Source organism: Cydia pomonella, chromosome 4 (genome assembly GCF_033807575.1).
Source record: "Cydia pomonella isolate Wapato2018A chromosome 4, ilCydPomo1, whole genome shotgun sequence".
Lineage (NCBI taxonomy): Eukaryota > Metazoa > Arthropoda > Insecta > Lepidoptera > Tortricidae > Cydia > Cydia pomonella.
In genome coordinates, this window is record NC_084706.1 from 19,053,621 (window position 1) to 19,324,553 (window position 270,933).

The following is a 270,933-nucleotide window of genomic DNA, read 5'->3' on the forward strand; positions in this document are numbered from 1 at the left end:
AGTTTATTGTACTGCTATTTAATAAATATATGTAACGTGACTATTAATATTGCACTGGCAACACTTTGCTAGCTAACGTCATAGTGAACCAATGGCTACGTCAACCGGTCGGTCACGGTTGACAGTTGACACACTTCGGAACGAGACGTCTTCGTGTAAGGTTGGTGACATTTGAAATATTTATGTACATACTTTGATTATTTGAATATTTTGCCAAATAAACAATTGATTCATTATTTGTTGTTTAAAAACTATCTTTTACCTTGAAATATCGGAACATATCAGAAGTAGGGATCGTTGCGAAAAAAAAAAAACTTTTCGTACGTACCACGCCACTAGCTCGAACGTTATTGAATTCAAATAAATAAATAAAAGTGTTATCTATACCAAAAATATGAGTGAAAACAGAAAGAATATTAATATTTAGACATATTAAGTACCGTTTATTTTAAAAATAATCCGTTAGTGAACTGATGCATATGGATTTCAAATCGGAATCCTACCGACATTGTTTAATTTTTTTTTTAAACAGTCAGTTAATTGCAAAAATATAAGTGAAATATTAAAGAACTAACAATATTATATGAATTTAGTGTTTATAATTGTAAAAATAATACATTTTGAAGCAGATGAAGATGGATTAAAGAAAACCGGTTGTTAGTTTTTTTTTTAATTACTTCAAATATCGATAAAATACAAAAATATAGTTAACAATAGAATGAAGGAATATATTTATATACATTATGTACAATTAATCGTAAAAATAAATAGAGGTGGATTGGATAAATATGGCTTTAAAGGAAATAGTCATGATATTATGGGGTGAATAGATAACCTCACAATAACGTGTTTTTGTGACTTACCCTCATATTCATAACAATAATAATACATGATTGATTATCTTATTCAGACATAAAATTAATCTAATGTCAGACCGAAAAATGGAACTTTTATGTGTTTCACTCTGTTAATTAATTGTTAAGGATTTTAAATTTTCAAGAGCTCACATAAAACCTACGAGTTTCAGAAAATGAGTGACGAAGATACTGAAAGGAAGCGGCCTGAAGGTTCGCGACGCAGCCGTGGGCGCAGTCGCTGTGATGATCGGAGTACGCGTGCGCGACATACCCGCAGCCGCAGCCTACGCAGACCCCGCAACTCACTGACAAGGCCAAGTCGCAGTCGCAGTCGTCGTGATGATCGCGCTTCGCGGACGAGGCCTAGCCGCAGTCGCAATCGTCGCCGAAGTTCGAGCGTCGACAGCACTGAATCACTGCGAGAGCGAGAGCGGGAGCTCAGACGGAAAAGAGAACAGCTCAGGATTCTTGAAAGTGAGGTACGTTGTAAACGTTCACGAATAAATGACGAGCGTGAAGTGCGTTCTTTACCATCGATGCGTGCCTCTCGTGGCCAAGCCCGTAGCAAAAACTCGCCACGAAACCGCCGTCATATTCGTGATCGTTGTCTAACAACACCTGCTAAGGAACGCGGCCCTAACTTTGATGGAAATAGAAATGAGAAGCATAAATCAACATCAAGTTTATTTGATGAGTTTGTAAAATTATTAAAATCAAAGACTGGGCATAGCGAATCGTTTTCTGGCTCGAGTCTAAATAATGTCATACCTGAGTTTGACCCTATGTCAAAAGAGCAGACAGTAAATGTATGGCTCGACAAAGTCGAGGAATGCTCAGAAATTTATAATTGGAACGATAAACAAACGATTCACTACGCCCTGCCAAAACTTACTGGACTTGCGAAGACCTGGTATCAGGGTCTACCCTCAATTAAGCATACATGGACTGAGTGGAAAGAATTATTAAGAGAATCATTTCCAGCCACTGAAAATTACGCTGAATTATTAACTGATATGCTTAATCGACGGGTACGCCCTGGGGAATCATTTGAGATGTATTACTTTGCAAAAATTAATGTTTTAAATAGGTGTAAGATATTTGGAAAGCAAGCTGTGGACTGTTTACTTTACGCGATTGATGACAAAGGTGTGCGTGTAGGCGCCCAGGCAGCTAAATTTGACAAGCCTGAAGATGTACTTGAATTCTTTAAAACTATAAAATCGAATAATAGAAACCAATTAGACAACGCAAATAATATGAACCGTGATAGGCGTCCAGGTAACACAAATACTTATTCATCAAAGCCCAGTGATGTTAACGGTAGCGCATCTAAAAGTAATAGCCAAAAGGGAACTATTAAGTGCTTTAATTGTCAGAGTATGGGACATCCCAGCTTTAAATGTCCCAAACCCCTAGTAAAGTGTACTACTTGTAATTTTATTGGTCACGATTCTCTACATTGTACAAAAAATGAAAGAAAATCTACCTAAAGAGAAAAGTGTTCTTAGAGTTTCAGTGTCTGAAAATACGAGCGACAAATATAGGATTCTAATAAACGTAAACGGTATTCCCATACTGTGCCAAGTAGACTTAGGAAGTGAGGCTACTCTTGTTCAGAAAATGCTGCTTTGCAATTGGGTATTACTTGGAAAGAAGTTACGGGTCCTTACCTGACAGGCCTAGGCAACGTCCCATACTTACCATTGGGTTTTGCTTTAGCTGATATAGAGGTTCAGGGCATTAAAGAAAGGAATGTAGAAGTATTTATAGTAGATGACCATTTAATGAAATGTAACGACCTACTTGGCCATAGTTACACGGAGAGAGTAGGGATTGCAAACCGGATTGATTTTCAATCCGGCCGGATCCGGCCAGATTTTGGCCATAATCCGACCGGATCCGGCCGGACCCGATCCGGTTTGGTAAAGGGATATTAAAGTTAATTAAATGACATATTTTTCTAGTTTTTTGCGTAATAGGTATTCCTAAATTTATAATTTGAAGTTAATAAATAACTTCATCAATAAAATCGAACTTGGTAGTAAAAAGTGTTACAATGTCTATATCAGTTTGTTTGTTATCAACAAGGTTTGTTTGAAATCGGTCATTTATTATATTTAACCATCCAGAAGTGCTCAAATTTTCGATTGCAATTATAAATTTGATTAGTTTCCAAAGCCCGATGATGGGATGTGGGGTGGGAATTGGAACTCCTTGAAAGGACATGTTTTTGTAACTGTTCTTTGATTGAATTCTTTGTAACGTTGAAATCCATTCTAGTAATTATAGGGAACAAAACACGACATGACGATCTCATGCGAAAAATAATAGAGTGTAGGATTGAAAACCATCGCGGAAAGGGACTCCCTAAGAAAAGTTACTTGGATCAAATAAAGAATTGGCTACACGTAGAGTAGCATGTACCAGAAGATAAAGGAAATTGCATAAGATTGAATGAAATTGTAAAGAATCAATATTTTATCATAATTTAATATATATAATCGGAGTAAACAAAATATATCATATATTTAATCACACATTTTTTCACTTTGGAAGTGTCTCTCGCGCAAACTATTCAGTTTAGTAAAAAAATGATATTAGAAACCTAAATATCATTTTTGAAGACCTATCCCTAGATACCCCAAACGTATGGGTTTGATGAAAAAAAAAAAAAAAAATTTAAATTTTTATGACGTAATAAAAAAAAAAACTACTTACCAGATCTCGTTCGAACCAATTTTCGGTGGAAGTTTGCATGGCAATGTATATCATATATATTTTTTAGATTTTTCATTCTGTTATTTTAGAAGTTACGGGGGGGGGGGGACACACTTTTTACCACTTTGGAAGTGTCTCTCGCGCAAACTCTTCAGTTTAGAAAAAAATGATATTAGAAACCTCAATATTTTTTTGAGTTTCAGTTCTAAGTATGGGGAACCCCCAAAATTTATTGTTTTTTTCTATTTTTGTGTAAACATCATAATGCGGTTCATAGAATACATCTACTTACCAAGTTTGAACAGTATAGCTTTTATAGTTTCGGAAAAAAAGTGGCTGTGACAGAATCGGACAGACAGACGGACATGACGAATCTATAAGGGTTCCGTTTTTTGCCATTTGGCTACGGAACCCTAAAAAGGGAGCTAGGTATGAGACAGTTGTCGCAATTGATAAAATATTCCCTTGGCTTAGCTTTAATACCGCTGATTGCTCTTCAAGTGAAGATAGTGAGGATGATGGGAGCGATAACGAGTGATTCTTCTGTTCATTAGATAAAAAGTATTTTTTTTATTTAAATCTAAATTTTCAAATTTGAAATGAATTCTTACCATCTTCACTGTCGCAAAATATACGGACTTGACAATTATAGAACTGTGATTGATATGATGCACTAATTGATAAAATGTAACGTATCGACCTTTACATTTAATTGAATCGTGAAAGTCATTTTTGAATGAGTAGTGTTATTTGAGTCGGGCAGGATAGGCATATGAACTTGTCGCCCAGGATTGGCTCAAATTCCACAAATGTCTATTGATTGAGTCTTGTAATATTTATACTTAATAATAAGGTGATATTTGTAAAACCAAAGGATAATAAGTAATGTTTGAGTCGGGCATGATTGGCGTACGAACTCGCCGCCCAGGAGTGGCTCAAACTGCCAACATTTGTGACTTGATTATAGAGAGGAATGATTGAGTCGGGCAGGATTGGCGTATGAACTCGCCGCCCAGGAGTGGCTCAATCATATCCATAATTGATTGTGTGGTTGTGAAGGAAGTAACTTCCACACTCAGGGAGGGTGTCTGGAATCGGGTATGATTGGTGTATGAACTCACCGCCCAGGAGTGGTTCCAAACATCGCAGTCATGACAGTGAGGCAGTTGTGGGGAACAACTTTCTTACTTCATGACTATAATTGGAGTGATATTCATAAATCAAATAGATTAGTGTGAAATTATATATGATATTCAATTGAGACATGAATTCCGTTATGTTTTCTTAGATGAATTATTAGATTCTGATTTTTAGATGAATTGCGAATATTGTGATTGTAGCGTACTTGTAAAATCGAATTAGAATAAAATCGAGAACGAAGAGGCTCGTTCCTGAAGGATGGCCGACTGTAACGTGACTATTAATATTGCACTGGCAACACTTTGCTAGCTAACGTCATAGTGAACCAATGGCTACGTCAACCGGTCGGTCACGGTTGACAGTTGACACACTTCGGAACGAGACGTCTTCGTGTAAGGTTGGTGACATTTGAAATATTTATGTACATACTTTGATTATTTGAATATTTTGCCAAATAAACAATTGATTCATTATTTGTTGTTTAAAAACTATCTTTTACCTTGAAATATCGGAACATATATTACTATAATACGAGGGGTGATTCAAAAGTAATGATAAACAGCACATCACATGTTCAAAAACAAGTTTTATTTTTCTATCAAGTTTCCTAGTAAGTTTATTGACATAGACCATCGTTTCTCTAGACCTTCTAAAAATAGTTATTTGTACAACAAGAGAGCAATGTTTGATATTTCTTCCAGTGCTTGTTTTGAGTCCCGTGCAGGCGAAAGATTCTATAATAATTAAATCTAAACTAATTTAGAATCTTGAGCGTAGTAAGGGACTCAAAAGCGCACGAGATGTAAATAACTTTGATCTCGTGTACTACACAAAAAATTTCACGTCAGTCAGCCATCAAAAAATACAACCTGAAAAAATGTAATCCGTCTTCATCACTATTTCACTCATGTTTTCTGAAGATATTCTAACAATTAGCTTTAATTGCCGCAATAAAACAAAACGAAAGAAATTTCAATAAAATAATACGAATATAATGAATTAACGAACATCAATTGACAGTTCTATCGACAACTTTTTTTTTGTAAAAAAAAAAACTTTGTAAGATACGGTCCGAATTGCGGATACTTCTATTTGTCAACTATACCAGAGATCGTTTAAAATAGTGCAAAGACGGCACTACTCAATTTATTGATATTTCTCGATTAATAATACTACTAACTAATTTCAATTGAAACAACACTTCTTTGATAAACGTAAAGTATCAGAATTTCAATTTTTTTTAGTTTTAATCTAATAAAAATATGGTGAACCCCAATTCCGGAACCAGTTCCGAAATTCCGGAATTGGGACCCAATATCGAAATTCAGTTCCGGAATTGGAAACCGTCCGATATTGCAAGCCCTACTCATAGGCATCTCTTCTGCAGATCGTGATTTTTTTGACGTTTTCTTTAGTACGGATGATAGATGCCCCGGTCTTTGCGGCGTTCCTCTTTAGTTGATGTTCTACCCAGGTTAAACTCCTTGTACCCGCGTTCAACTGTATGAGCAGAGTCCCCCAATGTTCCCGCCAATTCGATATGTATATCTTTAGTACCTACACTTTTTTTCAAACTGAGGTACTTGATGGTAACGACTCTCATTTAAAGTTTCTCCATTTCCACGTATTTTTTCCGACAACTAACAATTAAATACATTTAATTAAGTGACAGACATATATTTTTAATTGTTCTTTTTTATATTAATAGCCAAGAACTGCTCTCTAAAAAGAATATCTCTTTTTGCTGTTGTCACTCACTAAAAAGTATTAGTTTATCATTACTTTTAAATCACCCCTTGTAATATTATATTTACTCTTTAAAATAACGTGTGTATATATATCAACTGATACATACTAAATAAAACTTAAAATTCAATGTTATTGATATGATGTCACATCTATATGAAAAATCCAAGTTATTTATACTTCACATTTTATAGATACCATAGATTTCATCCTTATTTTAATTTGAAAATCTTAGAATGCTATAAATACCTATGTTTTTTATTCCTTTATTTGTGTACTATTAACGTATATATTATCTCGCTGCCTCAGATACAGGATTTCAGGAGTTCATACGTATGTAAATAATACACTTAGATTAAGATTTATAATTGATAAACTCGTAAGAACCAATCTTTATCAGTCCATTTTAATCTCTTAATGCAAATTTCATCGGCACAGACGTAAAGATAATACAGAATACTTATTTATTGCTATTCACTACGTGTGAAATACAACGTGTGTTACTCGTACCATTAATTGTAACATGTGTGGTTCTAGCCGGCGTAATTACATATCGTTATTGATACATCAAGTGGCAGGCCAGGTAGGCATACTAACCGTACTAAATGCAACAGACCTTTGGTCGACCTTATGTCTTCGCAATAAGGTTTACGAATGGACGAATGATATATAAATAGACAATGGTACTTAAGTTGCAAGAGTCGTGCGATAGTATATGTATATGTATATGTATTTTCCGAAACTATAAGAGCTATACTGTTCGAACTTGGTAAGTAGATGTATTCTATGAACATCATTAAGATTTTTACACAAAAATAGAAAAAAAAAACACAAAATTTTGGGGGTTCCCCATACTTAGAACTGAAACTCAAAAAATCTTTTTTCATCAAACCCATACGTGTGGGGATAGATACCCTGGGATAGGTCTTTCAAAATGATATTGAGGTTTCTAATATCATTTTTTTCTAAACTAAATAGTTTGCGCGAGAGACACTTCCAAAGTGAAAAAATGTGTGTCCCCCCCTGTAACTTCTAAAATAACAGAATGAAAAATCTAAAAGAAATATATGATATACATTACCATGCAAACTTCCACCGAAAATTGGTTTGAACGAGATCTAGTAAGTAGTTTTTTTTTTTAATACGTCGTAAAATTTAAAAAAAAAAAAAATTTCATCAAACCCATACGTGTAGGTACTATCTATGGATAGGTCTTCAAAAATGATATTTAGGTTTATAATATCACTTTTTTCTAAACTGAATAGTTTGCGCGAGACACTTCCAAAGTGAAAAAAATGTGTGTGCCCCCCCCCCCCCCCCCCCCCCCCCCCCCCCCGTAACTTCTAAAATAACAAAATGAAAAATCTAAAAAAAATATATGACATACATTACCAATTTACCATGCAAACTTCCACCGAAAATTGATTTGAACGAGATCTAGTAAGTAGTTTTTTAATACGTCATAAATGGCACGGAACCCTTCATGGGCGAGTCCGACTCGCACTTGGCCGCTTTTTTCCCTAAGTAATAAGTACGCCTTATTTAGAGACTGTAAATAGAGTACCTACAGCTCGAGAAATACTATTCACTTCTTTGTAAAAAAAAATTATAATATACAGTGGAGCCTCGATAGCACGAATCGCAAGGGAAATGCCAAAAGTGTTTACGAGTTTTTGTCTTATCGAGGGTTTCGAGTAAAAAAGGTTATATATGTTCGACTTTGAGAGGTTGAAGTTAGTGTAAAGTTATTTCGAGTTATAGAGGTAAAACAAGTAAAAAATCGTACTACAGAGGTAATTGCATAAACACGTAATACTACTTTAATTATTTTATTATAGTTACAGATATTTTGATTATATTAGCTTCGAGATAAAGAGGTAATTGAATTAAACGTCTATTATTTCGAGATATGAGGTCCAAATAATTGTTTCGAGTTATGGAGGTAAAAATTGTACTAGATTACCACAAAGGGAATCGTTTGTTACTTCGTCTTGATGAGGATAAATATACAATACAATACAATAATCTTTATTGCACACCTCATCAAATATTTCGAGTTGTAGAGGTTTTTGGCTTTGAAGAGAAAATAATCGCGTCTTATGTATTTCGTGTTAACAATGATTCGCCTTATCGAAGTCCGAGATAGCGACGTTTCACTGTATTATTATTTTGGAAAAGTGTTACAATCCGTACTGCGACTTACCTACGACATGATGACGGTTCATTCCTTATTCGTTCATAATACAAAAGAAAAGAAAATATTTCTAAATTGCTACTCTATTCTTCAGCATGAGAACATAAGGTAAGTGAAAGACGTCGTTTTTATTGATATTATTACTTATTTAAAAGTATGCATTATCGACAAAGAGAGCTTAAATCGTCCCGCCGCCATTCTTGTAATAGCGCTATTAAGTACAAACCTAATTAAGTAGATAGTTACTAGTCAGTTATTATGCAGACAGACTGAAGCAAAGTTACCTGTAGAATTCAAACATAGGTATTCCTAATTACTGTATCTAGATATGAAATTACTTACTAGAACAAGAAATGAATACTTTAATTGTTAATAGCCTGGTTAAATTAATTCTTCGAGGAATTTTTTAAAGCGATTTTCAAGAAACATGCTATACTTTGCCTATCATTTCAAAATGGTCACTTTTCTCCCGTTGTTAGAAAATACGTGTAACTATGCAGCTTGGTTAAATAACTAAATAATCACTGTTTTCTAAACCAGGCCATGTTAGGATGAAGAAGGAAATTTCAGGTCGACGTAAAATAGTGGTAATATCATACGCTTGATCTTTTCCAACATTTATTAATTGGTGGCCGTTTCTGATTCAACAATTTGTCGAAGTTGTGATTTTGTTATGATACGACCTGTTGACTTTTTGTCTCGTAGGTAGAGGTAGAGCTCTCTCTGTTACGTTCTACCTACTCGTCATCACATCCCTTAATTTCTTGTCTACATAATGCTACTTAGGTAGTAGGTACTCATTTACGATTTGTAGGGAAGACCGAGGTGATAACATTAAAAAAAAATTTTTTTATCAAGTAGGCAAACTATAATGCGCTTATGAACGTCAAATAAGAAAGTGAGTTGACTTAGCGTCCATATCTCGCCAACTTAAAACGCTACTAGAAGTATGATCACCAAAAAAAATAGTTCATTTTCATTCTAGCCAACTCCATAAAATAGGATCACTTAGGTATCAGATGAGTTGAGGTTTCACAGCGATTTCATCTATTTGGACTCACAAGTGTCAACGTTTTTCAGTAAAATCCATATAACTAAATCAAAAGTGGAATGAAGTGCAAACCTCTGAAAAGTACAAGTGAGATGTAGGTAGGAACACCTTGTTGCAACATACCTCGTATTTTTTTGTTTGAGTTTGTTCTTTGTTGGTTGATAAGGCAGTCTCAAATAAAAATAGTAAACAAAAACATATTTAGTCGATAATTATATGTTATTCTCATCAACACTACAGCGCGCCTCCATCAACAAAAGAGTAAGGTGTCACCCTACGAACACAATAGCGCCTCGCCCATTGCCACTGCAATCGAAATTCTAAACGACGCGCAAAATACAAGAAAGCCAAGCCGTCTTGGCCTACCGGTCTCCCCGCATACAAAGGTTAGAAAGGGGAAATGGATAGTAGGAAAGACCAGGTCACCACGCAGCAGGGTCAGGTCAAAATGGCGGCTCAAACAAGTGACATTCGTCGTGCTTCAAGACTACAATGCAGCGCCGCGCCGGCCCGCACAGTGCCCATTTAAATCATAATGTGCTCAAAATATTTGTGCTATCTATCTCGGACCACCCAAGCGGCGACATACGATCTGACACCTACCTGTAGAACAAAGACCTATTCTCATTCAACCCCACGTTCTACACGATTGACTTCTTCGGGTCGGATCCCTTAATTTAATTTTGTAAGGTATTTTGTTTTCGTTTCATAAGGATTTATTTATTTGAAACGTACAAAGAATGACAATATATTGTTTTGTTACAAGTTGCATATGAGTGAATAACATTAAGTTAAGAAGCATTGTTAGATCTGTAGACGTGAATGACGCATTGCTAAAAGCGAAGCAAACTTGTCGTCTAGGTATTGTTGTAAGTATTCCTCAAAATAAAGTATCACTACCTATTATTTTATAAATATCACTATAAATTGGGTGTATTTCATTCACCAACAAACTGTTTCGCAGTTTGGCGAAGTTTTGTAATAGTTGTAAGTGTTTTTTTGTTTATTAGCAATAAACAGATTCAATGGATCTTTATTGACAATAACAATATACATAATGTATATATACAGATGATTACTATAACTAGCTTATATCTAAAATAGGCCCTTGAGGCATTGTACCAAGGATGCTGGCGGCATTTCCTCGTTGTATCGCAATACTGATACGTTGTGCGAGGAAGCCGCCAGCTCTTCGGTCACCAGTTACGTCAACCAGACGTTTCGCGATTTCTCCAAAAAACTTGTGCGCGCTGAGACCCCATGGACCTGGAGTTTCAGTTAACTATTGTGGATCTGTGCAAGATGTTAACCACATTCTTGTAGAGTGTAGTAGAATAGCGCGGTCATAGCGAGGCGGCGCTTATATTGTCGTCAGCCAATCTAAAGCCATATGACAACGATTTTTTTATACACATTGTTCGTAATCCAGCACAAATGGTGTATAGATTGGCTGGCTAAATTTTAATAATTTTGTAAATATTATATACGTATTATCGATATAGGGCCGACATTTAGTTACAGTTATGGACTTTAATTGATGAGCCATTTAAGGTTTACTTTACATTGGACCGATTAAACCGTTAGTATACACAACCAAATTAGCTTGAACCCTTTTAATGTGACTGTACAGTCCTAAAAAGGACCTGAAAAACAATTATAAGAAAGCCATTTCAGCTAACGTTAAATAACTCATTAAACAGTTAATCTGTGAACGAATGATTGCTCAAAAGTCTCACATTCCAGAAGTCGAAGAAAATTATCGATTACCGGTGTGTCCGCGACCGGTGACCGCGCTGCTCGGACCGAGCCCGCCCATTGGGCGCTACGGGGCGGCGCCGCGCAGGCCCCTCCCGCCGCCGCTAAGCGCTAACGCAAATTCTAATTATTCAAAAAAAGAAAAACTTTTTAGCACTGGAGCCGTAAAAGATAAATTACTAAAATAAGAGTAAGCTGAATGTGTCAAAGTTGATTTGCTTGTATCTCAAATTGATTATCTGAAATAATCGAGAAATAAGTTTTAGTCAAAAATTTCATTTTTGATATAAGCTTTTATTGCTGACTGTACTTTTCTTTCCACAACTAATACTAATCTAAACAATTCTAACAACCCCAAACATAGTTGTTTTGATTTATCACAGATTTCCAATGGCTACCTATACTGTCTCCATCATCAGATCATCTCGATGATAGGTACCATAATATTGCTTTGTCACCCAACTTACATTGTGTGCAAATTTTCAACTTCTTTTAAAACTGGGAAGTTATTCAAATTTAACTTGCAAGATTTGACCCACACTAACAAACTAACGGGCAAGCCAAATATATCCATAGTATTATTACGTTCAGTTATGCTAGAAAATTAAAAAAAGGCGTCTTTTATGAAAAGGATGAAACAATTAGTTTTTTTCAATTACCTAAGTCTACACGTTTAATGCACGTACAAAATATACAAAAAAGATAAATGTAAGAAGACAATAATGTAATAGAAAACCTAGTAGACGTTGGGGACCTTTTACATCTCCAGATTTAATGTGTTTTTAACTATAGAGACTATATATCTCTATTGTATTGTAGTAATTATTTATTTTAAGATTATTATAATGTAATGTTTACCCAGGTATTGGCTGTTGTATTTATAAAATGTTGTTATGTATTTTTCATGTCACTATATGATGTTACTATAAATGTTGTATTGACTTGTAAAAGAGCCATTGAGGCCTACTTGCAGAATAAATTTTTGAATTTTGAATTTGAATTTTGAATTTAAAGTATTGCCTACGCCTTTATATTCATAATCTCTCGATATTTAAATAATCTATCTACATCCTTCATCCAACATACCTACATTTAACTTAGCGGTAAATGCAGCTTTATCGATTTCTATACCTATAGAATCATGATGCCAACGTGCCAGTTGTATACGCTAAACGCAATTGTCACTGTCGCACTAATATGGAAGAGTGATAGAGAGAGACGACTAGCTACGCTACGGAGTTTTAACGATGGTCACGTTGGCTAAGCACCCTGGTCATACTTATACTATAATACGTATTTACTTATGTATAATTATAAGTACTCAAAAGCAATCGAAACGGGTCACATTTTATGTAATTTTCTGTAAAATTGTCAATTTTACAATGCCTTTAGTGGGACCCATAAAATAATACGAATTCAATTTAATACCAATAGCTAGGTTAAATATATTCGAGATTGACGCTCATGTGAGGGTAGCCTCGAGGAAGAATCAATGTAATAAGGTAGGTATCACGAATGCATACTGAGTGGATCTAGCACACGATCTAGTTTATTGTATTATTTTATAAACAAAAATCAACAACTTATTATACAGAGTGTAAAAAAAATCCTCTGTGAAGATGTACAGAAAGATTTGTAGTCACTTTATGGTTTTTCATACTAGTACAACCTGTATACCTAGTACAAACAGCAAAAAGCAACCAATTGTTTCCTACCAAGTACCACCTAAAGACACTATAGATAACCATTGTATGACATTATTGCTGGAGTTGTTAGTTTGTGTTTCATACGTTTCAACTATAAGTGTGGAATCATTATTGCGTGGCGTGATGATAATTCTATCATAATTGATATGCTGTAGTATTTGAATTGACTAAATTAATATCAATACCAATTTTAAATGACAAAATGTATCTAATTATTCATACATTTCAGTCGAAAAAGTCTTGTCTGAGCAATCATAAATAATATTAGTCATAAGTGGAAACTGTTTTGGCTGTGAATTGTCTAAAGTGATCTACAGTATGATTTTTTTACTATAGGTACAAGCAGGAAGTACGGAACCGCCGTTCGTGTCTTAAATTTACGTGTATATTTTTATCAAACAGACTACCCATCATAAAAACCGTCCGATAACATGCCTCGCGCGGCAAGCGCCCGCCCGCCCACTAACATATGGCGTCTCAGCGGAAGGGGCGCTCGCTCTTGCCTAGACTGCCTACCCCGTGTTTTAACTCGCCTAATTGTTTCCCATTTACATACATTAACAGAAAAAGAGCCCAGCAACTGACGCTCGGCGCGGTATGTAAATATAAGTACGAGCTTATATGGCGCAAGCCCCCATTAGGGCGGCACCCGCTCATCGGACACGCCAATTTCGAAATTACAAATTTTACTGACGGAAATCATTTGTTGTTGGTTTTAATTACTAACTCGTTATATTACGTTGATGGGAAAGGAACTGGACGATTTACATTGGAGTGAATAGCACTCAAATATAATTTTCTTACTAAAAGTAAGACTTTTAGCTGAATATCGGTAGGGCTTATTGAAAAGGCTTACGAAAAGTCAATAGGTAATCAATGCGGACATTGGTACTTATAAAGAAATCAGTGTACTAAACTATATTTGAGTAATTTCGTATGTCGGATAATTTCGAAAATGAGATGGAGTCCACCCAAACCATTATAATATGAGTCCCTTTTCAGAATTATCCGACATTTTTCGACATTCGGAATTACCAGGATACATCATACGTAACCTTTAATTAATATTATCTAGTTGCATTAACAACACAAATCACACACACACAATCGACAGACTGGTAAATATAAAACGTTATAATTTTTAGCAAAAATGATTACTATTTTATACGGTTTTGTGCAACTGCCCTAAATACTCGTATTAGAATGAAATAATTCTCTTTCAATATTACTTACGCGTGTTGCTAAGGAGCAGCAGCTTTGAATCAACCTACCTCTAATTCTTAAAATAAATAAAATAGGAAATCTAAAACGAAATAATAATTTAAAATATAACTAAGTACCTATTTATACAAGTTAGCATTACCGTGTATTAGGTACTTCACTTTTACAGCCTTCACTTGTATTAACCGGCGCTCATTATCTATTCCCATACAATTAAGGAGCAGTAATTGGGAAACAGTACGTAATTATTTAACGGTGCGAACCAAATCTAACAATGGTTTAGAGCAATATCCACGTCTGTCAAAACTATTACCAATAAATTTTCTGATACCATCAAGACCTGTAGCATTTTGAAAATGTTATGTTAAGCTTCTAAACATAATATGTAACGCAAACAACTTTTCTCAAACTTAAGTACTTACAATGAAATGTTGACATGACTTACTTCAAATTAGGTCCGGAAATACTAAGTACGTATCCGGTGCGATGAGTAAAGATGACAAATGTAAAGGAATATCATACAGCCTTATAGACCTAGGCCTGTAAAGAAACTTTCTTTTGTTTTTAAACGTCAAATTGTGACACGACGTCTTGGCATTCAGTCATCAAATACTAGTAGTAGATTCCTAATTTGTTTTATTTGTGTAAACCTACGAATAAAACAAATTAGCAACATTTTTTTTATTTCATTGCATGTTTGAGAAAAGTACTATATAAATCTCGGCGAGAAACGGGGTTGCCGGCTGCGTATCCCTACCCTATCAATCTACTTGGCCTGCAACCCTTCAATTCCCGGCCTTATATGTGCTATTGCTTGAATAGAAAGATTGTGATATTTCTTACGTTTCTTTACTGTCATATAGGTACTCGTAGGTTACTAAAGGTTACATTCTAATTACGGCAGCATTGCTGCAGGAAATATCGATTATCTAGATCACCGACATGGATTAAAATTTAATTTTATCAAAGCATTAAGCCAGTGGTGTCCAGGACAACTGGGAGGGGTACGCAAACCAAAGCCAACATGTAGAGGTTCTTTCGACAACTTAATGATAACGTCACACATTTGATAAAAGTAACTGACAGTGACAACTCCCGCGTCAACGCCGCAACAGTAAAGTGGGACCAACAACTCTGCATGGCATTCGTGATGTCAAAGTGTGAAAATTTCTTTGACAAATTTTCATAACATTTTTTTTTATTCTGTCAAAGTCGTTGCAATAGTATTGGTGATTCAATCATCCGAAAGTCACTAATATATGACAAGGCCACCCCAAACTAGCGTCTTTTGAGCGTCGGCGTCTGGTTACTGCTATGAAAAATGACGTAGCTGCGCAGTTGCGCCAACGGTGCGTCGAGCAGTAGCCATAGTGTTGACTAGACGCCAAAGCTCGGGAGACGCTAGTGTGGGGTGGCTCTAAGAGCCACACATCTGATAACCGACTATACATATGAGCTAGGATTAACTAGCGTTCTAAATAAAAAAGTCAAGTAATTCATACATCAACGTCGTGTCTCGGCGGCAAAACTTGCATTTCACGTAAATCCAATTTGTGCGGGCGGCCCGAAAGGGCGACTCGTGGCCGCTAGTAATTATTCACGTGTTATGACATCTCATTTGCATATAATCGCGGTCCCCGATGCGTGAGGCAACAATAAGCCGACGTAGGCCATTCACACGAACACACACTATCAAGATCGGAGCCGACCTATGAAAAAGCGGCCACTTATTAAAATATAAGCTACCTAAGATGCCTTGTGATTTTTTTTTCTTAGCGTTATTACTTGCTTCCTATTCATATTGGCCTCCTGAAGCCCGATTGTGATTTTAAATTCTTGTTCTAAAACTGTTACGGATTCTATCTGTCATTTCTGGTCCAGAAGTGTCACTTTTGACAGGCTGAGAGAATAAGAAATTAAAATCAGAATCGGGCTCCTACTCGTAAGTGCATTTATTGAATTTCAGACAGCACTTTTATACTCGTACCGTGCTTTCTAAGACATCTGATTAAGTTTTATTTAACCATACGTTTATTTATATGTATATCTAACAGTGTAAATTTATTTGGAAATTTTATATGTAACGGCATACTACAATCAGTTTATAAACCAAAACAGGAGAAACAAAAAGGGTGTGCAGTACATGTTGGTTAAAGGTGGGAAAAATCTGTTTGACATCAAATAGTACGAAAGTGTTACAATGGCTTAAGGATAACATGGAAACTTTATGAATGGCATTTCATTCATAATGTGTCCATGCACTTCCGCATCTCACTGTACTTCATTTCCTGGAGAAGCCATGGTTAGGTAGAAGGAGTGGATTGTATAATTTAAACTACAAATTTCTTGAAGCACTAGAATAACACGTTACATTTAAATTCAATGGTCAAAGAAGAAGAGATCACTGTGGTGACAAATATGAAGTATTTTTAATGTTGCTAATAATTCTGAGCTTGCATGATAAGCTTTTGCCGCTGACCTTTTAATTCCACCCTATCCTATTTAAGCTACTAAAATGAACAGATTTTACAATAGGTATAATGCAAAAACTGAGGCTGTTCGGACTGGCTGATTTTCCTTCGATTTTCGCGGGGTATTAGGCTCCCGCGCGGAGGTTAGTGAATCGGGACGGGAAATAATAATCCCATCAAAAACAATACTTGTCAAAAAAACCAAGTCTCGCAACTCAGTTGTTCTGCGGTAAAAAGTTGTGAGATCCATGTAATACCAAGTCGGTTATTAATTTATTCAGTCTCTACTTAAGCGACTTTCTGTCTTAATACGTCCAGTCTCTAAGACCACGATCGTGGTCCATAACAATTGAAAATCAATTGTGTCTGGAATCTCCGTACTCGAAGCATTAAGTTGTTACGTAATAATTAACAGCATCTTATAGTGACGCATATCAATATTAAAATTCTTTAATGTTTTATATAAATATATTGAGACTTGGCCATCCCACTAAATAATTGAATTTACATGTGTTTTCAGGCGATTGAATTTACACGTGTTTTCAGGCGATGGCCAAGTCTCAATATATTTATATAAAACATTAAAAAAAATTAATATTGATATGCGTCACTATAAGATGCTGTTAATTATTACGTAACAACTTAATGCTTCGAGTACGGAGATTCCAGGCACAATTGATTTTCAATTGTTATGGACCACGATCGTGGTCTTAGAGACTGAACGTATTAAGGCAGAAAGTCGCTTAAGTAGAGACTGAATAAATTAATAACCGACTTGGTATTACATGGATCTCACAACTTTTTACCGCAGAACAACTGAGTTGCGAGACTTGGTTTTTTTGACAAGTATTGTTTTTGATGGGATCTCATTTCTTTTTGTATTTTGTAGACAGTTCTACTTTTTTCCTTTTCGGTACCTTCTACTTATTGTATATATGTATATCTACCAGCAACGAATTTTCTTAAAGCCCTCTTTTTTTTCATGACGGGAATACCCATTTTTTGCTCGATTTGGCAGGGGCACTACCATGCGCCTATATTTATATGGGACTAGCTTAAACCCGCGGCTTCGCACGCAATAATAATAACTGCCGTAAAACATAAATAAAACATCGTTACGAATAAAGCCAATATTGAAAAATTTAACTGAAGACTTGGCTGTATGGGCTTAATTTTCTTTGCGGTCTTTTCTAGATTTTTTAGCTTTTCCTTGATTCATACACCAAACACTACTTATATTCCAAATTTGAAGCTTCTAGGTCTGCTAGAAGTGATGATCGGTGAGTCAGTGAGTGACAAAATTAAGAAATTTGACCCGTTATAATTCTTAAAATACTGGTTCAAATTGAATGAAATTTGAAATATACCGTGTCTTTACAATGCCTGCATGGTTACTGAAAATTTCAGTCCTCTAGTTTTATCCACAACGAAGTTACAGGGGGTCGAAAATGGTCTGAATTGCTTCGAGAAAAGGATGGTACGGCCGTGATGCTTTTTTGCTCGACTTGGTAAGAAAGCATATTAATCGAGTAAATAAATAAAAAATTAATAAAAAAACAATTATTCAGATGGTACATATTACAAAAGGTTGAGACATTCTAGTAGGTATTTTGTTCCCGTGTCAGAAGAAACATAGAATAAGTTTATAAAATTCTAATATGTATTCATATATAGTATGCCTCAAGGGCTCTCTCTCACAAGTCAGTAAAACATACATCATTAATATTGTAATGAAAATACATAGCACAATAAACCGGCTTGCTTTGACAATCACACTGAGATTCAGTCAGTTTTCAATCATTATACTGCCTCTGGGTGAAATAATCATAAATCGGGGTAAAACGTGTCCATTTTTTTATTAAATACTAATTTTATTCTGTGACAAAGGTGAATAATTTCGTAGTTTCGTAATCATTCTTAACTATTTTTTTTCCTTATTCACCTACTCTAAGAGGAGAATCGTCTTACTTTCATAAGATTTTCACACTGAAGGTAGCAGCACAATTATTGGAAAGCGGCGTGGGAGTGAAGCCTTTCACGAGCGCAACACATTTGCATGGGCTGCATCGCTTAACGCATATCTATGCATATCGCTCGAAACCCATTGTGGCCAGTGCAGACCGCGAAGCGAGCAAAATCGCCCCCATTATTTGCAAAATGGAGGAGCGATAGACTAAACAATTGTCTGAATTCAAAAATACCTTATAAAATGCTATAAAAAAAAAACTAAAATGTAACGCACTTTTAAGTTGTTTCGTAACTACATGTATTTGTCGCAAAATCGATCAGATGACCTATAATTTGTCGAACTAAAGGTATGTTCTATAATATTGACAGGTGTTATCTCAATAAAATTTTACGACATTTGGCATTTTAAGGTTACACATTTTATGGAGATGACACTTGTCACCGTACCCCTCGTGTTTGAAAAATACTATACAAGAATTCCGTCGAGCAGCAGTGTATGGCAGTACCGATTTTTACGAGCAAACCATTTTTTTATATAGTCAGCAAACGAGCAAACAAGCCGCCTGATGGGAAACGGTCGTTGTCACCCATGGATATAAGCAACATCACAGGAGCCACTTAAGCGTTGCCGACCCTTGAAGACCCTAAATACTTGTTTCTTGAAGAATCCCATGTCTTAGCGCAAAGGAAATACCTCATGAGGCAAATTATTCCACATTCTGCACGTTCTAGAAACAAACGAGCGAGATACCCGCTTATTCTTGGTGTGCCATGTATCTAAGAAGGGAGGATGAGATTTGCTCCTTTGGTGGGAGGTGCGGTGATAAAAACGGTCCACCATTCATCGCAATTTCGAACATTCGAACAAACGTTCATCGCTAAACCATTCGTTGAGCAGAAGTTTATCGCAATTCCAATCTTTTGAAAAACTGTTCGTCGAGGATCGTTCATCGCACTTTTGTAATTCGAAGTTTAAAATTGCACTCAAGGTTGTCAATTATGTTGACGAAAGTTATATGTGCATATATAGGTTATCATTTTATCACACGGGTTAATAAAAATGAGGTAAAAGATAATTTATTTTGCAAACCGTACCGTATGGTAACGCATACACTTTCAGGCAAGACGAACGTGTGTCAGTAGAGACCGTATGTGAAATGACGATTAAGAACAGTTGTAAGTAGCCTTTGTTCGATCTAGATGATAAGCTGGCTTACTGTGTTGCGAATAGCGGGGTTCTCGAGGAGCTTGCCGATAGAGCACGTAGACTGCGCGGGTTAGACAATCCGCCAGAGTTCATTAAGAGGGTTATATAAAAAAACTCCTAAATTAAGCGATAGTAATACATTAGCAACATTAGTTTAGAAGCCATGCTTGTTTGACCTCCAGCAACATTACGCTGAGTTTTGATACATTTTTAACGCCAACAGGTTTTTGTCTGTTTAACTTGACGCATATTCTCATAACATAAATATATATTGCTCTCTGATTTATAGTTACAAAGCTAATCTATTATAAAATACGAGTAGGTATTATATAACCCCAATACACCATCGCCCCCTGACTATCTATCCCATTCCCAGTGGGGACACTAAACATTGATCTGTCTAAAACAAAAAGTTAACAATAAGTAAATATCCCCTTCTATGCAAATTCATGAGTGTTTTCAAAGTTAGATGCACGATTCAAATTATCTGAAAATTTTAAATTTCTAATATTGGTCACATTACCTGCTTATGTTAAGTACGAGTATATCGATTGTTTATTTTGTAGAACCGTCTCTTTAAGATTGCATATTATTCTGAGACATTCTACGTTGGTGAAGATGCCAATCGTTTACGGCGAACGATACGCTGATTACGCTCATGTCTCTCTGTCGCACTAATATGGAAGAGAGAGATTACCGTTTCGTTCGCTACTCGGCGCAAACGATTAGAATTTTGGCTAGGCCATCAGATATAGATTAAACAAATTCTCAAAAGAAAGATAACCTAATTAAAATACCAATACATCATTGAGTTACAAAATATTAACAACTTAAGTTGGTGGTACATCTATGTACAAAGTTACAACGTTCTACTCGTATTTCTTTTCAAATTACTTCAACGTATTTAAATATCACGTAAATTTTTACATAGTCGCAACACTTTTCACGAAAGCGGGGAAATTGCGAGCAACGTCGGGGGTCAGCGTGACCAAGCATGCTGCGTTAAGGGGCGCGCGGGTCGTTATGCTAATACATGCCCGTCCAACCAAGCCTCATTAACAAACCCCTCTATGCAAACAAAACTAAACCTAACTGAGAGAACTTAAGAATGAATTTAGAATAACTTAATTGAGCTCTTTTAATCTTTTCACAATGTATTAGCTGAAAAGGCCTGCGTGTCTGCCCGTAGTCGCGATATCGGGAAAATGGACGGTTGACTACGTTTATGGCTTACCCGCTGGTGCTTAGAGTTAAGGTAAATAGTTGCCCTCGTAAATACTGCCCCTGATAACAACCGCCGGTTGTTTTCTTAGCACGGGTTAGATTTAATGTCGTGAATCCTGGCGTAGCCTCTGCCATTCTAGTTAAGATACTTCGTTACCAATTGGGGATTAATACCTGCGTGACCTCTAAGGGAAAAGGTTTCATTATTTGTGAATGCTGTTTACCGAGTTTAATGTTTAGAGTGACCTTTTTGCGACCTAAGAAAACATTGCTACTAGAGACCCATGCTGGATGTTTTAGTACCAAATTCAATCGAAAATTTATTTAACCGGGTAAACAGTTATAATTTACAAAATAATAAATTGCAATAGTTTGTTAATAGTACATTACGAAACAAGTGCGAGAAATAGGAAATTCGCAACGGGTGGCGATAAATTAAAACCTGAACGACGGGAGTGTTTAAAATGGACACGAGTTGCAAATTACCTATTCGCAAATGTATCGTACAACGTTTTACAGTACATATGGCACTTTAAAATTTCGACATACGGCCCGATTCGAAGAATGATTTTACATGTTTAAGATCTTGGAAAGATCTTTAAAAGATCGATAACTAAACGACATGTGAAAATGGACGTTTATTTCGATTACGCTGTGATCCCAATAAGATCTATCTACGATATTTCTTTCTAACGTCAAAGTGACATTGGTTGCCCGAATCGAGCTGCTTCTGGCAATTATACGACACACAAATTATATCTAAATGAAAACTTATCTAAACCAGAACTTATCGTTATCGTATCTCATTCTTCGAATCGGGCCTATAGTTATTAGTTACGTAATGTGCTAATTATTGCACTAGTGCGGTAAAGTAGCACCATATGTACTGTAAATTGTTCATTCAATTTATATATAAGTATCTGTAATTGGCTTTGTATTTTAATTTAAGACTGTATAATATTCTTGTAACGTTTTTGACTGTGTAATATATTGGTATTCCTTAAACTACCTAAACTAAAAAAAATACACTACAGATACTGTCAACAGGCAAATTAATTACGTACAAAATAAAGGTACTGGTCAAATAAAAGTACTAAAAACTCTAGCTACATACCTATAAGTAGATACCTGTATAAAAATATCCCACGCGTTAAACATCAACATGAAAGTTTCTTTAAGGCATATTACGTTTAAAACGGGAAGGATTATTTCACATCTGTAGATATTCATGATTGTCAGTGTACCTGTTTGTTAATACGATGGAAAATACTGACCTTGCTACATTGTACAATACACATACTTGAAGGAATATATTAAACACACCCTATCATGTAATTTACTCAATTGAAACCTAAAAACCGCAAACCTCATGCACGCGTGACTTCCGTAGGTTTGTTGTGATTTCAATTGTTTCCATCTTACAATCTTTTATGACTCCATTTCGAAAGGCAAAGAATATATTTTAAAAGATACAGATTGATTTAACCTTCAAGTACGAGTAACATGGCAAAAGGATTCAAGCTACCTTTCACCGCATTCATGTGAATCCCATTGAACTGAATCATTTTGAAGCTATTGTTGAAATTGCATTTTGTGATATTATCCATATACAACTATCACGTATTGTGTGTTGAGTTGAGCCTACGTTACTAATTAATTCGATTTTAATTCTAATCTAAAACACGGATCCGTCTCAGACAATAGAGGTTTCCTCCATTGTGTTGCTGAACGGTCTTATGCGGAACCGCTGTGTTATTTTAAAACCGCTAATCAACCGCTCCCATAATAAACTTTTTACTACACAAAAGTCGAAAAACGGTGCGAGATGAAGCCTTTGTGGTTACGGAGTTTGATCTGTAATTAGGGTATTTAATAGCGTAATAGCCGCGCGTAACGGTCCCAATTCGGCGCCATTGTGTTTTTATAAGACGCTTATACGCCTCGGTTTCGTATTGAAAACGAATCACTAATGAGCAAGTCATTTTAGTGGACAATACTGTGTCTTATTAATTGAAATCGATGGAGATAAGTAAGATATCTAGGAGTTAATTAAATGGGAACCGATCGTTTTATTCCTCAGTAAATCAAAAACTTATGATTAAAAAGTACCAAAAACTAACTTATTCATAAAATGACATACATACGAGTATATCATAATAATACCTTCAAAACGTATACGATTAATACATTCGCTATCAAATATATGGGTAAATTAAATAGTGAGTTTTAATTAAAAATTTAAATATAATAGAAAAAAAACCGAAAGACTCAACAGAAGCACAACTTAAGCGCATCCAAAACCAGGGGCGTTCATTTAGAAGGTTTTTGCGGAATGCCGGACATATTCCAAAGGCAGGTGTGGTCGATCCGCGGCCCGGTCTCGACGCTAATGAACACAATGAAGACATATAGAAGACATCCTACGAGTATATCCGGCGTTGATCGATTGATTTACTCGTTGCCACCGCGCGTTCGAGCTTTTTGTATTCGAATGTCGCTTGGAATTTGCATATCGGAGTTGCGGAGGGACGAATTTAAACAAGACGAACGATGGCAGTAGTGCGCTAAAAGACAGACAACGAACCCTAGGGAATTGAATTAAAGATTAAATAATCCTATAGCAGATACTCATTTTAAAATACGATGTTTACTAAGCATTTTTTAATACCTACGTTCAAAAAAAAAAAGCAAAAAACGTCAGTTATATGTCAAAGAGTATGTTTAGAGCTACTGTCATTTAGTTCAATAAAAATAATGGTTGTGTAAATAATCTTTAACACGAAAAAAAACCACTTCACGAAACAGTTTGAAATGCCATTCATATTACTTATTTACAAGTATAGCTCATGTCATAAGGTCATAACAATTAGATTTAGTCCAAGGACCTGAAATGCTTGTCGTGAAGGAGTTCAATTCTGGTCTTCAATCTTTTATTTCACCATAGTTCTGTTATAGTACCGTCTAAATGCAAATTCTTGGTTTTATATGAAAACAAACACATTTCATAAGCACCTATTGCTTATAAGATATGAGGAGTTCCTCGAAAGTCTAATTCCTCATGGAATCCATGATCAGAATTCAACCTTGTTAAAAATGTTTAAAAACATAACTTGCTCAACAAACTAAACGAAAAAGATACGTCGCCAAACGTTAAATACGTGTCGTTGAGGTGCTTCCTTCTGGTCTTCATCAGGAGTTCTACTTCTTCGAATGGCACTTTTCTGAATGTAAATACTTGATTTGTTGATAAAAATACAAAAATAAATAAGTATATTGTATGCCTATAAGATTTGAGGAGTTCCCTCGATTCCTCATGGATTCCATCATCAGGACAACATTTTGACAAAAATGGAACCAATTTGAAAGTATAGACTTTCAATCATAACGGAGTTCTGAGGTAGGTAACTACTTATAATATAAAATAAAACCTACAACAGACTTGAAAACCTCCTTTTGGAATTTTGAAGTCAGTTAAATATGGGTCGAACGGTGCACCGACCGCGGTGTTAGCACGCAATGTAAAATAATTTTGGGGGATATATTTTTTGTAGTGGAGTGTCTGCTATAGTGTGAAGTAATCTTTGGCATAACCCCTACTGCGATTATGATAAAAACACGTGAATTAAACATTTTCGCCCCCTTTGTCTTTACGTCTGGAAATCGTGGTCGAATATAGTAAATTGAGGGGAAATGGATTTGCATATTATGAAACTATTCAGCTATTAATTCAGTTTCGTATACAATGGGCGATCGCTGATAGCTGTTGATACAAGATAACGTCTCAAACATGATATGTCTATCTTGGATATAATTAATGACGTCTGAAACGGTTTTATGACCAGACAAGACTATTGACATTGCACATAAATGTGTCTGAACCCTGATGTCTGATGTGAAATGCCCTTTGAAGTGTTTTGTAGATATGTTCTGAGATTATCATAATATTGAACTTATTAACCTCCGTCAAATAAATACGGGCATTAATAAGACTAACATAAGTATAATACGTGTATTTCCTCATCCTCAAAATTATTTTACTTTCGAGCCTATATACAAGCAAATAAGTGGCTGTGACAGAACCGGACAGACAGACGGACATGAGGAATCTATAAGGGTTCCGTTTTTTGCCATTTGGCTACGGAACCCTAAAAACTGAAAAAGAGAAAAAATTGAGAGACATTTCATCAAATTTGACATCTTTATTAATTAATACCTATTTAAATATTTTTAAATTTTAATTTTATTTGCATTTATTTTTATTTTATTTTATTTTGTTTGATTTAATTTCACTTCTTTCCGATTTCAATTAATTAATTTATTCTGAATAAACTTAATAATAGTTTATTGACATTCATGATATAATGTATAGTACTAAACACATGTTTTAAGATATTTGTACTAACTGTACTAATAATGATCTCAGTTGGTCTCTCAATAAAATGAAATTTTAAAAATGTATGCACGCCTGAATGTGTTAAAATGATTTCCAGCTTGCTGGAAATTAATTTTTCGGACAAAATCTAAAATAAAGTTTAATAATTATAATAAACAAGCACGCGGGTTTAATATCTAGGATTATAAGCCTAAAAACGATTCAATAAGTTCCACATTACGAGCAAGTGTGTTGAAAACTTATTTATTTCCACACATATGACGCAGTTTTTGACATGAGCCAGTTCCATACCCAACGTTAAATAGAAAAATAATGCGACATTTATTTTATTTAATCATCAAGCGTATCATTCACTTCAGGCATTGTGACTGTAATTTTCCTTCGTGTCCCCGCCATAGCAAATTACGTGACGATAGAGCAACAAGTAACAACAAAGTGCACTACGGGCAATTGACTTCAACACTATCAGATGCCGACCCGAAGCTTTACGCGGTTATCACACTGATGCGGAACCGCAACCCGCTCCGGTGTGTGAGCAAGACAGCGCTATGCAGATGTCTCGGAGCGGCGTCAGTGTCGCCTTATCACGAGGTTGTTACCGTACTAGTACGTTAAGGATATATATTATTTAAATCATAATGTTACTATAGGTAAGTACTCGCGTAGTTTTTGATCGTTCTTTTTATTTCGATTAGTGAGGATAACAAGTTGAATGGCGATAAAAATTGCTTAATTATCGGCAATTACAGCCCTGGAAGTTTTATTGTCACTGTGGCCATGTTTGATAATGATAACTGACATCGAGCAAACTTTCGTAAGTACCCAATGGCAGTGTTTCATTAACACATTTAATTATTATTATAGACCAAGCAGGTAACCAAAACGTAGAGCCGGATTTTGATTTTAATTTCTCGTTCTTAAACTGTTATGAACAGGGTTACAGGGCCCGTACACTTCATGCCGTCCGTTGACACAAAAATGACGTAACCTAATTTAACAATAAGGGTTTTTTTATTCCACTACAAATTTAGTTAACTAAACTATTGACGCGTAGAAAAATAAACACTTGTTACGTAAAATACACTATTAAAAATAAATATATATATTGATTTATTTAACAAACTAACAATCTATTATATAGTTGAGTGGCAATAAAATGAAAGACGTTTCTGTACTGATTGTCAAATCATCTATATCAGTTACTAAAGTGGTAGGCAAATGATTAATTGCAATAGAGTGACGTCATTTTTCCGGCAACGGCATAACAGGTAGCCCTGGTTATGAATTTATTCTGTTAGCCGTCAAAAGCTATACATTGCTGTTAGATATACTTCTTCTTTTTTTTAAATTATGGCTTCAGTCCAGTGGCACTATTTCGCCAGTATCAAGGTCTTAGGAGCTTTAAATACGACTAAAATTGTTCGGTTAGTACAAGAAAGTGAACCTACGGAGATTTTATTAGCTTTTGTAAAGCGGTAGCTGGACTTTATAAGGAGCACGTGGACTCCCGGCCGTTAACTCCAAAATGGTGGTTAAACGCATTTCAAGATTAATTCTCCATTCACTGCACACTACCACATAAGTTTACTATATAATAAGCTACTTTTAACGAGCAAATAACAAAGCAATTAATCACGAGGCGTGATTATCAATATGGCGCTCGAATCGGAAGATACATTTCCAGAAATTTTACTTTTGACAGCTGACAGATCGAACCCATTACAGTTTCAGAACAAGAAACTAAAATCAGACTCGAGCTTCGATTTGACTGTCCCGTTGAATCTTCGGTGTAGAAAACCGTTAGGTAACAACAAAACTATTTAAAATATTATCGATAATTTGCTGATTTGTATCAACACTCATCGCCAACATCTGTACAGCAATGTAACTGCAAGATATTATGTAAATTAATCACCAAAGCGATTAAAAGGGACTCTTCCCCTACTTAACGAAGGGTTACTTAACTTTTTTATCGGATCGCCGGCGACTATCGGAATTTGTTCGATCGATGATAGTGCCGACAAAAAGTCCCCTCGTGCAAAACGATTCCATAAATTAGCTACTAATTTAATATCCTACTTAGCAGTACTTAGCAAGCATTATCTTGAAATTAGCATTTGTGATTATTCCGAAATACAAATTGATTTTTAAATCTAGGTTTACTAATAGGGACGCGGAGGGAGTTTACCAGTAGGGACAGGATGCGGTGTCTTCTCGGAGGACCTGAACATACGCATCTCAAAACCTCTGGGTGAACATAACACGGTATTCCAAGCTAAATGTGTAGGAATAGTATAGAAGCTTGCAATACTATAACAAGACGGCAAGTGAATCACGAAAATAAACTAACACTGTCAGACACTTGTACTCGAATGTCATGGAAGCCTCACTGAAGTGAGCAAAGAAAGCAACAAAGTAACCGATCAATCGATAAAAGGGCATGGTGGATCAAGAGGAAACGATGCAGCGGATGAACTGGCCAGGAAAGGTTCAGAAACACCAGCATATGGACCCGAGCCCATCATACCCCTACCAATATCTTACATACACCACCAGCTAGACCTACATCACAGACAACTCCACAATAAGTACTGGAAGGAAATTGACACATGCAGGCAGAAGGCAGTTTTACCGGAACTAAACTAAAAGGTCACCAGAATACTACTGAAAACACCTAGACACCAACTACGTAAAATAGTAGGATTAATTACATGACACAACACACTAAACAAACATCTACATATATGGGTAAAACAGACAACCCCATGTGCAGAGCGTGCATGGAAACAACAAAACACATTCTCCTAGACTGCAAACAGGTAGAAGTATACAGGAGCAAAAACCTAGGGACTACGTGCACACTAAAGAAGGCAGTTACCAACCTGAAAGCCTTGCTAGGCTTCGTGAAGGAGCTGGGGTGGTTAGAGTAGCGCTACCTTGATTTCACACAAATTAGGCACAATGGCTGTCGATTTGCGGAAAATGCCCAGAAGCACTAACTAGGTGTAGGTAATTTCCTACATAAAGATAAATTAATAAATATTATAGGACATTATTACACAAATTGACTAAGTCCCACAGTAAGCTCAATAAGGCTTGTGTTGGGGGTACTTAGATAACGATATATATAAATATTTATAAATACTTAAATACATAAGAAACACCCATGACTCAGGAACAAATATCCATGCTCATCACACGAATAAATGCCTTTACCGGGATTTGAACCCGGGACCATCGGCTTCGTAGGCAGGGTTACTACCCACGAGGCCAGACCGGTCGTCAAAATCTAATAATAATACGAAGTCGTTATCTAAAAACACAACTGAGTATAAAATAAACTGAAATGTACGAGTATGGTTATTTGGAAGTTTTTGCAAGAAAACCGGTTCCGATTCCGGTTCCGGTCTGGGAGCATGTCATGGACTAAGCTAATAACTTAATAAGCCTTTGGTTATCGCCAAGGAAAGTTGCGAGAGGCATTATAGGATTGAACCAAAACAAGTTTTACATGTGTAAGAAATGTACCAAAAAAGAAATGAGATTTTAATCTTACTCTTATCTCAAGTCCTGACTACAGATTCTTATATTCAAATAATTTAGAAGCAAAATCGCAAAATTTTTAAAGGTTATATTTTCAATTTAGAGTTAAAGTTATCCATCCTAAAGCAAAATAGTACAAAAACGTAAAAAGGGCCCATTAATTATAATAAAATTTATAAGTTCAACCCCTTCCCGATTAAATTTGAATACATCGGGACTCTAACTCGGTTCTGACAAGCTGCTAATCATATCCGAGCGCACCTTGCGCTGGGTAGTTAGAATTTTAAATCATCTACTCCCAAGGCACATGATAATTTGAAGGGCCGCGGATTAAAAACAATCTGACTAAAACAATACCGACAGGTGTCTGTGATGCCGTGCCGCGGGTAATTGATTACCTACTGGGGTTAAAGTAACGTATGCCTACGTGGATAAAGGTATTCAAACGTCTTCCTTGACATACAAAACATTATGGCACGTATAGGTATTCGTAAGAACTTTTAATCAGTCTTGTTAATAGTTGGTAAAGTGCAATCTACTTAAATCTGCAATTTGAGGAATAAAAATAGTTGGTATTGAAATAATTAATGAAGCTCAGTCATGCAGACACGTCTGAAAACATCGACACTTTGAAGTGCCGAAAATATGTATACACGACTTTATGGCCCATATATTAGGGTAGTGTATACATATTTTTGGCACTTTGTCCGTAATGATATTTTCAGACGTGACCGTACAAAGATAAAACTGCACAAACATAAGCGCACCGCGACAGAATCTTGTGCCCGCGAGATAGTCCAGCGTTCTATAATTCTACCTGTACGGTCAAGGAACTTGATTTCTACATATACCACGTGCTACCTTGTCACAGTAACAATAGTATGAGATCCCAGCGGCTTTAATACTGACCGTCACTTTCACAAGGTACTAAATCAACGATATTAAATTTTTGTGTACACAAAAAATTCAAATCGTTGACTTTAGTGCCGCATAAAACTATTTGTGAATTTAACATTGATCAGGGATTTTAAGCGAAATGTATTTCTCTTAAGATTGCTAACCATATCTTTATATAAATTCTTAAGTTTAGTTCAAAAACCAACTTCTTATAGATGTGCAAAAAACTCGACTCCCTACAATACAAGGTGCATGTGAGCATTGCGAGAGATTTTAACTACCTAAGCATTCCTGGTAATATTTAGAAACTAAAATGTCATATAAAATTTTCTGGATTAGGCCTAGTTTCAGAGATAATTAAATGTTTTTCGAAATCATTATTTCGCCTTGTATACTCCAGTCAGTTAAAATTGAAAGTATTTTTAGACAGCGCGACTCCATCACTAATGAATCATTTTTATTAGGGTTCCGTAGCCTAAATAGCTAAAACGGGACCATTATAGTTTCGCCATGTCGGTCTGTCAGTCTATTTTACTCGGAAACTATAAGATATATTTACAGTACATGTGGTGCTACTTTTCCGCACTAGTGCGTAAATTAGCACATTATGTAACTATGTCGAAAATTTAAAGGGTCACATGTACTGTAAAACGTTGTACGATACATGTGCGAATAGGTAATTCGCAACTCGTGTCGATTTAAAACACTCCCTTCGTTCGTGTTTTAATTTATCGACACTCGTTACGAATTTCCTATTTTTCGCACTTATATCGTAAATAACTATTTGATGAAATTTTAAACATGGGTATATTGAGTGAGCCGGTACTTAGTTTATAGGTAAGTATATATTGTATGGAGGCACTCCATACATTTAACTAAATGTTTTTATTTTATCTAAAGTATAATCAACGTGTGGCCCATCTTTGATAGGACTTTAAAATGAACATTAAGAAATTTTGGAATTAATCGCTCCGAAAGCCAAAAATATTGTATGCTGTTATACCTACTTGTAGGTATGGTTTTTTTATTGTATGAAGGTACGGAACAGAAACCTTTATTATGCGTGGTCCGACTTGGAAACTTGATTACAACAGTTTTGAGGAAAATAGAGCTGTATCTATACATTTGTACAAAACACTTTCCAGCCCGCGTTCGCTCAAGTAAAGTACGATTAAACGTTTCCATCTGTCCAATTGTTTGCCTCGACCGTGTTAAAAATATTAATTAACACTAAAAATACAATTACAACATGTAACGGATTAAACGAAATATTATGCAGTAGATAGAAGGGTGGAGTGTTTGCCCCGACGCAATTAAACCACCATTACTGGCCCACTGCGCAGGCGCCCGCCCCGTGACAATCACCTTCTCCATCTAATACTTAACCCACAAACATTCTCCATGCGTTACTTCAAACTTTTATACCACTCTACTATGACCTCTATACCCGAAACGACAACTCCATTCGCAAGCTCTTATAATTCTGGACGGATAAACGTAATTAAAATTGTATATAACGTTCTAAAGAAAGGCATTTATTGATGTAAGATAGCAGATAGTGCGCAACGGCCAGTAGCCATTGTTTTAACATATGATGTGAGAATTCGGTCCCTCGAATTTGACGGTATGTGTAATTTGTTTTTAATTAGTAACTTACGGTACGTGGAATGAATTTGTAATAACACTTTTAATGGTAGCTGACGTTGGATACATGCTAGAAATTGAAACAATGAGAAATCATTAGATATATTGTTTCCTGAAACGTGAGATATTTCCAGGATCTTTTAATTATCTACCTATTATAAAACTGTGAAATCTTAGGATATACTGATCCCTACCCGATAGGTACATTAAATTAGTAATGTTATGTACTTGGTCGAGCTAGATGCTAGAATGAAATAGTAGGACGATACAAGAAACCTGCTTCTCAACAACTTGTCAGAACGCTAACCAGTTCCAATTCAAATATTAGACACGAGCCTTTTGCCCAGCAAAAAACACTTATGGTGGTAAGGATGGCTGGTTTTACCACGTCTGGGACAAAAATCCATTTGTTTGGCTCACAATCAGGCGGTCCGAATACGTATTTTGTCACCATTCTAATTGTTAACGTTCTGAGGTACATACTTTTATTTAAGCGTAGGTAAGTACACGTAATAATAATGAACAATGAACGCTCAATACACCTCTACCTGCGATTCATTGTCCTATTCCTACGTTCTACAACACTATTGTGAGGCGCAGCCAATGGGGGCAGCCATAAACGGCTAATTGCAGCGGAGACGGGGGCATGCTCGCCAATGAGTGAGCATTAGGGGCCGATTACATAACGGTATATAGCGGTACTCGTGTACGACGAGTCGACTGCAGACCATTTAAATAAGGGAGTGTACCTATCTTTTTAACACCGTTGTTTAGGGCTATATATAATTATGACAAAGTTTTAAATTCTTGACTAAATTACAACTGACTTTGAAACAGTAAAAATGGAATATTCTATTAAAAGTTATGTATAATATTTAGACTTAATTAGTATGGATCAAAAGATTACCAATGACACGTATCGAGGTCTAAATAGGTTTTATATACAGCCCTCGCGATGGGAGCAGCAGGCAGCCATATGAACGGAATGACGCACTGTGGGCTGAAATTTGGCTCCCGTTGACATAGAAACCAAAGTTGTTATTTTCAATTATTTTTGATTGAAATCAGTGAACGGAATTGAAATAGGTCTTGCCTAGCATTGTTATGGTAATATGGTATTCCGTCACGGGTGCGTTTTTTAAAATCCTTTCTTGTTTCTATGGAAAAGTGGTAAATCCGAAATTGACATAAGTATTAAACATTTTTATTGAAATTGGTCTATCCGGAATAGCGTCGCAGATGGTTATAAGACAAATTATTTGTGACTTTTTGGCATACTTCATATATCTGTAACAATTGCGGTTTTTTTTTCAAATCGGTTATTTTTCTAACAACAAGAAAAACACAAAATCCAAAGTTGTATTTTTTAGATTTTTTTGATTGAAATTGGTTTCTACGAGCATTTTTATGCTAACCTATGAATTTTAAGCCGAATCGGCCGGGGAATTTATTATTATATTATTGATAAGTACAAGTACCTATTGTTTATTTATTTATTTATACTTTATTGCACATAAAATATTAAGTACAATGCCTTAAGGTACTCTCTACCAGTCAACCACTGGGTCAAAAAAAGATTATTGTCAGTTTTACTTGTCACTTTATATGTATAATTCTTTTGTTCTTTAGTTGTTATAAATCTTTACTGGAAGCCTTCGTTACTCCTCAGCTATCCCTAATTTTCGTCCCCAATTCCCGGACAATACGGAACATAAGAGCCACCCCACACTAGCGTCTCCCGAGCGTCGACGTAACTAGCAATTCTATGGCTGCTGCTCGACGCAACGTTGGCGCAGTGTGGGGTGGGCCTAAGAGCTACCGATTTGACCCATATGCACATTGAGCGAAAATCAATGATTTCAGGAACATCATATAAAACAGTATCGTTACTTATTAGATAGGTATTAGGTACTGACAACGCAAAACTTGTAGTGGGACCTCAAAAGCTTAAACATAAAGTTGTCAATGTGTTGTTATACCGGGTGTGGCCTGTAACAGAAGCAAAAAATTAAACTTTAGGCTGTACTACTCAAACTGACCAACATTTGTTCTGCAACTTTTATTTAGATTTTAGAACACTTTAAAGTTTATTCTAAGACGCAATGCATTGCGAATTTTGTTATGTTTAAAGCGTGACAATCAACGTCAATCACACTAATGACAGCGTACATTGAAGGTAATATTTAATTTGTATGAAAAATAGGAAGTCTAAAGAATTCATAATTTTCAAAAATCGCTGAACAAATATTGGTAAGAGTGAGGTGCACAGCCTACAGTAAAATTTATTGCTCGTGTTACAGGCCACACCCGGTAGAGCTCCACTAAGAAAGGATTCATTTGAAAATGGGACCGGCCTTATTCATAAAACTCAGCAATCTCTTACAAACCTAGATACAATTTTATCTCTATCTAATAAATAGAAATGTCAAAATGACGGATAGAGATAAGCGATTATCAGCGGTTTGTTAAATTTGACAGACGTTTAGGAAAAACACCATAAATCTTTGTAAGTAATTCCGGCCTAAATCCGGAATTTAGAAGAAACCTATTTTGTTTACGCGTGTATTTAATTTAATTTGTTAGTTGAAAACAAACAAAATTTAAAATAAATGTAGTTATAATTGCAGTATAAGTTATTATCATTACCAATAAAAAAGTAGGTATAATATTCAGTCGAAGTATTTTTTTAAAATAACAACAGCCTGTGTATATGTCTGTGTACGAGTCTTGTGTGTACGTACATACTTACGTACGTTCCGCAGGTTGAGATGACATATATAAATAGGTATAATTCAAGGGTCTAATTGATTTTAACAAGGGTTTTGTACCTATACTATAGTTTACGTGTACCTATAATTTGCTATCTATTCAAAATGTGGTAGAAATATTTAATTTCATGGCTCGTTTCCTGTCCAACTATAAATAGTAGGTAATTATCGGCGCGCGTGGTTCAAAACCATAATATAGAAGAAAGGGGGTTTAAATTTAATTAGGTTGCCTACATTTCATACTGCTGGTGAATTTATTAACGAATATGAAATTAATTTGTAAAAGTGTAACGTGTATTTACTTTTCGACACGATTGAATAAATAATACGGAAATTCAAGATGGCTGCCATTTTTTATCATTTCCACTAAGGATTTATGTTAAGAGGAAATTGAGCCCCTTCTTAGATTAGACGATTTTAGGTAAATGTCCCGTCGCGTTGACACCTAAAATTAGTGCGATAAGGACAACTAACTGCAGCTAAGGCGAAAAACCAAGCGTAAAAATTTTGGAAATCGAGGTATCGTTCTCGACATTTTCCTCCTCCAAAACTTAACTAATCGTAATGAATTTATGTGAACGGAATGAGTAAAAAATTATTCGTGTCTGACTGTTTTGATTTTTGCATTTATTGTTTACGGTTTTTTGGCTAGTTCTTATAAAAAAAACAGAATATTAAAAAAGCAAACCCTATACAGACACTAGTAATGGTAACATTGAACTCGTATAAAATCGAGAGAGGAAAATGTCGAGAATATTTGAATGGAAAAGGGACCACTAATGTTTCATCTTAAAGGGCCTTTCAGATCCTCATACATAATTGTTTATTACGATCGTGACAAAAATGAAGAAATTCAAGATTCAAGAATTCAAGAGATGGCGGCTATATATTAACTTGTAATGTCTACACCGGGCAAAACGCATCTTTGCCTATGGCAATATTAGACCAATATTGTCGAAAGTTGTAACATATCAAGGTCATGCCTAGAATGGAAATGGCGGCATGACCTTGATAATATGTTACAATAATTAATTAATTTTTACAATGTGCCTAAAATAACTTCGACCGTATAGTTTTTAGTTAGTCGGCTGCATTATTATGAAGTTTAGATGACCATTCCATCAGTTGTTAAAAAAGCTGCTACTTTCATAAAGATCACAATTAGATTAAATTTTATTGACAACAAACTAATGACGAATGTTTTTTTTTATCTTGGCTTATCGCTAATTTACTCGAATGCAAAAGTATTCCATTATTAGTCATTGTTAAAATAATAATGAATACAATCGAAATTTTGTAACATTCATATGTGGAGTGACAAATAAGCGGGTCGAAGCGGCGACAGCGGCGCGGCGGCATATTTCAAAGAAAAGGCAGTGGTAAGTATTATGTTAATTGTTTACCGTGGCGTATGTGCACCTCGCTGCATGTTATTGTGTCGAAACGAAGACATACGTGCCCACAGACTTAAAAATATGTTATTGATTTACCTAAATCTTATGTAGTTGCCTAGATTTAATCGTTAGTAAAAGTCAAATTAGCTAGTCAATTAATTTAATCTTGTTTTTTTTTTTTTGCATCAAGTTCTTTCTTTTTAAGATTGCTTAGGTAAATGTTACTAAAGTAGATACTAGGGTTTCTGCTCGAGAATTCTCGAGGCGTGAAATCTCGAAAAATTTGTCCTTCGGCGAGGCGGGAAAAAAAACTCAATGCCTCGAGAACTCGAGAAATAAATTTCTTGTTATAAGTAACATGCGTAGGTATAACACGTCGTCATGTGTCTACACCGTGTTTTTATTGAATTTCGTTAACTTCGGAGTATCGGTAAGTACGTTTAAGGAAACTAAATGGCATCGTTAATTTTTACTTTTTTTATTTTTATAAAAAGTAACTAAATGTTGCATATAGCGTTGTTGTAACACGGGCATTACATTTAAGTCAACCAAACAATTGAAAACTGTGACATCAATGTCATTTCGAACGTCGATCGTCCGAGATAGTACTTACGTTTAGTGGCAAATGTATGAACTCGCACTAAACACTAATCAATAAGTAAACAGGCCCTAAGGCAAGTGTACACGCTCGTAAGGGCCTTATAAGATAAAAATTAATGAATGATTATCTCCGAAATGGAGTTAATTAGAATATCGGTGTCTTTGAGAAAGTTACTTAATTTAAGCTCAGGAATGCACCCTCGAAATTAACGCAAATCAAAAAAAACACGGTGTATAATGTACTTCTTTAGGTAGGTAAATAAATGTAAGAAAATGTTTTTGTTACATTTTCAGGTACTTAATAAGCATTTATTAGTTAACCAAACAAATAAAAAAGTGCTTTGAGCCATCCCCTATCGGTCTGGCTTCAACAGATTTTCAAACTACAATGCTTCCTTTTTGAGCATTAGAAAAAAGGTTAACAAACTTGACGCTGGCATTTTTTGAGGCTATTGGCAAAATAGCACAATTTTAGCAGCTTTATGTTACGTTGAGTAATTATATTACTTACGTAGTAAAATCTTTTTCAAGTTTGTCAATTCGAGTTAAATTTATTGACTTGAATATTCTGGCCTAATAAAATACCATATTGTGGGATGTTTACATTTTGTGAAATACCTAAAAAATACACGTTTTTGTTCTTTGTTGTTGATTTTTTAATTATTAAGTGCAATGTATGGTACCATATGTCTAGTTATTGGTCTCACCTACAACTCATATGCATCTGATTAGTAATAAAGCAAAAAAATAAAATAGACACATGGTGTTTTTTGAAACCTTTCTAAATTTCTCGAGATACTCGAGAAACTCGAGGAATCCTGGTCGAGAATTCCCGTGCCTCGAGAAATAAAAAAGGTCGACAAACCAGAAACCCTAGTAGGCACTCAACAAAATTGGACACACAAATGAAAATGAAATGATCTGACGCTGGATGGTCTAGTAGTTACCTATATTGAAGACATTTTTATAGTTCCAAGTCCAAAGTTTACAGATCTGTTAAATTTAACATCATTATGTAAAAAGGTATATCTTGTAACAATTGTAACTCGATAGGGCCCGATTCTGTAACCGTTTGTAATTCTAGCAGGAGCAACGGCGACACGGAAGCAGCTACTGTGCGAGCTCATTGTGGCAGCGGCACTCCTCAATCGGTTATCACACTTGTTCGTCGCGGTTGCGCCGAAAGGCCCCATTGTCACCTGTCCACACACGCACAGGCGGCGTTATGCCGGCGCAGGCGACGGCTCGAAATAAATTAGAAAGTTATAGGGCTTGTCAATATATATTTAATAGATATTAAATAACAAGATGTTTGCTTAGTGTCCGCATTATTGCACATTGTTTTCAGCGGTTACGATAATATTCGAGTTAAATTAGCAAAAATAACTTATTTTTACAATGACTGATGGGAGCAAGCATGTAATACCACGACTACATAATATGATTTAATCTCGATAGAAGCACCAACAATTAATAATTAGCAAACTAACATAGAAATATGTTTAGTAAGAAGTGTTTTTTGTGATTCTATTCATCCACATCTAAGTACATAAGGATTGGCCTTATGACCGTTTTGTACATATATCGTGTTCCTGGTCATTAGCTTGGACACTAACACTTTGTGCAGGGAAGCCGCACAGCATAGAGCTTTCTGGATACGGACTTGTATCTCGCCCTCCAGAGAGAGTTGGTAGTGGTGGTCTAGTCTAGGTGGTTGATCCGTGACTATGCAGCCAAGATACTCCACGCCTTTATACAGCTTTGGACACAGAAGCATGGCGGTCTTTGGTGTCGGAGGCCAAGATCCACGGGTCGCTGCGCCATAGCAGTAAGTAAGTACATCGAGTAGACTCAATCCACATTTAAGTAGGTAGCAAGCCATTTAAAGTTTACTCACTCGCTTACAAATACAAAAAAAAACTAATAAATAACAACATCAAGTTGTGTATAATTTCAGTTGCTCATAAATCAGTGTCACTCATCTCAGCCACAATGATACAACGTGAAAAAATAATTTATTGGACCAAAAAACCTCATACAATGCGCGGCAATGTGTCAAAATATTCTCACAATAATACAGGTATACCTTTAAAAGGCCAGTGAGAAGGCTCATAATACGGGACCCACTTCTTAGTCAATGTAACAAAATGCTATGAACTTCTTAAGCAGTTAATAGGGACCCTGCACAAAGGAGCCCAGCGGTGGCATGGCTCTTCAATGAAGTCAACTGACTAATTCATAATTTATGTGGTGTGTCGCGGTCAAAGGGTTCTCTATTAAGATTCCTCTTCGCATTTCATAATCATGTTATCGTAGAAATATAAAAACTGTGTAACAAAAAAGGTTGACGAGGACTGGGACAATAGTAGGTATATTGTGCATAGTGGAGGACAAGAGTGTATAGCAAACGAGAGTTAAAGTGGTTGTTACAACGAAACCGGACAAATATGTATTGATTTTCTTGATTTCAACTTAAATTTAAATGTAGGTGCTTTACAAACGAAATTGATGGTCTAAGCACGTTGCATAGATATAAATTGTATGGATATATTTTTTTGCAATAACGTCTTAAAGCTTAACTAAAAAGCGTTTGTTTTATGTTTTGTTGCTCCTAGTTATGATCATCAATAAATATGAGTATATATCAGGTTTGTCAAGGCTGATGCTGTATCCCAACAGTGAATAACCAATGACATAAATATCTAAGGACGGGCCTTACGGACAATCAGTGGCGGATTAACCGAACAGCAGAAAAAGCATATGCTAAGGGCCCCGCGCCTAAGGGGGGCCCCGCGCTCCGACTCTGACCATGCGATTTCGGCACGTGGAACCGGCCAAGTTCAAGTAGAACTCGCACTCCGCGGATCCTGTACTATCACATTATATTTACAATGTATTTGTTTCGTAAGACAGTAACAATATTGATCAATTATTATTGTTTGTTATTATCCTGTAAATTTTTATTTATGACGATACCAAATTTAAATAATTTTTAGGCTTACGCAAAGACCAAGAGCAGAGTTTAGCATAAAACCGAAGGTGCAGAGTGTCTCAAAACTTTTGTGCATGGCTAAGCTGCAGGAAACAGCAGAGCTCGGAAACGAACAAAAGAAGATACTGTGTTAAAAAACAAACATAATATTAGTGAAAAGCAAGGAAGGATGATTTATTTATTATTTCAAATAACAAATTGCACCTTACCGCTAATGCCTATAATGATGATCAGCTTTGAACCCATCGTAGGCCAAAGGACGCGCTCCTCTACGGCTGGCCGGGCGCCCGAAATATGCCGAGTTGCTGCAAAGCCGTTGTAAAATGAAAACAGCGGGGCACCTATGCAGGGCTTTGCATTCGCGTAGGCCGGATGTAAAGCCCTGCATAGGGCCCGATACCCAAAGTATCCCAGCAAGTCGTACTTTCGAGCAAGAACTAAGGCCGAGCAGCAGGCGAGCCGAAATCTTAAAAAAACCGGCCAAGAGCATGTCGGGCCACGCTCAGTGTAGGGTTCCGTAGTTACTCTTCCGTCACAATAAGCTAAACTGGAGCCTAAAGTATAGTAAATTGTTAACCAAGGGATGAAACGGTACCTTTCACGCGAGTTAAACAAATAGGCAAATTTGCATAATCAGTACCTAATTAAAGTAAGTCTTTTTACTATGAAGGGAAAACTTTTTGCGATAGCTCAAAAACAGCTAAACTGATCATATCCGCTATAGTTTTCATTTAATGTCTTTCTTAAGCTCTACTTCCACGATTTTTTTCATATTTTTTGGAACTATGGTTCAAAAGTTAGAGGGGGGGGGACACATTTTTTTTTTCTTTCGGAGCGATTATCTCCGAATATATTCACTTTATAAAAAAATGTTTGTTGAAGACCCCTATTAGTTTTGAAAGACCTTTCCAACGATACCCCACACTGTAGAGTTGAAGCAAAAAAAAATCACCCCCACTTTACGTGTAGGGGAGGTACCCTCAAAGCAAATTAAATTTTTAGATTTTATTGTACGACTTTGTCGGCTTTATTGATTTATATATCCATTCCGAATTTCAGCTTTCTAGCACTAACGACCACGGAGCAAAGCCTCGGACAGACAGACAGACAGACAGACGGACGGACATGGCGAAACTAGTTGACTACGGAACCCTAAAAATTCGCATACTAGGGAAAAATCGGTGACGATGATGATGAAAACCGAAGGTAAGGAGGAAACCTATGTAAAAGATAGGAAATGTGATAAGATAACACATCTTCATTAAGTTTAGGCTTTTTGAAAATGGCAAAAAAAGAAACAAATAAAAAAATCGGAATTCCTTAAAATAAATAAATAAGAAAAATAGTCCGGATTTTAAATGACGTCATATACCTATAGTTCGTGTCATCCACGAAGACGCGCCCCGCCCTTCTTCCTAATCGCTTCTAGTACAAATCTGCAACTTTTTGCCAATGTAGTATAGTTATGTCTACTAATTAATGTGTATAGACAGAACTACTATAGTAGTAAAAGGTTGCATACCACACTTGTAGGTACTATAGTTTTCATTGAAAGTATACATTAAGCTTTATTTTTTCTTTCGGAGCGATTAAAAAAAAGGTTTTGAAGACCGTTATTCGTTTTGAAAGACCTTATCCAAACATACGCCACACTGTAGGGTCAAAGCAAAAAAAAAATAAGAAAAAACATTTTGTATGGGAGGTACCCAAATTTTTTTATAAGTAGTTTTTATTTTACCGTACTGTCGCAATGCATAATTTATGTATCCATGCCAAATTACAGCTATCTAGCACTAACGATCACGGAGCAAACCCTCGGACAGACGGACATGGCGAAACTATAAGCATACACTGCATAACATGTTACAAACTAATCGAGAACTAGTCAAAAAAAATTAAGACATCGTAAAAATGTTGTGATGGTACTGAATCCTCGGGGTGCGAGTCCGACTCGCACTTAATCTTTTTTTTTTTCAAACCAGGGGGCCCCGCGAGCTATTGTGCTAGGGGCCCCGCGCCTTCTTAATCCGCCCCTGCGGACAATACAAATGGGGCCATTACAGCGGTGTCACGCACACGAATTCGAGCCAATCGTGCAGTCAATCGCCACAACGCGATTTGTTGATGAGTTTGCATCACGCGCGCGATTGGTCGCAATCGCAACTAACTGCGTTAGACTGCACGATTGGGTCGACTTCGTGAGTGACATCACTGAATTAGCATCATTCTTAGTGCCCGTAAGGCCCGTCCTATAGTATATGTCAATGTAAATAACTCATTCAATTGATCCTCGCCCCCATCATACTCACGCGCGAAGCCTCGCCACAACAAAAGCTCAATCGTATTTACATTTAGTCATCGCCTATTTATCAATACAACGCGTACATCAATAGCGTTCGAGGCAATCAGTGATAAACTGATAATGAAATGGTGCTAATGTAAATAAATGGTCAGCGATATGTTAACGTCCGCGTACCGGTAACATATAGAGGAATCAGCTTCATAAATATAGTTGGCAAGAACGCGAATCTAAAAAGTAAAACTAAAGTCCTTTAAGTCTAAATTTGAAAAACCCCAGTCGTTATTACGCGACTCTGCGCTTAAAAAACTTCTGAGTCCCGAATCGAATCCTCTATTGAGTTTTTTAAATGCAACTTAAAAGGACTTGAATCTTCGAATAAAGACTTCGTCAAACATTTTATAGGTTTTATCTACAAGTAACACAAGTAAAAATTGTGCATAAGCCATGAATTTTACATGGGAACAATGACTTTTACAAAAAAATTGTACATAATTTAAAGGGCTCAAGTCTTTACAATAGACTACTTCGGCGTAATGACTAGAATCTGAAAAACTGAGTCTAGTCTTAAAGCAGAGGACTCGAAGGACTTGATTGAGTCTTAACCAACACTTTATAAATAATTTAAGCACAATGCCTAATGTTACATCAAATAATTTATTGTCTTTATATGATGTTTTAATTGAAATATGAATGATCAAACTATATAATTTGTGAAAACGACTGCAACATTCCTGCTGCGGTCGGAATCCGAACGTCACAGAACACGAACGCAACGTGTAGGTAATGTTTTTCACTCGTGTCCGTACCTCGCAACACATTCCTCGCAAGACATCCCTCGCAACAAGTCCCTCGCAACACATTCCCCGGAAGACATCCCTCGCAACAAGTTCCTCGCATTCGCAACACATTGCTCGCTCACATCCATCACTAAACTTGTTTTGTATGTACAAAAACCTCGCTTCGCTTAGCTTAGTTGTTTCCAATAGAGCTGGGCTGAGCGAGAAAAGGTAAATGAAGTTTTTCTATTGGTTCATGAAAAACATCTCTCGCAGCGCATCACTCAGCTTTAGTGAAAACCCAGCCTCATTATGTGTAGCTCTGATATTGATATAATATTCGTTTAGTAAAAGAGCAATTAGAGCAACCTGAGTAAGCTTGAGTCAGTGAAAATTTGTTTTTTCCTATAACTTGTTTGAATTCTTCCTCATCAGAACACGATACCGAATATATCCTCAAGCGGATCATCAGTATTTTGTTACACCTTTTATACTAATGCTAATATTTTCGTGGGTGCTAAAGTGTAACAATATAAGCTCGCTCCATACCACGCAGCAGCGATCCAGCGTAATCTGTGAGTTTGTGAGCGCGCGCACAACAAGTGAGCCTAACAAGCGAACAACACCGCGAGAACTACGCTAAGCCTAAATTATAACAGCCTCCACTAATCACCGCTCGTCATACAATACCGTAAATATTCCGAGCATTGAAAGCGCATCGATGCCTCTAGGTGTTAACAACATCGGCTTTCTATTCATCCGTTCATAACTCAAATACTGGTTTGCGTAAGCTTGAATAGAATACCAACTGGATTACTAAGAAGTTTATTACGCATGCTTGGAGTTTAGGAAGATAATATTCGACGAAATTATACGAGCATTTATTTAAATACTTAGGTAAGTTTTCATAACATTACTACAATTATGATTATTTTACAAATAAACGTTTATTAGGTTTCAGAGTTCGTAAGATAGAGACGTTCTGCTAAGTGTAGTTTCTAGTCAAATCGATTGCATGAATGGGCTGAATATAAACATGTAAGATTAGTAGGTTTTTTTATACTACGTCGGTGGCAATCAAGCATACGGCCTGCCTGATGGTAAGCAGTCTCCGTTGCCTACGTACGCCTGCAACTCCAGAGGAGACTAACTAACGCTATAATATAGACTTGTGCTTTTAAATGACAAAATCTGACATACCCAAAATTAAGGGCTATTTAACCTAATTTAATGACTGAATTCTAATGCACATAAACGCACACAATCTGTCAACTATTGTCGACAAGAGTAACAACTTTTAACACATTGTATTGGCAACCATAATGGCCATGTTAAACAAATTGAATTTGCAAGGCGGCTCATATCAATCGCTAAAGACACAGACTGAGAACTCATCAAGCAAGTGAAAGTGACGGCAGTAGATGGTCACGATTACGAACCTACACTCTACAATGATCTTACACACCGACAAGTAATCGACGAATATCGAGAGGGTAATCAATCCTATATGGCACTAACTACTGGAAAGACGTAGCAGGGCTTTCATTGACTACGCTAAAGTGTTTGACTGTATTGAATGGGAGTTGTGTTCGATGAGCTGGCTGAGATGGATGTGCCAGATCACATCCACTTACCTAACACAGAATCTGGATCTTGATGCCTCGAGCTCCGTAAAACTGGATAATAATACGTCAAGTGAATTCCAATAACGGAGCGTCCATCAAAGCTATATTCTGTACAGTGAGTACATCACTTGACTGTTGGGTAGGAAGCATTTCAGCCTATCTCAGGTTTGCAGACGATAAGATATAGTACCGTCTAATGAAGTCGAAATGGTGGCTCTTCTGAAGAAAAATGAAGAAGAGTTTAAAGCTCTAAGCTATGTTTTAAAATCAAATATTCTAAGAGCTAAGTTATGATAGTAGACAGGACAAACTTACTCCCAGTTATCAACGCACTGGGCGGTTACAAGAAAGTGAGCATGTTTGTATATCTTGGGTCTTAGTTTTTGTAAGTGACCCCATACTTATCGATTTTAAAGACATTTAATTTCAATAGCCATCAAACATCAGTAGCCAACAGATGTAGTTTTGCTATCAAGAGATCATCAACAGTACTTCCTAAACATGAGGTTTCGTAACAAAGAGTACGAATTAAGTTTGACAGTAAGTAGAGGTGTAATTCAGCCATGTTCGTGCGCACGAATAGGAGTATCGACAGGATAATGGGCAAGCTCTAATCGGGCCTAGGATTTATATGTGCCCTCACCTCCCGCTGCGACGTTTGCTTTACAAATGTTATTAATAGGTAGTATCATTTCTATCGTACCTTAAGAAAGATAGTTTAAAAACGGTGAGTCTGCTGAAAATTGTAACTTATGAGAGTAGAATGTTTTGAATTGGAATATTTTAAATCGGCAGTATAGTGGTACGGTCACGTCTGAAAATATCGATACGACAAAAGTGACAAAAATATGTATACACAACGTTATTGCCCATATATTAAGGTAGTGTATACATATTTTTGGCACATTTTACGTACCGATATTTTCAGACGTGACTGTACAGGCAGCAGCAGGAGTCGATCTGACACAATTTTATTATAAAAAGAATATAAGAGCATGTGCAGTTCATTTTTTTATTGTAAGCGATTAGTTTATTAATATTTAAGTTGGTATTAAATGCATGTAGACAAAAATTTTAAAATGTTCAAAATACCAACTAGCTACTCCAGTTTTTTGTTCAATCAAAAAACTGGAGTAGCTAGTTGGTATTTTGTGTTGTTAAATGTGTATATTATGAGATGAGTGTGACTTTTGACTACGTTTCGTTCGAAGTACGTTTCGTCTAAATTTCAACCAATAATTAGTTGAAACCTTATTTGTAGCCAAATTACAGCCAATCACTAATTGTAATAATTAAATTATATAAAAGTATATAATTGAGGCGATTCTATATTTTCTCATCGTATTTTATTACCATGCAGACTGAATACATTGATGTCAGTAAATTTAAGGACAATACTCAGTACAACAAGTTACTGTTGTTATTGAACTACGATCCATTATTTTCATTTCCTCACGAGTATCCTAAATTGTACGGCGGTGGTATCGGCAAGTTAGATCGTCCCGAGGAAGGCTCACTCATCGGGTTCAAAAGGCAATTGCACCGATCTGTTAACTCCGTGTAGTGTAATGTCAGCCTTTATACTTGTAGGTACTTAATAAATGTCAGAAACTTGGTAACCTGTGTTCGTTAAAATGGACGAAACACTCATAGGTATGAAGGATATTGTACCGGTTTGTGCTAGCAAAACTTGTGTAATTTAACCAATTAACTCTTCGTTTTTTTTTTTATATAGTTAATTAATCCTGTAGTCCTACAATATCGTTTGTTATTGATTTTCATAAACGTTTCTGTCTTCATCTATGTAATTTCTGTCGCACTAAATATAATAATGTACATGAGTCATGACTCAAGCACGTCTAAACAAACCAACACGATAGAATTTGAGCGACTGCAGGATATAACAACATGAGGAAAAAAACAGCCAAAAGGGTAAGAAGTCGTTTTTTTTCTTTTTCAATAGAAGAGATGACTTTCTGCTAAAAGCGACGTCTCAACGATCATAACTTAGAGTTTTCATTGAAAATCTTTATTAAACCTGAAAATCCCCATAATTTCCAAGAATGTTGACTTCTTCAAAACAATATTGAATGACCATTATACCATTGTGTTGTAGGTACCTCTCTAAAAATATTTATTCTACATTTATTTCCACCACTTTACCGGCGTGATTGATATGTATATCCGTACGAAATTGCAACTTTCCAGTACTAATGGTCACTTAGCTAAGCCGCGGACGGAGATGGCGAAACTAATAGCAAAGAGAATTTGAAATAGAGGTCGATTGTCAAAGAAAATTTGGTAGCGACAGTAAAGGGTCTAGCAAGCTAAGCTAAGAAGATTGGCCCCCGCAAGGGATTTGGTTGTAATTTGAGGTGCAGTAGTGGTAGGTCCTAAGAACACTGTATGCGTAATATCAGCCTTCGATCTTCTTTTGTTTCAGACTTATCCACGAAAATGTCAAAAAATCAAGGTAATTTTTAAACTGTTATTGCAGCTAAACCAAGCAAGCGAGAGCAACCAAATAAATTCAGAATTAAGGAGCATAAAATGGGGTTCATAATGAATATTTTTACAGACATTCATTTCCTTGAACTTGGATAAAAAAATAATGTTATTTTTTTCTGCTCCATTTTTTTGCCACTTCTCGCGGAGACACAACTATCAAAAAAATTACTTGATAAGCCACAATTGTTAACTACGTGTCTATTTAAAAACATTTTGAAAAATCATGGTGCGTCATGTCAAAAAAAAAACAATTACGAAGATATGTTTACTATATCATATTATATCAATAGAGTAGTACCTACTACCTAGTGGCAAAAATGTGTCTGTGGTATAACTTCCTCTTTCGTTCATTATGAAATAATTAATTGACACATTTTCTAGCTATTATTTAATTTTTTTTAAAAATTATGCAAATAAGAAACGAAGTGGGTACATAAAAGTATTGGATGTAAAGTCATTGACAAAAACATTTTTTATTACCATTCCATATTAACAAATAACTCGGTACAGCAAACAGAACAATACAATTAAGAAATAGCTAGAAAATGTGTAGTTGTAAATGTATGACATATGTACGTCATTGATCAATGACAATTAATTATTTCATAATGAACGAAAGAGGATGTCATACTACAGACTCATTTGCCACTAGGTAGTAGGTACTAGGTACTACTCTATTGATATAATATGATGTAGTAAACTTATGTTCGTAATTGTTTTTTTTTTTTAATATGACGCACCATGATTTTTCGAAATGTTTTTAAATGGATACGTAGTTAACAAATGTGGCTTATCACGTAATTTTTTTGATACTTGTGTCTCCGCGAAAAGTGGCAAAAAAATGGAGCAGAAAAAAATTACATTATTTTTTTCATCCAAGTTCAAGGAAATGAATGTCTGTAAAAATATGCATTATGAACCCCATTTGTTGCTCCTTAATTCTGAATTTATTTGGTTGCTCTCGCTTGCTTGGTTTAGCTGCAATAACAGTTTAAAAATTACCTTGATTTTTTGACATTTTCGTGGATAAGTCTGAAACAAAAGAAGATCGAAGGCTGATATTACGCATACAGTGTTCTTAGGACCTGCCACTACTGCACCTCAAATTACAACCAAATCCCTTGCGGGGGCCAATCTTCTTAGCTTAGCTTGCTAGACCCTTTACTGCCATCATTCGACACATGATTAACCCTTTTCCAGGCATAGTACGATTTATCGACCACATACGCGCCAATAGAATTTCAACTTTAGCATTCCGATTTAAGGTTCAAATTAGATTACACTTTCAGGAAATGTTACTTGCTTCAAATGTATCATCAAAGCTGGATTAATTGGAATATATTAAGATTTTTTAGGAAAATCTTGTAGATTTGTGCGGCCTGGAAAAGGGTTAAAACTTTTAAAACGCTTTTTAACGTTGATCCTTGTTCTTGTACTAATCGTTGATCTAATGACAACATCGCTTCGCTTCGAGCGATGACGCCATAACCTTTAGGTTGTGCCCGGTAAGATGGCGCCACTTTTTGATATTTAACCAACTTAACACATATAATATAAGTGAAAGAATAAGGATCAAAGTCAAATGGCGTTCTAAAAGTTTTAATCATGTGTCGAAAGATGGCAGTAAATTTACGTAAGCTACAAAGTTTTCTTTGACAATATATCTCTATTTCAAACCATGTTGACTAAAACTGAAAAAGCTTTTGGATCCTACATTTTAAATAAATCTTCGAAAAATAACACAGAGTTTTAACAAAACATTGCGTAGTGCGACACATAAACCCGTGACAGTTAATCAGAAAATAAGAGTTAAAATTATTTTTATAATAAAATCCCTATCACTGTATTTAACTATAAGTCATTTAACTATATTTTGTAAGCTTCGAACAATTAAGAACAATCCTGCGCACAATCACCCTACAAATCACTATGATAAAGAGCAGTAGGTAAACGGGCGATGGGCGAGGGCCGAACCGACAAAGGGCTAATACTTGCCTGTAGGACAAAATAACAAACACATTTAGGCTCATAACACTGAGGTTACTACTCGCTATAGCTTACAAACTTCTAGAAATGATTTATCTCAAAACCGAAGTCAAGTGTGGAGATATCGAACCATTAACGTCTAAAAACCTTATTTTCAGTCCCCACGAAATAGCCTCGTTTTACAAAAAAAACGTTGTACAATACCTAATAAAAAAACAATTTAAGCATTTATCTGTTTATTTTGCCCTATGCTTAATTATGTACATAATACAAGTAAAAGTAGGTACCTATATTTTATTTTTAGCCACATTACTACAAATGTTAAAAAAACAGCAATCGTTTCTTAATTTACATAGGGGTAAAAAGCCATGATGACTTTGATCCTAACAATTAGTAAGTAATACTTGTGTGTGTTTAAAGTTAACAGTACGTAGCCATCATAATGTGAAATTATAAAAGCCTCAGAGGTACCTGCAGACCAATAACTTCATACAGTTGAAAAAAGCCCAAACGACGGCAAGACACACAACACAATGGAAAGACTAACAACTCTCTAGACCATTGCAAAGTCTATCTACTAAGACAGTGTTTCTCACCCTAATCGCCAGCTCGCGGCAAGCGTTTCAGCTGTGTGCTGATTTCACCATCTACATAAAAGTACCTATCAACCGAGAAGCAACCTTGTCTTTATGACCACTAAGGTACACTTTACCTATTACCATATCTGATTAATTACAACTACAATAATAAACGAAAAATAGGACTTACTGACTTGAAAATACAGTTTATTTTTCAGTGACGGTGTGATATGTCCTCATATCCTCAGGGTGAGTATTATCCCGAGATCAATCACTAGCACACGCCAAAATGGTTGTTATTCCGAGGCGCGCTTACAAATCGCATTCTTCAGTGTTACGGGGACCGTAATGACCCGCCATTGTTACATCTTCAATGATTAATAATCACATAATCTGCCGAGAGAAAGGATTTCTTAATAAAATACTGTTTGATTTCCCGATTATATTATAACAACCTATAACCAGAAATTGTATAATTTTAACTTGCCTAACTGGTTACTAAACCCTGGTGTAGTTTAGTTAGTTAAATAAATATAGTAAGTTCTATCTGATTTTCACTGTCGATAAATGTTTACTTGATGAAACATTTTATTTTATCTTATGAGTAAGGTTAGTTTTAATCTTAGTCTCTTGACAACTGTCGTAAAATGCCACACTTTTTTAAATATGTTTCTTGTAATTTTATTGTTTATGGTAATTTTAGTGGTTGGAGTAAGAAACCTTTTTAGTGTGTTGGCGCGTAGATAAGTAAAAGTGGCTTTTTGTGGTAACTGAATTGTCAAACGTCAACTCCCGATACTATTTTAGTAGTTTTTGTAATAACTCACAAAAAGGTAACAAGACGGGAGTGGGAGCTTTAGTTTTTAGCAAAACAATAAAATTATTGTTTTGTGCTCAAATGCTTAAATTTTAATATTCAGCCTTTTCAAATTGACATACTTGCTGGAAAGAGACAACATTCTGTTAGCGAGAAACGCTGTTGGTCCCCATTATTTTTATACCTATATTATGGCCGTCCATCACCGAGTAACCGCGACAATTGAATTATATTTATACACCCTAATAGCGGCATTACGCCAATTTCACCGCGTAAGTGAATTACGCGTGCGCGAGCACCCTGATTTAATGTGACTTGCCTCTAGTTATCATGTATCACAGATTATGTCTGACATCCTCCGTGGCGGTTCTTCTTTTAATAAGGGGTCGTTAGAATATTAGCCACAGAGTACGTCAATAACTTGTATATTTGCGTACATGCGTGCGGCAAGAGGGGGGCCATGTTTAACTTTAATACACACAAGAAATTATATGTATTATATTATTATGTATGAGTATAATGAATAACACAATGAATGAAGATGGTATGTATTATGTATTCACATACAATGAGATCAAAAGAGGGTAGATCCGTTCTTGCAATTAGACCACGACCACGCTAAAAATTAGTGTGAGGCATCCTTACTAAGTTTTGATATGGGATTTGTAACTTGCTAAGTTTTACAAACCGTCGCTAGACATGCTACTTACTAGGTTTAGAGGTGTGGGAATTTCTGGTATTTTGGAGCGTGTCTCTGTAATCGGACTGAGGACGTACTAGGTAGATCCAAATAAAAAAAACTAATTTCCAGAAATTTGCCCCTTACTAAGGTTTTGATATATATAGGACAGCCGTGCACTGAGCAGGTTTGCCATGTTACAGATTTATTCTGCTATATAATAATAATATGTTTAGAGGCAAGTAAATAAAACCTCTGTACGTTACAGTGCTCTGCGACGCACCGTGCAACCTCCAGCGACGTCGCTGCATGATTGATAGGTCCCGAAACCAGCGCCTGCGCCGCCGGCGCTCCGCGGATTTATCGCCGGGACCGCATCCGCTCGTCGGCAACATGCACATACTCATCTACCATTGCTCGTGCTAGGTAGTGACGGAAAATAGACGAGACGAAGTAAAAATTCACAGATTGGACATATTTATTAATGTAATCTTTATTGCATAAATGAAAAGATAACCATGTAAAATGCGAACTTAATGCTATAAGGCATTTTCAACCAGTCAACCTTCGGGCAAAGCAGATAAAAAGTCGGCGGTGAAATATAAAATGAAATAGGTAAGTGCTTTAATTTCATACAACCCTACATTCTTATAAATAATACGTAGGTATAATAAACATAAATATTTATAGGTATATAAATATTATTATATTAAATGAATATAAATACAAATACAATAGAAATCAGATTAAGTTTAGAAAATATAAGCTAAGAATGTACAATTGTGCCAGCAAAATACTGAATTAAGGATTTTATAAATATACTTAGGTCTATTCGGACACTATAATTTTAAAAGCAAAAATTTTCTAAAGCGACCTACCCGTTACTACGATGCTAGTCTATATGACAAATAGTTAAATGCCTACTGCTTATGAAGTCACTGACTTCTAATTTAATCGCTGCACTTACTGTCCACTCTTTCTCCTGTTCTTTATACTTAGTGGGTTTATTATTAGCACACTAAAAAGCTTGTAAATAAATCAAGGAACCCAAGAATTAGGACGATAATCTAACGCTCCGCAAGTGCAGTTATTATCTGTAAAATTTATTGCATTGACGGCTATTATCTCCAAAAACTGTGATATTTGAACCCTTTTGTTTGCAGCCGCCAGCCAAACATTGAACAGGTGAATGCTAGCAGCGGGACGGCCTCGCTGATCTCATCGTGATCGGAGTGAATCATTTAACTTACCAGAATAAGTGTGATCTGTGATCACGTAAGAGCAATGAATGACTAAAGATCATAAATGTACTGGTTCGTCTGAGGAGAACCCTCGCACCGTGTCGGTAAGCGATTCCATTAACAGCCCAACCGAATCTACCTTTCTTCACGCTTTTTACAAGTATTTTTTGTTGCTAGGCGTAGGTAAATGGTGTCCAGATAAAGGTCGAACTAACACCAGCAGTAATTAGCGGCGATTAATAATCGGTTATCTTGATCAGCCGGCGAATACAGTAATCGCTCTATGCTTCTATGAGTAATTATTACAATTTAGTTTTGAAACTATCAAAGCCAAAGGCCATATGAAGCCGCACATTCCAAAACTAAAAGCATATGTAATACAGGCTATTAGTGATGTTTATCTCACACGGCATCATATTCTAATCGATCACCACACTATTTGAAGTTGCGTCAGTAAGAAACATGTCAATTTCTAAACGATGGCATTACCCCCAGCTTCAAACAGCTAGCTATCGGAGATCCGATCTTTGTTCTAAATCAATTTGTTGGAATAAGAGCATGGTTCATGTCATAAGTGGTCATTATCTACGATCGACGTCGGCGGTGTTTCGCGCATGCGCGAGTCAGCCCGGAATGCGACGTCCGACGGACTTCCCCGAAGGCCGAAGTGTTTAAAACAATCCTTCCAGTGTCAGTCAGCGTGCCAAGTGATGGGTAGCAGTGCTTCGACTAATGTTGAGAATCCATCGATAAAACGAGTGCTTTACATTTGTCATACATAATAACAGAAATCCTTAATCGGTTCCTAAACGATCAATTTCACTAGATTGGTAATCACGATTAATCTTTTACCCGATTGATAGTCGCAGAAATTTTGTTTGACGCCACCGATTAATCGTTTCGCTATTAGATTTACATTTCTTTATTTCATGATAAATTTGCATAATGTCTAAATTATGTTTCTCTTCTCATCATGATCAAACAGTACATAATAAAAATAAAAATTGTCTCTCCCAATAAGGATCGTCATGTATAAAGAAAATGTGTCATTTAATTAAATATAAATCAAGTTAAATTTCAAATAGACGTCAATATAAACAATGTAAGATCGTCAATACAATATCAAAAAAAGATAAAAGTATCACAAAAGAAATTAATAAATGTCATTTTTAAGACAGAATGATAAATTAAGTGTTTGTTTACTTGAAACTAACAAGCACGCATACTTAGCAAAATAATTCTGTCTTAGACTATCAATCTGCTGCCGCGAGTTCTGGGTGCGTAGCCGAAGAACGAAACGGAACTGTCAATGTCACACTGAAAGACTGATATAGAGACAAAGCGTTTTGTTGTCGTACCGCAAACGATTGTCACCTTGGCTAGGCACCCTAATTATATAGGAGCGGGGTGGAGCGTGTCCATTCTGTATATAGGTAATACACTTATTCTGTGATATCGATAAACAGCTCTTTGCTTCTGTCCCGCTGTCCGGCGGGCGCGGGCTCGCGGCCCCTCACGGTGAGCATTTGATGCATCGCCTGCTCCTCTAGATTATCTAAAAATAAACAGGTATATTTGTTGAAAGAGTAATACTATTTTATTCATATTTACATACATTAGATTTACAATCGATCGAGATATATCGAGTCTTAAATAAGTCGTATTCTGAGTCGTTTCCTTATAACTTAAAAAAATGTAGTTAAACGAAAAAACTGTGTATGTTCATATTCAAAATAAAAATGAAACTCTAGGTCCATGGGGTTGCAGCGCGCTCCAGTTTTTTTGCAGAAATCGCGAAACGTCTCGTCTGGTAGACGTAACTGGTGACTGAAGAGCTGACGGCTTTCTCACACAACGTATCAGCATTGCGATACAGCATCCTTGGTACATACAATGCCTCAAGGGCCTATTTTAGATGTAGGTATGCTAGTTATTAACAGCACCTCTGTATGTCTTATCTTATTTATTATTATATTATTCCTTTAATCGAGAAATCCTTGTATATATATATATATACAGAGTGTGGGCAAATAAGAACATAAAATCGTTTCAATCGTTTTTAAATTTTAACTCTATTAAGTTCAAAAATTATTAAGTATTGTTTTGAAAATAGATTATTCAGGGTTGGCAAATACATGCGGAACATAATGTCTGACACGCCACCACTAACAGCAGGCAAATGTGAGCCTTTATCATCGCAGTTTTTAGCATACCTTCGCACATTTTCGGCGTTATCTTAGTAAATTTGTGTCGGATGGTCGATTTTAACTGTTTAAATTTCATCAGCTTGGTAACATAGACACGTGATTTTAGATAGCCCCACATAAATAAGTCAGGAGCTGCAAAATTGGGGAATTTGGGTGCCAATCACTGTCACTGTTTCTTGAAATGAGTCGAGCAAATAACGTGTTTTAATCAACACAAACATTTGAGAAAAAATTGCTTGCTTGTAGAGAGCGTTTGGCAAAAACTAAGTATCATCCGTATATAATTTGCCAACCCTGAATAATATATTTATAAATATATATATATCATTATTTTTGCTCTTAATGTAGTTCAATTTAAAACAAAGTGTATACCTCTTATTTGCCTACCCTGTATGTATATATATTTATATATTTCAGGGTCTCGGAAATGGCTCTAACGATTTCGATGAAATTTGCTATATGGAGGTTTTCGGGAGCGACAAATCGATCTAGCTAGGTCTTATCTCCGGGTAAATGCGCATTTTTGTGTTCTTATATATATGTTTTCCAAGAAAAGCTCGATCTCCCAGATATGTTTTATGTAAATAAAATTGATATATGATTTAAAAAAAAATATGAGGCTATAATAAACCGATCCCACTAAAATTGATTTTATTGACAAATAATTAACTTTTATTGCTATATATTTCGACACCTCGAAAGAGGGCTTTTACCTCGAATGCAATATTCCCAATCACCCTTACAATATAGGAGCTTAATAATAAGTACTCCAAACTATAAATTTGGAGGTTCCGCTAAGCGGGCGATCGATCATAATATAAACAGCGCTTTACAGCGGGTCTCGCGCCGGATAACATCGCGCAGGTGCGCGCGCGCAACCCCTTCGATGAATATTAGTGTAAACAAACACTAAAATTATCGGCTCTTTTTATTACAATATGAACATGCGATTTAAAAATTTAAGCGATCTATTAATGCGGAACGATAAATACAGAATGATTCAATTATTTTTGCATTTTGATTTTATACAATGTTAACTCGTTTCACGAATTGCTTACTTTTGATCACCAGATACTTCTTCAGGGTTTTAGATGATCTAAGTAATACAGTTTAGGCGTTATTCTGTGCCATGCAACAAGATCTTTTCTTTCCATACAGACGGGACTAGTAACTTCCACTAGTCAAATTAGTCACTTTTTAGGGTTCCGTAGCCAAATGGCATAAAACGGAACCCTTATAGTTTCGCCATGTCCGTCTGTCTGTCTGTCTGTCTGTCTGTCTGTCTGTCTGTCTGTCTGTCTGTCTGTCCGAGGCTTTGCTCCGTGGTCGTTAGTGCTAGAAAGCTGAAATTTGGCATGGATATATGAATCAATAAAGCCGACAAAGTCGTACAATAAAATCTAAAAATTTAATTTTTTTTAGGGTACCTCCCCTACACTTAAAGTGGGGGAGAATTTTTTTTTCGCTTCAACCCTAGAGTGTGGGGTATCGTTGGAAAGGACTTTCAAAACTAATAGGGGGTTTCAAGAAACATTTTTTGATAAAGTGAATATATTCGGAGATAATCGCTCCGAAAGAAAAAAAATATGTGTCCCCCCCCCTCTAACTTTTGAACCATAGGTCCAAAAAATATGAAAAAAATCGTGGAAGTAGAGCTTAAGAAAGACATTAAATGAAAACTATAGCGGACATGATCAGTTTAGCTGTTTTTGAGTTATCGCAAAAAGTTTTCCCTTCATAGTAAAAAGACTTATTTTAATTAGGTACTGATTATGCAAATTTGCCTATTTGTTTAACTCAGGTGAAAGGTACCGTTTCATCCCTTGGTTAACAATTTACTATACTTTAAGCTCCAGTTTAGCTTATTGTGACGGAAGAGTAACTACGGAACCCTACACTGAGCGTGGCCTGACATGCTCTTGGCCGGTTTTTATATTAAAACGATTCAGAACCACGTCAGTCTGAAGCTTGTAATAAGACCTGCATATGACGGCGTGCGTATTATGTTATGTCTTATGACCGTGTTAGTAGTTATAGTGCCAGTTGTAGCTCATCAAAATACGGCGTTCCGTGAACCAAAAGATTTCCTTTGGGCAGGAGTGATTCTTAGGACCCAAGGATGAATTTAAGAAGTGGAGCCACCAAGATATTTGATGGAAATTTTACGGGGTGGCTCTCAGCTTTATCTTGATATCTATATCAATTAAGATACTAGGCCAAGTTAGTAGCATTTTCGTATAATTTTGACACTATTACGAAGTAAATACATATAAAATTAGAAAATAAAAAAAAATCTTCACGCTTAAACCGCTAAACCGGTTTAGATAAAACGTACGCTACATATTTGATTTAGTTGAAAATATACCAAAGTTAAACCTAAAGTAAATCAGTTATTAACCTCAGACGTCACCGACGCTGAAAATCCTCCTTCCCCCACCTACATCAAAAGTCTTGGTGGCACCCATGGACCTAGACCGCATCTTAGAAATACAAAGATTATTTCTGACAAGGGAAAGCTTTTGTTCAGAGAATGCCTCTATTTGGCCTTATTATGTAGTGTGGAAACCCAACTTTTTATATAAATGGGTCATAATTCTAATTTTATACGTAAAACTTATTGGTCTCTTACAGTCAGCTGCAAAAATATGTATCGAGAGAATCATCTCATTATGGTACTACGCTCTTATTACACTGGAATAAGATACTATGGGACACATTTTTGAGTAAGATGTGTACACCCATATTTTTACACTTGACTGTACAAACCTTTTTTATGACTGGAACAAATGTCTACGAGTATGTTCCGATTCCTTGCAGGAGTTCTATCATGGATGTCGGGTTGCTTACTTTTGTTGACCAAAGTGAAACTTGGCACAGATTAATATCGCTCAGCCGGGCTTCATTCTAAAAATTCTACCATTCCAGCCAGTAGGTTTACATTGGCTATAAGAAATGTTTCTTCGTCATATTTGGGATCAATTTCGGATCATTAAATCAATAACATATGTAGATTTCGTTATAAAACTTCATTCAACTATGTTTCTTTATTTTAATATTATAAAACTTCATTCAACTATGTTCTTTATTTATTATAAATATTAAACTACTTGTTTTTTATCATATTCATGCAACTGGTATTGTACCATGCAGGTATTAGTTACACAGTTAATGTATTTTATTTAAGTTATTTATCTAAGCGTCTTCCTCGTTAGCAAACTCTGTTCATAAGTTTTGTGGTAGAAATGCTTTAGAGTCTAGGGGAGAAAATATACCTTATTAGAGATTTTTCTACAACGTAAGCTGTAGTATTTAATGAGAGAGTTGAATACGTATAAAATTAATATTCAGACACCTGTATCTATTAAGTAAGTAGGTCCACTAAACTTAAATCGACCAGGATAATATTATGGACCGTGATTACCTTTTGTATTGTTTTCGAGCCCCCAATATTGAACTAACCGTGAATCATTCAAAACTGGTATAGTAAATAGGTTGTCCAAACTATGATTAAGGGGTCAGATAAAAAAAAACACCATCCCCAATCTTTATATAAATACATTTTACAACACCATGATAGAAATGTGACCGAAACACGTAATTTGTTAGACTATTATGTTGTAAAATTTTACAAAGTTAGATAATGAAGGCTCATTATGGGGTGAAGAGGTGACGAGTTTATTGCCGATATAAATTGGTGCTTGATTTACTACCGTTTTGTCGCTCCATTTTTATATATTTGATAAAAATCCTGCAACAGCTCGTTCGTAGGTAACCACACGGTTTATTGCTTTAAAACATTTTAATAGTTTTTTTTAATGATTAATCCTCACGCCAACGGCCAACGTCTTAATTAGGAAATAATATGAATTACATATGTATACCAAAAATGGTTTTTTGTTTAAGCAAGCTGACCGCACCGCAAACCGCACAATTTAATCAGGTTTCGCGACGTAATTTGGTAAAAGTTCCAAATTACATGCGCCATTCAAGGCATTTCGGACCACAGATGGCTTGCATACTATTTCTATAGTGCGGTTTATAAAGCGGTTAGCTCGCTAAAATGCAAAAACATTTTCGGGTCTTTTAATGTCAACTGAAGCAATCTATTAAGGCATTGTCGTGGCATCACCTGCCACACGTCCTGGGGGAGTTTGTCACATGCTGTAAAATTTAAATGAAAGTTTTAACTACTCTCTTCGTATACCTAATTTAACAGAGGTTTTGCAACAAAACTCTTTATAGCGTGCCTTTGTATTAATAAGGTAAATATCGAATGGTTCGTTCACTAATGCTACTATTTTGTGGCTCATTAAAAATGTTCGTGGATGCTAGGCGCGGAGCACCGCGCGCGGGCACGCGATGCCGATGGCTTCACGGAAACCTAGGCAGCAAGCCGTCGCCCCGGGCTTTCTGCTACAGACCCTTTGTTTATCTCTGTAGAACTCAAATTATTTAAATACTTTAATGAAATAGCTATAATAACTTAGGTAATGAAAGACTGCCTCTACCTACGGTAACCCATGCGCATGCACTTTAGGGTAGAACTTACAATAGTATATATAAATATAAGTAATAAATAAATCACCTGTTCCAGTTTTAAAAACATAAAGAAGTCGAGCTACTGTTTGCCAGATTTTTGTTGTGTGGTATTACGTTCGTCACGTTGAATAAATTGTAACGTGTGATTACATCCACACATTTGACTCGATGGAATTCGAATGCCTCGAGACAGAGCTATAAGATTTTTTTTCTACAGTGAAAACAGCGGTAGGTAACCCAGCGAACCATCGGTAGCTGACTCCGACCGATATTTCATGCGCAAGTTAGTTCAAACAAATCGTACGGTGTCCTTTCATATCACATCAACGCTTTCGCTTCAGTGCTCGTGACCCGAATCAAACCCCAGAGATAATAGACTCGAATAGTTTCTATCTTAATATCGTCGATTTAATAGTATAGGTACAGTCGACTGTAAAAATAGGAGGGTACACGCAACTTACTCAAAAATATGTATATTTTTGAGCAACTTGTGTGCAATATTTTTACACTTCACTGTACCGTGGGACAAAGGCATCATAAAATTGATTTATTCTTGCAAAACTACAATAACATGGGTGTGTTAATAAATTAATTAATTATTAGGTGTGTTATATTAAGTTTGTGGTAGAAACCCACTAGGTGTTACCATAAGTTTATAACTGCAGACCATTTAGATCTTATTCTAGCTTCAAGCTTTCAATTTCTGGCTATTTTTATTAAACCAACTACTTGAATTCGGAAAATAATGCATCAATTGCTTGATTATAAAACTCAATAACGTAGATCGCTTTAATAGATTATAAACCATGAGTAAAAAGTTAATTAGTAATCTATGTAGATACCTATGTACCGACTTGTGTTTAGCTTGTTAGCCAATAGGCCATTTCTTTGCAACATAGGAAGCCATAGAAAATCTTCTCATGCATCCAGTTAAAGCGTGGCCAATAAGTGCTCCTAGCGGATAATTAATTTGCAATTAAGGACACAGCTACCATATCTGTAGTGTATATAGGTGTATGTCATGCGGCTTCCGACGATTAAAACAATTTCGGTCGGGTTTAGCTTTATTCTTTTTGTAAGAGGCCAACACAGTATCATGTTTCCATAAAATCACCGAAGCGACTATTATTTTACGTTCACACATTGTTATATCTCCCTCGGTTCTTGCAGCTAAAAGTGGATCTTTTGTTTAATTGTTAGAGTTTAAATTTTGTTGATCTCTAAATCGGTTAGTGCGTTTCGTTAATTAAAGTGAGATGCCCAGTAGCCTAGGTAACTCGATAATGTGGATATCGCTCTGGCTCCGCTCAAGTATTCGGTACGATTAAGATGAAATTGCTTTTGTTTTAGTATTTTTAGCGCTGTACGTGTATTTTACTCTGAGCTGAGAGTTCATGCGCTTGTGCTCGGAAGCGTGGCGCCTTCGGTATGTGGTTGATTACGTAATGTGTGCAACATATAAAAGCCTCATCAGCCAACATTAAAGTGCACATCTTTCTCATGCGGTAATGCATGAGAAAGATGAAGGAGTCTGTATAGGCTGCAATAGATAAGTGAGGTTATTAAATCAACGCATTTATTTATACAGCGTTGTAACAATTACCTAAATGAAAAGTAGATGCTGTGAGGCTAGGCTTTATCGATTAGCCTGAGACTCGTGAACATGACAAATGACATTCATGAACTTCGATATTTGTTTCAAATAAATATTCTTTTACCGCCTTGGATACGTCCATTAGCTAACTAGAAATTATATGATAATGTAGGGACTGTAGAGGAGATATCAATATACCTACTAGCATGGTAAATACAAAATAAATTAACTCCAAAAACATGTTCTCATATGTATGACGTGTGAAGAACGCATTTATTATTAAGTTTTTTTTTTACAAAACTTAAGTAATATATATATAACAAAAAAGAAAACTGATGAATATAAATTTAGCCATACATGTAGCCAGGCTGCCTGACTCGCACTGGACGTTGAAAGCTACCACTTGGAGGGTACCTGCAGGCAAACGACGCTCCGGCAAATCAAACAGCCGTTGGACTGATGAGTGATGACATAAATAAAATAGTTGGTACAAACTGGAAATATATAGCTGCAAAGGACCTAGGATAGTTCGAAACAATCATCATCATCCCACGTAACAAAGCTGCGGGGAGGAGCTAGTAGACCTATAAATATAGACAGCCGTGAGATATAGATACCTGCGTGTCGAGACGGCGACCGCGAACAAAGCCACAAGCTTGCCTTACTAGTCTAAGTTATTATTTAATCTGTTGCTACTGGGCTTTACTTTCTAGTGAGATGACTGTAAGTACAAGTAGCTATGTGGCTTGCATTGAGAGGTACAAATAATCGTCAGTTCGAGGCTGCCTTCGTGCCTTCTACTCTGACCACTATCCAAGACCTTACCGGAGGTTTACCTTTAATTATAATAATATATTCAAATATTTATTCTCGAAACTAACTCTAGTAGTTTAGAAAAAATAGGCCTAAGATTAAGAGGCCTTATTCCTACAGACGAGCGTATTTTGTAAAATGCTTCCTTTTTCATTCAAGATTACGACGTAACTATTAGTATTTATTCAAAAACTGATAACGTACTTAAATAATCATTTCCTAAACTAGGGGCTCCAACAGTTCAAATTTTCATTTTCTCTTTTAAACCTCTTTTTTAATGAGGTTTTTTTAAAGTCTTTTCCAAATTTTGCAGTGAGATGTGGCGTTTCGGTTCTCAATTTTGCTATAAACAAGAATCATTTGGTACATGAATGACTACAATTTGATTCAACATATCTCGTACGAGGGGCTGGAATGATTAACAATCGAAGATTCATTTGAAAAAACTGATAAAATACCTTCCGAGTTTTCTTCATTTTTTTGGCGAAAACAGGGTTTTATTATATTTTATTTCCGCAAATTGTACGCATATTTTGCTTTAAAAATAATATTATAGCAAACTGTAACTTTATGTTAACCTATAAAAAAAAAATCGTAACTATGGGACCTACATTGCCGTAAATTTATATTTTTTTAAAACACGTATAAATCACGCAGCAGCGACGCCCCGCTCTCAGTCCGCGCGGAGCGCGCTTAGAGGATGGACCTGTGCTCGATTGTCAGGCATTCGTTGCGATCGTAATCAGCTACGGAGTTCCAAGAAGTGCTATATACTGCGATTAGAAAATCTTAATAAAAGTTCATTTTTTACAATATGCCTAACAGACTCGCTTATTGATGGATTTTCAGTGTTACTTTTTTTTAATACTAAGTCGGTGGCAAACAAGCATACGGCCCGCATATGTACGCCTGCAACTCCAGAGGAGTTACATGCGCGCTGCCGACCCTAACCCCCTCCCACCCCTCGTGAGCTCTGGCAACCTTACTCACCGGCAGGAACACAACACTATGAGTAAGGTCTAGTGTTATTTGGCTGCGATTTTCTGAAAAACGCATTTTCACTTGAAATTACGTTCGGGTTTGCATTATTATTTTTGACCCGGATGAAGTCCAAGTTCTCATGATGGAGTCAGGAGTTGGTCACCAGAACTCCTAATCTACTAATTATAATCCCATCGTGTTTGGGCTCAAAAGATTTGCCCTGACGAACACCATCGATCTAGATGAGGTCCAGGGTCTCATGATGGAGTCAGGAGTTGGTCACTAGAACTCCTAATCTACTCATTATAATTCTATCGTGTTTGGGCTCAACAGAGTTGCCCTGACGAGCACCTTCAATCTAGATGAGGTCCAGGGTCTCATGATGGAGTCAGGAGCTGGTCACCAGAACTCCTAATCTACTCATCATAACTCCATCGTGTTTGGGTTCAATAGAGTTGCCCTGACGAGCACCATCAATCTAGATGAGGTCCAGGGTCTCATGATGGAGTCAGAAGCTGGTCACCAGAACTCCTAATCTACTCATCATAACTCCATCGTGTTTGGGCTCAATAGATTTGCCCTGATGAACACCATCGATCTAGATGAGGCCCAGGGTCTCATGATGGAGTCAGGAGTTGGTCACCAGAACTCCTAAACTACTCATCATAACCTCATCGTGTTCGGGCTCAATAGATTTGCCCTGACGAGCATCATCAATCTAGATAAAGTCCAGGGTCTCATGATGGAGTCAGGAGTTGGTCACTAGAACTCCTAATCTACTCATTATAATTCCAACGTGTTTGGGCTCAAAAGATTTGCCCTGATGAGCACCATCGATCTAGATGAGGTCCAGGGTCTCATGATGGAGTCAGGAGCTGGTCACCAGAACTCCTAATCTACTCATCATAACTCCATCGTGTTTGGGTTCAATAGAGTTGCCCTGACGAGCACCATCAATCTAGATGAGATAATAATCCAGGGTCTCATGATGGAGTCAGGAGCTGGTCACCAGAACTCCTAATCTACTCATCATAACTCCATCGTGTTTGGGCTCAATAGATTTGCCCTGATGAACACCATCGATCTAGATGAGGCCCAGGGTCTCATGATGGAGTCAGGAGTTGGTCACTAGAACTCCTAATCTACTCATTATAATTCCAACGTGTTTGGGCTCAAAAGATTTGCCCTGACGAGCACCATCGATCTAGATGAGGTCCAGGGTCTCATGATGGAGTCAGGAGTTGGTCACCAGAACTACTAATCTACTCATCATAACTCCATCGTGTTTGGGCTCAATAGAGTTACCCTGACGAGCACCATCAATCTAGATCAGGTCCAGGGTCTCATGATGGACTCAGGAGTTGATCACCAGAACTCCTAGTCTATTCATCATAACTCCATCGTGTTTGGGCTCAAAAGATTTGCCCTGACGAGTACCATCGATCTATATACGAGTACTATCGACTTAATCTAGATCGATGGTACTCGTCAGGGCAAATCTTTTGAGCCCAAACACGATGGAATTATAATGAGTAGATTAGGAGTTCTAGTGACCAACTCCTGACTCCATCATGAGACCCTGAACATCATCTAGATTGATGGTGCCCGTGAGGGCAAATCTATTGAGCCCAAACACGATGGAGTTATGATGAGTAGATTAGGAATTATGGTGACCAACTCCTGACTCCATCATGAGACCCTGGACTTCATCTAGATCGATGGTACTCGTCAGGGTAAATCTTTTGAGCCCAAACACGATGGAATTATAATGAGTAGATTAGGAGTTCTGGTGACCAACTCCTGACTCCATCATGAGATCCTGGACCTCATCTAGATCGATGGTGTTCGTCAGGGCAAATCTTTTGAGCCCAAGCACGATGGAATTATAATGAGTAGATTAGGAGTTGTGGTGACCAACTCCTGATTCCATCATAAGAACCTGGATGGACTTCATTCGGGTCAAAAATAATAATACAAACCCTAACGTGATTTCAAATAACACTGAAACTCTATAGCACTAATGTGCGCAAACGATTGGCATCTTGACTAGGCAGCATGGGTGCGTAGCCACCATGCCAATCGATACGACAACGAAACACTATCTGTCTCTCTCTCGTACTAATATGCACAAACGATTGGCATCTTGGCTGGGCAGCATGGGTGCGTAGCCAACATGCCAAACGTTTACGATACGACAAGGAAACACTATCTGTCTCTCTATCGCACTAATATACGCAATCGATTGGCTTCTTGGCTAGGTATCATGGGTGCGTAGCCAACATGCCAATCGTTTACGATACGACAACGAAACACTACTCTCTCTCTATCGCACTAATATACGCAAACGATTGGTATTTTGGCTAGGCACTAAGCAAGTGTGTGGCCAACATGCCAATCGTTTACGATACGACAACGAAACACTATCTGTCTCTCTATCGCACTAATATACTTTATTTATACCTGCAGTCATTTACTAACTTCTTCATTTTCCATTGGTGTGAAAGAGACAGAATAAAGAGCAAGGGTTATAGTACACTCTGTAGTCTGTACACTTAGTAGTAGTGTACATAAAAAAAAAACTACTGTGCATATACAATAAAATAAAGAGTGCCCATATGATATCATATGACACTAAAATTAATGTTGCTTGAAATTATATTGAAAACTATCAAGATTATTCTAGTCTGCATTGAAAGTATTGAAACGCGCGTCGCGTTGCCGGCGCTCGCGTACCGAGCGCCAACGCCATCTATCGAGCGTTATTTCGTGAAATCGGAGAACGCTCCAAGGATTAAGGGCTCTTAATTCCTAAAAAACTCCCAAATTTCTCATAAAAAGTAGATATTATCATCTATAGTTTTATCACCGCTATGGGAGTAAGTAAGTAGGTACCAAAATTATTTTACTTTCTGGGTTTATATATTTAATATAAAACTAGTTGAAAAAGGTCGTCCCGAAACTAAGCAGTATTTGAATTAAAAATACTGACGTAACTTCTATTTCACGTGTTGAAATATAAAACGTTTTTCGCGTTCAGTTAAAATTCCATCGAAATTCCGAATTTCCTCTGAACCATGCATCGAACGTGTCAACTATAATTATTATGGATGTGTTGAAGCAAAAAATAGACCATCTGGCAATTTGTAACGGTTGCTAAGAAAAAAAGGCTGTTTCGTTGAATTCAGTAGCTTCTACGCTTGAGTTGATTCGTTTGTTTTAACCACTGTGTTTAGCGAAATGAGGCTAAAATGGTTTATTAACAAGGGGTTATACATAGGTTGTATCAATGTAATTTAATTTGTTTGATAATAAATAAGGTATTCAATTAGTGCGACTAATTGAAGTAGTGGTTCTATGAGCTGTAGACCACGCAAAAAAAATACTTTGTTGAGTCATTGTCACAGCGAACTCACGCGTAAGGCCCTGTGGCACTTAAGTCCTTTAGGCCAATTTCCGCTATTTTGAATATTTTACAAAAACTGAAACAACAAAAAAATTCTATGGAACTACAGAACCTGCTCGCAAAATTTCAAGAGAATCGATTAAGAAATGCGACCTGCAGAGGAGAAAATCCGGACATACGAAAGCATTTTTGCCCTAGCACGGAGACCTTCGCTAACCCTCGGTCAATAAAGTATATAAATTTTGTACAAGTTGAATGCAGGTTGATTAGTAAACAGAAAAAAATATAGGATACATTAACAATGTAATAATATAATGCTATAGACGTTAGCCCAATATAAGATACATTATAAGTACATATTTGCCCACTAGAGTTATGTTGTAATGATTTTTATAACAATCAACCATTAACTAAAAAGAAACTACCTATAAGTAACAATCAAATCATAACAGCCCTTTTGATCCAACTCATGGTTATCAGAATTATATCTAATCTTAATAAAAAAGGTTTACATTTCGCTCCCACCAATACTGTTCCCACTGCATGTCATGTTGCTCCCATCGCGCAGCGAGCGCAGGCGAGTCCTACGGGTAAACAAAACAGTATCAAGAGAACGACGATTGCATTGATAATTGACAAAGCCAACTTTATTGTAGTACCATTGGAATTTTATTAGATTTGGGTTTCGTATCTTCTGTTCTGACGACCGGTCCTGGGTTCGAATCCCGGTAAGAGCATTTATTTGTCATAGTCAAAGTCAAAATATTCTTTATTCAAATAGGCCTAGCAACAAGCACTTTTAAATCGTCAAATTTTACAAATATCATCTTAATCTAAATATCAGAGCAATTTATTGATGCAGTTATTATTGTTCTAAAAAAAACATTGAACTATTATAGATATGGTAAACTTAATAATAAGAATTTCACAAAAAGATCGTCAAACATCAAAATTGTATAAAAATACTAGTCTAGAACCTTTCTAGAATAAAATCTAAATGTCAAAAAATACGGTATATAATATACATTGAATTATCAATTTCATCATTAATAACATAACAATAAATAATTCATTCTTTACAATCACACTTAATCCCACGGTGTTTCATCATTCATGTAGTCTTGTGTGCTATAATAGGCTTTAGAGATAAGCTTACGTTTTACATAATTTTTAAATTTACTAACAGACAATTCAGTTATAATATTAGGAAGTTTATTGTAAAATCTTACACAATTACCCATGAATGATTTCTTAATTTTATGGAGCCTAGTGAAGGGCACTGCGAGCATATGCTTATTTCTAGTATTAATATTATGTATTTCACAGTTTTTCTTAAAACTGGCAATGTTTTTATGTACATACAGAATATTCTCATAAATATATTGACAGTGCACTGTCATTATGTTAATGTCCTTAAACTTATCTCTAAGTGCGTCTCTATGGTACATTTTATATATTGCACGAATAGCCCTCTTCTGCAGAACAAAAATGGTATTTATCTCTGAAGCACTACCCCATAGTAAAATACCATATGACATAATGCTATGAAAGTAACTAAAGTAAACTAATCGAGCTGTTTTCACGTCTGTTAACTGACGGATCTTGCTCACTGCAAAAGCTGCAGAACTCAGTCTATTCGAGAGATTAGCAATATGGGGACCCCATTGTAGTTTAGAATCTAAAGTTATACCAAGAAAAACTGTGCTATCTACTAGTTCCAATTCCTCATCCTTGACAATGACACCTGTTTGCTCATTCCTTATGTGACTTGTAACAAACTTAATGCACTTAGTCTTTTTCTCATTTAACAATAAATTATTAACATTAAACCAATTTACTACTTTAGAAATAGCATTGTTTACATCACTGCAAGCTTGTTGCTGTCGTTTGACTTTGAAAATAAGTGAGGTATCGTCTGCAAACAATACTATGTCATGGTGGGTCTTTACAAGGTAAGGCAGGTCATTAATGTAGATAAGGAACAGGAACGGCCCCAATATTGATCCCTGCGGTACACCCATAGAGACCAATGACCCCGGTGATCGCTGTCCACTCACATCAACCCTTTGTATTCTACCGTGTAAGTAAGACTTTATTAAATTCAGTGCCGAGCCTCTTACTCCATAATAGTGCAGTTTCCTGATCAATGTTTCATGACAGACGCAATCGAAGGCCTTAGATAAGCCAGATTTAAATAAAGGAGTGACTTTACTATGTTTCATTAGATCAGGAAACTCACCGCAGTCAACACTGTTATTAAATATAACTACCAGGTCAGGCGCTACAACTTCTATTAAGGATTTGACAGTATGAACAGAGACTCCCCAAAGGTCACTAGTTTTTTTTACATTAATTGATTTAAACGCCTTTAATATATCTGAGGCACTCACATGTTCAAAATTAAGGTTTCTAGTACATTCTGGGACATTCTCTTCTAACAGTGTAACGGCAGACGAGGGTGATGAATTTAAGTTCTTAGTTGTGGAAGCTGGTACTACGGTGAAGAATTTTTCAAATTCGGTTGCTACATCTAAACTGGAATCTACGATTTTGTCATCAATTTTTAGTTTAAGATCTTTCATCCTTTGCTTTGATCTACCAGTCTCCACATTAATTACTTTCCACGTTGTTTTAATTATATCAGAGCTAGTTTTTATTGTTTGACTTAAATAATTACGCTTAGCGATATGGCAATCTATTTTAAACTTCTTCGAATATTGTTTAACATATTCCTTAAATTCATCACTCGTATTGAACCGCCGTTCCTCATACAAGGCATACAATGCACGTCCTCGTTGATGTAACTCTGCAGTAGCCCACTCACTAAAAACTGATGCATCACTAACCATGACCGATTTTGTAGTAAATATCGCATTATAATTTTCCATAAAAGTGTGAAAGAATGAATTATACATATCATTAGGACTCATGTTGGAAGACAGAAAGGGTAGCGCCTGAATTAAACTTTGTTTCATTCGTTCCACGCGGTCAGAGGTTACTGGTACAAAAGTTATTTGTTTTCGCAAGGTATTTTTCCTTACAGCCTCAAACACCATTAATTGGCCTAAGTGGTCTGATTCTAACTTGCTGATTACATTTTTAGCGGTAGGAAAAATATCAGTGAAAATATTATCTATACAGGTGGCACTAGTGGCAGTCACTCTAGTAGGCTCCATAAACATGTGGTTGAGATTACATGATTTGAAAAGATTCAACAATCTACAACTTACTGTTGAATTTTCCAAAATATTTACATTATAGTCGCCGCATATAAGTAATTTCTTACTAGAAGGTGATATTTTAAGTAGGACGGATTCCATTATGCTTTCAAATATTTCAAAATTACTTAAAGGCGGCCTATACACACAGACAACAATAAATTGCTCCAATTCTACTGCACTTAGTTCTATAGTCCGCTCAACAGACATGGATACAATGTCCTTACGTTCCTTAAATTTTAACTGACTATTTAATATAATTAATGACCCACCATGTATGGAACTAAGTCTGGTGAACGAACTGCCCACCTGGTGATTATTAAATTGAGGCATTAATTCATTATTATTCAACCAATGTTCAGTAATACATAAAATATCAATATTATAATCATTCAAAAAAAGTTCAATCTGTAAATCTTTTCCTCTAATACATTGAATGTTTTGATGCACCAGGTGGATGTACATTCCATGTTTGCAGTATTTTTCATCAGATTTACTAAAAGCTAAATTGCCAGAGACAGATTCTTTTGTCTTAAGAGCTAATTTAAATTATTGGTTATGACTGGAACCAAAACCAAGTTCATACCGGTCTGCTCAATAGAAGCAGGATAAACTGCCAAATTTTTGGCAGAAATGTCAAACAAATATGATAGCGACAAAGCTATTTGTCTTTTATAATAATTTGAAAGGTATAACTTACCTTTAGTCCAAAAAACCATAGGCATATGGTATTTACTAACAAATTTGTTAGTGTCAATTATACTAAACTTATCACTATATGTACAAAGATTATATAAAAATATATTTAACTTACACCTAGTGTTATTTTCTGCCTCTGACATTTGATCACAATAGGGGAATGTGAAAATAATAATTTCATTCACTATAAGTGTCTTTAATTGTTCAAAGAATTTTATTAAATTATTTTTATTCACATTACCCCTATTCCCCATAAGAATAAGCAGTGTTGTCTTTGAATTAATAGTACTATCATTTAAAATTCTTTTTGAGAGATTTTCAAGGCTACTATGAGGCAGACAATTGTTGATTGTACTAAGTCCCTTTAAGTAATAGTTTAAAAATGTGCTCATATTGCTTCCAATTTCATCACAATACATAATGACATTAGGTTCAGGTGTGCTTTGTTGTGTAGTGTGGAAGGAGCTATTATCATTTTGTTGTGATGGAGTCAAACTGTCACACAGGTTCGGCTCGAGTGCTCCACTCGACGAATGACCATTCATTTGCATACAAGCACATGACTGGCCATTGGTCAGAGACTCAACCCACTCTGAATTTTGCCTAATTTGGGATATTAAATCATCCATGGCTAAAGAATATTCATTGATAACTTTTTTTGAACTCTCATTTATTGCATCTAAGGATTTAATTGAATCCTCCAAACTCTGAACTTTTAATTTTAATGTCTGTGTGTCAGTTTCATATTGTAATTTACTATGTTCTAACTGAGCAGAGTATAAATCTAACTTATCCACTAAGCTTACATTAACTTTACAAAATCTCAATTTTTTAAAAAACAATTTATTTATTTTTGACAACTTTTGTTTTTTTTTTAATAAGTCTATTTAATTTAATATATTTCTTTAGTTTGTTTCCGCTGCAACTTACTAACCTTGGTGTGGTGGTATCATTGGCTAAATCTGTAGTGGCCACAGGGTTTTCAATTGGTGCGGTAACCAACTGAGAGTCGGGCCGAACCAGTTCTTCGAATAAGGTCTGAGTGTGTGCTGCTGCTACATTGTTTTGGGCCTCCTGTAGCTCGTAGATTTGTTCGTGGGCGTCGTGCAGTGCTCTCTCCAATGAGTTGATGTCCTTCAGGGCCTGCTCATAGGCAGCACTACACTCAGTGAACCTGTCAACCGTCTCCTGAAGCCGGGCCCGCTCTGAATTTACATTATTATAGTCAGTTTCTAAAGAACACAGTTGCTTTTTCAGCTTATCATTGCTATTAAGTACTAATAATAGTTCCTTCTCACTGTCTTCTCTTTCACTAAGCAATTGAGCACAAGATTCCTTGGATTTTTTCAATTCCAGCAAGGTAAGTTGGAGTTTATCAGTCTCCTGCTGGCGAGCCGCTGCGGCTGCTCTGCGGGTTAGCATTGTAGATGTTTTTTTTTTATTATATTAAACCCAAAAAAAACAAGGATTCGCTTACGCCTTAAGCCAAGTGATATTTAGGTACGTACTTACATGAAATAGTGACGATTGACTATGTCTACACTGTGTTCTAACCCTGTGCAATGATTTACGCTTTATTATACGCACACTTAGTAATTACTAGTGATAAAAACAACCAGAAAGGATTTTAAGGCGAACACAGATTTCAAATGTATAACCTATAACGGCTACAAATTTGAGATATTACAAGACACGTAAACGTCACTAAAGCACTTCACTTATTATGTATACATAAAACTTAATGTTAAAACTATTTAATACACACTTAAACAGCTTAATATTACATGAAATATCATTAAAATTAAAATAATTACAAGGGACCTAGCAAAATCAGCTGCTTATCGTTTGACAGCCAGGGTTGCCATCTTTTGTGTGAAGAGCACAGATATTTTTTCCTGAGTCATGGATGTTTTCTAAGTATTTAAGAATGTGTATATTACAAATATCGTTGTCTAAGTACTTATAATCACAAGAAGCCTTTTCGAGCTTACTGTGGGACTTAGTCAATATGTGTAACGGCCCGATTCGAACTTTGAGATACGTCAATTCGTGTCTTTACGATATAGATTATATATGTCAGTGTCAAAAGTGGCGTTTCTTCAAACAAAAACATCACTTTTAACACTGACATATCCAATCCATATCTTATCTTTGGAAAATTTTGGACCTATCTTAATAAAGTTCGAATCGAGCCGTGAGTCCCTTTAATATTTATTTAATGTTTCAAATCTGCTGAACAAAACATACATTGTAAATAATATAGCTATACGATCATTTCGCTTTAATTTCACATGTTAGTTGTCGGCAGTTCGATTTTTTATCAATGGCGACAAACTGCGACTTGCGACTGATAATCGATTTAATTGGGGTTGTGGGTATATATAAATCGTTTTTCCAAATACTCGGGCCAACTCCGATTAGTCCTATTAGTCCTTACGTTTAATCGCAATTCTTGTCACAGGTACAATGGTGTGTTTGTGTAGGTTCGACTCACATTTTCTCGGATGGCTATGGGAGCACACGACCTGCACGTAACCGAATACAGGAAGGACGTCTCGAGTCTTGACGGAGCGTTTATTTTAATTCGATCTGTCAGAGACGAGACAAAAAACGCTGACGAGGCTACCGTCGGGCGCCTCGTAACTGGATCACTTCACTACGTTTGGGGTAGCTTCCAAGTGTGGTCAACTATCTATGTACTTAATGACACTGCTTAGTGCGCGTTGTCTTAATTTATATAGAAGAGTTATATACTTAAAGACTTGTCAGCTCGCCTTACAAGACAGCAACGTCATTCAGGTTGGAAAGAATCACCTAGGAATGCTTGAACTTGAAGAAGTTGAGTTGGTATAATACATAATAAGGAAAATAAAAGTAAATACATGTCATAAATTGGTCAATATTGTCAGATATTGGACAATAAAATTTTAAGGATGTATTATTCCATATTTTCTGATTTCTTTTTAAAAAAATCGCAGTAGGTACCATAACACAGTCTGGGTATATTTACCCTTAATTAAGGTTTTCATAGTTTGTTTACCATTGTTTTTATATCCCAAATATATTATTTCGAAATAAAGGCTTTTAAAAATAGACTATAACCGCCAACTTCTTCATTCGTTCATTCGTAGATATGCCTAAATCGCTCGAATTAGCAAGAGCGATACAGAAGCGAAAGATGATTTTCGAACTATGATTTTCGAATTATGATTTTCGCGGTAGTGTAACTCTTGGAAGTGAACACCTCATACTCGTATGTAATCGCTGCGTCTGCGGCGGGAAATCGCGCGCGGTCCGCACCGCGAAACTTGATGCCGTTCCCGGCTTTATATCACTCCTGCACCAAACATTGGCTTAAGTTAACCAGCTTAAGTGAGCTTATTAACTGTAGCAACTGTGGCTAACCGGAGATTTACATAAACTGGATCGTTTGTAACGAGACTTCGGCAAGCGGCAAGAATCAGCCTTCAGCGCTGCGCTTGCAATGCAAACATGACGCCGGCGTCACTGGGCTTTCTACTAAACACTGATTCAAGCTTTACGTTACGGATCAAGTCACGGTTTATGGTATTCGGTTAAGGAGCGTGTGAGTAGGTACCTAACTTTGATAGTAACATGTGAATCTTAACGTTTTTTGACTATTTATAAATAGTTAAATGGGTACCTAGGTACTTATTGATGAAAGTAATTACCCCAGATACCGTATGCCAGATACCGCGAAGCGAACCATACATAAAACTATACTGATAGTGGAGAAGCGCTGGTAGCCTAGCGGTAAGAGCGTGCGACTTGCAATATGGAAGTCGCGGATTCAAACCCCAGCTCGTACCAATGAGTTTTTCGGAACTTATGTACAGTCAAGTGCAAAAATATGTATCGAAAGCATTGTCTCATAAATATGGTACTATGCTCTTATTACACTGGAATAAGATGCTCTGGGACATATTTTTGAGTAAGATGTGTACACCCATATTTTTACACTTGACTGTACGAAATATCATTTGATATTTACCAGTAGCTTTTCGGTGAAGGAAAACATCGTGAGGAAACCGGACTAATCCCAACAAGGCCTAGTTTACCCTCTGGGTTGGAAGGTCAGATGGCAGTCGCTTTTGTAAAAACTAGTGCCTACGCCAAATCTTGGGATTAGTTGTCAAGCGGTCCCCGGGCTCCCATGATCCGTGGCAAAATACCGGGACAACCCGAGGAATAAGAGGAGAGGAGGACAGGGATCGGAAACCGGTATTTTTTGTATGGGAACGAAAACGGTATTTTTTCGGTCTTTGTTAATTACTTCATTTCTGTTAGGCCTTCATGGTTCATTCTATCTATGAATAGAAGACAATGTCATATTTGAATTGACTTGGATTATTGATTGAGCTATCAAATAAAACACATAGAATATTTCGATATTATTATTTAATATAATTAGATATATAACAGAATGGCGACGAGTAATGATTGAATAAAAATACAATAAAATCCACGCGAAGTAATATCCGCGCTACCGAAAGACCCATAACTACACAGAGGTAACGAATTCCTTTACAATGGAAAAGTTAGCAGAAGTCCTCACCGAGATGATGGAGACCATGAAAGGTATGCAAAACCAACAAATAATTTTGCAAAGCGCATTACTTAATCAAAGCGCAAATACAAAACCAGTCAGCGGAATTACACTCCAACCTTACGATGAAATACATGAATCCTTCGATAGTTATTTACAAAGACTACAAAATTACATCAGTCTTAAAGGCGTTACGGATGCAAGTACAAAATTACAAATTTTCTTAAACTGCATCGGACCTAAATACTACCAAGTGTTGAAAAATATAACCGCACCGGATACACCTGAATCAAAGTCTTACGACGACCTAGTAAAGATATTAAAAAACCAAATTGCACCCGAACCCGGTGAAGTAGCACAACAACACAAATTTTGCCTGCGGTTACAGCATGAAGGCGAAAGTATAGCCAATTATGTAGCCGGACTCAAAGAAATAGGAGGTAAATGCAATTTCATATGTCATAATTGCAATAAAACAACATTTGACACACACCTACGTGTCCAATTCATTCGCGGACTCCGAAATGCTGAAATTAAAGAAAAACTTCTACAAGAATCTCCTGATACAAAGTTTGATGACATAATCAAGATTGCCTTGGCTATTGAAACATCAAAATCTGAAACAAAAGAAATGGGACAAGAAATAGAGCCTAACATAAATAAAATATCAATGAAGAAGAAATATCAAAACAATACATTCAATGGTAATACAAGTACATTAAACGAAACTAGAAATGCATACAATAGAGATGCTAATATACATAATGAACATAAAAACACATACAACGGACGCAATAACAATACGAAGGAGAACATAACTTGCTTTCGATGTGGAAAAGATAACCATAAAGCTAATCAATGTAAGCTGAAAAATAAATTATACTGCAAGAAATGCTACACCAAGGGACATGTACAGTCAGTCTGTTTCAAAGACCAAAAACAACTAGATATGGATAGTGATCTATCATTCTACGAAAGTGAAGAAGAAATATACGAAATAAAGAAAATACATAATACTTCATCTACAGACAAATTCAACATTAAACTACAGATAAATGGCAAAATGCACACTATTGAAATGGATACGGGAGCTGCAGTAACTACATGCTCTAAAGAATACTATGAAAATAATTTCAAAAACGTGGAACTCCAAAATACACACATAAAATTGCGTACATACAACAAACAAATAATGGAACCTATCGGAATATGCAAAGTCAATGTCCTATACAAAAACAAAGAAATTGTGGGAAGAATATTTGTAATTAACGATAACGTAGATGCAGTTGTTGGAAGAGAATGGTTGAGAGCGCTAAATATAGACTTTGACATAAAAACAATTACGGAAGAAGATGTTACAGAGAAAGAATTTAAAGATAAACTGAACAAATTATTACAAGATCATGAAGAGTTATTTTCGGAAAAAGTGGGAGAAATTAAAAACTTTAAAGTTGCGTTTAAATTGAAAGAAGGATCCATACCCATATTTCTAAAGCCACGTCCAGTACCATTTGCACTCAAAGACCAGGTTGAAGCCGAAATAGACCGATTAGAAGAAGAAGGGATAATAGAAAAAGTAACATATTCTCAGTGGGGCACACCAGTAGTTCCTGTGATTAAACCAACTGGAAAGGTACGCTTATGCGCAGACTTTAGAGCTACATTAAATAAAAACCTGGAAAATGACAACTATCCGATCCCTAGAATAGAAGAAGTATTTTCGAAACTTAGCGGCGGGAAATATTTTTGCACGCTAGACATTAATCAGGCATACTTACATATGACAACGAATGAAGAAACAGCCGCAATGCAAGCTATTAGTACATGCAAAGGCACCTATAAGGTGAAGAGGTTAATGTTTGGGGTAAAAATTGCACCGAACATCTGGCAACGATACATGGACCAAACTCTGCAAGGAATGAAGGGTACAGCCTGTTTTTTCGATGATATTGCCATACAAGGACGCACATACGCGGAACTACTACAGAGGATCAAGGCGGTATTCCAAAAATTACAGGAATGCGGATTACATGTAAATAAAAAGAAATGTCAATTTTTCCAAAAGTCAATTACATACCTGGGACACACAATAAACGAAAAAGGCCTACATCCAATGCAAGATAAGGTCAACGACATTAAAAATAGTACACGACCTACAGATGTATCATCGCTCCGTACTTTTCTGGGAATGATTAATTATTACCAACAATTTATTCCCAATCTTGCTTCAAGACTAAATCCACTTTACAAGCTGTTGCAAAAAGATACCAAGTTTGTATGGTCAAAAGAATGTGAAAATATTTTTAATGAATTGAAAGAAGAGATATGTGGAGATAAAGTATTAATACCATTCCATGCCAACTTACAAGTGACACTTGCCACAGATGCATCCCCTACGGGATTTGGCGCGGTTTTATCGCACATTATGCCGGATAAGACTGAACGACCTATTGCTTTCGCGTCAAGATCCCTATCTAAAGCAGAAAAAGGGTACAGTCAGCTAGATAAAGAGGCGGCAGCACTGATATGGGGACTTAAGAAATTTTTCCAATACTGCTATGGACGAAAAATTACATTGATCATCGACAATCAACCATTAGCACGAATATTACACCCTGAAAAAGCGACACCTGCAACCACTGCCATTAGACTTGTACACTATGCGAACTTTTTAGCAGGTTTTGACTACAATATAAAGCTGAGAAAGACGACTGAACATGCAAATGCCGATTATTTTTCAAGACTACCTAATCCTACAGATACAGCAAAAGAGACACTTACAGATGATGACGCGTTTTACTTAAATCAGATTTCAGAGATACCAATAACCTTACAAGAAATAAAAAACGCTACAATGAAGGATCCAGAACTACAAAAACTATACTTGGATATACAGTCGGGTTCAGACGACCCTAACAGACTTCATGAATTCTCACTGCAAAATGGTTGCATTTTCTATGGGATAAGAATAGTCATTCCAAAGAAACTACAACCTCAAATATTAGAAGAACTTCATACGGCCCATACGGGTATTGTTAAAATGAAAGCTTTAGCCAGAAGCTATATTTGGTGGAAACATATTGACACAGACATTGAAAATACTGTAAAAAAATGCAAAATATGTTGTCTGATGCAGAAGAACCCTACCAAAGTACCAGTACATACCTGGGAATATCCGAAAGAGCCATGGAGCCGAGTACACGTAGACTATGCCGGACCATTTATGAACAATTACTTCTTTATTGTTGTGGATGCGTATACAAAGTGGTTAGAAGTAACACCAACAAATTCTATTACGGCTACAACAACAATAAATATTCTTAAAAAGTTATATACTACATTTGGCCTACCAATTACGCAAGTTTCAGACAACGGCAGACAGTTCCGGTCAGAAGAAATGCAAAGATTTCTCAAATCAAATGGAATCCAGGCTAAATTTACTGCTCCTTTTCATCCTTCGACGAATGGCCAAGCCGAAAGATATGTACAAACAGTAAAAAGAAAGCTGAAAGCAATGGCAAATGAAGAGGGTACATTACAAGACAAGCTATACAGATTTCTAATGATGTACAGGAAAACACCGAACAGTGCTACGGGTTTGAGCCCAGCAGAAATGATGTTTAAAAGATTATATAGAACGAGGATAGACTTAGTCAAGAGAGTACCAGAAATAAGGATGAAAAATAATAATGACGACAAGATTGTGAAAAAGGAATTCAAAAGAGGTGATAGAGTTCAGATAAGAATGTACGACAACAACAAGTGGAAATTAGGAACAATTACAGAAAGAAAAGGGAAACTTCACTACGAGGTCGAAGTAGAAGGAAAATTACATGAGAGACATACAGATCAAATTAAAAAGACGTCATGCAGCGGTGATGTTCCATACGTCTACTTACCCAGGCCAAGTTCACCGACTACAGAAACTACACCAATTCAACCGGACGTAGAAACAGCTGCGCCCATTAATCCTGAAGGTGTTCATGATGCCCAGAAGGTACCAAGCCCAAGTAAAAGGCAAAGTATCGTGTCTGACTCAATAACCTTACCCGTACCTACGGATATACAACCAGAATCTCAAACTTTAGAGAAACCATCGGAAGCTACATTGCACGAGACAGTTGAGATTCCTACAGAACCCGTACTGCGCCGCAGCTCAAGAAATAGAAAAGCACCAACACGCCTAAACCTCTAGCCTGAGCTTGATTCAATAACGAGGGAGAGTGTTAGGCCTTCATGGTTCATTCTATCTATGAATAGAAGACAATGTCATATTTGAATTGACTTGGATTATTGATTGAGCTATCAAATAAAACACATAGAATATTTCGATATTATTATTTAATATAATTAGATATATAACAATTTCTAATTAGGCAGTCTAATAATACGAAGTCATTATCTGAAAACACAACTGAGTCCTACATTTAGAGTATAAAATAAACCGAAATATATGGTTATTTCGATGTTTTTGCAAAAAACCGGTTCCGATCCCTGGAGGAGGAGACTGATAGTGGAGAAAGTCAGTGCAGTTAGTATGCACTTATGTCACAGGCGATGCCGCTTGGCATGATTGTTCCTTAGACCATACTAAGCTGATCTGAATGCTTTAGCCACGAGATTAGCTCTGGCTACCCCTCAAAAATTATGGGCATAGTTACGATTGTTTTTATCACGGAAATCATCTTTCCACGCAGGCAGAAACTATTCACCATATAAAAGCGGCAATCAAGCGGCAATAATAATCCACAATAAATAATATTTGACCACATCAGACCCCTGGTTTGAAAAAAAAAACATTGTATTGCTAACAATAGAAATATTATTATATCGAAAACATGCCCGCAGCTATTCATTTTTAAAGTCCGTATAATTTATTAAATTATCAGAAATTATATTCCGGTAGTCACTGGCCAGTAGTTAGGTGCCTAACAAACTTTATATTTTTTGTCGAGCCCCAAAAACCGAAAAAACCGAAAAAAAGACGTCAGAAGCACGCGACACGCGATCCATGGCATCTCGCCGAGGACAAAAAATATTACATCAATAATCAAATCCTCAAGATTCGGTCAATATTGAACGGCTATAAATTATCCTAATAACTTTAAACTATGATTAACTCGTATGCTCCCGCGCCGCTCTAACAACTAGTCATTTAAAACTTGTCCGTTCAGGTGTGTTGATCTAATAGCAAGAGAGTCGAGCGATTATTAGTCCAGTATCTTCACACTACGATTACGTATTAGTTATAACTGACATTAAAGTCACGCTTACAGTGGTTGGTCAGCGTTCGTCTCGCTTGCGGTCAATAAGAAGTGAAAACACGGTTAGGAACACGTCTTTGAAGGGTGTCTCCGAGTGACCGCCAAAGAAGTAAAAATAGCGAGATATTTTGACCAAGACGCAAATTATTGCGGTTCCAGAGTAAACTGTAACCGTAATTAAGGTAAAGACATAATGGGGTCCGTTTTAGAAGTATGCCACAGTTTCCTAAAATAGCGGTTTGCTTAAATGATCGTCCTTGGAGAGAAGTTTTTTGGTGTTGTGGGCGGGATAATTCTCAGTAAACCTAAGGTTAGATACCTATATAATTAATCTGCTACTGAATCTTTTAAACAGAATCCGAACTAATAATATTATAAACGCAAAAGTTAACTCTGTCTCAGTAAACTGCTAAACAGATTTAGATGAAACTTGGTATAGAGATAGTTTGAGGCCGGTGTAAGGACGTAGGACAGTTTTTTATCAAACATCATCATCATGCTACGCAGATGAATCCGCGAGCAGAAGCGAGTAATTACATAAGTGCCAGAGACTAGTAAATATTCAAGACGAACAACCTCCATAAAAACACGGTGTTTTATCCTCGCCTGCTGTTTTACTATTTTGTCCATTTTAGCTTAATACAGGTTGTTTATTTAGTCACCTGCAATAATTCACGGGGTAAATATATAAGTCATACTAAGCAACTTTTACTATGATACCAACCCCGAAATTGCGAAAAAGAATTGTCTGTTTCATATCATACATTTTGGCTGTCTGACCTTGACATTTTCTAAGGGAGAGTTTTTTTTTCGCGAATTCGGGATTGGCCCTATAGTAAAAGTTGCTCAGTATGACTTATATGTATATTTACCCCGTAAATTATTGCAGGTGACTAAACAAACAGCCTGTATATATAATAATGATTTTTCATTGATTAAGCACCTTTTATTCGGATGAAAACGTGGGCTCACTTCAAAATGTTTAAATAGTACATTTTTTTACGATCTTACCCATATATAAAATCTGTCACCTAACCTACTACAGCTTTTATGATTTCTTAACGTAAAATTCAACTTCCCTGGCAGCTGTCATATGCAGAAAAATAAAAACGTTTTCATGTAAAGTCTCAAAAAGTTATCAGACCTTATGTAGAGCCAACCAGAACTAACTCTACAAGCCCTAACTTCACAAACTCTACCTACACATTAGTCAAAATATACCAGTTAGCAGTGTGGGCGATGGCACGCTACTAGAAAACTGCAATTTGCTACATGGGTATTTAAAACTCATCCAGTTTCGGTGATGTCGTTTCTGATTATGTAGGGTGTAAGTTATAGATAAAGTAAAAATCTTTGAAATAAAATTAATAGTTCCAAGTCAAATTAGTTTTTGGCAAAAAAATATATTTTTGGTACAAGCTTTTATCTCTGAATGTACTTTTCTTACCACGGGCAACTCATACGTAGGCCACTAGATAAGTTTTGCAATAGACAAATATGAAACAAAGAGGTGATATATCACTATCGCATATATTTTATAAAACTTTATTTCCATAGACGATGTTTGGCTGGAAAACATTTACTTACTTTATTTTTAAATTTACTTATTAGTATATGATATTGATAGTGATAGTTAGACAGTTGAAATTTTGCCGCTATAACAACAAATATTTACTAAAAAAAGTACGGAACCTCGGTGCCCTCGGTGGGCGAGTCCGACTCGCACTTGTCCGGCTTTTTTTATCACAGAGTTCCCATAGCCAGCTCCTGTTTCCATCATGAGATATGTATGCAAAATTTCAGGTCAATCGGAAATCGGGAAGTGGGTTAAATTTAGCTTCCAAGATTAGACCACACTAACATACATACAGGGCAAGTTAAATAAAAGCTTGTAATAATAATAATAAAAATAATTGCAGACGATGTATTTAGTCCATCGCTTTCACCCAATAGCCCAGTTCATTTTAGATTCCATATACTCTCAAATATTCCTTACACCCTGGCGGGTGCTGCCTCTGCGTGCGTCCCATGACACGGGCAAGGGCAACATCCGCTCGATGTACCCCTTACATTTCATTAGTGTCAAAAGAGAACCTACGTTTTGGCTTCGGCTCCGCGCACGCCTCCCAAAGGTCTGGAACACCATTGTTCCGTGATGGGAAAGACATACAAATAAAAATAATAACCCTCCCACAATAGGTTTTTATTATCTTTATACTAATGCCATCTATATTCGATGCGCGTCAACACCAAGCCAAACCACCACGCAACAGAGCGCCGAGAACCTGGCTGCCTCAGTTAAGTGAACTGACATCTGTAGGCATAAAATTAAACTAACTCGGCAGTTCTGAACGTTATTGCTAGATGGCAGTGGACGTGGAAATTCAAGTAGTGAAGCGGCTATGACTGTATTTTTGATTGCCGCCGCAAGATGACGCACTATGACGCGTTCAGAATTCTCCGAAACTATTAATGTTCGCTAAACGTACCTACATTTATTAGGGGTTAAATTAGGAGCCTTTAAGGTTCTCTATCGCTGACATTGGCATTTATTAATAATTCTGCATGGTATAATTATAACGTAACGAGTAAGGCGATTATCATGCACAATAACCCGTTTTCCTGATACCTACGGTGCCAGTGTGATAACCGCCAAAGCCGCTAGTGCGATAAAAAACGCTACTATAAGGGCGTCCGCTAGCTAGCGCGGGTGCCGTTGTAGGTAAAAGCCGTCGCACGCCTGTCGCTGATGTCACACGCGTCCGCGGCAGTTAGCGTCATATATTAGTATCATATCATTATTATTAGCTTCATACGGCGTCTATGGCGGCGGCAGCAGCTAAGGGAACTAGAGTTGGGCCGAATATGGACTTCGCCGAATACGAATACACTAAAACTGCCTAAAACGCTCAAAACAAGTTCAGAGGTACCTATATAATACCATATACTAGCTTGTCCTCTACGCCCAAATTTCATCAGAATCGGAGAGGCAAGTAACAGACAGTCAGACACAGTTACTTTCGCATTTATAATGTATTAGTACGGATTATAAGTAGTAGGGATAGGCCTAGTACCTTCATACTTATATTATGTTTCGCTAAATGGCCCCTGAAGAAACAAACGTTTCACAGCCCCATGCCCCAGTACCGGCATAGTCTACCTGCTATCATCCTGCTACCGATTTCAAGAGGCACATCAATTTGTACTTATTCCTTTCAAGTGCATTGGAACACTAAAGCCGCCAAAGCAATTTGCGAGCTCCAAATAGAACTACGGGATGCTAATGACTTTGCTTTGTTCAATCCGAACATTCAGACGGAAGGAAACGGATTAATAAATGGTTGGATATTTATACCCCGATGGTGATGCTAAATCTTCATTAATTGTGTAAAATTATATTCTGTGGATAGTTTTTGCTACAGGATGCAAACACCCTAATTTTATTTGAAGTTTTTAATAAGCTGTGTTTTTTAGGGTTCCGTACCCAAAGGGTCAAACAGGACCCTATTACTGAGACTCCGCTGTCCGTCCGTCCGTCTGTCTCCAGGCTGTATCTCATGAACCGTGACAGTTAGCCAGTTGAAATTTCTACAGATTATGTATTTCTGTTGCCGCTATAACAACAAATACTAAAAGCTGAATAAAATTAAATATTTCTTTCCAATCTCGAGGTTCTCATCCAATCACCGAAGTTAAGCAACGTCAGACGGGGTCAGTACTTGGATGGGTGACCGTTTTTATAGACAATGGTACGGAACCCTTCCTGTGCGAGTCCGACTTGCACTTGGCCGGTTTATTTGGTTCATTTAAGGTCACTGTGGACAAGACCGTCTACAAGGCAAGTCCGTCTACACTTATATAGATAAATACATAAAAAACAAACATGACTGCAGGAACAAATATCTGTGTAGATTATAAAAGCAAATGCCCCTACCGGGATTCGATTTCGAACCCATGATTATCATATATTATTATACCTATGACACATATTATTACCCTTTTTACTCCTCTTGAATTTTAGAATACGGTTGTGCAGTCATATTTTCTTGATAGTTTTGAAGAATAAAATCATTGTAGCCATATCAGTCCGTACGTATTTTTAGGGTTTCGTAGCCAAATGGCAAAAAACGGAACCCTTATAGATTCGTCATGTCCGTCTGTCTGTCCGTTTATGTCACAGCCACTTTTCTCCGAAACTATAAGAGCTATACTGTTCAAACTTGGTAAGTAGATGTATTCTATAAACCGCATTAAGATTTTTACACAAATATAGAAAGGGTTCCCCATACTTAGACTTAGAACTGAAACTCAAAAAATCTTTTTTCATCAAACCCATACGTGTGGAGTATCTATGGATAGGTCTTCAAAAATGATATTGGGGTTTCTACTATCATTTTTTTCTAAACTGAATAGTTTGCGCGAGAGACACTTCCAAAGTGGTAAAATGTGTCCCCCCCCCCTGTAACTTCTAAAATAAGAGAATGATAAACCTAAAAAAATATATGATATACAGGGTGTAATCGTTAAGTGTGGCCAGGCCATAATTCCGTAAATATAACAGATATCAGAAAACTTCCAACTGATATCGAAAGTGCGTTACCCAATGAGTAAAATTACATTAAAAACTTTTTTTTAAATAGATGAAGTAATATTAAAAATACTAAGTTAAAACACTTCCATACATTTAGTATGACGACTTACAGCCTCAAAGAATGTCGGGTGTCGTAAGAGATAAAACTGTTTGAGATTCGTTATTTGTACGAATACATTGTAATAAAATAATAAAACTACCGTTTATGAAATAATTAATATAACATTTATTTTGAAATGAATAATTATTTTATTTACAACAGTTGCTCGATGTAACGTCCTTCTTGTGCGATACATACACGGGCCCTCCTAACTGTTTCTAAATGAACTTTTGTTAACATTTGCGGGGTAATTAGAGCAATGGCACGGCGTACGCGATTTTTTAGCTCTTCTAAGCTGTGCACTCTTTCAGCGTAGATATTATCCTTTATGAATCCCCATAAGAAAAAACACACGGAGTAAGATCCGGGGATTTTGCCGGCCATAGAGTCACACTATTATTGGCTATTAAGCCAGTAAAATGGTCTTTTAAAAAATCCATGACAATACGTGCGTTGTGTGGTGGGGCTCCATCTTGTTGGAAAATTATCAACCTTCGTTCTTCGTCTGGAACGTGTTCTAGGAGACGCTGCAAATCGTTTTGGATGATATGGAGTAAGTGGTTAACATAAAAAAATTCATGAATCATTTGATAACGGTGAAATGCCTCGGCCGTATAAACTAGTCTTTGAATGAACGGCTTACCTACTAAATGTATGGAAGGGTTTGAAGTTAATATTTGGGATATTTCTGCTTTTATTTAAAAAAAGTTATTAATGTAATTTTACTCATTGGGTAACGCACTTTCAATATCAGTTGGAAGTTTTCTGATATCTGTTATATTTACGGAATTATGGCCTGGCCACACTTAACGATTACACCCTGTATATAATAGTTAAGTTTTAATACGTTAATACGTTTAATACGTTATATAGTTTAACTTTTAATACGTCATAAATGGTACGGAACCCTTCATGGGCGAGCCCGACTCACACTTGGCCGCTATTTTATTTCGTAACATTTATTGCAACTATCGTGGTCTAGGCGGTTTGCCTACACCGTGATACAAGGTTACGCGCCACGCCAACGCTGTACCGTGCGTACCACACCACGCCGCTACGTGACGTGGGTTCTTCGCCTTACTTATCCTGAAAATTTACGTACATATGTAGATACCTACTTGTGTTATGGAGTTTAATTTGCCAATCACTATTTCATTTAAACTTAAACGGTGTTCGTAGTTTAAAATTGCTACTACTATGAGTTTATTTATGTAACCCTCTTTGATCTCCGTAAATTTAAAACTACCAGTAAATTTTAAAATGACTAGGTATTTTATTCGAGAAGTCCAAGTAAGTATAATTATTTTCCAAAAAAGGTTTACCACCCCATTTACGTAATATATGCCGACTTACCTTTTAATAAGAAAATTGTGTTTATTTCGAATCTAAACCCTATATTAACAAGTTTAGAGTATACTTTTTATTGTCTTGTTTCATTCTTTGTAAGGATTCGAATACGAACATATAAGCACCCATAGTATCGCATGTGTTTATTCAATGCCTGCTTGATTAATGAAAATTCAGGCTTCTAGTTTTATCCACAACGAAAGATCGAAAATGGCCTGAACTGCTCCGAGATACGGCCGTGCCGCTTTTTTGCTCGACTTGGCGGGAGCTAATGCCCCCGCCAACTCGAGCAAAAACATTATCTGGGGGCACGGTAGTCCGTGCCCACAGATAATGTGAACAATGGTATACTTACCTGCTTCTTTTAGTTTTCCTCTAAAAGGCTAACGCTCATCCCATAATGTTTGATATTGTAATTCCTTAGAGATTTTTCTTCTTTATCAAATGCCGAAGGTAATGTAATATCTATCTAAATTTTGGATTTCGCCGATATCTTTATGTTTCTTTATCCTGGTATCCATGTCGCAGTCTAATTGTAATATTTGTAATTTAAAACGTGAAACGTTATGCAAATTGTAGAAGGCAAATAGTTAGTCGTAACCAAACGGCTCAAACTCAAGGTTTTACTAGTAACTAACGAATTCCACAACCCATCTCCTGGTTCCATCAACAAATCAGCATGATGGTTCCAAATTATATCGTATTGTCATCTGGATTACGACTATTTAAAGTAGGTTAGAATCCATCTTAGCTAACTCTGAACTGACTTTGCATTGACAAAGTGTAATAGTGCCAGCATAAATGTCATATTTCCATTTCCACACTCTGATCTGACACGTCGGCTGCAAAGTCAGTTTAGTCCAATTCAAAAAACGTCTTGCCAGATTTTATTCACATTGTTAGTTAAATTACTTAGGTAGAGGAGAGGTTGATCAAAGTGCGTCAAAATTAGAAAGATGACAAACAAAATGCTTCCCGGAAATAAATAAAGACAGGTCCCCTAGTCCCTACAATCCAATATTGAAATTTCGTGGCACAAACTTCTTCGCTTCATCTTTTCTGATTTCAATTACATCAACCACAGGCAGGGATCCACAAAACACTGGAATAAAATGTTCATGAGCAATATCACATTTTAATGGACAATTATTAAAATATCGGCATATTGGCTACAATTTCGTAATGCGAGAATAATCATTGAAGAAGAATGATTTAAAATAGCACAAGTAGTGGATTACAGTTATTGTACGATTATCTACTTACATTATATGAGACAATTAAGAGTATTTAGACAATAATAGAGAAAGTACACAAATAGGTATAGCAATTCAGGCTACAGAGAAAAGTTCCCGAAATGCATAATTACTTGCCTTTGGCTAAGGTAGGCTATTAAAAATTGAGACGCGAATATCTGGTACCCTACTGCATTGGAATGCTTAATAATTGAATATAGAGATATGTATATGAAAATGTACTATGTACTCTTACTAGACACGCCAAAAATGATTATCTTCATAAATAGGCTTATTTATACCTTATACCTATTAAAATTGTTTATAAATTTTTACTTGATTTTTATTTCAAGTACATACCTAAGTAAATATTTTTTCTACGACATCAGTGGAACTGCACCGGTTTATATTGGCTAATAGGTACAAAGTTAAAATTGGAAAAATATTTCCGATGCAGTTTTTGTGAATAAATACAAATTATTATTATTACAGTAGGTCCTATAAAAATACAAATACAAAGTATCGTTAAAATTGAGTAAAGGATGTAATGATATTGTTCCCATTCGTTAGTTTAAAATTTATCAATTAGTTTGTTTTTGATACTGAACATACGAATAATATCTAATTTGCTCAATAATTGGCACCGATTCATGAAACAAAATATAAATCCAGAAAAGTTATTTATTTATAGATTAAGTTAGTTAATTTTTCATATTAAAGTATTGGTCTAATGTCTTATTTTTTTTTACTAATAGTTAAATTTTCAAAGCACAAACTTTAGAATTGATTTTTTTTTACATAAGGAAGAACAATTGACGAATATACACAACGTGAAACCGTCCACTTTTAGCTAGAGGTGAAATTTGGCCGAGAGGATAGTAATATGGGACTGTATAAATCGTTTAGTAAATAGTAGGAACTCAAACCACGAACGACATAATTAAGTAAATCGAACTGACCATTTTAACACGTATATAGGAATATTTTTCGTGAACTTCAATGGGCAAATTCAGACTATATAAAACGATTTCACAGAAGGTTTTGTATATCAAATTGATGATTTAACATGAGTATGATAAGAGTATTGATCAAAATTACTAATAATTCGTTTACAACAAAGATTCGGCACGCCAGCAGCCATCGACGTTATAAAGGTCCTTTCAGATTTCCACAGCCAAGTGCCTTGTCATTTAATATTTCATTTTAATGTCATTTTTTTCATGTCATGTTATAAAGACACGAAAAATGTAATACTGACGATAAACGCTGTCATGCTTACAATTATCTTAGACGAGTAGGAATAGATTTGCAAAAGTTTATCACGGATAAAGCTTCAATTTAATGTAACAGCGCACACGTAGGTATATAAAATATTCTCATCTTATTAAACATCTAAGCAAAAATTTGCAACAGAAATGCATACAACCGACATTAATATCAAAATAGAGAATATCCAGAAACGTGCGGCACAGTTGGTTTTATCACCGCTTTAGGTATTAATATATGGGCCACTAGATGCCTGAAATAGACAATTTTATTTCATTTCATTTTCATAAAGCTTGTCCCTTTCTCTTGCTTTTAGAAGGAAAAGACAGATGTTTAAAATCGCAAGTAAATGCTTCCGTTAAAGGGTCTGGCTTTGCGACAGTGGCGTTACATGTCGCTTTCGAGCAGGCCAGGCCGACGCGGCCTCTCATCACAATCTATCAACTCTATCTCTTCGATCTGTTGGGACACGCTGGGAATGCTCTCTCCCAAGGCATGAGCCAGTCCGTTTTTGTTATGTTTCTTGTTGATTTTAGTGTCGTCGTCGAGTTTGAGTACTTCAACGGTGACGCCGGTCTCGTCGTGATCGACCGCCGTCCGGCAGGGGCGGCGGCCGGGCTCCTGTCAAGTGTCCTCCTCCTCGTCACCCTCGAGGCTCTTCTCGGCGAGCCGGAAGCTTTCAAGGAACTCGTTAAGGTCGACGAGCCCATCTTTGTTAATATCCATCAGGCGGCAGATGTCCACCAGCTGCTCTTGCGTCATCGGGTTCGGCATGTATTTACCAAGGAGCTGACACGCCTCCGAGAACTCCTCAAGAGTTATATAGCCTGTCCATGAAACAATAAAAATAATAATTTTAAAGTTTTAGATCAATGATAGTGTACAGGGCCCTTATTCGACATGCTAAAAGTGACGTTTCGTGTTGATTTCCATTTGATGTGAGAAATATTGTGACTTGTCGAATTGCTATTATCACCACCTGTCAGTGAACAATATCCACACTAGAGGCGGGGCGTTGTACCGGAATAGTTTTTGGAACAGGTTATTTGTAATAGACTACTTTTAGCTTGTCGAGTATTTAAAAGTACGGACTTTGATTTCTGAAATAAAACAAATATGAAACTTTTATCACCTCGTACCTCCATTCTTACCGTTACTTTAGGTAAAATAAAATTTTGTTAACAGATGGTCGTCTGGGTGTCTGTTGTATCTAAAAATAATGTAATAATATATAACAAAAATATGACAATAGATTCATAGCCTTCACTCAAAACGTCACCATATTTCCGACCCTTACCGAAATAATAAGTCGATATTTGTATAAATAATCCTTATTTGTAAGACGCCTAAGCACGGCAAATACGTAAACTGCCTATTGGGGGTCATACTCGTAAAACTGGTATTTTAGACGTACTTTTGGTACGAGTAACAGAGACGTACTTTTGGTACGCAGTCCCAGCTCTAGTCAGGATTCTAGTTGTCAAATATAAGCGTGTCGAATACGTATTAGTTAACTGTCAAATGAAATTAGATCAACGGTAGACTTTTTTGTCGATGGGTATGGCTGCCATGTTTGGATTTATGACATTTAATAGGGGATCCTAAGGCAGAGAGTAGTTTTTTCTGTACGATTTTGATTCTTCTACTGGATGCAAGATGGAGTTAGCTGCCAAATTCCGATCAGGCTGATGCAACTAGGAAGAAAAAAGTTTTGTATGGAATTTGTTTCGCAAATCATTGCCAACCAAGAAAAAGAAAACGTCAGTGCTATTTATTCTGTCAAGTTTACATCAAGTCAACTGTCAGCCTAATTGTTTTGTTTGTTTTGAAGGCTTCAATGTTTTGTTCGGGTATTTCGTGTAATTTCTTTATTATTTAGTGAAAAAATCGAAAATAGTCAACCGTGATCAGAGTAAAGAGCGAGTTTGTTACAATGCCAGCGAGAAAACGGTTTACTAAGTGTGAAATATGTGGCAAGCGAGCCACTCGAGAAAATCACCAAAAAAGGGATTTTATGGCGAAATTTCCCTTGGATGAAGACGTATAAGTATTGCTTTAGATACTTTTGGCCTTATATTGGGTCAGCAGGCTATAAACACATCGAAAATTAGATATATTATTTTTCGATGTGAACTATCGATAACTGTAGTTTTATTTGTATATCAGTGTAATTAATTAAATAAAATAAGTGAAATTTCCTGAGAACTTGCATGCAATATGACCATAATTAATTCGTCTAAGATTAATAATGCATAAATTATCAATTACTTATGCATTAATGGTCATTAGTTAACATATTTTTTTTATCTAGTCATTATTTAATATTAACCTAAAATGTAAGAAAATTAATCTCTGTTTTTATGATAAATAAAGAAATATTATAGGACATTATTACACAAACTGACTTAGTACTAAAGTATGCATGGCATGTGTTGTGGGTACTTAGACAACGATATATATATATATATATATTTACATAGACCTAATTTATAAATACATAGAAAACACCCATGTCTCACACTAATAAACGCCCATTCCAGGATTTGAACCTGGGACCATCGGCTTCATAGGCAGGGTCGCTGCCAACAAGGCCAGACCCGTTCTCATGATTAACAGACATATAAATACATAAAAAGTTAAAGCATTGATAAAGGGTTGTTGATAACTGGATGCCGAAAAACATGATTTATAGATGCATATTAGCGCGCAATAATCAGTTGATCATCTCATTAGCAAACACTTGGAATATAAACTGTAGATAAAGTCATGTTTGTCCAAGGCTGTATGTTTTCAGATACAGGCAGTGGGTCAAATTTGTTGGGAACGAAGACCTGATACATCTTCCCATAGAAAAGTTACATTTATTCAAACATGTATGTGCACATCATTTTGAAAATAAAGCTTTTAATAAAATAAAAAACACGACTTAAAAACTGTATTGAAATAATTCGGGTCCACATTAAGCCCGACCAGATAGTAGTCTAATTAAGAACTATCCACTATATAACATACAACTTAAATGTGGACTTGATGCTAACCTGATTTCGAGTACAAAATTTGTAGCCAGGAGCCTATGTTTCAACCCTCCCCATTTTATCGATATCAATAAGAATCGCAAGCGTGTAGCGTACTACACTATTTAAATCGCTTTTGTTGGTACTATGGTTCTTTGACAGTTCTTTGTCGTATATTTTGGTAAAGATTTGCGAAACAAACTGATTCCACTCGCTAGTATGGAAGACCCGTCTCTTAAAACGTATTGATTATATGCTCTTTGATTCCGAATATTCCGATCTTGGCGTTATAAAAATAAACCGCAAGTACCATGACAATGACATGCAGTTGCGTCGATGTAGATCTATCATAAAAACGTACATGTGACGCAAGTGACAATTGTCCAGGATTAAAAAAATATCTGACAATTAACATAAAGCAATACAATACCACAAAATGTCAAAAAGAAAACAGATTTATTATAAAAATACAAATTATATACAAAGCTTCGTTTTAAAACCAATGGTCGTGGGTTTCGGCAAACCCCGGCTCTTAACAATGTGCATCTTGTAACATGTACCGATTGCTTTTCAGTAAAGTAAAATATCATGAGGAAGATGGAGTAGCCCCAATAAGGTATATTTTCCCTTCTGGGTTAGAAGGTCAGATAGTAGTGAGACAGGGAGATATAGTGAAGAATGCGGAAAAACAAGCATTTATTGTGTTGTTAGGCTAGTTTTTTTTTTTTCAAAATTTGAAAATGAACGCAACAGCATGCTCAAAGCCCCCTGTGAGTCAGAATCTGTTAAATTCAGGCTTAAGACGAAACAGGAGCTGAGCCCGTACACAAATTTGAGATTTTTAGGTAAATATCGCCGTCGCGTTGACGAGTGTGGCACCCCGTACCTAGCTAGAGACTATCCCTTGTGTGTGTACCAACAAACCAAATTTTAGACAAATATGATACGTCTTCTTCTTCTTTGTCGTTGTACTCTTTGCAGAGCGTCGTGGTCAACTACTGACATCAGGCGCAGATGTTGCTTGCCGTACGATTTCTCGCCATTTTTCGCGGTTGGGAGCCATTCTGGCAAATGCGTTCAGGGGTCCCTTCATGGCAGATTTGATTTGGTCAGTCCATCGCATAGGTGGCATTTTGCGCGGTCTTTTTCCGTTTGCTCTACCCTGCACCACTAGACGCTCTATGGAGTTGTTGTTCCTCCTCGAAATGAAAGGCGCTGCTTGATACGGAGTTCTTTAAGGATGGAGACATTAGTCCGAAACTCGGTCCAGGATATCCCCAGCATTTTCCTCCAGCACCATATTTCTAGGGCGTCTATCTTCTTCTCCTCTGTTTTTCGGATAGTCCAGGTCTCCGCAGCATATAAGAATATAGGAAAAACGAGGGCCCGTACAAGCCGAACCTTCGTGATGTTTGTGACGTTTCGGTGATACGTAGCCTATACGTAAAAACTAGCCAAGACAAATCCTTTATAATTTCAGGATTTTCTACACAGCACAGAACATGGCACCCATATAGATCTCAATTCCGTTGTCGGCAAGTCAACAACGTTACATATTCTTAATATTGAACTTAATTGGCTCTCATTTCACATTTATGTTTTAAATTAATTATAGGCACAAACATACTTATCCTATCCTATCCTATTGTAAGTACAAAGTTTCAGAGCAATCTAGCTAGCCGATTTAAAATGAGAGCGTAACTACATTTGTATGGAGAACCGAATTTGCTGCGGACGCACAATGTAGCATAATCGGATTAGGACCAACCTTGAAATCTCTGTAACAGTCATGAAATTTATTATGTATATAAATTAAAGGCCTCTTTTTCATGCCCAAACCATTTAACATTTGGGGACCTCGAGGAATCCCAGGCATCTTGGAAAATGTGTACCATCCAGGAGAAATTCGCGTTTTACTCTAAATCTACATTCTTTAAGAAAATAAGGTGTAAGTCAACATTAAAGCTTATTAAATTCTACATAAAAAAGTTCTCGATATCTTTGCGGAAAAATACATCTTGTTATATAAAATACTTGCGGAATCTAAGTTTAGCGCTTATACACTTCCAGGGGACATTCTCTTAAAATGAAACTCGAAGGAATATGAATTCCATTTTTAACTATACATTTGTACGTGATCTATTCCAATATTAACATTTTACTCGACTGCGACTTAACCAGAAAGTTGGGTTATGGGTTTAAGTACTGATGATTCAGTACACCCTGTAGCTTAGAATACTGTACGGATTTTTTTAAATGACGTATCGTTAGATTCCTTTTACTCTTCACAACCAGTTTACACTTGTTTTTTACCGAAAAATTTAACCAACCGTCTTGAGACGACTCCGAATATTAAATCATATTTTTTCTTTTACTATTAAGCGGATATCAATAAAAGAGACATCAGTAGATCCATAATTAGTACACGAGTTCTATGCAATACAAAGTTACTAAAATTAACGGAGGAAAACTTTTTATGGCCAAATAATGTGATTGCAAAAACAGATTTTACATCTTAAATCTTAACCTACAATTTCTGGGATCCCTGTTTGCGTGTCTTAAAATTTGAGCTTCAGGGACCACAGGGGGGAAAATTCGAGGATCAGACGGCACAGGATAAAGTATGCAAATTTTTCGTTTTTTCTTTTATCTCTATAGCTATGGATTTATTATGAAAATTGTGTAAGGCTAAGTGAAATCTTATTAAATTTCAACACTATGTCCCTGAAACGAATCATAGAAATATGGCTCAGAAGTCAAATAGTTGTACTACTGATATGTGAAAAAAAAAACCGATTACAAAAATTTGTATGTAGTATTAAATAAAATATCATCCCGTTTTATATGCGCCAGCAACTGATACGTTTAAAGTCGGTACCAAGCCAAATAGGTAAAATCCTGGTTCTTTCTTTCTTATCGAACTACACCAGGGCTGGCATTCGGGTTGAGGCGGGTTGACGTTTTTAAGATTTTATATATAAACAGACATAATGAAAAACTTGGTTTATAGGTTTTCCTTTTATTTCAAAATATGGAATACAAATATACAAAATATGCAATATTAAATCCACAGCCTCAGAAAAAAAAAACCAAATAAGTCACACACTTTTTCCTATGCCGTCTGATCCCAGTCGCCCCTGAACCTCAAATTTTAAGACACGTAAACAGGGATACTAGAAATTGTAGGTGTCCTACAATTTCTGGGATCTCCGAGAGTGTGTTATAGGGATCGTAGAATTGATTACTGTCACTATTTTTTGAACCCCATTTAAGACCTAAAATCTGTTTTTGCACTAACATTATTTAGCCCTAAACTTTTTTCATCCATTAATTTTAGTAACTTTGTATTGCATAGCACTTGTATACTAATTGTGGATTTACTGATGTCTATTTTACTGAAATCCGCTCAATAGTTAAGGCGCTGAGATGATGATGAGTTGAGGGGGAGATGAGTTATGATTTAATATTCGGAGTCCTCTCAAGACGGCTGTATTGATTTTTCTTTAATAGAACAAGTAAAAATAGGTTGTGAATGGCAAGAGGAATCTACCGATATGTCGTTTAAAAAAATCCGTCTAGTATCCTAAGCTCTGTAGCTGTACTGAATAATCAGTACTCATACCCATAATCCTACTTTCTGGTTAAGTTGCAGTCAAGTAAAATATGGATATTGGAGTAGATCATGTACAAATGTATAGTTAAAAGTGGAATTTTTATTCTTCCTAGTTTCCTATTAAGAGAATATCCCCTGAAAGGGTATAAGCGCTAAATCTGGGTTCAGCAAGTACTTTTATAGCAAGATCAATTTTTTTCGCAAAGATGTCTGGAACTATTTTGTGTAGAATTTCAGAAGCTTGAATGTTGCCCTAAACGATGTTTGAATAAAGAATTTAGATTTAGAGTAAAACGCGATTTTCTCCTGGATGGTACACATTTTCCAAGATGGCTGCGATTCCTCGAGGTCCCCAAATGTTAAATGGTGTGGGCATGAAAAGGGGGCCTTTAATGTATATACATACCAAATTTCACGACAGTTCCAGAGATTTCGAGGTTGGTCCTAATTCGATTGTGCTAATGCCACTATGTAAGTAAACTGTAACTGTATTGCGGACTCAACCTTAAAGTTATATTTTTTTAAGAATTAACGTTGACATAGTAACGAAAATAATAAACACGTCAATTGAAGTAAACATTATTATTATATCCAAGAAAAGTTTGCAAAATAGGTACATTCATGATTAATATGTAAAAATATGTAAAACACCATTAATTATTGAATTAAAATTATGATTTTGTGTTAAAACATAAGAGGCAAATTATACAGCCCGATAACACGGGCTACATATTAAAAATGATTATCATGGTAACTGTAAATATACACAGGTGAACAAAGTTATAGTAAAATAGGTGCATAATTTCAGGGCTTGCCTGGCCCACGCATGCTGTACCTACCTACCACGACCACGGCCGTCTCCTACTATTAATTTTTTCTAATACGTATGGCCTTACTAGTTACTAGCGAACAGTATTCCATGTTCTTGATCTAGAATTTAAACCCTTAACTACATATTTGTGGCGCTTGGGGTTGAATTTGAAACTCTGGGGCCCTAGCGTGGCTCTATGAGAGCGCCTTATATAGGCTTCTGGTGACCAGAGGGCTGGCCTATATTTCACTCAGCGGATCAGCAAAGTTATCCAGCGGGACAATGCAGCTAGCCTTCTGGGCACCCTACCGAGCGACCAGAATATAGGGCAAATATTTGATTTATAAGTATTTAACTTAAGTGTTTTTATCATGTTTTTTATTTAAACTTACAGATGTCCAATTACCCGCAAAGATTTGAAGAGGTGTAGTTTTTATATTTCCTGGTATCAAACTGATACAGGAAACTGGAACATCAGTAAATAATCTACACTGAAGAAAATGAAATATAGTCACAGAAACCGGTGTGAAGTTAGCGGCCAAAGTTATCGGCCAACGATAACCCGACCAAATTAAGAAGTTAACAGTTTTAATACGTGTATTTCCATAAAAAAGAGCTTAAGTGGGATATTAATAGGTCAATGGTGAAGAAAAAAGTGGGGCTTTATACAATTAATAGCGTATCACGATAAATTTTACCAACTAGGTATCAAAAATGACTTGAACAGCCACCAACATTACGTACTACACAAGTTAACTATAAACGCATTTAAAGACATAAAGACGCTTCAAATCTATTATTCACAGAAGATGTTGATTAAATCCTCACATTTACTGTTTACAAAATACATTTACCATGATTATTAGAGTTTTTGTTAAAAAAATGAACGGCCATAAGATTCTAAGCATACAAAACTAAATTAAAACCTTTTCTAGACAGAAAGACATTTTCTAATTGATACCAACAATAAAGAGTTAATTTTTTAAAATAAAAATGCATTCAGAACCGACTTTCCTTGCTATATATAGATATTGCAACTGAATAATAGTAAGCGGCGCAACGATTCTGAACAATTTTTTTTAAAAGTTGACTCAATTCTAGATTATGAAAAGTTATTATTACAACAATGAAAACCGTTAATCAAGAGCTATTGTCGAAATATTTAAAATCCAAAAAAAACGCTTTTCAAAGTCGATTCCCGAAAAATATCCATTGGCCGAGTTAGCGGCCGAAATCTTCCAGACACAAATCACTACTTTTGACGAACTTCTAGACATTAAGACGCTTTCACACTTACACCAACGTAGGCAGCTATCGTAGACTTTCATAAAAAGCTTTACAAACCGACTTTCCTCGCTGTCTATAGATATTGCAACACAATAATTGTTAGCGGCGGAACGATTCTGAAACAATTTTTTAAAATATTGATACAATTCCAGAATATGGAAAGTAATTATTACATCAAAGAAACCCGTAAATCCAGAGCTTTCGCCAAAGCTTTCGAAACCCAATCGTATCACTTTTCAAAGTAGTTTTCCGAAAAATATCCATTGGCCGAGTCAGCGGCTGAAAGTTTCTTGACAGAAATCAGTGATTTTGATAAGCTTCCAGAGATTAAGACGCTTAGAAACTTATACCAACGTAAGCCGCTATCATGGGCTTTCAGAAAACACTTTCAGAAACGACTTTCTTCGCTAACTATAGATTATGCACCTGAAAAATAGTTAGCGGCGGAACCATTCTGAAAATATTTTTTTAAATGTTGATATATTTCTCGATTATGGAAAGTAATAATTACGTCAATGAAAACCGTAAATCCAGAGCTTTTGTCAAAGCTTTCGAAACCCAATCATATCACTTTTAAAACAAATTTCCCGACAAATATCCATTGACCGAGTCAGCGGCCGAAAACTTCCTGACACAAATCACTACTTTGGACAAACTTCTAGACATTAAGACGCTTACAAACTTACACTAACGTAGGCCGCTATCATGGGCTTTCAGAAAAAGCTTTCAGAAACGACTTTCTTCGTTAACTATAGATATTGCAACTGAAAAATAGTTAGCGGCGGAACAATTCTGAAAATATTTTTTTAAACGTTGATATATTTCTAGGTTATGGAAAGTAATAATTACATTAATGAAAACCGTAAATCGAGAGCTTTTGTCAAAGCTTTCGAAACCCAATCATATCACTTTTAAAATTTGTTTCCCGAAAAATATCCATTGGCCACGTCAGCGGCCGAAAGCTTCTTGACACAAATCACAACCTTTGACGAACTTCTAGACATTAAGACGCTTTCAAACTTACACCAACGTAGGCAGCTATCATAGGCTTTCAGAAAAAGCTTTCAAAACCGACTTTCCTCGCTAACTACAGATATTACAACTGAAAAATAGTTAGCGGCGGAACAATTCTGAAAATATTTTTTTAAATGTTGATATATTTCTAGATTTTGCAAAGGTATAATTACACTAATGAAAACCGTAAATCAAGAGCTTTTGTTAAAGCTTTCGAAACCCAATCATATCACTTTTACAATTTATTTCCCGAAAAATATCCATTGGCCACGTTAGCGGCCGAAATCTTCTTGACACAAATCACTACTTTTGTCGAACTTGTAGAAATTAAGACGCTTTCAAACTTACACCAACGTAGGCAGCTATCATAGGCTTTCAGAAAAAGCTTGCAAAACCGACTTTCCTCGCTAACTCTACATATTACAACTGAAAAATCATTAGCGGCGGAACAATTCTGAAAATATTTTTTTAAATGTTGATACATTTCTAGATTTTGCAAAGTAATAATTACATTAATGAAAACCGTAAATCGAGAGCTTTCGTCAAAGCTTTCGAAACCCAATCATATCACTTTACAAAGTTGTTTTCCGAAAAATATCCATTGGCCGAGTCAGCGGCTGAAAGTTTCTTGACAGAAATCAGTGATTTTGATAAGCTTCCAGACATTAAGACGCTAAGAAACTTACACCAACATAAGCCGCTATCATGGGCTTTCAGAAAAAGCTTTCAGAAACGACTTTCCTCGCTAACTATAGATATTACACCTGAAAAATAGTTAGCGGCGGAACAATTCAGAAAATATTTTTTTAAAAGTTGATATATTTCTAGATTTTGCAAAGTAATAATTACACTAATGAAAACCGTAAATCAAGAGCTTTTGTTAAAGCTTTCGAAACCCAATCATATCACATTTACAATTTATCTCCCAAAAAATATCCAATGGCCACGTTAGCGGCCGAAAGCTTCTTGACACAAATCACTACTTTTGACGAACTTGTAGACATTAAGACGCTTTCAAACTTACACCAACGTAGGCAGCTATCATAGGCTTTCAGAAAAAGCTTTCAAAACCGACTTTCCTCGCTAACTATAGATATTACAACTGAAAAATAGTAAGCGGGGGAACAATTCTGTTTTTTTTTTTTTTTTAAGTTGACACAATTCTAGATTATGAAAAGTTATTATTACAACAATGAAAACCGTTAATCAAGAGATTTTGTCGAAATTTATAAAATCCAAAAAAATCGCTTTTCAAAGTCGATTCCCGAAAAATATCCATTGGCCGAGTCAGCGGCCGAAATCTTCCTCACACAAATCACTACTTTTGAGGAACGTCTAGACATTAAGAAGTTTATAAATTTACACTAAAGTAGGCCGCTATCATGGACTTTCAGAAAAAGCTTTCAGAAACGACTTTCTTCGCTAACTGTAAATATTGCAACTGAAAAATAGTTAGCGGCGGAACGATTCTGAAAATATTTTTTTAATGTTGATATATTTCTAGATTATGGAATAATAATTATTACATTAATGAAAACAGTAAATCGAGAGCTTTAGTCAAAGCTTTCGAAACCCAATCGTATCATTTTTAAAATTTGTTTCCTGAAAAATGTCCATTAGCCGCGTCAGCAGCCGAAAGCTGCTTGACACAAATCACTACTTTTGACGAACTTCTAGACATTAAGACACTTTCAAACTTACACCAACGTAGGCAGCTATAATAGGCTTTCAGAAAAAGCTTTCAAACCCGACTTTCCTCGCTGTCTATAGATATTGCAACTCAATAATAGTTAGCGGCGGAACGATTCTGAAAATATTTTTTTTAAATTTTGATACAATGCCATATTATGGCAAGTAATTATTATATCAAAGGAAACCGTAAATCCAGAGCTTTCGTCAAAGCTTTCGAAACCCAATTATATCACCTTTAAAATTTGTTTCCCGAAAAATATCCATTGGTCGAGTCAGCGGCCGAAAGCTTCTTTAAACAAATCACTTTTTTTGACGAACGTCTAGACATTAAGAAGTTTAAAAATTTACACTAACGTAGGCCGCAATCATGGACTTTCAGAAAAAGCTTTCAGAAACGACTTTCTTCGCTAACTATAAATATTGCAACTGAAAAATAGTTAGCGGCGGAACGATTCTGAAAATATTTTTTTAATGTTGATATATTTCTAGATTATGGAATGTAATAATAACATTAATGAACACAGTAAATCGAGAGCTTTAGTCAAAGCTTTCGAAACCCAATCATATCATTTTTAAAATTTGTTTCCTGAAAAATGTCCATTGGCCGCGTCAGCAGCCGAAAGCTGCTTGACACAAATCACTACTTTTGACGAACTTCTAGACATTAAGACACTTTCAAACTTACACCAACGTAGGCAGCTATAATAGGCTTTCAGAAAAAGCTTTCAAAACCGACTTTCCTCGCTATCTATAGATATTGCAACTCAATAATAGTTAGCGGCGGAACGATTCTGAAAATATATTTTTTTTAAATTTTGATACAATTCCAGATTATGGCAAGTAATTATTATATCAAAGGAAACCGTAAATCCAGAGCTTTCGTCAAAGCTTTCGAAACCCAATTATATCACTTTTAAAAAAAAATTCCCGAAAAATATCCATTGTCCGAGTCAGCGGCCAAAAGCTTCTTGACACAAATCACTACTTTTGACGAACTTTTAGACATTAAGACGCTTTCAAACTTACACCAACGTAGCCAGATATCATAGGCTTTCAGAAAAATCTTTAAAAACCGACTTTCCTCGCTGTCTATAGATATTGCAACTATTATAATAGTTAGCGGCGGAACGATTCTGAAAATATTTTTTTAAATGTTGATATATTTCTAGATTTTGCAAAGTAATAATTACATTAATGAAAACCGTAAATCGAGAGCTTTCGTCAAAGCTTTCGAAACCCAATCGTATCACTTTACAAAGTTGTTTTCCGAAAAATATCCATTGGCCGAGTCAGCGGCTGAAAGTTTCTTGACAGAAATCAGTGATTTTGATAAGCTTCCAGACATTAAGACGCTAAGAAACTTACACCAACATAAGCCGCTATCATGGGCTTTCAGAAAAAGCTTTTAGAAACGACTTTCTTCGCTAACTATAGATTATGCAACTGAAAAATAATTAGCGGCGGAACAATTCTGAAAATATTTTTTTAAATGTTGATATATTTCTCGATTATGGAAAGTAATAATTACGTCAATGAAAACCGTAAATCGAGATCTTTTGTCAAAGCTTTCGAAACCCAATTATATCACTTTTAAAATTTGTTTCCAGAAAAATATCCTTTGGCCACGTCAGCGGCCGAAAGCTTCTTGACACAAATCACAACTTTTGACGAACTTCTAGACATTAAGACGCTTTCAAACTTACACCAACGTAGGCAGCTATCATAGGCTTTCAGAAAAAGCTTTCAAAACCGACTTTCCTCGCTAACTATAGATATTACAACTGAAAAATAGTTAGCGGCGGAACAATTCTGAATATATTTTTTTAAAAGTTGATATATTTCTAGATTTTGCAAAGTAATAATTACACTTATGAAAACCGTAAATTAAGAGCTTTTGTTAAAGCTTTCAAAACCCAATCATATCACATTTACAATTTATCTCCCAAAAAATATCCAATGGCCACGTTAGCGGCCGAAAGCTTCTTGACACAAATCACTACTTTTGACGAACTTGTAGACATTAAGACGCTTTCAAACTTACACCAACGTAGGCAGCTATCATAGGCTTTCAGAAAAAGCTATCAAAACCGACTTTCCTCGCTAACTATAGATATTACAACTGAAAAATAGTAAGCGGGGGAACAATTCTGTTTTTTTTTTTTAAAGTTGACACAATTCTAGATTATGAAAAGTTATTATTACAACAATGAAAACCGTTAATCAAGAGATTTTGTCGAAATTTATAAAATCCAAAAAAATCGCTTTTCAAAGTCGATTCCCGAAAAATATCCATTGGCCGAGTCAGCGGCCGAAATCTTCCTCACACAAATCACTACTTTTGAAGAACGTCTAGACATTAAGAAGTTTATAAATTTACACTAAAGTAGGCCGCTATCATGGACTTTCAGAAAAAGCTTTCAGAAACGACTTTCTTCGCTAACTGTAAATATTGCAACTGAAAAATAGTTAGCGGCGGAACGATTCTGAAAATATTTTTTTAATGTTGATAAATTTCTAGATTATGGAAAAATAATTATTACATTAATAAAAACAGTAAATCGAGAGCTTAAGTCATAGCTTTCGAAACCCAATCATATCATTTTTAAAATTTGTTTCCTGAAAAATGTCCATTAGCCGCGTCAGCAGCCGAAAGCTGCTTGACACAAATCACTACTTTTGACGAACTTCTAGACATTAAGACACTTTCAAACTTACACCAACGTAGGCAGCTATAATAGGCTTTCAGAAAAAGCTTTCAAACCCGACTTTCCTCGCTGTCTATAGATATTGCAACTCAATAATAGTTAGCGGCGGAACGATTCTGAAAATATTTTTTTAAAATTTTGATACAATGCCATATTATGGCAAGTAATTATTATATCAAAGGAAACCGTAAATCCAGAGCTTTCGTCAAAGCTTTCGAAACCCAATTATATCACCTTTAAAATTTGTTTCCCGAAAAATATCCATTGGCCGAGTCAGCGGCCGAAAGCTTCTTTACACAAATCACTATTTTTGACGAACGTCTAGACATTAAGAAGTTTATAAATTTACACTAACGTAGGCCGCAATCATGGACTTTCAGAAAAAGCTTTCAGAAACGACTTTCTTCGCTAACTATAAATATTGCAACTGAAAAATAGTTAGCGGCGGAACGATTCTGAAAATATTTTTTTAATGTTGATATATTTCTAGATTATGGAAAGAAATAATAACATTAATGAACACAGTAAATCGAGAGCTTTAGTCAAAGCTTTCGAAACCCAATCATATCATTTTTAAAATTTGTTTCCTGAAAAATGTCCATTGGCCGCGTCAGCAGCCGAAAGTTGCTTGACACAAATCACTACTTTTGACGAACTTCTAGACATTAAGACACTTTCAAACTTACACCAACGTAGGCAGCTATAATAGGCTTTCAGAAAAAGCTTTCAAAACCGACTTTCCTCGCTATCTATAGATATTGCAACTCAATAATAGTTAGCGGCGGAACGATTCTGAAAATATATATTTTTTTAATTTTGATACAATTCCAGATTATGGAAAGTAATTATTACATCAAAGAAAACCGTAAATCCAGAGCTTTCTTCAAAGCTTTTGAAACCCAATCGTAACACTTTTCAAAGTTGTTTTCCGAAAAATATCCATTGGCCGAGTCAGTGGCTGAAAGTTTCTTGACAGAAATCAGTGATTTTAATAAGCTTTCAGACATTAAGACGCTTAGAAACTTACACCAACGTAAGCCGCTATCATGGGCTTTCAGAAAAAGCTTTCAGAAACGACTTTCTTCGCTAACTATAGATTATGCAACTGAAAAATAGTTAGCGGCGGAACAATTCTGTTTTTTCTTTTTAAATGGTGATATATTTCTAGATTATGGAAAGTAATAATTACGTCAATAAAAACCGTAAATCTAGAGCTTTTGTCAAAGCTTTCGAAACCCAATCATATCACTTTAAAAAAAAAAACCGAAAACTATCCATTGGCCGAGTCAGCAGCCGAAAACTTCCTGACACAAATCACTACTTTGGACAAACTTCTAGACATTAAGACGCATTCAAACTTACTCCAACGTAGGCAGCTATTATGAGCTTTCTGAAAAATCATTCAAAACCGACTTTCCTCGCTGTCTAAAGATATTGCAATTGAGACATAGTTAGCGGCGGAACGATTCTAAAAATATATTTTTAATGTTGATACAATTCTAGATTATGGAAAGTAATTATTACAACAATGAAAACCGTTAATCGAGAGCTTTTGTCGAAACTTTTTAAATCCATAAAAATCGCTTTTCCAAGTCGTTTCCCGAAAAATATCTATTTGCCGAGTCAGCGGCAGATGTTTTCCTGACACAAATCACTACTTTTTACGAACGTCTAGACATTAAGAAGTTTATAAATTTACACTAACGTAGGCCGCTATCATGGACTTTCAGAAAAAGCTTTCAGAAACGACTTTCTTCGCTAACTATAAATATTGCAACTGAAAAATAGTTAGCGGCGGAACGATTCTGAAAATATTTTTTTAATGTTGATATATTTCTAGATTATGGAAAGTAATAATTACATTAATGAAAACAGTAAATCAAGAGCTTTAGTCAAAGCTTTCGAAACCCAATCATATCACTTTTAAAATTTGTTTCCTGAAAAATATCCATTGGCCGCGTCAGCAGCCGAAAGCTCCTTGACACAAATCACTCCTTTTGACGAACTTCTAGACATTAAGACACTTTCAAACTTACACCAACGTAGGCAGCTATAATAGGCTTTCAGAAAAAGCTTTCAAAACCGACTTTCCTCGCTATCTATAGATATTGCAACTCAATAATAGTTAGCGGCGGAACGATTCTGAAAATATATTTTTTTTAATTTTGATACAATTCCAGATTATGGCGAGTAATTATTATATCAAAGGAAACCGTAAATCCAGAGCTTTCGTCAAAGCTTTTGAAATCCAATTTTATCACCTTTAAAATTTGTTTCCCGAAAAATATCCATCGGCCGAGTCAGCGGCCGAAAGCTTCTTGACACAAATCACTACTTTTGACGAACTTCTAGACATTAAGACGCTTTCAAACTTACACCAACGTAGCCAGATATCATAGGCTTTCAGAAAAACCGACTTTCCTCGCTGTCTATAGATATTGCAACTATTATAATAGTTAACGGCGGAACGATTCTGAAAATATTTAATTAAATATTGACACAATTCTAGGTTATGGAAAGTAATTATTACAACAATGAAAACCGTTAATCAAGAGCTTTTGTCGGAATTTTTAAAATCCAAAAAAATCGCTTTTCAAAGTCGATTCCCGAAAAATATCCATTGGCCGAGTCAGCGGCCGAAATCTTCCTGACACAAATCACTACTTTTGAGGAACGTCTAGACATTAAGAAGTTTATAAATTTACACTAAAGTAGGCCGCTATCATGGACTTTCAGAAAAAGCTTTCAGAAACGACTTTCTTCGCTAACTGTAAATATTGCAACTGAAAAATAGTTAGCGGCGGAACGATTCTGAAAAAATTTTTTTAATGTTGATATATTTCTAGATTATGGAAAGTAATAATTACATTAATGAAAACAGTTAATCGAGAGCTTTAGTCAAAGCTTTCGAAACCCAATCATATCATTTTTAAAATTTGTTTCCTGAAAAATGTCCATTGGCCGCGTCAGCAGCCGAAAGCTGCTTGACACAAATCACTACTTTTGACGAACTTCTAGACATTAAGACACTTTCAAACTTACACCAACGTAGGCAGCTATAATAGGCTTTCAGAAAAAGCTTTCAAACCCGACTTTCCTCGCTGTATATAGATATTGCAACTCAATAATAGTTAGCGGCGGAACGATTCTGAAAATATTTTTTTAAAATTTTGATATAATTCCAGATTATGGCGAGTAATTATTATATCAAAGGAAACCGTAAATCCAGAGCTTTCGTCAAAGCTTTTGAAACCCAATTTTATCACCTTTAAAATTTGTTTCCCGAAAAATATCCATCGGCCGAGTCAGCGGCCGAAAGCTTCTTGACACAAATCACTACTTTTGACGAACTTCTAGACATTAAGACGCTTTCAAACTTACACCAACGTAGCCAGATATCATAGGCTTTCAGAAAAACCTTTAAAAACCGACTTTCCTCGCTGTCTATAGATATTGCAACTATTATAATAGTTAACGGCGGAACGATTCTGAAAATATTTAATTAAATATTGACACAATTCTAGATTATGGAAAGTAATTATTACAACAGTGAAAACCGTTAATCAAGAGCTTTTGTCGAAACTTTTGAAATCCATAAAAATCGCTTTTCCAAGTCGTTTCCCGAAAAATATCTATTTGCCGAGTCAGCGGCCGATGTTTTCCTGACACAAATCACTATTTTTGACGAACTTCTAGACATGAAGACGCTTATAAAATTACACTTACCTAGGCCGCTATCATGCGCTTTCAGAAAAAGCTTTCAGAAACGACTTTCTTCGCTAACTATAGATATTGCAACTGAAAATTAATTAGCGGCGGAACAATACTGAATATATTTTTTTAAACGTTGATATATTTCTAGGTTATGGTAAGTAATAATTACATCAATGAAAACCGTAAATCGAGAGCTTTTGTCAAAGCTTACGAAACCCAATCATATCACTTTTAAAATATGTTTCCCGAAAAATATCCATTGGCCGCGTCAGCGGCCGAAAGCTTCTTGTCACAAATCACTACTTTTGATAAACTTCTAGACATTAAGACGCTTTCAAACTTACACCAACGTAGGCAGCTATCATAAGCTTTTAGAAAAAGCTTTCAAAACCGACTTTTCTCACTGTCTATAGATATTGCAACTCAATAATAGTTAGCGGCGAAACGATTCTGAAAATATTTTTTAAATATTGATGCAATTCCTGATTATGGAAAGTAATTATTACATCAAAGAAAACCGTAAATCCAGAGCTTTAGTCAAAGCTTACGAAACCCAAGTATGTCACTTTTAAAATTTCTTTCCCGAAAAATATCCCTTAGCCGAGTCAGCGGCCGAAATCTTCCTGACACAAATCACTACTTTTGGAAAACTTCTAGACATTAAGACGCTTATAAAATTACACTTACCTAGGCCGCTATCATGCGCTTTCAGAAAAAGCTTTCAGAAACGACTTTCTTCGCTAAGTATAGATATTGCAACTGAAAAATAGTTAGCGGCGGAACAATTCTGAAAATATTTTTTTAAACGTTGATATATATTTCTAGGTTATGGTAAGTAATAATTACATTAATGTAAACCGTAAATCGAGAGCTTTTGTCAAAGCTTTCGAAACCCAATCATATCACTTTTAAAATATGTTTTCCGAAAAATATCCATTGGCCGCGTAAGCGGCCGAAAGCTCCTTGACACAAATCACTACTTTTGACAAACTTCTAGACATTAAGACGCTTTCAAACTTACATCAACGTAGGCAGCTATCATAAACTTTCAGAAAAAGCTTTCGAAACCGACTTTCTTCACTGTCTATACATATTGCAACTCAATTATAGATAGCGGCGAAACGATTCTGAAAATATTTTTTAAATATTGAAGCAATTCCTGATTATGGAAAGTAATTATTACATCAAAGAAAACCGTAAATCCAGAGCTTTAGTCAAAGCTAACGAAACCCAATTATATCACTTTTAAAATTTCTTTCCCGAAAAATATCCCTTGGCCTAGTCAGCGGCCGAAATCTTCCTGACACAAATCACTGCTTTTGACAAACTTCTAGACATTAAGACGCTTTCAAACTTACTCCAACGTAGGCAGCTATCATGAGCATTCTGAAAAAACTTTCAAAACCGACTTTCCTCGCTGTCTTAAGATATTGCAACTGAAAAATAGTTAGCGGCGGAACAATTTTGAAAATATTTTTTAAATGTTAATATATTTCTAGATTAAGGAAAGCAATAATTACAACAATGAAAACGATAAATCGAGAGCTTTTGTCAAAGCTTGAAACCCAATCATATCACTTTTAAAATCTGTCTCCCGAAAAATATCCATTGGCCGCGTCAGCGCCCGAAAGCTTCTTGACACACATCACTACTTTTGACGAACTTCTAGACATTAAGACGCTTTCAAACTTACACCATCGTAGGCAGCTATCATAGGCTTTCAGAAAAAGATTTTAAAACCGACTTTCCTCGCTGTCTATAGATATTGCAACTCAATAATATTTAGCAGCGGAACGATTCTGAATATACTTTATTAAATATTGATACAATTCCAAATTATGAAAAGTAATTATTACATCAAAGAAAACCGTTAATCGAGAGCTTTCGTCAAAGCTTTCGAAACCCATTTATATCACTTTTAAAATTTGTTTCCCGAAAAATATCCCTTGGCCGGGTCAGCGGCCGAAATCTTCCTGACACAAATCACTACTTTTGACAAACTTCTAGATAGTAAGACGCATTCAAACTTTTTCCAACGTAGGCAGCTATCATGAGCTTTCTGAAAAATCTTTCAAAAGCGACTTTCCTCGCTGTCTAAAGATATTGCAATTGAAAAATAGCGATCCAGTTTTTAATATGTGAATGAGTTGTGGTCGTGACGTGATAGATAGTTATAGTGATAGATTATAGTTAGCGAAGAAAGTCGTTTCTGAAAGCTTTTTCTGAAAGTCCATGATTGCGGCCTACGTTAGTGTAAATTTATAAACTTCTTAATGTCTAGACGTTCCTCAAAAGTAGTGATTTGTGTCAGGAAGATTTCGGCCGCTGACTCGGGCAATGGATATTTTTCGGGAATCGACTTTGAAAAGCGATTTTTTTGGATTTTAAAAATTTCGACAAAAGCTCTTGATTAACAGTTTTCATTATTGTAATAATTACTTTCCATAATCTAGAATTGTGTCAATATTTAATTAAATATTTACAGAATCGTTCCGCCGCTAACTATTATAATAGTTGCAATATCTATAGACAGCGAGGAAAGTCGGTTTTTAAAGATTTTTCTGAAAGCCTATGATATCTGGCTACGTTGGTGTAAGTTTGAAAGCGTCTTAATGTCTAGAAGTTCGTCAAAAGTCATATCACACGCGCGCGCGGTACCTACACTTGTGTTTTGTTTTGCTCCTGTTGGTTAAATCTTTTTACAAGGATAATTAAAGTTTTACGCAGTAAAATTTAGTGTAAAAGTATCATAAACTTAGTGACAATTGAACAGGGACTTTGATTTTCGTTAACAATGTGTTTATTTGGTGTATTTTTGGTATTTAGACTTAACTGTGGTGCTTAGTTTCATTGTGTCGAGCGGTGAATACCAGTACTGGATTGAAACGTCGTAGGTGCCGCAATTTGCACGGCCCTTGCGGCATTTATGCTCTGAGTGGCGTGCTAAAAGATAACGTGGCCGGCGCCTAAGTGTGCATTCGACTGTGAGCGGTATCTGTGTGATTTTAAAGTCGATATCCCCGCGTGAATATTATTGACTCGTTTCGTTATAACTTAACTTGGCGGTGGATTTCTGAACAAAATGAATTGCTCAAAATGCAAAAAGACACTTGGTTCCGGCGATCTCATAAAATGTACATCGGTCTGCGAGGGGAGTATGCATTACGGGTGTGGTGGACTGTCCGAGCAAGACTTTAAAAGAATACTCCCAATGAATTTAAAAAAGTGGAAGTGTCCCGACTGTAAAAGTGTTAAAAAGGGCTCATTGACGTCTAGTAGCCCAGGTGCCTCTGTAGTAATTAACGAACGACTTGACAGCAATGTCGACCACATGCCTTCGATATTAACTATCGATACGGAGGCGTTGATGAACAACATGAATGCCAAATTTGCACAACTAACTTGTGATATGACTGAACTCGGAAATACGTTCAACGGTAGAATTGACGGGCTAGCCCAGAAAATTGAAAACTGGTCATCCAAGTTCTTGCAGTTCGAGGGCACTATAAGAAACATGCGGGACGGTATTAATAGCATCTCCAGCAATAACGACGAGATTCAGTCTGAGCTGTCGGGCCTGCGCTCGAAGACCGCTGACCTACGCTCGCAAACCGATGAGCTGCGCACAGGGTACCAGCAGCTTCGTAAGAGCGTGGATGAGTGTGATTATAAGAAGAGTTTAACCGAGGCTAACGAAACCATAACGAAGCTTATAAAAGAAAATAATACTTCCAAACAATTTTCCTTGATGAATAATTTGGAAATCTCGGGTATCCCGTTCAACAAAGGGGAAAATTTGTTATCAATCTTACGTAACATATGCGTTAAGGTCGGATTTACGCTGCAAGATAGCGATGTTGACTCGATTCACCGGGTTCGCCGCTACCAAAACGCTGAAAATGGTACACAGAAAACTCTACGGCCACCTGCAATTATCGTCCGATTTACCCAACGAAAACGCAAGGATGAGCTTTTATCTGCTGTTCGGGCTAGACGTGGAATTACCACTACGGACATCGAGCTCCCAGGGCCAGCCTCCAGCGTGTACATCGGCGATCACCTTACCCCAGACAATAAACTTCTCCTAAAACGAGCCAGGGAAATTAAAAATGAACTACATTATTCGTATTTGTGGATACGCGATTGTAGAATACTGATGCGAAAAAAGGATAGTACTAGGGTACTTTACATAAATAGTCACGCCGATTTAGACAAACTAAAATGACCTTTGTGTCTGTTATTATCGGTATTTCCTCATAAAAAAACGCATCTGTTATCTTTCTTTCCTGTGGAAATAATATTAAATATGCATATACAGTACGCACAAGTTACTTATAATGTCTCAAACGTTCACTGCACTTTTTTGTATATCTATATGTCTATCTTATGTGCTACTAATGAAAAAAAAGTTCCACATATAAATGTGAGTATTGTTGCAATTTGCTTGATGATATCGTTGTATTTTGAGCCGGCTGTCTGTATAATTATCTTAAGAAATATCATATCAACTAAAAATATAAACTCTTCATACGAGAAAGAAAGGGATGGAGAATACGTGCTTGTTGATAGTACGCATGAGTGTTATGCTCGAATAATGTTGTTCTCTGTTTATAATTTTAACGCGTCGGCATTAAATTATTTAAATTTCAGTTTGTTTTCACAATTTTATGGTGTTAATGCAATCTTTTAATGGTTATTACCAAAATGCGAGGGGCTTACGCACAATATATATATAAATATATTTTTGTCACACGTAGCTCAATACGATTATGATTTCATAGGCATATCCGAAACATGGTTAACAGGGGATTTTTATGACCGTGAGTATTTTGATAATAGATATAGTGTATTTCGTTGCGACCGGTCTACAGTTGATAGTGGTACTGTACGTGGTGGAGGAGTGGCCTTGGCCGTGCGGACCAACTTTAATCCAGTGCGCCGCGACTGGCCCGTGCCCTCCTCGGCTGGTTGTGAGTGTGTGTGGGTATCAGTCCCTCTGACTGCCTCGCCGAGCAATAATACTAACGTAGGACCGGGAATACGCGCGAATACCTGTCATTTGAATGTTGCTTGCGTTTACATACCGCAAGGACCTCATTATAGGGAATCATTAATATCATTTTTTGATATAGTGTGCCAATTAACAGTAGACCATAGTAATGAAGTATTTCTCATAATGGGCGACTTTAATGTATCTCGAGCAAAATGGGTTCCAACATCGTCAAGTGTTATGGAGCTTTCTTCGGGTAACGATTTTGCAACGCAAAACTTAGCAGACTTTTTATGCTTTACTGACCTAAAACAATATAATTGTATAATTAATTCGTACAATAATTTACTAGATTTAGTTTTATGCAATAGGGTTTGTAATGTATCTACATGTGATGAACCATTGGTATCTGAGGATGTATTGTACCATAAGGCATTAACAATCAATTTTGAACTTAGCTATGTGCCACAATTAACGCCTCTTGTAAAAGAGATCTACAACTTTCACTCAGCTAATTACGAGGACATTAACAAAGAATTAAGAGATATAGATTGGAGTACTTATTTTTGTAATATTAATTGCGAAACTTCTGTTGAGAAATTATATAATTTATTAAATCACTTAATTGACAAGCATGTCCCCCGGAGAAAACTACGGTATTTATCAAAATCACCAGCTTGGTATAATAAATCTTTGAAGAAAATCCTTAAGGAAAAATGTAAGTTTCACAAGCGTTGGAAGTTGTACAGGAACCCACTTGATTATGATAGTTTTAAAATTCTACGAAAACGTGCCGAAAAAATGGAACGTAATTGTTACCGTGAGTTCATTTCTTTCTCAGAAAACAATATAAAGAATAATCCTAAATACTTTTGGACATATATAAAATCAATTTTTTCAAGTAACGTTCTACCGCAAACTATGGTTTATAAAGACATTGTTACCTCTGATGGCGAAAATATTTGTAATTTATTTAACAGCCACTTCCATTCTGTGTTTGAAGTTTATAACAGAAGTTCTACTGATACGGATAATTTGGATGCACCAACTAATCCCTTGATAGATATGAACTCTATTGAAATTAGTGAAGATATTGTAACACGATACCTCCAATCTGTTAATATTAATAAGGGTACAGGACCTGACGGAGTCCACCCACTTTTTATTAAAAATTGTTCTACTTCCCTAACAGCTCCAATTACAATAATTTTCAGAAAATCTATCAAGGAAGGTTGTGTTCCGGCCATTTGGAAAAAAGCCTGGATAACTCCTGTGCCAAAGGGTCCGGTGAGCCGTAATATTGAAAAGTATCGACCTATATCTAAATTATGTCAGTTTAGCAAACTTCTAGAAAAAATAGTTACTGACCAATTAGCTGCTGTTGTGCGACACCATATAATACCCAATCAGCATGGGTTCTACAGAGGCCGTTCAGTTGATACAAATTTGTTAACCTTCACGAATGACCTATTACAAGCTATGGATGATGGATTATCTGTGGACGCCGTGTATACCGATTTTTCCAAAGCATTTGACAAAATATGTCACTATACCTTATTATGCAAGCTTTGGGAACTCGGTATACACGGTGATTTGTTTCGTTGGATTAAGTCATATGTAGAAAATCGCACACAGTCGGTGGTAGTATCAGGGTTTATCTCTCAAAGCAAATATATCAGCTCAGGCGTCCCCCAAGGCTCCCATTTGGGGCCTCTATTGTTTACGTTATATATAAACGATATCGTAAAATGTATATCCCACTCTCACGTTCTTCTTTATGCAGACGATGCAAAAATCTATAAAGTTATTCGTAATTCTTCTGATTGCGAACTGTTACAAAATGATCTATGTAATTTTGAGCGCTTCTGTAGAGAGAATAATTTGTTTTTAAACATAGAAAAATGTAATACAATTAGTTTTACTAGAAAAAAAACACCGTCTTACTTTAATTACAAATTATGTAACCAGGACCTGGTAAGAGTAGGGGAGATTCGTGATCTTGGGGTAGTCATTGACGAGAAATTATCATTTATACCTCATATCGATTCCATTTTAGCTAAGTCTTTTAAACAATTAGGTATGATCCTGCGAATTGGTAAACCTTTCAGGAATACATTAACACTTAAAATTCTTTATAACAGTTATGTACGAAGTCGGCTTGAGTTCGCATGTGCGGTTTGGAAACCCCATTACAGCATTCATATTGACAGGATAGAGCGATTGCAAAAAAAGTTCCTAAAATCCCTTGATTTTAAATGTGGTATTGAATACAAAGATTATGTGGAATCCTTAAACCGTCATAAAATGCAGTCACTAGAGTGTCGGAGAGACTGCGTTGATTCTGTTCTATTATTTAAAATAATAAATGGTTATATTGATGCCCCTAGCTTGTTGAAAGACATATGTATAAGAGTTCCAGGTAATAAAGAGCGCCGATGTCGTCCCAGATACAAGCATTTATTCTCCATTCCATGTAGTAGAACTAACTATTCTAAAAATATGTTTATTAAACGAGCATGTGCCCTCTATAATGATCATAACATTGTTAAAAATGTAGACATATTTAATTGTACCATAAGTTCATTGAAAACAGTATTCAAGACTAGTAGCATATAAATCTTAACGCGTATATAATAAGTATTATTATGTCATGTTTGTCGATACTTCATACTTATTCAAAAGTTGTTATAAATGTAGAACGTGTTTTACATTGTGCTTTTCACTGAGTGTTTTGTAAATCTGATTTCTCAAATTCTGTGTAACCTCTTACTATTTAGCTGAACCTAAACGTAGATAGGTACTTTTCGTGCTTCTATATAAAGATATGTTTAACAAACATGGAAACTATAGGTCTAGATTAAGACAAGAAACTGTAATAATATTTTTTGTATGACCGTTTGTTTCATATTTAAATAAAATAAAATAAAAATAAAATAAAAAGTAGTGATTTGTGTCAAGAAGCTTTTGGCCGCTGACTCCGCCAATGGATATTTTTCGGGATTTTTTTTTAAAAGTGATATAATTGGGTTTCGAAAGCTTTGACGAAAGCTCTGGATTTACGGTTTCCTTTGATATAATAAATTCTTGCCATAATCTGGAATTGTATCAAAATTAAAAAAAAATATATTTTCAGAATCGTTCCGCCGCTAACTATTATTGAGTTGCAATATCTATAGATAGCGAAGAAAGTCGGTTTTGAAAGCTTTTTCTGAAAGCCTATTATAGCTGCCTACGTTGGTGTAAGTTTGAAAGTGTCTTAATGTCAAGAAGTTCGTCAAAAGTAGTGATTTGTGTCAAGCAACTTTCGGCTGCTGACGCGGCCAATGGACATTTTTCAGGAAACAAATTTTAAAAATGATATGATTGGGTTTCGAAAGCTTTGACTAAAGCTCTCGATTTACTGTGTTCATTAATGTTATTATTACATTCCATAATCTAGAAATATATCAACATTAAAAAAATATTTTCAGAATCGTTCCGCCGCTAACTATTTTTCAGTTGCAATATTTATAGTTAGCGAAGAAAGTCGTTTCTGAAAGCTTTTTCTGAAAGTCCATGATTGCGGCCTACGTTAGTGTAAATTTATAAACTTCTTAATGTCTAGACGTTCGTCAAAAATAGTGATTTGTGTAAAGAAGCTTTCGGCCGCTGACTCGGCCAATGGATATTTTTCGGGAAACAAATTTTAAAGGTGATATAATTGGGTTTCGAAAGCTTTGACGAAAGCTCTGGATTTACGGTTTCCTTTGATATAATAATTACTTGCCATAATATGGCATTGTATCAAAATTTTAAAAAAATATTTTCAGAATCGTTCCGCCGCTAACTATTATTGAGTTGCAATATCTATAGACAGCGAGGAAAGTCGGGTTTGAAAGCTTTTTCTGAAAGCCTATTATAGCTGCCTACGTTGGTGTAAGTTTGAAAGTGTCTTAATGTCTAGAAGTTCGTCAAAAGTAGTGATTTGTGTCAAGCAGCTTTCGGCTGCTGACGCGGCTAATGGACATTTTTCAGGAAACAAATTTTAAAAATGATATGATTGGGTTTCGAAAGCTTTGACTAAAGCTCTCGATTTACTGTTTTCATTAATGTAATAATTATTATTCCATAATCTAGAAATATATCAACATTAAAAAAATATTTTCAGAATCGTTCCGCCGCTAACTATTTTTCAATTGCAATATTTACAGTTAGCGAAGAAAGTCGTTTCTGAAAGCTTTTTCTGAAAGTCCATGATAGCGGCCTACTTTAGTGTAAATTTATAAACTTCTTAATGTCTAGACGTTCCTCAAAAGTAGTGATTTGTGTCAGGAAGATTTCGGCCGCTGACTCGGGCAATGGATATTTTTCGGGAATCGACTTTGAAAAGCGATTTTTTTGGATTTTAAAAATTTCGACAAAAGCTCTTGATTAACGGTTTTCATTATTGTAATAATTACTTTCCATAATCTAGAATTGTGTCAATATTTAATTAAATATTTTCAGAATCGTTCCGCCGCTAACTATTATAATAGTTGCAATATCTATAGACAGCGAGGAAAGTCGGTTTTTAAAGATTTTTCTGAAAGCCTATGATATCTGGCTACGTTGGTGTAAGTTTGAAAGCGTCTTAATGTCTAGAAGTTCGTCAAAAGTAGTGATTTGTGTCAAGAAGCTTTTGGCCGCTGACTCCGCCAATGGATATTTTTCGGGATTTTTTTTTAAAAGTGATATAATTGGGTTTCGAAAGCTTTGACGAAAGCTCTGGATTTACGGTTTCCTTTGATATAATAAATTCTTGCCATAATCTGGAATTGTATCAAAATTAAAAAAAAATATATTTTCAGAATCGTTCCGCCGCTAACTATTATTGAGTTGCAATATCTATAGATAGCGAAGAAAGTCGGTTTTGAAAGCTTTTTCTGAAAGCCTATTATAGCTGCCTACGTTGGTGTAAGTTTGAAAGTGTCTTAATGTCAAGAAGTTCGTCAAAAGTAGTGATTTGTGTCAAGCAACTTTCGGCTGCTGACGCGGCCAATGGACATTTTTCAGGAAACAAATTTTAAAAATGATATGATTGGGTTTCGAAAGCTTTGACTAAAGCTCTCGATTTACTGTGTTCATTAATGTTATTATTACATTCCATAATCTAGAAATATATCAACATTAAAAAAATATTTTCAGAATCGTTCCGCCGCTAACTATTTTTCAGTTGCAATATTTATAGTTAGCGAAGAAAGTCGTTTCTGAAAGCTTTTTCTGAAAGTCCATGATTGCGGCCTACGTTAGTGTAAATTTATAAACTTCTTAATGTCTAGACGTTCGTCAAAAATAGTGATTTGTGTAAAGAAGCTTTCGGCCGCTGACTCGGCCAATGGATATTTTTCGGGAAACAAATTTTAAAGGTGATATAATTGGGTTTCGAAAGCTTTGACGAAAGCTCTGGATTTACGGTTTCCTTTGATATAATAATTACTTGCCATAATATGGCATTGTATCAAAATTTTAAAAAAATATTTTCAGAATCGTTCCGCCGCTAACTATTATTGAGTTGCAATATCTATAGACAGCGAGGAAAGTCGGGTTTGAAAGCTTTTTCTGAAAGCCTATTATAGCTGCCTACGTTGGTGTAAGTTTGAAAGTGTCTTAATGTCTAGAAGTTCGTCAAAAGTAGTGATTTGTGTCAAGCAGCTTTCGGCTGCTGACGCGGCTAATGGACATTTTTCAGGAAACAAATTTTAAAAATGATATGATTGGGTTTCGAAAGCTTTGACTAAAGCTCTCGATTTACTGTTTTCATTAATGTAATAATTATTATTCCATAATCTAGAAATATATCAACATTAAAAAAATATTTTCAGAATCGTTCCGCCGCTAACTATTTTTCAGTTGCAATATTTACAGTTAGCGAAGAAAGTCGTTTCTGAAAGCTTTTTCTGAAAGTCCATGATAGCGGCCTACTTTAGTGTAAATTTATAAACTTCTTAATGTCTAGACGTTCCTCAAAAGTAGTGATTTGTGTGAGGAAGATTTCGGCCGCTGACTCGGCCAATGGATATTTTTCGGGAATCGACTTTGAAAAGCGATTTTTTTGGATTTTATAAATTTCGACAAAATCTCTTGATTAACGGTTTTCATTGTTGTAATAATAACTTTTCATAATCTAGAATTGTGTCAACTTTAAAAAAAAAAAAAACAGAATTGTTCCCCCGCTTACTATTTTTCAGTTGTAATATCTATAGTTAGCGAGGAAAGTCGGTTTTGAAAGCTTTTTCTGAAAGCCTATGATAGCTGCCTACGTTGGTGTAAGTTTGAAAGCGTCTTAATGTCTACAAGTTCGTCAAAAGTAGTGATTTGTGTCAAGCAGCTTTCGGCTGCTGACGCGGCCAATGGACATTTTTCAGGAAACAAATTTTAAAAATGATATGATTTGGTTTCGAAAGCTTTGACTAAAGCTCTCGATTTACTGTGTTCATTAATGTAATTATTACTTTCCATAATCTAGAAATATATCAACATTAAAAAAATATTTTCAGAATCGTTCCGCCGCTAACTATTTTTCAGTTGCAATATTTATAGTTAGCGAAGAAAGTCGTTTCTGAAAGCTTTTTCTGAAAGTCCATGATTGCGGCCTACGTTAGTGTAAATTTATAAACTTCTTAATGTCTAGACGTTCCTCAAAAGTAGTGATTTGTGTCAGGAAGATTTCGGCCGCTGACTCGGGCAATGGATATTTTTCGGGAATCGACTTTGAAAAGCGATTTTTTTGGATTTTAAAAATTTCGACAAAAGCTCTTGATTAACGGTTTTCATTATTGTAATAATTACTTTCCATAATCTAGAATTGTGTCAATATTTAATTAAATATTTTCAGAATCGTTCCGCCCCTAACTATTATAATAGTTGCAATATCTATAGACAGCGAGGAAAGTCGGTTTTTAAAGATTTTTCTGAAAGCCTATGATATCTGGCTACGTTGGTGTAAGTTTGAAAGCGTCTTAATGTCTAGAAGTTCGTCAAAAGTAGTGATTTGTGTCAAGAAGCTTTCGGCTGCTGACGCGGCTAATGGACATTTTTCAGGAAACAAATTTTAAAAATGATATGATTGGGTTTCGAAAGCTTTGACTTAAGCTCTCGATTTACTGTTTTCATTAATGTAATAATTATTATTCCATAATCTAGAAATATATCAACATTAAAAAAATATTTTCAGAATCGTTCCGCCGCTAACTATTTTTCAATTGCAATATTTACAGTTAGCGAAGAAAGTCGTTTCTGAAAGCTTTTTCTGAAAGTCCATGATAGCGGCCTACTTTAGTGTAAATTTATAAACTTCTTAATGTCTAGACGTTCCTCAAAAGTAGTGATTTGTGTCAGGAAGATTTCGGCCGCTGACTCGGGCAATGGATATTTTTCGGGAATCGACTTTGAAAAGCGATTTTTTTGGATTTTAAAAATTTCGACAAAAGCTCTTGATTAACGGTTTTCATTATTGTAATAATTACTTTCCATAATCTAGAATTGTGTCAATATTTAATTAAATATTTTTAGAATCGTTCCGCCGCTAACTATTATAATAGTTGCAATATCTATAGACAGCGAGGAAAGTCGGTTTTTAAAGATTTTTCTGAAAGCCTATGGTATCTGGCTACGTTGGTGTAAGTTTGAAAGCGTCTTAATGTCTAGAAGTTCGTCAAAAGTAGTGATTTGTGTCAAGCAGCTTTCGGCTGCTGACGCGGCCAATGGACATTTTTCAGGAAACAAATTTTAAAAATGATATGATTGGGTTTCGAAAGCTTTGACTAAAGCTCTCGATTTACTGTGTTCATTAATGTAATTATTACTTTCCATAATCTAGAAATATATCAACATTAAAAAAATATTTTCAGAATCGTTCCGCCGCTTACTATTTTTCAGTTGCAATATTTATAGTTAGCGAAGAAAGTCGTTTCTGAAAGCTTTTTCTGAAAGTCCATGATTGCGGCCTACGTTAGTGTAAATTTATAAACTTCTTAATGTCTAGACGTTCCTCAAAAGTAGTGATTTGTGTCAGGAAGATTTCGGCCGCTGACTCGGGCAATGGATATTTTTCGGGAATCGACTTTGAAAAGCGATTTTTTTGGATTTTAAAAATTTCGACAAAAGCTCTTGATTAACGGTTTTCATTATTGTAATAATTACTTTCCATAATCTAGAATTGTGTCAATATTTAATTAAATATTTTCAGAATCGTTCCGCCGCTAACTATTATAATAGTTGCAATATCTATAGACAGCGAGGAAAGTCGGTTTTTAAAGATTTTTCTGAAAGCCTATGATATCTGGCTACGTTGGTGTAAGTTTGAAAGCGTCTTAATGTCTAGAAGTTCGTCAAAAGTAGTGATTTGTGTCAAGAAGCTTTTGGCCGCTGACTCCGCCAATGGATATTTTTCGGGATTTTTTTTTAAAAGTGATATAATTGGGTTTCGAAAGCTTTGACGAAAGCTCTGGATTTACGGTTTCCTTTGATATAATAAATTCTTGCCATAATCTGGAATTGTATCAAAATTAAAAAAAAATATATTTTCAGAATCGTTCCGCCGCTAACTATTATTGAGTTGCAATATCTATAGATAGCGAAGAAAGTCGGTTTTGAAAGCTTTTTCTGAAAGCCTATTATAGCTGCCTACGTTGGTGTAAGTTTGAAAGTGTCTTAATGTCTAGAAGTTCGTCAAAAGTAGTGATTTGTGTCAAGCAACTTTCGGCTGCTGACGCGGCCAATGGACATTTTTCGGGAAACAAATTTTAAAGGTGATATAATTGGGTTTCGAAAGCTTTGACGAAAGCTCTGGATTTACGGTTTCCTTTGATATAATAATTACTTGCCATAATATGGCATTGTATCAAAATTTTAAAAAAATATTTTCAGAATCGTTCCGCCGCTACCTATTATTGAGTTGCAATATCTATAGACAGCGAGGAAAGTCGGGTTTGAAAGCTTTTTCTGAAAGCCTATTATAGCTGCCTACGTTGGTGTAAGTTTGAAAGTGTCTTAATGTCTAGAAGTTCGTCAAAAGTAGTGATTTGTGTCAAGCAGCTTTCGGCTGCTGACGCGGCTAATGGACATTTTTCAGGAAACAAATTTTAAAAATGATATGATTGGGTTTCGAAAGCTTTGACTAAAGCTCTCGATTTACTGTTTTCATTAATGTAATAATTATTATTCCATAATCTAGAAATATATCAACATTAAAAAAATATTTTCAGAATCGTTCCGCTGCTAACTATTTTTCAGTTGCAATATTTACAGTTAGCGAAGAAAGTCGTTTCTGAAAGCTTTTTCTGAAAGTCCATGATAGCGGCCTACTTTAGTGTAAATTTATAAACTTCTTAATGTCTAGACGTTCCTCAAAAGTAGTGATTTGTGTGAGGAAGATTTCGGCCGCTGACTCGGCCAATGGATATTTTTCGGGAATCGACTTTGAAAAGCGATTTTTTTGGATTTTATAAATTTCGACAAAATCTCTTGATTAACGGTTTTCATTGTTGTAATAATAACTTTTCATAATCTAGAATTGTGTCAACTTTAAAAAAAAAAAAAACAGAATTGTTCCCCCGCTTACTATTTTTCAGTTGTAATATCTATAGTTAGCGAGGAAAGTCGGTTTTGATAGCTTTTTCTGAAAGCCTATGATAGCTGCCTACGTTGGTGTAAGTTTGAAAGCGTCTTAATGTCTACAAGTTCGTCAAAAGTAGTGATTTGTGTCAAGAAGCTTTCGGCCGCTAACGTGGCCATTGGATATTTTTTGGGAGATAAATTGTAAATGTGATATGATTGGGTTTCGAAAGCTTTAACAAAAGCTCTTAATTTACGGTTTTCATAAGTGTAATTATTACTTTGCAAAATCTAGAAATATATCAACTTTTAAAAAAATATATTCAGAATTGTTCCGCCGCTAACTATTTTTCAGTTGTAATATCTATAGTTAGCGAGGAAAGTCGGTTTTGAAAGCTTTTTCTGAAAGCCTATGATAGCTGCCTACGTTGGTGTAAGTTTGAAAGCGTCTTAATGTCTAGAAGTTCGTCAAAAGTTGTGATTTGTGTCAAGAAGCTTTCGGCCGCTGACGTGGCCAAAGGATATTTTTCTGGAAACAAATTTTAAAAGTGATATAATTGGGTTTCGAAAGCTTTGACAAAAGATCTCGATTTACGGTTTTCATTGACGTAATTATTACTTTCCATAATCGAGAAATATATCAACATTTAAAAAAATATTTTCAGAATTGTTCCGCCGCTAATTATTTTTCAGTTGCATAATCTATAGTTAGCGAAGAAAGTCGTTTCTAAAAGCTTTTTCTGAAAGCCCATGATAGCGGCTTATGTTGGTGTAAGTTTCTTAGCGTCTTAATGTCTGGAAGCTTATCAAAATCACTGATTTCTGTCAAGAAACTTTCAGCCGCTGACTCGGCCAATGGATATTTTTCGGAAAACAACTTTGTAAAGTGATACGATTGGGTTTCGAAAGCTTTGACGAAAGCTCTCGATTTACGGTTTTCATTAATGTAATTATTACTTTGCAAAATCTAGAAATATATCAACATTTAAAAAAATATTTTCAGAATCGTTCCGCCGCTAACTATTATAATAGTTGCAATATCTATAGACAGCGAGGAAAGTCGGTTTTTAAAGATTTTTCTGAAAGCCTATGATATCTGGCTACGTTGGTGTAAGTTTGAAAGCGTCTTAATGTCTAAAAGTTCGTCAAAAGTAGTGATTTGTGTCAAGAAGCTTTTGGCCGCTGACTCGGACAATGGATATTTTTCGGGATTTTTTTTTTAAAGTGATATAATTGGGTTTCGAAAGCTTTGACGAAAGCTCTGGATTTACGGTTTCCTTTGATATAATAATTACTTGCCATAATCTGGAATTGTATCAAAATTTAAAAAAAATATATTTTCAGAATCGTTCCGCCGCTAACTATTATTGAGTTGCAATATCTATAGATAGCGAGGAAAGTCGGTTTTGAAAGCTTTTTCTGAAAGCCTATTATAGCTGCCTACGTTGGTGTAAGTTTGAAAGTGTCTTAATGTCTAGAAGTTCGTCAAAAGTAGTGATTTGTGTCAAGCAGCTTTCGGCTGCTGACGCGGCCAATGGACATTTTTCAGGAAACAAATTTAAAAAATGATATGATTGGGTTTCGAAAGCTTTGAATAAAGCTCTCGATTTACTGTGTTCATTAATGTTATTATTACATTCCATAATCTAGAAATATATCAACATTAAAAAAATATTTTCAGAATCGTTCCGCCGCTAACTATTTTTCAGTTGCAATATTTATAGTTAGCGAAGAAAGTCGTTTCTGAAAGCTTTTTCTGAAAGTCCATGATTGCGGCCTACGTTAGTGTAAATTTTTAAACTTCTTAATGTCTAGACGTTCGTCAAAAATAGTGATTTGTTTAAAGAAGCTTTCGGCCGCTGACTCGACCAATGGATATTTTTCGGGAAACAAATTTTAAAGGTGATATAATTGGGTTTCGAAAGCTTTGACGAAAGCTCTGGATTTACGGTTTCCTTTGATATAATAATTACTTGCCATAATATGGCATTGTATCAAAATTTAAAAAAAATATTTTCAGAATCGTTCCGCCGCTAACTATTATTGAGTTGCAATATCTATAGACAGCGAGGAAAGTCGGGTTTGAAAGCTTTTTCTGAAAGCCTATTATAGCTGCCTACGTTGGTGTAAGTTTGAAAGTGTCTTAATGTCTAGAAGTTCGTCAAAAGTAGTGATTTGTGTCAAGCAGCTTTCGGCTGCTGACGCGGCTAATGGACATTTTTCAGGAAACAAATTTTAAAAATGATATGATTGGGTTTCGAAAGCTTTGACTAAAGCTCTCGATTTACTGTTTTCATTAATGTAATAATTATTATTCCATAATCTAGAAATATATCAACATTAAAAAAATATTTTCAGAATCGTTCCGCCGCTAACTATTTTTCAGTTGCAATATTTACAGTTAGCGAAGAAAGTCGTTTCTGAAAGCTTTTTCTGAAAGTCCATGATAGCGGCCTACTTTAGTGTAAATTTATAAACTTCTTAATGTCTAGACGTTCCTCAAAAGTAGTGATTTGTGTGAGGAAGATTTCGGCCGCTGACTCGGCCAATGGATATTTTTCGGGAATCGACTTTGAAAAGCGATTTTTTTGGATTTTATAAATTTCGACAAAATCTCTTGATTAACGGTTTTCATTGTTGTAATAATAACTTTTCATAATCTAGAATTGTGTCAACTTTAAAAAAAAAAAAAAACAGAATTGTTCCCCCGCTTACTATTTTTCAGTTGTAATATCTATAGTTAGCGAGGAAAGTCGGTTTTGAAAGCTTTTTCTGAAAGCCTATGATAGCTGCCTACGTTGGTGTAAGTTTGAAAGCGTCTTAATGTCTACAAGTTCGTCAAAAGTAGTGATTTGTGTCAAGAAGCTTTCGGCCGCTAACGTGGCCATTGGATATTTTTTGGGAGATAAATTGTAAATGTGATATGATTGGGTTTCGAAAGCTTTAACAAAAGCTCTTGATTTACGGTTTTCATTAGTGTAATTATTACTTTGCAAAATCTAGAAATATATCAACTTTAAAAAAAATATTTTCTGAATTGTTCCGCCGCTAACTATTTTTCAGGTGTAATATCTATAGTTAGCGAGGAAAGTCGTTTCTGAAAGCTTTTTCTGAAAGCCCATGATAGCGGCTTATGTTGGTGTAAGTTTCTTAGCGTCTTAATGTCTGGAAGCTTATCAAAATCACTGATTTCTGTCAAGAAACTTTCAGCCGCTGACTCGGCCAATGGATATTTTTCGGAAAACAACTTTGTAAAGTGATATGATTGGGTTTCGAAAGCTTTGACGAAAGCTCTCGATTTACGGTTTTCATTAATGTAATTATTACTTTGCAAAATCTAGAAATGTATCAACATTTAAAAAAATATTTTCAGAATTGTTCCGCCGCTAATGATTTTTCAGTTGTAATATGTAAAGTTAGCGAGGAAAGTCGGTTTTGCAAGCTTTTTCTGAAAGCCTATGATAGCTGCCTACGTTGGTGTAAGTTTGAAAGCGTCTTAATTTCTACAAGTTCGACAAAAGTAGTGATTTGTGTCAAGAAGCTTTCGGCCGCTAACGTGGCCAATGGATATTTTTCGGGAAATAAATTGTAAAAGTGATATGATTGGGTTTCGAAAGCTTTAACAAAAGCTCTTGATTTACGGTTTTCATTAGTGTAATTATACCTTTGCAAAATCTAGAAATATATCAACATGTAAAAAAAAATTTTCAGAATTGTTCCGCCGCTAACTATTTTTCAGTTGTAATATCTGTAGTTAGCGAGGAAAGTCGGTTTTGAAAGCTTTTTCTGAAAGCCTATGATAGCTGCCTACGTTGGTGTAAGTTTGAAAGCGTCTTAATGTCTAGAAGTTCGTCAAAGGTTGTGATTTGTGTCAAGAAGCTTTCGGCCGCTGACGTGGCCAATGGATATTTTTCGGGAAACAAATTTTAAAAGTGATATGATTGGGTTTCGAAAGCTTTGACGAAAGCTCTCGATTTACGGTTTTCATTAATGTAATTATTACTTTCCATAACCTAGAAATATATCAACGTTTAAAAAAATATTTTCAGAATTGTTCCGCCGCTAACTATTTTTCAGTTGCAATATCTATAGTTAACGAAGAAAGTCGTTTCTGAAAGCTTTTTCTGAAAGCCCATGATAGCGGCCTACGTTAGTGTAAGTTTGTAAGCGTCTTAATGTCTAGAAGTTTGTCCAAAGTAGTGATTTGTGTCAGGAAGTTTTCGGCCGCTGACTCGGTCAATGGATATTTGTCGGGAAATTTGTTTTAAAAGTGATATGATTGGGTTTCGAAAGCTTTGACAAAAGCTCTGGATTTACGGTTTTCATTGACGTAATTATTACTTTCCATAATCGAGAAATATATCAACATTTAAAAAAATATTTTCAGAATGGTTCCGCCGCTAACTATTTTTCAGGTGCATAATCTATAGTTAGCGAAGAAAGTCGTTTCTGAAAGTGTTTTCTGAAAGCCCATGATAGCGGCTTACGTTGGTATAAGTTTCTAAGCGTCTTAATCTCTGGAAGCTTATCAAAATCACTGATTTCTGTCAAGAAACTTTCAGCCGCTGACTCGGCCAATGGATATTTTTCGGAAAACTACTTTGAAAAGTGATACGATTGGGTTTCGAAAGCTTTGGCGAAAGCTCTGGATTTACGGGTTTCTTTGATGTAATAATTACTTTCCATATTCTGGAATTGTATCAATATTTTAAAAAATTGTTTCAGAATCGTTCCGCCGCTAACAATTATTGTGTTGCAATATCTATAGACAGCGAGGAAAGTCGGTTTGTAAAGCTTTTTATGAAAGTCTACGATAGCTGCCTACGTTGGTGTAAGTGTGAAAGCGTCTTAATGTCTAGAAGTTCGTCAAAAGTAGTGATTTGTGTCTGGAAGATTTCGGCCGCTAACTCGGCCAATGGATATTTTTCGGGAATCGACTTTGAAAAGCGTTTTTTTTGGATTTTAAATATTTCGACAATAGCTCTTGATTAACGGTTTTCATTGTTGTAATAATAACTTTTCATAATCTAGAATTGTGTCAACTTTTAAAAAAAAATGTTCAGAATCGTTGCGCCGCTTACTATTATTCAGTTGCAATATCTATATATAGCAAGGAAAGTCGGTTCTGAATGCATTTTTATTTTAAAAAATTAACTCTTTATTGTTGGTATCAATTAGAAAATGTCTTTCTGTCTAGAAAAGGTTTTAATTTAGTTTTGTATGCTTAGAATCTTATGGCCGTTCATTTTTTTAACAAAAACTCTAATAATCATGGTAAATGTATTTTGTAAACAGTAAATGTGAGGATTTAATCAACATCTTCTGTGAATAATAGATTTGAAGCGTCTTTATGTCTTTAAATGCGTTTATAGTTAACTTGTGTAGTACGTAATGTTGGTGGCTGTTCAAGTCATTTTTGATACCTAGTTGGTAAAATTTATCGTGATACGCTATTAATTGTATAAAGCCCCACTTTTTTCTTCACCATTGACCTATTAATATCCCACTTAAGCTCTTTTTTATGGAAATACACGTATTAAAACTGTTAACTTCTTAATTTGGTCGGGTTATCGTTGGCCGATAACTTTGGCCGCTAACTTCACACCGGTGTCACAGAATACTTTAATGTTTTATTTAATTGAAGAAATCGAACAAAAAAATGTGTTAACTGAAAAAGATCTGTTTTTTTTATTTGTAGTTGAATAACAGAATTATGTAATTGATCTCCTTTTAACATAGGAATCATCTTTGTGTAGGTACAGTCGGCATCAAAAGTAGCGGATCAAATAACGTTTCATAAGTAACTGCCATTCTGTATCAGCTTAACAAAAAGTGATGTCTTTAATATAGAACAACTAAGACTGTAAAAGATAACGCGAATTTTAGAAATTTATCTATATTTGGAAAAGTTACCCGGAATATCAGATACTTTTGGCGCATTGTTTCATCCGCTACTTTTGATGCTGACTGTACATATAAACAATAGGTATTTAGGTCTTGGTAAGTAATATAGACAGTACAGTAGGTCTTATCTTAATAATTTGAGATCTCATACATGCGTTCCGATATATCTGATGGAAACTGTACATACAATGGGGGTCGCGTATACGAGTACAAAGAGCATTAAAATAGTTGTTGATAGACCAAGTGAGCCAGCTACTAAAGTATCTATTTTATGCATAATGTAATAGCGCAAAATAGTAATTTTTTGACAAATGTAGAATTATTTTTTTAGTAATAAAGGTTATTCATGAACCATCTCTTAAAAAAAACGGACTTTATCTCTAAATCTATACTTATAACTTGGTTCGAGAATTCAATTTTTTTACAAATTTAAGCGTTCATAGGAGAATATGTGGAGCGAGCATTATTCGACGTGTAGGTGTGGGTTCAACAAAAAGATCGCATGTCAATAATGCTTTATTGTTGTTAAAATTCAACTAATAAACGCCTTTACCGACCATTAACAGTGTAGTCCCTTTTTAATTGATTGACGTTGTCAGGTATAGTTTCACTACTCGCCGCCGCATTATTCATAGCGCATTACTTATCCTATCGGATACAAGATGTCGCTGATTCTTGTAAAATTATGTTCTGAAAAAAAAACGCTTTACTCTATGCCATATATTGTATGAAAGGAAGGGTATTCCCTGTCGTACGTCAAAAAATCCAAGATGGTGCCCAAGCCCATGGACAAGAAAGTCTAGCAATAAAATCAACACTTGTCAAAATTTGACATTAGCAATCCACAGTCAGGTGACAATCAAATCAAACCGAACCACTTCGAGTTCAGAGCCATTTCAAACTATATAGTAGTAATAAACAAAGTTGATTTTTGTTTGATTATTTTTTCTATGAATGAGTTTTGATTGTTCCAAATGATAATATCCACAGTTGATAGAATCAACACTTGATACAATCAACATGCGATAGAATCAAGTGTTGATTTGATGTGGACGCGAAATTTGACAGTTGTGCATCTCGAATAAGGCCCCAGTTCGCGCAGGAAGGTAGAGGAATCGTAATGGTGCTACACTTGTCCCCCACGCCCCCGAGCTCGGTGCGCAACACGTTGCACATCACGTTCCCGCTTCCTCTCCTAAAAATTCATCGGACTCCGTGCGCGAACTACCTATAATATAAGTAGGTATACGAGTTCGCCAGCATCAGCCATCGAATATTTTTGTACCTACGATCGATGAAACAATAAACAGACTGGTTCAGCAGTAAGTGGGCTTGTAGGACGACTTTGATTGATTGATGCAGATTGACGAAATACAAACCTGAGTTATCCTTGTCTAAGATTTTAAAAATAGCTTCTAAACTAGTTTTGTTTCTGTAAAGAGTGTCCACGACAGTCTGCGTGTCTGCTTTACGTGCAAGTTTCTGAAACAAGATATATAAATTAGTAAATATATGTATATTTTACCAATTTGTATCTTTAGGAAATGTTTGACGTATCTTAAAGTTGAAATAGGGCCGAGTGGGTGACAGTGGCATGTAGCACCGCATTATTAGTATTGGCGCGTAGTTAATAATGGCGCAAGCGCCGATCGCCATTTAAGGTACATAATTGTATCTCCTGGTATATCTATTTGGAACAATATTCCAGGGTGGTAGATACCTTTGGCGCGTCGTTTCATCCGCTACTATTGATGCTGAGTGTGCTACTACAAGAATGTTCTATGTCTAAACATTTTTTATTACATTTAAATACAAGTTATTTGTGCAATAAGAGAGGAAACTTGGTTTTTCTTGCAAGTGTTTATTACTCGCTACGCTCGTGATTCAGTTATATAATCTTTCACTTACTCGGGACTCAAAACCACGAGATGTAAAATAACTTTGCTCTACTGTGACACATACAACTTTTCACCTCAGTAGTGAAAACATATTACAGGTTAAATAAAATCAACAGCAAGTAAAGTTATAACCACATTTATTTACATTCATGAATCAAAGGCATTATCATTATGACGAAAGCTTCTAGAAATATTCCTGTATTCATGGCCTTCACTAAATTAAAAAGCTACTTTGTCTCACTCCCTGGTGACGAAATTAGGCTTGTTCGAGCTGCTGAGGTGAAAATCATTTTGCCCCACTCGATCTAAGTTACATAGGTATTTTTACGTAATGTATATTTTTAATTAATTAAAGGTTCAACTCCTTCTAAGTATCAAAGCCCTTGTAAAGACCTTATCCAAAAACGTAATTTTAACTTTGATGGAATAAGTCAAAGTTCCATCAAAAACAAAACTGGGACTTAGGAGGTAATATTTCAAAGTATGAGAACCGGCCCAAAAGTTCTAAAAAAAATATTGATGTTGCCATTTAATGAAGTATTTGTATAAATACACCTGCACACATTAAATACATATACATACATTTGCAGTGAACTCAAAGGTGTCCATGTAGCGCACCCTGCGCGTGTCGGGGTCCGTGCGCACGAGTTTGTCCTTGAGCATGCGCCACGGCAGCCCGAGGTGCGTGGTTTCTTCCATGGCCGCGCACCAGTCACTGATGGGTATGTATCCTGTCAACCAACAGAGAGCCATTATTACATTTTAAAAATAGGTACTTACAGTTCGTAGATTTGTCAAATTTAATTTCTATTCTATATTCAAATCTATATTTTCTATCATGTTTTTTTAAAGATTTTGAACAAAAAGGCCTTCACAAAACAAAGAGTAAAAAAAAAATTTTCTTATGAGTCTAAACGCTCCGTGGTTGCATTTTTTCGTTGAGGGACTTGATAGGTCATATTCCGGCTGTATCATCAAAGCAATTACAAATGTCACGATCCAAGTTAGCATAAGTATATTATCAATATTAAAATACCAATTTCAGCTTAACAGGACCAACGAAGCTCGAAAATGGAAGCTAACTCTCTCGTAATATTTTCTACTTTTAATTTGTGGAATTGGCTACTTAACAGTTTTTTGTAAATAATGTCAATCGATCTTAATTTTCCTGAGAATCAGCAAAAAAACCTTTACCTATAGAACTCACGGCATTTAAGCAACACAAAGGTCAGAAATGAGAGTTAAAGTCTGACGCTCGCACTTGACGCTTGAAATTTAGTCTATCCTTAATGTATTGAAGATCAAGAAAATTGCTATTTTGACCCTGAAATATTGCGTTTACATATATAGTTGTCATACAATTTGTTTTTCAAAGTTTTTGAAATTTAAAAAAAGAAATATTCAACATGTGTCAAGTACCCAATTGCGACCACCCCCACACTTTGTCACTTCAAATTCTTTAAAGTCGTGCAGAGTTAGCTTAAACGGACTGTGAAGATTTACAGCAAATGAAAATTAACTGCAAAGTACATCCTTTCAAACAAAACCTGATTAAACCTAAATCGGACCTGCCGTCTATGAAAAATTAGGGAACATACATAGAGAAATACAAGATTCCGACGAATTAAGAAGAATCATTTGAATTTCTGTTGTCGTTAACAATACCTATTTCAGTTTGAGTATTTCATTAATTTGTTAAAATGTCAAATGTCAGAGGCACCCAATGATAATACTTACACTATCACACGAATGCGGATCCTTACGGCACTCCGGTGTGTGAGTGAGACAGCGCCAAGCGCTATGCTCGTATTAGCGGTCGTGCTCGCATTTCGGATTCAGAGCGGAGTGTGGAATTGGGTATCCCCATCCAATGTGAAGACCGCAATAAAGCAATGAGTTTATTACTCAAGATAGTTTATAAGCGTTCCAAAATTGAAGCGCCTACCTTGCACAAATTGTACTAAAAAGACGCGTCTCTGTAAGCGAGAAATGTGCACGTGCACACCGAAAGAGAAAGAGACAAACTAATGTTTAACAACGAGTATGACAAAGATGAATGGAATGAAAAAAAAAACAGATTTATTTGTATGTATAGGAATAAATACAAGGTGTACGAAAAATACTGGGGATCCGTTCAAATATTCGGTATCGTCTTCTGATAAGGAAATTATTTTAAAAAAATTTTTTGAGTCGACTTCTTTTAATTTTTGTTCTTAGTATGGAGGGTTAGCTGAATGGTCGCCCACCATCATTATTTTTTAAATAAATCCCTTACTTTTTCTTCATCAGAACAAGATACCAAACATCCCATAGACTGTTGTCCACTATTTTTGTTACACCTATTTTTTGTACTCCTTCTGTATGAGTATAACCTATCTATATAGATATAATATCATTGGCTTAAACGTAATCAAGGAGAATAATATTAATGTCGATAACACTTGAATTGATGAGTACCGATACGTTTGTTGTAGAGCGTTGGCGGAGATTCTAATTTGATATGGGGTTTATTAACTGACCTATATTTCACCTACGCTAAGGTTTGGGATCACCCATGTTGACTGAATTTACGAGATACCTTTGTTTCTAATACTTGAAGTTTCCATCACATAATAGGTAGAGTTGTTTCTTTGTGCGGCACGAAACACAATTTGACTTGAAAAAAACCGGACAAGTGCGAGTCGGACTCGAGTTTCATGGATAACGGAATTTGTAATAATGTTTTGTAAATGAAATGTGAGTGAAACCAAAGAGAATTTGAAATAGAGGCGGATTGTCAAAGAGAAATTTGTAGCCACAATCAATTTACTGCCATCTTTCGACACATGATTAATACTTTTAGAACTCCATTTGACTTTGATCCTTATTCTTTCACTGACTCCTTTTTTTCCTTTTGAAGTACGGAACCCTAAAAATAACCCGTGATGTGGGAATGACAGGCGTTACTAATCATAGAGGTTGAAGGTATCTGTCCGTAATATTAAGTACAAACAAAAAGTAAAAACCCAGAATAGGTAGAAAATAGAATTAATCTAATAAAAGTATCAGAAAGCCGAACCTCCTTACCTTATCCTTACTGGAACTCCTTTCCCAAATATCAAGTACTAAAATTAAACTGATGGATATCATTCTTTCAACTAAACTATGCACATGACAAAACTTCTTGCAAATAAACAAGTAATTACGGTTTTATAACGATTTTGAATGAACGTGAAAATCTTAGGAAGCGTAACATGTGCCGTAAAGTACGAAAACCTACTACACACTTAACTTTTGGTTAGTTTTTGTGTCGTTGGTACTTTTCGTGACTTAACAAAAGAAGCTACCCGAAATTTGCGAGTCCGATGACTAATGAGCCTATTTCCACGGTCTTACTTCCTTTGTGTAACTTTGAACCTTTCCTCTCTCTTAATGTTGCTGCAGAATCGCTAAAGCAATGAAATCCTATTTCGCCACCTTTGTACTTATGAAGTAAAATAGAACAACTATGATATAATTAATAGAACCCTCAGCAATTAATACTGAAAGATAATCGATTTCAAAGAAAAATGCAGTGGACATAAACTGATACTTTAATAAACTGTAAAATGGCGCTCCTTTACTCCCCATTGGGATTGATACTCCAATTCAATAATAGTAGTTTATGTGACTGCTACATAATGAAAGGCATTAAAATATGAGTATGGGTTTATGAAACGAATGAATTGCGTTTTATAAAAGGATCACCCGAGTATTTCAATGCCTAATTATGTACAGTCTACACTGCTTTATCTACATCTGTAGCGTAAACTTCAACAAAAAATAATAATTGTATACTTACAAACTAATTAAAAGACAAACTAAACGTTAAATGGCGGTAATGCAAACTTTTTCGCGCATCTCACGCGACCGTAGTTTTTTTTATATTCAGAGACAAACTAGAGACGGTGGCCGATTGCCATATCGTTCGATATGAAGTAACATGCGAGATTCGTTAAAAAACGTCATCTCGACTGATATTAGAATAGAGGAAAAATCAAATTTCTATGTTTCTCAGAACTGTTCTAAATTTGAATGTACACGCAATTAAGGTATCGGTTACCGATACTCTTCTTCCTTGCGTTGTCCCGGCATATTGCCACGGCTCATGGGAGCCTGGGGTCAGCTTGACAACTATGCATTACGATACATGTTTGTTAATATAGGCCGATAGCTTATTGTGTCTGAATATATTATAGGGAGATTATGATATGGATATAATATTTCTGTTATTATTTATATATTCACATAAACGAAATTAAATATATAGTTTCAATTACTACGTTAGTTATAAAATAATCTTTCTTTTTTGGCGGGGCCTATTATTTTGAAGCACAATTGGGTAAAATGCGCCTCTACGTAAACTATAGGTATAAGAGCAAAAAAACCCAAACAATGGGTATCCTTTGTTCCTTATTCATTGCGAAACATATACAAAACAATATTTCATGTGGTCAATTTACCGATGAAAATATGTCAGGTAAGATGTTTTTTATGAAATCGTCTGAGTATTTAATAATTAATAGTTTAAATAATATTCAAAATTTACTTAAAGTGAAGCAAAGTACAAAGCACCATTTTATGAAAGATAAAAAAGTGTTTTAATAAAGTTAAGTGCTTAGGATAGTCGATAAATACTTGTAGCGACTAAAACGATTACGGTTTCTACGAAGGCAAGGAGAAATAAGTTTAATTAACACAGCCGGCGCAGAGCAATTACATACAAACAATAGTGATGCTCGTCGCAGAGGCAGGCTAAAGAATGTTAATATAAAACCCTTAATTATTTCTCGCGCGCATCCGTGCCCTGGTTCCTAAAACCCACAAAAATCCCAACAATCGAGGCGTAGGAGGATGGTCATTACGGCAAGATTTACAAAAATTCAACCATTCCCTCAAAAGCAGACAAACAAAAACCTCATATTATTTTTTCTCGTTTTCTTGGTGAAACTAATTTTGTAGAGCACAGTCTTTGGCTTTGATGTAAATTTCAATTACATTTTATCAAATATTCGATATGTTTCAACTCTAATTTTATCTAACCAGCTTTTCATAACAATTTAGAATATAATTTTAACGAAAATAAGTATATATATTATTCAGATGTAGGTATCAGGAACCTATATTAACTATATCAATTGCTCGTGGTTATAATGCCACTACTACACATATAACACCTATTCGATTTCAATGGATTAAGTCATGTTGTAATGTCTGTATTTGAGATCTGTTTGAGATGCTCTCCACGGGAGTTCCTGACAATGCAATGTGCTAGAAATCTGGTCTGAATTTAATTAACTTGTTTCGAGACGACTTCGAACGTACACTTTGACATCAAAATGATATCTAAATGATGTCATTTAGTTATCAATAGTTAGCAGTACATTCGGCCGGCTTCGAGCTTTAAGAAACGTCAAATATTAGGTCTTGATACGATATGGATCGGATATGTCAGTTCAAAAGTGACGTTTTTGTTTGAAGAAAACTAATATATATGACATATCTTAAATGTTCGTTCCTCTTCTCGTTGTCCGTACATGTATAGGCGCGAACGAGACGCGCGATTAAAAACAAAATAGCATCATTTAGATATCATTTTGATGTCTAAATGTACGTTTGAACTGGCGTCTTCGACAAACACTTACCTAAGCCGTGTCGTCTGTTTGAACTAGTGTTCAAACACTACAACCACAAGCTAACTTTGCCACACCTAAGTCTAGACTCGTTGTTATAGGGGCGAATGTTGCAAGTCGCCCCTATAGAACGTGTCTTTAATTTGCCACTATTTTTCGAAATTGAAAATATCATTAAATACGAACTTTTTAAATTTTATTTGATGGATGAATTTATTTATTGAATATGTAAAAGTACCCGCGTTTAAATAAGTTTTAATGAAAACAAAAATACTCGTATTGAAAGAAGGTAGAATATCGGTTCTTATTGTGTTACATTTTCCTCGGTTAAAAACATTGATCATGTTTCCAGTATTAATAAAAATGTTATATAAAAATACTTGAGGATATGTATATTAAAGTTAAAACATTATATTAATAATATTTTATTTAATAAATACAAGCATATTTGAATACCTTTTTGAGATTTGAATTTAGAACCACTTCCCCGATTCGATTGAGCTATATATGAGTTACCTGCTGAATGAAAAGTTCAGTCAGCGATAAAGCTTGTATCAAAAATAAAATATTCGGCTAAAAATATGTTTGACCACACATCGATTATTGTAAAGATTTCTTCAAATACCTATTATAGGCGTCATTATAATGATTTGTGTGCATTTGTGTCTCGTAAAGGACAATTGGTAAAGAGAAACTGCTGATCAAGCCCATGAAATGTATATTAATTTCAAGAGCTCGGTTATTTTTTGTCAAAAGTTATTTTAAAGAAAGATTGAAACTACTAAAAACAGTAAAACGTGTCGAGGGCTCATCGATTTATGATTTAGAAACAAAATGAATTTCCAAAGAACTTAAGACCGGAATTTAACTACATGGCACTTTTCTGACTTATAATCCAAGAATATTTCTAGATAACGATAACAAACAAGACTATTGCCATCCTGATCGTAAGCGATTACCGTAGCCAACGAACTTCAAGGGTGTCAGGGTGTTACATTGCCGACCGTTTAAGAAGTGGAAACGAATTATTTACTACATGATTCTAGTGTTTTAAGGCACACTACTAAATATGCACAAAAGACTCTTTAACTAATAAGACATGTAGAATATCTTAATACGAGTATTGCAAGTATGATTTGGATTCATAAAAATGTATTCCTTACCTCTATACATTTTTGTTTCTGCAGACGTATAAAAGATCTGGCTTTCGACGATAACAGCCACAAGGCTGCGGTCGATCGAGCAATGCGTGAAGCGTGAAAGCCTATCAACGCCGAAATTGCCTTATTTCGTAGGTTGGTCGCGTGCGCCCGTGGTATGATAACACGCCTAATCAATTAGAGCCGCACATACCTACCCTAAGCACCTCGATATCACTCAATTGAAAAGGTTTAATTACATTCTGCAGATTTGTAAAATATTTACATACCTACTTAGGTGTATTATCTGTGTAGGTATGTAGGTAAAAAACGTACGTGTGTTTTTTTAGAGCTGCGGAGCCAAAAATGTTTTTAGGAAAATTTTCATTTTGGTAGAACCTTTTATCGCTGACTGTACTTTGCTTTCCCCGGGCAACTAATCATGGAGCCAATTCTAAAAACCCCAAACACAATAAGGTTGCGTTGTTTTATCACAGAATTCCTATGGCCGCCTCCTGTCTCCATCATCAGATCAGCTTGATGGTACATTTGCATTGTCACCCGACTTACATATGTATGCAAACATTCAGCTTCATCAGAAACCTGGAAGTGGGTCAAAATTAACTTGCAAGATTTAACCCGAATACATTGCAAGTTAACTTCATATATAAAATAATAAATATAATAATATTATATAAATATAATATAATATATATATATATATATATATATATATATATATATATATATATAAGCTAATAAAATAAAATAATTATAAAAGCTCGTAAAAATGGTAAAAAAGAAACCCTAATTGCTCCGTCATGTTCGTCTGTTTGTCTGTCCTTATTGTCACAGCCATTTAACTCGAAAACTATACGATATATTTTAACGAAATTTGGAACGTAGCTCGTAGGTGTGTTTATGCAAGTCGCTACTTAGTTTAGAAATAAAATAAAAATATTTTTAAGGGAGCCACTCCATACATGAAACAAAAACTTTTTTTTTTAATAACGTAAATGATAATGTGGCACATCATTAGAACTGATAGGTATTTAAAAACAGTAAGGTTGCTAAAAACGTTTTAGACTAAGTTAATATAAACTTTTGCGAATAATCGGTCTGAAAGTCAAAGTATTGTGAGAAAAAAATAAAAAAAATCTTAATAATAAGAATAAATGCTTTCTGCAAAAATTATTTTGAATATGATCGGTTAAGCCATTAAAGAGTAAAAAAAAACTGTTCGTCTTATTAAAACGACGTAATTGCCGCGAACATGCGCTCTTTTTGCTTGTACTGCTTTTTGTATTTTATGAAGGTACGGGACCCTCCATTATGCGTGGTCCGACACTCATTTGTTATTTTTTTACTTACGAGTGTAGACGCGCTACTAAATACCAACTAAGCTAATAGCGCAAAAAAGTAACTTTACCGCTTTGCTCCACGTCCATACTGCGGAAATAGGCCTCGAGCGGCCTCCGCGCAGATATGATGAGGTTGTGCAGCTCGCGCATCGCCGAGGACTCGACGAGGCCGACACGTTGCCGGAACGTGAGCCGCCTCGTGCGCGACACTGCCGCCGTGTACTGTACGAACTGCCGCTCAAGAGAGTTTCCGCATAGCTTCAGATATGCACCCTTGTTGGAGCCCAACTCGTAGTAGTTGGATGCGGAGAAGATTGTTATGACCTGTCGACAAACGTACAGTAAGACATTTTAAAACATATAAAACGTACAGTAGGAGTTGATTACATGGAATAGGAAGCGAATGTATTATTGTACACTTCCTGAGCGAATCCGGATCTGAATAAGCTGGAATTGAAGGGAAATTCAATAACGTTGTTACTTGATATTTTAAAAACATGTTAGATAAAAATATGGGCACTACCTGTCCGTACGTAGGCGTGCGTGCGCACGACGACTACGCTGCAATCGGGTAATTTTGATGTATCTTTGTAAATTTGGTATTTGGTGTTTGTTTGGTTAAATTATTTTTACGTAAGTTGTATATTGTTTACAGCCTCAGACTACGTAATCTTTCATAATAGCGCTCTATTCGTATTTCCTGTCTTACATTTTCGTCTGAAACGACTTGAACTTGTATCATGTGTGTAACTGGCAATGAATGGCATAAGGATTCCTAGACTACGGAATCCTAAAACCCTATGAAAAATCAGGACACATAATGATAATTAATGATACCTTTAAAAATAAGACAAGGAAATCAGGACACATTTATAATAAATGATGGTGTCTGGCAGTATAAACTAGGTTAGTCCTAAATAAATAACTCATTAGACGGCTCATCAAACGACGCACGCACGATTCCATTTCTAATAAACATTCCTTAACATTGAATAACTGCGTCGACTTATAGGACCTAAAAGTGACATCCAGATGGCAATTACAGCTGCATTACTGTTGTGACATTACTGCTGCGGCGTTGATGCTGGCGCTGTTACCGTTAATTACCTTGATAAAAGATAGTAAGGTTCGATGCCGCATTGTCGCCGCGATTTGATCTGTTTCCTATGCACCGTTACTCATTATATCAATCAAGGACATTGACAGTGACAGTAATGTGACTGCATTTGTTATCCGAATGTCACCTTAAGAGGGAAGAATAGTTTTTCGAATCTAACGAAATAACGGTATATATTTTATTTTATTCCATTTCTGGATAAAACGGTTTCCACTAACTAAATCTGAACAAATCACATGTCGATCGCTTCAGCATAGTATATATTCTAGGTTTATAGATTTCGCTTTTTTGAAAAAAAAAATCATTTTTTGTTTTGCAAAATTTGCTTTATTTGCGTCTAATGTGATTTAAAGGTCCTAAATATTATAAATTGAAAAGCATCATATAATTAGCTGAATCAGCATCCAAAATATACACCTATATCTAAAATATCTTACAACATGTACACAAACTTGTAAATTAAAATATATAAGAGTTGACAGATAGGAAAAATTAATTTAAATAATGAATAATTTAACTAACTAACTAACTCCGTTGGCTCAGCGACCCAAAATGAGACTTGGCCTCCGACACAAGACAGCGCCACTTTTCTCGGTCCTAAATGAATAATTTGGCTAGTTATAAATCTGAATTTGTATAAATTGTAAAAATAAGGCTAATAAAACTAAATGTCAGGAAATCTAATACATATTTCAATTATTATACATTATTATTATTAAAGGAATCATTTAATCAATACGAATAGTAACATTCTTCGGTTAAAATTTATGTCCAACTGAACTAGTGACGGATTGAACATTCTAATCGCGACAGCAGTGCAGCAATAACAGCAACGCAATTAATCAAGCAAATTGACCGCATCCGGTCCATTTCCCGCTGCAGCAAACTAATAATTAGAAACAGCGACACGTCTGAATTGTTGATACGTAACCTGTGCGGGAATCATGGGCATCATGGCGTAGTGCCTACGGTGCAAGTTCTTGTGCAGGGCACCTATTTTGGTAGCTTTTCGTAGTGCAGCGTTAGGGTGGTTCAAAAAACCTTTTTTTCCAACGGGGCACCCCCTTATTTTGTTACACTGCTATGCTGATAATATATCACACTATTTGGACATGTGATTTATAAGTTTTGAAGAAGAAGACATTTTTATTTCAATTATTAATTATTATTCAAAAGTTGTTTTTTGGATTTCACCAATTTTTTTTATTAGGTATACAAATAAATATGTTTTTATTTTACTTAATAACTTATAAATCACATTTTCGAATAATGTGAAAATAACTAATTAAATAAAAATCTTAAAAATAATAGTTCTAGTTTTTTTGGAATTTGGGGGTTCTAGCTAGAGTTAAATTTTTTCCCATGCCAACGTGAACCACCCGAATGTAGCGTAGGTATGCTCCATAATGCGGAGTCTATTAAATAATAGTCTTCGCCGTCTATAATAAAAAGTAGTTTTACTCTGTCCGAGCGTGTCGATAAACACATCATCCGAAATCGACAGGCCCATCATTAGAATATATGGGCATTTCCTCAAAGTTGGAATTGTTCCAAAGAATATGAAAGTTATATAGCGTACTTTCTCAGACTATTACTAACATAGCTTGCAAAGCACCCACCTACGAAGAACAAGTATTACTGTGTGACTGGAATTCACAGGTAACAATGGGTATTCAGAGGCCAAATTATACTGGTAAGTCAGATAGCGATTGGAATTATCCCGCTGAAGGGCTTCCCGGAGATTGTAGAACCTCTTGAAAATAACAAGCTTATCTGTATTACTTACGTCGCTTATTACTAAAGATACTCAAAATATAATAATGGGTTCATGTTTAGCATCTCGTTAGTATCGTATTATTCATTCCTTATTTTTTTATACCATGACACGACGGTAGCATATAAGCTCGCGGGCTGCCTGATGTTAAGCAGCCACCATAGCCTATAGGCGCTTGCACCTCCAGTAGAAGTTACACGCGCGCTGCCGAATCTACAAGCTTACAAAGATTCATCCTTGAGAGCACTGGAAACCTTAATCACCATCCAGAATACAACGATGACACTGCTACTTACAGCGTATAGTATGAATTTTATGAGAAGATTTTTTCGGGTCGAGCCCTAATATGTTAAACAAATTTGTTTCTTTCATGCAGAGCCGTGTATGGCGCGTCGCAGAGCAACCATGTCGTTAAAAAGCAACGATCCTGGTGGTATTGTTTATTTAACTTCGAAAAACAATCAGTATTAAAAACCGCAGGAAGGATTTTTGGAGATAGCAAAACGTGGTCTATGAAACGTGAATGGACTGTTTCATGAATTTGAACATTTAAATGATGGCATGATTGGTTTTTTAACGGTTTGTTCCCGTTTACTTATAACGTCGTTTTTAGCAGTAGCAGTACTCACTGCATAAAGGAAACAATACCTTTTATTTAACAGATTAGGGCCCAAGCCGGAAAAATCATCTCATAAAATTCATACCTACTTCAAGGAGCAATATTATGTTAAGGATTTTGTGTATTTTTAGAAATCGTTGTGTCACTTACGTTTCCGTTATGCAACAACTCGTACCCGCCAGGCTTGCACTCGTGGCTGCGTATCAGGAAGCTGAGCTTGTTCCTCTGCAGGAACGAGGTTGTCACGTCAGGGCCGAAGTACGTGCCCGCGCCGCGCAGCGCGTTCGCCACGCAGCCGCCCACGGCCTGGGGGTCTGACCAGAGGATGTCGAATACCTGGGAAATTCATTACGTTATCAATTGGTTATTTTAAATTACATTTTTATATTAAATTCAGAAATTTTATTTGGTCATATCATGAGAACTAGATCTATTTGACTTAAAATATCGGCCCGTGTACAGCTGAGGGTTCCGTACCTTTATACGACATGAAAAAAACCATAGAAGAAAAAGGAAGTACCTTCGCAGCACTTATATCCTTGTAATGAAAGAGAAGTTTTTGTAAAAAAAACTCATTAATGGTTCAACCGATCATGTTCAAAACAATTTTCGTGGAAAGTATTTATTAAGCTATATTTTCTTAATTTGTTTTGTACGCCTGCTTCAATAGTTAGAGACTGTTACTTGATATCTAAAGATATGGCAGTTGGGGCCAACTCTAGTTTGTACCTAAATTAAAATAAAAGTACGGTTGCGTGACATGCCTGAAAAAAGTGTATTTTCTGCTATTTGGCGTTCAGTTTATCTTGTCGCAAAAAGTAGTTTGTTTTGTTGTTTAGAAACTATCGCATCTCTTTCGCATAAAATGTGCAATTCATTATCGCTCAATCAATCAGTGTGTAATAAGCTGGCGGCGAGCAATATTTCGAAGAATTTGAAGACGCTACGTGATATCCGCAACAGAGTAACGATGCCGCAATGCCGGTCGTAACATGCGGTTCCTGAACACATCATAGAGAGCTGATAATATGTGTGTAGATAAAAGCAGTGTATGTAACAGTAAATAATTAGGCATTAAAACACTTGTGGGATATTATTATAAAACCCACACTCGTATTTAACCCCTTTCATCGGGTACCAGTCACATAAACTACTCTTATTCAATTTAATAAGTTACTAGAGCTGTGTCCGCTCCGAACACAGTATTGTTCAATACTCGGAAAAGCTCTCTTGATTGTTCAAAAACAGATAGCAAAGTAACATTTTATCCTTTAAGAGTGGCAGAGTAATTTGGATTTGATTTTTATAATATTTTACAGCTAGTATTTTCCTCGCGTTGGTATAGTGAAAAATTGTATGTTACACTTTATTCAATTAAAATCTTAAGAGTACCTGACTAACTTAATTATGATTTTATATTTATTATTTATGCGCGCGAGATACACCGCAAGTGTACAGGATACAGATACTATCATATCTATATCGATTTAAGGTGAGATTTTTGCAATTTGCATCTCGCCTTGAAGTACCTCCATGCATGCATCATACGTGCTAGATGCACTAAACGAAATGAATATCAAATTGAGAGCTTTAAATTAAAAGTTAAGGCAAAAACACATGTTTGACAGTTTATATTTTAGTTATGTAATATGTATAGAAAAAAGCCGACTTCACAAAACAGTTTGAAATGCCATTAAATTTATTTACGACCATAGTGTATCTCATAATAATTACAATTAGCCCCAAGACGTAAAATACTTATCGCGAATGAGTTTCATTCTGGTCTCATAAGCAGATGGTTAAATGCAAAGCGTGGTTTTAGATATATAAAAAAAACATTACAACCGAATTGAGAACCTCCTTCTTTTAGAATTTTGAAGTCGGTTAAAAATAAGTTAAATCTGGTTCCAGAATATTATAACAGTAGATTTAATTATAATGCTATTTATATTTATTTAGGTATGTTACTTTTGTTTGTTTGAATGAATAAAGCCAACCATTATAAAAGCAGTTAATGAATATCAACTTATTAGTATAAGTAATCGCCAAACTGCCCCATTGTAGACTTTTTGCTTAGATCGAAAATTATCGTATACAAATTAAGGCAAGAAAAAAGATTGAATCTGACAATTTATCGCTGACTAAGGCTATTCATCAGCGCCTATTCGAAGGAAAATTGTATTTTGGGCCGAGGAGGTGTAGTAATTTTCCCCAAAAGGCATATCAGCCATAACATTGGAAAATTATTCAATTGTTTACTGTATTCTCGTGCAATAAATTCCAAATTCGGACTGATTGTAAATGGCCGTTACGTCTGATGTGTATGGTGGATAGTAATGTAATTAATGGGGGGCAAGGAAAAATGCTCCTTGCTAGTTAGTGAGCCGTGCTCTCTATTGAATCGTTCATTTGAACCTTAGATGCGTGGTTCAATGGGTCGGAGTAGTTCAAAGAAAGATTAATTCGATATGGCAAACTTTAGCGACCATTTACACTATCCCATAGAGTATCGGGGCAGAGCCGATAAGACACCGAAGAGAAATGTATGAAACCTGTAGATGTAATATTTGTTTAAAGTAAAATCTTGGAGTTAGGGTGATGGTAATGGGTTATAGCCACTTCGTAAAAAAACGAGCTCGGACTCAACGAAATCGTGTCAATAATTAATAAACTAGAATGGAAAGTAGACCGAAGAAATAAAAATACAGAAAACAGCTAATAACCATCCTGGACAAATGAACACATCACTAGGCGGTCAATAGTAATCATCACCTCTATTGTTATTGAATATTATTTTGCATCTTAGCCTAATGGGGAATATAATCAATTACTATAAAAGCTTTTGAAATTCAACAAATCACACAATGGCATTGCACATTGCAACACATTTCGTTTAAATTGTTTTTCTACTCCAGGCACTATTTGTCGGTTAAATTACTGCCATTGATATCTAAATCAAGTTCATTAGAAGCAGGGCGCGTGGGGCCAGCCGGCGCTTGTTCTAAATACCTACCACCTAAACCAAGGTTCCAAATTTTCTAAATTTCGAAAAAAATCCAAAAACGGAATCATCAACAAAATAGAATAGTTATTTATGATGAATATTCGTAAGATATCTGAGAGTTGAATAAAACGGGAACAAATAGCACAAACGTATTTCATATATTGAAGTAAGTCAAGAAGTGACGTGACAACACATGTCAGTAAGTACAGAAAAATAAAGCATATTTAATGAGGTTGCGTTCTTAATCTCCAACAATTTACGATACAAGTGCAGAAAATAAGAAATTTACAACGAATGGTGATAAAATAAAACACGACCGAAGGGAGCGTTTTAAATCTACACGAGTTGCGAATTACCTTTTCGCACGTGTATCGTACAACGTTTTACAGTACATATGGCTCTTTAAAGTTTCGACATATGCAAGGAAAGTGCTCATTCCCGTACGCGTGCAGGAAAGTAGCACCATATGTACTGTAAAATATATTATATAATCATCGAAACTGATCAAAAAATTTCCCGAGAATCGGTTGAGAACTGCTACCTATAGAGGAGAAACCCAAGAATCAAAGTCCATTCCAAGGTACTTGAAACTTCGTAAAAAGGTACTTATATCCTTTTGAAAATTCATCCTCCAAGATGGTGAAAACGGGCTTGAAAGTTTGTATAGAGATCAAACTTATTTTTGAGTAGAATCATTGTATAAAGGCATATTGTGAGAATACAAGAAAAGTTATTTGAGTTTTTTTTTTTTTTAATTCATCCCCTATCTTGAAAAGCTTCTTAGAACGGGTTATATCGAGAACATTTTTTTGAGTTAGAGACTGGAAACTTCGTAGGTTGTGACGGACAAATCTCATTCGTTGTATAATTATTAACAGACGATTAACCTTTACTACTGCTATACGAGCACGAAGTTGCGGGAAAAAGCTAGTGTGAATACAATCCAGTCGAATAAACCGCATTAATTATAAATTCTGAAACCACATTTAACATTTAACTATCCAAATTTAAAGCTAGTATTACTGCATAACACGATATAAGTAGCACCGAAGCATTATTTATGAAACGAGAATAAGTTCCAAAATTTGGCTCGAAAATTCTCGAATCGACTTATTTATGCTAATATAGCTGCTATATTGCTTTTAGCGATGTAAAGCTGTCGAATAAATGTTACAAAATGTCGGATCTAAAATGTTACAACTCGGCCCGAACAACCCAAATTTTACCAAAAAAATATGAAGTAGTGGTCATATGTATATACACATAAAAGCAATGGCAATAGGTCATCTTACATGCCCAAATAAAGGCTCGTTTTACCCCACCACGCACAACAACCATATATGACATTCTAAACTCATTCAATTGTTTTTCCGCATTACGCAACGGCAACCGTATTCTTGCACAATGAAGGGCAAAATTAAATAACTGCGGTGTAGCAATACATTTTCTAGGTGCCCAAATATATTTATGTGAATTTCTATTTAGGTATTGAGACATTTCAAAATAATCACTATTCTGAAAAACAACTCATGTTCAGGTAAAGTTTATTGCCGTTATTGTCTTTTTAGTGGCCGGCATTTGTAAACTAAGATAAGATATCCTACATGCATCTTAATTGGTTATCTATATGAAGTGGTGAAGTTTAGCCTCAACAATAACAACTAATAAACTGTACCTGCTACCTATTGTCTTATTACCAGTTTTTAGCCTTTTCATTATTAAGATAAATAATTCTAAATGCATCCTAATTTGTTATCTGTAGCGGAGTTTAGTTCGTTGCAAGGATCAAGGCAAAAAAATTCGCTTTTGGAGACCATCAACGTTCCCGATAGTACTACGACATGCATTCTGTAGTAAATAATTTCGACTCAGCGTAAGTCAAACCTACTTTTACTAGTGAAATTCATCTTAAACTTTCATGCTTCAATGTATCTTGCATCTATGTAGTCGCAGCCTTACACTTATTACTTAATGTAAACGGGAAGTTATTTATGTATTCGTAATACTAGCAAATAAAGTAATTTCCGTATGACCTCGGTCACATTGCAGTTGATGTCAACAGCAGGAATTTTCAATTTCAACACACACGGGTAAGGGGAGGGGGGGAGACTGGGAGGTTTAACGGAACTTTATAAGCCCCAACATGATGTTATTGATATGGTATGAATTTGATACGATTTGCACAGTGCATGTCGCTCGTGCTTACTGATGCGAGCGAAGTTCGTGTAATATCAATGAAAAATCAAGTCAATCTAGCATGTTTATGGTCTGTATACAAATTAACCCGCTACACCATTTGCACGCCATTTCCTACAACGGAGTTAACATCTGTGTGTTTTTTATATCTCATTCAAGGGGATTAACAAAATGTTCATTTTTAGCTAATTGTAAGTATAACGTCAAAACGACTAAACATGTCGAGATGAGTGTTATATCATTAAGTACTGGAGTTATCTAACATTAAAAAAGTGGCCAAGTGCGAGTCGGACTCGCCCATGAAGGGTTCCGTACCATTTATGACGTATTAAAAAAAACTACTTACTAGATCTCGTTCAAACCAATTTTCGGTGGAAGTTTGAATTTTTTTAGTTATATCATTCTGTTATTTTAGAAGTTACGGGGGGGGGGGGCACACATTTTTTTAATTTTATGACGTATTAAAAAAACTACCTACTTACTAGATCTCGTTCAAACCAATTTTCGGTGGAAGTTTGCATGGTAATGTACATCTATATTTTTTTTAGGTTTATCATTCTCTTATTTTATAAGTTACAGGGGCGGGGGGGGGGGGGGGGGGGGGGGCACACACACATTTTACCACTTTGGAAGTGTCTCTCGCGCAAACTATTCAGTTTAGAAAAAAATGATATTAGAAACGTCAATATCATTCTTGAAGACCTATCCATAGATACTCCACACGTATGGGTTTGATGAAAAAAAAAATAAGTTTCAGTTCTAAGTATGGGGAACCCCCAAAATTTATTGTTTTTTTTTATCTATTTTTGTGTGAAAATCTTAATGCGGTTCATAAAATAGATCTACTTACCAAGTTTGAAGAGTATAGTTCTTATAGTTTCGGAAAAAAGTGGCTGTGACATAAACGGACAGACAGACGGACATGACGAATCTATAAGGGTTCCGTTTTTTGCCATTTGGCTACGGAACCCTAAAAATCACCACAAGAGTAAAAATAATAGAAAAGTAGAAAAAAAGATCTTTAGTGTCCTTATCAGTCAAAAATGGAAGTACGTATATTTACATAGCCCACTTCTCGCGTGCTGAACTGGAACCAGACTGATGGTGATGGGTCTCAACCTAACCTATAATACACTTTCGTGAGGAAGCTTTTGTTGTCTAAACTTGCGCGTATACATAGCTTTCGATGAAATCGTTGTAAGTACATGACCCAAATATTTGAGATGCATCAGGTTCAAAAATACCTGCCTACTCATGAATTGAAATAACAAGTATCCTAATACTATAAGCATACCATGCCACCCCTAAACTTGACCTATTTAGGAACTGGAATTGTATGCCGACGGAGAGAACTTTACTCTAATCGAATAAAAGCTAATAATATTATACTTGCTATATTCCGAAATCTAATCAGAAGCTTTAAAGCTTCTAGCGTAGAGCACTTGAATGTTATACGTTCATAAGCGAGAGATATCCAAATAACAGTTCTATATGCAAATGTCGAACAGGGTTGGGAAGCCATTTGTTCTGAGACAGGTCAGGCGGGCGGGCGGTTGCTTTAGTCACGGGTGTCATTTCAATTCTTTATTGAATAGAGGCTCTCTTCTTTATTAAACAGATCGCTCACACGAAACAGAAAGTACACTCACCGAATAAACAGTTGTTACAATCATCGAGGCCACAGTTACACTGTTCCGTTCGTCTGGATAGCTTATATTGATACTCTGGCAATTCTACGCCTCAGGTTACCTCCACCAATCCTTGCTTCTAGTTGCTCCCTTACTAACGTATGCTGCAGACAGAGACAGCACACACGGTTTAGTTTTAACTAATGAGTCAGCCAGTGAATTGTGGCGTGACACACAATAGAACCTTTTATTTGGGGTAACCTATAACACAACTGTGGGTATATAAACGTTACCTACGAACTACGAAGGTACTTACAATTGGAGCGCTCAATACGACTGTGACATTGACGGAGGTACGAGTATAAGCACCGAGATGCTTCCAACAGACGAATTCTTATAATAGGACATTACTATAAAGACCGGAATACGAGGAACCGTCCGCTAGCGATGATGATGGTGTTCGAGTTGCGACATAAAGGTTAGAAAGAAACCGCTTAGTAATACAAGAGTCTTGTAAGAAATAGCTAATTTAGTTTTAAAGATTCAGGGCGTGAATACTAAACAGGCGTCAAGGCTTCTTGCAACACAACACAATACAAAGGTCACACCAAAATGAATCTTGAATGAAAGTGAAAGTCTTTATTCTTCAATTAAAGCACAATGCACTTATGAATGCCCATGAAAATGCCATAGACTCGCAAGTTTTTCGTCACATAAAAGGCTGGTAACTTGTAGTGCTTTTTTGTCTAATGCGTAGAGGTACAAAAAATGCTCAGTGTATGACGTCGCACGTGATAACACGCGGGCAATATTATACGAGGTAGTAAGAGAGTAGAAGAGAGGACATAATGCAATATAGGTACAGCTGAAATCCTCGAAAATCATCCAACTTAACCTGTAACATTCAAAATTGCGATCCGCTATCGTGAATATCATTAAGTTTATCCTACAACTTTTCGTCTGTAAAGTTTATGCAATATCTACGAGTAAGTATTTCAGTTGTAGAAGTAGGAGTAGTCATCACAGGTTCAAATAAAATTTATAGAAATTAAGGCACGAAGGCGAAAACAAGGGATATCTTCCAGCTAACCTTCTATAATGTTTTTTTGATTTATTTTATTTCATTTTATTTTTTATTCGGCCAAGAAAATTAATTCCCAACAATATGACACGACTTATAAATGAAATCATTTTTATAGCGTATCTGTAATCATACTCCACACTCCACAAATTTACAAATTAATATTTAGTTACTTAGAGTTCGCCACCCATTGTAATATTAACAGAGAGAGACTAACGCAAATAAGACCCAATTGAAGCACCGTATTTTATGTATAACGTAACACTCAAATAACCACTTATAATAATAATTGCATTTGTAATTCAGAAAGTGGGTATGGTTATCAAAGTTAAATTGATCTTGTGGGTTTGCTCAATAGTCATGAGCATAACCTAAATGTATGCTGTAAATCTAATAGGAAACTAAATAGAAGTGCATTATAGGACCTTTGTGGCAGTCGTGCGTACCCACGGTACTCCGCAAGTGCCACAACTAGTGATGTGCCACTGGAAAACCTTTCGCGGAAATATTTCCGATGAGTAAATAAAGGCGAACCTTTGAACTTTTGCCTAGCCTTATGCCTAAAATATTTGAAGAAGAGAGTGTAAGCAAGTAACAATTATCATAAAAAACCGGACAAGTGCGAGTCGGACTCGCCCACCGAGGGTTCCGTACTTTTTAGTCTTTGTTGTTATAGCGGCAACAGAAATATATCATCTGTGAAAATTTCAACTGTCTAGCTATCACGGATTATGAGATACAGCCTGGTGACAGACGGACGGACGGACGGGCAGACGAACGGACAGCGGAGTCTTAGTAATAGGGTCCCGTTTTACCCTTTGGGTACGGAACCCTAAAAAAAGTAACCCGACTACTTAAAAATAATGAATCAGACGTTCTAATTTTATTTGTGGATATTTGAAATATTATTTTGACTAGCTTTCATTTGACACCCATATTGCAATGGTTAGAACCGTTTTAGTTATATGAAACTGTTTTCTTTTTCTATATCGCACTAACACTAGTAATAAGATTTGTTTCAATGTTTACTGACCATGTCTATTTAGTTCGGTCTGAAATAAATGATTATTATTTTATTTATTAATAAATTGTCACGGTAAAATATGCCGATGTTTCTGTTTGCACGTAAAACCTTTAAATTAAAATACGTTCACGCACGTTACTGGGAAATAGGTTCTCAAAATTATTGCCGAACATCATTTCCCGACCAATTATTCGCATAATTTCATTTTGCCGAATCACCAAGTAGCAACTCAACATGATAATTCGTATTATTTCCCAACCTAACAGTTAGCAACTGTATGTTTGGACAGCAACTTAAAAATACACTTTTCAAAACGCAATGTTTTAGGTAGCAGAATGACTTTGTAAGTCTTATCTGAAACATAAAAGTCTATTTTAGTAATCTAACATCGTTCGATGCAACAAAGTCGGTTCTGGGCCTCGCTCGCTCGGTTTCGCGCACTGTTAGGTCACAGTTCACATAACACGCTCATCCTCGCTTCGCTCGTCGTCGCACCTATCTTGTCGCTGTCAAATGACTAGACGTTATCCTATTAATTTTTTTAGCCAAATGAATGATTTGGCGAAATAAATGTATTCCAAATGTTGTATATCATAACAATAATCTACTTAACAATAATTCTACCAAGTAAAACGTTGTCATAGAGAAATTTTGCCGAATGTTGGTTGGCAAGTGAAATTTGGTCAATAAAACTTCGGCGAAAAGGCAGAATACCGGGAAATTACCCTTCTTCTCAAGTTACCGGTAATGGCACATCACCAAACGCCGCGGAAGTTCGATCTCTCTGGCCGACGAGGGTGGCAGTTGCTGAAATTGGTTTGACCCTAAGAAATGAGATCAGTACCCTTACCACGAGTCATTGATAATGTCAACACTGACATATACGCTAACGTCTACGTAGGTCACTTACTTTCTATACATCTCGCTCGAACTAATATGAGTAATATATAAGTACGAGCGAGATGCATAAAAAGTAAGTTACGTAGACGTTACCGTATATGTCAACGTTGACACTGTCAGTGATTCGTGGTAAGGGTAATGCTCGAGCCACCTAACTTGAAACTCAATAACGCTGTCGACTCAAATAAAATTAAATGAATGACACAATACTAAAAAGCAATGACATTTGGTATAGGTACCTTTCTATTCTACAGAGAAAGAGTAAGTAGGTACATTCAAGTGAAAAAATAGCGGTCCACGCAACTTACCAAAAATATGTCCCATTAATTCGCTGACCTATGGGACAAGAGCTATGGGACATAATTTTGAGCAACTTGTGTGCACCCATATTTTTACACTTTTTTTTATTTATTAATAACGTACTTGACTTGACTGTACGACAGAAAGAGTAAGGTATCTGTATAATCTGTAGAATCAGTATTCTAAATTAGATTTCACCGTTTTCAAATCTTAATTAATTACGCAGAAACAAAGTTTCAGTCCAATCTATTAATTTTCTGAAGCGTGATTGAGTTACAAACCACCATCCGGAAAGGACTTAATGGTCTTAAGACCGAGTTATTAGATTTACGCATAAACACAATTAGTAAACGTATAATAGCTTTATCCCTAAAAGTTGTTTTGGTTTTACTGAGTGGATAATTAGATTTACTTAAAATTCTATTAATTAATAAGTAAAAGAAACGGCCAAGTGTAAGTCTGACTCAGACAGAGAGAAACACAAAAACCAAAATTTAGTAATCCTTTAGGGTCACCTAAAGAACTCAGTTGACCTGACGAACACAAAATTTGTCAGATGTCACGTCGATACCATAGATACCAATCTGTCAGTGTCAAAAAAGTGTCACTTTTGACACTGACAGATCAGTATCGTATCGGTGTGATATCTTCTAATATAAGCATTGTTCGAATTGGACCGAATGTCTTTTGGCACAAGGAATGGAAGAGTCCGAAAGCTACAAAATCGTAAAATTCGGTGACACACTTAATATTTACAGTTGGTGGCATAATATGGGAACAACGTCAAAGTTAAGTTTGTACCTCAATCCATTTTATCTTTTCGTACTTGGACACTTTTTATTAGTGTCCAACCGAAGCTTCGGTTTCGCCATATAAATCGAGTTTCGGCCGAGAAGGTTCGGTTTCGGCGCAAAAACTGCCGAACCTTTCGATCGTACCGAAACTTATGACCTTATACTTTCGTATCTAGTTTTTTAGTGTAAAGACTGTTCAATTTACTAAGCGGACACCCAAAATAGATACCTATATAAATCAATTAGTTGGTCTAGAAACATTTTATTTTTACAAACGCAATAAAATGGAACCCAATCATATAGAAGAGACAATAAAATGTAAATAAATAGGTAAAATTTTCGAAATATACTCGGATGGGCCGCATAAATGCCCGCATATACATTTTTGATGCATTTCGAGAATCTGCAAATCACATTCGTTTAAATTATTCCTATGTTTTAGCTTCTCGCCTATCATTTCTTAAATTGACCTTTAAAACGATGTCAAAACTTACAATCTAAAACAAATACGCATGCACATAAAAGACATAAAAAGCAAACAAAGACACTAAAACTAAGTAAAAAAGCAATTAATTAATATACCGACCCTACTTATAATTATCAACCCCATTCCGACTCCCACCCAGTCCAAAAGTGCCAAACATACTGGCGGCATTGCCGCGCTGGATGGCAAGCGATATTTGTTGGACTAAGTAGGAGCCTGAACGGGGATCGCACCCTCTGTCACGTAGACATCATTTCATAAACAACGATAATTTGGCCTAAATTGTTAATTGAAAGTACCCTCTAGAAATACTATAAAAGTTTATACTTAGTCATTTTTTTTAAACACTTGACTTAACTTAGGTGAAAAGCATCATTTTAGCCTCGGACTATTCGAGCGCCAAACTACCTCGATTGAAATAAGTGCCTTTCATTCCTTGGTTAACAAATCTACGATTAGTAAAATCCTGTACAAGTAGCGGGGATTGCTGCTCTGCAATTCTTTTGGCCATTTTATGCTTTGTATAAGTCCCTGGTATTGTATATTTTTCTGATATTTTAAACTGTCCCTACGCTAACGTCTACTTTCTGGAATTTAGCGAACCGATTAAGTAGATATTTTTAGATTTTAGCTAACTTCTGAGCTGTGATTTCGTAAAATCTTTAATTCGATGATGCTCTCCAAGTTTTTAAATATTTGCTTTCCGTTTGACTTAGAGTTTAGCAGTAAATAATTGCCTGTGCACCATGATTGCGCAGCTAACTTGCAATGCTCTACATTAATTCAATGCATAGAGGAAAGTATTTGACTGTTGGGGAACAAATATGTAGCAATTGATTAATAAGAGCTTGTTGCGAGCTGTACGTCAATTGTTTTTAAATTAGCTAATTAAAAGAGGTATATGAGTGTCCACTCAGTAAATTGAACAGGCTTTATTGGAAGCTTGGTTGATGGTGATCTTAGTAGGTACATTTTATTTTACATTTTTTTTACTAAACTTGTTTTATTTTGCACCACCTATGTGAATTAAAGGGTAACGGCTTTTTATTGGGTAACATCCCAACAAAAGTTTCAGTTTCGGCCGAAACTAGAACCAAAACCGATCCTTCGGTTTCGGCAAAAAAACATGTTTCGGTCGGACACTACTTATTATAGGTACTTAATAACTTCAGTAGTGTTACCTACTTAAGTATCTGGAATCCTCGGTGCTCGAGTCCAAGTTTATTTGTTATCTCAGAACTGCATAATGATTACGTCATCATTTCAAAACAGACATTGCCAAAACAGATTTAAGTGAATATTTATGTTCTGGAATTAACAAGATAAAGTTTGCTATCGACATTTGGGCCATGGACTGTCATAGTAAAGTTTTGGCACAGCTGACATCAACAGTAGTTTCAGTGCTTAATTGACAGTTGGACGGAAAACTTCTAGTAAGTATTAGACGACCGACACAGAGCACAAAAGTTAACGAGTTAACCGGTGCTCATTGCCAAAGCATTAAATTACGCGGAAAGAGAGAGTCCAAAAGAAAAAAAAAGTTAGGTACCTATAAAATGTACATAGATGTCATATACTAATAGTAGAAGATACGGAACCTAATAAGGCCGCCCTTTACCGATCTGAAACTTATATTTTATGAAACGAAATATGTTCCTGAACATATATAAATAGTATTGCCTCAAGAAATATGGTCACGGCAATTTTTTTATACACTTCACCGATTTACCTACCGAACGAATTAAATTGCAATGAAAAGTATACAACTTATACAACATGAATCAGTTAGGATGCCTATCTTTTTAAGATAGATAGGCAACAACATAATACTAACCATAAAAAGATAGAAAACCTAACTGATTCATGTTGTATACTTTTCATTGAAACTGAGTTCGTTCGGTGGGCAAGCCGGTGAAATTTAAAGAAAACAATTTTTTTTTCGATATTTTTGAATATTACCATAACCATATTTCTTGAGGCACTACTATTTATATATGTTCAGGAATTTTATTTCATAAAATATAGGTATCATCCGGCAGCCAGACCGGTGAAGATCAGCCTTATTTATTACCGTATCCTCTACTACTATTAGTACCGTATAATCCGTATATGACATCTATGTCATTTTATGTAGGTACTTAACTTATCTTATACCTTTAAACGAGCAATTCTTGTATATATATATTTCTGTGATCTCGGAAACGGCTCTAACGATTTCGCTGAAATTTGGTATATGGGGGTTTTTGGGGGTATACAATCTATCTAGATTAGACTTATGTTTAGGAAAACGCGTGTTTTCGAGTTTTCATGCGTTTTTCTTTCGACGCAGAATATGGTCGCTAATTTCGTGTTGCTGGCCACTGTCCGTCTGGTCCAGCGGATTAAGTAAGACGCGGACTGCTAAACGAGTGTTACGGGTTCGAATCTCGCCCGGTGATTAAGAGCCCTTAATCCTTGGAGCGTTCTCCGATTTCACGAAATAACGCTCGATAGATGGCGTTGGCGCTCGGTACGCGAGCGCCGGCAACGCGACGCGCGTTTCAATGCAGACTAGAATAATCTTGATAGTTTTCAATATAATTTCAAGCAACATTAATTTTAGTGTCATATGATATCATATGGGCACTCTTTATTTTATTGTATATGCACAGTAGTTTTTTTTTTATGTACACTACTACTAAGTGTACAGACTACAGAGTGTACTATAACCCTTGCTCTTTATTCTGTCTCTTTCACACCAATGGAAAATGAAGAAGTTACTAAATGACTGCAGGTATAAATAAAGTATATTAGTGCGATAGAGAGACAGATAGTGTTTCGTTGTCGTATCGTAAACGATTGGCATGTTGGCCACACACTTGCTTAGTGCCTAGCCAAAATACCAATCGTTTGCGTATATTAGTGCGATAGAGAGAGAGTAGTGTTTCGTTGTCGTATCGTAAACGATTGGCATGTTGGCTACGCACCCATGATACCTAGCCAAGAAGCCAATCAATTGCGCATATTAGTGCGATAGAGAGACAGATAGTGTTTCCTTGTCGTAGCGTAAACGTTTGGCATGTTGGCTATGCACCCATGCTGCCCAGCCAAGATGCCAATCGTTTGTGCATATTAGTACGAGAGAGAGACAGATAGTGTTTCGTTGTCGTATCGATTGGCATGGTGGCTACGCACCCATGCTGCGTAGTCAAGATGCCAATCGTTTGCGCACATTAGTGCTATAGAGTTTCAGTGTTATTTGAAATCACGTTAGGGTTTGTATTATTATTTTTGACCCGAATGAAGTCCATCCAGGTTCTTATGATGGAGTCAGGAGTTGGTCACCAGAACTCCTAATCTACTCATTATAATTCCATCGTGCTTGGGCTCAAAAGATTTGCCCTGACGAACACCATCGATCTAGATGAGGTCCAGGGTCTCATGACGGAGTCAGGAGTTGGTCACCAGAACTCCCCAGAACTCCTAATCTACTCATCATAACTCCATCGAGTTTGGGCTCAATAGATTTACCCTGATGAGCACCATCAATCTAGATGAAGTCCAGGGTCTCATGATGGAGTCAGGAGTTGGTCACCATAATTCCTAATCTACTCATCATAACTCCATCGTGTTTGGGCTCAATAGATTTGCCCTCACGAGCACCATCAATCTAGATGATGTTCAGGGTCTCATGATGGAGTCAGGAGTTGGTCACTAGAACTCCTACTCTACTCATCATAACTCCATCGTGTTTGGGCTCAATAGATTTGCCCTGATGAACACCATCGATCTAGATGAGGCCCAGGGTCTCATGATGGAGTCAGGAGTTGGTCACCAGAACTCCTAATCTACTCATCATAACCTCATCGTGTTCGGGCTCAATAGATTTGCCCTGACGAGCATCATCAATCTAGATAAAGTCCAGGGTCTCATGATGGAGTCAGGAGTTGGTCACTAGAACTCCTAATCTACTCATTATAATTCCAACGTGTTTGGGCTCAAAAGATTTGCCCTGACGAACACCATCGATCTAGATGAGGTCCAGGGTCTCATGATGGAGTCAGGAGTTGGTCACCAGAACTCCTAATCTACTCATTATAATTCCATCGTGTTTGGGCTCAAAAGATTTGCCCTGACGAGTACCATCGATCTAGATGAAGTCCAGGGTCTCATGATGGAGTCAGGAGTTGGTCACCAGAACTCCTAATCTACTCATTATAATTCCATCGTGTTTGGGCTCAAAAGATTTGCCCTGACGAGTACCATCGATCTAGATGAAGTCCAGGGTCTCATGATGGAGTCAGGAGTTGGTCACCATAATTCCTAATCTACTCATCATAACTCCATCGTGTTTGGGCTCAATAGATTTGCCCTCACGAGCACCATCAATCTAGATGATGTTCAGGGTCTCATGATGGAGTCAGGACCTGGTCACTAGAACTCATAATCTACTCATTATAATTCCATCGTGTTTGGGCTCAAAAGATTTGCCCTGACGAGTACCATCGATCTAGATGAAGTCCAGGGTCTCATGATGGAGTCAGGAGTTGGTCACCAGAACTCGTAATCTATTTATCATAACTCCATCGTGTTTGGGCTCAATAGATTTACTCCGACAAGCACCATCAAATTACCATTATGATGAATAGATTAGGAGTTCTGGTGACCAACTACTGAGTCCATCATGAGACCCTCAACTTAATCTAGATCGATGGTACTCGTCAGGGCAAATCTTTTGAGCCCAAACACGATGGAGTTATGATGAATAGACTAGGAGTTCTGGTGATCAACTCCTGACTCCATCATGAGACCCTGGACCTCATCTAGATCGATGGTGCTCGTCAGGGCAAATCTTTTGAGCCCAAACACGTTGGAATTATAATGAGTAGATTAGGAGTTCTAGTGACCAACTCCTGACTCTATCATGAGACCCTGGACTTTATCTAGATTGATGATGCTCGTCAGGGCAAATCTATTGAGCCCGAACACGATGAGGTTATGATGAGTAGATTAGGAGTTCTGGTGACCAACTCCTGACTCCATCATGAGACCCTGGGCCTCATCTAGATCGATGGTGTTCATCAGGGCAAATCTATTGAGCCCAAACACGATGGAGTTATGATGAGTAGATTAGGAGTTCTGGTAACCAGCTCCTGACTCCATCATGAGACCCTGGACCTCATCTAGATTGATGGTGCTCGTCAGGGCAACTCTATTGAACCCAAACACGATGGAGTTATGATGAGTAGATTAGGAGTTCTGGTGACCAGCTCCTGACTCCATCATGGGACCCTGGACCTCATCTAGATTGAAGGTGCTCGTCAGGGCAACTCTATTGAGCCCAAACACGATGGAGTTATGATGAGTAGAGTAGGAGTTCTGGTGACCAACTCCTGACTCCATCATGAGACCCTGGACCTCATCTAGATCGATGGTGCTCATCAGGGCAAATCTTTTGAGCCCAAACACGTTGGAATTATAATGAGTAGATTAGGAGTTCTAGTGACCAACTCCTGACTCCATCATGAGACCCTGGACTTTATCTAGATTGATGATGCTCGTCAGGGCAAATCTATTGAGCCCGAACACGATGAGGTTATGATGAGTAGTTTAGGAGTTCTGGTGACCAACTCCTGACTCCATCATGAGACCCTGGGCCTCATCTAGATCGATGGTGTTCATCAGGGCAAATCTATTGAGCCCAAACACGATGGAGTTATGATGAGTAGATTAGGAGTTCTGGTGACCAGCTCCTGACTCCATCATGAGACCCTGGACCTCATCTAGATTGATGGTGCTCGTCAGGGCAACTCGATTGAACCCAAACACGATGGAGTTATGATGAGTAGATTAGGAGTTCTGGTGACCAGCTCCTGACTCCATCATGAGACCCTGGACCTCATCTAGATTGAAGGTGCTCATCAGGGCAACTCTGTTGAGCCCAAACACGATGGAATTATAATGAGTAGATTAGGAGTTCTAGTGACCAACTCCTGACTCCATCATGAGACCCTGGACCTCATCTAGATCGATGGTGTTCGTCAGGGCAAATCTTTTGAGCCCAAACACGATGGGATTATAATTAGTAGATTAGGAGTTCTGGTGACCAACTCCTGACTCCATCATGAGAACTTGGACTTCATCCGGGTCAAAAATAATAATGCAAACCCTAACGTAATTTCAAGTGAAAATGCGTTTTTCAGAAAATCGCAGCCAAATAACACTAGACCTTACTCATAGTGTTGTGTTCCTGCCGGTGAGTAAGGTTGCCAGAGCTCAACGAGGGGTGGGAGGGGGTTAGGGTCGGCAACGCGCATGTAACTCCTCTGGAATTGCAGGCGTACATATGCGGGCCGTATGCTTGTTTGCCACCGACTTAGTATTAAAAAAAAAGTAACACTGAAAATCCATCAATAAGCGAGTCTGTTAGGCATACTGTAAAAAATGAACTTTTATTAAGATTTTCTAATCGCAGTATATAGCACTTCTCGGAACTCCGTAGCTGATTACGATCGCAACGAATGCCTGACAATCGAGCACAGGTCCGTCCTCTAAGCGCGCTCCGCGCGGACTGAGAGCGGGGCGTCGCTGCTGCGTGATTTATACTTGTTTTAAAAAAATATAAATTTACGGTAATGTAGGTCCCATAGTTACGATTTTTTTTTTATAGGTTAACATAAAGTTACAGTTTGCTATAATATTATTTTTAAAGCAAAATATGCGTACAATTTGCGGAAATAAAATATAATAAAACCCTGTTTTCGCCAAAAAAATTAAGAAAACTCGGAAGGTATTTTATCAGTTTTTTCAAATGAATCTTCGATTGTTAATCATTCCAGCCCCTCGTACGAGATATGTTGAATCAAATTGTAGTCATTCATGTACCAAATGATTCTTGTTTATAGCAAAATTGAGAACCGAAACGCCACATCTCACTGCAAAATTTGGAAAAGACTCCCAAAAAACCTCATTAAAAAAGAGGTTTAAAAGAGAAAATGAAAATTTGAACTGTTGGAGCCGCTAGTTTAGGAAACGATTATTTAAGTACGTTACCAGTTTTTGAATAAATACTAATAGTTACGTCGTAATCTTGAATGAAAAAGGAAGCATTTTACAAAATACGCTCGTCTGTAGGAATAAGGACTCTTAACTTTTGTTTTTTTTTTATATGTTCAAGTTTATATATAATTATTTAATTTTTATTGTTTTAGACAAGTTTAATTTAGTATAAAAATGTAGTTAAGATTATCACCTATAGACCACCATATTACAATAAATAGTTATAACCGAGCAAAGCTCGGTCGCCCAGGTACTATATTTTATATGACAATATGTTGTGTCTATTACTATTTTTAAGTTAAATAAAACATGAAAAATTAGTTATGAAGAAATTACACACACACAAACAGTCCAGTACTATAAGTGTATAAACTAACACCAGCAATCAATTGCAAATGCAATTTGATGCACTTCATTGCAGCTTTGTAGTTTATTTAGTTGGCGAAATTTATAGAATACAGATTCCACACATTATTAGTTCAGATTATAAAAATAACTTACTTTAGTTTCATCCGATAGGCAGAACGGAGAAGGTCGGCCTCATTACCGTATCTTATAACTTATTAAATTAAGACAAAAACAGACCAAGGGGAAACTTTATTGTGTAGTATATAGGTGCGTAATATGTACTACGAGTATGTAATTATAATATAAACAAGAAAAAGGAAGAATATTCGAAGCACCTTCGTCTTTTTAATGGGATGACAATATTTCAAAATATTATTAAGTTGTACTTGATTTTTATCATACTTTTTGTACTGACGGTTTAAAAATTAGAGGAGCGTGATCACGTTTATGTGGACTTTCGGAGGGATTATTTCCCTAATTATTGACTTTACCAAAAATACCTAAGATTGGAGCGAATAAGGAATCATTCTCACTTTAAAAAAAAAAATACGACCTTGCGGACGTCATTGATATAAATATATTATGTATACATGCGTATATCAGCTAAATCGCGGATAGACCTGGCGGACGGGCATGGTGAAACTATAAGGGTACCTAGTTAACTACGGGAGCCTTTCTCATTGAATATAGCCAAGTTTACTTACGTATACTTACACGTACTTAAGTACGAGTAGATATATGCATAAATTCATAACATGAATGTATGGTATTCTAGCCTACTGAGCACCTGAACGTGAGCATTCGTCAGATCGATACCACCGAAGTGGACTGCTGAATAATACATAGATAGTGTACGAATGGCTAACCTGTTTCCACTCCACCTTGTCAATGACCTCGGAGCCTGGCGCGCAGTTCTCCGAGACCGGTGGCCGCAGCAGCGACACATACTGCAATAAAACGGATATATTAGCCTTTCCAATATACCTCTCCGAAATTCCAGAGGATAATTTATTTTGATGGGTAGTGTAATAAAATTTGGTCACCCTTCCCTATCTATCCTCTTCCTATTTAATTCCCTAAATGCAATTACACGTCGATACGAGTATCGGCGTCTAATTGATTTGAGCTGTAAAGAAAGAGCGCTTGTTCCTGGTAAGGGCATTTATTCGTGTGATGAGCATGGATATTTGTTCCTGAGTCATGGGTGTTTTCTGTGTATTTAAGTATTTATAATTATTTATATATTATATATATCGTTGTCTAAGTACCCTCAACACGAGCCTTACTGTGGGACTTAGTCAATTTGTGTAATAATGTCCTATAATTTATTTATTTATTTGTTAATGAAATCAAAATAAACTATAAATATTTAATTGCTTTTACAAAAATATGAGAAGTTTCCCATTTTTTTTCCATGTATAAAATTTCCAAATTCCTATTGTAAAGTTTTTGTAGGCACACCATAAATCCAAAACTATCTTCATTGAAACTTTCCTTGTCTTATAATATATACTTAAGAAAATCTTCTGTAATGTATCTTAAGAAAAGTAGATAGATAGGTATCTATTTTTTTGGTACTTTCCAGAGTACTGCTGTGAGAGGTAAGTATTTCTCTTTAACCCTGTCAATACACTGAACCCTCTTTTTACATTTATTCCTAGCCAGAATCTTACTACCTTGACCATTAAAAGCTAATCTCGTAAAATGGTCAACGAATTCAAAAGTATTGAAACTTGTCTAGTTAGTTTGCAATGCTATAGGTACTTATTACCAGATCCGGACTTCTGGCAGCCATAGTAGTAAGCTTAGTACCTACTTATATTATAGATTGCAAACTGTCTAATAGTTTTGTTAATTTTGAAATCGTTGAGTAAGTATTTACCGAGGCTAGCTCTCCGTCTATCAAGAGGTCACAAAAGTATAAGTGACACGAGGCCCAGTGTGGGTCTAGCGATATAGATCTAACCTTGCCATGTTCGGTGCGAGACTGAGCCCTGCTGCTGGTACGTGACAAGAAATCCCTAATTTAATAATACACAATACCAGATATCTATACAGTCCATCATATTTACCTCTTCATACACGAGGCAAAGCAAGTTATTCTGCGGTGTAGAAATCGATTCAGCAGTTTGAAGAGTATCAGCTCTTTTCCAAAATGATGTTACCCCGAGATGTTACAGTATGGTTAAGGTTATGGAGGTGGTACAGTGTGGTTTTCCCGAGGGGCTTTAGTATAGGGTTCTTCAAAAAAGGAGTGTACAGGTTTTTAAAGGGTCGGCAACGCGCACGTAATATCTCTGGTATTGCAGGCGTCGATAGGTTACGGTGACTGTTTACCATCAGGCAGGCCGTATGCTTGTTTACCACCGACGTGGTATGAAAATGATGTAAAGCAATTTTAGCATAAAATTAAAAGCGTAGGGGTTCTTTTATTTCAATTTTAATTTAATCGTTATCTGCAGATGATTGCGGACACGCTGGACTGGGCCGTCCTCGGCCGTTTAATGGATCTGCAGGTTATGAGAATTTCAAGGGATACATGACACTATGGAGGGGGGGCGGGGGTCTGATATTTTTGAGGTGTTGCATATTTTTATTTTCTTATTTTTTTTTGCTTTCTTTTTAATATAGTCTAACATACTTAATAAGTGTTACTAACTAAATTTAAAAGTGTAAAAACACTGTCTTGGGTGAAACCGAAAAACACTGTCTTGGGTATCCAGAGGCCGTGAGTTCAGGTCTCACCCAAGACGTTGTTTTTCTACTTTTAAATTTATTCTAAGCTTAATAGCATCGTTTGCAGACGTTTCTGCTTGTTAAAAAATAATTTTGTTACTAACCATAATATGGAATTAACCTATGTATTCTGATTTTTTTTTTTTTTTTTTATATATATAGTGATTATTTTTATCATCCCAAACAGAACGTATTGATCAAACATATTCGATAAGTTGTACTCGTAACACGTCCAGTACCCAAATTAAACCAGTTACCTAATATATTTACAGTCAGCATGAAATAGATGAAGTAGGGAGATCACAGCCAAAGTGAGCAAATATGTATACCGTACTTTTGTTACCATAGTGACCTTAAGTATGTGTTCCGATTTATTTGGTCACTATGGCCGTCACCATCATATCTTTATAATGTATATACCTACTTGTGAACTGTTTCATAGTAAATCCGAGAAATAGTAACTCGTGAAATTTTCACGGCTTCATGAAGTGTTTGACGTACTCTAGCCACAAATTTTTAAGGTAAGCCATTACAACCATGACGAATTTACATAATACGCTATTTCCAGAATGCTGAACGACTTCTTCGTATAGGTACGCGTTTTTATTTGAATATGCTCTTCTTCTTGACATCCTGAATATATTATTAATCTTAAGAGAGAAGTATATCACGTATTTTGTACTATACAAAAAAAAGAAAACGTTTTTCCACTTCTAAATATTTCCATTCTCCATGATTGTTAACCCCCGACGCAAAAAGAGAGGGGTGTTATATAGTATGTTATTAACATAATAAAAAACTAGGTTTTTAGGTTTTACTTTTTTTCAAAAGAAGAATAAATAAATAAATAGTATATTATGCTGAAGCGATTGACATCAAAATCAAAGTAATTTGTTAAGAATTAGTTAATGGAAACCGTTTCCTCCCGAAATGGAATTTCATAAAAATTACCGTTACTTCGTTAGAATCAAAAAGCTATTCTTCCCTTTTAACCTTGGTCTATCGTCGTACTCAGAATAACTAATGTACTTATCTCGTACCCGCCAGGAAGGAGTTCGCCTCCAAACTGTTTATCTCCAGAATACGTACTTTGTCTCTCTCCAAGCTTCGGATCATGTCCAGGTCAGTGGTGTCGGAAATGCCGCCGTGCACCACGAACACGCGGTTGTTGATGATGGTGCCCAGCGGAAGCCAGCGGTACACGCCCTCTATCAGCTTCAGTAGGCGCTCGGCGTTGTGCTGTATATGATATAATCAGTTGAGTGAGGAAAAAAGGGCAGCAATGGGCGGTGCAGTCTGTCTGTCTCTCTAAGGCGACCCTATAGATAGAGCAACCTTTTCCGCTCCCTTTTTGGAAGGAGTGTATCGGGTGACTCTACTAGATGAACTTAAATGATAATTAATGTATATGGTAAATAGGGCTCGATGCGTAAAAATGATCTTATGACAGACAAAAGGGAGCATTATATATTAAAACAAACATAAGTTTTATCGAAATTCTAATTATATTTCAATAGAAATGGATAACGATAGGTACATCCCAAACATGTCGCGCTTATAGGTATTTAGTAACTACTAACTACGTCAGAATAGACGGTATTACTGCAATGTTCCGCTGCCATATAATAGTGCAGCACTAGCACTTATACATACATACTATACATACTAACTATGCCTGAAAGAGTTTTTTGAAAATTATAACAGATATTAAAATATGACATGCATCAAGGCGGTTTGTTTACAGAGAGCCGACCGGGAAACGCGAAACTCGAAATTTCGCTATAAGTATTTCTCTTTATCTCTCGATTAAACAAGAGTCAGGTAACGAAATTTCGATTTCTTTTTTGTTTCGCGGTAGGCCCTTAGAGAGTGGCGCGCCCTACGCGAAGTATTGCACAATATTCCCTATTTTTATTTTAGAATTAGCTGGCTATTATAATATTCAACTAATGTATGTATGTATGTCACTTTATTGCACATAAACAGGTAAACAGGTACAGGTATGAGCATAATTTCTTGCTTTATCCCCCGAAATCCCAGGCTCTAATACAGCTGTTCGCCAAACCATGAGTTAGGTTTATCCCTCGTTTACGCATCAGTATTAATGCAAAGGGATTAAGTAGTTTTCTCAGGCGTATTTAAGCAAGTTGTCAATTGTGCTTGACTTGGGATGAGATAAGGGTCTATAGTGCTGGTTATTTAGTAATTTAAAAAGTGGCATGATTAAACCTCGAAAGCTTATACGCTGTAGGTAACCTTTTTATTCTGAATTACCAAAGTGCTCGGGAAAATAAAATCCGTCTGAAGATTGCGGCAACTCAATTTAAGAATGTGAGCCACGTTCGAGTGCATCTTTCTTATGTGCCTTGAAGTTTGCTTAAACCTACCTACTCAGTGTTTCAGCAGCTGCAAATACTAATACCAAAGGGAATTTGAAATAGAGGTGGCTTGTCAAAGAAAATTTTGTAGCCACAGTAAATTTACTGCCGTAGCCATTTGACTTTGCTCTTCATTATTTCATTGATGTGTTAAATTTTAAAATATCAAAAAGTGGCGCCAACTTACCGGGCACTACCCAAAGGTTGTGGCGCCATCGCCTGAAACGATGCCGCCATACCTTTGGCCTTTGATCTATTAGATGGCGCCACTTTTTGATATTTTACTAATTAAACGCATATCAGTGAATGGATAAGGATCAAAGTCAAATGGCATTCTAAAAGTTTTAATAATGTGTCGAAAGATGGCAGTAAATTTACTGTGACTACAAAGTTTTCTTTGACAATCCACCTCTATTTCAAATTCTCCTTGCTAATACAAATACGAATATGTATCTACAAATGGACCGTTTTCAGAACAGCGCGTTGCACATTGCATTCTAAATAGGTACAAAGCTGTAGTCGCACGGAATGTGTGAAAATGGAAATATAGGCCGGCTGACGCAACTAGGAACAAAAAAAGTTTTGTATGGAGTTTGTTTCGCAAAGCTTTGCCAACGAAGAAAAATAAAACGTCAGTGCTATTTATTGTGTCAAGTTTACATCAAGTCAACTGTCAGCCTAATTATTTTGTTTGTTATGAAGGCTTCAAATTTTTGTTCGGGTATTTCGTGCAATTTATTTTTTATTTAGAGAAAAAAACGAAAATAGTGAACCGTGATCAGAGTAAAGAGCGAGTTTGTTACAATGCCACCGAGAAAACGGTTTACTAAGTGTGAAATATGTGGTAAGCGAGCCACTCGAGGAAATCACGAAAAAAGGGATTTTATGGCGAAATTTCCCTTGAATCTAGACCTGTAAGTATTGCTTTAGATACTTTTGACCTTATTCTGGTGCAGCTGGCTTGAAACACATCGAAAATTAGATATTTTATATTATTTTTAGTTGTGAACTAGGGATGTACTAAAACTATCGATAACTGTATGTTTATTTGTATATCAGTGTAAATAATTAAAAAAAATATGTAAAATTTCATGTCAACTTGCAAAGTGCTATTTTGATCCTTCCTAGTGGGGAAGAAAAAGCCCCTTTGCAACAAGGTGTTCTAAAAAAAAATTTGGGTCCACATTAAGCCCGACCACGTATATTAGTCAACTCGTAGAACTATCCACTATATAACATACAACTTAAATGTGGACTCGATCCTAACCTTATTTCGAGTACAACATTTGTAGACAGGAGTCTATGTTTCAACTCTCCCCATTTTATCGATATCGACAAGAAACGCAAGCGTGTAGCGTACTACACTATTTAAATCGCATATGTTGGTACTATGGTTCTTTGACAGTTCTTTGTCGTACATTTTGGCAATGATTTGCGAAACAAACTCGCTAGTATGGGAGTCCCGTCTCTTAAAACGTAATGAATATATGCTCTTTTATATAGGCGCGTTTAAGAGCAATTCCTAGCTGAGCAACTTTTCAAATCTCGAATTTTTTAAATGTCGCGCTGCGGTGGGCGGGAGCGGGAGCTATCTAAGTGTAAGTGCGCGCACACAGACGCGAGACTCGAGCGCTCGCTCATTGCATGCTCAGTTCACTGTAGCATTCCTGTTGCTAACAATTGCTTCACGTCACGTATTCGATTTAAAAAGTTTTATGCGACCAACCCAGTGAGACCAACCCGAGTGCTCATCTAAACAAAACGATTCCAGTTACTGTTTAATTTTTATTAAGCTCAAATTACATTTCATACTTTGCATGTCAAAAATGGTAATATTAGTATAAATATTATTCAAGTTGCTTGTTCATAGTCATAGTCGTGTTTGTTTTAGATATACAGGTAACTCAGGTATACTCACCCGGTATTTCTGATGCACCTCCTTTATGAAACCATACCTGCGAAATATATAATATTGATACTTAATAACCTTGTGTATATATCCACATTTACAAAAAAAAAAAACTACCGTTTATGAAATGAAATAACTTATGAATCTTATGATACGTATGTCTGATGAACGCTACACAGACCTACCATGACGTGTCTCGCCCCTTTACTATTAAACTTTACTATCGTAACAGCAGCCTACCCTGCGCGGATCGGGGGTGGACGGGGACTAAATTACTGAATAAGTCAAAATTAAATGACAAGTAGGGATTCCTATTTCGATAAACACACTTATCGATGCTTATCTTCTAAACTATTTAATCGCTTCCAGTTTTGTGTGTAAAAATGTAATCCGCTTATTTTATATCGTTTTTTTTTAGCTGTTTTATAATAAAAACTATAAAAAAGAGTTTAACGATAGAATTATTCTTCTCCAAACGACTATGAATTTTTCACTTTTATGTAGACATAGCTACAGTGTTTTCTCTAGTATTGTCAGGTAAATTATTTTGCGAAACATGACATTATGGTACATAAAACGAAAATGTGTTGTTTTCGAATCTGATTTCATTTATCAAATGCAAAATAGATTAAGCCGTACCGTGCAACTTAAGTAGGTACAATATACCCACCAGCCGCTAGCAGCTGATGTTCGGTGAAAGAAGGTAGCCTAGCGAGAGCGAACCAAACATCCGGCTAACAGGAAGATTTTATGACATCTAAAGAAATAAAACAGGATTATAAAAAATGACAAGGAAATGAACATACAAAATAGACTAAAAACCTACATGGAGACATCGATATAGCCACACTAAACTCAATAAAAGACTTGTAATCTATAATTTCTATTTGCATTTCGTTTACAGTAACAAACAGCGATTACAGACCGCCAACATGCAAATCGCTTACGCTCCGTAGCGATCGAAACGCGACTGTCATAGTTGCACTAATATGGAAGAGCGATAGAGAGATACAAAGCGTTTCGTAGCCGTAGAGATAGCAGTTGTCACCTTGGCTAGGCCAGCAGCCTCTACAAATCCGAAAACCGTTGAATAATGGGTCTTACTATCAAAAGAAGTTTGGCTGGCACACTGTTTCGACGACCGGTCTGGCCTAGTGGTTAGTGACCCTGCCTATGAAGCCGATGGTCGTGGGTTAGAATCCCGGAAGGGCATTTATTTGTATGATGAGCACAGATATTTGTTCCTGAGTCATGGATGTTTTCTATGTATTTAAGTATTTGCATATTATTATATATCGTTGTCTAGTACCCACAACACAAGCCTTGTTGAGCTTACCGTGGGACTTAGTCAATTTGTGTAAGAATGTCCCTAAAATATTTATTATTTATTGTTATTAACTATAGTTGTCTAGATAAGACATACCTACATAGAAGTATTACCTTTGGTTCATAATCAAATCTTCATGGTTGCCGCGGTTGAGGTACACCCCTCCAGGAAATGCCAGCATGCATCCTAGCAGCAACAGGAACACCTCCAAGCCCTTCTTTCCTCGGTCTACAAAGTCCCCGTTGAATATGTACGGATTCTCCGGCGATGGTAATCCATTCTGTATAATGAAATTCACAAACTTTTTATCAACTCTATAAACAAGAAAATTTATTCAAGATAATCAATATTTTTAAATTACACAGTTATTATTCATTGGATGGTAAAACTTTTTATTTATTATTGCAATTATTTTCAAACAAAAATAGTCTCTTTCGTGAAAGAGACCGCCGTACAATACTTAGATTTAAAGCCTTGATGATAAGACAATGGATAAGAGGGAAGTGACGAGAGGGAAGTTGGAAGAGGCTGACGCGGCTCGACTTCAACTTACAACTCAATATCATTTTGATCGCACAGTTTTGATAGCTCGAGCGAAGTGCGATTCTTGCGAAATTAAGTTACATTTTTATTTTTTTCAGCAATATTTATGGACTTTGTATCTGTGCCTAAGTGTAACCGCTTTTTAAACTCATTCATAACAAACAAAGACTGACTCCCTGGGTACAATCTAAAAATCAATATCATTTTGAACTCATTTTGATCGCACAGTTTTGATAGCTCGAGCAAGATGCGCGCATCGCTGCATGTAATAACAAACTAATAGATTATTAAGGACTTCAAATACCGCTCCTAATAGTTCGAAAAGTTACAGATTCCAGGAGTAATACGTTTTTTTAACGTGTATTTTCGACTAAAATTCACTGAAACATTCAGGTACAGTCAGCATAAAATATATGTATAGAGATAGCCAACATGGCCATATATATCGTAAGGTGTGTTAAGAAATAAGGATGTGTTCCGATATATTTGGCCACTTTGACCGTTACTATCTATTTATGTTACTGTACTACCTATCCTAGACACTATCGAAAACATACACTGAACATTAAACAAATATACAAACCTAATATTGATTTTAATCAATTAAGTGGCAGTATCATCGTCATCATTGCTTGTATCGCAACTGTCATTGTACTTAATGATATATTGATTATATTGGTTGTCAATAATTTCAACTTTTTGGTATTGCTCTCTCTTCATTTAAATCTTAGTACCTAAATTATAACACACATAAGCATGGTCTACAACACTTGGTAAACTTATATGGAAACATGCCTTTTAGTTAAGTCCGTTTATTTTAAGTATGTTTTAGTGAGAGCGTTTAAGGATGTATGTGCTCATCTCAATAATATATATATCTAACAATGTAACCTATATTATCCTGTCACATATTTCTGTTGTTTTTCCAATAAAAAAATACGGCTATCTAAAATCATGATGAGGAGTCAACTCATCACACTCAATATCGATTTTGTACTTGATCACGCGCCCCTACTTTTGTTCGGTTCAAGTTGGTAAACATTATCACGACCCTATCGAGCTTCTAATGAGGACGTCTTCTTGTATCTTCTTATTTTAGTATAAACTATGTTACGCTTGATTCCAAAAGATTTCAACGCCTCAAAAGTAGCACTGGGCGGTAGCACTTAAGAAATTTTGAAATAATAGGTTCCTGGAAATGCTCCAACATGAATTAAAAGCGAACAACGTCAGCTAAATATTATTAAAATATTGTAATTTGTTCATGATAATATACACTTCAAATTATAATGACAAACATTACTGAAAGTTGTGTATATTTTTTCCAATCGCTAGAAAAAGTGAATTCGATGTTTTGAACACGGCACGGCACTCAACTCTGAATGTATCCGGTTTGGCGTTGGTCATAGCAATTAATTGCGCCGGTTATGATTAACTAGTCACTGGCACGGTATTGTTTTTATTCGCCCAGCGACGCGGACGATATCAAACTTGGGAATCCTTAAGGGCGGGGTAATAAGCAGGGTTTACACTTTGCCCATAATATACTTATAAAGGCACGTTCGTGTCTCGCGCGTTAGTTTTAATATGTACGAGTACCTAATTTTAACTTTGCGATGACGAAATTTAAGTTTTATCTTGTAAAAAGCAATTATGCATGACGTTCATAAGTAAAAAAACTAACGTTATTGATTTTAATGAGTGATGTGATCAAGTTATTTTTTTCTTTTATATAGGTAGGTAGATAAACTATATTTTGAAGCTCAGATCTAAGAAAATACTGTTTAAGAAACAAAAAGCTGACAATTATAATTAAAAAAACGCTTACTTACTTGCTTTGTAACACAATTTGATCAGTCACATTGGGCACTAACTCCTAATTACTCCTCTTGCCCCCTTCTCCCCTATTTAATTCTATTTATAACGCTTAAAGTATGCTCGCCATCATCAGTTTACTATTATAAAATAAAAAACCTAACTAAAAGTAAAATCAATTCCTCCTACAGCGATTAACTAAGAAAAACAAACAACATATATTTTGACGACCTGTCTGGCCTAGTCGGTAGTGACCCTGCCTATGAAGCCGATGGTCCTGGGTTCAAATCCTGGCAAGGGCATTTATTCGTGTGATTCTGATGAGCATGGATATTTGTTCATGAGTCATGGGTGTTTTCATACATAGAAAATTATTTATAAATATTTATATATTATATATATCGTCGTCTAAGTACCCTCAACATAAGCCTTATTGAGCTTACTGTGGGACTTAGTCAATTTGTGTAATAATATCATATGTATTTATATAGGTATACTCGTAAGGATTTAGTAGATGGTTAAACGAAGTAACGTAATTTCCTGATATACTCGTAGGTAAGGCAAAAACAGGCAAGAGAAAATCGAAAATCGCGCCCATGTTTCCGTGCAGGTGCGCTCTTATGAGATGTTATTAACGAGTAATTACGTTATCTTGCCACTCTTGCCAGGCAATTATCTTGTCGAGTTACTGGGTCGCTACTAAGAGCAATCAGCGGGCGTTTCGCGAATCCCTACATCTGCAGCGACGTCTGTAGCTTAGGACGCTTACGCAATGTGACGCCAAATCAATACTACGTTACGCAATCACTCCTGAAAGGCAGAGGCACTATGCGTGTTATCCTATCGCATTACATGTCAACTGTCTCGCTTAATAAGGTAACGATCCACTGTCCGACCCGAATAATGATTCCTCCAACAATTCCAACAAAACACTTTAAGGAAAAAACAAGTGTATATATCGGCATAATTGTAGGTTCAGTGTTTATAGTGTGTAGTGGTTTATAGGCCACCATGCCACTACGTTGATGATAAAATATGGGGCAAAAGGAAATTTATCGGACACTTGAACTGCGCGAACCATAGACAAAATATGGATCAGAATACCTATTCTGAAATGCTTACAGGATTTAGTTGTAGACTGTATATTCAATCCCTATTTCCCTAGGCACAGTAGATGCGTGTAGACATAAGATTTTCAATGTATTTATTTATATTATTTATTTGAAATAATTTCAATACGGAAGTTAAATCAATTTCCCTAATATGTCACAGGAGTTTAAAAAAAGGTTAGGAAACAAAAGCAAGCTAATAAAATAACTGATCAAATACAAAATTGACTAATTTGTAATACTGTTCATTAACCACATTAAATTACAGTAAACGATCAGGCTATAGGATAGATAAGTCTGTATTGGCGGGCAAAAGTAATCCCAAAGGAAGGCGTTCGGGCGATACTACCACTGGACAACCGTGTCGTAAAGATTGCGCCGTCAGGGGACTCATGTGTTTGGAAGTTATGGTACCTAATTACGTGCCTGACGAGAAACAAAAAATATTATTTCATATTGTCGCGTGAAAGACAGATCGGATCATAGATAGTAATTGCCGTCAAGTATGGTAAATAAGTTAAATTAAAAGTACTAACTTGTAACAAATACGTAAATAAAAAACTACATACCTATTGTACAATTGAGGGTATAGGTATGATTATAATAGCTGTTTCCCACGACTTCGTCCGCCTGCATTTATTTCCGGAAACGCACCTTCAACCCCTTTTTAATCCTATCAGGGGCTAAATTTTTAAAAGCACTAAAATAATTACTCGCACTTTCTAATATTTTCTCTTCCTACTTTTTTTAAGTCTCTTACTGAACTCGATCCCGTTACAAACCTCCAACCCCTTTTTAACTATAATAGGGGTTGAATTATCAAAAACGCTGAAATAATTTTTCTCGTATTTTATAAAAATGTCTTTTTACGAAGCTTCAAGTTTCTAACTTAATATAAAATTTGATCCCCATGCAAACTTTCACCCCCTTTTGAACCCCTTTAGGGGATGAAATACCAAAAACGTTGAAATTAATGTTCTTCTATTTGAATATAATATATTTTCACGAAGATCTTAAACTTGAACTTAGGGGTTGAATTTTTCAAAATCGTTTCTTATTTCTTGTACACCTTATAAATGCAACCTAGCGTGCAAATTTGAGTGAGGACACACGCATTTATATATATATATATATATAGTGTTATTGCGGCCTATTGAAAATAAATATCATATTTATTTTAATATTTTTTACACACGTAGATAGATCAAACGACACAATAATGGGACCGAATAGTGTACCTAACGTTGCAAATTTTTATTTTTAGGTCAAATTCCATAAGACTTGTTATAGAAGATACGAAGGACGAATACGAACGTAAAACGAGCCGTTTCGCTTTCGCTATTGAATCCTTAAATAATTTGAAAAAGGAAACCGTTTTTTATCTTATATTAGCACAATAATATCACCTAAATTATATAAAGCAAGAGCCAAACTGCTATTGATCAAGACAGTATTGTAGTACCACTTTTTGAGCAACCTACTTTGCTCCAAAATGTGCCTAATTTGCCCCAAAATTCGAAATTTTAAAATGATTCTATTGAGGTAGGTATTAGGCATTTATTTACATTTTTTTCAACACACTTGCTCAAAACGACGTTTTTATTCCACCGATTTTTGGCTCATAATCCTAGATATTAAACACGCGTGCTTTTTCAGTATATTATAACACTCGTGCTTTTTCATTATTTGAGTTAAGAAGGTAACTGATTGCTAATAATATGCATGGAAACGGAGCCTTCTTAATTTGGTCGAGTAATACATTTTTTTTAAACCAACTATTAGGTTTCAAATGTTAGTTCAAAGAGGTTTTATGACACCACCCATAATTTATAGATTAAAATCTCGTAAACTATTTAAAGAATAAAGATAACATTTTATCGATTTGATCTCCATCCGTCGAATAGAAATATGAAAATATATAGCTTTTTACATTTTTTGAATTGGCTGTTTGTCGATTTCGTTCGCGCCTTTAACTTGCGCGCGCATTGGAATCATGCGTAAAAAAAATAACGAGCCCGCCATTTTCCGTATTTGTCATAAACTTGGAATAGTTTTGCATGTTTTTAGTTTATATATTAACGAAAATGACATTTTCAAGCATTGAAAATGAAGAACACATAAAATTGACGCTGCCAGTAATATTAATAGAGGCAAGAGCCGAGAACGATAGCCTTTTACCATCAAAATCGGGTGAATAATAATTGGCGGCATATGAAACTTTTATTCAATGGAAAATCTGCAAAAACGCCCAGTCTATCTTGGAAAACGTGTGAGCTTACTTCAATGAACTGGCGATTAAGTGCCTACAAGCCCAGCACGCTTTGGTGCAATTATTCGATGTTAAATAAAACTGTAAGCCACTATTTTGAAAATTGTACTTTTACGGTTTTGACAACAAAAATCTAATTTATAAGTTTTGTTTTTTCCTCGCAAGTGTGTTGAAAAACGTCGTATGAAACGCGTGTGCATTGGTCATTATCATTACCCACGTCGGCTTTCTTATTGCGAGCTCCCTTACAGCTAGCGCGCACAATATCGCCTCGTGTGTAATGACCAACTTAGCACACTTGTATCAATACGACTGTATTTTTTAGGGTTCCGTAGTCAACTAGGAACCCTTATAGTTTCGCCATGTTCGTCTGTCTGTTCACCCGCGATCCGCTTTGCACGATGGTCGTTAGTGCTAGGAGGCTCCAATTTGACATGGAAATACTTATTATAACTCAATCACGCGAATAAAGTGTTACAATAAATAAAATAAAATACTTTTTAGGGTAAGCTACGGTTTTTTTCGCTTAAACCCTATAGCGTGGGGTGTCGTTCGATAGGTCTTAACAATCATTTTATGATAAAGTGAATATTTTCTGAAAATAACGCTTCCAAAGAATAAAAATACGAATACAGATTGCGACACTCTAATTACGTACCTACTCGTATTACCTCTTCACCTATTTAATTAGGTATAGATAATGCAGCAAAAGATGTGACAATGGTGTAATGAATATAAGACCGTAAAAGTGTCAGTCATAATATACATACTTATAACGACTATTGAAGATACGTCATAAATGCAAACATGTTGTGCACTTATAATTAAAGCGTATAAGGGCACAATTGCTGAGTAAAACGCGTACAATAACTGAAGATATAATCGTTTCTATAAAGTTATTTTGCACGGGGCGAGGCTACGAGCATAAAAGTGTGGCGCGACGCCTTGTGATTTAAGCCTGTAGTAAACAACCTATAAAGGTCAACCGTCGCAACCCTAGACAGATAAGTGAAATGTCAACTTTCATTAACGTTTAGAGAGGCAAATAATAACAGGAAAAACAATGTCTGGCGAATAAACGAGGTCGTCCGGCGTAACAGGCGGTCTATCAATCAAACGGCGGTCACAGCACAAATTAGATGACGCGCGTGCCGCTCCCTATGATTGTTTGCCGTAGCACGCCACAGTCCGTCGGCCTCTTGACGTCAAATCTACCCCTAATGAGCTACAGCGGAAAACATCGCGAAGGAAACCTTACTAGTGCAACCGAGTGTACAAAAATACTTATGTTGCGTTAGTTTATGACGTGACGCGCAGGCATAACGCGCCTGGATGTACGAGTAACGTTATGAACGCTGTGCTGATAGTGACAGTATTTATATTCACTACAGATATTATATGGGCTTTAACTGTTTAATAAAAAATAAGCCGAGAGCATGTCAAGCCATGCTTAGTGAAGGGTTCAGTAGATGCCCGTATTACGTGATATTAAAAAAAACCGGCCAAGTGCAAGTCGGACTCGCGCACGAAGGGTTCCGTACCATTATTTATAAAAACGGCAAAAAAACTATGTTTGTTGTATGGGAGCCCCTCTTAAATATTTATTTTATTCTATTTTTAGTATTTATTGTTATAGCGGCAACAGAAATACATCATCTATGAAAATTTCAACTGTCTAGCTATCACGGTTCATGAGATGAGGTGCCTGGTGACAGACGGACGGACGAACGGACGGACAGCGAAGTCTCAGTAATACGATTGACCCTTTAGGTACGGAACCCTAAAAAAGAGCCTTTATAGATAAAACAAACGAGATAATTATTTTTGCAGCACTTTCCTCTTTCTACTAAAAAGGATTACTTTTCCAAGCAAAACTCAAAATTTATCGACCATGTTCAATTTTTTTTTTCATTAAAAGTCTTTATCAAGCCGCGATTCCTCCAATTTCTGTCTATGACGAAAGGGGACGAAGTCCCTTGACCGCTTCTCAATACAAACGTAGTCCCCGTTTTCCTCTCTAGATATTATAATTAACATCATAGAAAATATTTTTACAATTATTACAATTTCATGTAGTTATCTAATGAAAAATCAAACGAATGGGTCGTTGGATCTTTTTCAATTAATTAATTGTTATAAGATTTCTTTAGAAGTTTTTAAATAGTTATATAGAAAAGGAAAGGTTTTTGCTCATAACTTTTATATTATTCAAAAAATCTAAATAAGTCAAACAAAGGGAATGGCTATACAACAAATTGTGTATTTTCCATAAAGTCAATATCCAAGGAGCAAAATGTGGACAACGTTAGGATATTAGTTACTTTAATATTTACTTTTGATAGGTACTATTTCGTTAAAATGCTCAATAACAGCTACCAGTACCAGTCTACTTACTTAAAAATACTGAGCTAAGCGCTGAACGGATAGTATCCAAATAGACAGACAGTTACAGATAAATTTATAAGGTTAATTTGACTAAAGAAAGGACACTTCACACAAGGAATTTCATTCATTAACCCGCATGCTCATCTCTATCGCGCTCGCATAATGAAATTACTGTCTTGCTCGCACCGTGTCATTAACCGCCGCCGGTATAATGGGCGGGACAGTATGATATAATTACGCGCGGGAGATAGAAATATCAGGGTCAATGTACGAAATTCCTTGTGCTAACTGTCCTTTCTTTACGAACCTTAAGGTCTTTGAAAGAAAATGATATACAAAGAGTACGCAGTCGCGTAGATAATGTAAGATTAAACAACATGTACAAAGCAAACGCGTACGTATGTAACTTTACGATTGCTTTCTTTCTTTGTGATGTTCCAGAGCGTATGGGTCTAAAGAGTTCGAGAAATTGATTTTCGCTCTGGTAACAAGCATTAACGACCAAGGGTTGAATAAAACGTGTGAAAGGAAAAGTTAAATAAACTCATGATAATATTGCGATTTTTACACTATCATAAAATTGCAGGTAAAAAGTACTGAAAAAATTGCAACGGCCATATTTCAGACAATTTGAATTAATGCAATTCATCTTCCTCGCGTTGTCCCGGCATTTTGCCACGGCTCATGGAAGCCTGGGGTCCGCTTGACAACTAATCCCCACAGTTGGCGTTGGCACTAGTTTTTACGAAAGCGACTGCTATCTAACCTTCCAACCCAGAGGGCAAACTAGGCATTATTGGGATTATTTCGGTTTCCTCACGATGTTTTTCACCGAAAAGCCACAAAGAAATATCAAATGATACGAGCCGGGTTTTAACCCGCGACCGCCGCGCCGCATTGAAAGTCGCACGCTCTTACCACTAGGCCACCACCACCAGCGTTTGTTAAATATTAAAATATAATTGTATCACCTCCTTATTCATAAAAGTTTACGGGCATGATTTAGTTAAATTATGTTTTATCCCTTTCTTACAAATACATAAGTCAAAATGACAGATAAAGACAAACGATTCATAGCTAATTCAGGCCAGTAACGCGTTTACTCGGAAGAATAGCGCCATCAGAATTTTCAGAAGGTTTCTTTACGAGGCTTCGGCTTCGGAAAATTAATATTCCGTAACATTAGAATACTGACTGTAAAGTAGTTTAACAAAAAAAACCAGGCAGCTAAATATGAGAGCGTAATTAAAAATTTTATGATGTACGATCGAGACAATTTAGTAGGTATCCCAAACATTCGCAGCATATCGACGAAGCCTCAGAGCGGCTCTGAGGGGCTACCACGAACCACGCTCGACGTGTTACCTCCCTGTCATACACGTACGAATTTACGAGTACGATAGAGAGACAACACGTCGGACATGATTCCCGGTAGGCCCTCTGAGGCTTACATTTCAGAATTTTGCGAAGAAGCGATCATTTTTCATGAACAATCAATTTAAAACATTTCGTGTGATCTTCATTTGAATAAAATTATATTTATAATTTACATATATATTAGAGTGTTCACTTAAAATAACTAATATACTCGTATTTGATTTGTTTCATATGCAACAAAACCGTCGGATTGAGACTCCTACTTGCACTCATTTTGTTTTTAACTTATTTTTTATAAAAATCGTAGAACCTGTTTTTAATAAATTCAGTCCAAACAAACAAACATACGTAATGTAAGATATCATATCGTAATAAAATGTTTATATTTATAATTATATGTAACTATATCTTCAAGAGCAAACACATATATGCCTAAAGGTATTAGGTACTGAGTTAAGCAACTACCTCCATTATGGACTAGGCGCTTGTTACATTATTAAGTTTCCATAAGCCTAAAAGCTATTGCATTACTTCGTACCTCTGAGTTCTGAGCAATATAGACGGTTAATGTATTTGGGCCTATTACTGTAGGGCCAGATGACCCACTTACCTGAGTTTGAATAACAGCTAAGTAACATTGTTGTTCTCTTCGGCAGTTTTTACATTGGATCCGCACGCGGCTACGGTGTGCGAGTGGGTTATTGCTATTTATGAGCATAGCACACTATCTTGCACACACACCGGAGCGGGGCGCGGATCCGCGACAGTGCGATAAACGCGTTAATTATATACAGCATGTATTTTTGATACGAGTTTAGTTTAGACCCCAATGAACATACTTTCATACGTTTAATAGAAAAAGTACGACTATTATTTTTCTTTATAAAATAATTCAGCAAGCAATGTATCACTACTTTGCTTTAACTCAAAACAGCATTTACTGACGCGTCACGCGACGTCACAACTGTCACAAGTGATCACAATGAACGAAATACATTGCCGCTCAAAAAACTTATGCTCTGGGGTTTAAGGAATATATTTTAAAAAAATATTTATAATCGTTTCAAAGCGTTAAAACCTACGTCTCGTTTAAGTTTGTGGTGACTCGTATATCAAAAATACACACTATATATACCTATTTCCGTTGAGTTGAGTAGCAGTGATGCAGAATTAACGCAAAGGGACATCGTCACGTTTGGTGGTGTGTATTAATAGACCGAATAGACGGCACATTGCTTACTTACCTACTCATTCATAAATTTATCTAGTTTCAGCTAAGGCTTATAAGATTCGGCACATTACAACGTACAAAGAAACGTAATTTACCAGCATGTCTGTAGGCAGCCAGTTAAGATCCCGCTAAAGAACATTTTTATTTGGCTAATAAATCAAAAACCAAATACATCAATTTCCTCACTTAAATATATTTTTAGCATTGGGTTATTTTGTGATAAAAATCCCTTTGATGTGAATTTACGTTCAAAGCAGTATTCTAAAAAAAGAAAATAAACGAACGTCACCCTTGACCTTAATTTGAAGGGTCTCACCTTGTGAAATATAACAAGTAAGTCATCGAGTTTCCCGTGCAGGTCGCCGCAGACAGTAATCTGGCTCGAGATGGAAGTGGTGGCCACGTTGATGTTCGGGAGTCTTTTCAGTACTTGGGTGGCCTCTTTCAGAATCTGGGCCACGTGCTTCGCATGTAGACGGTGCTGGAATGTCGAGTATATTTCAAATCGATTCTAAAACGATAGAAAGAAAACAATGCATGAAGAAACAAAGCTGCAACAAAACAAAAGTAAAAAAGAAAGAAAAGGATAGAAGAAATACTATTTAGTTGCGCAACTGAGCCAATTATGGAGTGCATGGAGACATTGACATGTACGGAAATATGTATTTAAATATGTAAGGTGTAATTAGAGCTTCATTAAAAATGTTTCGAACCCATAAATGACCCGAACAAATACTTTTATATTTTGTTATTTATCCGATAACTATAGATAGATAGATAGAATACTCTTTATTGGGACACCTCAGTAAAAAAATACAAGAAAAGAAACAATTGATTTAATGTACAAGCAGACAACAGGCGTTCTTATCGCCACGGAGCGATATCTTCCAGCCAACCTTTGGGTAACTATATATTTGAATGTTTAAATATTTTTATTTTGACTCCTTGTTTACGCAAACGCTTTAATTTATTCAAAAGGAATAGTAACATTTTCTGTCGTAAAGTACAACCAGTACATGTTACAGAAGTTTGTAACTATGTCAGACGCTCCGACAAAGTAATCCAATTTCTAGATCTACAGAAAAGTTTACAATTCCGGCTAACTTCGACTGGAACCGAATACAATGGCACCACCCTGCGACCGTGTTACTAATAAACTGAGTAATTAACACAAGGTATCTCTTTTTATAAATTTTAGACTCAGTATTTTTTAAATCAACATTGTACTTTTAGAGGTTGATATAAATAGAAAAAATCTGTAGTTTAATATCTGCGAAATCAAATAAACCATCTTAAAATATCAAAGTAAGTACGTCTTCACACAAAAAAATATGAACAAAAAAAGAAAACGAAGGAATTTAATATAATAAATCTGAACAGGATATTAAAATTCATGGCTAAACAAGATAAGCAGCCTACCCTTTCCCTGGAAAATTGAAACGGATTTATTATTTTTAACAAATCCTTTACATAAACTTCCATACTTCTCGATACAAAATGAAATTAAATTTATTTTTCTATTCCACGTAAATTGAAGCTCAGAAATTGGTTTATAACTAATTTATGTACGGTTTTGTGTTTCATGGTTCCAACAAACAATAAATGTCATAAAATTTGCCATGAATGCTCGTGGACATACGGATATCTGATACCTACTCAACAAGGGGCGCTTAGACAGGGAGGCGTATTATTCTTATTTTTGAAATACCTATTATATTTACTTTTTTGTTTCTATATAAAGATAGGCAGGCGTTTGACCACGATCTCACCTGATGGTAAGTGACTTACCATCATGGTCATGGTGGTTACTTGATTTATCGAAGAGTTTTTTGATGATAAGTAAGTATAATTATTTAGATTACTTATATATTTAATTAAGGTCACATTATTAGTCTTTTCCATCACGGTACAATGGTGTTCCAGACCTTTGGGAGGCGTGCGCGGAGCCCAAGACGTAGAGGCCCTTTTGACACTTTATATATAAGGGATACACGGAGCGGATGCTGCCCCTGCCCGTGTCCTGGGGCGCATGCAGAGACAGCACCCACCATGGTGAAAGGAAGATTTGAGAGTTGATGAGTGAAAGCGATGGACTAAATACTGGGTTACGGGATAAAAAACCGGATAATAAAACAGTATCCAATTTTATTTCCGGCAGACGGTGACTCGCCCCCACGAGATATGCCCCCGCAAAAAGTGACATCTAAGAGAGCTCAAGGGCAACACCGGTGTGAGCGGCTCAGGCGTGTCGAAAGATGTGTGCCACATTCTACCCAGTGGCTGTTAACAGCCACTGTGCCAACTCGCGTCTTATGCATCTTTCACTTCCACCTCTGGAGCATATAGCTCTAACGACTCTACTTTGGACGGCCGGCCAAGGCAATCCAGAATCCAGCCACCCTCGTTCGGGTGACAGAACTCCCCAGGGGCACTCGGGTATGTGGGTTCAAGTAATATTACCATATTTTAAAAAACTAGATACGTGTCAAGAGTCTCATCATGTGCCAGAAGCTAGATAATAACAAGCGCGAGTAAATAATATAAACATGCACTAAAACAAAGACGACGAAATATATTTTGTGTAAGTACCCACATATCATAAACCCTGTATGATGCGTAGAAAATTTCATACAACCTTACACACCTAGGCCTGTAATGTAAGGCAACTTCTCTTGTTTTCAAACGTCAAATTATGACACGTCTTGGCCGTGATTCAACCATAAAAATTAAACCTATAGGCAAAATTCTGCCATTATGCTTTTCTTTTCTTTTTTTTTTTTCTTTTTTGTGTTTGTTTTTTTATTATTTTAGGGTCATCAAACGAAGAGTTGATTATTTTTATAAAGGTTTCTAAAGATTTTTTTTCAGTCATGCAGGAATCTGTATAAGGCTGGATCTCCTAAACCTTGCGTCGTAGCGCAAAAATATTCAAATTTTCGTTCCCCTTTTAACAACTCCAAAGTAATAAAAATAAAAAGCGTTATGACGTGCGTCGTAGCGACAAAATAATCACATTTTTGTTCTGCTTCAATACCCCACGCACTTAATATCACATTGGGACATAAAACAATCATCATTATCATTCTATTTTTATTATTATTTCATTGCAAGTTTGAGAAAAGCACTATACAAATCTCGGCGAGAAACGAGGTTGCCGGCCGCGTATCCCTATCTGTCCTCGCTACGCTCGGCCGTCTATATCTACTTGTCCTGCAACCCTTCGTTTCCCGGCCTCTATAGTAATTTAGTAATGTACTATTGTTACAACCAATTTCTTATCTGTGAAATTTTATTATTGCGTAATAAAAACGTTGTCATCGATTTAATAATGAAATTCAAATTTCAAACATGGCTAAAAATAAAGGAATTTGATTTAACCTCGTTTCTAGTATCAGTCGAGATGACGTTTTATTGAGTGTATGTTCAAATGCCGAAATGACGGTCGTAACATGCGGTTCCTGAACACGTCGTAGAGAACTTATAATACGTGTATAGATAAAGCAGTGCATAAACATAATATAACTGTACATAATTAAGCATTAAAACACTCGTGTGATGTTTTTGTTAAACTCTCTTTCAGCTCGTTTCATAAAGCCACCCACGTATTCTAATGCCTTTCATTATGTATGTTAAGTTAAGCTTTACCTAATCATACGGGTATAACTACAAAGGAATCTGGAAATGTCCCAACAAAAGCTCGCCATTTAAAACGGAAAGGGGAATAATGGTGTACCTTTTTTTTCCTAAAAGCCTCAATCAGTAGGTCGATATCCTTCCGCTGCAGCGGGAACTCGATGTCGGGCCCGCGCGCCGGCTTCGGCGGCGCCGTCTCGTCCACGCCCCCGCCCTCGTCGGACTCCTCCGAGAATACTTGCTCCACTACAACATAAAAGAATAGTATATTGTGCAACGAGGGGAGTAAGTGAAATTTTGGATACGAGGGTGGTAATTAAAGACCCAAGTTTGCAATATTCTTACCCCCGGTGTTACACACAATGCTTTTCAGCACACTTGCGAAGAAAAAACGAAATTTTAAGCGAAATAATTCTTAAATAAGGTGACATATCAAACATACGTCCGCCGTTTTGCAATTTCTTGGCAGGTGAGGCATCGAAGGCACAGACCTCTTCGGCATTCAGCCACGATTGAAAGTTATGTAAAAATATTTTAAACGGTTGTTAAATTAATCAAATTAAATAATTTTACACATAAACAAAAATATTAAATTATAAACGTCAGTATTTTAAAAGTCTCATTTATGCTACTTGGTTTGTATAAGTGACATAATTAATAAAATATATATAACTCCCGCGGGAACAAAATAGGCCTTTGTCCTTCAGCACACCTGCATGAAATAAGATCTTTTTCGAGCAAGTGTGATGAAAACCCTTTAAATACACTGAGTACGATGATTATTGAAATTCCTTGCACAATTTCAAATCAACATCATATTTTTAAAGATTGGTATGCGCTATCTAGATTATAAAACATAGATCTAATGAAAATGTCGTCGTTTTATCGCCTGTCACTTTAACACTTACATACGTGTTACAACGTGACAGGCGTATAAAAATGCGACCGTGCTGACGCCACTGGCCTTAATTATTAATTATCCTTTACAGTACATATGGTGCTACTTTACCGCACTAGTGCGAAAATTAGCATATTACGTTACTGTGTAGAACATTTAAAGGGCCATATGTACTGTAAAACGTTGTACGATACATGTGCGAATAGGTAATTCGCAACTCGTGTCGATTTAAAACACCCCCTTCGGTCGAGTTTTAATTTATCGCCACTCGTTTTGAATTTCCTATTTTTCGCACTTGGATCGTAATGTACTATTAAGTAACTGCCAAGTCGCTCCCACAAGCCAGGCTAATATTGTAATGTTACGTTACTTCATACTATAGATATAGAACCGTTCAAATACCTTAAGCCGTTTGGGGTTGAGGGCATCCCAAACAAACAAATACTAGTACTTACACTTTCTGAAAAATCATCGTCGGCGATATTTATTTTTTTGTTGATGTCTGATTTGTAAAGAACTAATGCAATGGTTATCGTTTTGTATTAAAAGTACATTAAACTAGATTAATAAGATAAAAATTTTAAGACCGGTAATGCACATTTAAGGTTACGAGCACTTGTGTGTAAGTATTGCACATTCTGGTTGTTTTTCATTTTTTGTTATTTTTAATCGTTACATAGTGTAATTAAATGGATGACTGTTATTCGCCTTATTTTGTGTATGCATTAATATGTTTTAGTTCTATTTATGGCTATTGTTAACCTGAATACAAATAAAAAAAAATATATAGGTACAAATAATATATCCCACCAAAAACATTTTCATGTACTTAAAATGTTGCAAAGAGGAGACCATATATATAACTCGCACTGTCAAAAAGTTATCAGATCTCGTGTAAGTTTCTAACTCTACAAGCCCCATAAACTTCACAAACTTGCACCTTACAAGGAAAAGTACCCAACTGTCCTGTTTTTGACAGTGCGAGCCATATGGTCTCCTCTTAGCAACATTTTATATGAAAATGTTTTTGGTGGTACTTCACTTCTTTTTGTAAGTTGCTTATGATGTTGCTTCAGTCCCCTAATTTAAAGGGTAGGGTGAGTGATTTACTAAAAATCTTGTAATATGTATTTTATTATTTATAACAAGGAATCCCCCAGATACAAATAAAGCTCTCCTAACATTATCATTATAATTATCACACATTGTTTTGGCTTCGCGTGAGTCACGTTTAATCAATTAAAGATTTCGTGGCTTCCTCGCTGACTGACTAATGTTACCAGTATCGATTTGAAAACTATTTTACAAGGGTTACTGCAGTTCATCGGAAATTGATTGTACCAACGACTACAATAGAAACTGAATAGGTAAATGGAAGAAAACTAAAATTGTGCCGATCGCTTTAATAAGTGGCATTTAAACCGTGGATTTCGTGTGACACCATTTCAGAAATAGCCGGGGCTTAGTTTTATCTGCATTACCAAAGGTCATTGCAATGCGTACATTAGTTGCATAACCTATGACGTGTGTACAGAATGAACGATACCGCAACATCGCGTGTTAACGGTGTCTCGCAAGCATAATTAAAAAGTTCAGACTTCATGTGAACCTTGCTGTGTAATAAACAACGTTGTGGAAGCAACATTTATGTCGCAAAACGATAGTTTATCGTTGAGCATTTCATTTCAAGGAGAGTTGGAAAAACAAGTTGCAAACTTCAAAGGGGAAAAAAATATTATTTAAACAAAAAGTTTTTGGCAAAAATGTTATTTTTGTTACAAGCTTTTATCGCTGACTGTGCTTTTCTTTCTACAAGCAACTACATCGCGTAAATTCTAACAACCCCAAACACGATTAGTTTGCGTTGGTTTATCAGTTTTATCACAGAGTTCCCACGGGCACCTCCTGTCTCCATCATCAGATCAGCTCCATGTCCATCCGCATATACCTATATACAATGTATGTGTGCAAAATTTCAGCTGAATCGGAAATTGGGAAGTACATAGGTATGTCAACTTTTGACCCACACAAACATACTTACATACAATACTAACAAGGCAAGCTAAATAAAAGCTTGTATAAATAGAATAAATTGAAATTGAAGTGACCACAGAGGGACTTAAATACATCAATATTCAATCAATAGACCTTACCGGAGCACGATTGTTTTACTAATTACTACGGAACGAGTAACAATGACGGTATTCGAGTTATTGTAGTGCTTACGATATTTGCATATGAATACAAATAACAAACTATCGTGTAGAGAATTGTACCGCTTAAAAACATATGAACAATCAAATTGAACAATAAAAAAAAAATCTAATAGCAAGGTTAAAAAATGTAAAGAAAATTAGATTGTTCGATTATCTATGAGTAAATAACAAAATGTAATATCTGAATAGCGCTCCAATTATGTTTTCAAGAGATGACTGAGATTTAGTAGTGGAATGAAACAATAAGTCTATTTATTTTAGGCGATATTTTTGGGAACCGCCTTTACAAAATTATGTTTTATAATATATTAAACGTGTTGGTAATGCCGACCTGCCTGCTCAGAAAATAACAAGACTATCCCATGTTTCGAAGTCAAGTATTTATTTTTATGATGAGACTTCGCCTTTTAGTGGCAGCTCTCATCTCAACACGTAACGTCGAGAGGGTCCGAATAAAACCTTCTTGCAAAAAGTCACTGAATAATATAATATTCAGATTTACGGGCTCAGCCGGAGTGTGGATTTGAAAAGCATTAAGATAACTTTATGCGGCATCCGCGGACGAGAAAGTGACTTGAGATACACTATTTTCTCACTCAAGAAATGTACATGTGCAGCTCGCTGTACAAATTAATAAATCACTTTTTTGTGAGAGGAAAAGCTCACTCGCGAAAAAATCTCGCTCGCTTTTTTTTTATGTAATAGGCAGCACACGAGCAGGCGAGCCGCCTGATGGGACGCAGCGCAGTCATCGCCGCCCATGGACATAAGCAACATCGGAGGAGCCACTTATGCGTTGCCAACCTTTGAGAACCCTAAATACCTGCTTCTTGAAGAACCCTATGTCATAGCGCAAGGGAAACACCTCAGAAGGAAGCTCATTCCACAACTTGCACGTTCTGGGCAAAAACGAGCGAGATGCCCGCTTGTTCTTGGTTTGTTTCTCCGTGACACCGCCATTTTCCAACACTTGTCATAGCAAAGTTACCAAACTTCATTTGCTAACGCTGTTTAGCTACTGCTGGTACGGTATAAATATTATTGTAAAAAAAAGGGGGAAAAAAGTCAATGAAAGATACTTTTTAAGATTACGTAGCTAAAGGGTAAAAACGGGACCCTATTTCTAAGACTCCACTGTCCGTCTGTCTGTCTGTCACCAGGCTGTATCTCATGAAACGTGAAAGCTAGAAAGTTGAAATTTTCCCAAATGATGTATTTCTGTTGCCGATATAACAAAAAATACTAAAAACAGAATACAGCAAACGTGATTTTTTGCCATTTTTTGCGTAATGGTACGGAGCCCGACTCGCATTTGGCCGGTTTCCAGTAACTAAAGAAACCCGAAACTTTAACTAACGTACGCTTCAAAAAACATTATCCTTTGTGAGTGTTTTCTGCCTGGCATGTTAAATAGAGTTACAAAATGATAATAAAATTCGAAAATGTAATATTTACTACCAAATTAATTTATATTTAATATAAGTGTGTCGCATTCGCACATATGCGGTGACAACCTAAGCTGTTACTTACAATGAAAGGTACCCAACTGTCCGGTTCCAATTTGATTTATATTTATATATGTTATAGAGTAGTCTAAAATAACGGACACGTATTTTTTTTTAGCTGACCAAACTCAACCTATTGGGAGAAATTGTCCTCCAAATTACTAAAAAGTTACTAAATCAATGGCTGGTTTGAGTATATGTTTGAAAGCAGCAAAAAATAATGAGCACGTGTTTTGTTATATCGGCTAAAACTCATTTTTTCAAAAAAAATCGACATTCGAAGTTTTGTAATATCTTATCGCTAAAGTTATACATAAAGACGGGTGTTTTTTAGGAAAACTTGAGTTTAAGCAGATATAACAAAACACGTGTACATTATTTTTTCCTGTTCTCAAACATATACTCAAAAAAGCAATTAACTAGCAAGTTGCTTGAGCATCACTTTCTATAGGAGTTTTAAGATTTAGTAACTTTTAGTAGTTTAGAGGACAATTTCTCCCAATAGGTTTAGTTTGCGCAGCTAAAAAAAACGTGTCCGTTATTTTAGACTACTCTATAATATATATAAATATAAATCAAATCGGAACCGGAAAGTTGGGTACCTTTCCTTGTTAGTATAGTTCGTGCCATCCACGATGACACGCAGATTTGTCAAATCTAACCTTTAATAAAATGACAATACGAGTTAGCGCACGTGTCTTTGTGCATGTCACGATCTATAGTAATAAACCGCGTGCCTGGACTCGTATTCTCATGCCAGTTGTTTCGTGGTGGTATGTAGGTATTTACAACTGGAATAACAAATTATATAATACTGACACCGTGAAAAAATACAAATTTAAATACAGCGTACATTATGCATAGAACCTTCGGTATAACGGGTAATACTTCAGTGAATAATATAAAATATGTATCTCAGTTGTTAAATGCTCGCGCAAAGGGTTGATTAGAAACACAACACCGTTGCGCCCGTCGCATTCTTGTTATGCAACACCCGTGACTAGGTTATGTTTTTTTTAATACTACGTCGGTGGCAAACAAGCATACGGATCGGATCGTAGGTAAGCAGACGTGTTACGTGCACGTTGCCGATCCTGACACTCAGCACCCTTTTTGAGCTTGATGTATTTCTTTACCGCGCCCTTATTAGATGCAATGACTTTCAACTTCATCCAATATTCCTTAGCTACATTTTCCTCTTCTTCTTGTTGTGATCGCAACATTTTACAAACTGTCATCCTCCCTTGAAGACAAGAAATCAAATCAACCCTGCCAACGTAATTTACTTATCTACCAATAAACGACTTCGCCGAATTCAATTTATTTTCTGATTTGTAAATTCACGACTAAAGTCTAACTGTAGCCTTACCACGACTGCCTTATTAGTTTCAATCTGACATATTCGCTAACGTGAGCGTAAATTACTTTCTATACATCTCGCTCGCACTAATATGGCAGTACCTACGAGCGAGATGCTGAGAAAGTAAGTTACGTTACGCAGTGTCAAAATCATGGTAAGGGTACTGAAGACAAGAAGTAATGAAAAAAGACTTACGATCCAATTCTAACAATGCTTATAAAATGTCACAGCGATACGATACCGATCTGTTAATGTCAAAAGTGACATTTCTTCAACCAAAAACGTCACTTTTGACACTGACAGATCAGTATCGTATTGCTATGACATCTTATAAGCATTGTTCGAATTAGGCCGTTAAACGCGTATGATGCATATATATTTTTAATCGTCTTTCAAAGTTCTTCATTTTGATATCCCACCCGATAGGTTTGCAAGATTATTTTTTCGCGAGGGCGAATGGTCATGAAAATCTGTTCCAGTCTATGTAGGAAACGGTTAAGTACAAGTTTGGGCATAAGCTGTGGTGGCCGCATTGTTCAGGCGTCGAACTTTCAATCCGATGAGGTCGCGGATTCAAATCCTGGCACGTACAGTCAGCCAAGAAAGTGGTTTACCACTTTTTGACTCTATTTGTCAAGTAATAGAGTCGAAAAGTGGTAAACCACTTTCTTGGCTGACTGTACCACTAAGTTTTTCGAAACTTATGTACCTACGGAATATGCATTTGATATTTACAGGGGTCGGACAAAAAGTGCGGATGACGTCAAACCACTTATAGAATGATTTCAAATAGTATTTTTGATTTTCATAAACAATTATCACGTATCATTTATCAATCTCTTTATTGACCTCTTTATTAAACGATATCGCCACTTGAAATGAGTAAGTACGTTTTTGACTGACACATTGTCAATCAGATGAACAGTCAGCGTCAAATACTTCGTAGCAGTCAAAGTGGCCAAATAGTTCGGTACACCATACTAAATATATGGTGTACCGAACTATTTGGCTACTTTGACTGCTACGAAGTATTTGACGCTGACTGAACAATAAATTGACTTCGTTATTGTTTAGCTATTGTATCCTCACGATTATATTTAGCTAAAATTTATATTTACTAATATATAAGAAAACGCTCTAAAATGTCATCTTTACTCGAATATTGTGGCAATTTTCCGTTTTTGGAGGTACGTGACAAACACGTATACTGCTAATCTTACCTACTGTTCCCACTTTTGACTATTAAACCTATTTATCTGAGGATCCCACAGACTTGTTCTAACTAATTTCAAATAATTATACCTTATGGTAACAAGTTTCGTGAAATTTATTTTATTCACTACATCACCCTACCACCTGTATTATCAATTCCATGGATTTATTTACGATTATTTTGTTACTTCATTAATACTACTTTGTTACTACATGTCACACGGAAGTTTAAATACAAACTCAAACATCATCCTGTGTGCAAGATTAAGTACGTCATTTTTACGTCATCCGCACTTTTTGTCCGACCCCTGGATATTTATAATTTATGAAAATGATGAACGAAAACACCGTGAGTAAACCTGCATACATCTGAGGAAATTTAAGGCTGTCTATGAAGTCCCCAACTCGCTTTGAACCAGCGTGGGGACTATAGCCTAATCCTTGAGTTTGAGAGAAGGCCTGTGTCCAGTAGTAGGGCATATACTTATAGCCTGGATAATTATCATATTGGGCATAATAGTCAGACCCTAACAAATTTCAAAAGCACCTATAGTCCCATTAGTCCCATCCGAAAGAAATCATGAATGTTGGCATGCAGGTAAGAAATAAATAGAAGGACAACCACCTTGTCAAGTTTATTGCTTCCCCTCCCCCTTACTCCAGTTTCGTGTCCCTTTTCCACTAAATAAATAAATGTTCTTTATTACACCAATAACATTACATTTTTCATGTAAAATTACAAATAAATTTAATTGAAAAATATAGGTAACAACAGGCGGTCTTATCCAAGTCCAATCCAGTTTTTCAAAGTTCTTCAAACAACCAATTTATTGTTCATTGGTAGTATTTTTGTACAGTCTCCATCAGATATATCGGAGTAGCCAAGGCGCTCACAAATATCTGAAAACGCCTCTGTCAACGCGTTAGAGTGCGTGTTTAAATATTTTTGAACTGGCGCTGAATGGCGACTGTACCTTCAACCATTGTTCTAATAACAATGAAAGACTACAAAACGGAACACAAAAATGGGAACCAGACTGGGAAATACCCACTTGACAAATAGCTTCCCCTTCTCTTCTATTTTCCTACCTACCTACACAAGCTACATGCATGCCAAGTTGTATGTGTTGGGACTGTAGGTTGAGGTATTGGAGCTTACGATTCGGAGAATAAAGTGATATATTTAATGACTTACACACAGAAGCAGTCCGCGATGTCCGCTCCGACGACACCCGCCCGCTGCTGTCTCTCATGTGGCTTAGTAGCGCGTTGAAGAAGTTGTACAGCTGAAACAGACGCCAGCGTCAAAGCATATACTCGACATATACTGGATGATTTTGGGGTCTTGATCCTGAATGTCAAAAATGTGTTAATATGGTCAAGCAGCCCTCATAATAAATATACTAGTAGCTCTGTGAGCTGTAGACCTCGCGAGCATAGCTTAAAAGTAAATAAATGTGTGGCTCTACTGTTTAGAAGAATTTTAGCGAGGCGATCCAAATTAGAAGGCTCTAGGATAATTTTATTAAGACATTGAACCCCAGAAAGTGCAACGTATAAATAACCTACAGCAAGATACCCAGGGTCGACCACTACTCCAAGCAATGTAAAGGTAACGTTCGGATTCCCGACCGCAGCTGCACTACTGCCGTAGTAGGCACACTGCATAACAGTCGACTACTGCAGTAGTATTGCAACGCGACAATACTGCCGGCTGCGATAAATTTATTTAAAATTTAACGTTTTCTGCAGTCATGCAGCGCTGCAATACTGTGCACTCAGTAACAGCAGTATTGCAGTTCGACAATATTGCCAATATTGCGACAATATTGCCGACAATATTGCAGTCATCAGTATTGTTACTCTGCAATATTGCGGCAGTAGTGCAGCTGCGGTCGAGAATACGAACGTTACCTTTAATTAACACCGCGACTGATGGTGGTGACCGCCTATACTAACGTAAGTGGAAACTGACTCCTAGAACATGTAAGTTCTTTAGGACGCCAAGTTCTTGTGACAGTGCAGTCGTCCAATCTGACCATTATAACCGAAAGGCGAGGAACGGGTAGAGCATGAATAGAAAGATACACCAAACAGTGCCAACGGACCTATTTTCAGTAAATGACCTCAAAATGACATCATTGGGCCGTCTCAACATGCAACAAAAACAAACAAACAAAAAAATACATTTTAACTTTTTAAGCCAGTGTTGGTACTCTAAATACCGCACAGCAAAGTAGCAAACTGTTCCACTGATCTGGGTTTATACAAATATGCGACCCCTGACTGGTAATTTACCTGCTGGTGACTAACAGTAAAGATAATTTAAAATAGAGGTATATTGTCATAGAAAACTTTGTAGCAGCGTAAATTTACTGCCATCTTTCGACACATGATTAAAACTTTTAGAACACCATTTGATTTTGATCCTTATTCTTTCAGTAATGTGGTCAATTTGTTAAATATCAAAAACCGGCGCCATCTTACTGGGCACAACCTAAAGGTTATGGCGCCACCGTAACTTTCTGACGCGACAGCCATCTTGAAACATTGCTGTCGGGGCTGGGGAATAATACTAGACAACTGTTTCCCTCTTTTAGCTATGATATTCATTTTGGTAACTAAAGCAATATAACATACATTTACGTTTAAACTTCGGTTCCTAAAATAATATCAATATTCAGATCTACAACGAATCTATAGTTGATAAATTATAGTGCAAAAACTGCTCCGAAAAATTCTGAACATTGACGGGGGTCCATGTATGTGTGGGGACACATCGCATCCGTTTTCGCCTGCACCTTTAACGGCTCAAAAAAAAGTTCAGACATAAATACTGAAATGAATGCGCTTAGCTCGAGCTTCGCGCTCGCTTGATCAATCAGCAATACGAGAATTAAATGGGAAAAAAAATTGAAAAGGTTACAATTCAGGGGATAGATCCAGGGAACTTTCTCTCCCTGCTACAAAGCTTAGTCAATCAAAAATAGGGGATGGAATCCGGAACCTCGTCATTGCAAAGCGAGCGTATTCCAATAACCTGAGGCTACTTATTCTTCAGTGAAACCTAAATATCTAAATACCTCCTAAACCAGCGTTCTTAAGTCAAAACGTAGACCTTTGCTACGCTTCGGTCAATAAAAATAACATTAAGGTTAACAAAAACGTTCTATGAGTCAGTGAATGAATACTTTTGGAAAAAATCGCTCCGAAAGTCAAAAATGTTGTGCAAAAAAAACAATCAGAAAATGAATCTTAATTAATACTTTCCATTTAATTATTTTTATTGCCTCAAGGGCCTATTTTAGATATAAGCTAGTTATAGTAATCATCTGTATATATCCATTATGTATATTGTTATTGTCAATAAATAGAATTATTTTTAATTTAATATGGAGGATTGAGCCATTAATGAGTTTTTGTCCAATAAATCGTCTTATTAAAATGACATATGCCGTAAGTACCGCGAATATACATTGGAATACATACAGCGGGTTGCATACAATGGAACCATACGGGTACGGGACCCTCCATTATGCGTGGTTCGACTCGCACTTGGCCAGTCTTCTTTACTTATTAATTAATAATACATCGTTTCGTATCAATTAATCGCCCACTAGGTCTGCCTTTGGATAAAGGCCCAACAACGTCTGTCCATTAAATCTCAGTAGGTACTTGTCTCCTTTTCATGTCTGAATGAAAAATAAATCTAAGCCCCAGAACGTGCATTAGCTCAAACGAGATCTTTTTTCGATCATAAAATAAGTTTATTCCATACATAATGCCTGATATTATATCAGAATCAAACTTATATAACAATTGTATTCATTTAAGAAATAACATTTAATAATGGTCCTTTTTGACGGGGCTGTACTCTAATTAATTTATGGTGAAGTTTAGTATTGTTAGACAGTCATATAAGGGGATGTGTCGGGGTAGTCGGCCGTTTTCAATGATCTAAAAAAATCAGGACACGCTGTGGCAAGGGCATGTGGGGCGCGGACGATCGGGTAAACATATAAGGGTGATGAAGGCTTCAAATATGTTCTCAATGAAACAAAACGAATGTGTGATATTTTGAGCCTTTGTTCTGTAATCTGTTCAGTGGGCGAAATGTGCGCAATATTTATGAGGCTGGTACCTACTGTTAGGCTGCAAAGTGATTTATCACCATTACAAGATAATTCTAAAACCAGGCGTTTGGGGTTAAATCCCTTTGTTTTAGCTCGCAAAAAGGCAGCCTCTTTGGAATTATAATCGTTTATGTTTCAATATTGGTTAAAAATGGAGTCACGATTTATAAAAGATCCGAGCAAAATACTCGTAGCAGCGGATATTTGTGTAGCTGTAACGGATAAAGTATTTTATAAAATGGGTCGGGTCGTGAGGGACAATATTTACAAATGCTTGGACGTGGGGCTGATACTATGTTAAACTAGATACATAAAGGAAACTGTTAGTCTGACACAACCCTTATTTCAATTCTGTTGTTGTATTTTTTTTGTACTATGTTGAAAAGGACTTGGGTAATAGTTAGTATAGTTGTACAGAAAGGTTGTATATAAGAACCAATAGAATCAGGCGTTACTTTGTTTGCGGAAATTCATATTACTTACAGTCTAATCAGTCTTACCTTTAATTTTTAGTTATTAGTATATAAAGAGTTTTTTTTTATTCATAATAAAGTAATATACATTATATAAATTTCATAAAACTCGCCAAACTGTGACGTTTGATAGCGAGTCATCTCTGGAGCGCGCGCACGCCGCTCAGAGTCAATTTCTCATAATTTCGTATTTAATTTCAAATTGTGAACTTCGTAATAAATAATATATTTCATTTTCTCTCTAGGAATCTTTATAGGCAATGCATGTAGCTGTTATCAGCACCAATCATTGAAAAGAAATTTCGAAGTATATTTAATGGACAGTATGCATATCGCGCCATTTCTTTTAAAATAGATAGAAATTAATGAAACGACAAACTTAAGCAGCTCTATGACTCTTGTTCATGGTAAAATGTAAAATTAAAGGTAAAATTTTACAGAATTTGTGATTTAAGTTTCATTATTAATACCACGTCAATTATATATACCATAGATTATTTATCATAATCAATTACTTATGCAACAACCAAAGTACTGAATATGCATCAGAAAAGCAGCTCCATTTACAGACTAAAAGGATCCTAAAAATGGAAAATAATGAGCTGAATGAGCTGAGGTGTGCTCAATTCGGTGAGTGTTTCATGTATTATATACTTGTGTGTTCACGCGGCTGGCTGGATATACTGGGCACCGATAAGGCAGCGTCCCTGCGGTCGCTCGGACGGCGAGCCTCCCTGTGCCATGTTCCGTCTAACTAGACGGCAGAGAGGCAGATAACTATCTGCTACACCTCATTAACAAATGCACAGGTAGTAACTTAACATTTTAAAGAATTAACAATAATTTATAACAAAAATAAACGATCTAATAGGTTATCTTCTTGAGCAGTTAGGCTTCAATTTCACCATATATTCAAGAAGAAGTGAAAAATATACAAATATCTACACGATGGAATTTAATCGGTGACCAGGAGTTGAAAAATATTAATTACCAACCTAAATATAATTCAGGTGCTTAACATCAGTGTTATAAAGTGTTATATAGTGTTATGAAACATTTGTTGTATAACATTTTATCACAAATTGTAACAAAAGTTACGCATTGTTACCATATTATGTATGTAATATGTAATGTTATATAATTAATTGCAACACTAACAAATTGTAACTTTGATTGTAAAATATTTTATAACATTATGAAACATGTTAGATGTTATAAGCGCTCCCACACTGAACACTTGCGAAAATTTATTGCAAATTGCAATATTTATAACAAGTTGTAACAAATATTATAGAATGTTAGTAAATATTATAGCGTTATATAACACTTTGTAACACCAATGTGGTAGAACCTAGCTGCCCCCATACACATGAAGTTACGCTCTAATTTTAAGACGACATTCTGAATAACATAATCTTTAATAGAAAAAGAAATCACAAAACAGTTTGAAATGCCATTTAATTATTTTTTCACGTCAGCAGCTGGAACAAGGGTAATTTGCTGCTTAAAAACAGTGAGCAAAATCGCATTTTGCTCTCTGAGTGAGACAAAATAACATTCAAGTGACCTTCATATTTGAATGTCATTTCAACGTGCGGGGCCTAATACAAGTTCGAAGTATTTGGATTCTATTGTCTTTGTCCCTTTCACGTCATCAGCAAAAAGAAAGAGACAAAAAAGTGCATACGTAATTCAACGATATATTGACTGTTTATAATAGACCCCCGAAATAAGTCAGACCGCATCGTTCCAAAACACACTACGAGTCTTCATTCGTAATAATTAATTAATGAAATAAAAGTTTAAAATTTAATAAAAATACCATATTTTACGTATTTTATTATACAATCAAAACAATGAATTTATACAAATTTACGCAATTGTTACGCAGTAAATAATTCTACTTAAGTACTTTTAACGATCTCTACTATAGTTGACAAATAGTTGTATCCGCAATTCGGACCGTAACTTACAAAGTTTTTTTTAACAATAAAAAAGTTAACGATTAAACTGTCAATTGATGTTCGTTAATTTATTATTTTCGTATCATTTTATTGAAATTTCTTTCGTTTTGTTTTATTGCGGTAATTAAAGTTAATTGTTAGAATACCTTCAGAAAACATGAGTGAAATAGTGATGAAGACGGATTTCATTTTTTCAGGTTGTATTTTTTGATGGCTGACTGACGTGAAAATTTTTGTGTACTACACGAGATCAAAGTTATTTACATCTCGTGCGCTTTTGAGTCCCTTACCACGATCAAGATTCTAAATTAGATTCACTCGCTACGCTCGTGAATCTACTATAGAATCTTTCGCTTGCACGGGACTCAAAACAAGCACTCGAAGAAATATCAAACTTTGCTCTCTTGTTGTACAAATAACTAATATATAACCATAGTGCATCTCATAACAAAAGTACAGTCAAAACTGTTTGGTGTAGAATGATTCCATTCTGGTCTTAACGAGCAGTTCCATTTCAAAAAGTCGCAGACAAAAACTAAAAAATCGCTATAAGTATGATTATATGAATCCAGGAGTACCCTTAATTCCTCATAGATTCCATCATCATAACTCGAGCTTGACAAAACTATGGCTAATTGATTAACAAACATAAACATTAACAACAAATCGCCAAACATGAACTATGCGTTGTTGAAGAGTTCCGTTCTGATCACTAGCAGTTCCACTTCATCAAATGTGACCTTTTTGAATTTAAATGCTTGATTTGTTGATGAAAAAAAAAAACACAGATATATCTATAACTTTAAGATTTGAGGAATTTCTTCAATCTCTCATGGATCCCACCATCAGAACAGGGAGCACGAAGATATTTTTTTCTGCATTTGTTAAAATGAGTGTCTCGTCGTATAACTGTTATTTTTTGCTTTACTATTAAAAAATACTCATCGGCGGCTCGCCGCACACTGAATCGCCAGTACGTATAAACAAGTTTGGCGGCCAGCCGCGAAGCCTCTCCATTCAACCGCCGCGGTTGAAACTTTGTGGCGGTCAAGTGCGTACGATCTCAAGCGGTTGCATATTAAACTGAAAAAGCAGCCAGCCGCGCGGCTAGCCGCCCCCGCGGGCAACCGCTAGTGCGTAAGAAGCCTTAAGTCAGTTAAAGTCGTTTATAGGAGAGAAACATTAAAATGAGATTCATAAAGCTTAATGCATAAGTAAGGTTGCCACCCTTGCTATTGAAACGTAGATTTATAGAACGATTGTGATCTGTAAGAGGCATTTTAATTTCGAGTTGTCCTTACAATTTGGTAAGACTGCATAATTAAATGAAAAGTCACCATGTCGGGTTCAGCCTAATTTCCTTTTTAAGATCCAAAGGCACGCACGCTACGCTAATTCACAAAACGTAGGTACCTACTTTAATTAAGCTACGGGCTTTTCCACGTTTCATAAATACAAACACGAGGAACGAATTGAAGCCATTACATTTCACCTGCAACACTGCGTGAATTTCTCTCATAAGTAAATACAGCTCCATAAACGCTAACCCGCACACACAGACCGCTTACTCGTACTCAGAATGATACGCCATCTCCTAAAATAATTTACATGGGTTAATCATATATATTCTTCGTATTTTACGTGCCTCTGACAACATTCATATCACGTAAACACGTAGCCAAATACAAACACAGCGCTCTTTTATTTTTTAAGAATTCTAATCACAAATTTTGACGACCTGTCTGACCTAGTGGGTAGTGCCCTGCCTATGAAGCCAATAGTCCCGGGTTTAAATCCTGGTAAGGGCATTTATTTGTGTGATGAGCACGAATATTTGTTCCTGCGTTTTGGATGTTTTCTATGTATATGTATAAGTCTGAATTTATTTATATAAGTATCTATATCGTCGCCCTAGTACCCATAGTTACCTTTGCTTAGTTTGGGGCTGGATCGATCTGTGTAAGATTGTCCTCAAATTATTATTATTTTATATCTATTAAATAAATCCTAACGAACATCAAAATTTAATGCAAATCTCGTCATGCAAAGTGGCGTTTTGAGTAAGTAATTTACATTTTAGAATCTTGGTGGCAGTAAATTAATTACACCGGCGTTGATAATCAGGCACTGTGTAACTGGGACGTTTATCCCGAGCCATTCCATTTTACCTACTAATAGCGTTAACGGAGAGAATGGAATATTTACCTACATATTACCTATTATTAAAATAAGTTTGACATCTCATCACCATCGTTTGACGTATAATATAATTTTGCTCATAATAAGCAATTTTTACCGACCCCTTAGGTTATCTGTTCTCTCACATCTTCTCTTCTCACAGCGGTTCTTTTATCTTTTATCTCCATTCTGGTCTGCTGGATTTTGAAAGAAATGGACACTTATTTTTTTATTATTTTTTAAACATTGTCTAAAAAACACTTTTACAGTACATATGGGGCTACTTTATAGCACTAGTGCGAGAAGTAGCATATTACGTTACTGTGTCGAACATTTAAAGGGCCATATGTACTGTAAAACGTTGTACGATACATGTGCGAATAGGTAATTCGCAACTCGTGTCGATTTAAAACACTCCCTTCGGTCGTGTTTTAATTTATCGCCACTCGTTTCGAATTTCCTATTTTTCGCACTTGTATCGTAATGTACTATTTTGTTACTAGATTGCTGTGAAGGATTTTACATTTACGAAGTCTACATATTTGGGTTCTTCCTTGACGTCTCTAAAAACTTGTCAGAGATTTTAATTTTAAACTAATTAACACAAAAATTATGGCCAGTTAACCGGTTTTTTGGCCTAAAATTGTTCAACTTTGATGCCAAATATCTCGAAGACAGTGGACTTTGAAGTAAATATGGTATACTATATTCCTTACAGCCGTTGCTGTTAATATGATAAGCTACAAAAAACATTAAAAAACTAAGGGATTTAGATCGAAGGTCATTGGCGTTAAGGACCCCCTTAACAAAACTAATGAACATGTATTGTTATTGAAGTAATAATTTAAACACTTACTTTGACTTGATCCTGCTCTCCGGCGTATTCGATGCTTTGAAATATGGTCCACGTGTACCGTCTCCGTACCTCCATCCGCGCCAGGTACCGTCGGTACCATTGCTGGATCAAAATGGCCGCTTTCATGGCTAAAACAAAAAATCAACTTTTCAAATAGATGATGTGAGAGCCGCTCGCACATTGCGCACTCGTGTGAATTCACAATATCTAGGTATTGCGTTTGTATTTGAAAGTGAAATCGACTGTATTTTAGAGAATATAATTATATTACTTTATATTTGCATTCCGGTATGCGCTATATGCGGTATCAGTATAATTTGTGTGTAAAAAATAATATTGAGAAAAATTACCACCAAAAAATTATATTCTAATGTATAATAATAAATAAATGGTAATTGTAATTTATATGACTGCTACATAATGAAAGACATTAAAATATGAGTGTGGGTTTATGAAAACAACGAAGTGAGGTTCATAAAAGGATTATACGAGTATTTTGATGCCCATTACAGACAGTTACATACACTGTTTTATTTAATACGTATTACAAGCTCTCTATGATGAATTGAGGAACCGCATGTTATGACCAGCATTGCGGCATAATTTCTCCGTCGCGGAATTCGCGGACCGAACATTTTACACTCAAATTACGCTATAGTTTGTTTTATAAACAACATAATAAACTAATTATAAGATAAAATAAACGTCAAATGGCATTATGAATGAAAAAAACAACACGCGTGTCACTCAACAGTAGTTTTTTTTTTACTCAGCTGTAAATTAAAGTCGGCCCCAACTGCCATATCGTTCGATATCAAGTAACATGAGATATTTGTAAAAAAATATTTGCATTTGACACTTCATTTCGACCAAATATAAATGTGACCAAGTCTAGTAAAAGGTCCCACTTTGTGGCTTCTAGTTTCCGAGTGGACAGTTTAGTGGCAAGTGGCATTTGTAAAAAAACGTATTTTATTAATCTTGTACTGAACCCCTAGTGTAAATTTAATCGATAGCGTGACGTGACGAACGCGTTTCAGATGCGTGCGTGCGTGTGTGTGTGTGTGTGTGTGTGTGTGTGTGTGTGTGTGTGTGTGAAACTGTGTGTTATAAACCTGGTTTTATTATATTAAACAATCATGAATAACATTATTCAAAATTAATATCTAAAGAACATAAATCCGTAGTCGAAATTGTAAAAAAACCGTCTTGAATTTCCAAATTTTTTATTCAGTCACATCGAAAATTAAAGAGATTTCTGAATCCAATCTATAATTATAATTATTTGGCCAAAAGACTGTTTCAATTGCGAGTTTTTTTTATGGCGAATAAATTCGAATCGAACTACAATTCTAATATTAAGATGAAAACGAGGTATACGATCAAGCAAAAAGATGAACGCCGCCATTTGCATATTTAAACGACAGATAATATTATAACTAATATGCAATAATTTTCAAATTTGAAATACATCGATTGTACTTGGTTTATAATCCAGCTGCAATGTTAAGCCGATTAAGCAATCAAAAAAATGCAATTTGTTATTGACATTTTGGCGTATAGCGAAGCCTTCGGCAATGAATGTAGGTCTAAGCCTCTCAAGCAATGAATCGCACAATCAGTATTTGTATAAAGGCCTAAAATATTTTTTGTTAAGTTTACAAACATTGTTTAAATTCACGCTAAATGGCACTTATCAAAAACTTAATCGACAAACAAGTTCCATATAATTATTGAATCTGAAGTGATCACAAATTTTCACAAGAATTAGTTAAGAAATGGGACCTGTAATAATCTAAATAATTTTTTTGGAGTTAGAATTTAGTTTTTTTTTTTCACTAAAATACTTTTTTTTATCTTATCTAATGTACTGGATGTAATCACGACTTTTCAGCTCAGGACGATTTACTAAAATAAATACTTATAAAAATAATAAAACGCATAATTGGGGCGCGGGCCACTCCACGCAAATAAACAGTCTGAGCGAGATTCATTTTAAATTAAACGCCGAGATTAGGGTGGTGTTTCCCTTATCCAAGATCTTTGTCCAATGTGTATTTGCGTCTCACATTTTGCTTAGAAGTGTTTCCGGGCCTATTTTACGACTTGAAGAATTTAGGCGCTGGTCATATCTGCCACAGTCCCTTACATTTGTCCGCCAGCCGATCTTTTTCGCTTTGCTTAGCTTCGGGCAAATAACTACAGGGATAACGAAAGGATTTGGCCTCCGGGGGAAACGAACTTTTTATTTATTATAATGGTGTTGCCTTTTGAGTGCCACATCGACCAAGTTTTCAAGTGTCATATTTTCGTGTTCTATGGCCTCAGCGAAATCAACGTTGAACTATATTTTATTAATTCTTCTTTATTTCTATTTTACAGTTCTATCTCACATTTTTATATTTTGTACATATATTTGTTAGTAAATAGTTAATTTGAAGCTTGGACTAATAATACTTGAAGTATCGGTATGGAAACGACAGTTGAAGTCCCGCTCAAAATCATGTAGTCCATGTAGGTAATACGAGTAACAGCGAGATTTTGTACTTAGTATTCTTTTTACAATCTTTTATTTAGTTCCACCTATCCCGTTGTCCGTCTGTAATCAAATATTACAAGTGAAATAGTTTTCAATTTGGTTTCCAATGAAGCTGAAAATATGTAAGTTGGGTGACAATGCTATATTATGGTAACATCGAGCTGATCTGATGACGGAGACAGGAGGTGGCCGTTGGAACCCTGTGATAAAGCATCGCAACCTATATAAGTGTGGTTAGGGTTGTTATGAAATTAATTGAAGGACAATTTATATTTAGTTCTTAAGTGCACATCCGTATTAAAGACAGACTTCAACGTTAAAAAGTATCAAACAATTTCTACGAGCATGTTCTTTAAAAGTGTTGTGAGATATATGAGACGTAGAAGACAGTGTAAGATAACGTCAATGTTTACTTACTTCTTTCAGCCTTCGTCATACTGACGTCATCCCTCTTCCAGAACTTCAGGAAAGGCACTAGAGCTCTCACGTTGCATTGTCCGTTCAGGAGCCTCCGTCCCAACTTCTTAGGAACTTCTTGTTCAATCTCGGAGCTGCGGCAGGAGGACGAGTCATCCCCGAGGGATCGGTTCCTCCTCCCTCCGCGGAAACTCACGCACCCGCATCCCTCCGACAATGAGAACATCGTCGGGCTCTCGTCCTTCTTATATTTCTTATCTCTTCGTTTTCGGTTGCATCTCGGCGCTTTCTGGCGAGACTTGGGAATCTTGACAGATGTTATAACGGTGTAGGTGAAAGCTCGCTGGCATGACCCAGTCGTGAAGACTTGTTGAAATCTGCAAAGAAATGGGACAGTAAATATAAGTTTCAAAGAGAGCGACGAGTATACGAAGTTTTAAAGGTTTTACATTAATGTAAAGACTTCCAGAAAGAGTAGATAGGTAGTTTCTCTCTTTGTCTTGTCTCAGCGAGGCCAGGGTTGTGCCTCCGATTGAATACATTACAAAGTTTTAATTTAAGAGTCCGCAGCAAGCATGGTTCTCCATACGAACGTATGTACGCTCTCATTTTAAAACGAATAGCTATGTAAATTGCTCTAAAACTTTGTACTTACAATAAGATAAGGTATATTTTTTTAAATAAGTTTTCTTACAGTGGTCACAATTATTACATTATTAAGGTATATTAACATTGTAAGTCTGTTTCTGGCTCTATTGTTATTTTAGGGTGCAATAGAGAATATTTTACGTTCTTACTTTGCGTGCTTTCACACAAACAATTATTTCTTATAACAGTACATGAACATGAAGCGTAAACTCCTTGAATGATATGGGATTGAATAAGGGTAACCGCGTCGAGCTCTAACCAAAACATAAACGATGAAGAAGGGGCGTAAAACCAGGATATAAGAAAGGAACAAAAGATTAGGCGCGAAACTTGCGACGGAAGATTTCGCCATCACGCGGTTTTGACGTTTTTCCTCAATATCTCTGAAAGTATATACAAGCATGAAAGTAAACAGAAGCTATTTCATACAAAAATTATACTGATATGCTATGCAATTGAAAATAATTAACAATTAGACATGTTTTCATGATTTTTTTTTTCCATCCAAACAACTTTAATCTTTTATGATATTGCTTACTATCTGCCCTCGCAAATATAATCTAGTATCCGAGGATTTTTTTTCATGGCGGGTTTAGGAAGTTTTAAAGTTTTTAAATTAACGTAAAGACATCCAGAAAGGGTAGATAGGTAGTTTCACTCTTTAGCTTGTTTCGACGAGGGCAGGGTCGTACCTCCGATTTAATTTAAGGTGGTTCGACTAGGTTACCCAAAGCTTAAACCTCTCTAGATGGCGCCACAATTGCAAATTTTGAGTTTTAATTTTTTTGTGGAGTAGTCTTGGTATTTCTATACTGTAAATTATGTTTAGCGCACTCTTTAAATAAATATTGAACTATTACAACAAACATTGAACACTTCATTATACAAAAACTACCCCTTAATGTCGACAGAATGTTTCTTGACTCTATTTCTAAGTATCACTCACACATTCAAACAGTCTTACTGGGATCCTTGTAGTTGACAATTTGGCACAGCGTGAGTAGGCTTCAATAGCGTTGCGGTATGTACGTGGAAATACATGCAAGAGGATGTGGGTTCGAGACTCATTAAATTTTTTTTGTTATCAGTATTATCAAGTATCTATTATTAATAAATTATTTTATGAGAAATATGAGCGTTTTCCATAAAAATATTAAAAATCTGACTCTCACACATCATGATATTTTTGGGTTCTTCCAACTCAGAATCACTAGCATAATCAATCCTCGTGCTAAAAAAACCCGAAAATTTGTATTGTAATTTTAGTTTTACATTGAAATTTCTTTCACACTAAAATGTGACGTAATGGTATGGATATTTTAGGATATCTTTTTTTAATGCTAGGGTGGAGAAGATTGTGTTGTTGATGAAGAAAGTCCAAATTTGTAAGTCAGATTTTCCGGTATTTTTTTCAAAAAAAAAACGCTGTTTTGTTCTAAAATTAAAGCAATCCCTTACTGCCCAGCCTTTAAAAAAGTAGGTACTATTTTACAGTAGAATTAAAACATTTTTTTACGATACATTTAATTAAATTACAGTGAATTACAAAATTGCATGGCCTTCTATTTATAACCATTATAAAAAGAAATGAGATATTTACCATGTTTGTTTATATTATTGATTTCCCGATATTTTGACACAACTAGAAGTTTCACACAATGCCTAGAGATAGAAAATTATTGATTTATTTTATTTATTGTCAATTTCATTCAACGGATCACATCATATCCAATTTATGTGTTTATGTATTGCATTGTTTTCTACCTAGTTGGTTATTAAATTCTGTTACTGCAATAATCTTTCTCTACATAAAATATACCAACGAAAGTTTAATAAAGTATATATTAAAATGAAGTACACAAAATCAGGAATTATATATGACAATATCATTCAAAATCGCCTCCTCTGGCTTTGACACAGGCCCTCAAACGACGAGGCCAGTCATCAATAGCGGCACGCACGATTGTCATGTATAATTCCGTCACTGTCTTAACTATGGCCCGCTTGAGGGAGTTAAGATTTGTGTGGGGTTTAGCACAGGCTTTCTCCTCAATAACCTGCTATATGGCATAATCCAGGGGGTTAAGGTCCGGGCTGGAGGACGGCCAGTCTTCGTGGGCAATAAAGTCAATTTTGTTCCTTCGAAACCAGGCTTGAGTTGTTTTTGCCTTATGTGCAGGAGCTGAGTCCTGTTCAAAGATCCATGGCTGGTTTTGAAATAGGGTGTGGCTTAAGGGCTTCACTATTGGTTCGAGAACGGTTTCCAGTTTCCGGTTTTCACACCTTTTTCACAGAAATGAATCTGTGTTAGCCCTGAGTATGACACACCCAAAATCATGTTTGGCGGGTGCCCACATTTGTGCAACGCAATAGGGTTGTTTCCATCTACAAATCTTAGGGCATAATTGTATCCCAATAAATTCTTTTGGATTATAAGAACATGTTAAACTACTTTTAGGGGACCTGTAATGACCATATTTTTGTAAATATTGAATTTAAAATATCTTTTGGCACCCGTCACGTGACCAAACTCGAAACGTCATTGAAGATTCTGATGACGTCACAACTCTCGGATTGACACTGTTGACAGGCGATTAACAACAAATGACAAATATCAGTTGACAGTTCGTATCTTCTACGTGTGTATGTAGTTATGTGTCAAACCATAAACTGTGACGTCACACAATTTTCAAAGAGCGTTTTGGGCGCGAAAGCATCTGTCAAAATATATTTTGGTAATTTAACACATTTAAAGCCGTTTTTAGTATAAAAGCTGAATTATAAGGCAACTTTTAGTTAATATAGAAAGTAGTACAAGCGTTTCAAAAAATTGGAATACGATTCTATTTTAGGCCCCAATTCATTATAGATACGACGAGATAAGCGTTATGTGTGGTATATAATTATATATAGCTCACAAATCCACCACATTATGTCATTTTTTATATTTTCGGTAGCATTTGTTTTAACGGAAATAAAGAGGTTGCAAATCGAGTATCAGAACTTCAGAACAGATATCATTTGATATTTACCAGTCGCTTTTCGGTGAAGGAAAACATCGTGAGGAAACTGGACTAATCCCAACAAGGCTTAGTTTTACCCTCTGGGTTGGAAGGTCAGATGGCAGTGGCTTTCGTAAAAACTAGTGCCTACGCCAAATCTTGGGATTAATTGTCAAAGCGGACCCCAAGCTCCATTGAGACGTGGCAATATGCTGGGACAACGCTAGGAAGAAAGAAAGAAATCGAGTAACAGAACTTAGTAACCAACTAGGTATAATAGTTATGATGTAAATGTCCATATCATGTTGGAGTCATATATGTATTAGCCAACTATTAATTATTCAAGATCAATACACTTAGCTCCCTTCGGTATTCGCCTAAGTACAATCTCGGGCAAAATTGAGTTTTATAAAAGTGAACTAGTTTCTAGGTCATATTTTCTATGAATTGGTCGCTTTTCGGTGAAGGAAAACATCGTGAGGAAACCGGACTAATCCTAACAAGGCCTAGTTTACCCTCTGGGTTGGAAGGTCAGATGGCAGTCGCTTTCGTAAAAACTAGTGCCTACGCCAAATCTTGGGATTAGTTGTCAAAGCGGACCCCAAGCTCCATTGAGCCGTGGTAATATGCTGGGACAACGCTAGGAAGAAAGAAAGAAATCGAGTAACAGAACTTAGTAACCAAGTAGGTATAATAGTTATGATGTAAATGTCCATATCATGTTGGAGTCATATATGTATTAGCCAACTATTAATTATTCAAGATCAATACACTTAGCTCCCTTAGGTATTCGCCTAAGTACAATCTCGGGCAAAATTGAGTTTTATAAAAGTGAACTAGTTTCTAGGTCATATTTTCTATGAATTGGTCGCTTTTCGGTGAAGGAAAACATCGTGAGGAAACCGGACTAATCCTAACAAGGCCTAGTTTACCCTCTGGGTTGGAAGGTCAGATGGCAGTCGCTTTCGTAAAAACTAGTGCCTACGCCAAATCTTGGGATTAGTTGTCAAGCGGACCCCAGGCTCCCATGAGCCGTGGCAAAATGCCGGGACAACGCGAGGAAGAAGATTTTCTATGAATTGGTCATTTTTGTAGACTCCAATTACAGTTACACTTTTCCTGGTTTTTCGCGGACCAGAATATCGATGATTTTTGTAACTTGATTTAGACGTTGCTATCATTTTCAATCCAAAAACACATAAAATCACAATTCAGAACAATTCGTCAATTTCGGGCATTTTTCTCTGTCACTCTAATTACGTCTTAGTGAGAGTAAAAGAGAAAGATCCCCGCAATTTGCGAATTTCGGTTTTCGCGGTAGGCCCCCAGGCCCTGTCAAGTTTCAGCAGTGTTGCCAGGTGTCGCCAACGTATTGCGAACCCGCTAATATTTGCCAACGTCATGGAGTAGATGGCGCTAGTAGTCACGTTTAACTTAAGTAACCGCTTCGAGGTTATTGGGATTTTTTGAGGGAAGGTGAGAGGGTAGATGAGAACGACAGTAGGAAAAAGGAGGTTGTGTGCGAACAGATCGACGCGGCAGTGATATTTGCTTTTAGATCAAGTCAAGAACGTTCTTATGGTGTTATTAGAATAATGATGTGTCTCTAGTATATTGTGACCAACGTTATCAGTACTCAGAGTGAACAGTGATCCAGTGAGGCTAATATGAACTTAAGGTAAACTTTGTGTGAGGAAAGGGGTCGCTATAAGGGGAGGTTTGGAGGCGACTATTAAGCTCAAGAAACCAGGTGGATAATCATGTGATACTCATGTTATATGTAGGTAATAAAGTCGGACACCAGCACAACTCATATCGTCATCTCACTAACATCCAGGCCTCGTATAGGTATGTAGTACATTTACATATCGCTTTCCAGTATCCATAAAACCATTAGCTCATTCGATAGGTTAATAAGTATGGTGAGCTTGACGACATGGTGGAGCATGCTGGGAATTTTTATTCACATGCACTGTTATCATCATCAAAAGTAACATATATTTATCTCTAACATATGAAAAGTCAATTTATTTACGCGCGTACAACTAAAGAGCTACAATATTTGGTTTATTTAATTCAATTTAATGTTTTATTTCAACCATGAAGCCCATATTTATATTATTTCTACCAAAAAGGTATTCAGCAGGCGAATGTTAGTGGTTCACCTGAGCACATAGGCAATTGAGTGAGTACCTACATACATTTTAACTGAACATTCTTGCTCTTTGATATACAAGAGATTGCAAGTGTCAGTAGGTATCATAATATAGTTTATAAAAAGCAGATATATAAATACATACTTTCACGATTATTAATATTTTGCGACAAAGGGTAGTCTGAATTAAAAAGCTCTCTTTAATCTTTGAAAACAGTGTGTTTATTAGCCCTATAGCAGCTATAAGCAGTGGAATGGAATGGAATTTCATGTTATGGTTTTGAATGATATAAATATTTAAATTTTTATGTTTTAGAACCAGTATTTGACAATAATTGATGTGATAAAAATGTTTATGTTTTACCAGAGCAGCAAAGTTTGTTTTCAACTCACGTGCCTTGAAACACTCGCAACGCTCAAGATTTTACTTTTACGCTCATGATTATATGTGACGTTACTAAACAGATTCAACATTTCTATGTTAAAAGAATGAGAGAGTGGCAAAGATTGTCACATCAGAAAATATAGTTATCTCTACTGAATAATAAAAGGTAATCAGTAATCATTTATGAATCAGGTAAGTCTCAGTAAACATTCGTAATTCGTGTTTACTATAAATCCTATAAAACAAGTATTTATCATCAGTTTTTAAACACTGACTTAGTAACATTTTACCTTCAACAAGAGCCTTAGAACTCTTAAGTCTCACATTTCATTATATTGAAACCAAGTATCTAACTACATATTTCATTAAACATGTCGAAAATAATAAAAGGTGAAAGGACATTCAACTCAAATTTTAACGCCCAAAGCGGTAGAAATTTTTCAATTATCGGTGAAGTGTCAGCAATTATCCAATTGTTCTCTTAAATGTCTAATGAATGGTGCCATTACCATACCTGCTCATACCTAACAGGTCAAACTGCTCAAACCTAAGTTTAAGTTAAACAAGAGGTTTAACTATAATCTATATTTAGGTACCTATACGTTATGTTAATTTTGATATTTATATTTGATTATGTAGGGGACAAGGTACTTTACCTACGTGTTTAGATTTAGTTGCCTGACCAATCTTTGATATAAATTAAATAAAATCATGCACTAATAAACATTTACGACATTTTGAATTAAAATTTGCTGGTCAATTTGTGTTGTGACCCAGGATACATCCTTTCAAACAGCGACTTTATCACAGATTCAAATCATGCTGTTGATCAACAATTCATTAACAAAATAATTAACATTTTAATATTAAAATAATAAGAATCAAAATCTCTCATTCATTGTTCTGTTTGGCGGAATAGTTGTTATAGTTAATAGTATCAAATTTAAAGTTTATTTATCATGCGGATAGTGATATAATGCCTTGCCGACTGTTGTTGCTTACAAACCAGTTTAGGTCTGACCCCCGATTTGGTATATTTTCTGTAACTTCGGGATCTAGTTATATTGGTGTTTATAACATTTTGTGAAAAGGACCATAATCTCTTATGAATGATGCTTTTGTATAACACGCATTGCTTGCAGAATATCCGCTTTATCACAAATTATCAGCTCAGCCCTGATTTGACTCGTCGTGTGCGCAAGTGTGCGTGGTGGATGGAAACAATTTATACTGCGTGTCTTTTTAGAAAACGAATGTATCATGTTTAACGTATTAGGTAGGAACCAGATTTAACATTCGTTCGATATACTTATATGATCCATAAATATTCTCTTAGAATGAAACAAAATTTATTTTATCAAGATTAATAAAATAATACAGTACAAATATTCTTTGTTGCTCACCAATATAAAAACGAGAATAACATACAGATTGAGCACATAACTCAAACTATGGTGCACAACAAGCGGTCTTATCGCTGAAGAGCGACATCTTCCAAACAACCAAACTAGGCTATTATAATCGTATGTTTTGCGCATCCATATCTTCACTAAGCTAAAATCAGAAGCATTCGCATTGCGTGTAATTCAAAATTCGAAATCAACCCTTTCACTTCGTTTGAAGGACTAGAACCACTCATAACATAAGAGATGTTAAGGAATGTCTTGCCTCATTGTTGTTTGTTGTTACAGTTGTAAGGTATTGGTACGGGTTGGTTTCTTAGAAGTTATAGGTATCATTTAGATGTAGTAACCTGTAACGTGCCTTAATGAAAATGCAGGAGGCACTTGAAATCAGATTACAATTTGATGTCATAATATGTACATGGCTACCCAAACTCAAAGGACCAGGACCATCATTGAGACCCAATCAGAATCGCGCAGCCACTCCAATGGCACCAGCAAACTGCCAATATGGGGCTCTCGCTAGATTTAACAGTTGGCATGCATGATATTGCTGTCCTAAAAAATAAACGGTTAAAAGGATTGTAAACGAATAAAGAACTGCCGAATATAAATATTATGTTTAAATAATATTCACTTACTTTTTCTGTTCATGTAACTCAGCACAGTATCTTGATTCAATCCCAATTAACATTCCAATCTAGAGATTGTCATCAGAGAATCAATAAATATCAACTTGTATAACAGTAAATTGCAAACGCAAAACTGTTTACTATAAGCCACCAGGCTATTATAATATATATGTTTGCACCTAAGCCATACCCTATAGGTATAAGGACTTCCTATTATTATTCAACCATTGATTCATAGTGTGGACAGTCACAGATTAGCGATTTGATATAAACTAATTAGATAAATATTAACTTAACTTCTGAATTGTGTATGTATCTATGTCATGTACATGCGATGACCCAAACCTAGGGTTAAAAATATTAAAATATATTATTATTGAGAAGACTTCAAATGAATTGCATACTAATTGAATGGGCTAGTGGTTTCTTTATTATGTATTTTATTCCAACAAAAACAGGTAAGGGAGTGGTAGATAATTTAAAGAATAGTCACTAGCCATGCAAAACTCTTTTAATTTTGTTAAATGAAAGTGGAATCGAGCAGTAGATGTTAATTGATGTCGCCAACTCAATCGAGTCTACTCGTCGTAGATGTACATATTAAGTACCTTCAACCTTCATACTCATAGTAATAATTACAAAGGCGGTAGAAGACCATGGTGGATACATTTCTGAATAAGATCAGAATTTCTCAAGTATTGTGTTATTTTAATAAATGTAATGACAGAAGTAATTCAGATATAATATCATCTATTTTGTATAATATCATCTTTAGAAACAATAAAAAGGACTTTATTATTAATTATTTTAGTATGCAAAAGCTCAGACCATTAAACCTTTAAAAGGAAGAGATTAATCATAAGCCAAATAATTATTGATAATAATTGATCGGGACACCTCAGCTTGTTAGCTTGTTTATCAGATTTAATCGGATTGAAATGCAGACTGGAGCTACACTATGATCCCAAGAATCATAATCACAATTAGAATCAGATGTCATATAAGGAAGTTCGATATCTTTCTTGATTCATTTTAATATTGCCGTGAAATATCGTAGTGTTAAGGCTGCACTCGACGCCAATGACCTCGCGCGTGTGGGCGGAGCTTTATACCCCTCACCGCACCACCCACTGCAAAAGATCGAGCGCGCAGAGCTATGCGTTCGAAATAGAATATCGCTTGCTCGCGCGTGCAATGCAGCACAGGTCCGTCTAGCAATACGACTTGCCTCGCACTGCCTCCGCAGAGGGGGGTAATGGTAGGAATCTAGGCTGAATTTAGGCTTATTGTTTTTAGAAATTGAGGCATAGTTTTATGAAATTGCAAAAAGCAAGAAAACCAAATCATTTTATAGTGTCTTGTGAGAATGATTGTAAAGTTCCATATTTTTGCAGAAGTAATACCGATCTAACTGAAAGAAATATAGTTGTGTAAATTAAAATAGATTTCCAGAAAAATATATCGTTGGTCATATCTTGTAGATTGTTATATGTTTTTTGCTGCTCAGAAAGTATCAATGTTTAATATAAAATATGGTTCTGAATAACTTAGTTTTACGGTATTTTGCGGGAAGAGGAGCCTTAATTGTTTTATGTACGACTCCTACAGTAGCAATAGTCACAAGACAGATTTATCAAAGTCTTATTCGTTGCCGTATCGTCATAAGTCACTGTGGACACCTGTCCTGTGTGGTTCTTCACCAGTGCACTCGAAGCCGCTCTTTCTTGGGCGGTGTATGCTAGCCTGTAATGTGGATTTATCTTTAATGTTATTCTGTTCGCCCAACGACGTGTGACCATACGTCCATCCCTACGCTTCCTTGGCTCTTCCTTTCTTGGTTCGGCCTCGATAGCCGAAGAAACTAAGAACGCTATGGGTACTAACAGTGGATAACCTCGGTGATGTCGAGTTTGTCAAGAGTTGAAGCAGTTGCACCGTAGTAACGTTCAAGCTTTCTTCGCCAGCATCATATCTCAAATGCATCTGTCCTATGATGGGTTTCAGTTTCAATGGTCTAGGTTTCGGACATGTAAAGAATATGATCGAGAAACCAAGGCGCCCGCATTAGTCTGATCCTTGTTTTATGTTATTCCATATGCATATCCTGGCGAGTCGTTTCACCGCAGCTTTGGCCACATGAGCTCTTCTGATCACCTTTTAGTCGCAGATGCCATCATCACTTATTTAAAATACCAAGTAAACCAACAACTTGCCTCAAGATCGTGCAATTCATTGATTCTCTTAATTTTACAAGGAAGATCGACATGCATCATCTTCGTCTCATTTCTATTGATCATAAGGTATGGATCTGCATCCTGAAAATGGACTCATTACTGGCATACCCAATCTTTTGTAGCAGAACCGAAATTCATTTTCCACGGACACTTAACCTAATATAGTCATGTCATCTGCAAAACTGAGTTTATTGATTAGTTGGCCACCAACTTGGACATCACCCTCACAACCTTCCTATACTCATTGTCTATTCACAGATCTCAGTGAACAGTTGCACTCCTCGTTCAACTATAAAAGGATTACGTGTTACGGTATCCCCATTTCTCATAACTCTGAACATTTAACTCCAGTTAAAGAAATCAAAAGCCTTTGCGAATGCGAAGTCAATAAAGCGCAAAGCCTTAAAGAGTATACGCCGCACCCACTGTATTCTTTATTAATTGGCACACGTTGAGAATTTGCTACTGAGTACCCATCTATATGTCTCGCATGGTTGTTAAAGTTGTGAAGTGATTATTCGTGAATAAAAGAAACAGATTGGGTCAATTTAATGGACACAGCAGTTAAAACACTGTGGTGCGGAAGGCTGGCGATATTTTGCTTAATTTAAGATCTGATCGGAATGAGGAAGATGGATCGGTACCTCGGATGTACAGTATATGTATTGCTGTTTCTACCATCCTTAGCAGGACTGATGCATGTGCACGGGGATGTAATCAAAGAGTAAACATATCGAAAGCTGCCACGAAAAGCGGACTTACTGTGTTGCGTGCCGTTAAGCCTGAGGACACCACGTATATGACCCTTCGAAATCTTAAGTTTTTCAAATAGATAAGACGGCTGCTAATCGCGAATGACTCCAAAAAGCAATGATGCAAAGTGTAAGGTAGGTCTGGCAGACATATTTAATAGGTTATAACGGTTTAAAAATGGTGTGATGTGAGAACGGCAAGAAACAGAAAAGAAAAGCATTTTGAATGCGTTGAATTAATACCGAGGTACTCGCCAGCATCCACCCCCCAAAGGCGGTATCAGTGTAGCTCAATTTAGACAGAATAAAGTGTGGCAAAAATGTTTATGCGTAAATCGACGTGAATAAAATCACGGACGCGATATAATACTTTTAAAACTGTTGCTGACAACTTGACTGTCCCAACATATTTAAACTAGATTATTTCACACCAGGCGCGATATAAACGCACCAGAGAATGATAAGAAGAATAAAAACCACTTTGCAAACAAAAAAAAACAGAGTTCATTTTGACTCAATATCTGCTTGATAAATCGAAATGAACGGTAAGAAAAGGTGCCTTGAATATCACATCACTTGTTTTGGATTTGACGGTTCGAAGTGGGAGCCTGATTTGACAAGTCTGTTGAATGTCCAATTAGCATAAAAAAAGGAGTGTGGTCGAGTTGTAAATAGATTCTATTTTACATTCTGATTTGTGATTATATAAAAATAGCGTGATTCTCCCTTGGCTGGGGAGGGCTGCCGGACATGAAGTGGGTGCACCCAGAGATGGACATGTCAACAGTGGCCTTAATGGATAAGCGAATAGATTTAAAGCGAATACTTAACATAGTAGATTACTGCGAGTAATATTCAGTAAAGAGAAGTAGTGGGAATTTAGGTTACATACACCCGTTCGGATAAGATGGCCGCATTTGTCTGTGTGGTAACTATCATTGCATATAAAAAACGTATGTTCTTTTCGTTCTCGCGGTCGTCGCAGTGTTCAAAACAGTTACAGTTGTTTACGTCTGCTGTAGTAATAGTTGTGGCACTTGAAGTGGTGAAATAGGTTATTATGTTAATAACGATGTCAAAAGAGCAAAGTGACAAAGTGACAGAGCGAATCACAGATGGTAGTTACAGATGGGATAAACCTATCGCGAACGGAGCTCTCACTGTTTAATAATACCGATATTTGATATCAGATCGCATTGCCACTCTCTGACACATGGGCCGCATGACGCGGTCTCTTCTCGTGACCTAAATTGCAACTAGAGACTGCTCGGAGCAATCGAGAACCGTACGCGCTGGAGTGTAAGAAATAACATTGGTCATGGGTTGACGGAGAGACCAGTAATGGACCAAATACGACGGGTCGCAGCCGTGATCCCACTCAGCTTAGCTCAGACATCGATGGACGCTCACACCAGTTTCAGAATCCTGCTTTCAATCAGTTTAGCACGGAAATTGATCAGTATTCAGATCAGTCTTAGGATCCTGTTATTATTTGGCTCAGCACAAACATTGATGAATGCTCAGACCAGACTCAGAATCCTGTTCTTTATCAGCTCAAGACAGATCACTCACAATCACAACTCAACTCAGACCAGATGCACGATTGGATCGATCTCAGAAACGCAGTGTCTCAGCACATTTCTGTAACGTCATCAGAAATTGCACAAAGTCTCAGGCCGTGCCGATTCACGACGCAAAGGGTGAACCATGCGGTTCGAGAAAACACATTGTTATTCACAAGTGTTCTTATTATCTAGTTGTTGATTTATTTATATGTTTGCCTATAGACATCTAATTTCAATTAAGAGTAGCATTTTCTTTCTGGGCGGGAGTGTCGCCAACGTATTGCGAACCCGCTAATATTTGCCAACGTCATGGAGTAGATGGCGCTAGTAGTCACGTTTAACTTAAGTAACCGCTTCGAGGTTATTGGGATTTTTTGAGGGAAGGTGAGAGGGTAGATGAGAACGACAGTAGGAAAAAGGAGGTTGTGTGCGAACAGATCGACGCGGCAGTGATATTTGCTTTTAGATCAAGTCAAGAACGTTCTTATGGTGTTATTAGAATAATGATGTGTCTCTAGTATATTGTGACCAACGTTATCAGTACTCAGAGTGAACAGTGATCCAGTGAGGCTAATATGAACTTAAGGTAAACTTTGTGTGAGGAAAGGGGTCGCTATAAGGGGAGGTTTGGAGGCGACTATTAAGCTCAAGAAACCAGGTGGATAATCATGTGATACTCATGTTATATGTAGGTAATAAAGTCGGACACCAGCACAACTCATATCGTCATCTCACTAACATCCAGGCCTCGTATAGGTATGTAGTACATTTACATATCGCTTTCCAGTATCCATAAAACCATTAGCTCATTCGATAGGTTAATAAGTATGGTGAGCTTGACGACACCAGGTGAGCGGAAGAGAATTATCGTACTTGAGTGTCAGAATTATTGTACCGTTGAAAAAAATATCGTACGCCAATCAAAAAGGCAGCCCCTAAAAATGTCTAGCAAAATAAGCTTAAATTTCCAATTAATAATAAAAAAAAGACAATTTTCGTCTAAATTGCGCAAAAAATCTGTTTATGTTTGTGTATTTTTGGGATAGACTCAAACGGTATACAGGAAATTGTGACCATTTTAACTTACACCAAGGAGCCGAACACCCAAAAGATACTAATTTTAGCCTATTTCTGAGAGAAAGTGTCATATTTTGCTTCAAATTACTAGACTTTTAAGGTGGCATCATCCAAGGGCTGAAATTATAGTACTTTAGTGTACGATAATGCTCTTTGGAACATTACGTCATACTGGGGCCCAAATAACCCAAATTATCGTACATGTACGACAATTATTGTACGCCTGGTCACACTGAGTGTCAGTGTCGACAGAGTCAGCTAAAAACGCGCCAAACATCGCAACGTCGCGCCGATGGCCGTCCGAAGCATGGAGTGGCAACGCCGCAATGTATTTGTACACGACATTTGTCACACACACATGAGTAAAATTTATAAAAATATAACGTTGATTATTGCATGATTTCTGTATGAAACAAAGTTTTTCTATTAATTTAGCGCAAATGAATATTCGAAAGTAGATAGATGCCGAACTATTTATGTAATAATATTGTGTAATTAATTAATAAATAGCGATTGTTTTTTGTATGAAAATCGAACCACCTTAAGAGCAATTCCTAGCTGAGCAACTTTTCAAATCTCGAATTTTTGAAGCTATGTTTCTGTCGCGCTGCGGTGGGCGGGAGCCGGAGCTATCTAAGTGTGAGTGCGCGCACACAGACGCGAGACTCGTGCGCTCGCTCATTGCGCGCCGTTCCGTCGACATCGCCCGCGAGCCAGACGGAATTTATTTTGCGCTGCCCGACGCAAGTTGTTTTTGTTGTTACCACGTAATATTGTTTTTCATTTTTATATTATACTGTATATATTACACCCTAATAGCAAACACCCTATCACCTGTACTAAATGTATTTTACACCTATGATGACGAAATAATAAATGATTGATTGATTGATTGATATTAATTACCATATAGGTAAAAACTGCAAAAAAGAATGATGTCTCAGCTTCGGTTGTCGTCGTACAGTCAAGTGCAAAAATATGTATCGAAAGAATCGTCTCATAAATATGGTACTACGCTCTTATTACACTGGAATAAGATGCTATGGGACATATTTTTGAGTAAGATGTGTACACCCATATTTTTACACTTGACTGTACCTATCCGTATCAGTAAGTTGGGAGTGATCATGGTGTGTTGTGAAATTTTGTAAGTAGGTATAAATATACCTATGGTTAAACTACAACCTATTTAACTTGTAGTACGATGGGGCTAAACTTGGGCCGCCTTATTGAAGAACGTATCGCGATGACAATCTGGGTAAAGTATGTTGGGATAATGCCGGACAATTTTGGGACCAATTGAGAGAACTCGTGAAAAAATGTTTTTTCGAGATCTCAACACGTGACAGATTCTTGAAGTACGTAGCGAATCGTTAAATAATAACCGTAGATTCGGCCTGAATTTTGGTAATCTTCAATATAGAATGGTTTTAGTTTTGTACCTGTGTAAAGATGAGACATACTTTTTTTAGGGTTCCGTAGCCAAATGGCAAAAAACGGAACCCTTATAGATTCGTCATGTCCGTCTGTCTGTCCGATTCTGTCACAGCCACTTTTTTCCGAAACTATAAAAGCTATACTGTTCAAACTTGGTAAGTAGATGTATTCTATGAACCGCATTATGATGTTCACACAAAAATAGAAAAAAAACAATACATTTTGGGGGTTCCCCATACTTAGAACTGAAACTCAAAAAATCTTTTTTCATCAAACTCATACGTGTGGGGTATCTATGGATAGGTCTTTAAAAATGATATTGAGGTTTCTAATATCATTTTTTTCTAAACTGAAAAGTTTGCGCGAGAGACACTTCCAAAGTGGTAAAAAGTGTGTCCCCCCCCCCCGTAACTTCTAAAATAACAGGATGAAAAATCTAAAAAAAATATATGATATACATTGCCATGCAAACTTCCACCGAAAATTGGTTCGAACGAGATCTAGTAAGTATTTTTTTTTTTAATACGTCATAAAAATTTAAAAAAAAAAATTTTTTTCATCAAACCCATACGTGTGGGGTATCTATGGATATGTCTTCAAAAATGATATTTAGGTTTCTAATATCATTTTTTTCTAAACTGAATAGTTTGCGCGAGAGACACTTCCAAAGTGAAAAAATGTGTGTCCCCCCCCCTGTAACTTCTAAAATAACAGAATGAAAAATCTAAAAAAAATATATGATATACATTGCCATGCAAATAACCACCGAAAATTGGTTCGAACGAGATCTAGTAAGTAGTTTTTTTTTAATACGTCATAAAAATTAAAAAAAAAAAAAAATTTTCATCAAACCCATACGTGTGGGGTATCTATGGATAGGTCTTCAAAAATGATATTTAGGTTTCTAATATCATTTTTTTCTAAACTGAATAGTTTGCGCGAGAGACACTTCCAAAGTGAAAAAATGTGTGTCCCCCCCCTGTAACTTCTAAAATAACAGAATGAAAAATCTAAAAAAAATATATGATATACATTACCATGCAAACTTCCACCGAAAATTGGTTTGAACGAGATCTAGTGAATAGTTTTTTTTTAATACGTCAATAAATTAAAAAAAAATTTTTTTCATCAAACTCATACGTGTGGGGTATCTATGGATAGGTCTTCAAAAATGATATTTAGGTTCCTAACATCATTTTTTTCTAAACTGAATAGTTTGCGCGAGAGACAGTTCCAAAGTGGTAAAATGTGTGTCCAAAGTGGTAAAATGTTGAACAAGATCTAGCAAGTAGATTTTTTTTTAATACGTCTTAAATGGTACGGAACCCTTCATGCGCGAGTCCGACTCGCACTTGGCCGCTTTTTTAGGGTAACGAGTGTTTTGCCATCAAGGGAGAACATTGGATGGTGAAAAAAAGTTGCTTCTAATGGAAAGAGAATAAGGTATCACAAAGAAATAGGTCCGGTGTCTACCCTTTTGTATCCGATCTTAACCCTGATACAAAAATTGGTAAAATTGTGAGTCTCAAACTTTGATACCTATGTCATAAGGCAATTTGATAAGTAAACAATGTGCTAAGAAACCTCTTATTGTAAGGTTTACCCGAAGTAATAAAAAAACCACTAAAATAATAGATACGATGCGAAGTTTTGATAATTTAAGATTTCGTGAACTGTACAGGTTTTGGGAAAGTGTAAATGTATTGTTTATTGAATGGAATGTACTGGAAGATATTCAGAGATGTGACTTATTTGAAATACTTGTATTTAAAATGCAAATACAAAATGCAAAATACCTATTTTGTATTTTGTATTTAAATACCTTTTAAAGAAAACTATTTTGTATTTTATTTCAAATAGTTTTTGGGACCTATTTTCTATTTTCAAAATACAAAATACTTTTTATTAGGTGAAGTAAGTTGGAGTTACAATCTCTTCTGACGTTACAATCCTTGCAACTCTCTCATTCTTTTATGGCGACCGGTCTGGCCTAGTGGGTAGTGACCCTGCCTATGAAGCCGATGGTCCCGGGTTCAAATCCTGGTAAGGGCATTTATTTATGTGATGAACACAGATATTTGTTCCTGAGTCATGGGTGTTTTCTGTTTTTTTTTTTTATAGTGTATTTATTCACTATGATTTTTTAGGGTTCCGTAGCCAAATGGCAAAAAACGGAACCCTTATAGATTCGTCATGTCCGTCTGTCTGTCCGATTCTGTCACAACCACTTTTTTCCGAAACTATAAGACCTGTACTGTTCAAACTTAGTAAGTGGATGTATTCTATGAACCGCATTAAGATTTTCACACAAAAATAGAAAAAAAAAACAATAAATTTTGGGGGTTCCCCATACTTAGAACTGAAACTCAAAAAATCTTTTTTCATCAAACCCATACGTGTGGGGTATCTATGGATAGGTCTTCAAAAATGATATTAAGGTTTCTAATATCATTTTTTTCTAAACTGAATAGTTTGCGCGAGAGAACCTCCCAAAGTGAAAAAAAGTGTGTCCCCCCCCTGTAACTTCTAAAATAACAGAATGAAAAATCTAAAAAAAATATATGATATACATTACGATGCAAACTTCTAACGAAAATTGGTTTGAACGAGATCTAGTGAGTAGTTTTTTTAATACGTCATAAAATTAAAAAAAATTTTTTTTCGTCAAACCCATACGTGTGAGGTATCTATGGATAGGTCTTCAAAAATGATATTTAGGTTCCTAATATAATTTTTTTCTAAAGTGAATAGTTTGCGCGAGAGACACTACCAAAGTGGTAAAATGTGTGTCCAAAGTGGTAAAATGTTGAACGAGATCTAGTAGTTTAAGTAGTTTTTTTTTAATACGTCATAAAGGAACCCTTCCTGAGCGAGTCCGACTCGCACTTGGCCGCTTTTTTGAAACAGGGTTTAACACAATAAGCCACTATTGAAAACCTCTAGGGCTTATGTAATATTTGGCGAGATCGCGCGGACTGATTCGCGTTTGCTTAATACTATTATTACATACTTAGTTATGTTTTCCTGTCGAAGCTGTTATTGTATCTATCGTTTAAATATCGACCTTATGTATATGTATTTAAGTATTTATAAATATTTATCATTGTCTAGTACCCACAACACAAACCTTAATGAGCTTATTACTGTGGGACTTAGTCAATTTGTGTAATAATGTCCTATAATATTTATTTATTTATTTATTATTTTAACATGGAACTGGTGACTCTGTTTAGTAACGCCGTAAATGACCACAAGCGTAGCGAGATATTAAAAATGTGGAATCTTAAGCGTTGCAAGGGTTTCAAGGCACGAGAGGTAAACAAACTTTTCTGCCCTGGTGAAACACAAACGAGACGTTTTCACCAACCAACGAGAGGTATATACTATACAAATATAAATTAATGCTTTTAATAATTGACCGTTAAAAACCATCACTTAAAAGTCCATTCAACCGTTAAACATGGGGAGACACAAAATTTGCATTCTAGAGGACTGATATACACACTATTTTTAAATAATAAAGAAAGTCTTTCCAACTTGTAAATTCCGAGCAATACTAACTTTTTAATTCAGACTAGGTATTCACTATTTAAGAGTACCTTTTATCGCAAAGTATTTGTATTTTAAAAAAGCATTTTGAAAATACCTATTTTGTATTTAGTATTTTAAATACAAATTTGAAAACTATTTTGTATTTTGCATTTGAAATAGTATACCAAGGAAGTATTTGTATTTTGTATTTAAATACTTTTTATAAACTATTTTTCACATCTCTGAAGATATTAAGTACTTAAGTACGAGGGACAAAAATCAAAATAAAAAATAATCGTGCCCAGTCATTTTTAATGAAGGTCGCAAAAAAAATAAGAATCAAACTTAGAATTCAAAAAGACTAAGTAGTTTTTAAAAAAGTCAAGGTCACTGAGAGCCCATCTTGAAGTATGGAAAATAATTAAAATTGCGATTTTGTTGGTTTAATTTTGCAATTATGTATATATATATATATATAGTTGATATAAAATCTTTTTTTTATAAGATGTAAGGATCGTATGTAAAGAGTAAAGTAAATATATATAGGAAAAGAGAGCCCTCTTGAAGCATTTTAAGGAAACTAATTTCGAAGCCCTATCTCTATTTTGTATCCGAAACTAGCAATGTATGTATGCGTGCACATCTACATATGCATCCGAATGTGTAGGTACTTTATTACGAAAAATTGCTCATTTGCTATCTATTTTACTCGATTTTGTTATAAATTTCAACATGTATCATCATCCCTATACAATATAAATACTCTTTATTGCACACCTCAATAAAAGAAAACAATACAAAAGAAAACATACACATAAGCACAGGTAAACAACATGCGGTCTTATCGCTAAAAGGCAACCTTTGGGTTCTTCTCCTTCTTCCTCGCGTTGTCCCGGCATTTTGCCACGGCTCATGGGAGCCTGGGGTCCGCTTGACAACTAATCCCAAGATTTGGCGTAGGCACTAATTTTTACGAAAGCGACTGCCATCTGACCTTCCAACCCAGAGGGTAAACTAGGCCTTGTTAGGATTAGTCCGGTTTCCTCACGATGTTTTCCTTCACCGAAAAGCGACTGGTAAATATCAAATGATATTTCGTACTTAAGTTCCGAAAAACTCATTGGTACGAGCCGGGGTTTGAACCCGCGACCTCCGGATTGCAAGTCGCACGCTCTTACCGCTAGGCCACCAGCGCTTTTTTTGGGTTGCGGAAATTAAAAAAATTACATTGTCAGTAACCGTCGCGCTGGTAGTGGTACTGGATAAAAATAATGGTACGAAAGTGTGATCAAGAAAACAATAAATGTGATAATTAAGGTCAGTAGGTAAATTGAAGAAAATTTAAAGTTTGATAATCACTGCTGTTTTTTAAATAGGTAAAGATCTGATTGTTTCTGGTCTCTCGGTCTACAGCAGTGCTAGGTCTGTTAACACAATTACAAAAACAAACACAGTTTCATCACAATACGCAAAATAAATTACAGAGCGAAGATCGGATAGAAGGAAGAATTCGCGAAATTTACCTTGCTCTCTGTGATTGCACATAGCACAAGCCCGACTCCCTGAGCGACGCGGGACACTGACAGTCGAGGCGCAATGAAATGGCGTCTTACACAATGTTGCCAACATTAAAAAATAAAGCCAAATTAGGGGGAAATGAATGTCCTACGTTCTTCACCCGCATCCGGTATTTACCCAACATACCTTAATCGTTGAACCGCCGCATTTCAAAATGGCCCTTATTTTGATATCGGCTAGCCGTAATGCAATACGGCGGATTATACAATACGACTGCGATACTTATATATAAATCCCCTCGTCAATGTAATTTCATTAAATTTGCTATCTAGTGGCAAACATCAAAGTAGTTATCTTTTACTTGTCACGCACAAGTGTGAGCAATGTAAAATACTATATTTCTAAAAAAAATTGCCTACTAGGTACGTAATAAAAGAAATGTGATTATTAAATTATAATACGAAAGGTGGTCAAATCGCAAAATGCTGTCGTTTTATTTAAAATAATGAAATAATTAGACCAGTTCCGAAAGTACCGGGAAATCCCGGTTGTTTAAAACAGTACCGGTTCTGCAATCCCTAATAAGGATGTTATGCCCATCACTATTCCTTCTGTGTACGTATATTTAGAAACTGTCTCCGCCTCCAATTCGTGCGATAAGGACAACTGCAGCTCGGACCGAAATTCACTCGCAAAAAACTCAAAAATCGAGGTTTCGCTCTCGACTGTTTCCTCCTCCAAAACGCAACTAATCTTTATGAAATTTTGGAAATTGCAAGAGGAAGAAATAATCTATGCCGCTATGTTTTGATTTTTTGGATATTTTTTGTCATATTTGTATACTGTGCCTTTTTTTACAGCCAATTCAATTTAGCCGTTTTTGCGATTTTCGAGGCGCTATATCTTTCTTCAAAATAAAATAATCCAAAAAAGCAAAACATAGCGGCACAGATATTGATGATATTGATCTTATTTGAAAAAATCACTGCTCTAGGTTAAAAATCCAGGGAGGAATCAGTCGAGAGCGTTTGTATGGAAAAATCGCAACTAGGAATTCCTCTTAAGAGTCCGTAGCAAGCTCGGTTCTCCATACAAATGTAGTTACGCTCTCATTTTAAAACCACTAGCTAGATTGGCTTTGATTAACATGTGTAAAAACTCAATCTAAAAACATGAAGTTGTATAGCACCCTCTGAACGATGACGTAAGTACATATAAAGTTCTAGTGTACCACAGTGTACGTACAAGTACAGCAATACAATAGTAGTTCCAATTAGCCAGACGCTCATCGGCCCTAATTATGACTGTCCTAACTTCAAATGGGTTATTACTGTTCCGTACAAAACTTTGTTCACGGAACACATTTTTGTATCCTGATGTATTAATTAAGCCCTATATGTACTCGTATTATAATTTTTGGAACAGTTATTATTGATCGGAAGTAAGCAGCTACTTCGCGTTTCCTTTAATACAATTTACATTGTTGGAAACCACACTTTTGTCCCTTAACTTCCTAACTTTTAAAGTAGGTAATTCCTAAAATGCAAAATAAACCAAACCAGTCTTTATTCGCCATTATATCTTAAAACTTTTTCCTTTGAACACAAATTAAATTACTGGGGCGTAATTATTCTTTATTTTCGCCAAAAAGAAACTTATCCATTTTAGGTTTTTGAATTTAGAACACTTTGCAAAATTTTATAGACGATCATGAGGTCTATAGTCATTAGCCCATAAACACTTGTCAAAACTAGTCGGTTGTTGTGGTTGATTTTGAGCTCATTCGAATATACGAGTACCTACCTAGACCATGTGTGTAGATATGACGCTTAAAATATGAAGTTTCAAGTGAGACTGTTCAGATTTTAGGATAAATGGGATGGATGGATGGATTCTCCTGTTTTGTATTTCCACGCTAATACGCTTTGGACAATAGGGGGAGTAAAAAAAGTTTACCTAAAAGTTTTTAAGTCAAACAATTGCGTCGACGATGTTCCGATGTAGTTTAGTCGTCTAGACATAATTTAAAATCTCACTGTTGCCAGAGGTCAAAGAAGCCTATAATAAAATCAAATAAATGCGATCAACTTTTATTGCTGTGATAGTGCTTCCGTAACTTGATAAAGAACGCTTGAAAGCTAAGAAGAGATAAGAAACGATAAAAATTAGTTTACGAAATAAAGTCTAAGATTTGACTTCAATACCATAGTATCTGTTTCACTTCACTTTATTGAAATTAAAAAAAATGTTTCGTCAGTATCGAGTTTTATAAATTTGAATAGTCTGAGGATTCAAAAAACTTCTAAACAGTAAACCAATGCCAAAATTACCCGGCCGCTATCTTTAATTTCTGCATTTTTGTTCTAATTATGATGAAAATTGATATCTGAAGATTCTAAATGCTCTATAATAGGAATCCGAAGCCGAAATAGTAAAATGGCTGCCACCTTGAATTCTTTTATTTTTGGTATGATCATGTTACTAATTGATATCCGAGGATTCGAAAGGCTCCTTAATAGGAATCCGAAGTCAACATTGTACAAAATGGCTTATCACAATAAAAATTTATGTATGAGGATCTGAAAGGCCCATCAATCCATACCTAGTCTAAAATATAAAACAACGGCAGTCATCTTAAATTTCCGCATTTTTTATTTAATCGGGTCAAAAATTAAATAGAAGTTTATGAATATACTCTAGGTCTATAGTTTTTGGTGAACTGCGAGTTCGCAGTTCGGGGCGAACTACCTAGTTTAGATTAAAGTCACTACATATTTTATTACTTACTGTAAAATGCCACGCCTAACATCGCCTAACGGATTTTTCTACGAATCTTTTGAACGATTGCCATCTGAGATAAACTGTATTTTACGGTTTTATGCAGTCGCACAAGTTTCCAAGGAACTATTATAGGTAGGTATAAGTTATTTTGTCTGCGGTCCCAGGTGTGTGCTATAACCATAAAGCTCGAGTTCGGAGTATGATTTAGAATTTCTACGTACCTACATACCTCTTTTAGTATAAAGCAAAATGTTAGTGACGTTATAAAAATATTATTATCAAACTTTTATACGACCAATCCGTTTCGTGAAAGTCCTTACTTACAACAGTTGCAATATAAGCGGCGCTTTTTATCTCCTTTTTTGGTAAACTTATCACATAGAAAATGTTATAAAATTCTATATTATTCAGACTACCATGGATAAGTCCACATTGAATATTATTATCAAACTTTTATACGACCAATCCGTTTCGTGAAAGTCCTTACTTACAACAGTTGCAATATAAGCGGTACTTTTTATCTCCTTGTTTGGAAAACTGATCACATATAGAATGTTATAAAATTCTATATTATTCAGACTACCTAGTAATCAGACGACTTAACATAGGTAGAGTTAAGACAAGAGCATTTCCGTTTCTTTGTAGGTTTTCCCTTTAAACCAATAAGTAATAATTCTTTGTCTGCCTATTCACTTTATTATACAGATTATATAATAGATAGAACATGAAATTGTCTTCTAGTTAGCAAATGCAGTCCTACTGATGCTACATTGTTTAATTAGTATATTTTGGTTCCTCTTATTTAATAAACTACAATCTACCTTTTCCTACTCCTCTACTGTTATCTGTCATTTATGCATCCCTTAACACGAATATAAGAACATACATAAAAGGTTTCAAGAAAAGTCTATATTGTCTATTCCTGATAAAAGCTTGCTTTTAATCGCTATAACGTTACTGCGATTAATGGCTACCAACCTAACAGAACCAAAACGAATACAGTTTTAAACTAAGTGCATTGCTGCCAACTTACAAAATATTCATTTGGTTGCATAGTAAAAATAATTACTTCATAAGTCAGAAACACGCATGTGACTCCCGTAATATAGCAACACCCATAGACTACGAAGACCGCTTAGCGTTGCTTGTTAGTCTCCGTAGGTTACGGTGGCCAAAAGTAGCAAGTACCAGGGCCTCATGAGTTACGAGGTGTCGCTGACCGGCCGGCCGCGGCCCGGGGCGGGCTGGGCGCGTAACAAGGTATGCTCGCGCGTCTTGGCTATATACTTTTGCTTTGTTTACCTAAATTAAGATTTATTTTTGTTGACTCGTAGGAAAAATATTGTATGCAACGTTGTATAAGTAGGTCAAAAAATGCTCGTGGCGTATTCTCACGTAACTCACGCCACTCGCCTTTTTTGACCCTTCTTATACAACTGTTGCATAAAATACCTACTATAAGATTTCTGTGAATATTAAGAATCCAATTTAGAATAAAAAGCTCTCACCACATGTCTCACTGTTAATACATCAGCGTCTCGGTACACATCAGTATTTATCTTATCGTTTTATCTAAAAGTACTTTGAGAACAGATTTCTGCGCCTTCTCTAGAGCTATAAGTTTGTTTTTATAGGGACCTCCCCATACAGGTAAGCAATACAGTATAATTGATTGAATCAGTGGTTTACAGATACAGACTATCAGCTATGTACCATATCATTTTGTAAGTCCCAGAAGAGTAACTATGCAACTAATATATTTTGACACCCAAGTACCTAGCAGAGGCAATATGAGGAAGCAGGAACAATTATCACTGAACTTGTTTTAACAGTAGGGCTAAGATGGTAGGCTCTTTATCATTTGTCACCATATCTGATAGGAGTTTGAGTAATGCAATGGTTTTTCGCTATATGCACGACTGTCACGCAACCTAATAGTGTCCGCAAGTCTAGGGGAAAACGTTAATTCACTACATCTTATAAAACTACTCCAAAACTAAAAACTACTGAATAGATTTTCATACGACTTTCATCTATCAATAGAGTGATTCTTGAGGAAAGTTTAGGTACTTATATAACTTGTTAAGGTTTTGTGTAAATTGGTTGAAATATAACGATGTTGTCGGAAAAAATCACGCTGGCCAGGAGCTTTAATCGAAAACGCTGCCTAATCCGTTTGAGCTATAACAACACCATGTATGGTGGGGTTGTTTCTCATTAATAGGTCTCCAAAAAAGTCTGCGATGTTAAATGTCTATCGCTTAAGGATAACGTACTATACACATTCTTAACTTCTAGAAAAAGATCACGTAATATGTGGCATTTGCAAAGCTATTTACACGGATACATTATTAATAATTATCAAATTAAATGCTTTAGTTATATTAAGCATTTCATACAGATTACAATGGTCCCTTACACCATACAATTTAAATGAATATTTCAGGAGAAATCGTAAATCAAAATTTAATTTCGAGCCATATAACTTGTACGAAATGTTAAAGGCACGATCCGCAGTTAGTTCTAATTTTTACCACCTTATGCGCTGTGATCGCTTTACTTACCCCCACCATGCACTTCGCATGGTCCCACCTACATAGCGCGGGTGGTCTGAGTACGTGGGTACTCGGCATTCGGAATGATCATGAGGGCTTTTAGTTACGGAACCGTAAATAGCCCCATCTGCCGCAGACAGGTCACTTAGCCAACTCATATACGGAACTTCAAGTCGAGTAACATGACGGTCGGTCTTTTACCACACAATAACGTACTACGTCTGACCCTCCGTTAAGTACGGTGCAAAACGAACAAAGTGAAACAACTTGCAATAACACCGCTCCTTTCAGTAATAAAAATAACATTAAAAAGACGTTCAAAGCATTGAGGACACTAAAAACCGGGCTAGAATGGAACGGCGTATAACATAAACTTTTATACTCTCAGTGTTGTTCCGTAAATGCTTACGACAGACATCCAATCATAAATAGAACCTCGTCAAAACTCGTGCAAGAGCGCTCGGATACACGCGTTATGGCAAACTCGGACCGACTCCGACATACCTACTCAAGTTTGAAACATTGTGTACCTACCTTGAACAATTGAAATGAAACTTCTTATAAATTTTATTTGTATTTGTTTTGACGTAACAATAATAGACATTTATTTCAGACTATCCAAAATACAAGCTTAATTCTGTCAATGTTTACCTATATGATCAAGTTTAACAAACAGGAGCTTATTCTGTTATAGGTAACAGTTTCATAGATTTTCATCTCATTTTGAAACGACCATGACTCGTGTTATCAGGCATCTCATGCGCTCTAATAAGTGCATAAGTGCAAGCAAAATGCCTTTCAAGACTTCTGATTGCATTCCGTCAGCACCAATCAGCGTGAGCCGCAAAATAAGATGAAAGCTACATATATCAAATTGTTCAATCATAATTGGATTCTCTGATAATTCAATCGTAAGTTATTTAATTTATGTCTCCTATTATGTTGAAAAATAAATGTATTAATGTTACTTCGGTGTTTACTTTATGAGGTAAACGTATAATTTATTTAATTGCTACCTTAGACAATACCAAGTATACCTTAGAAAGAATTTTAAACATTAAAGCACGCATTAAAAAAACTAACACTTTTTAGTAGATATTTTGTACTTTCTGAGGACTCACTTCTTGAAGAGTTAGCCCTATATAGGGTAAAAAGGATTTACATGCTACTATTTATTTGGTGCTGATGAGTGATGACCCAAATTCCACACCGTTTTGGAATATGCTAAAAAATCGATCTCTTTTACTAGCCCAAGTCATTTATTTGTACGCGTATACCTAACCTACGCGATTTATGCACAACTCAAAATTTGACATTGTTTCAAGTTTCCACCTTACTTACTCGTATTGTTAAGTAATTCAGCGCAAGTTCAGAACTCCTATTTTCGCTTTATGCCCTCAGTTAAAACTCAGATTAGATGCAAACGCGAACACAGACGTAACGGCCTTTGGAAAACTCGCGGCCTTTGGAAAACTCGTTCAGTTGTTATACCGTATTGTCGTGTAATAAATTCCAAATTCAAACTGGGTTTTCAACGACTATTACGGCTGTTCTGCGTAGTGAGGTAAGCAGAACAACAAACCTAGTCTAATTCGCTATGTGCACTACTGTCACGCAACCTAGCAGCCGCAAATCTAGGGGAAAACGTCAATTCACTACATCTTATAAAACGACTCGAAAACTAAAAACTACTGAACGGATTTTCATACGAATTTCATCTATCGATAGAGTGATTTTTGAGGAAGGTATAGGTATATAACTAGTTAAGATTTTGTGTTAACTGGTTGAAATATAACGATATTGTCGGAAAAAATCACACAGACAGCTTTAATCGAAAACGCTGCCATATCCGTTTGAGCTATAACAACACAATGTATGGTGGGGTGGTCTCTCATTCATGGGTCTACAAAAAAGTCCGCGATGTTGAATGTCTACCTTTTAAGGATAACTTCTAGAAAAAGATCATATAATATGTGGCATTTGCAAAGCTATTTACACGGATACAGTGTTAATAATTATTAAATTAACGTACGCTAGTTATATTAATCATTTCATACAGATTACAATGGTTCCTTACACCATACAATTTAAATAAATATTTCAGGAGTAATGGTAAATTAAAGTTTCATTTCGAGCCATATAACTTGTAGTTACGAACTGTTAAAGATGTTATCCGCAGTTAGTTCTAATTTTTACCACCTTATGCGCTGGGATCGGTTTACTTACCCCCACCATGTACTTATAAGGTACCTGCTTATTGTACGTAGTTATAAAGAGTCTGACATGCAGGTGATGTAGGTCAAAAATCTTTTTTAGTATGAGTTAAAGTTACGTATCTTTACGTTGGACAAAGTGGATAAAGGAAACCAAATAAATTCGCGATAGATACGTAAAATATGTTCATGCGGCTCACATTGCAATTGCAACCCACGCCGCTCGCCTTTTTTGACCCTTCTATTAAAGCTTAATTTTTACGCAGAAGCTTCTATTTCTTCAAAACTGTATGCTTTAGCTATTGTATTGTAGGTACCTAAACGATTTAGGCCCTTTGCGCCGCACCTAGATTGTCGTTCTAACTATTTGTTGATCAATTAACTTTAACTTATAAAACTTTATGGACTTTTTATGAGTAATAAATAGTAATAATAAACTGTAAATAGTATAAATATCTACATTGTTACTCATATAAAAAAAATATAATCTATTTTCTTAATTCCTAAACTCGGGCATTTTACTCAAATAATTAAATTTTTAAGATTCCGTAGCCAAAATGGCAAAAACGTAACCCTTATAGTTCCGTCATGTCTCATGTCCACCTGTCCTTCCGTTCGTCGGTCTGTCCGTATGTCACAGCCATTTTACTCGGAAACTCCAAAAATTTTGAACGTTGGTGTAGTTCGTGGGCCGCTATTTAGTTTAGAAGTTAACATTAAAAAATATATTTTACTCCATACAATGTAACTAAAAGTAAAAATAAAAAAATAACAAGTTAAAATAACGTGTGGCACATCATTTGTTAGATCTTTAAAAATGACATAAATGGTGCTCAGAGCATTTCTTGATTCAATCAATACATTTAGAAATAATCCACCCGAAAGTCAAAAATATTGTGTTCCCCCAAACTTTTGTACCGGATGTGCAAAACTAAAAATTATTTGAAGAGAACGCATAAATTATTACACACATTCCACAAAAAATATTTGGAACATGATTAGTTGAGCTATCAATGAATTTTTTCCAATAAATTAAATACCTTCTTATTAAAAGTGCTGCGAAGATACATCCTTCTGCTTGTATGGCTTTTTGCATTGTATGAAAATACGGTACCCTCCATTATGCGTTCGGCGCGCACTTGGCCGGTTTTTAATACCTACTGTATCCACCAGAAAAATCATTTAAAATGAGTTTCAAGCATGGAAACAAAAACAAATAAGCGTGTTGGAAAAATGCGTCTGTGCTGGAAAATGCTGGAAAATTAAACTCTCTTCTTTTATAACTGTAAAACCACACCATTAATCCTTTGTTAAAAGTTCGCGTAAGGCAGGATAGTCGGCTATCTACATTATAATGTAAGTAGTAGTAATTAAAGTAGAGGGCTTCGATGCCTTCGATAGCTTTTAGAAAAAGTGGAGAAATCAAGCTCAACGAGGGGGGCGGGTTTAGGGTCGGCAACGCGCATGTAACTCCTCTGGAGTTGCAGGCGTACATGGGCTACGGAGACTGCTTACCATCAGGCGGGCCGTATGCTTGTTTGCCACCGACGTAGTATAAAAAAAATCAAGCAATTGACTATTCGCGAACTGACATCAAAATGTAAATAAACAAATATACACCATGTTATTATTGAATTCCGTAAACTCCGGGGTATGGGTAAGTACGTTTAAGGAAACTAAATGGCATAATTAATTTAAAAAAAAACATATATTTTTTTTTTAATAAAAAGTAGTTAAATGTTGCATATAGCTTTGTTGTAACATGGGCATCACATTTAATTAAACCAAACAATTGAGAACTGTGACATATCAATGTCATTTCGAACAACAATCGTCCGAGATAGTATTAAATTTACGTTTGGTAGCAAATGTACACACTCGTACTAAACACGAATCAATATGTGAACGGGCCATAAGGCAAGTGCATACGCTCGTAAGGGCCCTATAAGATAAGAATAAATTATTGATTATCTCCGAAATGGAGTTAATTAGAATACCGGTGTCTCTGAGAAAGTTACTTAATTTAAGCTAAGGAATGCACCCTTGAAATTAACGGAAATCAAATAAAGACGGTGTATGTAGTTTAAATTTAAATATGGAGTAGAAAAAGAACTTAAAGTAACATAGACAATAAATGATATCAAAACTATGTATATACAACCTCAACAGTTATATTACTTACCTATAAATCGTGTCATTCACGACGACGCGTGCCTTGACCTTGACTGATATCATCATGTTTTTAAAAGTTAGATTTGACAAATCTGCTTGTCATCGTGGATGACACGAACTATTGTTATGAGGTATAATGACCTAAATACAAGTTTTAGCATGTTTCAAGTTGCATGTTTGGAATTGGGATTGCGGTTAATTATCCTGTCCGAAACTGATATTAACTATACCCATTAAAGTTTGTAAAGCTTTGCGCCCCGAATCTGCTCTGGGTGCGTCGAACGCCAATCGTTCACACTCCGTAGCATAGTCTCTCTATCTCTCTCTCTCTCTCTCTTTCTCTCTCTCTGTCTCTCTCTGTCACTCTTTCATATTAGTGAGACAGAGACAGTTGCGTTTCGTTCGCTATGAAGCACTAACGATTGGCATCTTGTCTACGCACCCAGGGAGTTATTCAGTAAGAACTCTGATCTAACCAATCAGCCCAATTCGAAAAATTCTTATAAGATGTCACAGCGATACGATACCGATCTTTAAGTGTCAAAAGTGACATTTCTTCAACCAAAACGTCACTTTTGACACTGACAGATCGGTATCGTATCATCTTGTATAGTAACATCTTATAAGCATTGTTCGAATTGATCCATAACATTAGTCATTCCCATTCTGTACACGCCAGAAGCTTGGTTTAACGAGCGCTCCTGGGCTCGCAACAAATATTAGGCAGATATTTTTCCAAAACGAGAAATATGGGCTGAAAGGCAGGAATCGTAATGAGAGTTCGTTTTAATATCAGCTCAATAGAACTCCTCTGAAGAGGGAAGCCAGTATCGTGAATGAAATTTTAAATGAAATTGAACGTGGAATCATATTTCAGATGACTTGCTTTATTTTAAGGTTTCGTAGTCACCTAGAAACCCTTATACATAGTTTAGCCATGTCCGTCTGTCCGTCCGTCCGAGGCTTTGCTCCGTGATCGTTAGTGCTAGAAACCTGCAATTTAGCATGGATACATATATCATGCATTGCGATAGAACGGTAAAATAAAAATTATAATAAAATATTTTAGGGTACCTCCCATACAAAATATTTTTTATTTTTTATTCCCAATATATTGTCATTTAAGTCCCAATAGTGTGGGGTATCGTTGGATGGGTCTTTCAAAACAAATAAGGGTCATCATTTGGTGATAATGTTAATATTTTGGGAAATAATTATCCCGAAAGAAAAAAAAATAAGACTGTCCCCCCCCCCTCCAAAATTTCAATGAAAACTATAGCGAACATGATCGATCCAGTCGTTCATAAGTTTTTGCAAAAAATCTTCTCTTAGTAAAAAGACGTACAAAACACTGCAAAGGTACTCCTTTATGCTTGTAATGTACTTACATGATACTTACTAATTGCCCCGTTTGGCCTATTTTGACAGAATGGTAACCATGAAACCCCACACTGAGCATGGCCCGACATGCTCGTAGCCGATTTCTTTTATTTATATATACAACAATGTACAAATGGCGGCCTTAATGCCAAATGGCATTCTCTACCATATTTATTTATTAAAAAAAAAATAAAAAAATTATAATGGTATTTTATACATAAGTAATATAAGCTTTTTACAATATCGTGAACTTTTAATACCACATAATCCCTACTGGGACATGATACTTCATGTGACTGCATCCTAATTAAAAGGCATTAAGGTGCCGTAGTTCAGCCAGCACAGTTTTTTTTAAAGTAGCGCCTTTTTTTACATCATTATACGCTTGCCAAAAAATATGAATAGCAATCATGAGGAATTTTCTAGTAAGTTCATGGATTCGAAACCTGATTAAACAACTTTTGCTCGATAGGAAAAAACACGAAAATAGGTCTATAATGCACTATTAAAAACTTTTGGAACTGGCATTTCATTTCGAATAAAAACCTCATCTCGACTGATAAAAGAAAAGGGAAAATCAAATTCCTTTGTATTTCAGAGATGTTAAACATTTGAATGTCATTATAAAATCATTTTCTATGTTATTATCACATACAGGATTTTGTTTTTCTAACAAATCAGTTTACTTTCACGTTGAATACATGTGTGTAAATATATACGTATTTTGCACATTTGTTAAGTTAAAATATATACGTAACTCCAAAATGCATGGCCTGGATAGGATAGTTAGGTACCAATTTTATTATCTGGGGCTGGGCAGCTGCCACCCCCTGGCGATGCCCTTGATGTTTATTAACGAAGATCAGGATTATTATTCATTAACCACCGTACTTCTTAATACTCGGCGTAATTAAGGTCACATTTTTTTTTAAGACACACCAACAGTTTTTTAATACTACGTCGGTGGCAAACAAGCATACGGCTCGCCTGATGGTAAGCAGCCTCCGTAGCCTATGTACGCCTGCAACTCCAGAGGAGTTACATGCGCGTTGCCGACCCTAAACCCGCCCCCCCTCATTGAGCTCTACAGTACATAAACAAAGCTAGTAAAGTAACATAAGTTTAGTGGACACGTATAATATTGATGTCAGTTCGAGGCTTTTTACAAGCTTTTATTTAGTTTCACCTGTCCCGTTGTCTGTAACCAAATCTTGCAAATTAAATTTGATCCACTTCCCAGTTTTCGATTGAGCTGAAATTTTGCATGCATGATAAATCGGATGACAATGCAATATTATTATGACCCAAAACTGATCTGATGATGGAGACAGGGGGTAACTATAGGAACTCTGTGATAAAACAAGGCAACCTAATTATGTTTGGGGTTATTAGAACTGTCTCGATGAGAATTAGGTAAATGTGGAATGAAAAATACAATCAGCGATAAATACTTGTACCAAAAATGAAAATTTGCCATAAACTTATTACATTACATTATTAACTATAACTATACATTAATAGATTATATAATTGAAATATGCATAGGAAAAAACTATCTACTTCTAATATAGGTAATACCACAAGTTCTGTTAAGTTTGTTTGAACATTCTGCTGTTTAATTTTTGTATATAATCACTAAATATATCTATTATGTTATACTATGTCACTAATAACCCGTACCGGTAAATAAATAATTGTATGCAAAATAATAATAATTGTAATTTTCCTCAACAACTAAAAAATAAACAAGGTTGTTATCCGTGTTAAAATTGCTTTATTCCCAAAGGTTTCCGATGGGTACATAAAACAGGACCGCGTTTTACAACGAAGTCCGCGTTTAATATACGTTGTTGAAATGGAATAGTCGCTCGTACTCGTAAAGATGGGAAGATTGGCCCGCGGCGACCATGCAAAATAAGTACATCACATAACTGACCAGCATCGGTGAACCTAATATCTTTGCAATAAAACCAGGAAATTAGAAACGGGCAAAAGATCTGGCTTCCCGCACGAAACTTGCGATGGAAGAAATGGCCATTCCGTGGGTTTTTAACTTTTATCTGAATAACTCTGAAAATACTTATACTTCTGTTTACAATTTTGCTTTTGAGATCCCTCGTTACTGTCGCTAGCTATTTTATACTAAAATTAAACTGCTTTGGTATGCAGGGCAACGATATTGAAATTGATGTTGGGAAACTATTTAATATAGAACTGAAAATAAGACGTTTTCGTGATATGAAAAATCTACGAGCCAACTTTAGGGCTTTAGTTATAGATTACCCCTGGAAACAAGTTTTCCATGACATTTGTCCTTGATAAAAACGATTAAATATTCTACAGTGTGTACCTAAATCCAATAATAGCAATAAATTTAACCTGATATAGAATTTACCCGTGTAATCATTAATTAGGAAGTTTTTTTAAACGTATTATATCCTTGCCCTATGCTGCCAAACTGATAATATGTCCTTTCTAGATAAAAATAATAATCTGAATTTACATCGCCCGCGACGTCGAGAATTTACAATAAAACAGTAAATTATTACGCCTGTTCTAAATTAGAAATATTACACGTTTTATTGATATTCATAATAATCCAAAGCAAATCGCACTGTTTCCAGGAACTGTCTATTAAAATTTGACGTTGTGCCAATATGTCTAGTTTATAAGGAAAGTTCAACCGCGACACATGATTGAAATAACTAGAGTAAACAAATAGTTTCATATGAGTAAGGTCACAATTATTTCTATTCTAAGTAAGTTTTTGTGTATGTATTTCAGTGGAATGGGAAGTGCGGAGGTTGAAAGGTTACCTTTTATTATAGAGACAGTGTCTGTGACAGTATAGCGTAGCTTACTGTGTGGTGTACCTATCTTATTTAAAAAGAAGTGACGTCACACCATTGACTAAATGCCCGAGAATAACTATGCCAAAACAATGAGTTACCAATATAGTTGGGACGTAGGTACTTACACAATCTGTCATTAAGGGGTTATACATTCTTATTCTTATTGGAAACAGGGGCAGTTTAGAAAACCGTATCTACATACCTTATTAATGATTAGTATTTAAATACATGTAGCTCAGAAGTTTAAGTAAAAATACAATCAGTGTATGTATGAAACATCAATACAATAAGCAATTTGTGAACTTGTGTTGATGTTGAATACATTACCTTTGTAAAATAAATGAGTATTCATCATTTCCATCAGTCCAGAACATCTCTTTCGCTGTCGGTCGCAAAATATTTAAAACGTGTGGTTTTTGTCGGTGTTTAATCTAAATCCGTTTACAATACAACCATATACATATGTATATATAAGTTTCGTTTGGAGTTATTTATTTTCATTCATAGTAATTCATTTATTTTGTATCAAAAATGAGCCTTCAAAGGGCACAGCAATTATAATAACATTTATATTGAATCGGTCCGGTCGAGTTAACTAACAAATCAGATTATCCTTTTACTAAAACTATTCCTACGCACCCAGGTTTATTTATTACCTTTTATTTCATGTTAGTATTCGTTATGTAGGTATTATACCTTCCTCTTTAAATTGTAAAACGTCTTTTTCTTAAACCGCAACCGCACTGCACACTGAACTTTGTTTCTTGTATACAATGTGGTAACTATTTATCCACATAAACTATCAAACTTTCAACTTATTCATAGATATTACTAGTGATCAAGGATTTTATTAATATGGTGATCATGTTTCAGAACAGAATTGTCGCAACAGCTTCTGAGCGGCTCTCTGCGATGAGATTGCATGATACTCACATACTCGTACCTAAAAATATATGGAAACCACGAATGACGTTGGCTGTGTTCCGTTCTGCACGAACCGCAAGTCTGATGTTACAGCGTGATGTTGTTTCGTAACCTTAGCTCGCTTTTATTCTTTACCACAGACTGGTTGTACAGTTGAGAGTTTTTTCACCTTATTGCAATGGATTAAGGTGAATAAATGTATACATATTTATGAATTCGACTGTACCTACCATTCATAACAGCCACAACAGCCATCTGAAAACTCATTAAATGTTTTACTCGACTCGCGCAATAAATTCCAATTTCAAAGTGCTTCAAATGTGGTGTCTGATTGAGCTGAAATTTGGCGTACTTCCGTAATCCTAAAGGAACAAAGCAGCCAAAGGAAAAATACATTTAATTTAGATCCATTAGAAAGGGCTTCAGAATTACTTGATCGATATGAAAAGAAGAGAATGTACAGCCAGCAATAAAAATGTCTATCAAGAAATATTTTTGACGGTAAATATCGTTTTTTTTAGCATTACAAAGAAGGTAAGTATCTTAAAGTGTATCTAAAAAAAAACACTTTTGAAAAATACGTAACAGCAAATATATAACAATTATAGATCATATACGATGATTTACATTATTTTGTTTTCATAATTAAGTATTATAAACAATTTTTTTAAACGCGTTCTTCAAAAATGTTGAATAAAAAGACACATCAAGATTGTTTACCTTTTTTTCTAACGCTAAAAACAAACTATAGTTTGAGTGTTGCGGCTGTTATGCATGGTGGGGCTCATAAAACCTCAACATCTTTGGGTCCTCGGTTTTATCGAGTTGGCAAAACGTGCCGTTGCCGTGGACGTTCAGGCAAAATATAAAAGCAACCATACTACAGGTCATGTCATTAACGATGAAAAGATTGTAAAAGATCAGAATTAGTTGATATCACGAACGACAATAGATACTATGATAACTCTACGCCCATGTATGACGAGGAAACTTTATAAGCTTCAATTACTATCGCTGGTAATTTTCTAAAACGAATTCGACTAATACCTTTCATGTATTAGGTACATCATACACATACACACCAAGACGGCAATCATCAATACCGAAGAAAGGGTCTGGAGAAGATAAGGAGGTATAGTATACGTAGTTCATTTTTATCTCAACTGAGCTTAAGAGGTAAATCTCTGGAGATTCGATTAATGAGGCATTTGCTCGTAATTGAAGATACATCGGTATTTTATTACAGTCTGATTTAACAGCTAACTAAGGGAAATGTTTTATTCATCTTACGAAAATTCCATTAATAATAATCTCTACTTAGAATACCTACATGTAATGTTTATCAGGATTAGATTTATTTAGAACTTGTTAATTTGCATACATGTGCAAGCATGTTTGCTCGCCCTTTGAATTGGTCAGAGACGCCTAGTCTAACTATTTAAGATGCCCTATAGTAGAGAAATTGGGACCGGTTCCGCCGTGACGGGGTGGCGCAGGGGTTCATGGCGTTAGCCCGGTTAGCAAAACGCCGGTTCGCATCCGGCCTTCGCCACTGGAGGACTTCGTCACTTTTTCTTTGATATAAGACATGTATTTCAGTTTATATTTGAATAATTTTAATTTAATACTTAAGGACCTAATAATGTATGTAAACTATTACCTAAAAGTTACTTTAAGTACAGATCGAATTTTCTTTAACGGGTCAAAGAAACAGTGTTCCAAAAGTTGATTTACCCATACCTATATATGACGGCTATTTTTAAATACCTCAAAACTTTACAAAAGACAAATTAGACCAGAATACTAATTATTTCAACTGGGCTGTAAAATGGTTATATCTCTTTAAGACAGTTTAAATCGCCTAATTATAAAGTAAACCGAATTTACGAATGTTAGAATTTCATCAAATACAACCGTCGGAAATTCCTAATATAGATCGTGTCATTCACGAAGACGCGTGCCTTTGACTCGTAATGACATGTTATTAAAGGTTAGATTTAACAAATCTGCGCATCATTCTGGATATAATATTATAAATGTGAAAGCTCTGTCTGTCTGATACCTTTTCACGCTTAAACCGCTAAACCAATCAGATATAATTTGGTATGGAAATAGAGACCCCGGGAAGGGCCTGAGGTAGTTTTTATCAATCATTACCATCATTCCTCGCTGACGAAGTCGCGGGCAGAAGTTAGTGATCTATATGTATGGTAAACCGCATTTTCTTAATTATAAAATATAAGCTTTTTTTTCTTCCTTATGTCCTAAATAATCTTCTGAGATACAAACCCGTATGGTATTTTCATAAATTTTCATTTTTAGGTACAACTGGGATTTCGTATTTTTTTTCGCCCAAGAGTGAAGAGAAAAAACTTACCAATTTTTATCAAATCTTGACGGAAATAACGAAAACACACTTAAAGCTCTTATTTTATAAATTAGGAATGTAAAAGAGTCAATAAAAAAAATAAAACCCTTGGCAACGGATAAACACGCTCCAAAAAGTTACTCCTGGAATTTTGCTATGTACAAGCATATTTGTGACTATTCCTCATTTACTGCGTAACTTAATCAAGATTATCCCGCAGTACGCAACCCACGACGAAAACTCCGCGCGGGGACCGCAGCCCGAGTGCAAGAAATACGCCTCTGAGATGCTTAGTCGACATGACAGCTGGTTGTCAAAATATAAAATTTTATAAACAAGATTTTCAGTACATCTTTCAAATAATACATGTTTAGATCGGTGCTTAAGTATCCTATAAAGTAAAGTGCTTAAAAGAAGTCAGCTCGCTACACGTAAGAGTGATAATTTCGCTAGAGGCCGATCGATGCTCATACTCTACAACGCCAGGAGATCTTCCGAGGACAATAAAATTGTGCTACTTAATTTACTATTACTTTTTTATCCTTTACATATCTGTAAGTTTCATATTTTATTTGCTAGTGTAATTTAATTATTAGGTAGTTTTATCTCTGTTTATTAGTATACAGATTTGTTATTATATATTAAGTGTATATGCAGCCCGCGACGCAACCTGCCGGCAATAGCACGTCGTTCACATGCCAATTATGCACAAAATCTTTTAAAAGCACTAAAGGACTAAATATACACACGGCGAAAGCCCACAGACCTTGCCTTACACAAATTGTCCCTCCAATTCGCAACAGTTCAATCAATCCGCCTTCTTCCCTTCCAATAGCCACTCAACCTACCACCCCATTTCACATTCGTCTCAGCTATCTGAAAAATAATATATCCATAGTCAAAAGATTGGCACCACCTCCTACTTTTTTTCCTACCATACCCTCCACGTCCAAGAAAATGATCCGAGCATATCCCTGACCCAAAAAATAAAAAACAACTGTATCAATAATCCAACACCACCCGCGTATAAAATTAAGCCAAACAAAATTTTTAACCAAAAAAGACATATTGAGAACAAAATTAGCGAGGGCGACCTTAAAGGTGCCGCTCGCCTCCTCTTCTCAAGCGACGTGCTATCGCCGGATACCCAAGACACTCTTTTGGCCCTACAGACAAAACATCCCCCAGGTCCCACCATCCCACACTTTTTGGACCCACCAACGGCAAACCAGGCCTGCCTACAAATAAAAAACAGAGACGTAATCGAAGGTATCTCTTCATTCAAAATCGGTTCTGCTGCAGGCCTGGACGGGCTCTCACCCCAACACTTAAGAGACCTTACATCTCACTGTGTGGGCGATGCTGGTGAGCGTCTTGTCGACTCTCTTACGAAATTAATCAACCTCATGTACACAGGACACGTGAATCCGGAAATAGTCCCGATTCTATACGGGGCAAATCTCATCGCTCTCACCAAAAAGGACGGAGGGGTGAGACCGATTGCCGTTGGCTCTACTATCAGACGTCTCGCCTCCAAAATTGCAGTCAGGTACATAAATTCCAAATTAAAACCACTTTTTGAACCTGTACAGCTCGGTTTCGGCATAAAAGGAGGTTGTGAGGCAGCCGTCCATGCCTTACGCACATACCTCTCAAATTCATCCTGTGACGTGCTGGTCAAAATTGATGTTCGGAACGCTTTCAATTCAGTAAACAGGGATACCTTGCTGACTGAAATAAAGAACAACATTCCGGAAATTTACAACTACCTCTTGCATTGTTATGCTGACCCTACCAAATTGATCTATCGCGAAAATGTATTATCTTCTGAAGTCGGCTGTCAGCAAGGTGATCCTCTCGGGCCGGCAATATTCAGTTTGGCTATTAATCCGATTATTCAAAATTTAAAATCAAATTTAATGTCTGGTATTTAGACGATGGTACCCTCGGAGGCGACCTCGATTCCGTACTGTCAGACCTCTCGACGATAAAATTAAAATTTCAAGCAATTGGGTTAGAACTAAACTATAGCAAATGCGAACTTTTTGTTAACAACGCCTCCTTAAATTTTTCGGTTATAAAACCAAAATTTGACCTACTTATGCCAAATATTAAAATAATAGACAAAAGCTCTCTTTGCCTCCTAGGGTCCCCCATCTTTGAAGAATCCTATCCAAATTTCATTTCCGATACTACTTCTAAATTTCAAAATTACAAAAGTCGTCTTCTCGAAATTAGCCCTCATTTCGCTTTATCTATAATTAAATTCTGCCTCTTTGTTCCAAAATTAATGTACGTACTTCGCTGCTGCCCTTTTTCAAAATTTCAAAATTTATTAACACCACTTGACGACTTGATCAAAAGCAATTTAGAATCTATTTTGAACTTGCAGTTTAGCGAAGAGTCCTGGACCCAGGCATCCCTTCCCATTCGTCACGGTGGGTTAGGGATCCGCAAAATTTCAAGTGTCTCTACCCCGGCGTTTTTATCCTCCGTCCATAGCTCAGCAACTCTTGTAGGTAAAATCCTAAGGGCCTGTCCTTCAAACTACGAGATTGCTGGCTTAACGGACTCTAAAAAAGCCTGGTCCATTGTCTGCCCGGGTAAGGATTTCCCCGAAAATCTAAATTCGCAAAGGACCTGGGATGACATACAATGTAAAATCATTTACGACTCTCTCTTAAGCCGCAGTACAGGTTCAGCACGCGCCAGACTATTAGCTGCAGGTGCTAGGGAATCCGGCGCCTGGCTACACGCCTTCCCGTCGGTACATACCGGTACCTTCCTAGAACCGCACACTCTGCGCGTTGCTGCCTGCCTGCGACTCGGCGTCCGGGTCTGTGCCCCACATAGGTGCCCCTGCGGCACTAACGTCGACGTCCTTGGACACCACGGGCTCTCTTGCCAAAGGAGCGCCGGCCGCTTCTCCCGACACGCCGCGCTCAACGATATTCTCCGCCGGTCTCTCGCCAGCGTCAACGTGCCAGCTCTACTTGAGCCCGCCGGCATTTTAAGAGACGATGGTAAGAGACCGGACGGAATGACACTAATTCCGTGGAAGATGGGACGGGTGCTGGTATGGGACGCCACTTGTGTAGACACTCTAGCCCCGTCTCATCTCCACGGCACATCTGCTAAGGTCGGCGCGGCGGCAGTAGCGGCCGAAAATTTAAAAATGACCAAATATAGGGGTCTCGGCGCCGAATACAATTTCATACCTTTTGGCGTCGAGACCCTTGGCCCGTGGGGTCCAAGTGCCCTTAAACTCTTTAAGGACCTTTCAAAAAGATTAGCAGAAGTCACCGGCGACCGCAGAGCTGGCAGCTTCCTCGCTCAAAGAATTAGTCTTGCAATACAGCGAGGAAATGCTGCCTAGTAGTAAGTATCTACGGCACCATGCCGCAGGGGGATATTTTTTAGTATTTTATTTTAAGTTTAGTATTATTTATTTTTAAGATTTAGGTTTTAAGTTTTATAGTGTATTCTACAAATTGTATACAGTAAATACAAATGTAAAGTTATTAATAGAAAGTGACGTAAACTAAAGATTAGGAGGGTGGTAAGATTAATTGCATGCAAAAAATACGCAAATAAGTATACAAGTTAGCACTGATTTCGCGGATTAGCAAAGTAATACTTTTATTTTAAAGAGTCAATGAAGCTCGTTTAAATAGACATCCATGATTGCTTACCGCCTCGTTGCCAAAACAAATGAACAGTTGGTAATTAAATAAGAAAATATTCAATGAAAAAAATATTCAGACGTACATGTAAAATCATGGCATGATGCCAGATTGCAGGCGTCTCACTCGTAAACAGAGAGATGTAGTTAAATATGTAAAGTACTTTTCGATTTGACCAAATATGAACACTACACAACAGACGATTGGAACACCTGATGATCTATTATACAATTTAGTATTTTATTTCACGATCGACGAATGAGTAATTCACTTGATTTTCGATTACATGCGTTGCGTATAGTTAGTAACCTATGGCCAATCAGCATTCAGTATGAGGGGTTGGCAGGCATGATTTTCGTAATGATTATCGCATTATAAACTTTTAACAAAAAACCACCGACTCCACAAAAGTTTGCAGTACTTATCATTTTCTTCAACTAGCATATTTCGGTTACAAACAAAATAATTTAAATAATATATCATTTGATATTTACCAGTCGCTTTTCGGTGAAGGAAAACATCGTGAGGAAATCGGACCAATCCCAATAAGGTCCAGTTAGCCCCCTGGATTGAAGGGTCAGATGGCAATCGTTTTCGCAAAGATTAGTGCCTATGCCGATTCTCGGGATTAGTAGTCAAGCGGACCTCAGGCTCCCAGGAGCCATGGCAATAAGCCGGGACAAACGCTAGGAAGAAGAAGACACATAAACCTTCCTCAAAAATAAGAACACACCTAATACACCTAAACCGCATAAAAATCCGTCCAGTATTTTCTGAGTTTATCCCGAACATACAGACAGACGGGGCGGGGGACTTTCTTTTCTAAGGTGTATTAAAGAAGGAAGTAAAAATCAGGATAAAAGTTTTGCTTTATCGTCCATCAGTTCATGGCGAAGGTGACACCATAATATATCATTTTTACGGCCCCGAAAATGGAGGTCACAGCATTCTCGGGTCCTATAGACGAGCCATCTACGACCACATAAAATGTTGGATGTTCCTTCAATGATAACAAATATTTATTACTTTCTTGCCTAAATAAATATTACAAACTTCGCGTAATTTTGTGTTTTCTTTTGTAATTATTTTTGTTTGTTTAATGAAATCATTAGTCATTCTAAACCAAGCTTACAGCTTGTCTCCCTTTGCCCCATCACCTGAGGCCCTACCACCAAAAACGAAAATCGAAATTAACTTATTTAAGTACTTCTTTACCGCTCTTGCAATATTAGAGAGATAAAGAGGCAGATAAAGAAATTTCGATTGTCGCTATTCGCGGTAGCCTCTGCGCAGGGAAACTTGCTGCAACCATGATAGTACGAGTACAGTCAGCATCAAATAGATAGTGAAATATATCGGAATAACGCATCATTTTTACTACGCTATCAAAGATGTGTCATTCGTACCTTAGACCGGTTCCACCTCAAATGCTTGCGTAAGATCATTAAACATCAGATCGTCTGACCGAGTACGGAATACCGAAGTTCTGTGACGAGCCAAGGTCGGTGGAATAGAGGTTTACCTAATGCGTCGACAGCTTCGGTGGTGCGGTCACGTATCGCGTATGGTGGAGGAGAGAGTGGCGAAGCGCATCTTTATTCTGAAATAGAGGAGGGTAAGCGGAAACTTGGCGGTCAGCTCTTCCGATACAAACATGTTCAAAAACGACTCATGAAAAGATGCAACATCGAGCCTCTCAGTGGCAAGGTTTGGCAGCACATCGTCTTGAGTGGGGTAAGCTGATGCAGGGCAATGTGCGCGATTTCGAGGAGCATACGTTGCTCCTCGAAATCGTTGACCTCGACGCTAAACGCGACGAGCTGAAAACACGCCAGCCTGCGTCCATTCACTACTACTACGTAGCGTGTCCTCACGTGCCCTCACGGGGGTTCATCTCGAAGATCGGCTACGTCAGCCATCTTCGGGCGCATGAGCGCCGAGCTATCTAGGAGTCGAAGTGATCGCCATGGGCGAAATAAGCCGAAAGGATCATCATCACGATATATTGATCACCACTTTGCCCGTCACTATCTACAATTTCATATTTATGCACTGTTAATGCTTAAAATAGAAACGTAGGCTCTCTGAAACATTGATGTAAGTGAATATATCGCGGGAGTGACTAAAAATATGTACGTGAGGTAAACCGTGTAATTAGATTAGTGTTAGTATGACTCATGGTAGTTTATATTGGAAATTTAATCAAATTAGGTAAACACAGGGAGGTATGTATAATTTTCATAAACACGGCTCGTGTTAGGTAATTAAAGTGTTTCAAACAATTTCCTATCTATTCTAATTACAGTAGCACGTAATAAGGTAAAGGATGTAATACCGTGGTATTTTGAAATTTTTAGGGTTAAAAATAATTAGTCATTGACCCTGTCAGCTGATGAATTATTGTAGGTCTTTCGTAATAGCCTATATGTGTTGTTCGTAGTTTCCAAATGTTATAAATCTAAATTTAAATAACAGATTTTGCTGTAATATTTGTTCATCTCCTTTCACTATTCATATGAACATAAGAAATACGGCTAAATAATATGTTTCATTGTGGATAACTTATGACATTGTTGTAAACCCTGATAAACGCGCGGAAGACTTCCAACCGATGAGTAAGTTTCGATTTTGTAAAATAAATTTGTGTTTACGGTACCCTAAATGTGATGTATATTAAAATAATATTAAATTATTGCTCGGTAAATGATACTTCTTTAAGAATTTATTACCGGCCCAGTAATAGATTCTCATAAATCTTATCACCGAGGGTTATGTGATCGTACCATCGGTAATAGGCTTAGCTTGGAGTATTGTAAAACCTAATTCCGAGCCATAAAAGCAATATTAAAAAATATATAACACCAAAATTACATAACTAGTAAATAAATACTGTTAGAGTTGTACAAAATAAGTTTAGAACGATTTTGATAGCACACGCAGTGCAAGTGTTATTTATACGTCAAGATTTCATAGAAGATTGACGTTTAAAATAACACTTTCACTGAGAGTGCTATCAAAAAAGTTGCACACTTGTCTTGGTCTAACACTAATTATCTCAATATTAATACAGAATGACCAAATAACGGTTTCTATAGAAACTACAAGTTCAGTACTAAAGTTATTGTTAAAAACGAAAGGTTTGAAGAATACTTTTCATACCACAGAAATAGTTCTTTTTAGATCAAGATTGGAATGACTATAAAATAGTTTATAAATAATGTCACATAATAAACATAAAACATAAAGATTCCGACTTTAACTATTACCGTGGTACACCACGGAATTAGGACCCACATCAATAAAATGGCATCTATCACCGCTGTATTTTATATTACATTTTAAACAAAAAAATATATAAAGGTTACGCAGAAGTCATGCAGAAAGCTATAGAGAACCATTTAAAAACCATAACATTAAGTTCAATTGTCATAATTATTCGTAAAATAAATAATAATTAATTATAAATAAAATTCAAGCTCTCTTACATGTGGCGTCACTCGTTTGTATGGCACTTCTTCTTGCGCGGCCGTTGCAGAAATTGGCGAATTGTGAGTTTTTTGTTTCATTCACACACACTAGCACAAATAGGTCCGGTAGTAAACTAAATAGTAGGCTTGGTTTGTGTAAAATATATATTTTAGAAAATCCATTGGTTTGCTTATAAATTGCGTATTTTAAAATAGCACGGCAATAGGCGCCGAATTTGACACCCACGGTAAAAGGCGCCTTTACCTTAATGAAGATTAAATTAGAACAACTCCAGATCTATTTGTATCCGTGTTACGTTGTCATGCGAGAATGAACGAAATTCTGATTGGCTCAAGTTAATTATGCTATGCTCCGCAGTAACGACTTCCTGTGTGAGCAGCTTTAGTTAATCGATGAAGTGTATTTTGATTTACTGGTAAGATAGCCGAGCGATGACGTCCGTCAATAAAGTAAATCAAAATGTTATTTATTAACGATATGGTTTAGTCTGGCAGCCGTCAGTCTGGCATCCATTCTCATCACTGGACACAATCAATGTTTCTATTCCTGTAATAATGCTAAAATAGAATGTGTAATGGGTTGCTAACGACGCTCAGGTCCGCTTTTAGGCGAAAACAAATTTAAAAACCGGCCATATGACTATCGGACAATGCAATAAGAAAAGTTCCGTACCGTCATACAATAACTATTTAATTAAAATTTCTAAAAAACTCCATATATATATATATATATCAATATTATGCCAAAAATGACTTACATAATACTGGGTCGATTTGTATCAAACATAGCTAAGAACCACACCAAGGAAGTAGTAGTAGTAAAACTCTTTATTGTACAAAAATGAAAACACAACAGGAAATAAAACACTCATCATTAATACAAAGGTGAACTTATCCCTTTAAGGGATCTCTTACAGTTAACATTTGAGCAATTGAGGGAGAATTGGAGACGGTAGACATCCGTACTGTACAAAGTGTCGCAAAAAATAAAATAGAAAAGGTATTTATTTGACTTATAACCTACAATATACATGCAATGGTATATAACCTACAACAAATATATACAACTTAATACATATATATTCTATAATATATATTACATATATCCAAAAACTACAATACCGCACACATCCTTTAAATTAAGTTTCGTCCGAAAGCCATAGCAAGGAAACCCGCATTTAGGTAAAAAAAACCGCATCGAAATCGGTCCATCCGCTGGTGAGCTACGATGCCCCAGACCGATAGCGTCAAACGTATAACACTCCTTTGACCACCCGATAAAAAGGCATACTCGTACAAGCAAGGGTCTTTGCGGCACACTACGTCGTTTTAATAAGATAAGTTTAAAAAAAAAAAAAAAAAACAATGTTTTCGATTTTCTAGCGATTATTTCCAAAAGTAGTCATTAAATAAAATAAAAACATTCTTAGAAACGTTAATATAATTTTTAAAAACCTATCGATGTTCCCTTTTAGTTACTATGGTACGGACTTATGAAGTATCCCCTATAAATATTTAATTTTAGATTGTGTACGAAGTAGCGGCTTACGTAGATGGGAGTTTTCACAAACCCAAATTGAACACCAAAACCAAGTTTTTATTGAAATTTAATGCTAAATTACCGTTACTGACAACAGTTAACTTTTCTTGACAACTCACACTAATTGAATACACTATTTCCGGAAAACTCCTAGGGGTACCTACGTTTCAAATTTAATAGAAATATATTTTATAGTTTCCGAGTATAAATATGGCTGTCACAGACGGACTGACATGACGAACATATGGCTTCAGTTTTCGCCATTTCGCCTACGGAACCCTAAAAAGAAGACACAAATTACCAGTTCAATTCATATTTTGATTTTATATCAGATTCATAATCATATTCAGATTCATAATTGCGTAGAACACAGCTCTGTGTCGCTCCGTGTCGTCTGTTTCTTTCTAAGAACATAAATAGAAACCCGTGACATCACCGCGGGTGTTTAGCTGCGACTATTATTTTTGTGTAACAGTCGTGTTTGAACTAATAAAAACAATACAGTTTCAAATAGATTTGACGAGCAGTTTCATTATTTACTGATCTTACTCGTTTCAATTTGACGCTGGTCGTTGGTTTCGTAGCTAAATGTATGTAGACACCAAATATTACCTGAATATGTAGACATTAATAATTTTACTTTTACTCCATTGCATAATAATGTACATATTGTATATTGGTAACAACGATACAACCATGCCAGGGCACAAAAATTAAATCTCACAAAATCAATCCTTGTTTTCAAAATATTTTGAAATGTACATAACACCCAGCTACAAAATTGCAGGACCACTTTATGAATCATAATGTGTATGTACATAACAGACAAGATCTTAAGTTTTTTTCATAGAAATTGGTCACCGCAGACTTTGGACTAACCCCTGGGGCGTCACATACCCTTTGCTAATCCTTTTGAAACTTGTACAGCATGTTTTTAAAGAGGTCCTCGAGAAAGCCCCCTAATAGGTATATATATCAATTTATTTATTTATATAAACTTTATTGCACATAATATATATAACAATGGCGAACTTAATGCCATATGGCATTCCCTCTCTACCAGTCAATTATAGAACCAAACAGAGACACTTACAATTGGTGCAAAGAGAGAAACCAAAATCAATTAATTAAAAAGAAAAGCAAACTAATATACTTATGTGGACTATACATACATTACATAAATACAAACATACATACAAACTATAAATATAATACACACATACATACATACATACTATAAAATATAATATTGATGAATACTATTCGAACGTTTTAGCAAATGCTTACGTAACATCCGCTTGAAAGAAAACGTACTTAGCTTGTCTGATATTTATCTTATTTTAATTGATTTATTTAGGTAAAAAATAGGACTTAACGTTTGTGATAAAATTAATCTATAATATTCTAGACACGAGTTAATCCCATCCCACGCCATATTGTAAACCTTATAATTGCTCGGCCCTGTTGAAATAACTTCAGCATGATTTAGGTACCTATCTTAAAATAGAAAGAAATCAATTAAATAGCATCTTAAAATTAAAATGAATAACCAAACCGATCTGGAAATATAATTATAAAAATAGCTAAATGTAACCGTTTCAGTTATTAATTTTGTACCCTTATTAATATCATAAGGTTTTAAACATAACCAAATATTTCGTAATACTTGTATTATACTTAACTGTTTATTGCCATCACTTACCTACGCTAACGTTCACAATACATGTTTTGTATGTAGGCAATTATATTATAAATAACGTCAGCAATAATTAAAATTACTACTTACATATATTGCTATATAGTTTTTGCCGGTCATATTAATTAGTATTGCGATAATTTGTTAGGCAATAAACTAAAGGCCATATTATGTCATACTTATTTCATAGAAATAAACGCATGTCCCATGACAGACACTAGCGTGTACAGTGTATATAATGACTCCTAGAAGACCATAAAATATGACCTAGATAAATAATAAAAAAAAAACGAATAGATGCGAATCATTTAAAAAAGTATAAAACTTTTCCATTTGAAACTATTTCCGAACGGATAAAAGCTGTTTTTCCAATCACAACACGTGGGTTTCGCAAACGAAGTTACTTTGGTCTGACTGCGGCGGTAATCTCCGCTTTAAACTGGAGATAACTTATTTACATATATTACCTATTCGTGATTCAGTCCCGAGTTGTGTCTCTAAAGAGATGGAATGACGAACTAAAATATAAAATTGATAGCATTTTTCATGATGTTGAAAATATTTTATAATCAGGTACGTACTTAAATATGAGTTATTGCTCACCAATAACCAAGAAAAATCATACATACTTACATGTGTTACTTGCTTTGTTACAAATAGCATTGCAAATCAGGATCACACGCATAAATGCCTATATTTATTAGGGTTTCCACTCAGGATCATAGCTTCTTACGGATTATAGTTATAAAGTAAAGTTGGCAGTCTCTAAACTTGTTATATATATTTTTATTATACTGCTTAAATTAGGACCAGTTAAACATTACATTAACATTTCTGGGTTACAGCAGTAAGCTAACAATTGGTTTTCGCCGCACGTACACCAATAAAATTGAGTTGTTATTTACACTTAAGCATTCTGCTCAGTAGCCAATTATGAACTGCTACCGACCCAATAGTCCAAGCCAAATATACAATGAAGCTGAAACTTTACGACCAGGGAACGTAATTATCATAATTTTCATGAATAATCTCACGGAAATCATGGGTTATACCTTGGAAAAGTGGATTCAAGTATTTAAGGACTTTTCTATTAAAATTCTTTTAAAACATATTTAAAACCGGGTCTATCGCTTATTTATTTTGCTACCTTTATTTCCGAAATTTCGACGCAGGTTTCACTGGTCGTGGTCGCGCATAACTGAAACTGTATGAACATGTTGTGAACTTGAAATTGTGATGTCTACCCCAAACTTTTTCATAGATTTTTCGCCCGGTAGTTACACAAATTTCTGCCTTACCTTACCTGCAAACCTGCGTCGAAAATATATTTTAAATTGTGTTCAAAACGCGAAAGTTTTAAATATTAAGATTCTTTTAATTTGAAAATACTTTAAAATACTTTTTATGAAATGTTATGCCAACTATGTCTTCTCTTTCAGTTCCTATTTACATTAAAAAAAAATCGAAATCATAATTTCGTTATAATCTGCCTCCACTGAAAAAAATAGATAGCCGAACTGGTTTTGTAACTTTACTAAATAACTAAACTACGGTTATAAGAAAATAAACTTTGCATAAATTTACAAACTTATTTTGTAGTGTATACCCAGTACCTGAACACTGATAGCCAAATCGGTTTTGTAACATATAACACATAGTTCGCAAGTCCCAATTTTTGTGTAAACAGTAACCAAAATTTTGTTACAGTTATGCAAACATTTCTTTCAGTGTCTCTTTCGCTCTGTATCTTCGAGCGACAGAGGCAAAGACTTACGAACGAAGTAGTTCCCGGTAGACCCTCTGGTCCAAAGTCAATTCTTATAGGTACTCACACACTGTATTAGCATCAGATCAACGTATTGTCACCGAAATAATGACAATATACAATCGATCATTTACAAACGACTAACGAAAAGAAGCAATGTATCGAGAGGACAGATGCTACGAAAAGTACACCAAATATTTACCTACGATTTTTTTTTTTTTTATTTACTTACGTAATTTTAATATTAGTCACATTTAAGTGTGTCCTGTCTAAAAAAGTTCATTGCTGTGTGCTCGTCCATCATAAATATTTACACAAAACTGAACACGCGAACTAGCAGCCAACTTACTGAAGAGCGCTTCACCTTCCAGCATCAAAGTTGTGTTTCATTATTATCAAAGTGCCTCATCCGTCTTCTGTAACGAATAATATATCGTTCGAGTTGCTTACAGGATGAATCGCGCCATGCGGGAAAGAAATATTATGTATACCGAGAATTCATCATGGTAAATATACTGTAAGCTCAGGTAATATATTCTTAGGTCCATTCTGATTTTAGAAAATTAATATTGTTTTGATAATAATATATGCGTCCCTGTCGCGCTTATATATAAAGCGTCTACTAGTAGCAGGCTACTAAGTAATAGGCGACAGCAAGGCTTCCGACCAACGTGACCTTGCTATTTGGAGGTTACCCCTATATACTTATGTAAGCCCGTGGTATGAAAAGTTTTGGGGAGTAAAAGCAAACGTGACGTTATGTTTTGCGCATCCCCTAGCAATTGCATCATGGAAAGACTTTATTTATTCAATTTCAACAAATTATATGTCAATTTGCATAGTTTGGAGTAAACTTCAGTCTTGCGTCGGAGCTGACACATACACGCACTTTTATTTACAACCTTGTCGATGATTTACCACCAAATTATATTGCACTCCGACCAAGCTCAGGTTGACCTTGGACCGTCGGAAGCTAGATCTTAAGTACGAGTGAGACCCATAGAGAATAATATCAAATCAACATTTTATTTTTAATATCTGATAATGCCTCCTGCCACCGTACCGTACAAACACAAAATGGAGAACAAAAACTCATTTGCATTGAGTGAATAGAACATAATATTGTAATATAGACGTACTATAGGTACGACTGAAGTATTGTTATTAAAATATAAATCGCTTCTAGCAATAGTAGACGTGCTACTTCAAACGGAGGGTCAAGGGTTCAAACCCCGGCTTGATACAATATACATTGCATCTAACTTCATTGGGTGTACATACCCGGGTACCTCCTTAAACTACGTCCAAAAGAGAGGTATGGGCATTGTGAATGTCATCTCGCTTTGTGTGGTAGGACACAGCGCAGCGGATGGCATTCCAGATCTAGAGCAGAGCCCAACTGGGGAAGTACCTCCACCTTACAGAAAACCGCAGCCAAATAACACTAGACTCTACTCACAGTGTTGTGTTCCTGCCGGTGAGTAAGGTTGCCAGAGCTCAACGAGGGGCGGGGGGGAGGGGGTTAGGGTCGGCAACGCGCATGTAACTCCTCTAGCGTTGCAGGCGTATATAGGCTACGGAGACTGCTTACCATCAGGCGGGCTGTATGAGTACGCTTGTTTGCCACCGACGTAGTATAAAAAAAAAAAACTTTTTTTATTAACATTCAACCTGAGGCGATAAGTAAATACATACGATCGTGCTCTCCTAATAGGTATTATGTGTCAGGAGACCTCGCTCTTAAGATTACACTATTGATGACAGGGATCGGAAATCGGTATTTTTTGTATGGGGACGAAAGCGGTATTTTTCGTTCTCAATCTAATAATACGAAGTCGTTATCTATAAACATGAAACATTTATATGGTTTTTTCGAAGTTTTTGCAAAAAGCCGGTTCTGATCCATGCTTGATAATACTTTACTAATATGAAACCTATGTATAGCAGGTATAAGAGACGCGATATCCATTGCATTTTAGATTCTTGGCTGGACCTGAATATGCATGGCGTAAACAAACATGTTTGCGCCGTTTAACGTCGCCTGTCTGCATACATTCAGGTCACCTACGTCTAGGGTTACCATACGTCAGGATTTCCCCTCGTATCAGCATTGCGGGCAAAAATGGCAAGTGTCAGGGTTTTTGGGAACCTCAAATAAACACCAGAAGCTAGCTAAAAGTTTGGAGTCGGCCAGAAGAAGAGAAGATAATAAATAGGCACAGCGCCGTTAAAGGCACAAGGATTAAATAATCTTACAACGCATTTTTTTTAATCAGAAAGTACGAACGGGACTGTGGGACTGCCATTTGGACCGAATTTAGCTCCATTAACGTACTTCAAAAACTTCGCGATATATAAGTCTACTTAAAGAGAGACAGGTAACTCTGCAACGATTTTAACAGCACAGACTGTGCAAGTGTTATTTATACGTCATAATTTCATAGATGTTTGACGTCTAAAATAACACTTGCACAGTCTAGGCTAATAAAATCGCTGCACGCTTTTCTTGGTCTAATTCTATCTTTTTAGGTTTACGTGCGTAGGAAATGTCATGATTTTTTGGGTGATGCTGGACTTTTATCAAGACATTTTTTTTTACCATGTAGCAACCCTACCTACATCAAGTTTCCCTCGGCGCACCCACTTTAGTATTTCCTGTTGAATGCTTTTAGCAATTACAACAAAATGTACGGAACGTAGTGAAACCACAAAGTAGGTAATGGCACTAAAATTATAATAAGAACTTGTTAGCGAGTCGGAACGTGCGGTCGGGACGGGACCAAGTCGGATATGGAATCACACTTAAGAGCGTTTTCACATTGCTCAAACCGATATCGGATGTCGGATGCAAGTAAACTGTAACAAATATTTGTTTTTATGTATTTATTTATTCATTTAATGAATTATTATTTATATTATTACTAAAAACGTTCAATTATTTTTACAAATCTTTAACCACAACGTAAATAATCCACCGTAATAACTTTTCACGGACGATCTGAGTTAAGCGGTATAGATCGTGTCATTCACGAAGACGCGTGCCTTGACTCGTAATGTCATGTTATTAAATATTAGATTTGACAAATCTGCGCGTCATCGTAGAATTCGTGGAATGATACGAATTATCAACCTATAAATTTCTGGCCTTACGCGTCGCTCTGCCATACTCGTCAGGTTCGACAGAATTAGGGCAACATGGCCCTAAAATGGCCCTTGGTATAGTTAAATCCTACAAAAGCGGCGTGTAACCACTGGAACAATTTGTAAACACTGGAGCAATCTAATAATGCTGCGGATTCGGCAATGAGCATGGAAGTGTATTAGCAATTTCAAATTACTGACGAAAATTGAGATCCTTATTCGAGAAATTGCCAATTAAAATAGACCTACAAATTAAAATAGAAAGTAACGACGTTAGCTTATCTATATTTGACTTTATTCCAATGCGAAAAAATCCTTAGTAACAGCAGGATTAATAGCTTTTTGATTATTAATTAAAGCTACACATATAACTAACTGTACTGTTTTATCCAAGCCAATTTAAAAAAATACTTTGCTAATCCGCGAAATAACAACGTTGCCTGTCAATCAATGCTAACCCGTTATATTTACTTACATATTTTTGCATACAATTAATGTTCCCACCCTCCCACCGCAAAAACAGATACGCAAATAAGTACAAAACCGTAGTAAAATTAAATTACCAAAAGTACAAAACTCACTACTTACTTAGCACTGAATGACTAGCACGTTATTCCAAGTCGTGTTTAGCGAATTAGCAAAGTAATATTTTTGTTTGAATTAATAAGGATTTCCTCAAAGTAATGGCTGATTCTATTAATTATTTTGCAAGCCACTTTTACTGGCTTGAAAATAGGACCGCTTATCCCAAAGTCCTGCAGGACTAAATAACGAAAGTTTCTTAATTTATGTTTTCAACCGTAGCAACTTTGGTCGAAACTTCGCCAATTTCTCCTCAATATTTACCCTTAAGTGCTAAAAATATCAATATGTACTCATAACATACTAGCCAGGATCTCATTTTATGTATGGGTCATGCATAAGTGTCTTAACCCGCGCGCATGCAAAGCTGTTTTAAGTTTCCTGTAAGCACTAAACCAAGTCAATGTGTAATTTATGAGTTATCTACCTAAACCTCGCCGTATTTTTTGAGCTGCACCTTCGACTATAACACCTATTAGGTAAAGTACAGATCGGATACAAAGGTGGACAGACTACATAGTCTACGTGCAGCTTTATTATTGACGAATAAATTTACTAATTTCTGGTTAGCACTAGAACTTGATATATCTGGGATGTAGCTAGGCTACCTAAAAAGTGCCCGAGTTTAGAGGAAATTGAAAATATTGTAATAAGAATACATGATATATATATTGATGATTGTAATCAATATAATACTTAAATATAATTAATACTCGTAATTATCTGTTTTATCTCGGCATCAACTTTGCAGTTGCCTACTGGATTTTAGTAATTGCACATGACGTAACTAATGTAGACTGTGTGTGTCGAACGGTTTGTCATTTATCACGTGACAAAAGCGGCAAAACATTTGTCACCGAGAAAGTTATGACAGCCTTTACGCTAACAGACACATAGTTTTAAAGGCATAGGTACATAAGTAAAAGATACGGTTCTAGGACAGTTATTGCTCGTAAATCTTGTAATATTGTTAGGTACGAGTAAATAAACTAAAGCTACTACCTCATTCATTAATATGTTGCTAACAATGTAACACAATAATTAATGAGGTAGCAATTTAGCTAATAAATTAACTTGTCTGTTCATTCTCAGACCCACTCGGCGCTAATCAGCTCCACACTTGGCTAAATAAGTTAAAAAAAAACTTCCGGCAACCTCGGCCGAATTTCACCTGTTTCGTTCTCATTTTAAAACTACGTGTTGTATTGTAATGAAATTTTGCACATATAATGACATGAGGTATATCTAGTCCTGTAATTAGTTTATACAAAATATAAACTTTTAAACTAAAATATCATATAAAATTTTCTGGATTAGGCCTAGTTTCAGAGATAATTTTTTTTTTTTCGAAATAATTTTTTCGTCATAAGTCGGTACAAAACACCTATTTGGCTGCGGTATTGCCACTTTGAGGACTAGTCTGGACATACCTATTTATTGACATCGAAATAGTTAAAAAAAACATTCATGAGGCTACCCCCAAATAAAAAAAAACTTTTTATTTATTTTAGGTTAAGTTTTTATTACAAATTTTTTTGTTTTATGTACAGAAGTGTTCAAAAATCGAAAAAAAAAAAAAAACAAATAAAAAAATTTTTTTTTGGCTAATTTCACAAAAAGTCATATAACATTTTTTGCTTCTGTTGACATTAGGAATGCACCGTTAAAATTTCTCGCAATGCTCACGGGCACCTTGTATGGCTCCAGTTTATAAAACAAACGAAGTGAAGCAAAAACAAGTTTTGTATGAAAAACTTAAATTCGCTGTATTTTTTAACTATGGAATCTGAAGCAACATAAACTACAATTACAGGACTAGATGTATCTTATCCTATTGTATAGGTAAGTACAATTTTTCAGAGCAATCTAGCTAGTCGTTTTAAAATGAGACCGTAACTACGTTTGTATGGAGAACAGAGCTTGCCTTGCTTGCTTAAGAAAGCCGGTGATAGCTGGTTGTAGATGACGTTTTCTAAACTTCATGCCATGATAAGAAAGAGAGAGAAGAACACGATGGATGGTTATTACCTATGTAGGGAAACCATATATAATCAGAAGGGGCAGGTCCCTATAGCTTTTATCCATAGCCTTTTTTTCTGAAAACTGTAAATTTCAACTTTGAAGCAATCTGTGATTCCTACCGGATTAAATTAAGCATTTTAGACAAAAAGATCTTTCTGTTCTCCATGCGGAAAATGTTAACTTTCGGCCCGCTGCGCTAAACAATGTTGCCGCTTTCCAACTCCGGTCACCTTAAGCACCCTTAAGTATAACTGTATGTGTTAGGGAAGCTGTCATTCTGAAAGGATTACCCACCATCATACGAGTACAAGACTTCCGGCTCGAGCGCCATCTTGATAGTCACGCCTCATTATTATTTCCTTTGTTTTTTGCTCATTCATATTGTTTAAACTGTATTATCGATAGCTTACTAAACAGTAAACTAATGTGGTAGTGTCCAGTGAATGGAGACTTTATCTTTAAATATGTTTAACCAACATTTTCGAGTCAAATGCCGGTAGTCCACGTGCTACTTGTAAAGTCCAGCTGTCGCTTTACTATAAAAATCACGATACACTGTCTTGTACTAACCGTACAATTTTAGTCGTATTTAAAGCTCCTTAATACCTTAATTGATACTGGCGAAATAGTCCCACTGGACTGAAGCATGAATGAATACGAGTACAGTCAGCATCAATGGTAGTGGATGAAACAATGCACCAAAAGTATCAGCCACCTTGGAATACTTTTCCAAATAGAGATATATAGTATGTCAAGCCATTTCCGTCAATAAAAAAGCGGCAAATTTAAAAATTATAGGCGCAAAGGGTTATCGTCCCATAGAAAATTTGAAATTCGCGCCTTTTTCTACTGACAAACTTGTTTGACCAGCTATATATATTCTGTATCGAATGTCTGTGTAATAATCTAGCCTATCAAAAATATATTCATATAAAATGTAGCCGAGACCATAAGGCTCGCACTGTCAAAAAGTTATCAGATCTCTTGTAGAGCCAAGCTTCTAACTCTACAAGCCCTAACTTCACTAACTCTACACCTTAGTCAATGGCTTGGCCATTTTGCTAATGTCACATAGGCGTGAGGTGAAAATTTATTCACTATTTATTATTTTTAACCGACTTAAGATTTCAAAAAGAGGAGGTTATCAATTCGGTTGTATGTTTTTTTAAATGTTTCTTACTCAATAACTCCGTCATTTCTGAACCGATTTTGAAAATTATTTTTTTGTTTGAATGTATATATATATATATTCAGATTTGTCCTATTTTTGTCAAAACTCAGTTCTGATGATAAGATCCATGAGGAATCGAGGGAACTCTTCAAATGTGAAAGGCATACATATAGTGATTTTTGTATTTTCTTTAACAAATCAAGCATTTACATTTAAAAAAGTGACATTTTATGAAGTGGAACTGCTGATGATAATCAGAATGGAACTCTTCAACGACGCATAAGTACACGTTTGGCGATTTGTCCTCTTCGCTGTGTTTAATAAGCAAATTAGATTTCCAAGACAAAATTTTGTCAAGTTCGAGTTCTGACGATGGGGTCCATGAGGAATCAAGGGAACTCCTCAAATGTTAAAGGCATATATATAGTGATCTTAGTATTTTCATCAACAAAATAAGTATTTACATTTGTAGAAGTGACATTTGATGAAGTGGAACTGCTGATGATGAACAGAACGGAACTCTTCAACGATGCAAAGTTCACGTATGACAATTTGTTTTTTTTTTTTGCTTGTTTGTCAAGCAGTTAGGTTTTCAAGGCACATTCTTATATTTCTATCCTATTTAGTTTTTTTAATAATTATCTGGTGCTTTATTTTATGCATGGCCCTTTTCACCCTTAAGGGGTAATTTTTGGGTTGAAACCAAACTATTTTATATCCCTCAAACAAACAAAAACTATCTACATACCAAATATCAACTAAGTTGGTTCAGTGGTTATTGATTCGCCATATAAAATTCCACCCCCCTTTTCACCCCCTTAGGGGCAAAAAAAATCAAGTTTTTGAATGTTTTTGTTATTTGGGTACTAATACTATTTTACATACCAAAATTCAGCTTCCTAGAACTTCAGGAAGTACCTTAAGGGTTTTGATTTGATGATCATCAGTGAGTGAGTGACTCAGTCAGTGACGAAATCAGAGTTTTTTAGATTTGAATAAAAATTAAAATCTAAAGTATGAAAGCTATGCAATTGCATATTTTTATGCTTAATAATAAGTCCACTATTGACATTATGTCCCTAGAATTTTGTTTATCTGGAATGTTCTATACCCAACTTATGAGGGTTAAAAAAACGACGAATCGCTTCAAGAAAAGGCAGGCCCTTGCGCTTCGCTCGTCTTGGCGGGAGCATACCGTGCCCCCAGATTTGTTCTACATATAGAGATATATCTCATATTGTTAACCTATCAAAGAATGGTAAATACTTTTGACGCGTAGTCTGATCCGTTACTTTTAAGGCTGACTGTACATTGAGCGATTTACAACCTAAACCGAGCGGGTCGATGTTAAGAGACAGCTCCAGCCTTAAATTATGTCAGGTGTTCACAACTTTACCGAAATTGACAAATTCATTCGCGTAATTTAACTGCAAACTCGCTGTGATGTTGAACAAACACAAGAACCGGGTCGTACCTAATTAATTATAAGGGAAGCTTTGAGAAAACAGAAGTGGTTTGGTACATGCTCTGTGAATGTTTACAGGAATTAATAGGTCGTTTAAATAATAAAAGAAGCACTTCGTATTACATTGTTCAATACTTTCATGAATTCTTATCTGATGTTTTAAGGAAAGGCGTTTAGATATACAACAACCAGGTAGGTGATACATATAATTGTATATTCAAATCAGCCATTAAGGAGGAGTCGAGTGAAAAAGAGGTCTGAATGCTATGTTTCCAGTCGTTTTTAAGTGTTGAATTCTTCTATATTTCAGTTATCAAATTATGTAGTTACATTTTTCATGTAGTTGTAGCTGATCCATACTTATAACCCTGATGTCCCTAATTTCATCCTGATTTCGTAACCACCATTTTATTCTGGCTACCATATAGGCCATTCAAATCATCCCTAAGCGGTAGTTGCATTAAATAAGGGTCGGTTGTTTTCTTTATATAATGTTCCTGTCAAATAAAAGAAAACCATTAAATTTTCGGATCTTTTTGGATTTTGAGTAAGACTTCAATAATATACAGGGATCGGAAACCGGTATTTTTTGTATGGGAACGAAAACGGTATTTTTTCGTTCTTTGTTAATTACTTCATTTCTAATTAGGCAATCTAATAATACGAAGTCGTTATCTGAAAACACAACTGAGTCCTACATTTAGAGCATAAAATAAACCGAAATATATGGTTATTTCGATGTTTTTGCAAAAAACCGGTTCCGATCCCTGAAATATACTTATGTTACGGAAGACTTTGAGGTAGCTGAAAGTTTGTCTTTCGATAATAGGTCAGTCATAAGGGTAAAAATAAAACCCCTGTAAACTTATTTTAAATCTCAGTATTTTAATCGACTAAAGAGGTTGACAACATCTGGTAATTAGGTTTAGATAAATGCGTCTACAAATTAAATTCTTTATTAATTACTTGTTTTTGAGCTATTTTATTAATGATGTCTTCTAGAATACTGTTTTGAGAACATATTTCATGAAATTTGGAAAATCTAATTCTTCATCAATATTTAAAAAAAGAAGCAATTTCCCAAATTGTGACAAGGGCGTCTATTCGTCTAAATTCCCGTTTTTTAGACAACTGTATATCATTAAATTATAGTGCAGGGAAAAAGTTTTTACGAAGTAGCACATAGCAGAAGAACGTTTCCATACCCTCCTGACGACTGGGTTTCATAAGCAAGCTTAAATGTAAATCTGGCAAGTTAAGAAAAAGTCAAAAATTTATTGGGGCCTTTATATTACGCCGGTCGGCAGGAGGATGCAATAATTAAATTTTTACGCAACTATTCGGAAATGTAGCAATAGATGGTCTAAAACCAAGCCGGAAAGTAGGCAATAGCTGTAGCACCTGAAGCACCACTACTACAATGTTTCATTGTTATCATCATCTCTCATTGGTGATGGTAAAAGGTCTTTTTTTGACGTAAATTTTCCTTCAAAAATAAAATTAGGTTATTTATAGGACCGTACGCTATAAAAATGAGTTCTACTAGTGAAGAACAGTTTTCAACAGTTGTTCTCACGCCAATATAAATTCAAGTGTCAAGTTTAGCTTCCAATATTAAGATTTATAAAAGCTTGTAAAAACTCAAGTATCAGAAAAACACATGTACAAAGAAACAACTTGATATACATACTCGTAATAAATAGTTTGTATTCAAAATACTATGGAAGCCTTATAAAGAAATGTGTCGGAGAACTTTCCCGAGAATATTCTTGGGAGTAATGAGAAATTTGCTCTATTAAGTTTAAAATATTGTTTCGAGACCAGTAGGGCTAAGATGGTCGACTCTTTATCATTTGTCACCATGCCTGTCACGTTCTAACAAGTATGTAAGCGCGAAAGTGACGGGCATAGTGATAAGTGATAAAAATGGAACCATGCTACCACTGCAGGTCGCTTTACTAATATCAATAAAACACACATATGAAATTAATTTGAGCAAAAAAAGGCACATCATTCCAATTTTTTTAACATAGTTTGACACGTTGCCCCTTCTTCTTCCTCGCGTTGTCCCGACATATTGCCACGGCTTATGGGAGCCTGGGGTCCGCTTGACAACTAATCCCAAGAATTGGCGTAGGCACTAGTTTTTACGAAAGACTGCCATCTGACCTTCCAACCCATAACCCATAGGGCAAAACTAGACCTTGGGGGATTAGTCCGGTTTCCTCACGATGTTTTCCTTCACCGAAAAGCGACTGGCAAATATCAAATGCTATTTCGTACATACACGCGGGGGTTTGAACCCGCGACCTCCGGATTACAAGTCGCGCGCTCTTACCGCTAGGCCACCAGTGCACCAGAGATTAATAAGAACTGTTCAAATCAAAACTATAACAAAAAATACCTATCTTTCATGGCTTCATTTCATCTATATAAAATCTAAAGTTTCACAGAAGTAAAATAAAGAAGTAGCTAAATTCGTAGCAACTGTGATATCATTTGTCACCGATGTCTCCGGTAAACTTAAAACCATAATGTTACTCACTCTCACTGCCGCAACACGCAAAAGATTTCGCGCGATAACTCGTATGGCTTACGCCGTGTTTTTTTACTTTTAATTTTTTTTTAATCTTTTAAAATCGCTGTATGTTCGCCTCACCGTACTGAAAAATGCTATTGTTTCAATGCTAAGGTCAGTTATAAACTAGCAAAGACCCACCAACCTAACCTTAAATTATTGTGTTTATAGTACATATGGTAATACTTTGCCGCCCTAGTGCGGTAATTAGCACTTTACGTGGCTATATCGAAAATTTAAAGGGTCAAATATACTGTACAACTTTATATAATACACGCGACAATTGGTCATTCGTAACGAGTGGCGATAAATTATAACACGACCGAAGGGAGTTTTTAAACAACACAAGTTTCCTACTTTTCGCACTTATATCGTAATGTACTAATTCCGTTTCGCTCCCAGATTTACAGTCGACGTTAAAAATACCAAAAATATAAATGCGAACAACTTACCATAATAGATAATATATATTTACATATATCTTATATTAGGTTATTTACATAGGTTATGTTATGCCTTCCTATGTCTGTAAAAATGGATAAAAATGTTGTAAAAAATAAATGTGTAGAAAAGCGACAATTTTGTAATAAAAATTTCAGTAATTTTCAATTAAGTCTTGATTTCTATGGCTGGGATGCTCTTTTGTGCAAAAGTTCTTGCCCTAGTAAGCTTCTTGAATTAGTATTAAATGTAATTAAACATTATTTCAATGTACATTTTCCTCATAGAAAATACGTTGTAAGAAACAAAACGAATAGCATTAGGATTAGGTATTGATATTTTTGTTGAATTGATTGCATATCGCATCAATAATTTTAATCTTTACTGTACTTCGGTAGTGCGGAGTTTAAATATTTAATCAGAGCAAGTTACTGCAAGGAATGTTAACCGCTTATATTCGGGTAGATCCCAATTCAAATTAAACCTTTCAGCATTGTTTTATAAGACAAGAGTTGGTTGGATTTTATTATCTGATAGGGTATTATACAAAAGTAATTTGGAGTAGATCGCGCGGAACAATCAGCCGTATCTCTCTAAGGGGCAAGGCACACTGCGTCCGATTAGCATGTTGCTCCGAAGTTTGAGCGAGACCCCGCTATGCGCGTATTATAGCGACATCCCGCTCGCACGTCGGAGCAACGTGCGAATCGGACGCAGTGTACCATGCCCCAAAGCGAGTTCGGGCCGGACATTTCCCGATGAGAACTATTTGGCAACGCGCCCTTACCTATATTTAAATTGTAATCTCATTGAGTCAACGCTCTCAACGACTTTAACATTCGAAATAACTGAACTCCTACGGGTTTTAAACGAAAAAATATTGTTTATCTTGAAGCAACGTTTCCACCAAATTTTCGTTCAATTATTTATATTATATTTTATTAATTTTATATTCTAAAGCTTTTTTGTAACTAATCTTAAATAATAAAGTTACTTTTTAATATCCAATTTAGGTATCTTTATCTACATTAAATAAACAATTAAGTTTTCATTAAGTTATGAACCTATAGCTAGTTGTGTGTCTACACTACATAAAAAGGCCAAATACGGCTTTCTCTGAACTAAAGATTTCCGTTGATAGAATTAATATTTGTATTACTAGGATGTATTTAAGAATTGCAGCCAACCAGGTTTTGATGCAGGTGGAGGGTGAGGAGGGATTTCATCGTCGGCGATGTCTAAGGTGCGGATGTTTAAGTTTAGGTTCTAAGTCAAGTTTCGTATCATTTTCAAATAACTTAAAGATGTAGATGTAGATTTCATCTAAATTGGTTCAGCGGTTATTGAATCACCATACAAACTTTCACCTCCCCTCCAAAAACGATCCTATGTTCTTCCCTTCCCGGAACTCAAACTATCTCTGTGCAAAATTTTAACGTTTTCCCAATATCTTTATTTATATTTTACTTAGTTAGTTTCATTTAGTAACCAAAAAATAGCATACCATCAGATCCACAGCGCGGGCTTTGTCACATTACAGAAAGCTCATCCACCTCGGGTTTCGTCAAAACAGAATGTCTATTTACACATAAGTCATCTGCAACATGCATCGTCAAAACTAATTAACAAAAAGTGAGCACAATAATAATAAGAAAAAAAGAGAAAACCTATATCCTAATCCAAAAAGTACCCGGCACAAACGTCCCCATAACACCAGCGGCGTTCCCACGTTGAACGGCCAACGATATACGTTGGACTAGGTACGAACAAGAGCTCTGAAGAATTGTTTGACATGATGCCCACGGCTACTTTCTATCACCGCACCGCCCGCCGTCGGCAGGGTGTTCATCCTCACACCCTTGAACCTAAATGGTCACGCACTGTGCGGTTAAAGAGGAACTTCCTCCCGCGCATGCTCCGGTTGTGGAATAAGCTACCTGCCGAGGTTTTCCCGAGGGTCTACAGTATGAGGTTCTTCAAAAAAGGAGTGTACAGATTTTTAAAGGGTCGGCAACGCGCATGTAACACCTCTGGAGTTGCAGGCGTCCATAGGCTACGGTGACTGCTTACCATCAGGCGGGCCGTATGCTTGCTTGGATAGAGTGCTCTCAATGTCCGACACAAGCTTTTCACGACTCTCTGCGAACGATATCGTTAATCACATGATGTCGAGGAAACCTGCCAGCACACCGCGCACAACTCAGTCCATGGTGTCCGTTCGCCTCCACCATTACCCCACATACGCACAAATCAGGCTCGCACACATTACACCCGAGCCTTAACGCAGCACCAATCCTTAGGGAGTCGTTATTCAATAACGTACCCCAAGTGTGAATTTTAACTCAATTGGTTAAGCGATTTAAGAGAAAAAAAAAATCCGAAGTAAAAACTTATACTTAACATATGTTTTTACTTCGGAATGTTTTGGATTTATTTATTACACAACATACGATTGCAGTACAAATTACATTAATGTCAATCGCCAAGAACGAATTAAAATAATAACATGCTAATGCAGATAATCCAATAATTATAAAATGGATTTTTTGGTGTCGATATCAGGGATCGGAAACCGGTATTTTTTGTATGGGAACGAAAACGGTATTTTTTCGTTCTTTGTTAATTACTTCATTTCTAAGTAGGCAATCTAATAATACGAAGTCGTTATCTGAAAACACAACTGAGTCCTACATTTAGAGTATAAAATAAACCGAAATATATGGTTATTTCGATGTTTTTGCATAAAACCGGTTCCGATCCCTGGTCGATATGATATCAAGATTAAGTTGAGAGTACAAAAATTACTTACATCAAAAATGTTGGTGATTCTATTTCTTAAATCCATCCTTGGGTCTTATAGACCAATACTACCAAGGAAATCTTTGGTTCACGAAACGTCATATTTCATGAGCTACAATGGTCACTACTAGGTAATTATTTTAATTCGTTTAACCATTTAAGAACACATCGAAAAAATTCTTACTAATAAACGTATTACATATCGAAAACATTCTTATTAATTAATAAACTTATTTGTACAATCACCTAAAATAATAATTATTTTACTCTTCGAAGACCGCAATAATATGTAACACGCTCTTATGACTCTACGAATAAGCTCGTGTCAGATATTTTTTCGGCCTTCGTTGGAACATATTATTGCAGGTGAATGTACCAAAATGTGTCAAGAAAAATGTTGGTACTTTCCTGTGCTGTACATGACCTGAATCTTTTACACAATAAATCATTATGACGATAAAAGTGAGTCATGGCTTCGTACTCACTTTTACCAAGTGGGGTGCAAATATTTCGCAAATCAATAGTACATTGTGCAACGAGGGGGATAAGGGAATTTTTGCAAACGAAGTCTTTAGATGCGCGACAGCCGCAAACTGGAATGCATTAAAGTCTCAAGTTTTGCAATTTTCTTACCCCCGGAGTTACACAATGTTTTTCATCACACTTGTGAAGAAAAAAGGAAATTTTAAGCGAAATAATAAATACGATGACATTTCAAACATCCGTCCGCCATATTGCTTTTCGTTGACAGGTTAGGCATCGAAGGCACAGACCTGACTAATAGAGGCAAGAGCCGAGAACGATAGCCTTTTATCATCAAAATCGGGTAAAAATATTTGGCGGCATATGAAACGTTTAAACGTTTTTCAGTTGTTGGAATTTTGATTTTATTTCAATTAATCACATTTCAAATTTAAGTGACGCATTTGGTCGGGAACCGATTGTCGAATGCAGTGAGAGAACCAATAGCCCGAGATTAAGAATTTAAACACTCTACTTTTCATATATATTAAAACACATATATTTTCTTGAAGTATACCTAAACATTTAGCCAGTATCCGCGCTATTTGATAATATATAATAATTTATATAGGATTAGAGCATAGTTTGAAAAAGGTCAGATACTAAACATTCTCAATCACGTAAATGTCATCTCGCCTTGTGTGGTAGGGCACAGCACAGCAAATGTCATTCCAGATCTAGAGCAGAGCCCAACTGGGGAAGTACCTCGACCTTATAGAAAACCGCAGCCAAATAACACTTGACCCTACTCATAGTGTTGTGTTCCTGCCGGTGAGTAAGGGTTGCCAGAGCTCAACGAGGGGGGGTGGGGGTTAGGGTCGGCAACGCGCATGTAACTCCTCTGGAGTTGCAGGTGTACATAGGCTACGGAGACTGCTTACCATCAGGCAGGCCGTATGCTTGTTTGCCACCGACGTAGTATAAAAAAATAAATAAAGATTCGATTTTGTAGCCGCCGTGCAGGTCAGGATCTCGACGACTCAAATAAAACTTCGATTTATAATGAAGTGTTAGGTATGTATAATCTTTCGACAGGTATTGGCATACAAGGGTTCTTGCCAAAACGGTTAAATGTAGAAAGTGGGTGTTGATAGTATGGAGGATGATGAAAGAGTGATTTTGCAATATTTGATCAGTACAAAAGGTGGTCTAAATTTAGGTGCTTCTAATTGGCCGCGATACAGAATATGTGGAGCGCTCCTATTGGTGCTTTTAAAAAGCCTCCGAATACTAGCCGAGCCCGACGGCTGTGTTTAGCTATTGCATTGGGTATATTTTTATATAATAATAAGTTGCATTCACAACAGGTTTATACAACCCTATTAATAACTGAGTAATTCTCCCTCGGCATTCTTATGGTCGGTTCACATTATTCCAGTAGCATTCCAGTCCAGCAATCCAATCCAGTGCTGGAATGCTACTGGAATAATGTGAACCGACACTGGAATGCACTGGAATGTACCCATTCCAGTGAGCATTCCAGTCCAGTGACTGGAGAGACCGTCAACTTTTCATTCCAGCTAACCCAATCCAGCACCACTGGAATAGTGTGAACAGCCATTCCAGTTGCATTCCAGTATTGGATTGAACGTTGAACGGTGAATACGAGATTATTGTTTTTGGGGACAAGTTCCAAATTTTGATTAATAATGAAATTGAGTGAGGACCAAACTCTTCATTTTGTCTCTTTGTACAGAGAACATGCATGTCTCTGGGACATCACGTCGGATTTTTATAAAAACCGAGATATGCGCCAATCTGCCCTCCCTGTCCCTGTCCCTGTCCCTCCAAAAAATTCGCGAATAAATGCAAATAGAATGCAACTCTGAATAATGTATCACTTCGCTGGATATTGTTAGAAATTAATGATAACAACTCTTCAAAGTCTTGTTGAGTCATTCTCATTGCCAATCTGTATTCTGAGGGATCTTCTGACGCCAGCTGTCCCAAAAGCATTGTTGAGCCTCCTTTTATGTTTCTCTCGCTTATCCAATTTCTCATCCAAATCCTATTGCCCCGTTTAAATTCTTCTACTAAATCATTTACTTCTTGCAACAGTAGTAAATGAGCAGTTTTTAAACAATTTTTGAGTTTCTTTTTAGAAATCATTGTCACCAATGTGTTACCAATCCAGCTACTCTTAAAAGACTGGAATAATGTGAACGATATGCTCCAGTCCAGCACTGGACTGGATTAGCCCGCTGGATCACTGGACTGGAATAATGTGAACTGGGCATTAACAAGTAAGTTTTAACAAAAGATGTACGAAATTCTTGTTAAAACCTTGCGTTATCCGCCGCCTGTCCTCTCTAACTCCTGTTATACAGTCAATATTTTTAACGGGTAGTAAAAAGGATCCAATATTAATATATAAGAAATGTTTAAATATTCAGTAACACCTACGATTATTACAGTCAACAGACGTGGCTACCTACTATTTTTATTCACAGCTCCACAGTCAGTCAACAAATTAGGTTAGGTTAGACCGTGATACTAAGGTTTCTTGTTATGAAACACGAATAATCCCTGAGTTCCTTATATTTTGACTTATGCTGGTAAATTGATTCTTATCCAATTAGGTTAATTAATTACCTACGTTGTATTCGAGCTAAAACAGTATATTAATAACAGTTACGAATTAGCCGTTGGAATACGGAATGTTTTTGTTTGAAACTTTTTAGGGTTCGGTAGCCTAACTAGCAAAAACGGAATTACTCCGTTATTTCTTATTTATATATAACCGATTTGGAAAGTTATTTTTGTTTGAAAGTATATCCTTACTGATTGGTCTCATTTTATGTCAAAATCCAATCCTGGTGATGGAGTCATATGTACGATTAATTTTTAACGTTTTCATCAAAAAAATTACCATTTACATAAAAAAATGACATTTGATGTAATGGAACTGCTGATGAAGACCAGAACGGAATGTCTTAACGACGCAAATTTTACGTTTGGTAATTTGTCTTGTATTTATGTATGTCATTGTATATATGTCACTTTATTGCACATACCTACACAAGTTTAAACAAAATAGACATAACAAAATAAAAGATATAAGTATATATCTTCTCCGTCTTAACTTGGAGGCAGGGAAAACCGCTGTCCCCAAGATTGTTCATAGCAGTGCTGGACTCAATCTTCAGTGGGTTGGATTGGAAGTCCTACGGCATAAACACCAGAGGAAAGAACCTGTCTCATCTCAGATTTGCTGATGATCTAGCTATATTCGCAAACAGCAGTTTAAACTTTGAACACATGTGTAACACCCTGAATGAGGATAGCAAAAAGGTGGGGCTAGAAATAAACTTTACTAAAACGTAAATAATGCCGAACAGTATTAAAAAACCTATATTTATTGAGTCTGAACAGATAGAATATGTCGAGCGTTATGTTTACTTACCTAGGAAAACACCATAACCAAATCAAATGAACAGGTGACAGAGAGAGAAATCTAAAACCCCTGGAACAGGTTTTGGAGCTTAAAAGAAACTTTAAAAAGTAACCTGGTAGTTCAGCACAAAAAGAAAATAATGGACATATCCTTACTACCAACCTTAACCTACGCATGTTAAACTTGAAAATTCTCATCAATGGCGAAAAGGATGATAGTTTCATGCCAAAGGGGAATGGAAAGGAGTATACTTAAAATAAAAAAAATAGAGAAGATCAGGCATGCCATAATCAGAAATAAGACCAAGATTATAGACGCACTAAGCCAGGCCCAGAAATAAAAATGGAGATGGGCTGGCCATGTCCAAGGCGAGAGGTGGACCTTACAAGTATCAGCCTGGAAAGGTCCAGATGGAAAAAGAAACATAAGACGGCCATTGGCTCGCTGGGCTGATGACATAGCAAAAAGTAGCGGGGCCCAACTGAATCTGAGAGGCCAAAGACTAGAGAATAAATGGAGAAACATCGGTATATAGAAAAATACGCGCTCCCGTTGCCTCTAAACTAAACGAACATCAAATTGTGGCCATCATTCGGTGTCATCTACTTAGCAGTACCATGTCGAGCTCTGGGACATTTACCTTACTTATAACTAAAGTTATTTTTAATTTTATCAGTTAACTCTTTTATGAGGTCTTTCCAAAATACTTTCCTTCTTAAGGAAGCAAATGCCACTAAGATACGGATATTTTATGTAGGTTATACGGTTTTTGTTCGAAGCGCTGGTGGCAAAAGCGTGCGACTTTCAAATCTTTCAATCCGAAGGTTGCGGGTTCAATCCCCGGCTCGTACCAATGAGTTTTTAGGAACTTATATACGAAATATCATTTGATATTTACCAGTCGCTTTTCGGTGAAGGAAAACATCGTGAGGAAACGGGACTAATCTCAATAAGGCCTACTTTACCCTCTGGGTTGGAAGGTCAGATCAGATAGCAGTCGCTTTCGTAAAAACTAGTGCTTATGCCAATTCTGGGGATTAGTTGTCAAGCGGACCCCAGGCTGCCATGAGCAGTGGCAAAAATGCTGGGACAACGCGAGGAAGAAGAAAATACGGTTTTTGTACATTGCTCTCATCATTAATGTAGGTAGGGAAACTAGGGAAAGGGAACCCTCCTTAATGTGTGGCGCAACCCATACTTGGCCGGTCTATCCTAAATGGAGCTATATTGCCGGAGGATGACAAATGACTTTGAAAGCTTCTCCATCGAATCTGTCAAGGCGTGTCTACTCATATACTCGTACACTGTCGTATAACGTAATGAACGATCGATTCCTGTGAATCATCTGAAACTCGCGACGGCATCTTGTCGCGAAACATCTGCGTTACATTTTTTATTGGTCACGATTACTCGAAGTGATTAGTTACCTTTACTCATAATAATTTCTTGCATATATAGTGTATATTTAGTCACCTGCAATAATTTACGGGCTGAATATATAGGTCATACTTTTACTATGTGACCAAACCCGAAATCGCGAAAAAAATGTTTACTCTCCCATACAAAATATCAAGGTCAGACAGCTAAAATGTATGAAACAGTCAATTTATTTTCGCGAATTCGGGGATAGTCCCATAGTAAAAGTTGCTCAGCAGGTGACTAAGTAAACATCCTGTATAGGTAATACTGAGCAACTTTTACTAAGGGACCAACCCCGAAATCGCGAAAAAAAAATTTACTCTTCTATACAAAATATCAAGGTCAGACAGCTAAAATGTACGAAACAGCCAATTTTTTTCTCATTTTATTGCAGGTGACTAAATAAACATCCTGTATGAATACGACTAAAAAACTTAAAGGATAATTACGTAAAAAATGTTTTAGCTAGAATTTTAATTAACTCATGAATGCTTCCATGGAAAATTAATCGCATTTGCAATCACCAATATGCATATCACCAATCAATACTGGTCAAATGTGAAGTATTTTGTAGATAATCGAAATATCATAGAGTTGATCGCAAAGATATATGAATATAAGTATTATATGCTCTGAGGTTGATCGGTATTCTTTCAGGACAAACCGGTAGGTAATTTCGTTTTAA

General features: G+C 36.1%; 2 protein-coding genes across 3 annotated transcripts; one reads left to right on the forward strand and one right to left on the reverse strand.

Moving 5' to 3' along the window:
- The first annotated feature begins 74,005 nt into the window (after positions 1-74,005).
- LOC133517493 (uncharacterized protein K02A2.6-like) lies at positions 74,006-78,217 on the forward strand. Its single transcript, XM_061850828.1, has one exon. The coding sequence runs from the start codon at positions 74,006-74,008 to the stop codon at positions 78,215-78,217; it is 4,212 nt and encodes a 1,403-aa protein (XP_061706812.1).
- Positions 78,218-86,445: 8,228 nt separating this feature from the next.
- LOC133517438 (serine/threonine-protein phosphatase rdgC) lies at positions 86,446-201,596 on the reverse strand. 2 transcript variants are annotated; one of them, XM_061850757.1, is made up of 14 exons: positions 200,959-201,596; positions 198,003-198,130; positions 189,594-189,684; positions 181,308-181,453; positions 177,891-178,055; positions 166,959-167,125; positions 165,528-165,564; positions 162,321-162,470; positions 159,362-159,442; positions 139,849-140,034; positions 136,257-136,512; positions 128,620-128,768; positions 127,519-127,621; positions 86,446-88,649 (listed from the first exon to the last, which is right to left on the reverse strand). In XM_061850757.1, exons 1-14 carry the CDS (start codon positions 201,182-201,184, stop codon positions 88,447-88,449), a joined length of 2,088 nt encoding a protein of 695 aa, XP_061706741.1. In that variant the 5' UTR covers positions 201,185-201,596; the 3' UTR covers positions 86,446-88,446. The 2 variants fall into 2 exon arrangements, with proteins under 2 accessions (XP_061706741.1, XP_061706740.1); XM_061850756.1 differs by having other exon boundaries at positions 177,891-178,085; positions 200,959-201,594.
- Positions 201,597-270,933: the final 69,337 nt, after the last annotated feature.

What these genes read in the sequence shown, in the direction of transcription:
- LOC133517493 (XM_061850828.1), top strand. Translation starts at nt 74,006, where the DNA reads ATGGAAAAGTTAGCAGAAGTCCTCACCGAGATGATGGAGACCATGAAA.
- LOC133517438 (XM_061850756.1), bottom strand. Translation starts at nt 201,184, where the DNA reads ATGTTCTCATTGTCGGAGGGATGCGGGTGCGTGAGTTTCCGCGGAGGG. An exon ending in GATTTGATTATGAACCAAAG is followed by an intron (nt 165,565 to 166,958) that starts GTAATACTTCTA and finishes TATATTTCGCAG; the next exon opens with GTATGGTTTCATAAAGGAGG. An exon ending in AGTTGTTGCATAACGGAAAC is followed by an intron (nt 136,513 to 139,848) that starts GTAAGTGACACA and finishes GTTTGTCGACAG; the next exon opens with GTCATAACAATCTTCTCCGC.